This window comes from Cydia fagiglandana, chromosome 24 (genome assembly GCF_963556715.1).
Source record: "Cydia fagiglandana chromosome 24, ilCydFagi1.1, whole genome shotgun sequence".
NCBI classification, from domain to species: Eukaryota; Metazoa; Arthropoda; class Insecta; order Lepidoptera; family Tortricidae; genus Cydia; species Cydia fagiglandana.
This window is the reverse complement of record NC_085955.1, coordinates 10135099-10346304: the sequence shown is the minus strand read 5'-3', so window position 1 is coordinate 10346304 and position 211206 is coordinate 10135099. Positions and strand designations below refer to the sequence as shown.

Here is a 211206-nt window from a genome sequence, read left to right as displayed (position 1 = left end):
GGCGAATTCGTTTTCGTTTAGACAAATACCCACACGTAGCTTGCAGGGTATGGGTGTTAGTTATTCGTGGTGGTCTAGTTTGGTGTTCGGCGCTCGCTGGTGCTCTCGCGACTTCGAGGTTGGTTGGGGCGCCCCGCTCGAACGTTAGAAAATTTGATGGCTCTGAAAAGATGGGAACATTTGAGCACCGGAACAAATGTTGTTTTATTAAATACACATATGAACAAATACCTAAAATCGTACAAATAAAGCAGTATTAAAGATATACCCCCTTATTCATAAACATTTACTAAAGTTGACAAGCCGATAATAATCGTTTGTCCCTTTCCGACGTATTGGTAAGATGGAAGGGGACAAACGATTATTATCAGCTTGTCAACTTTAGTAAACGTTTATGAATAAGGGGGGTAGTGTTTACTCTATTGTACAAAAATCAAAACAAAACAGGAAAAATAACATCTCGTAACATCAGGCCCCTGTTTCACCAACGTGACAGGTGCGACGAATTGTAAAATCATTGTTGCTGACGTCACAGGCATCCATGGGCTACGGTTACCGCTTACCATCGGGCGGGCCGTTTTCCTGTTTGCCACCATCATTGTATTATTAAAAAAAACTTTATGATATCGGAAAAAAACAGATATTTCTCTTGCTAAGTTTATGACAATTGTCACAAGAAACACTACAATTGTCACGAAATTCCGACATATAACTCATTACCTGTCAAGAATTACCTACAATTCTTCTAAATCTTTGACAATTGTCAGATACTTCGCAGGAGAAATATCTGTTTTTATCCGATATAATAAAGTTTTTTTAAATAATACAATGATGGTGGCAAACAGGAATACGGCCCGCCCGATGGTAAGCGGTAACCGTAGCCCATGGATGCCTGTGACGTCAGCAACAGTGATTTTACAATTCGTCGCACCTGTCACCGATGTGAAATTGGGACCAGGTCATATAAATCAATTGATTAAGCTACAAAACAGAGAAGTGGGTCTGAAAGTGAAAACTCACCTTTGGGTGATATTTCAATAATACACACATTCTAGTTACTGTTTCTATAAAAGCATTCTATGCGTTTTACGATTAAATAAATAGTTGCTAAGTAAATTCATTGTGACATATATACAGGCAGATAATCTAAACGAGTAATTCTTTTTATTTATTTATATATTTTTTTCGGATCTCGGAAACGGCTCCAACTATTTCGATGAAGTTTGCTATATGGGGGTTTTCGAGGGCGATAAAGGAGCATTCCATGAAATTGTCTACCGTTGTCCCGTACAAACGCGAAGTTTCTGAAGATTTGAAGGTATAAGAGTTTCCTTTTCTATGACAAATGGTCAAAAATATGCACAGAAAAATAATCGCCTGCTTTAAATGCCGATGCCGAGAAAAAAGTCGCAACACAGGAAATAAAATGCGTTTGTACGGGACAGCCCGTGGAATGCTCCTAAATCGATCTAGCTAGGTCTTATCTATGGGAAAAAACGCATTCTTGAGTTTTTATATGTTTTCCGAACACAGCTCGGTCTCCCAGATATTACAACTTTTAACTACAATAACTAAGGGGGAGGCCTTTGCCCAGCAGTGGGACACAAATTAGGCTATGAAAAAAAAAATTACTTACCGCTGTCCACACCATCATGTGAGGCCTCCGGGTCCTCAGGCGTGTGGATGTGAATAACAACATGTCTCACCAACTCCGACTTCAGGATGAATCTCTCGCCACAAATCTCACATACATGTTTTCGATCACTAATTATGGTATTACTGTATGTTTCATATTCCTCGGGCTCAGTAGACAGGTGGACGTGGTTCATGACATGATTCATTAAATCAGATTTAAGTGCAAACTTCTTGCCACAAATATTACAGGCCTCATAATCAAGTGGAAAGGTGAATGGTTGGGTGTCGGCAGTCGTGGGTGTATCTCCCTGGTGTGTGGTCCCTGGGAGGCGGTGGAGCCGCACGGAGCAGTCCCGCAGCGAAGGCTGTGGTCCGCCGCGGGCGCCCCAAGCCAGTGGGCAGCCATCCGCGTCACCTAACGCCCAGTCTGGGAACAATTAAATCGAATTGGGTACTTTCCTATACTTAAAATAAATTATTTCACACCGTGCACGAAATAAAGCACCAGATCATTATTAGAAAAACATAGATAGCAGTTATTTTTAAACACAATTTCTATTTAATAAATCGGATGAAAATATAAAAAGTAGGCGAGTTGACTGTTACGTTACGTTTTCATATAAATTCCATATCAAAATTGTTTTGACAGTTCTAAAAAAGAAGCGGATTTGACTAGTAGGAAGGTAGCCAATTATTCGCTGTTAACGAGTAACCCCCTTATTCATAAACGTTTACTAAAGTTGACAAGCCGATAATCGTTTGTCCCTTTCCGACGTATTGATATGATGGAAAGGGACAGACGATTATTATCGGCTTGTCAATTTTATTAAATGTTTATGAATTAAGGTTAGACTCGGTAGAGCGGTGGGCTCATTATCCCGGAGACATTATTTCTAAGCATTGTGGTAAAATTGTTGGATTTTTTAAAATCGATAGAATTAAAACTTATATTCAATTCTTTTGACTAAATAATTTAACCTAACTTTAACTTAATTCTTAGTTATTTAAATGTCGGTAATATTTTCTGTAAAATTTTCTAATGTCAATTGCATTCTAGGAGCCCAAGTCACAGGCATAGCCTAGTTTGGGATCCACCTGTGTCCATGTGTCTGTAAGATCGTTTTCTTTTGTCAATATAAATATTTTAAAATAAAAAATAATTGAACCTACTAACCGCGCAGCACGAGGCCGACTGTGGAGCGGTGCGGGCGCTCCGGCCCCAGCACGAGTTCCTCCTTGACCTGGCGCTCGGAGTACAACTCGCTCCAGGCCTCCATCTTCACATACGACACCTCAACCCTGAACTCTGGCTCCTTCCCATGCACTGCCGAGCGAAACATATTGATATTAAATGAACCTACTAACCGCGCACCGCGAGGCCGACTGTGGGGCGGTGCGGGCGCTCCGGCCCCAGTACGACCTCCTCCTTCACCTCGTGGTCGCCGTACAGCTCGCCCCAGGGCTCCATCTTCACACACGACACCTCAACCCTGAACTCTGGCTCCTTCACATGCACTGCCGAGCGAAACATATTGATATTAAATGAACCTACTAACCGCGCACCGCGAGGCCGACTGTGGGGCGGTGCGGGCGCTCCGGCCCCAGTACGAGCTCCTCCTTCACCTCGTGGTCGCCGTACAGCTCGCCCTAGGGCTCCATCTTCACACACGACTCCTCAACCCTGAACTCTGGCTCCTTCACATGCACTGCCGAGCGAAACATATTGATAATAAATGAACCAACTAACCGCGCAGCACGAGGCCGACTGTGGGGCGGTGCGGGCGCTCCGGCCCCAGCACGAGCTCCTCCTTGACCTCGTGGTCGGCATACAGCTCGCTCCAGGGCTCCATCTTCACACACGACTCCTCAACCCTGAACTCTGGCGCCTTCTTCACATGCACTGCAGAGCGAAACATATTGATATTAAATGAACCTACTAACCGCGCACCACAAGGCCGACGTCGGGGCGGTGTGGGCGCTCCGGCCCCAGCACGAGCTCGTCCTTGACCACGTGGTCGGCGTACAGCTCGCTCCAGGGCTCCATCTTCACACACGACACCTCAACCCTGAACTCTGGCTCCTTCACATGCACTGCAGAGCGAAACATCATAAGCCGGGTACTCACTAGCGAGCTGTAACCGAACATGCGTGATACAGTAACGAGGTTCTAGTGTGTACGCGTGTTACAGTTTCGGCTCGCGACGTCGCCGGAACGCTTTCACCGAGCGTACTCATTTTGCGAGCTGTAACTGTAACCGAACAGATACATTACGAGGTTCTAGTGTGTACGCATGTTACAGTTTCGGCTCGCGACGTCGCCGGAACGCTTTCACCGAGCGTACTGATTTTGCGAGCTGTAACTGTAACCGAATAGATACAGTACGAGGTTCTAGTGTGTACGCATGTTACAGTTTCGGCTCGCGAAGTCGGCGGAACGCTTTCACCGAGTGTACTCATTTTGCGAGCTGTAACTGTAACCGAACAGATACAGTAACGAGGTTCTAGTGTGTACGAGAAGGCCAAGCCGCTGGAAGCCGGATCTATCCTGAGTTTTGGTTTGTAACTCCACGATGTCGGACGAGTATTTTGCGCATGTGCAGAATACATACTAGATGCCTACTCGATGATCATAAACGGCCACGAAGATGTGGGATTCATAGAATTTATCGGGAAAGTAGTTCCATAGAATACACTACATAGTACACTATTTTCCCTGTAGGCGTCTATCAGCAATAGTAGTTTGTGTTACAAGGGATCAAAATGATATATTTCCGTCAAGGGCGTATATTGAATCCTGAATGAAGCGATGGATTCTACAATAGAATCCCGAACGTAGTGAGGGATTCTAAAGTAGAATCCTGAGCGTAATGAGGGATTCAAGTGTTAACGCCCAAGACGAAATAATTTTGATACCGTGTGACATATACTGCTTTTCACATCAACTACCTATGAGGAAAATAAAAAAATCTTAGTGTTGACACAATCTGATGCTTAAACAGATTATTTAAGCTAAAAAAATAATGTGCAAAAAAAAATTAAAAATAGTGTGCTTGAACAGAAAAGTGCCACTTTGATCCCTCCTAGCAGGGAAGAAAAGTGCCACTTTGATCCCTCCTAGCAGGGAAGAAAAGTGCCACTTTGATCCCTCCTATTTGCAGGGAAGTAAAAGCCTTTTTCCGAATAGGTGATGTGAAAAATACATTTATCCTGTGACCATTCACTCATGACGAATAAATACTCGATATATAGCTGGTTCGCAGCGGCTAGCAACAACTAATCTTGACGTCCATGAGCGCAGTGCAAGCGTCCTTTGGTTCGCGACAAAAACCGACAACCGTCGGATCGCTGCGAGCCGCTCGTGTAGCGTTCGTTGCAGGCTCGCGAGCACGTACACACTATGTTTTTGGCAACAGTAACAGTTACAGTTACGTGCAACGTTACGGGTTCAGAAATGAGTACGTTGTAAACGTCGGTTCGCTGCGAGCCGCTCGTGTAGCGTTCGTTGCAGGCTCGCGAGCTACGTACACACTATGTTTTTGGCAACAGTAACTGTTACAGTTACGTGCAACGTTACGGGTTCAGAAATGAGTACGTTGTAGATGTCGGCTCGCTGCGAGCCGCTCGCGTACCGCTCGCAGCAGGTTTGCGAACCACGTACACACTATGTTTTTTGGTTACAGTACATGCAACGGTTACAGTTACAGCTCGCTAGTGAGTACCCGGCTATAAGTATTTTAGTAAATGTGTGCAAAAATATGTGTTTAATATTTAACCCGTGGAGCGCCCTACTGTCATATGTGTGCTGGTAACTAGTATAGGAGTTCCATACTACGGTAATTCTGGGGCGCTCCACGGCTTAATCGGTTATCACTTGTAAGATCAAACTTAGTATAAGCACAGAATAAGTAATAGTACTACCATACAGAAAGGACTCTTCCTACAGTCAACTGTAAAAATATGGGTGTAGCCAACTTATTCAAAAATATGTCCCATAGTTCTTAATTCGCTGACATAAGATCTATGGGACATATTTTTGAGATGACTTGTGCACCCATACTTTTAGTTTTTTTTTTTTTCTGGCTTACTCCCTGCAATTTTGCACAGGGTGAATTTGCCAATGTCGGTGGTGGTTTGGTCAGTTGACTGTACAAAATCGAAGTTTGACAGCCCTTTTTGTATGGGACTATCCCTTTTGGCTATTAAGGGTTGTTAAAATTCAAGTGATTATTTTATCTGTGGTTGTGCACGCAAAAGGACGTCAAGTGGTGCCAACCCTGATAATTGCTCAGAGCAATGCTGAGCCGAATGTAGCCGAGTTCGACCGAAGTCAAAGTGGTTTTAAGTAGTATTATAATTTTAACTTTGCATATTTGGGGACAATCTTACATATACTATGAACTATACTCTCTCCCGGCCCGTTTCCACCACGGCGACTGTTTCAGCTCTGTTGTTGGATATGTTCGTGTGCTACAGAGTACACAGATATAGAGTAGCCTTAAACTACTTTATGCCAAGTGGCCAAATATATCCTCATTTTTAGGGTAACAAAGGTGTGTTTAAAAATATTTGGCCATCACTATCTCTTGGATGCTGACTGTACTAGGTAACTATTATTGTTTCTATCGTATCGAAATAAATAAATCCTACGCAAATTGACTTATTCCCGCAGCAGGCTCATGAAGGCTTGTTTTGTGCCTGACAAGATATATGCTCTCCGGGGCTCACCTTGATTCACTCGCTGCTCGGCGGGCTCCCCGCGCGCCCCGACCTCGCCCGCAGGCTCCTGCTTCACGCGCGCCTCCGCCCACATCACGTACTCACGTACTACCAGTCTACCAGTAAAACACACTGTTATTTTTTTATTTTTTATTTCATTCAAAGTTGTCACTTGCTCGTTATTAGCATTATTTAATTACTGGACATTTAAGATCTAGATATTCTATTTAAGATTATCAATCTCTCTTTCACGGGACAGTTATTGCCTAGTGTGGAGGTCAGAAAAACTGTATCCAAGGGAATATTTTTCGGAAATAAACGATTTTTATTTATTTTATTTCGGTAAAAATTAAAGTTAATAGTTAATGTAAGGGACATGAACAGAATACAATACAACGTAAGTCCGATCTGATGATTCAATAACTGATGAACAATTTAAAATACCTCACACAGGTAAGATAAATAACTATAAGGTAAAATGTAATCAAACAAACAATATCAAGTCCTAGCATAACCTATAAAAGTTGACTGACATTGACAGTTTGCCACCACAGACTAAGCAACGAAACGTAATTTTATAGGGCTCTTTAGATGTTACAATTGGAGATTGACACCAATTTCTTCATCAAATCGGCCGATTTGATTATGCGTCTGGACTGGCTTTACAGTGGAGATGCCGTCGCAAGAATCTTCTTCATCTTCATCCTCGCGTTATCCTGGCATTCTACCATGGCTCTTGGGAGCCTGGGGTCCGCTTGGCAACTAATCCCGAGAATTGGCGTAGGCACTAGTTTTTACGAAAGCGATTGCCATCTGACCTTCCAACCCAGAGGGTAAACTAGACCTTATTGGGATTAGTCCGGTTTCCTCACGATGTTTTCCTTCACCGAAAATCGACTGGCAAATATCAATGATATTTCGTACATAAGTTCCGAAAAACTCATTGGTACGAGCCGGGGTTTGAATCTGTGACCTCCGGATATCAATGTGAAAGTATTATTCACAATTGGATGCATTTTTTAAATTTCGAGCTCAAATATCACTATAAATCGAAAATTGATGGTAAAATTGGAGATTGGCGCCAATTTCTTTTCTGATCAAATCGGTTGATTTGATCAGGCCGTCTGGACTGCCTTAAGCATACTTACTTTACTCTTTAGCCCCCTCCACACTCGTATTGCTTAAGGAAAAAAACATACGGAGGAATTTTTAGATATTTTATTCTTCGCTTCTAATAAACAGAAAATCAAAAGTCAAACGAAGGGGCAGAGACAGTGGCGGATTTGCCCTAAGGCACAGTAGGCCCGGGCCTAGGGCGGCAAGATATTTAGGGGCGGCACATTGTGACAAAAAATTCGCTGATGGTAACAAGAAATAACTCAAAATGTAGTCAATATTATGGGTGCCTTGAAAGGGGCGGCTACAGGGCCTGGGGCCTAGGGCGGCAAAGACTGCAAATCCGCCACTGGGCAGAGATATGGTTAATGTACATAATAATAATAATAACTTTTGTTACCTGCGCTACAAGTTTCTAATCTTAAAAAAATTATTAGAGTTAGACCGTAAAAAGTCTGCAGCGATTTTGATAGCCCACGCAGTGCAAGTGTCATTTTAAACGTCAAACTTCTATGAAATTATGATGCATAAATAACACTTCCACTGCGTGGGCTATCAATTCCGCTGCACACTTTTATTGGTGCGACTATACCACTATAATAACATAGAGAAATATAGTAAACACATAGTGCTCACTCCATACATCAGTCTTGGTTTTCTGTGTATGGGATGGGCCTTACTTTTAAGGATGATGAGTAGTTGAGTACACCCTTATTTTTACACTGGATACTTTACGCCATCAGATATATCGGAGCGGCCAAGGTGCTCACAAATATCTGAACACGCCTCTATTGTCAAGGCGTCAGAGTGCGTGTTCAGATTTTGTGAACACCTCGGCCGCTCCGATATACATAGTGGCGTCTTCGTTTTACACATAGTGCAGCACCGTTCTTCACTCTTGCCAGATGTCAGATTAGATTGGTGTGGCCACGTTATTGTATTTTTTTTATTTATTTACGCCTTTATGCTATATTTTCTTTGTATTTTATTTATTTATTATTTTTTTCCGTGGCTGCCATTCCTCAACCCACCAGCGAAGCGGCAGCTGACGTCCACGAGAGTTCATCATGCGTAGCCGTTAAGCCCGTTAGCCACTATACGAATTTTCTCCCTAGAGATTGGTCATGGAAGTCTATTCCTGGCTCGCTTACTATATAATCCATTTTTTAGCGCAATTAAAAAATTCTCTGCCTGTATCTTCTCACATGGAGCACAGAACCTGACACCTGGTGGCGTCTTCGTTCTACACATATTGCAGCAACGTTCTTCACTCTTGTCAGATGTCAGATTAGATTGGGGTGACCACATTACTGTATTTTCCGCAACAATTTCGGATTTTAGTGATCTTACGGCGTCAATTTTGGGCCATAATGCTTGCTCCGCGGCTTCGCAGCGCTCTAGCCGGACGAAGCATTCCCGCGTTTCTATTTTTCTAAACTTTGGTTGTTCTGAAAATAATATAATTATGTAACATAAATACACTCTGTATCTTTAGGTTCTTAAATAAAAGTAAACAAATAATTTGTACATTTTCGGGTAGTTATAACATTTCTTGATTAACCAACCAAATACAAAACCACCTGGACCTGTCACTGAACGACCTGACTTTAACCTACATTATTTGTTCATGACATGTAATGTTTTCATCTACCTTCAACTGGCTTAAGAAGCCATTTGAGGGTACATTTTGTTTACTCTTTTTTAAATACCTGAAGATACAGACTATAGAGTTAGACCAAGGTGATTTTGTTTAATTAATTTTATTTTAGTACTAAATACAAATTGGGGCATACAAATACAAATTTTCAAATAATGTAGTAATAAAAATGTTTCGTTACTCACTTCTAAGGCCCGTTTGGAGCTTTTCTTTACGCAAATGTTGTGGTCGCTTGATTTTCAATACTGTCTTATTGCCTAAAAACTTATTTTTGACTCTAGCCTTTTTCACAAACAGATTACGTATCAGCCTTTCTTTCAAACATTGAACACAAAGTTTTTCATTCTTAGCGGGTTTGTTACACACTTTGCAGCTGTAGGGTTTTCTCGTACGTTCGTAGTCTGATACGGCTTTAGGTATCATATTTTCTGGTTTTACTAAGTCGGTACCAATTTTAAATGGCATTACTTCTCTGGCATATGTCTTCTTGTATTCGATTGGAAATTTTTCATCTGAAACAAAATTGTAGGCAACTTGAAACGATTATGTTCGCTTATTGATGGGATAGCTGGTTTAATAATAAATAAATAAATATTGGGGACATCTTACACGGATCAACCTAGCCCCAAACTAAGCAAAGCTTGTACTATGAGTGCTAGGCGTCGATATACATACTTATATAGATAAATACACACTTATATACATCGATAACACCCATGACTCAGGAACAAATATTAGTGTTCATCACACAAATAAATGCCCTTACTGGGATTCGAACCCAGGACCATCGGCTTCGCAGGCAGGGTCACTACCCACTAGGCCAGACCGGTCGTCAAAATGTTATCGTGATAGTGCACGACACCTTGCACTTTGTGACTATGCGCTGAAACTTGGCACAGTTGATTCTTAGCTGGTCTTGAGCAGATACAGACCGGGAGCCGTCGAGAGCCACCTCTAATTCAGTGGGGGAGAGGGGAAGTTCGACGCTGCATCGATCGCATAGGTTCCTCATCCTTAATTCATCCGAAAATGATATATCACATGCCATAATAGGTATAGTTTTAGAGAAATGTTTCTCCAAGTGAAGCGCGGCAGCGTAGAATTTCCCTCCTACAACGCTTGTAGGTATCCCATACAACGGCGTGCAGTATCAAACCAGCCAGGAGATTTACTAGAGGCAGGCGTGGCTCACTCCGCGATTTCGTCGCTTTGCTACAGGTAGCTAAAAGTACATTCGTCCCAATTTTGGGGAAAGCCATAAGCCGCGCGTGGCGCTGTCGCCACCTAGCGGCCATATACGTGCTGATCGTAACAGACGCGTTTTTTTAGAGAGTGAGTCTTATGTACCTAGTATGTACTATTGTTTATTCTGTGCTAGAGGGCGTGAAAACTACAAGTAGCATATACCGGGTGTGGCCTGTAATATGAGCAAAAAATTTAACTGCAGGCTGTACTCCTCATACTGATCAACATTTGTTCAGCGACTTTTGAAAATAACTTGTACTTTGATTTTTAATACAATTGAAAGGTTATTCAAAGACGCAATATATTGCGAATTTTGTTATGTTTAAGGCTTGACAAGAAACGTCAATCACAATGATATGGCATGGCGATGGCGTCCATTGAATATAATATTTATTTTGTATGAAAAATAGGGAGTCTAAATACTTCATAATTTTTAAAATTTGTTGAACAAGTGTCACCCTTTGAGGAGTACAATCTATGTTTTAATTATTTGCTCATGTTCCACACCCGGTATATGAAGTTGTGAGTCCATACAATGTCTATATCAACTCCAAAGTGAAGGCCAGCCACACTTACCCGTATTGACGTTAGTAGTGTTAAGTAAGTTGGATGTGCTTCCACTCATGGTCTCGTTCGAATACACACGAGACAAGTATGCGCTGTAGAACTCTGAAAATGTTATTAAGAATCTGTTACTGTGAAAAAGTTAACTTTAATGCTATTATTAATACTAACCATACAGACTATACATCTGTTTTAGTGTAGTAATTATTTATTTTAAGTTTTAGGCCCCCCCCACATCTGGCGTCTTTCGAGCGTCAGCGTCTGTCGGCGTCGGTCCAGCGCTATGGAAAATGACGTCGCTGCGCAGTTGCGTCGACGCTGCGTCGACGTTGCGTCGAGGTCGGCCATAGAATTGTAGACGCCGACGCTCGAAAGACGCCAGATGTGGGGGGGCCCTAAGTCGCAAACCTCGGAACTCCTCCGGGGGAGTTACGAGGTTTACGACTATAGTTAAATATTGTTGTCCAAGGTAGCAATTACTAATTTCCTTGAAATGGAGTTACGAGGTTTGCGACTTAGGCCGACGATATGGCGGATATGATATTCAACTCTATTGACAGCTATTAAAGTTGAAATTTACATTACCATGCAATGCAGAAAGGGGGCGCCGAATATATAAAATCTACTCGACCAATTTAAGAAGGCTCCCTTTCCATACTTATTACTAGCAATCAGTTACCTTCTTAAGTCAGTCAGATTATCATTCATTACCTAACAAGTGCTATAATATAATGAAAAAGCACGCGTGCGTAATATCTATAGGGCTATGAGCCTAAAAGCGGTTCAATAACTTCCACGTTACGAGCAAGTGTGTTGAAAAGATTATTATAATGTAGGTATGTACAGTCACCTGCAATAATATATTACACAACGAAGACCGCAAAAATACGTGACACGCTCTTATGGCTCTACAAATAAGATCGTGTCAGATATTTTTGCTGCCTTCGTTGTGTAATATATTATTACAGGTGACTGTACGAGTATGCTATGTATTTTTCATGTCACTTGAAATGTTGTATTGACTTGTGAAAGAGCCCTTGAGGCCTACTTAAATACAGAATTAATGTATGAATTTGTGTTTTTAGTTTCTGAAGAGTTAACTGTGTGTATTTTTTACGTATTTCGCAGACATGTTACTTTTTTACGTTGCACGTTTTTGTGTCCCGAGAGCGCACTCAGTTTTAAGTTAATTTTACATATCCTCCTAAGGCCCAATGTCCTACCTATAGTACTTACTCAGTTCGATGAAATTTAAATCATATTCATTTGGAACAGAGTCGCATTTGTTTTGTTAAATTTTGAAACAAAACCAAAATCAACTCTATTCCCTGCGCTAAAGGTTCAAATTTCAGTGGCGAATTCTGGATTTTTCATTTATTTGGTTTGAGAGAGAAATGAGTTTTTATCCTTACCTGTTGGATTCTTCATCTGAAGAATTTTATATATTCCATGAACAACAAATTTATGCTGATACAAATCTTTAATTTCTTGGAATTGTTCGCGGCATATTTCACAAGTATAAGTTGTTTTATCGGTATGTCGATTACCGCGCAAATTCCTTAATTGGTTAAGAGCGCGCATGTTCATATTACAAACTTCACAGAACTCGAATTTTTCGTTCTGTTTGCACTTTCCGCAAAGAAAGTCTTCGTCGTCTCTCGTTCGTGTCTGCATTCTATTTTCCTTGACATATATTTGATATAATTCTGCCATTTGTTGCTTCAATGCTTTTTCTGCAGCCACACAGCGTTCTATTCGGACGCAGCAGTCGGTCAGAACGGGATTAAATTTATCTGTAACATAATCGAATGCCACATAAGAGTTCATACAAACAATTTTAGTAGAAAATTGGTACAAAAGCTTAGTTGGCCAATTTATTGGCAAATGAAAAACTGTCGATTTGTATATAGAATATAAAAACACAGGTTCTCGCCAGCTGAAGCTAAGAGTCTAAAGGGGCCCACTGATTAACAGTCCGCCGGACGGTATGGGCCTGTCAGTTGTTCGGAACTGTCAAAATTTTGTTCTAACTGACAGGCCGATACCGTCCGGCGGACTGTTAATCAGTGGGCCCCTTAACGAACAATCTCCAAATGCCACTCCCATACAATCGAAGTTACGCGTTTACTTTAAAACGACACGCTAAAATAACATGAGATGTATCTGAAACATGGTTTTTGTATTGTTCATATAGTGGGCAGAAGTTTTGTATCTAAAACGTAACGCTCTATTCTCGCAACTTGTACTCGCACTAAGTTTGCCTTTTATACATTTACTTTGTCTTGCGCCTTGGTTAATTTTTTTAATACAATCTGCAAAATCCTAACCATATTTGATGGGCAATGTTACATTTGCAACACTTTGCTATTACCATTTAAGTAGGGGCTAGCGTTCATACTCCAAAAAGCAGATTATAGACTGACCGCTTAAATGAGTGCTCGCCTGCGCGGTACGGGGGCGACGGTGTAGGACGACTAATGCCGGCTACACACGTAACTATAAATCGTAACGATTAAACTGTGCAGTCCAATTTGCGCAGTTTTATCTACCGTGTGTATGACAAATCGTTGTCGATTATCGTAACGATTTGTAATACACACGGCAGATAAAACTGCGCAAATCGGACTGCACAGTTTAATCGCTACGATTTATCGTTAACGTGTGTAGCCGGGGTTAGTCGTCATACGCAGTCGGCGCAGGCTCATTTAAGCGGTCGGTCTATAGTTAAACTTGAACAGAAACTAAAATAATTAGGCACTGGCAGTATATTGGGCAATTAAAACCTCATTATTATATCAGTGATATACATTATACAGCCCGCTTAAAGTATGGAAACAAGCTAATATGACAATATAAGAGCTTTGCTCTAAAAAAAGTAAAAAAACAACAAAAATTTATTACATTAAAACAATCATAAGTACATAGGCAAAGGGTTAGGTAATACATATGTGGGTAGGGTAGAAAAGTGGTTTCAATCGATGTGTGGAAGGGCGGCACCGTCGTCGAACCCAAGCCACCTGGCGGTCGACTTAACCTCTAGCCGCCCATATGTCAAACCTTGCTAAGCAAAATGAAACTTTATTTTGTCAACATAAAGTTCAAATTAGAATGGAACAGGCGACCTTTTTATAGGTCTCTGGGCGGCTAGAGGTTAAAACGGTGGCGTGTGCCTCGGATAATGCTTTGCTCTTGTTGGTGGAGCAATCGCCGATCATTTCTTTCTTGTGCCAGTCTTTTAATTTCCGACAAGAGAACTCAACAAAGTTATGATGATGATGACAATATAAAACTGATTTTTGTGCTACTCAATTACAATAAGAATATCCTCTAGCCGCCCATACGTCAAACCTTGCCAAGCAAAATGAAATTTTATTTTGTCAACACAAAGTTCAAATTAGAATGGAACAGGAGACCTTTTTATAGGTCTCTGGGCGGCTAGAGGATATAATAGAACATTTTCAAAGTTAATAACTCAAATTTTGGTTATGATAATTGCTAGTTCAATATTTTGTAAAGTAATTAAAAAGGGTGATAAGTAACTTTTTCCAAATTTAATATTTTATCTTGTTTATATTTAGGTCAGGAAATGAATGCTTAAAAACCGGGCAAGTGCGAGTCGGACTCGCGCACGAAGGGTTCCGTACCACAATGCAAAAAAAAAACAAAAAAGCAAAAAAAATAACGGTCACCCATCCAAGTACTGACCCCTCCCGACGTTGCTTAACTTTGGTCAAAAATCACGTTTGTTGTATGGGAGCCCCATTTAAATCTTTATTTTATTCTGTTTTTAGTATTTGTTGTTATAGCGGCAACAGAAATACATCATCTGTGAAAATTTCAACTGTCTAGCTATCACGGTTCGTGAGATACAGCCTGGTGACAGACGGACGGACGGACGGACGGACAGCGAAGTCTTAGTAATAGGGTCCCGTTTTACCCTTTGGGTACGGAACCCTAAAAACGTTGTAGAGGGAAATGCTAGGAGCACAATTTTTGACTCCGTAACTTTGTTTGGACTAGTTAGGAGGTGAACATATCAAAAATCGCGAAGCGTCTCGTTGCTAGTGACCGATGAGCTGGTGGCTACCTCGCACAACGTATCAGCATTGCGACACAACGAGGAAATGCCGCCAGCATCCTTGGTACAATGCCTAAAGGGCCTATTTTAGATTTAAGCTAGTTATTCATTTCTTTTATTTATTTATTTAATCTTTATTGCACAAAAGAAAAATCTCATAGTACAAAAGGCGGACTTAATGCCATAAGGCATTCACTACCAGTCAACCTTAAGGCTAAGCAGAGAGATTGTCAGCGGTGCTATAATTACAACAGCAAAAACGATCAATAAATTACGAATAACATATTAATTAAATTTTTAGTAATGCCACTGTATATATCTTGTTTGTAAATACACGGTGTAACATGAGTAAACCGAATAATTTTAACAGCGTATTCCTGATCATATTTAGAGACAAAATGTCCTATAAACTTTTTTGAAATTCGCCTAGTTTCAGATATTATTAACTAAAAAAAAACAAGTTTTTATTGTTACATAGTGTAAAAGGCCTTTTTGATGGTGATGTTGCTGCTATGGGACGTAGTCTAAATATCCTTATTGATAGATGTCAAAAAGTGACAAGTAACACTTTGCAAAAAGTAGGTTCTACGAAAAAAAAAATATGAAAATCAATTTTAAGTGACAAGTTTACCAATAACATTTATTTTTTATGTACAAATACATTCAAAAAATTGAAAAAACATAACAAAAAACTATTTTTTTTTTTGGCGAAGTTGACCTAAACTCATATTACATTTTTTACTTCTTTTGACCTCAGAAATGCGTGGTTAAAATTATTCGGTTTCCTCATGTTACACCGTGTATGTAAATAAAATTTGTAACTTACCCCTAGATAGGCTGGTTAACTGACTGGCTGGTAAGTTAATACATGCGGGCTCTAGTAGAAGCTCGTCCTTGACATCAGCATACTGACTGACCGAGGCGTCCGAACACAAGGGCATGTCCAAACACTCCGGTTTCAGGAGCTCGTCCGGCCTACTCATGTACACAGCTGGGTCACTCAAGTCTTCGCTGTATGGCTCCTCTTCCACTGCCTGCTCTGGTGGGACTGGTGGGTCAAATTCTACATCCACAATGGCTGCTTCAATTGTTACACAATTCAATTGCTGTACATAAGGGAGTTCCACACAATCTAGTTCTGATTCCTCCTGCTTAATGAAAACTGCAACAATGGATTATATAGTTTGTCAAAGGACTGTCTCATTTCAATCATAGACAGAGAGAATCATACTATCTTTGTCTTACACTAGTACTAGCACCCAAAAGAAAAGGATGAGCATAGTTTTCCTGGTTCTTACTGACTGACAAATTGGTTTGACCAACTATATTTCATATATCTTTATATCAAGTTATCTTATTGTCCTTAATCCATACACATAATGATGAGGAAATGGATATTCCAATGTATGTACTTCTTATATTACGTTTTTTTACATTTAGATTTTATTCTAGAAATATTCTAGACTAGTATTTTTATACAATTTTATATTTTATACAATTTACTAGTATATTTGTTTTTTTTTTTAATTTGACGATCTTTTTGTGAAATTAATAGTATTTTTGATCTGTATAATAATCTAATATTATTGTTTTTTTTTTTTTTTTATTATGAATGGGCTTACTCATGGCCACAGACTAGCCGAGGCGTAGACGTGGCCTACGATGGAGCGAGCTCGCCCAGAAGGTGCCTGTTCACTCTTGATTTGAAGGTTGCCGGGTTATAAGAACACGGAAATATAGACGAAAAACAATAATATTATTTGTGGAATAATATTAATCAATAAATTGCTCTGATAATTAGCTTAAGATAATATATATGTAATACATACAATTCATAAGTGCTTGTTGCTAGGCCTACATGAATAAAGCATATTTGAACTGAACAATATTCTAACAAACCTTATACCAGTTATACCTATATATGTTAAAACCATAGAGGTATACAATAACATAGAGATGACATGGAGGACCCCTCCCAAACGACCGAACGAGATGCACTTATGGAAATTTCACTAGGCGTAGCAGAGAAAGCGGTATTATTGCTTATCCTTGTCACAGTCTCACTTTTTGTTTGTTCCCCACCAAAAATTTAGTATTGTTTATGGTGGGCAACAAATAACCCGACCGAATTACATAGATTGTTTTTGGTAAGTTGTCAGGAATGTTAAAACGTGTTTTTAATATTGTCGCTTTGCGTATGTTTTGTCTCTCACGGAGGCACGCGTATAGCTCGTCTATGTAATACTAGGTCTATGGTTAAAACAGAGATGAGAGATCTAATTTACAAAGCAATAAGAGATCATTTTTGATTTTGTTTAGTCAATGGTACTTATTTTCTTATCCTAAAACCTATAAACATATACTTTCTAAGAACATTATACCACTGAAACTACAAAATAGTGATCCAAGACCCGCCTTTTAGCTCTTTTATTAGGGCTCGCCTCATCTCTTGACGCTTAAAAGCCTTATATACTGCCCTGCTAATCCGAAAAGCGCTATCCCAAAAACAAATGATTTTGAAAATGGAATTCTCAGTTATAGAAACTAAAGTATAAATTAGCAATAGATTTTCTTTTGAGATAGCGCCACTTGGCTTAGCAGGGCAGTATAATTAATTAGTAAATTAGGCTTTTAGCCTTTTAGGCGTCAAGAGCCCTAAATAAGAGCTAATTAAAAGGCTCGAGTCTTTTGGATCACTAGTACAAAACAAGAGTGAATATCACATATTCAATTACACAAACGGGTCTACCGCGATATAATTTCATTGTTTTTACCTTTAATTTGTTGGGACGTCTTTCCGTGACCACAGCTGGTGCAACTCAGCTGAAACGTCGGAATTAAAGGTAAAAACAATGAAATTATATCGCGGTAGACCCGTTTGTGTAATTGAATATGTGTACAAAACGCGAGAGTTTAAAGTGTTATAAAGAGTGAATATCGTAAATCTCACCATCATCTGCCATCGTATCCGACTCCTCCTTCACGCGCGCCGCATGCAGCGACATGCTGGCTCAATTATTAACTTATTGTATCCCAATAACTGTTTTTACGATCAACAGCAATAAAAAAATATAATAAATAAAAATTATACGAAAACATAACCTTCAGCTTCTGCCCACAATATAGCATGACTGACACTGACAGTTGACGTTGCGCTGCGCTTACGCTACCTGCCACAGATAAAAGACACCTTAAAGTAGTATCCAGACGGCGTAAATCTCCAATTTAATCACAAATTTTAGATATATGCTAATATTAGAGCCCTCTAAATTGAAAAAATGCCCCAGAACAAAAATACTGGCGTCACAAATTGGTATTCTTGCGTCCGCACTCCGTTTTATCGGTAATATCTGTCATAATCGGCGGTTGAATTCGGCGAGCCAAATTGGCGTTTGCGTCTTGACGTCCTGATTCGATCGGGCAATTTAATCAGATTGGTGAAAAATTGACTAGTCTGGATACGCCTATAAAGGTATACACCTCGGCTTCTACAGATTATTATGGCCTCTCCAAGCGTCCGATAATCGCATGCGATTTGCGATAGGATGTATAATGATTATACATGGCGGCATTTGGTCAATTGATTGAATTCGTTGCTGAGGGTCTAATCTTAAATAATGTAACAGATGGATGAATCAAATCGCGATCGTGGTCCGGGCCGCTATAACAACAAATACTAATCGTACCTACTGAAGTGATTCATCACAATATCATCAATGTCAGAATAACCGACGAGACGTCAGAGTTGGGAGACACTCCTCTCTTCGGTCTAACTCGGCTCTGTTCGACTCATTGCTCCGAACAATTATTAGGGTTGGCACCACTTGACTTCCTTTTGCATGCATGACCACAGATAAGATAATCACCTGAATTTTGTCAACCCTAAATAGCCGAAAGGGATAGTGCCATGTACTAGAAAGGGATAGCATGAGCCCTAAACCGCTGTCAATCTTCGGGTTTGTAGGAAATGTCCTTTCTGTACGGTAGTACTATTATTTATTCTGTGGTATAGTTTATGAAAGAAAATACGCTATTTAATACATAAAAATATATTTCACATTAACAACTACAAGCTTAAATGTAATAACATAAGAAAAATACAGCGGAGTTTTCATACCAACTAACGGTATTCAATAGAATGAATTTTCATACAGTAACCTTTAGAAAAGCCTCCGGTTACAAGAATACGTGTTACGAAAACAATAGATAATGCATAAACGGTCAATATTACTGCGCAATATTACACGACACTTCAACGCACGCGTAATGGTACAATATTACCCGACAATTTAAGCCGCGTAATGTTACAATATTACCCGACACTTCAAGCTGCGTAATATTACAATATCACCCGACAGTTGAACGCCGCGTAATGTTACAATATTACTCCGCAATATTACCGGACACTTCAAGTCGCGTAATGTTACAATATTACCCGACACACGCCGCGTAACGTTACACTGTCAAAATAACAAGGCAATAAAATTGTAAAAATCAACGATTATTTCTATAATATGGAAAGGGAAACAGGCCGCGTAGCCAAGGTGCCGATCGCTTACGCTCCGTAGCGATCGAAACGCAACTGTCACTGTCGCTCTAATATGGAAGTGTGATAGAGAGACATAATGGTTTTCGTTGTCGAAGCGATAGCGATTGTAACCTTGGCTAGGCCGGCAGGATTGCAGGATTGCAGGGTATTGTTCGAACACACAGAAAAACATTATTCAGCGCACACCGTCAAAAATGGCTCCAACATACAGTGCTCTAAAATATCCAAACATGAACTCTAATGCGTTTGCAATAGAGTCGTGTTCAGATATTAAAAACTACTTGTCCGCTCCGATATCTGACGGACTGTACATAGGATCTCTTATAACCTGTGCGTGTTGTATGGACGACAATGTAAGTTACGCTAGCATTGATATTGTTGTATGAAAATACATTTATAGTACCTATAGTCTGTATCTTTAGGTATTTAAATAAATATTATAGGACATTCTTACACAGATTGACTAAGCCCCACAGTAAGCTCAAGAAGACTTGTGTTGTGGGTACTCAGACAACGATATATATAATATATGAATATGTACTTAAATACATAGAAAACAACCATGACTCAGGAACAAATATCTGTGTCATAACACTAATAAATGCCCTTACTGGGATTCGAACCCAGGACCATCGGCTTCGCAGGCAGGGTCACTACCCACTAGGCCAGAGCGGTCGTCAAAAGTAAACAAACAATTTCTACATTTTGGGGTAGTTACAACATTTAATGGTTAACCAACCAAATACAAAACTGCCTGGATCAGTCACTGAACGACCTGACTTTAACCTACATTATTTGATCATGTAATGTTTTCATCTACCCTCAACTGGCTTAAGAAGACATTTGAGGGTAGATTTTGTTTACTTTTATTTAAATACCTAAAGATACAGATTATAATTGAAACACTCGAGCGAAGTACAATAAAAAAGTAAGTATAGTATATCATGTTTAAAGTATTTTATCAGTATGTTTGAGTTCGAATACCTATTAAACCTTGGTCAAATTTAGTACATTACGATACAAAAGTGAAAAATAGGAAATTCGAAACGATAAACTAAAACACGGTCGAAGGGAGTGATTTAAATCGACACGAGTTGCGAATTACCTATTCGCACGTTTTACATTACATATGGCCGTTTAAATTTTCGATATAGTCACGTAATGTGCTAATTATCGCACTAGTGCGGTAAAGTATCACCATATGTACTGTAAATTACATTATTGTATCTTCGCTCAGTTGTTATGATTTATTATGTTCAAACGCTTATTATGATTACATTTAAAAACTTAAATACTAAGTGTTACTACGCGAGCCGACACGACTCATATTCTGACTTTGATTAAAAAAAAAACTTGCCATCATCATCATCAAAAACTTCGCAAGAGAAATACATGTTTTTTGCCGGTATAATAAAGTTTTTTTTTAATAATACAATGATAGTGGCAAACAGGAATACCGCCCGCCCGATGGTAAGCGGTAACCGTAGCCCATGGATGACTGTGACGTCAGCAACAGTGACATTTGCTGAATTGTCGCACCTGCCACCGTGGTGAAATAGGGGCCTGGTCCGCTCGTATAGCAACACTACAAATTATGCATACATATTACGTGGTTTAAATACGAAATAATATCTTATATTACTAGAATTATTGTCGATTATTGCTTGGAAATACATTTTTAAAAACCGACTTAAAAATTGGTCCCATTTTGTGACAGATTTATAAAACATGGGAATGTTTTTTTTAATTGGTCCCTAATGTTAGATTTTTTTTAAAAAACAGCAACATAAATTTGTTACTGCATTTTTGTATATGTAAATAGATACCAAATATGGTATCTCAATAATAATTATGTAAAAAGGCACGATTTTCAAGTTAAGTAATAATAAAAAACTATATACACGATTTAACGACTCATTATTAACAAAACTTTTATATAAAGTAACGACATAGATACAGATGTACTGCATAATATTTTTCCATCGTATTTTCACGGAAATATACGAACGTGATTTGCTATTTCAGTCAATCTCGGTACAAAAAGTACTGAGGTTGACTGAAGTAGCATGACAAATACGAACGTTTCCGAGAAAACACGATGGAAAACAATTATCACTACATCTGAGGGTTATAACGCAAGCATTCGTCCTAAACTTGTGTCATAAACATAGCGTTAAAAGCGAAAATAATTAATAAAAAAAATTAAAAATGACTTAAACGGTTATACAAGGTCGATCATTTATTCTATACTTTAAAAAAAATTACGTTTATTTCGTATTGTCATCAAACCGTAAACGTTTTTATACGATTTGTGTTGAAATATAATTATCGTGTAGCTATATTATTCTTTGCATACAGGGTGAGCGCCAAAAACCCAAAATAGTTGAAACTAGAGATGCACCGGATATCCAGTTACTATCCGGTATCCGGCCAAACAACTATACGTTCCATCTCTAGTTGAAACGTCCATTGCTAATGATATTACGTGTAATAAAAGTATCATTATTGGTGTTATTGTTGTGTTCTTTTCTAGGTGAAATAAATTACTAGATGTCGTAATTGTTCGCGCTACGGTAATAACAATTAAAATATTAGAATAACAATTTATTGACAACCGACAGTGAAACTGAAAAGTCACATCCGATTGATTAAATACAATGATTTAGGGTTTTTTATTTCCTTAGTAAATTAGGAAAAACACGCAGAGTACCTACCTAAACATGTAGGCGAAAAATTCGCATTACATTTTTTTAACTTTTAGACACGGTAATCTAAAGCGCTGGTGGCCTAGCGGTGAGAGCGTGCGACTTGCAATCTGGAGGTCGCGGGTTCAAACCCCGGCTCGTACCAATGAGTTTTTCGGAACTTATGTACGAAATATCATTTGATATTTACCAGTCGCTTTTCGGTGAAGGAAAACATCGTGAGGAAACCGGACTAATCCCAATAAGGCCTAGTTTACCCTCTGGGTTGGAAGGTCAGATGGCAGTCGCTTTCGTAAAAACTAGTGCCTACGTCAAATCATGGGATTAGTTGCCAAGCGGACCCCAGGCTCTTATGAGCCGTGGCGAAATGCCGGGATAACGCGAGGAAGAAGAAGAAGAAGAGACACGGTAATCTAAGGGTCGGTTGCACCAAACTGTTCGTATCGTTAAAGAGTTCGCTAAATTTTTATGTATGCAAATGTGGTTGGTGCAATTGGCCCTAAGTTAGTTATCGGGCCCACCCTGTATACACGGTGTATATCGGTAGACTACATGTAACTGCTGCGCTTCTTGCGGCTGAAGAGGCCGCCGAAGACTCCCTTCTTGTCCTTCTTCTCCTTGGAGACTCCGCTGACGGACAGCTCGGACTCGCCTGACGATCTGCCGGGAAACATTACATTATTAAAATGTAAAAGTTCACGCATAATGTAACATTAGCAATAAGGGTTTCTCATTAAATTATTCTATTCTATTACAGTATTATGTGTCTATTACATTACATTATTAAATTACAGTCTTTTTAGGGTTCCGTACCCAAAGGGTAAAACGGGACCCTATTACTAAAACTCCGCTGTCCGTCCGTCTGTCACCAGGCTGTATCTCACGAACCGTGATAGCTAGACAGTTGAAATTTTCACAGATGATGTATTTCTGTTGCCGCTATAACAACAAATACTAAAAAGTACGGAACCCTCGGTGGGCGAGTCCGACTCGCACTTGTCTGGTTTTTTTTAAATATTATTACACAAATTTACACAAATTGACCAAGCCCCACGGTAAGCTCAAGAAGGCTCGTCTTGTGGGTACTCAGACAACGATATATATAATATATAAATACTTAAATACATAGAAAACAACCATGACTCAGGAACAAATATCTGTATCATCATACAAATAAATGCCCTTACCGGGATACGAACCCGGGACCATTGGCTTCATAGGCAGGGTCACTACCCACTAGGCCGGACCGGTCGTCATGAATCATATTCGGACCGGTCGTCATATTTAATACTAGCTTTTGCCCGCGACTTCGTCTGCATGTTAGCGACAGCAGCTAAAGTAGGTACAGCGCCTGGATAATGCTAATAGCAATCATTCAATTCGCGCATTGCTTACTTCAATTATTAGGCAATGCATTAACTCTTTCAATTCCACCCCCCTTTGCACTCTCTTCAGGGATGTTATCCGACATAAAAACTATCCTATGCTGGTTTAATTTTGGAATCTTTCGCTTGCTCGGGTATCAATATTAGCACGAGCGGTTAAGCAACAACTTTGCCTCCTTGTAAAACAAATAACTATTGTTTTCACACCTTAGGGGCTATTCATAAATTACGTCATTTCAAATTGGGGGGGGGGGGGGTCTGGACATCGGATGATGGTAGCATGACGTAGGAGGAAACGGGGTCATTCGAAGATGATTTTAGGGGGGGGGGGGGGTCAGAAATCGTCAAAAATAGATGACGTAATTTATGGGCAGCCCCTTAGTGTAGTGGGGCGTTACCTTGAGGCCGGGCGCTGGTCCAGCGCGGGGGAGCCCCCCGCCACGGACGAGGGGCGCTGCGAGCCCGCGCCGGCGCCTGCGCCGCCGTACGCTGCAACACAACAACAGGTTAGTCTGTGGTAACAAACATGTCTACAAACAAACAAATCTTATTATTAATCAGGGAATTCCCTTCAAACAACTCGGGATCTCTACGATACGATATGGGCCATTTTATTTAAAGTTGTCCCCTAAACTTTTATTTTAATTTCTGAAATTTTATATTTCTGACATATTTTTTTTTCGAAAAATATTTACATGACCTTACAGACAGATCCAATGCGCCATGAAACTTAACATTAACATATACCAAACATATGTCTAACACATACACACACACATACATAAACATATGTCATGTTTTATTTCTTTTCTATTCAGAATCACAAGCTCTTTCTATCCTAATAGGAGAAAAAAAGTGTCCCAAGGTTTCTATTTCCATTCCGTTACCATTTTTCATAGACTTTGTATGGCGGTCACGGAATGGAAAGATCGAGAATTGTATGGACATTTTGAGACACTTTTTTTCTCCTATTAGGATCAATGGATGGATCCATTTTGAGTAGAAACAACATAAAAAAATCCCAATTTTGAAAAAAAAATGTAGGGGACAGCTTTAAATAAAATGGCCTTGGCCTGGCCAAGGTTATAATCGCTATCGCTTCGACAGCGAAAAGCATTATGTCTCTCTATCACTCTTCCGTATTAGCGCGACAGTGACAGTTGCGTTTCGATCGCAACGAAGCGTAAGCGATTGGCGTCTTGGCTACGCGGCCTGATTAGAAAAAAATGCACTATGTATGTATTGTATTAGCTTAAACGACTAAAGATCAAATTGCTGAAATCCAAAGCTGAAAAACAAAGCACAGACAAGCAAACCGCCACCGCAACGAACACACAAACATACATATAGTTATAACGTATAATATATCTAGGCAGAGAGTAGGGGTGCCATAAAAATACGTTAACAAATTATATTTTCCTGCCCTCCGTGCGGAAAGCGTTAGCTTTCGGCACGCTGGTCTAATCGAAGTTGCCTTTCCGTTCCGTCATACAGATAAGGGGCTGGTCATAAATTACGTCATGTATTTTTGTCGATTTTTGATAACGTATGTTCGTGCCACCCTGTATAAGTCTATAGAACATACATTGAACTCTATGAAGTACATAAAGAAGATGGCTGGATCCTGAATGCATGTAAATATATAAAAAGAATATACTATACTTAAATATTAAAATAGGTATATTTAAATTAAATCATCGTAAGGCAAAAAAATGCTCCATACAAATGGGTAAAAAAATTCCCAGTAGTTACCACCAACTCGGCTTGGTGGTTTTTTTTTTCCAGTAGTTACCAGTGGTAAAAGGTGGGAAAAAATTCCCAGTAGCCAACCAACCAACCAACTTGGCTTGGTGGTAACTACTGACATTTTTTTTCCCAGTAGTTACCAATGGTAAAAGGTGGGAAAAAAATTCCCAGTAGTTACCACTGGTGAGAACTTGTTGGTAACTAGTGGGAATAACCCATACAAATTGATTAAAAAGTAAAAATTTTGTACTTATTTCACGATTTTTTCTGTTTTAAGGGTGACTCTCACTAGACCGGGCCGGGGCTTCCGGCGCTTCGCTTTCCATTGAAAGCACCACGCCGTCGTAGAAAATGATATGTCAGACGCCTCGGCCCGGGCCCGGCCCGGTCTAGCGTGAGTCGTCCCTTATACAGCACCACCGAGGTTTAAATCCACGATTTTAACACACAATATGAAAGGATAACACTTTTGCCTTACTTACACACATTATACAACATCCTTGTATATTAACTATAGTTCGTTTTTTTTTAGCATTATGAAGAACTCCACAGAAGCAAGCGTGCAGTTTTTATCAGGCTCTTTAATTGTTAATAATTATTGAATTATCTAATGTAACATGGTCAATACATATAATTTACTTTTAATTATTACCGCTAAACGTGCCGGATTTGGAACCACAAGCTTACTACGAAGTTCTTTCTAATGCTAAAAAAAACGGACTGTACGAGTATATAACAGATTTAAGAGGAAGAAGAAGGCTCTATACACTACTTAAGCCTTTACCTCTTAAAGCTCACAGTGCGGAATTTTACTATTACTGAGAGTTTCTTTTATTGTTTGCCATTTTTATATATTGTGACCTTTTTTGCCACTTTTGTGTTATTTCTAGTCAGGGTCGCGAGCTCTTTTCATCCTTATAGGAGAAAAACCTTGTCCTAAAATGTACATACTTTTTTTATCTTTAAGGGGTTTTAATTTAAATTTTTTCTTTACTTCAATTATACTAAATTTCTTTTCCTGTCTTAACCATTCTATTTCATTATATATTTTTGGGACCAAAAATGTATCAGTTCTTCTACCATAATAGTTTCAAACTTTCCTTTTTGTTACCGCCATACAATTTATATGGAGAAATGGTAACACAGTAGGAAAACAACTCTGGAACATTTTTTGATCCCATTAGGATCGAAATAGCTCGTGATTGGGAGTGGAAATAACACAAAGTGGCAAAAAAGGTTACAATATAAATAAAAATGGCAAAAAAATAAAGAAATGCCCATGAAACAAATGAAATGCTACTTTGTTTGTTTTAAAATTGTAAAGTGTAATGCACATTGAGTGAGCCTTATTAGGTTCAAATATAATAATAATTAGTACTAATTAATAGGTACTAAAAACAGAATGAACAATATGTTTGGGGGAGTTTTGCGTGGAATTCACATTAATGTAATACCTTATACCGGGTGTGGCCTGTAATATGAGCAAAAAATTTAACCGTAGGCTGTACTCCTCACACTGACCAACATTAAATTGTTCAGCGACTTTTAAAAATAACTAGTGGTTTGATTTTTAATACACTTTAAAGTTTATTCTAAGACGCAATGTATTGCGAATTTTGTTGTTTATGGCGTGACAAGCAACGTCAATCACAATGATATGGCGTGGCGATGGCGTCCATTGAAGATAATATTTGTTTTGTATAAAAATAGGGAGTCTAAATACTTCATAATTTTTAAAAGTTGTTGAATAAAAGTGTCACCGTTTGAGGAGTACAATCTATGTTTTATTTATTTGCCCATGTTACAGGCCACACCCGGTATAAGTAGTCCCCATTTCTACAATGAAAACCAATTAGATGCATTCGGGTGATTCGGAATATGTACAGAATGTTAGGTAACTTCGAAAATCGGCCTTAATTCCATCAATTTAGAGTCCATTTTCGGAATACTTGACAATTTTGAGTATTCTTATTTACCCGTATATACCTTACCGATTTCAATGATTGGATTTAGGCCAATAAAATTGTTCATATCTGATTATTACAAAAATACTAGTATAATTAAGTCTACAAAATGTTAGTAATAGAACTAAATCGTTAAACAACCATAACTTAGACAAAACTGCCATTCAGTCTCCGGTATATCATAAAAAAATACGTTTTTGGCAAACATTTCATTTTTGGTACAAGCTTTTATCGCCGACTGTACTTTTTTCCACAGGCAACTAATACTCATCGAGACAATTCTAAAAACCCCAAACACGATTAGGTTTCGTTGTTTTATCACAGAGTTCCTATGGCCAGTTGGCCACCTCCGGTCTCCATCATCAGATCAGCTCGATGACACCATAATATTGCATTGTCACCCGACTTACATATGTATGCAAAATTTCAGCTCAATCCGAAACCGGGAAGTGGATCAAATTTAACTTGCAAGATTTGATTACACACAGACAACGGTCAGGTGAAACTAAATAAAAGCTTGTAATAAAATAATAATATAAAAAATAGTGTTTCTCACTAATTGTTTGTCTATATTGTCTATAACAACAGAAGTTAACCGAAACCTAGAGAATAATATTTTTATAAGCATATAAATATACCGGAAACTCAGATTTTGGGCTGATTTAGACGGCGCGCGAACTCGCATGCGATTTTAGTTACATTGCGGACTGTTGGTTACGTCCAATTCAACCGACCGATCAAAAACCGCAATGGTATGAAACTCGCATGCGAGTTCTCGCACCGTCTAAATGAGCCCTTAGGCAAGAAAAGGGTTTCTAAGGCAAGCTTACAAAGGGCTCCCGGCTACCACGCAGGCCTTCAATGATTCATAAAGCAACAGGGAGACGAATATGCCAAGAAAAGACGTCTACAAGCTCGAAAAAAATTATGTTATAAATTTCTAGTTTAGTGTGTAGCTTTCAAATAGAGCTCGACGGCTAATCCTATTGTCTATTGTTAAGTAAAACCGCTCGTGCCACGTGCCACAACCACCTGCATAAAAAATACGTACTTCGGTTACTAAGTGCCGGCGAGTCGAACGCTACAGAACCAGTCTAAAATGTGTCATCGAGATGCGTAACAAAGGCGCGTTATCGGAGAGCGCACCTACACTGGTTTTTTGAGCGTTGGACTAGCCCGCGCTCAGGTGCCAAATAGAATACTTAAGACTCTTTAATGCAGGAAGTAGCACGTGCAGTTTTACTTAACAATAGACAACAGGATTAGCCATCGAGCTCTATTTGAAAGCTACACACTATAACGTCACATAATAAATAATAGTACTAGGTACAGAAGATTCACTCTCTAACAAAACGCGTCTGTTACGATTACGCTAGGTGGCGACAGCGCCACGCGCGGCTTATGGCTAGCCACCAAAATTGGTGTGGGACGGATATACTTGTAGCTACCTGTAGCAAAGCGACGAAATCGCGGAGTGAGCCACGTCTGCTTATATTTCTCTATGTCTATACTCGTACTACTAAAAGCTTGGTACGTGTCATCTTTTCTTGACAATTGTCATCGTAGTTGATTATATGAAAATGGCCAGGCATACTACTTCTCGGCGTCTGGTCGTGACAGTTTGGGTAGATTTAAAACGGCAGTTGCATTTGTAAGGCCCAAGATACACTTACGTAAGTAGAGACACAGCTATACTACAGAATGAGAGAAGAATATCGTTAACTCATTCTAACAAATAGCTTTGCCCGAGACAAGTAAAACTTACTGTGTATCTCGGGCCTAACATCAATATCATGCACAAAGCCCAAAAGAATGCGAGAAGGCAAAAAAGAAGAGGCATCTAACTGCACCAAGCAATTTATTTTGTACATGAACTCGAGCGATCATCAGACCCATGTTTGAAATTATTAAAAAAATATGGTCGTCTGTAAAGTCGGTTTACGAACGATAATTGGGGCATTATCTATGAAAAGGGACCTTATTGTCGATGGCGCTTACGCCGCACAGCGGCGCACGGCATTGAAATTATATCGGAGCGTCGCTAATAATGGCGTAAACGCCATCGACAATAAGGTCCCTTTTCATAGATAACGTCACAATTTTGCGTGATAACGTCATAAGGAAACATAACCGTTAAATTTTTTATAAATAAATAAGACGGTTATAATGACACTCTCTCACTGTATTCAAATCGGTGCTTAGTTAACTTTGCAACTCATTAAACACGTTGTGGACAAATCTCCATGGGAACGTTGTGGACAGATCTCCATGGTAACACTACATAATGTAATGGTAATGTTTTCTTATGACGTTATCACGCAAAATTATCGTCCGTAAATCGACTTTACAGACATCCATATTTTTTTAGACACGTCACGTCAAGATAGCTTTAGATTTGCAAGACCGAAGTGATCTCATAAGTGTTCCGTGAACAAAGTTTTGCACGGAACACTAAAAACGAACTATAGTACCAAACTGCTCGACCAGCGCCCTACTCGCACAAGCCCACTAACCCAGCTCGCTCGCCGAGTAGAAGTGTGACGTCTCGACGCCCCAGTTGTTATTGGCCCTCTCGTAGCCCCACTGGTTGCGATTCTGGTCGCGCGCGCGCTGCTGGTAGCTGTTGACCAGCGCGGAGACAGGCTGGCGCTCGGTGGCGCCCGCGTGGCGCTCGGTGGCGCCCGCGTGACGCTCGGTGGCGCCCGCGTGGCGCTCGGTGGCGCCCGCGTGACGCTCAGTGGCGCCCGCGTGGCGCTCGGCGGCGCCATGTTGGCGCTCCGGCAGCGCGGGCGGGCGCTCCGGAGGCCCGGACAGCGGCAGCGGCGGCGCGCCGTCGGCTACTAAGTTTTTAGGTTATGTTTTAGCGCGCATACTTCAATATTCCGCCGTGTACGATTAAAATGAATATGGATGTATTTGAAATAAAGTATAAGCATTGTGGGAAATATATTCCCTCTGCCTTATAAATCCTTAATGGTTCCAAATATGTAGTGTTTAATATTATAGTATATGCGCTTTAAAAACTAAAAACATGTATAATAAGCAGTATAAAATAAAACCACAAGGGACGAAACAAAAAGCTCTTATAAGCTCGACGACACAAAAGCTAAAAATTAAACTGAAAATTCACATTTCCAATCAATTACCTACTATTTTGTTCTTTAATTATTTTTGATGGCAGCCATTTAAAAATTAAAATGGCTGTCAAACACAACAAAATGTGCTGGTAGTTTTAACTTTGCTGTAATAGAATAGTAAATATTTTATAATTGTTCACACGGTCCCTGGCATAAACAAAATAAGTCCTTATATGCTATTTAGATAAATACAGTCAGCAGCAGAAGTTGCTAAGCGGGCGAGGTGCTCAAAATGATCTTGACGCGACTTTATTGTTAGGAGCATAAGAGCGTGTCAAGGTAATTTTGAACACCTCGCCCGCTTAGCAACCTCTGCTGCTGACTGTACAAATAGCCAACAACTTTACGAAGGGCCACACGTGTATTTCTCACTACGAGTATATTATACATCTCTAGTTCTTGTTAACACGTGTGTGTTATCAGGGATGTTGCGGATGCAGATTTCTTGACATCCGCGGATGCGGATATTTAAAGGCTCACATCGGCGAATGCGGATGCCAAGATTATGTACTTAAAAAACGTCAAATACTTCATCTTTTGTATTTGAGCAAGAATATAGGTGCGTTATATTTAATAAACAGTAACTTGGCCGACTTTTCTATAAACTAGACGATTTCTTTATAGGCCCACTGCCTATAGGTAATGACGAAATTACTTAGCACTTACGCCGCCGCTAAGACGTTCCTGTACCGACTTGTTCGACATCCGCATCCGCATAAGCTCCGCATCGATTTTATGCGGATGCGGATGCGAATATTCACAACATCCCTGGTGTGTATGTGTGTGTGTGTGTTTGTGTGCGTGCTTACCGTCGCGTTGAGACTTGATGAACTCTGAGTTGATATCGCGCCCGTTGGAGAACCGGGAGCGACCCCACGACGAAGACGTTTCAGAGTTTCTGCGACACAAACAATAAACATCACCAAATAGAATAGATAGTATAGAGCGGTCCTGTCATAGTAATTGTTGTAGTCACTGTAAATTTACTGCCATCTATCGACACACGACTACAACTCAAAATAAACACGTATAAAATTATCAAAAAATGAATGTATATGGATAAATGGTTTTATTATTTTTATATCATTTTGACCCATGTTCATTCACTGATATCTATGTGTTAAAATTGTTAAATATGAAACGGTGTCGTCACGCCATCTAGCCGACCACAGGCAAAAAGCTGTGTGCGGCATCTATCCGAGAATGACTTTTTCTTGATTTCCGAGGCACGTTTTTTTTTAGACTTTATCCATCTTATACGAAAATACATATGTCTTTGACATCACTTATGTGAATAACTAAAGGACCATGGGCAACTTTGTATGGAGCCTAGACCCAACGCCAACAGATGCGTCCAAAGTTCAAACGGCCGTTTTTGTTTTGAGTTCATAGATCAACGAGTCCAGCAACATAAAAACTAGTTTGTTGTATTCTAAAGGTACCTAAATACACAATACAGTACGTAGCGGCCCCCTTTTTTAAATCATCATCATCATTCTAGCCTTCAGTCGCCCACTGCTGAGCATAGGCCTCTCTCCGTGTACGCCACTTATCCCGGTCCTGGGCTAGCCTCATCCAAAAGTGCCCCGCAATTTTCCGAATCTCATCCACCCAACGAGCTAACGGACGCCAGGCGCTTCTTTCATCCGAAAGCGGCCACCAATCCGTCAACCTTTTGGTCCACCTGCCATCACTCTGCCCGGCAACATGTCCCGCCCAACTCCATTTAAGCTTGCAGATGACGCTTTTTTAAATACCTGTCGTTAAATTTAAATAATCACGATTACTAGTAGTTTTTGATAAGCAGCAGCGCCATCTACAGTGTTAGTTTAAATATGGAACTGATATGTTCCAAATATGTTTTAGATATGAATTGCTGTCATGTCATTCTGTCACACAATAAATAGTCTTCGGTTAACATTTAGTAGTGGCGCTAGTGTGCACGTTGCCTAGCGGTACAAAAAGCGCTGGCGGCCTAGCGGTAAGAGCGTTCGACTTTCAATCCGGAGGTCGCGGGTTCAAACACCGGCTCGTACCAATGAGTTTTTCGGAACTTATGTACGAAATATCATTTGCCAGTCGCTTTTCGGTGAAGGAAAACATCGTGAGGAAACCGGACTAATCCCAATAAGGCCTAGTTTCCCCTCTGGGTTGGAAGGTCAGATGGCAGTCACTTTCGTAAAAACTAGTGCCTACGTCAAATCATGGGATTAGTTGTCAAGCGGACCCCAGGCTCCCATGAGCCGTAGCAAAATGCCGGGATAACGCCAGAAAGAAGAGCTAGTGTGCACGTTGATGGGTTCGTAAGTTAATGATGTTACCTCATAACGACGTCGGAGACATCCTCCTGGCTGGCGCCGGGCGGCTTGCGAGGCGGCAACGACGGCAACACTGAAGACTCTGAAACACACAAACATATATTTAAAGGCTCCAAATACCATAGAAAAAGCCTAGCGGGAAGAGCGTGCGATTCGTAGTGTTTAGTTTTTTTTAAATAGATTTTTATAATATGTATGCTAGTTTAAGGCCGAGCCACACCGGCTTGCGTGTGCGTGACGTGCGCGTGTGCGTGCGCTAAAATGTTGGAGCCGCACACGCACACGTCACGCAAGTGGTGTGCCGTCTCTCACAAGGATCTGTATACTACAACGCCGCACACGCACGTGCACGTCACGCACACGCAGCCGGTGTGCACAGGCCTTAAAAAGTATTTATGTATGGGCTACTAGTTGCCTGAAATAATAATTATCATGCATTCATTCATTCAGACCCCGGCTCGTACCAATGAGTTTTTCGGAACTTATCTACGAAATATCATTTGATATTTACCAGTTGCTTTTCGGTGAAGGAATACATCCTGAGGAAACCGGATTAATCAGGGTGTAGCAGGGAATGTTACCTATATTCCTCTCCTGTGTGTCGGCGCTCCCGCGCTCCTGGCTGGCCTGCTTGGCCTGGCAGTGGCGGGGTAGCAGGGAGTGTACTATGTTACCTATATTCCTCTCCTGTGTGTCGGCGCTCCCGCGCTCCTGGCTGGCCTGCTTGGCCTGGCAGTGGCGGGGTAGCAGGGAGTGTACTATGTTACCTATATTCCTCTCCTGTGTGTCGACGCTCCCGCGCTCCTGGCTGGCCCGCTTGGCCTGGCAGTGGCGGGGTAGCAGGGAGTGTACTGTTACCTATATTCCTCTCCTGTGTGTCGACGCTCCCGTGCTCCTGGCTGGCCTGCTTGGCCTGGCAGTGGCGGGGTAGCAGGGAGTGTACTGTTACCTATATTCCTCTCCTGTGTGTCGACGCTCCCGCGCTCCTGGCCGGCCGGCTTGGCCTGGCAGTGGCGGGGTAGCAGGGAGTGTACTGTTACCTATATTCCTCTCCTGTGTGTCGACGCTCCCGCGCTCCTGGCCGGCCTGCTTGGCCTGGCAGTGGCGGGGTAGCAGGGAGTGTACTGTTACCTATATTCCTCTCCTGTGTGTCGACGCTCCCGCGCTCCTGGCCGGCCTGCTTGGCCTGACAGTGGCGGGGTAGCAGGGAGTGTACTGTTACCTATATTCCTCTCCTGTGTGTCGGCGCTCCCGCGCTCCTGGCTGGCCTGCTTGGCCTGGCAGTGGCGGGGTAGCAGGGAGTGTACTGTTACCTATATTCCTCTCCTGTGTGTCGACGCTCCCGCGCTCCTGGCCGGCCGGCTTGGCCTGGCAGTGGCGGGGTAGCAGGGAGTGTACTGTTACCTATATTCCTCTCCTGTGTGTCGACGCTCCCGCGCTCCTGGCCGGCCTGCTTGGCCTGGCAGTGGCGGGGTAGCAGGGAGTGTACTGTTACCTATATTCCTCTCCTGTGTGTCGACGCTCCCGCGCTCCTGGCCGGCCTGCTTGGCCTGGCAGTGGCGGGGTAGCAGGGAGTGTACTGTTACCTATATTCCTCTCCTGTGTGTCGGCGCTCCCGCGCTCCTGGCTGGCCTGCTTGGCCTGGCAGTGGCGGGGTAGCAGGGAGTGTACTGTTACCTATATTCCTCTCCTGTGTGTCGGCGCTCCCGCGCTCCTGGCTGGCCTGCTTGGCCTGGCAGTGGCGGGGTAGCAGGGAGTGTACTGTTACCTATATTCCTCTCCTGTGTGTCGGCGCTCCCGCGCTCCTGGCTGGCCTGCTTGGCCTGACTGTCGCGGTGCTCCTGTAGGATCTCGGCCTGCGTGCGCGAGCGCCGCTGCGGCTCGGGCGACTCGTTCGAGGACGATGACGCGCTCCTACACAAAACGTATAAACAAACATTAGTATGACAACATATCAGAAAAACGATAAACTTGAATTAAATGTACGCGGTAATATATTTTCGCCACATACGGGTTTTTTCGCGTTATTGGCTGCGCTCGTATCGCGTGCCAATTTTTGATTGTACTTTTTCCCACTAACCTTTGAATTTTTCTTTTAAGCACTATTTATTATATTGCAGTGAAAGTGGGTTATGATAATTTAAAAGTATACAGCTAGTTGACTACTCGTAAACCGTTTCGAAATGAATATTATAGTTGAGTTGGGAGCCCATACATTAAAAGTACCCAAATGCAGTTTGGTATACGAAATCTTAATTTAAGAATTACAGTCGACGAGTAGAAAATAGTAGTTTATGTGACTGCTACATAATGAAAGGCATTAAAATACGAGTGTGGGTTTATGAAACGAATGAAATGAGTTTCATAATAGTATCACACGAGTGTTTTAATGCCTAATTATGTACAGTTACATACACTGCTTTATCTACACACATATTATAAACTTTCTATGATATATTCACTAACTTCATATTACAGCCGACTTTGCTCTCTGGCGGAACTCGCGGATATGAGATGGCGTTTCCGAAATATCTTTATACCTAGCACATTTTACACGAAACTTTTGTTATAGTTCCTTTAAAAACAACAAAACAAATTCAAATGGCGGCAAATGAAAACTTTTTTCAGGCACGTCACGCATCCGTAGTTTTTTTTAAATTCAGAGACAAACTAGAGTCGGAGTCGATTACCATGTCGTCCGATACCAACTTACATGCGAGATTTGTCAATAATGTATGCAATTGTCATTTGATTTCGAATAAAACGTCATCTCAACTGATATTAGAATAGGGGTCAAATCAAATTGCTTTTTTTCAGAGATGTTGAAATTTGAAATGCATTACCAAAAAATCGATTTTGATATAGTAATGAAGCTATTACCACATTTTCACAGATAAGAAATTTGCTGTAACAAAACAGTTTATCGTAATGTGGGCCATTATTTACGAATTTTGAAGGCATCATAGACAGTTTATGATATGTGTGTAGATAAAATATATTTTGGGTCTTACCTCTGCAACCTCCTCTTGAGCTCGGCGTTGGGAGAGTCCGGCGGCGCGTACGGCGTGAGCTGCAGCTCCGGCGGCAGTGCGGCGTGAAACGACAGCTTGGCCACCCACTCCTGCATGAGAGCGGGGGTTGGGCAGCCGAACAGGTACTCGGCGCCGTCCGCGCACGACAGCCGGAACACGTTCGCGCGCTTCGTGTAGTCGCCGGCCGGGTCGCAGCGGGCCTGAGGGGAAACGGGTACTTAGCTCTACTAATTCATACTAATATTATAAAGGCGAAAGTGTCTGTCTGTTACCTCTTCACGTTTAAGCCCCTGAACCGATTTAGTTGAATATTGGTATAGAGATAGTTTGAGTCCCGGGGAAAGACGTAGGATAGTTTTTATGTCGGAAATCATGGCGTGTGTTACGATTAGGACAGATATGGCCGCTAGGTGGCGACAGCGCCACGCGCGGCTTATAGCTAGCCACCAAAATTGGTGTGGGACGGATGTACATGTACTTACCTCTTGCAAAGCGACGAAATCGCGGAGTAAGCCACGCCTGACGAAGTTACGGGCAGAATCTATAAAAAAAACATCCTACCCCAATCCGAATTGGGCTAGCGTGGGGACTATAGCTCAAGCTCTCTCGCGCATGAGAGGAGGCCTGTGCCCAGCATTGGGACGTTTATAGGCTGAAATTATTATTATTATACTCACGTTCAGGATGGCCTGCGGTGGCGCGGCGGCCTTGGCGGCGCTGAAGTCCAGCTCGTCCCGGAAGAAGCACAGCAGCTGTCCGCACAGCACGCAGTAGTAGGAGCGCCACGAGCGCACGGTGGCGCGCTTGCCGCCCACGCCCGACTCCTGCTTGCGCTCCAGGTACCCTGCACAATAACATTTTGAGTAAATCTCATCATCATCATCATATCAGCCAGAGGACGTCCACTGCTGGACATAGGCCAGGCCAAAGAGTGCCATAATTAAGGGTAAATATTTTGTTAGGATGTGTGTGGTCCGTTCAACTCGCCGGTACTCAGTACTATGGTTACTGAGTGCCAGCGAGTCGAACGCTACAAAACCAGTCTAAAGGTGACAGTCCGTTTCCAACGACAGCTGCACTACTGTTCATTTTACTATGGAAATTGACAATGACAGCGACGCGTTCAGTACCGGTAGTGCAGCTGCGGTTAGAAATGGAATGTTATCATAAAATGTGTCATCCAGATGCGTAACAAAGGCGCGTTATCGGAGAGCGCAACTACACTGGTTTTTTGAGCGTTGGACTAGCCCGCACTCAGGTTCCAAACAGAATAATTAAGACTCTTTTTTGCAGGTAAGTAGCACGTGCGGCGCTTAACAATAGACAAAGGATTAGCCGTCGGGGCCTATTAGAAATCTACAAAGTATACCTTCTATCTCGACGGGGGGCAGCTCGACGTCGCCGCGCCGCGTCGTGAACGACTGCGTGCGCTTCGGCGTCTTCATCACCTGACATATTAATATAAGAGCAGGAACTTGTATGTAGTTACCTTCTATCTCGACGGGGGGCAGCTCGACGTCGCCGCGCCGCGTCGTGAACGACTGCGTGCGCTTCGGCGTCTTCATCACCTGACATATTAATATCAGAGCAGGAACTTGTATGTAGTTACCTTCTATCTCGACGGGGGGCAGCTCGACGTCGCCGCGCCGCGTCGTGAACGACTGCGTGCGCTTCGGCGTCTTCATCACCTGACATATTAATATAAGAGCAGGAACTTGTATGTAGTTACCTTCTATCTCGACGGGGGGCAGCTCGACGTCGCCGCGCCGCGTCGTGAACGACTGCGTGCGCTTCGGCGTCTTCATCACCTGACATATTAATATCAGAGCAGGAACTTGTATGTAGTTACCTTCTATCTCGACGGGGGGCAGCTCGACGTCGCCGCGCCGCGTCGTGAACGACTGCGTGCGCTTCGGCGTCTTCATCACCTGACATATTAATATAAGAGCAGGAACTTGTATGTAGTTACCTTCTATCTCGACGGGGGGCAGCTCGACGTCGCCGCGCCGCGTCGTGAACGACTGCGTGCGCTTCGGCGTCTTCATCACCTGACATATTAATATCAGAGCAGGAACTTGTATGTAGTTACCTTCTATCTCGACGGGGGGCAGCTCGACGTCGCCACGCCGGTGGCGCCGGAAGCTCTGCGTGCGGCGCCGCGTCGTGAACGACGGCGTGCGCTTCGGCGTCTTCATCACCTGACATATTAATATCAGAGCAGGAACTTGTATGTAGTTACCTTCTATCTCGACGGGGGGCAGCTCGACGTCGCCACGCCGGTGGCGCCGGAAGCTCTGCGTGCGGCGCCGCGTCGTGAACGACGGCGTGCGTTTCGGCGTCTTCATCACCTGACATATTCATCACAGTTAAATAATAGTTATTCGTTTTACAAGGGGGCAAAGTTGTTGTTTAACTGCTCGTGCTAATATTGATACCCGAGCAAGCTAAAGATTCCAAAATTGAACCACGAGCGTAGCAAGTGGTTCGAAAAATGGAATCTTGAGCGTTGCGAGGGTTTCAAAGCACGAGGGTAAACAAAATTTGCCCCCGAGTGAAACACAAAATTTTTCACCACACCAACCTGAAGCAAATATTAAATGTAAAATATCAAACAAAATCAAACCAAATCAAATCCAAATGAATGTTATTAAATATTTATCATCCAAAATCATCATTTAAAAGTCACTTCTACCAGCAAACATAAGAAACCAACTCAAAATTTGCATTTGATTACTTTGTCTCCCATGTGAATAAAATGCAACTTTGCTATCAATTTTTAAAGTGCAAAGTAAGCCTTTCCGAGCTGGTGTGGTGAAAATAAATAAATATTACAGGACATTTGTACGCAAATTGACTAAGCACCACGGCAAGCTCAATAAAGCTTGTGTTATGTGTACTCGGACAACGATATATCCATACTAATATTATAAATGCGAAAGTGTGTCTGTCTGTCTGTCTGTTACCTCTTCACGCTTAACCGCTGAACGGATTTAGTTTCAATTTGGCATAGAGATAGCTTGGGTCCCGGAGAAGGACATAGAACAGTTTTCATGTCGGAAATCATCCCTGAAGGGGGTGCAAGGGGGGGTGAAATTGAAAGAGTTAAATAATTGCCTGATAATTTATGTAGGCAATTAAGCTTATCAAATCGAATGATTGCTATAACACTTTATACAGGCGCTACACTTTAACTACTGTTACTCTGTTACAGAAAAAGTCGCGGGCAAAAGTTAGTATAATGTATAAATACTTAAATACATAGAAAACAACCATGACTCAGGAACAAATATCTGTATCATCATACACATAAATGCCCTTACCGGGATTCGAACCTGGGACCATCGGGTTCATAGGCAGGGTCACTACCCGCTAGGCCGGACCGGTCGTCATGTCGTGAAATATAATAAAGTACGTAATGTAATAACAGACCCCACTCGTATGTAAGTTGAGATACATAACAAAGACTGCTGTATAATTATTTATAATAGGTAGACTTAGTTTTTCAGCAAACAAACTGTTCTACAGTTTGGCAGATAAATGCTAAATACAATTACACAGTATCTCCTTGGATATCACGGGCCTATAATCCCGGTTTTTTGATAGGCTTGCGTGGGGACACAGATCCAACACGTAGAGGCCCCTTGGAGAACTTTAATGTCTTGTAGAACGCCTGCTGGAACCCGTTCACAGGTGCAACAATAGGCAGTACACAGTATTATTATTATTTTCTCTTTATTTATTTATCGTCTTAGGTTAGGTATTTTTATAATATGAATATAAAAGTAAAATATAAAAACACTTACAAAACAATAAAAATACATATAAACACATTATAAAAAACCTAACCTAGGGTGCCGCCAGCAGCGGGGCAAGGCCCAAGCTACCGGTGGTCAGGGCTGCAGAGAGAGGAACCGACGTACTATCCGCGCCGTGTCCAAGATCACCGCCTTCTGCATCTTTATTATTATTTTTTATTTTTTATTTTTTTTATAGCCTATATTGTGTCCCACTGCTGGGCAAAGGCCTCCCCTGTCTTTCGCCACTCGTCACGGCTTTGTGCATGCTCCCGCCAGTCGCCACAAAATGAGTCCAGGTCGTTTCGCCATCTCATTTTTGGTCTGCCTCTGCCTCGGGTGATCTGTGGTGCCCATTCGGTCGCTATTTTGGCCCATCTGTCCGGGTGCATCCGACAGATTGATGATTGTGATTGATGATTAAAGTGAGGGTGATTAAATAAATAAATTAATTAAAAATATGTTGTGTCACTCACGCTCATGCTCTCTGCGCGCTTGACGGGCTCGCCCCGCGGCAGACGCTCAAACTGCGGCGCGGGCGACAGCGTCTCCTCCGATGAGGCCTGCGCCGGCGCCGCCTCCGCAGTCCCCGTGCTCACCTGCACACACACAAACGTTATCGTCGTTAATCTATAGTTCGTTTTTTAGGGTTCCGTACCCAAAGGGTAAAACGGGACCCTATTACTAAGACTTCGCTGTCCGTCCGTCCGTCCGTCTGTCTGTCACCAGGTTGTATCTCACGAACCGTGATAGCTAGACAGTTGAAATTTTCACAGATGATGTATTTCTGTTGCCGCTATAACAACAAATACTAAAAACAGAATAAAATAAAGATTTAAGTGGGGCTCCCATACAGCAAACGTGATTTTTGACCAAAGTTAAACAACGTCGGGCGTGGTCAGTACTTGGATGGGTGACCGTTTTCTTTTTGCATTTCTTTTTTGTTTTTTTTTTGCTTTATGGTACGGAACCCTTCGTGCGCGAGTCCGACTCGCACTTGCCCGGTTTTTTTTAAGTTATTGATTTTTAAAAAGCGCTTTTCAATTAAAAGACGTGCCAAGATCGCTTACCTTCTTTCAAGTTCTTTTTAATGCTAAAAAAAACGAACTTTATACCAGGCGTCTCTAAATATTTTTAGCTGAGGGCCATTGCCCCTCACACATACAAGCGTTACGACAACCCAAACGAAAAGTGAAAGTCAATCGGGACAACGGATGTTGCGGATGCAGATCTTTCGACATCCGTGACTGCGGATATTTAAAGGCTCACATTCGCCGAGGCGGATGTCAAGAGTAGGTACTTAAAAAAGGTCAAATATTATATTTTAGTCGTTTTTAGGGTTCCGTACCTTAAGGGTAAAACGGGACCCTATTACTAAGACTCCGCTGTCCGTCCGACCGTCCGTCTGTCACTATTAGGCTGTATCTCATTGACCGTAATAGCTAGACAGTTGAAATTTTCACAGATGACGTAGGTATTTTTGTTGCCGCTATAGCAACAAATACTAAAAAGTATGGGACCCTCGGTGGGCGAGTCCGACTCGCACTTGACCGGTTTTTGTATTTTAAAACAACGAATCGTTAGTACTTATTTGAGCATGAATATAGATGCGTTATATTTAATAAACGGTAACTTAGCAGACTTTTCTGGATCTAGACGATTTCGCTCCGCATTAAGCTCCGCATCGATTTTATGCCCGAAGCGGTTCAGGGTCGAATCATGCCGTCCTTTTCTAATATACAATCACAGCAATATTGTACAAGGTTTTCGGCAGAGGTGTGTTCGACCGAAGTCAGGGGTGTCTCCCCACTGGTAAAATGTAAGTACCTGTGTCTCCAGTATGGGAGCGGTGTCCCTCCGGCGCAGCTCGGCGATGCGCTCCACCTCGCGCTGCCGCTGCCGCTGCGCGCGCTCCGCGGCGTGCGCGGCCGCCGTGCTGGCGCGCGCCGCCTGTTCCGACTCCTGCTGCTGCTTGAAGGCTTGCTCCACCTGACAATAACAAGCATTTTAATATGGTATGTGGCTTTCCAGCTTTGAAAAAGAAATTACACGTGATATCATCTCTGACCCCCCCTCCCCCATCGTGATATTTTGCTTACCCCCCCCCCCCTCTAAACGATTACATGATTTCTGGACGACCCCTCACCAGCGTGATCCTAGTGAGTGCCTGTGCGCGGTCCTGCTGCGAGTGTATGGCCTGCTCGAGCTCCGCGTGCCGCGCCAGCAGCGCCTCCACCTGCGCCACGCTCTCGCCCACCTTGCCGTCGCGGACCAGAGGAACCCTGTCCAGACAGCTCCAGCTGTTGCTGGCAGCTGGTACTCACCAGCGTGATCCTAGTGAGTGCCTGTGCGCGGTCCTGCTGCGAGTGTATGGCCTGCTCGAGCTCCGCGTGCCGCGCCAGCAGCGCCTCCACCTGCGCCACGCTCTCGCCCACCTTGCCGTCGCGGACCAGAGGAACCCTGTCCAGACAGCTCCAGCTGTTGCTGGCAGCTGGTACTCACCAGCGTGATCCTAGTGAGTGCCTGTGCGCGGTCCTGCTGCGAGTGTATGGCCTGCTCGAGCTCCGCGTGCCGCGCCAGCAGCGCCTCCACCTGCGCCACGCTCTCGCCCACCTTGCCGTCGCGGACCAGAGGAACCCTGTCCAGACAGCTCCAGCTGTTGCTGGCAGCTGGTACTCACCAGCGTGATCCTAGTGAGTGCCTGTGCGCGGTCCTGCTGCGAGTGTATGGCCTGCTCGAGCTCCGCGTGCCGCGCCAGCAGCGCCTCCACCTGCGCCACGCTCTCGCCCAGCTTGCCGTCGCGGACCAGAGGAACCCTGTCCAGACAGCTCCAGCTGTTGCTGGCAGCTGGTACTCACCAGCGTGATCCTAGTGAGTGCCTGTGCGCGGTCCTGCTGCGAGTGTATGGCCTGCTCGAGCTCCGCGTGCCGCGCCAGCAGCGCCTCCACCTGCGCCACGCTCTCGCCCACCTTGCCGTCGCGGACCAGAGGAACCCTGTCCAGACAGCTCCAGCTGTTGCTGGCAGCTGGTACTCACCAGCGTGATCCTAGTGAGTGCCTGTGCGCGGTCCTGCTGCGAGTGTATGGCCTGCTCGAGCTCCGCGTGCCGCGCCAGCAGCGCCTCCACCTGCGCCACGCTCTCGCCCACCTTGCCGTCGCGGACCAGAGGAACCCTGTCCAGACAGCTCCAGCTGTTGCTGGCAGCTGGTACTCACCAGCGTGATCCTAGTGAGTGCCTGTGCGCGGTCCTGCTGCGAGTGTATGGCCTGCTCGAGCTCCGCGTGCCGCGCCAGCAGCGCCTCCACCTGCGCCACGCTCTCGCCCACCTTGCCGTCGCGGACAAGAGGAACCCTGGACAAAACAAAAAATAAGTATGCTAGTGAATAGAATCCAGGCGTTACTTTGAGGAAATCCATATTAATTAAAACCAAAAATATTGCTTTGCTAATCCGCGAAAATATAACGTGCTAGTCAATCAGCGCTAACCCGTTATGCTTACTTGTGTATTTTTTACATGCAATTAATGTTCCCACCCTCCTACCGCAAAAATAAATATAACAAACCACCACCAAAAAAAAATACTCGACACGTGTTTCGCCTCTCTACGAGGCATCCTCAGGAGATGTTGGCGGTCTGACGCCCGGCAACGGAAACCCGATTTGTTTCCGTGATGGTTGGATGATGGATGATCTTGCCGCCCAGGCCGCGTCGAGCTCGCAACGTAGCATAACTTACTTGTTAGTGATCCAGTTGTCTAGCGCGTCAGCGTCTCTCCTGAACACCAAGGCGTCCAAATGCTGGTGGTATATAGTGTCCCGCGCCGCCCAGGCCGCGTCGAGCTGCGCGCGGCGAGCTCGCAACGTAGCATAACTTACTTGTTAGTGATCCAGTTGTCTAGCGCGTCAGCGTCTCTCCTGAACACCAAGGCGTCCAAATGCTGGTGGTATATAGTGTCCCGCGCCGCCCAGGCCGCGTCGAGCTGCGCGCGGCGAGCTCGCAACGCCGCCATGCGCTCGGCCACGTCGGCGGACATGAAATGGCCTTCGCGGACTAGTTTTTCGCCTGTCAAACAAAACAAATGTTAATTCTATTATTGACGACCAATCTCGCCTAGTGGGTAGTGACCCTGCCTATAAAACTGATGGTCCCGGGTTCTAAGTAATCCGGGTTCGAATCCTGGTAAGGGCATTTATTTGTATTATGATACAGATATTTGTTCCTGAGTCATGGTAGTTTTCTATTTAAGTATTTATATATTATATATATCGTTGTCTGAGTACCCACAACACAAGCCTTCTTGAGCTTACCGTGGGGCTTGGTCAATTTGTGTAAAAATGTCCTATAATATTTATTTATTTATTCTAGTCAACAAACTTGTTTCCCACCTGATGTTGAACTTTATTTCAAAGTGATAGAGTTCAATTCTGCATAATTCCTGACACCCTTATGCCTTATAAAGGGTGGACATGTCAGTAGCGATGTAAAGTGTGGTGTCTCTAGGAAACGAACAAAAAGCAGCAATGTACATCGAACAACGATGAAATGTAAACGAAACTGTTCAACAGGTAAGATATAAATGACACGCGATTTTCGAACAGTTCAAACGTAGTGTTGCTAACCCGCGACTTTTCAAATTCGCCGCCTTTTGCTACTGACAAGCGTGTATGATTCATAATATGATTTGTAATATGCCTACTTGAATAAACAATCCTTTATCTTATCTTATCATTGTTATTTGCCGTGACTTATTTTTTAAGTGTTTCATTAAAAAGACACGTCAAGATTACCTTTTTTGTAATGCTAAAAAAAAACGAATTATACAGAATACAAACACATACCGTCGGCATAGAGGGCGCTGAAGGCGTCGTCCTTGGCTCGCACCTCGTCGCCCAGCTCGCGGTGCCGCGCCAGCAGCCGCTCGGCGCCGGGCACGTCGTGAGCCAGCTCGGGCGCTGTCACTGCTGCGATCATCTCGTTGGTCCATGCTCTGAATTCAAAATGGAAGTAGTTGAAAGTCACTCATTTCTGCCGAGGTAGTTTAGCGCTCGAACATAAAATCGTACTTGGAACCTAAAATATGTTCTAGTGCAGAAACGTATCATTTTCTTTTAGAGCAAAAAAAACAAGTTAGTTATGTATGCTAGTTTGGGTTGGGTGAGATCAAGTCAAAAATACACAAAATACAATAAAATATTTGGTTTAGCTTTTAAACTATGGCTCAAAAAAGGAGCTAAACCGCTATTATGCTGTGATCAAGATATATATATTATAGCTGGGGCCATAACTGGCCACGCCTCATTTAACAAGGGCTTCGTGGACATATTCTAGTATGTCAATACTCACAGCAGGTCCTGGTACTGCTGGAAGTAGGCCTGCAGCTGTCCAGACAGCTCCAGCTGTTGTTGGCAGCTGGCCGCGCGCGAGGTTAGGGCTTCCAGCGCTTCGGTGACATCTTCTAGCTTGGATGTCACATGCTCGCGGGCGTCGGGGAACGCTTCACCCAATCTATAAAAGACAAAAGTTAAAAAAGGCGTCACACAGGTGATGAAGTTTTCTTATTGAAACATCTGGCATTTTGTCAAGCATTCCTTCTCCCAGAAGGTGTTCACACAAGTAAAAAAGAAGAAATTAAAAAGTGGCAAAACTGTACGAGTAGTGTCGTCCCGTTTTCTTATATATATACTGGTTTGAAAGGGTATAGCTGGGGAGGCGCTCAAGTATGATGAGGCATGATATGTTCTTCTTCTTCCTCAGCGAGTATGCGCCCCCTTGGGCATACGCCTTGTTAGAGTCCTTGCTAACTCTAACATTTACTTGATGAATATCTTGATAGTAATTTGGAACACGAAAGACGATTTCTTGAGATAAACTTGATTTATTATAACTTGATAGGTGTGCACACTTATAGAATAGCGAACGTGAATATGTTTTGAATGAATAGGTACTTATTGACTAATTACGAAACTTTTATATAAAACTAAATGCTGATGGGGCAAATGAACAATATGATGCATGTGCAATTTACTTGTACACGCCTCTCCAAATATCCAAGCAGCCCGATTTGCTGCTTCTCTCCCCCAGAGGCCTGCATTTTTTAAATATCATCCTCCCATCACGTTGGAGGTCTGTGATCTGGTCTTTTTGGAGGCCTCAACGCTAGGACACGCTTGCTCCATCTGTCATCTCTGCGACATGTGCCCGGCCCAGGTCCAGGCCACCGTCTCGTCGTGTACTAACCTCTCAGCCTCCCGCGTGAGTCTCTCGTGCTGCTCCTTGATGGCGGCCAGGTCATCCTCGAGCGCAGTGAGCCGCCTCCGCTGCGCCCTGAGCGCCTGCAGGCTGCGGCCGGTGTCGGCGCGCAGCGCGGGCTCCTTCTCCTGCATCCAGGCCACCGTCTCGTCGTGTACTAACCTCTCAGCCTCCCGCGTGAGTCTCTCGTGCTGCCGCTTGATGGCGGCCAGGTCATCCTCGAGCGCAGTGAGCCGCCTCCGCTGCGCCCTGAGCGCCTGCAGGCTGCGGCCGGTGTCGGCGCGCAGCGCGGGCTCCTTCTCCTGCATCCAGGCCACCGTCTCGTCGTGTACTAACCTCTCAGCCTCCCGCGTGAGTCTCTCGTGCTGCTCCTTGATGGCGGCCAGGTCATCCTCGAGCGCAGTGAGCCGCCTCCGCTGCGCCCTGAGCGCCTGCAGGCTGCGGCCGGTGTCGGCGCGCAGCGCGGGCTCCTTCTCCTGCATCCAGGCCACCGTCTCGTCGTGTACTAACCTCTCAGCCTCCCGCGTGAGTCTCTCGTGCTGCTCCTTGATGGCGGCCAGGTCATCCTCGAGCGCAGTGAGCCGCCTCCGCTGCGCCCTGAGCGCCTGCAGGCTGCGGCCGGTGTCGGCGCGCAGCGCGGGCTCCTTCTCCTGCATCCAGGCCACCGTCTCGTCGTGTACTAACCTCTCAGCCTCCCGCGTGAGTCTCTCGTGCTGCTCCTTGATGGCGGCCAGGTCATCCTCGAGCGCAGTGAGCCGCCTCCGCTGCGCCCTGAGCGCCTGCAGGCTGCGGCCGGTGTCGGCGCGCAGCGCGGGCTCCTTCTCCTGCATCCAGGCCACCGTCTCGTCGTGTACTAACCTCTCAGCCTCCCGCGTGAGTCTCTCGTGCTGCTCCTTGATGGCGGCCAGGTCATCCTCGAGCGCAGTGAGCCGCCTCCGCTGCGCCCTGAGCGCCTGCAGGCTGCGGCCGGTGTCGGCGCGCAGCGCGGGCTCCTTCTCCTGCATCCAGGCCACCGTCTCGTCGTGTACTAACCTCTCAGCCTCCCGCGTGAGTCTCTCGTGCTGCTCCTTGATGGCGGCCAGGTCATCCTCGAGCGCAGTGAGCCGCCTCCGCTGCGCCCTGAGCGCCTGCAGGCTGCGGCCGGTGTCGGCGCGCAGCGCGGGCTCCTTCTCCTGCATCCAGGCCACCGTCTCGTCGTGTACTAACCTCTCAGCCTCCCGCGTGAGTCTCTCGTGCTGCTCCTTGATGGCGGCCAGGTCATCCTCGAGCGCAGTGAGCCGCCTCCGCTGCGCCCTGAGCGCCTGCAGGCTGCGGCCGGTGTCGGCGCGCAGCGCGGGCTCCTTCTCCTGCATCCAGGCCACCGTCTCGTCGTGTACTAACCTCTCAGCCTCCCGCGTGAGTCTCTCGTGCTGCTCCTTGATGGCGGCCAGGTCATCCTCGAGCGCAGTGAGCCGCCTCCGCTGCGCCCTGAGCGCCTGCAGGCTGCGGCCGGTGTCGGCGCGCAGCGCGGGCTCCTTCTCCTGCATCCAGGCCACCGTCTCGTCGTGTACTAACCTCTCAGCCTCCCGCGTGAGTCTCTCGTGCTGCCGCTTGATGGCGGCCAGGTCATCCTCGAGCGCAGTGAGCCGCCTCCGCTGCGCCCTGAGCGCCTGCAGGCTGCGGCCGGTGTCGGCGCGCAGCGCGGGCTCCTTCTCCTGCATCCAGGCCACCGTCTCGTCGTGTACTAACCTCTCAGCCTCCCGCGTGAGTCTCTCGTGCTGCTCCTTGATGGCGGCCAGGTCATCCTCGAGCGCAGTGAGCCGCCTCCGCTGCGCCCTGAGCGCCTGCAGGCTGCGGCCGGTGTCGGCGCGCAGCGCGGGCTCCTTCTCCTGCATCCAGGCCACCGTCTCGTCGTGTACTAACCTCTCAGCCTCCCGCGTGAGTCTCTCGTGCTGCTCCTTGATGGCGGCCAGGTCATCCTCGAGCGCAGTGAGCCGCCTCCGCTGCGCCCTGAGCGCCTGCAGGCTGCGGCCGGTGTCGGCGCGCAGCGCGGGCTCCTTCTCCTGCATCCAGGCCACCGTCTCGTCGTGTACTAACCTCTCAGCCTCCCGCGTGAGTCTCTCGTGCTGCTCCTTGATGGCGGCCAGGTCATCCTCGAGCGCAGTGAGCCGCCTCCGCTGCGCCCTGAGCGCCTGCAGGCTGCGGCCGGTGTCGGCGCGCAGCGCGGGCTCCTTCTCCTGCATCCAGGCCACCGTCTCGTCGTGTACTAACCTCTCAGCCTCCCGCGTGAGTCTCTCGTGCTGCTCCTTGATGGCGGCCAGGTCATCCTCGAGCGCAGTGAGCCGCCTCCGCTGCGCCCTGAGCGCCTGCAGGCTGCGGCCGGTGTCGGCGCGCAGCGCGGGCTCCTTCTCCTGCATCCAGGCCACCGTCTCGTCGTGTACTAACCTCTCAGCCTCCCGCGTGAGTCTCTCGTGCTGCTCCTTGATGGCGGCCAGGTCATCCTCGAGCGCAGTGAGCCGCCTCCGCTGCGCCCTGAGCGCCTGCAGGCTGCGGCCGGTGTCGGCGCGCAGCGCGGGCTCCTTCTCCTGCATCCAGGCCACCGTCTCGTCGTGTACTAACCTCTCAGCCTCCCGCGTGAGTCTCTCGTGCTGCTCCTTGATGGCGGCCAGGTCATCCTCGAGCGCAGTGAGCCGCCTCCGCTGCGCCCTGAGCGCCTGCAGGCTGCGGCCGGTGTCGGCGCGCAGCGCGGGCTCCTTCTCCTGCATCCAGGCCACCGTCTCGTCGTGTACTAACCTCTCAGCCTCCCGCGTGAGTCTCTCGTGCTGCTCCTTGATGGCGGCCAGGTCATCCTCGAGCGCAGTGAGCCGCCTCCGCTGCGCCCTGAGCGCCTGCAGGCTGCGGCCGGTGTCGGCGCGCAGCGCGGGCTCCTTCTCCTGCATCCAGGCCACCGTCTCGTCGTGTACTAACCTCTCAGCCTCCCGCGTGAGTCTCTCGTGCTGCTCCTTGATGGCGGCCAGGTCATCCTCGAGCGCAGTGAGCCGCCTCCGCTGCGCCCTGAGCGCCTGCAGGCTGCGGCCGGTGTCGGCGCGCAGCGCGGGCTCCTTCTCCTGCATCCAGGCCACCGTCTCGTCGTGTACTAACCTCTCAGCCTCCCGCGTGAGTCTCTCGTGCTGCTCCTTGATGGCGGCCAGGTCATCCTCGAGCGCAGTGAGCCGCCTCCGCTGCGCCCTGAGCGCCTGCAGGCTGCGGCCGGTGTCGGCGCGCAGCGCGGGCTCCTTCTCCTGCATCCAGGCCACCGTCTCGTCGTGTACTAACCTCTCAGCCTCCCGCGTGAGTCTCTCGTGCTGCTCCTTGATGGCGGCCAGGTCATCCTCGAGCGCAGTGAGCCGCCTCCGCTGCGCCCTGAGCGCCTGCAGGCTGCGGCCGGTGTCGGCGCGCAGCGCGGGCTCCTTCTCCTGCATCCAGGCCACCGTCTCGTCGTGTACTAACCTCTCAGCCTCCCGCGTGAGTCTCTCGTGCTGCTCCTTGATGGCGGCCAGGTCATCCTCGAGCGCAGTGAGCCGCCTCCGCTGCGCCCTGAGCGCCTGCAGGCTGCGGCCGGTGTCGGCGCGCAGCGCGGGCTCCTTCTCCTGCATCCAGGCCACCGTCTCGTCGTGTACTAACCTCTCAGCCTCCCGCGTGAGTCTCTCGTGCTGCTCCTTGATGGCGGCCAGGTCATCCTCGAGCGCAGTGAGCCGCCTCCGCTGCGCCCTGAGCGCCTGCAGGCTGCGGCCGGTGTCGGCGCGCAGCGCGGGCTCCTTCTCCTGCATCCAGGCCACCGTCTCGTCGTGTACTAACCTCTCAGCCTCCCGCGTGAGTCTCTCGTGCTGCTCCTTGATGGCGGCCAGGTCATCCTCGAGCGCAGTGAGCCGCCTCCGCTGCGCCCTGAGCGCCTGCAGGCTGCGGCCGGTGTCGGCGCGCAGCGCGGGCTCCTTCTCCTGCATCCAGGCCACCGTCTCGTCGTGTACTAACCTCTCAGCCTCCCGCGTGAGTCTCTCGTGCTGCTCCTTGATGGCGGCCAGGTCATCCTCGAGCGCAGTGAGCCGCCTCCGCTGCGCCCTGAGCGCCTGCAGGCTGCGGCCGGTGTCGGCGCGCAGCGCGGGCTCCTTCTCCTGCATCCAGGCCACCGTCTCGTCGTGTACTAACCTCTCAGCCTCCCGCGTGAGTCTCTCGTGCTGCTCCTTGATGGCGGCCAGGTCATCCTCGAGCGCAGTGAGCCGCCTCCGCTGCGCCCTGAGCGCCTGCAGGCTGCGGCCGGTGTCGGCGCGCAGCGCGGGCTCCTTCTCCTGCATCCAGGCCACCGTCTCGTCGTGTACTAACCTCTCAGCCTCCCGCGTGAGTCTCTCGTGCTGCTCCTTGATGGCGGCCAGGTCATCCTCGAGCGCAGTGAGCCGCCTCCGCTGCGCCCTGAGCGCCTGCAGGCTGCGGCCGGTGTCGGCGCGCAGCGCGGGCTCCTTCTCCTGCATCCAGGCCACCGTCTCGTCGTGTACTAACCTCTCAGCCTCCCGCGTGAGTCTCTCGTGCTGCTCCTTGATGGCGGCCAGGTCATCCTCGAGCGCAGTGAGCCGCCTCCGCTGCGCCCTGAGCGCCTGCAGGCTGCGGCCGGTGTCGGCGCGCAGCGCGGGCTCCTTCTCCTGCATCCAGGCCACCGTCTCGTCGTGTACTAACCTCTCAGCCTCCCGCGTGAGTCTCTCGTGCTGCTCCTTGATGGCGGCCAGGTCATCCTCGAGCGCAGTGAGCCGCCTCCGCTGCGCCCTGAGCGCCTGCAGGCTGCGGCCGGTGTCGGCGCGCAGCGCGGGCTCCTTCTCCTGCATCCAGGCCACCGTCTCGTCGTGTACTAACCTCTCAGCCTCCCGCGTGAGTCTCTCGTGCTGCTCCTTGATGGCGGCCAGGTCATCCTCGAGCGCAGTGAGCCGCCTCCGCTGCGCCCTGAGCGCCTGCAGGCTGCGGCCGGTGTCGGCGCGCAGCGCGGGCTCCTTCTCCTGCATCCAGGCCACCGTCTCGTCCGCCGCGCGGTCGAACTCGTGCACGCGCCGCGCACCCGCCAGCGCCTGAGGGGGGGGGGGGGGGGATACAAGTGAGACAGATGTGAGACACATACTACCAGGCCCCTATCTCACCACAATGACGTCAAGGTCCATCTTGAAGTATGGACAAAACAAGAAAATTGCGTTTTTGTCCGTGAAATATTGCGGTTATGTAAGGAATCGAATGGTATCCTTGTTTATTTCCTTTTTGAAAGTTAATATAAAACTTTAATTTTGAAATTTTCAGGTCCTGTATTTTTGTATTATTTTCATAATATATTATTGTAATAAATTGCTCACTTGCTCTCTATTTTGTTAGATTTTGTTAAAAATTCAACATGTGCCATCATCCCTATTCAATTATATCACTTTTCACAGCAGTAAGTTGAAACTTACTAAAGGACCCGGAAATACCGGATGTGGCCTGTAACACGAGCAAATACTTAAAACATAGATTGTACTCCTCGGACGGGGACACTTTTGTTCAACAACTTATAAAATTTATGAAGTATTTAGACTCTCTATTTTTCATACAAAATAAATATTATCTTCAATGGACGCTATCGCCACGCCATATCATTGTGATTGACGTTGCTTGTCACGCCTTAAGAGGGCGTAGAGGAGGGTAAATTTTCAGATTCTGTCAAATTACCCCATTTCACGCACAAACGCAGCTCACGCACACTACCTCAATTTACTGGGACAGGTCAGTGACCCCTAATGTTTTTTTAAAGGTGCTGTTTCGAGTTTAGTGTTAACTACTGACCTCCTTTGAGGAATTAAAACTGTCAAACTTTCCTTTGTGAGAAGACAGAGAAAAAACACTTTTTATATATAGCTTTCCTTGTTTGTTCATGTCATGTCATAGGTATGTGACGTATTAGGTAATTATTATCGTTGTTGACTTTTGTATTAAGATAGTTACAAACGGCGACGCTCTTAACTGTCCATCGGTAGACCTTATGCCTTTTGTAATAAGGTTTAGGAACTGTCAGTTAACAGTGTGGTGGTGTGCGATGGTAGGTATGCGGTTTGTAGACATAGACCAAATTAAAACTAGGAGTTTTATTATTAAAGATATTGTAACACGGGTGTTTTGAAAGGGGGTAAAATAAATGATTGAAAAGCTCCGGCTTGTCTAAAATGGAAACAGCCATGTTAACAAAATAAATTGAAATCAAAATAAAATAAAATAAACTAAATGGAAACCTTGCTGTAGGAAAGCTAGGAGGAGAAACAATTAAACAAATTGATATCTAACAAACTTTATTAACCTAATATTATTATGTAAAAGCTCAGTGGTATAGCTGGGTCGCTTCACAGGTTCATGTTATAAGGTTTACACCAATTAATTAATTACTAAAGACTAAATTTCGAAATACCTAAGTTTTATGCACCAGAACTTTCAAAACTTTAAATTAAAATAACTATTGCTCTAAATCACATTTTAAATTTGTAGCCGAGCGCAGACGCAATTTGAAAATTAAAGATGCATCGGACCGACCTCAAAAACTGCTACCGGACCTGGAGCAGCGGGGAGTGACCTCGCCTATCCCCGGGAAGCTGACTGCTAACCTGGTTGGAGCCGGCCAGTGCAGATGACGTGGGACAGATCCCACAGCATCATTTTAAAACTTCAAATTCGAAACATCTTGAAACTTCTAGAAACATCAAAAGCTTCTAGAAACATCTAGAAACATCTAGAAGCATCGAAAGCTTCTAGAAACATCCCGGCTCCTGCAAAGCGAGAAAAGGATATATTAGCCGGTGCCCTTTATGGCCGCTAGAGAAGAAATGAAACAATTGGAAATTTAGCTCACCGCACTGGAAGCTGTTAGGACTTCTGGCGGAGCGCTCCCTTCCCTCGAGCAGGAGTCAACTCTGTAAAGAACCAAAACTTGGTTAAGAACAAACCCACAATGTTTCGCGCCATTGTGGAATTGATCACAACTAAATTCCATTTATACTTACTCAGTGGAACACACCGAAGGACTCGAACTGCTTCCACCATTTTGACCACCATGTGGAATGTGTGGTCTTATCACAAAATAGGGCTCATGCGAGCGTGCGTCCCCGGAGGGGTCCACACATCAAAAGTGCATGTCACCTCAGAATGATCTCCTCATATGTTGAGAACAAAAGGCAAAAAACAAAAGTAGGGTGCCAATCCCTGAAGACACAAATCCTTCGAAAATTCTGAACTGATTTATCAAGGAACTCTTTCTTGAGCCTAAAAAATATATTTTATCATTAAATCTAATAATGTTTCATTCCAGAGTCTCTTTGTCAGTCTGTAATTTCTATGTTTTGTTTTACATCAATATTATTTTTTATCTAAAAAAGTCATACCTAAACCATACAAAGTTTTCCTGGAGTGACAACATAAATATCTCAAGTTTTAATTATTTTTACTCATATGACAACCCCGACAACAGATAAGCATCAAACGGTGCATCTGAATGCAACAGATTATGCAAAGAAGTGCAATCAATCGAGTTAGTTTGGGATATTGTTAAAAACGTTGAAAGAAGAAAAAGAATTCAACCCAAAAATATTAATTAAAAATCCAAGAAAATGTCTACGTTACAATACCCCCCTCCCCGATTTTAAGGTTCAACGTAGGTGAACCGCTCGCTGTCCTCAGCGACTTTCATCCTAAAACAAAATTTAAAACTAAGTGAAGGCAAGAAAACTAACCTACTCAAACTGACCTAGAAAACCTAGAATGTAAACAAAAAGTCTGACGCAACTTCGAGATTCAAAACATACCAAAAATGCTCAAACGAACCCCCAAAAAATCTTAAAGTAAAATCATACTAACATTAAACAATTTAAAATAACTGCTGTTCTGACCGAACAAAAAAATCTAAATAATAATCTCGAACCCACGTCAGTACCACGGAAGGTGAAAAAAAAACTATGCGGCCAACTGCGCTGCACATAGAAAAAAAACCTCAGTCTATCCTTCCAACCCGTAAACAAACCGTTGGCCTTCTCAGCACAACGCGATAAAAGCTTGTTGCGCTGAAAAAGCCAAAAACCAACCGCCAGGACCGAAGTTCAGCATTAAAAAAAAACTCAGCTAGACCGGGCGAAAATGAGACCTACAGTCCCCTAACTATAAGCCTTCAACGAAAACCTTTGTTGCAACCCTACCGGTTGAGGACACTAAGGCCTGTCCCAACCCTTCAGGCAGACAACAATCACCAAACCAAATCTAAAAAAAAAAACCAAAACGGCCCTTTGAGTTGATGAGGTACACCTGTCCCCCCAACTCTCCGGAATCAAAAACCAAAACAAAAAAATAGCCGAACCAAAAAAAAAAAAATAACCAAATAAATACCTAAACAAAACGAGGTATATAGCAGGTGAGTGGTTCGTCGTCCTTGGCGGCACGACGACTGGTACAAGACGAGGGGTCGTGCGTCCAAGGATAACTACCCTAAACTCTAAAACCATACTAAATCGAAAAAATTTCAACCATTTGGCTGAGTTGCATTGCGGTAGCAGGCATGAAAAAGGTGGCGGAGACACCGAGTGCCGTTCCAATGCCTTCAAAAATGGCTCATTGGATCGTCAACACGATAAAACAAAAGGTACCAAACCAAAAGGGGTACCGCGGTCGATATGTCCAAAAAAGCAAGAACCCAATTTAAAACAGCCCCTCAAAAATGGTAACTGCTGGGTATGAACCCCATACCGACCAAATGCGTAGCCACAAATACGCAAAATTGCACAAAACCGTGCTCGAGTGTGGTAAGCACTCGAAACCTACCACCGAAATACAAACCCTTGGCTATGTTAAGGACTCGCTCTGACCTTAAAAAGTGAGCAAGTTGTTTCGCCCCATTTATACATCACGCACTTCACCATACCGTTCATATCTCATCTGTCGCCCCTACCATACTTCACGCATTACAAATCCCGTTCTTCCATCCCCGCAACAAAATTTAGTAGTGAATACAGTCAGTGCTGTTCACCACGTACCGTGCATAAAGTCGTGATTGGATATTTTACCATAATACCCAACACTCTATACGAGACAACCGTGAAACAAAACGTTCTTGTGTAGGCGAGGCCTTGGAAAATACCACCTTCTTGAAAACCTACCAAAACTTGTGTCAAAATCCTAAACATGCCAGCCTTATTCGAAATTCCCGCCAATTCTCAAACCGAGATTACAAACTGTATTCTTGGCGAAATAAGGTCTAAATAAAAAAAACTACTTCAAAACAATTTATCTCATTAAATTTGAGTGCTAAAAGCAAATTTCGTAACGTCCTAAACCATAAAACTATATTGTATTTAGCTAAATAAATATCAATATTTAAACAAATTACAAAATGATCTTCCAAAAACGAGCGTTTTTATAAACGCTGAACTCGTTACGAATTAAAGAAAACACACTAAAGTTTACGCGTTTCCGAACGCACCCTTACTCTGTGTCAAAAAAACATTTTCATGGCTTAACCTTACTTTGCACTTTAAACTACAAAGAACAAAACTTTGGTTGCAAATACCATTATAATTTGGAAAATTACCATCTAATATGAAACACAATTCTTACGTTGTGTGAAGTACCGTTAAAAACTCGAATTACGGTAAATATTAAATACGCTAAATCAGCGACTCAAAACTACACAGAGTTAACCGAAAACTACCAAAAATACAGGTAAAACACTAAATCATGAGATCAGGGGTCATCTTATTTCACACGATTATCCCTCTCCCTTCAAAATCAACGCTAAATATCATTTCAAAGTCAAACAAACTAAACTAATCAAAAATTTGTATTTCATACCTCAAAATTGAAGTGAACTTGTTACAGATTACATCAAAACCGTGCTGAATTTGGATATTACCACTACAAAAACGAAAAGCATCCAGTGATTTCTACAACTGGACAGCCGGATCACAGGAATTTCTAAATTTGAAAATGAAATCATGTCTATTGTTCTGGAACTATAAGCGCTAACACGCCGAAGAAGAATATCTTCCTTTAAGAAGTTAAATGATCATGAAACACCACAAGAAGCTTGCCGGACACTACTGCCAGACCAGACTTCCATAATAAACTGTTTCCCTGCGGCTATGCGGAGAGTTCTGAAAAATAAAATGCAGACACCGCTTCCACAGCTCCTTGGACCTAGGATGTGCTCCTGATTGGCTTGACCATCCTAAATAAATGTATTTATCAATAAGCTGTGAAATTAAGTGTTGCGTTTCAACTTTTATTTACTAAATATGCTACTGCATTGAAATTTCTGGCGCTTCATGTTTACAAAAACTGTGCTGTGTAAGAAAATAAAATAAAATAATGTTAACATAACTATTGTTTTCCTTAACAAACTTGAAATGTGGTGAAATTATTATGCCTTCCGGCTTAACTGTTAAAACATAAAAATTTACAAAATCCACTATAAAACATTTATGAAAGTGCAGTTCCATCAAATCTATAAAAATCACAAAACGACATTCTACTAAAATTCACACATTTTTCACCTAGAATATGAAATTTCGGACTAAATATAAGTTACTACAAGTGATCCCAAGTGGCAAAATTGTGTACTCTTATCTTATGTTACAAAATACAAAATTCCAATTTTTTTTATTTAAATTAAATGTTCAATGTGAAACCAAAGGAAATTCTAGTGTCAAAACTTCAAAATAGTATCCAAATTGATTAAAAATACAACACGTGTTATTGACATCTGTCAAGTCAGCAAAATTTCATAACCTCTAAATGTATCATACAAAATTCTATGATTTTCGAAAATAATTACATGTAAATGTGCAGAAAACAGCATAAATGTGAGCAAATGCCCAAATTACGGTATGCAATACCCAAAAAATCTTTGAAATGTAACAAAATACTCTACAAAAGGTGAGTTAAACAAAATTATTTTCTGGTGCATGAAAATAAGTCTAGACTTTTCCTGCAGCAAGTAATTATTTAGAAACCTGAAAATTCTTGGGCGCCATTGTAACACGGGTGTTTTGAAAGGGGGTAAAATAAATGATTGAAAAGCTCCGGCTTGTCTAAAATGGAAACAGCCATGTTAACAAAATAAATTGAAATCAAAATAAAATAAAATAAACTAAATGGAAACCTTGCTGTAGGAAAGCTAGGAGGAGAAACAATTAAACAAATTGATATCTAACAAACTTTATTAACCTAATATTATTATGTAAAAGCTCAGTGGTATAGCTGGGTCGCTTCACAGGTTCATGTTATAAGGTTTACACCAATTAATTAATTACTAAAGACTAAATTTCGAAATACCTAAGTTTTATGCACCAGAACTTTCAAAACTTTAAATTAAAATAACTATTGCTCTAAATCACATTTTAAATTTGTAGCCGAGCGCAGACGCAATTTGAAAATTAAAGATGCATCGGACCGACCTCAAAAACTGCTACCGGACCTGGAGCAGCGGGGAGTGACCTCGCCTATCCCCGGGAAGCTGACTGCTAACCTGGTTGGAGCCGGCCAGTGCAGATGACGTGGGACAGATCCCACAGCATCATTTTAAAACTTCAAATTCGAAACATCTTGAAACTTCTAGAAACATCAAAAGCTTCTAGAAACATCTAGAAACATCTAGAAGCATCGAAAGCTTCTAGAAACATCCCGGCTCCTGCAAAGCGAGAAAAGGATATATTAGCCGGTGCCCTTTATGGCCGCTAGAGAAGAAATGAAACAATTGGAAATTTAGCTCACCGCACTGGAAGCTGTTAGGACTTCTGGCGGAGCGCTCCCTTCCCTCGAGCAGGAGTCAACTCTGTAAAGAACCAAAACTTGGTTAAGAACAAACCCACAATGTTTCGCGCCATTGTGGAATTGATCACAACTAAATTCCATTTATACTTACTCAGTGGAACACACCGAAGGACTCGAACTGCTTCCACCATTTTGACCACCATGTGGAATGTGTGGTCTTATCACAAAATAGGGCTCATGCGAGCGTGCGTCCCCGGAGGGGTCCACACATCAAAAGTGCATGTCACCTCAGAATGATCTCCTCATATGTTGAGAACAAAAGGCAAAAAACAAAAGTAGGGTGCCAATCCCTGAAGACACAAATCCTTCGAAAATTCTGAACTGATTTATCAAGGAACTCTTTCTTGAGCCTAAAAAATATGTTTTATCATTAAATCTAATAATGTTTCATTCCAGAGTCTCTTTGTCAGTCTGTAATTTCTATGTTTTGTTTTACATCAATATTATTTTTTATCTAAAAAAGTCATACCTAAACCATACAAAGTTTTCCTGGAGTGACAACATAAATATCTCAAGTTTTAATTATTTTTACTCATATGACAACCCCGACAACAGATAAGCATCAAACGGTGCATCTGAATGCAACAGATTATGCAAAGAAGTGCAATCAATCGAGTTAGTTTGGGATATTGTTAAAAACGTTGAAAGAAGAAAAAGAATTCAACCCAAAAATATTAATTAAAAATCCAAGAAAATGTCTACGTTACAATATAAGAAATCGTCTATTTTACCTACTCGAAGTGAACTACTTATATCTAAAATTATCCCTTCATTAGTTATATATAGGTCTTGTAACATATTTTTTACAACTAAACACGCTTATTATATTTTACTTTTTAAAGCTCTATTGATAATAAGGCGCTCTGTAGTAATAGTACATTACTACAGAGGCCGGGACGAAAGGGGTTGCCGGCCGAAGACATATAGACGGCCGAGCGAAGCGAGGCCGGATAGGTCTGAGCGCGGGCAACCCCATTTCCCGCCGAGGTATGTATAGTGCTTTTCTCAAACATGCAATGAAATAAATAAAATAAAAAATCGACGAAACCCAAGTTTTATTTATAGAAAAAACTAAAAGTAAACTACACCCAAAATATAACCAACACGTACCTATATCATTATCACGCGTATGTTTTACACGAGTCGTGTATTTTTACTACCCGTATATTTTCATGTATCTTTGATTTTTTCGCCTTGTATCCGTCTGACTGTCGTTTTCGTCACATAAGTTTACATAGTCTTTCATGTTGATATCATGTTTCACACACATCGTTGCTTTATGCATGGAGTAAATAAGTATAATTTCCACAGTTTTGACGAATTTGTAGTTAAATACATTCATTTAAAATATGCCACAAAACTGTTTCTAATAAACTGTAAGCCATTTTTCTTAGTTTCTCAGATAATAAAATTGCCATAAGCAACCATATACATACATACTTCGTCTTTGACTTGGCGGCAGAGGCAGCAAGTTATTTAAAATCAATTCTGCTTACGCTGCCAATTCCAACACCTACGATTACAATTAATATTAATTTCATTATTTCGTCGGAACTCATATTTAAGTCAAAAAATCAACAACACACAATAATTCTAATAAAACAGAATGCATATTTTTCAACTTTACCTCCATAACAATTTAAAAAATATAACTACGCGTGTTTGAGTAGACCTTTTTACCGCTAACGTTTAGATGAAATATTTTAAATGTTTTTATTTGTGTAGTTAAATTTATAATTTAAAATTATATAATGTATTATTTATTAAGTTCATGTTGATTTTATACAAATAAAACTGCAAATTATAGCAAACATTGTTTTTTGTTTTTTTTTTTTATAGGCGTAGTGGCAGAGTGTCATTACGAACCATAAAGCAAATACTGCCTCTAGTTTTTTTTAATGGATGAATGCCACGATGCTGTGTCACAAATATCTGTGAAATGAAAATTAAAAAAGAGGACTTTGCCGGCCTAGGCCTGCAAGATATGTATGAAATTCCATTAACAACCTATTGTCCTAGCCGCACCTGAAACGTCATACTTCGCAGCCTATTATGTATAAGGAACATAACATCAATATTTCATTGCATGTTTGAGAAAAAACATTTAATAGAATGCAGGTACTACGCTTATACTTTTGTAAGTCAGTAAGTGATGCTTACTTAAAACTTATCGGGAAATCAAAAAACTCATAATTACCTATATTAAAATATTTAAATTTACTATTCCATCTCATACGTTCAATAAGGCCCGGGACCGGGCCTTGTCACCTGCACTGACAGAGGGCCTTTTTAGCCCCACATAATATTAAAGAACTGTGTCCCGGATAGTATGGGTTCTGGGCATGACCATGACGCGTCCCGAAGTAACTTATACAGGGCGTAATCGTTAAGTGTAGCCAGGCTGTAATTTCGTAAATATAACAGATATCAGAAAACTTCAAATTGTTATCGAAAGTGCGTTACCCAATGAGTAAAATTACATTAAGGGGTCATCCATTAAATACGTCACACGTTTGGGGGGGAGGGGGTCAAGAAAATGTGACATGTTGTGACATGGGGAGGGGGAGTCACAAACACTGTGACGTCACTTTAACTTCATCACTATTCATCAGTAACCGAAAATTAATTTATATTTTTTTATTCGCAGTACATTTAAATAATGAGGTTTTGGAAGTATGTAGGTAATTTTGTTCCTAATTGGTTTTGTGTTATAAAATTATATATATTTATTTTACCAAAAAAAATTTTTTTTAAATAATGCTGAGATAGTACTGCCGATTTCGTTGAAAACAAAATTACCTAAAATGTGACGTCACACCAGGTGGGGAGGGAGTTGCAAAATGTGACCAAGTGTGACAAGGAGGGGGGGAGGGGTCAAAAAACCCCTATAACTTTTTTAAATAAAAGCAGAAATATCCCAAACATTAACTTCAAACCCTCCCATACATTTAGTACGACGACTCACCCCTCACTGTAATAAAATAATAAAACTACCGTTTATGAAACAATAAGTCTATTATTTCATAAACGGTAGTTTTATTATTTTATTACAGTTTATCATCGCAAATAATGAATCTCAAGCAGTTTTATCTCTTACGACACCAACGTTCTTTGAAGGGTGAGTCGTCGTACTAAATGTATGGGAGGGTTTGTGACTTAATGTCTTAGAGTAGAGTTAATGTCTGGGATATTTCTGTTTTTATTTAAAAAAAAGTTATTAATGTAATTTTACTCATTGGGTAACGCACTTTCGATATCAATTTGAAGTTTTCTGATATCTGTTATATTTACGGAATTATAGCCTGGCTACACTTAACGATTACACCCTGTATATCATTAGATAGTTCATAGCCTATATCTATAGAATATATCGTTCTTATGAGCGTATTTGGTGGGCATACCTTATAAGTTTCAGTACAGGAAAAAGTACATATGAGCTGTACTTTTAATTGTTAGTACAATCGGTATCAAATAGATAGTGACGGCCAAAGTGACCAAATATAGCTATAGGATCTAAATGTGAACGAATAGGGTTAGGTGAGGCATATAAGGCCCACCTTTATTTTAACTGAAATAGTTTTATAAATAATCAGGATATTATTACCAATTCAATTCAATATAGATTTCTCATTTGTTCATGTTTCTTCATATACCAAAATTGTTATAAAAATATTCCGGCGCTTTTGAAAAATACACGTTTTATAAAAAAACCATACCATGTTGGTTCGGAACCGGGCCTTGTTACTTGCACTGTCAGTGGGCCTTCTTAGTCATAGTACAAGTTCAAGAATAACAGAGAATATTACCGGGCCTTATTACCTTTTATCATGAATTAATTTCATCTTCAATTTAAATGGTCTAGTAAAATAAGGCCTACATGAGTCATGGAAAAACAAATTGTATTTTATTTAGAAAGTACCTATATGTTGTTCATAATCTTCAGTAAGCTGACCTCTAAGAGTCTATCTATTATAATAATTAATGTAGATTGACAGTTTACTTAGCAAATTGTACTTTTACCTTTAGGTTTTATGTCGGAAATATCTCACCCAATTTGTACTGAAACATAAGCATTTGAGCGTAATTAATGATGTTTACTGATTGTTAATCTTAAATATACCTACTTAATATTATGAAGGGCACTTATATTATTTTAGCGGACCGAGCGGATGTATATTTTTGTGGACCACTTTTTTATTTAAATAATTAAATTGTAATTCATTTCAAAAAAGGTTATTACAATTAGGGATATAAGTAGATGCCTCACCTATCTTATTACAAAGCATTACAAAAATGTCCAAAGGCCAAAGCCACGCTGATAAGACATAAGACCTTATAAACGACCTCATAAATATAAACGTTCACTGAAAAAAGCCAAAGGCATTTCTCATAATTTTATTTCGTTACTGAGTTATCGTTTTGCACCGAATATCAATGAAATAAAAGCACATTGTTGTTTGATAGATACATTTATATAAACATCGTCACATGAAACCAATATAGGTACTCGTAAACCAGACCACTGCTGCTGGTGTTGGCTTTAAATATCGTTCTTTCAACTGATAATATAGCCACAAAAACTCGCTGAGACTGCAGGCCGAGTCTTGATTTCAATTTCTTGATGATATATCATTGAATTAACTTTCACAGCTCGTGATAGCTCTTAGAATAGCAACAGAACTAGTTGAAACTAAGAATTTTATTGCTGAAATTATGTGAACAACATTGCTCCGTCTTCATAAATAAAATTTTAATAATTTATATTGCTTAGGCTAATATGTGAAGAATTTTGTTGATAAATTGTTTATCTAGTATATTGACATTATGTCATATATGTTTTTAAAATGACGTAACATGAATACCAGCACAATGAAAATTTATTCCAATAAGAAATAACAAATCTTCAAACTTTTTTCATTTTAAGTGAATTAGGAAGAAGCTAATTATACTGATTTGGTTGTATTCATATATTTCATTAAATAATTTGTTATATTTTTTAAACATTATGACTTGTGAATAAAAAGAAATCGAAATTTTAATGACTCTAGATCTCCGTGTGACGTTATTTATTTACCCTATTTATTATGAACACAGTTTTTCACTGGTATCATCATTCGTATACGGATATGAATTTCTGTCAATATATATTCCAAATCGAAATGTCAAACTGGGAGATCCTGGTACGCGTCCGCTTCGAACCAAGCCCAGCGGGCATCTGATTGAAAGGAGAATTTGACAGATATGGCGGATGTATGGAAATTTTACGAAAGTATACGTTTACGATTGAATTTCTCTGTAGCCTTTAAGAGGAAAAATAGGAAAAGCCTGATTCGTTGTAGTCCAGTTATCTGGCTTTCGAAATCACTCGATTTTATAGCATGAGCATCGATTTTTTTATACAAATTTTACTAAACGCTGACACTCGTTCATCTCGTTTTAGGTACAACTTTGCATAAGTGTATTTATTATATTGTAAAATATTTCAGATTTTCAAGGGTGATTCGTTGTAAACACACTCTTTGGGATAATAATTACATTTATTATAATTTTTTTTATCAAGAGATGTGAACGCTAGCGACTAAACGGTGACTGCCTTTTTCGCTGATTTTGCTCGATGCAGTCTTAAGCATAACAAAATTCGCAATACATTGCGTCTTAGAATAAACTTTAAATTGTAATAAAAATCAAAACACAAGTTATTTTTAAAAGTCGCTGAACAAATGTTGGTCAATATGAGGAGTACAGCCTACAGTTTAATTTTTTGCTCATATTACAGGCCACACCCGGTATACAGTCAACAACACTGAAAACAACACAACAAGCCAACAACAAGTATTACCTCCTGTCTAGCCAGCGCCAGTTCCCTGAGGTCTTCCCACAGCCCCTTGATGTCGTCGACTCGCGTGCGGACTCTGTCGGCCTCCGGGGTGTTCTCCTCCAGCAGGGCCGCGCCGGCCTCGCACACCGCTTCTATGCGGCCCTCGTTCGCTGTGACACACAACATTATAAGTAAGGGGCTGTCCATAAATTACGGAATTAACATTATAAGTAAGGGGCTGTCCATAATTTAGGATTTTTGACCCCCCCCCCTAAATCATCCAAAAATCATGCTTCAAATGACCCCATTTCCTCCTACGAGCCCTGATGCATATGTTTTCGTCAGGTGACCCCATTTTTTGAGGTTCTCGCGTTTGTTCAAAACTAATGTTTTTGTTTAATAATTACTAATATTTAATGCTTATACTAATGTAATTGTATTAAGTTTGTTATAAAAACAAAGAAAGGAATAAACAAACATAATAAAACTTACAAAACTAAAGATAAAAAATTTGCCCCAGGTCGCCGTCAACGGGCAAGGTGCCCAGAATGCTGGCCGTATTTCCCCGCTGTATAGCGATGCTAATACGCTGGGCGAAATAGTGGCCAGCCCTCTGGTCACCAGAAGCCTCTATTAAGCGCGCCGACAAGTCTTTGTACAGTCGACGCGCACTTGGCCCCCACGGCCCCAAAGTTTCGACACCAAACGCCGCAAATATGTAGCTGCTTCCCAGAGCGGCATATTTGCGGCGCTTGAGGCTTTCGGCTGAGGAAGCCGCAGCGCCAGCAGAGTCTTTGGTGCTTGGAACATGGGACGGTGCCAGGGTATCAACGCAAGTAGCGTCCCAAACTAGCGGCCGACCCATGCTCCAAGGCACCAGTGTCATTCCGTCGGGTCTCTTGCCGTCATCCCTGGCCAGACCGCTGGGCTCGAGGACTGCAGGTACTTTGGCACTAACAAGAGCCCGACGGAGGACATCATTTATACTGGCATGGCGGGGGATCCTGCCAGCGCTTCGTGCACATGAGAGGCCATGGTGGCCAAGAATGTCCACCGTGGTGCCACATTGACAGCGATGTGGCTGATTGGTAGATGCCCCTAAACGTAAGCTAGCTGCTAGGCGGAAGGTAGTATTGTCTAGAAAAGTCCCAATGTTTGGAGAGGGTAGCGCCTGCAGCCACAGACCTGACTCCCACTCTGCAGTCGCAAGGAGACGAGCTCGGTCTGTCGAACTAGGTGACGTATCTAAAAGGTTTTTCCGTACTAGTTGACAGAGCGGCTCGTCCCACTGCCTCTGCGAGCAGGGATTTTCAGGCAGGTCTGTGTTGGGACAGGTTATAGACCAGACGTTCTTGGCCTCGGAGCAGTGTGCGGCCTCTATAGATCCAATAGAAGGACCTAGTATTTTCCCTATAAGGCTTTGAGCACCATGCACCGAGGACAAGAACGCAGGTAAGGATACACAAGAAATTTTGCGGATGCCCAGGCCACCAAACCTAATGGGTAGGCTAGCCTGGGTCCAAGACCTTTCGTCAAAAGAGATGTTAAAGATGGATGTGAGTGTTTCAACTACCAATGTATCTAATTTTGAGACCAAATTGGGGTGTTTCCAAAGATGGGTTCCGCGAAGAATATACGTGAATTTTGGAACGAAAAGACAATGCTTAACGATCGAATAGGCTGAATGTAGATTAATTTTGGCCAGGCGGTGTGATGTCGCTGTAAAATTTTGAATTTTTGAGTCTACGAAATTTTCAAAGGATTGGTCTAAGACGGGACAGCCAAGGAGGTGAAGCGATTCTTTGTTTACAATTTTGATACCAGGGGCGAGTTGTCTAAAAAGGTTGATTGTATAGTCCTTGTCCGGACAGGAATCTGTAATAAAAAGTTCGCATTTGGAAAAATTGAGTGAGAGGCCAATTTCTTTCAGGTCTATGTTAATTTTTTTTAAATCTTCGAGGACGGAAATCGCTTCGCCGCCGAGGGTCCCGTCATCTAAATACCATATATTCAATTTTGAATTTAGTGTCTTAATTATGGGGTGTATAGCGAGGCTAAAAATTGCCGGGCCGAGTGGGTCGCCTTGTTGACAGCCTACGGAGGATGCCAGAACGTTAGTTTTATATAATAATTTTGAGGGCGAACTATAGCATTGCCAAAGGAATTTATATATCAAAGGAATTTTGTCTTTTATTTGGGCCAACAAGGCGCCTCGGTCCACGGAATTGAAGGCATTGCAAACATCCACCTTCAGCAGGACCTCTCCTGCATTATGCTCAAGAAATGTTCTCACAGCATGTACGGCGGCTTCACATCCACTTTTTGAGCCAAACCCCAGTTGGATAGGCTGAAGTTCTGGGGTGAGCTTGGAAAGGATGGAGCGGCAGGCAATTTTGGCGGCAAGACGTCGGAGCGTGGTGCCAACTGCAATGGGACGGATGCCTCCATCTTTTTTTGTTAAGGCACAAAGGTTAGCTCCATACAGGACGTCCCTGATATCCTCCGGGACCTGACCGGCCAGCATGATATTCACAAGACACGTCAGGTCTTTTAAGAGAATTTCCCCAGTGTCACCACAACCGCTGCACAGGAGATCTTTCAGGTGCTGAGGAGTCAGGCCATCCAGACCTCCCGCAGAGCCATTGGGGAAAGACATTACGGCTCCTAGGACATCCTGTGTGGTAGCAATAAGGTTTGGATCACCAGGCAGTGGGGGATCAGGCAGGCAAAGATTTGTAGCTGGAGGTGGATGCTTGCTGTGTAGAGCTGTGGGGGTGTCAGAGTTAGTTGGGGCTACTGCATCGTCAGAAAACAGCAAGCGGGCGGCACCTTTTATGTCACCATCGGAAACTTTAGTCTCTACTTTTTTAAATAAATTGTTGTTGGAGTTCCTAAAATTGGGAGAAGTGAACTGAAATGAAATATCGCTGCAGCAGTTATCTTTTACTATTTTCGTGAGTGATTTTGAATGTTTATCGGAACTTATATGGAGGACTTTAAAAGTGAATGAAAGTAAATGTAATTTAATTTTATATGGTAATACTCTGCAATAACTAAATCCAAATACAAGAAATACCGTTTGTACTGAAAGAAAAAAAATAATGATTTAATATATTTTTTATGACGGGTAGGATTACAACATATGTGAAAAGGGCTATTACCAGGGAAAACAATAGGGCTCTGCCAATGTACTGACAATTTTGTTTCGAGCCCATGCATGCAGCAGTGCTGTAGGAGAGGACACTATGATTTGGACAACGTTTTTGAAAAGTCCTTTTTTTCAGCAATAAAAGTCTTATGCAATTTTATTATACGATCAAAATAAACTACATTAAATATTGCTATTATGGTTCCCATTACTGGGTCATTATATGTTCATGTGTAAAATTTATTAAAATAAACAAAATTGTTGCGCGGTACTAGACGAAAACATATGCATCGGGGCTCGTACTTCCTGTTACCGTCATCCGATGTCCAGACCCCCCCTAATTTGAAATGACGTAATTTATGAATAGCCCCTAACAGATACATCATTAATTGGCATAAACGATTCAATTATAATTTTTGCACTAACATAATAAAGGAGTATTACTGCAATGTTCTGCCGCCAGAGTGCAGCACTAGTTGGTCTAGTAAACCATAGAGTAACTTATACATACTAGGCCTTAAACAGTTTCACTATGACATTGATGCACCAAGGTTTACAGGTGGCCTACCGCGACACGCGAAAATCGAAATTTCTTTTTATCTGCCCGCCCAGCTGCCCGCTGCTCCACTCCTGCGCCGGTGTGCGTGTGTGTAGTTACCGTGCAGCTGCTGCAGGAAGTTGTCGAAGGCCTGCTGCAGGGTGTCCACGTGCTGCACGTCCAGCCCGTAGTCCTCGCTCGCGGCGGGGCCCCCCTGCCCGCTGCTGCACTCCTGCGCCGCTGTGTGTGTGTGTGTGGTTACCGTGCAGCTGCTGCAGGAAGTTGTCGAAGGCCTGCTGCAGGGTGTCCACGTGCTACACGTCCAGGCCGTAGTCCTCGCTCGCGGCGGCGCCCCTCTGCCCGCTGCTGCACTCCTGCGCCGGTGTGTGTGTGTGTAGTTACCGTGCAGCTGCTGCAGGAAGTTGTCGAAGGCCTGCTGCAGGGTGTCCACGTGCTACACGTCCAGGCCGTAGTCCTCGCTCGCGGCAGCGCCCCCCTGCCCGCTGCTGCACTCCTGCGCCGGTGTGTGTGTGTGTGTGTGTAGTTACCGTGCAGCTGCTGCAGGAAGTTGTCGAAGGCCTGCTGCAGGGTGTCCACGTGCTCCACGTCCAGCCCGTAGTCCTCGCTGGCAGCTGCACCCATCTGCTCGCTAATCCACTCCTGCGCCTCGGCGCACTCTTGCACGAACCTGACATAAAATTTAAATGGTTACTCGCTAATAAATAAACACACACATAAGAGGTCATCCAGAAATCATGTGATCATATCATATATAATATGTTAAACCTTCGCGTTTTGAACACATATTGACTCACATTATGTGTTTGAAAATGTGATGTCTACCCCAAACTTTTCCATACACTTTGGTCGGTTAGATGCACAAATCTCTGTTTTGACATTTTGCTGGGACATCAGTCAGCCGCGACCACGACCAGTGAAACCTGTGTCGAAACGTCGGTAAATCAAGGTAATTGAATAAAATTCGCGTTAGACCCGTCTATAATGTGAGTTAATACATATCATATTTGACCTATTTTTGACACCCCCCCCCCCTGCCTATTTTGAAGTCCGGAGTAGAGATTTATGTTTGACGAAACCGAGAAAAGGTATCTATCTACCCATGTGGTAGGTATTTTTTCTTAGTTTCGTTCATTGTAGGAAATACATGTGAGGTCTCCTAAAACCCTTCCCCAACGTGATCAGGCCGCGTAGCCAACTTGCCAATTCAATGGAAACGCAACTGTCACTGTCACACAGGCCCCTATCTCACCACAGTGACGTCAAGGTCCATCTTGAAGTATGGACACAACAAGAAAATTGCGTTTTTGTCCGTAAAATATTGCGGTTATGTAAGGAATCGAATGGTATCCTTGTTTATTTCCTTTTTGAAAGTTAATATAAAACTTTAATTTTGAAATTTTCAGGTCCTGTATTTTTGTATTATTTTTATAATATATTATTGTAATAAATTGCTCACTTGCTCTCTATTTTGTTAGATTTTGTTAAAAATTCAACATGTGCCATCATCCCTATTCAATTATATCACTTTTCACAGCAGTAAGTTGAAACTTACTAAAGGACCCGGAAATACCGGATGTGGCCTGTAACACGAGCAAATACTTAAAACATAGATTGTACTCCTCGGACGGGGACACTTTTGTTCAACAACTTATAAAATTTATGAAGTATTTAGACTCTCTATTTTTCATACAAAATAAATATTATCTTCAATGGACGCTATCGCCACGCCATATCATTGTGATTGACGTTGCTTGTCACGCCTTAAGCATAACAAATATTTTTGACACCCCCCCCCCCCCTGCCTATTTTGAAGTCCGGAGTAGAGATTTATGTTTGACGAAACCGAGAAAAGGTAGCTATCTACCCATGTGGTAGGTATTTTTTCTTAGTTTCGTTCATTGTAGGAAATACATGTGAGGTCTCCTAAAACCCTTCCCCAACGTGATCAGGCCGCGTAGCCAACTTGCCAATTCAATGGAAACGCAACTGTCACTGTCACACTAATATGGAAGAGTGATAGAGAGATGCTTTTCGTTGTCGAAGCGATAGCGATTGCAACCTTGGCTAGGCCGGCTGTCGTGCTTTTTTCGTGACCCCCACCCCCCCTCTCGAAGCTCACGTGATTTGTGCCAAAGCCGGGAACTGGGTACTTACTTGAAGTACTTGAGGCTCTGCTCAAGCCTTTGCTGACGCTTGGCGGACAGGAGTTTCATCTCCTCGTACAGTTGTTTGAGGGACTCCGCCTGTTTAGATATTTCTGCCGCGTCCTCGGGATCGCGTTCCTGTAACAATGCCAAAATATGACGACCGGTCTGGCCAGTGTAGTGATCCTGCCCATGAAGCCGATGGTGCCAGGTTTTTTTGACCCAGTAATTTCGGAGAGGGGAGAGAAAGAGGGGAATGGTCATTTTTTGCTACTTTCTTAAATAACTTCGAAGCTATGTATTTTAAAATTATAAAAAAAAACATGTCCATCTTTGGTTCCACTTATTTACATATGTGTACCAAATTTCAACTTAATTGGTCCAGTAGTTACCGAGAAAATAGGCTGTGACAGACGGACAGACAGACAGAAGCACGAGTGATCCTATAAGGGTTCTGTTTTTTCGCGCGCCTAGCACGCCCGCCACCTCCGCCATCTCGGAGGACAGCCGGGACGTATATGACTTACCGCCGCGGCCTGAGCCCTCGCCAGCAGCGCGTCTATGTTGGGCTGCAGCGCGGAGAGCTCGCGCTGCTGCGCCTCGAGCCGCGTCCCTGCCGCCAGCGCCGAGTCCTCGTCGCGGCCGCACTCCGCCGCCTCCAGCGCCGCGCACTACGTCAGCCATCTCGGAGGACAACTGGAACGTATATGCCTTACCGCCGCGGCCTGAGCCCTCGCCAGCAGCGCGTCTATGTTGGGCTGCAGCGCGGAGAGCTCGCGCTGCTGCGCCTCGAGCCGCGTCCCTGCCGCCAGCGCCGAGTCCTCGTCGCGGCCGCACTCCGCCGCCTCCAGCGCCGCGCACTACGTCAGCCATCTCGGAGGACAACTGGAACGTATATGCCTTACCGCCGCGGCCTGAGCCCTCGCCAGCAGCGCGTCTATGTTGGGCTGCAGCGCGGAGAGCTCGCGCTGCTGCGCCTCGAGCCGCGTCCCCGCCGCCAGCGCCGAGTCCTCGTCGCGGCCGCACTCCGCCGCCTCCAGCGCCGCCCGCCGCGCGCCCAGCACGCCCGCCACCTCCGCCATTTCGGAGGACAACTGGAATATATCGCTAACGTTCATATAATTGGTCAAGCAAATTTTGTCAGTGGCATCCACGAGTCGTGTATGTACTCAGGGCCATCCTAAACTAAGTTGGGGCCCTCGGGTACATGAGAATTTGGGGTCCTTTGGAAAGTAAAAAAGCGAAAGAAATTAACGTGTTTCTACTATTTATTGCGGGTAATCAAATATATTGTTACCGTCTGTCCTTCGGGGCCTTTTGAGCACCGGCCCCGCGTGGCCTTATGGTAAAGACGGTGGTACCTGCAGCAGGTCCCTGCGGGCCTGCAGGCGCACGCCGCGGGCGGCGGCGGCGGCCTGCAGCGCGCTGAGCGCGGCGGCGAGGTCGCGCGCGCGCGCCTCGAGCTGCGCGCCGGCGAAGTGCCCGCGCCGCGCCAGCCCCACCGCGCGACCGCACACGCCCTGCACCGTCGGCTCGCTGCAAACCAATCACATATTGTACCGGGGAAAACCAAACCGCTCTTTAACCCTTTGACCGCCAAAGACGTCAATTGACAGCCCAATATCAACCTTCGCGCATTCCGACAGGGTTCACGTTGACGCGCCGCACATGATATGCGTGACATTCAAAGAGTTAAAATAATATATTCCGACAGAGAAATTATTTTTGACATTTTTATTTCGACTTGAGCGATGCTTGATGCTTAAGTAATGTTTTTTTTCTTATTTCCCCGCACGTATGGAGAAAAGCACTATATATGCCTCGGCATGAATATCAATTGGTGGATTCTTTTTTTGTCGGACTCTGCTTCGCATCGTCCGACAAAATACTCATCCGCAAATTACCATTTCCCGACCTCCCCAATGTATACCACAGGTGAGTGTAAACGTACCGTGCCATCAGCTCTGCCTCCAGCGCGAGGTGTTTCTTGAGCAGCGCCTGCGTCTCCTGCAGGGTGGCGCCGGTGTCCTGCAGCGCCGCTACAGGCTCGCGCTCCACCATCCTAAGTAATGAATGTATGCCACACATGAGTAACGTACCGTGCCATCAGCTCTGCCTCCAGCGCCAGGTGTTTCTTGAGCAGCGCCTGCGTCTCCTGCAGGGTGGCGCCGGTGTCCTGCAGCGCGGCTACAGGCTCGCGCTCCACCATCCTAAGGTACAGTACAATCTTTAGCTTAAGGGTTTAGTTTAAGGGCTTTTTCATCATTCCCTGAGAAATATGACCTCGATCTCTTTAAGGGGCTCCCCCACGCCAGCGACCTTCGATCTGAATCCCTTAGTTATCTAATGTTTTTTTGTAGCTTACTCGTGTTTTATTAACAGCAACGGCTTTAAGTAATATAGTATCCCATATTTACTTCAAAGTTCATTGTCTTCGAGATATTTGGCATCAAAGTTGAACAATTTTAGGCTAAAACTGGTTTTCTGGCCATAACTTTTGTGTTAATTAATCTAAAATTAAAATCCTATACGCAAGTAAGTAAACGGGTTAGCACTGATTGACTAGCAGGTTATCTTCAACTCTCAGACAACTAGTGTAGGTGCGCTCTCCGATAACGCGCCTTCGTTACGCATGTCGATGCCACATTTTAGACTGGTCCGACTCGCCGGCACTCGGTAACCGTAAAGAATTACACGACCCTTTTTTTACAGGTAGAGGCACGTGCGGTTTTACTTAACAATAGACAAGGGCATCGAATTTAAACTCACGCGTACGCACGCGTAATACGCGATACACGGCCGTCGTGAACGCTGCTCGCACTGTTAGTGCTTGAGAAAGGAGACCTAGGCTCTCCGAAACATAGCGAGTGACTAAAAACAAGTGAGTCTAAACCGTAAAATTATTCACAAATAGACAAGGGATTAGCGGCTTGAGGCCAGCTACAAATCGACAGACTATACAATTGACAAGTATGTGTGAGGTGCACGCACCATCTCATCTCCTCGTCGGCGTCGCGGTCCCAGCGGTGCAGCAGCGCAGCATCCTCCAGGTTGTCCCTCCTGATCTGCATCGGCTCCTGCAGCTGCCGGTACCTGCCAAACAAACATTCATCATCAGACATACAAGTAGTGAATAGATTCAGGAATTACTTTGCTAATCCTCAAAAACAATTCAAAACAACAACACACACAACACACAAAAAAAACCGGGCAAGTGCGAGTCGGACTCGCGCACGAAGGGTTCCGTACCATAATGCAAAAAAAAAACAAAAAAAAAAAACGGTCACCCATCCAAGTACTGACCCTGCCCGACGTTGCTTAACTTCGGTCAAAAATCACGTCTGTTGTATGGGAGCCCCACTTAAATCTTTATTTTATTCTGTTTTCAGTATTTGTTGTTATAGCGGCAACAGAAATACATCATCTGTGAAAATTTCAACTGTCTAGCTATCACGGTTCGTGAGATACAACCTGGTGACAGACAGACGGACGGACGGACGGACGGACGGATAGCAGTCTTAGTAATAGGGTCCCGTTTTACCCTTTGGGTACGGAACCCTAAAAAATATAGTTGTCTGTAAAGTCGGTTTACGGACGATAATTTTGCGTGATAACGTTAGAAAACATTACATTACGTAACGTTACCATGGAGATCTGTCCACAACGTGACACTTTTTCGTGCATGCTACCGGTGTTCATCGATTTATAAGACGTTATCACGTCAAAAACAATTCAATTGGTTTTCGCGGATTTTGTGGCAAAAACGAATGTTTGAGAAAACGAAACATCGATAAATCAGTACGGATATGATGGTCGTTCTTATCTACGTGAGAGCGTGATAAAACAATGTCCGTCACTTACTATCCCGCGATGTTAAAAACTGACATATATATCTAGTGCTTTAAAAAGTTTAGTCGGCCAATTGTCGGTGTTGTCGGCCAGTTGCGTCGCCGCGTCGCTCTTGTCCACTTATTACACTTGTACTCACTTAATTGAATATATCTCGTGCTTTAAAAAGTTTAGTCGACCAATGGTCGGTGTTGTCGGTCACGTGCACTCACCGCTTGACAGCCTCGTCGGCCTTGGCGAGTATCTCCTGCGCCATGAAGTGCCGGCTGTCGGCCAGCTGTCGCGCGTTGTCGGCCAGTTGCATCGCCGCGTCGCTCTTACCCACATATTACACTTGTACTCACTTAATTGAATATATCTCGTGCTTTAAAAAGTTTAGTCGGCCACTTGTCGGTGTTGTCGGTCACGCGCACTCACCGCTTGACAGCCTCGTCGGCCTTGGCGAGTATCTCCTGCGCCATGAAGTGTCGGCTGTCGGCCAGTTGTCGCGCGTTGTCGGCCAGTTGTCGCGCGTTGTCGGCCAGTTGCGTCGCCACGTCGCTCTTGTCCACTTATTACACTTGTACTCACTTAACTGAATATATCCCGTGCTTTAAAAAGTTTAGTCGGCCAATTGTCGGTGTTGTCGGTCACGTGCACTCACCGCTTGACAGCCTCGTCGGCCTTGGCGAGTATCTCCTGCGCCATGAAGTGTCGGCTGTCGGCCAGATGTCGCGCGTTGTCGGCCAGTTGCGTCGCCGCGTCGCTCTTGTCCACTTATTACACTTGTACTCACTTAATTGAATATATCTCGTGCTTTAAAAAGTTTAGTCGGCCAATTGTCGGTGTGGTCGGTCACGTGCACTCACCGCTTGACAGCCTCGTCGGCCTTGGCGAGTATCTCCTGCGCCATGAAGTGTCGGCTGTCGGCCAGTTGTCGCGCGTTGTCGGCCAATTGCGTCGCCGCGTCGCTCTTGCCGGCCACCTGCTGTTCTAGGCGTGTGTGGCGCTTCAGTAAAGCTGTTACTGATGCTAGGTCCTTGCCTGCACAAAGACATTTAGTTAGACAAAAACATAAAAAAAAGTAGAGAAGATTTCTTTATTGACAAAGCTGTGTTGGTACACAGGTCTTATAAATATTACAGAAGTTCATCAGCTTGCCCATTTCGAGCGTACAATTATAAACTAACCTAATGCATGCAAAAAAACAAAAAACAATAACATAACATCATAACTATTAATTGTCTATGTACATAAAATATTCATTTAAATTATAGAAATAAGAAATATATATAGAGATGGACCGGGAATGACACAGAACGGGTTTAGGTTAGATATTTTTAAGTCAGTATGTAGTCGTTAAAAAAGGCTACCTATTTACAAAGTTCGTCTTTGATTTTGTTCAAAATATTCAAAAATGGAAAGAAACTTTTAAAGTAAAATTATCCTGGTCACGGCACCAATTCGTAAATCCACTTTACACTCCTACATTCATTATAGTTGCGCTAGGTGTAATATAATAGAAATAAAGTTCAATTGCTCGTTTCGGAGTTGTAAAGGGCTTGTGCACAAATCACGCGAGGATCGAGAGGGGGGGGGGGGGTCACGAAAGAATCACGACAGATCACGTTGGGGGAGTGGGAGTATAAGGAAACCTCACGTGTATTTCTTTACAGTGAACGAAAGTAATAAAAAATACCTTATAGACTTCACTGGTGACCGAAGAGCTGGCAGCTTTCTCGCTCAACGTATTAGCTTAGCAATACAGCGGGGAAATGCTGCCAGCGTCCTCGGCACCATGCCAAAGGGGCCAAATTTTTTAGACATTTTAATTTAATTTAATTTTATTTAGTATTAGTTTTTAGTTTTAATTTAGTTTTATTTTATAGATACGTTAGATTATTTTTATTTTTAATATTTGTATCTATCTTATAAATAAATAAGTAGATAAATATTAGAAAACAACACAAAACATTAATATAGAAAATAAAATAAATTTATACAATAAAAAATACCTACCACATGAGTAGATATTTTTTCTCGGTTTTGTTGAACATAAATCTTAACTCCGTACTTATCAAAATAGCGAGTATATTTCTCGAAATTTTGGAGCGGGTGGCCTTGACCGATCGGATAGAAAAATTTCAAGAAAATACACGTGAGGTTATGTGGGGGAGGGGGGTAACCAAAAATCTCACAAAATACCACCACGCCTGGGGAAAAAATTTTTTTCAAGAAAATACACGTGAGGTTATGGGTCAAAAAGTAGCCGAAAACACCTCGCGTGATTTGTGCACATCCCCAAAGTAGTATAGTCTCTCACCGTGGTCCTCGCTGAGTAGTTGCGACTCGACGTCATCAAGCCACGCCGTGAAATCGTCGAGTCCTCGCAGGTATACACGGGCTTGGTACGCCTCCTGTAGCCGCTCGCGACGGAGTTTCACTGCAGACTGGAATGGTCACAAGTCAAAGGCTGCTTTCTTAAACTAAGGGTCGGTTGCACCAAACTGCTCGTATCGTTAAAGAGTTCGCTAAATTTTTATGTATGGAAAGTTTCATAGTAAATCGCCGGGGCGCGCCGGCTGACGTTGATCAGTCTGTCAAATGTAGTTGGTGCAACTGGCCCTAAGATTTGTTTTTTTCTTAACCATAACCATAGTGCTGCGTCTGCGAGGCATTTATGCATTTTCAGTGCATTGCAGTATTTCTTAGAAAAAATATACTTATGCTAGGGTATATACCTGGTGTGCCCTGTAATACGAGCAAATAATTAAAACATAGATTGTACTCAAACGTTGACACTTTTGTTCAACAACTTTGACTATGAAGTATTTAGACTCCCTATTTTTCATAAAAAATAAAAATTATCTTCAATGGACGCCATCGCCCCACTTTATCATTGTGATTGACGTTGCTTGTCACGCCTTAAACATAACAAAATTCGCAATACATTGCGTCTTAGAATAAACTTAAAAGTGTATTAACACATTCGCTGCCCCCAACGCACATGTGCGTACACCGTCATACAAGTTTGTTCCTAGGCCACGCCCCCTGGCAGTGAATGCGTTCAAAATCAAACCACAAGTTATTTTTAAAAGTCGCTGAATAAATGTTGGTCAATATGAGGAGTACAGCCTACAGTTTAATTATTTGCTCGTGTGACAGGCCACACCCGGTATAGGGTACATGTGGGAGAGTGTGGGTGTCATATATGGTGGACACTACAGGGCTGATGCGGGACGGTACCTGAAGCTCTCTCCATTGGTTCTCCAGCTCTTCCACGTGTGTCGAGATCTCCTGGGACGCGTAGTGCTTCGCCTCTGTTAACAACATATCATTTATTAAATTAAATAATCATTTATTTCAGATAATATTAACAATACATACAGTATGTGTCCGACCATGGGGCTTTAATTCACGGGCCTGATTTTACTCGCTAAACTGAGCTACTTTTACTATGGGACCAACCCTAAAATCGGGGAATTTTTTTTTGGCTTTTCCATAGAAAACGTCGACATCTGATCAGACAAAATGTATGAAAACGTAAAAAAAAATTCGGGATTTCGGGCTTGGTGCCATAATATAAGTAGCTCAGTTTAGCGAGTAGAATCGAGCCCTGGATTTAAAGCCCGATGGTCAGTAACACCCTGTAGAATTCGTTAGTTTTAAGCTACATACCTAATAACTAGTGTAAATATTAACATTATCACCTGTGATTGGCGTTTATTATAGTTGAATAAACTTTTGAACGCCAAACGGCGCATCCATTTGCCGTGCCACTGGCGCCACGGGGGTAAATTGTAGTTTTGTGAATAAATAATGCCAATCTAAAACTGGGGTGTTTTTCAGTAGATTTTCATCAAAAAAACAATCGACGTCAAATGCCGTCTTTGGCGTCGTTGTCACAATTTTGCGTTGACGTTAATTGCCGTCTGTGACGTTCAAAAGGTTAAATACCATATCATATCATATACTTTATTGCGACCTTGGTAATATAGATGTTACATACATACATACATACATCACTGGCTCAGTGACCCAAAGAGGATCTTGGCCTCTGACACAAGAGAGCGCCATTCTGCCCTATTCTGCGCCACTTCACGCCAGTTGGGTATTCCGAGGGCGGACAGGTCTTTTTGGGCTTCGTCACGAATATAGATGTTACACAATATTATAAACAGTTTCACATGGGCCCTGTTAGGGCAAAGCAAGGATGTATGTACATACTATATTTACACTAGATTATTATATAATTGAACAAAATTCTTAAAAGTAAATTAAAAAATCGTAAAAATTGTAGTCGTTTGAAATAAGAAATCAAAATAAAATTCCGCAAAATTCATCTCTTAAATATCAACAAATCAATTCCATAATTCTTTATAAAATTTAGACAAAACCAAAATAACGAAAAAATGCTGGCTAAGGTCAATTATTATATGTGATATCCTATAGCAGCCATTCTCAAAGTGTGTTCCGCAAAGCCTCTGTTGGGGTTCCGCTTAAATATACTTGTAATAATAAGAAAAAAACCAGCTCTTCTATAGATATATCTGGTCCACAGTGATGAAAGACAATTTTTAATTTGGGGTTCCGTCAAATATTTCGCCTGCCGAAAGAGTTCCGTCACCAAAAATAGTTATATAAATAGTTTTTTTTTTTTTATTATTATGCATGGGTTTACTCATGGCCACAGACTAGCCGAGGCGTAGACGTGGCCTACGATGGAGCGAGCTCGCCCAGAAGGTGCCTGTTCACTCTTGATTTGAAGGTTGCCGGGTTATAAGAGCACGGAAATATAGACGCCGGCAAGGAATTCCATTCCTTGTTATTAAAAGATGTATGTATACTTATCGCTATTCTGCTTTGTGCTGTAATTAATACTTATTGCCCTTATATAGGGTGGTTGACTGTCAAGTCAAATCAAGTTCCCTTTTTTTTGGCGACGTGTCGGAACGGTTAGCGACTATGGAGTGTATATGAACGCACACACGACACGACGGCACGTTAAAATTACCTTCTACTTGTATATCTCGTTAATGTAATATATTACATATATTCCATATTTTATATACAGTCAACAACCCTATTGGACTTTAACCTTATTATGTAACCTGTAACCTTTTTTGTTTTCTCTTTGTTCGATTTGTTGCTGTAAGTTTTGTTGCGACAATAAATGACTTTTTATTTTTATTTATTTATAAAAAAGTTTAAGAACCGCTGTCCTATAGTATGAGGAGAGTACCTATGAGCTCCTCGCCGCGGTTGGCCACGTCGTCTATCCGCTTCTTGTTGGACGCCAGCTCCGACTCGAAGGCGGCGTGCTTCTGAATCTTGCTCTGAAGGTTCGACAGTTCTCTGTACACAAACACGGGTGAATAAGAATAAAGAATAAGAATAATATTTATTTCATTTAAAAATATCCAAAATAACAATCATACCTAATACACTTCAATGTAACTTCACTAATGTAAATATACAAATATGGTTTTAAAAAGAATATTAGAGATGCCACGAATATTCGGCAACTATTCGGTATTCGGCCTATTCGGCCACTTTGCCGAATATTCGGTATTAGGCCGAATGATGCCTACTATTCAGATGAATACTGAATATCTGTTGCACCTAATTAAAAAGAAAAATTACACAAAAAAAAACTAGGTATATTAAATATTTAAAATGTATTCTTGGAAAGTAGCTAAATACGAAGGCATGTTTTTGAGTATTTGTTGATTACAAAACATTTTATTTATATCATGGGTCTGATTTGATCGATTCTAACTACATTCATTAATTCTGTTCAATATAAAAATAAATCTTAGCAAACGTGCTTTATTCGCGAACAGTTATAGTTACGCGTATAGGTTGTAATCGGTAAGTGTAGCCAGGCGATAATTCCGTAAATATAACAGATATCAGAAAACTACAAATTGATATCGAAAGTGCGTTACCCAATGAGTAAAAATAACTTTTTTTTAATGAATCTTATGCAGTTTTATCTCTTACGACACCGACGTTCTTTGAGGGGTGAGTCGTCGTACTAAATGTACGGGAGGGATTGAAGTTAATGTTTGGGATGTTTCTGCTTTTATTTAAAAAAAGTTATTAATGCAATTTTACTCATTGGATAACGCACTTTCGATATCAACGTGTAGTTTTCTGATATCTATTATATTTACGGAATGATCGCCTGGCTACACTTAACACCCTGTACTTGGTCTAGTAAATCTTGTCGGCACTGGTCCCACCGCGAGCTAGTAAGCTATGAGCTATCGGCTATAAACACGAACAAAAGATGTGCACTCCCGTGTAAATAAAAGAGACACGGCGATATTTATAGCTCACCGCTGGGCGAGTAGCTCACCGCTGGGCGAGTAACTATAAATATCGCCGTGTCTCTTTTATTTACACGGGAGTGCTTATCTTTTGTTCGTGTTTATAGCCGATAGCTCATAGCTTACTAGCTCGCGGTGGGACCAGTGCCGTCAGTAGCAAAAGGCGTCTTTGAATAATTTAGCAACATTATTTTCCAATAATTCCAAAATCGAGTGTCATTTGTGTTATGTCCGTGGAGTGTGGATCGTGAATGACAGCCATCTTGTTTGTTTATATTCTGAATCGTTGCTATTTCAACAGAAATTGCTGTTGTCACCATTAAATACAAATATGTGACGTCCCACGGGTAAAGGTACCTTATGTCGGTTGGCGCTTACGCTATTATTAACGCCGATAATAGCGGCCAATCCAATATTATTGCGGCGCAATGCGACGTAAGCGCCAGCCGCCATAATGGGTCATCCATTAATTACATCACACGTTTAGGGGGAGGGAGGGGGTCAAGAAAATGTGACATATTGTGACATGGGGGAGGGGGGAGACACAAACTTTGTGACGTCACTTTAACTTCATCAGTAACCGAAAATTTATTTAAATTATTTTATTCGCTGTACATTTAAACAACAAGTTTTTAAAACGATAATCGTTTTTATTCGTTTAATTTTCTTTCCTAAGCAGTTTTGGGTTATAAAATTACTAATATTTATATCGTCAAAAATATTTTGATAAAATATTAATAATACTTAGGTACTTACTTAATTCGATTTGGCGATTTCGTAGAAAAAATGTGACGTCACACTAGGGGGGAGGGGTTTGCCAAATGTGACCAAGTGTGACAAGGAGGGGGGAGGGGTCAAAAAAACCTAGAAATTCGTGTGATGTAATTAATGTATGACCCCTAAGGTGCCTTTTGCCGTAGAACGTCACATATATAATAAATAAGATTGTGCATGAACTCAAGCAAAGTCAAGGTGCCTGCAATGTACAATGAGCTCGGTAATCGTAAATATTTGTAAAATTTGAGGTTATGATAATTACATGTTTTGGTTCCATGTACATTGCTGCTTTTCTTAGCGCAATAATACTGCTCTTTGAGTGTTGCCGTACTTCACTTTGCTGTACATTGCTACTGACATACTTTGCTTGACTTGAAGCGCTGGTGGCCTAGCGGTAAGAGCGTGCGACTTTCAATCCGGAGATCGCGGGTTCAAACCCCGGCTCGTCCCAATGAGTTTTTCGGAACTTACGTACGAAATATCATTTGATATTTGCCAGTCGCTTTTCGGTGAAGGAAAACATCGTGAGGAAACCGGACTAATCCCAATAAAGCCTAGTTAGTTTCCCCTCTGGGCTAGAAGGTCAGATGGCAGTCGCTTTCGCAAAAACTAGTGCCTACGTCAAATCATGGGATTAGTTGTCAAGCGGACCCCAGTCTCCCATGAGCCATGGCAAAATGCCGGGGTAGCGCGAGGAAGAAGATACTTTGCTTGACAGACTATACCTGTAATTGTGGTCGGTGGCGGTCTGCATCTTGAGCGCGATCCACTCCTGCTCATGCTCCAGGTCTCGCAGGAACTCCAGCAGCTGCTTGGACTGCTGCAGCATCACGTGTGTACATGTACCTGTAATTGTGGTCGGTGGCGGTCTGCATCTTGAGCGCGATCCACTCCTGCTCATGCTCCAGGTCTCGCAGGAACTCCAGCAGCTGCTTGGACTGCTGCAGCATCACGTGTGTACATGTACCTGTAATTGTGGTCGGTGGCGGTCTGCATCTTGAGCGCGATCCACTCCTGCTCATGCTCCAGGTCTCGCAGGAACTCCAGCAGCTGCTTGGACTGCTGCAGCATCACGTGTGTACATGTACCTGTAATTGTGGTCGGTGGCGGTCTGCATCTTGAGCGCGATCCACTCCTGCTCATGCTCCAGGTCTCGCAGGAACTCCAGCAGCTGCTTGGACTGCTGCAGCATCACGTGTGTACATGTACCTGTAATTGTGGTCGGTGGCGGTCTGCATCTTGAGCGCGATCCACTCCTGCTCGTGCTCCAGGTCTCGCAGGAACTCCAGCAGCTGCTTGGACTGCTGCAGCGTGACGTGTGTACATGTACCTGTAGTTGTGGTCGGTGGCGGTCTGCATCTTGAGCGCGATCCACTCCTGCTCATGCTCCAGGTCTCGCAGGAACTCCAGCAGCTGCTTAGACTGCTGCAGCATCACGTGTGTACATGTACCTGTAGTTGTGGTCGGTGGCGGTCTGCATCTTGAGCGCGATCCACTCCTGCTCATGCTCCAGGTCTCGCAGGAACTCCAGCAGCTGCTTGGACTGCTGCAGCGTGACGCCGCGAGCGCGGCACGACTCCTGCACCAGAGAATAATACAGTCAGCAGCAGAAGTTGCTAAGCGGGCGCGGTGTCCAAAATTACCTAGACATGCTCTTATTCTCTTAACAATAAAGTCGCGTCAAGATCATTTTGAACACCTGGCCCGTTTAGCAACTTCTGCTGCTGACTGTACATACATTTTCACCACACCAACTGGTAAAGGCTCTCGTGATTGTTGAAAAACTAATAGCGAAGTTGCATTTTATTCACATGTGAGGCAAAGTAATCAAATGCAAATTTTAAGTTATTTCTTATGTTTGCTGGTAGAATTGACTTTTAAATTATGATTTTGATTGATAAATATTTAATTACATTCATTTGGATTTAATTTGGTTTGATTTTGTTTGATATCTTACAGTTAATATTTTCTTTGGGTTGGTGTGGTGAAAAATTTTGTGTTTCACTCGGGGGAAATTGTTTAAACCTCGTGCTTGGAGCCCTTGCAACGCTCAAGATTCCATTTTAGAATCATTCGCTTGCTCGGATACGAGCGGTTAAACAACTACTTTGCCCCCTTGTAAAACAAATAACTATTAAAATTGTTATCTACCAGTGGTATTTTATTAGCTGCTACTCGTAGCTTTGTAATAGAGCCCGGCGGCTAATCCTATTGTCTATTGTTAGGTAAAACCGCACGTGCTACTTACCTGCAAAAAGGAGTCATAATCATTCTATTTGGCACCTGAGCGCGGGCTAGTCCAACGCTTAAAAAACCAAAGTAGGTGCGCTCTCCGATAACGCGCCTTTGCTACGCATCTCGATGACACATTTTAGACTGGTTCTGTAGCGTTCGACTCGCCGGCACTCAGTAACCGAAGTACTGTACTTTTTATGCAGGTGGTTGTGGCACGTGGCACGAGCTGTTTTACTTAATCATAGACAATAGGATTAGCTCGGGCTCTATTAGAAACCTACGAACTATAACTATAACGATGATAGCTGACCTTGAGTTTGTCTCTTCTCGCCAAGATGGCGGCGAGTCGTCGCTCGATGTAGGCCTGGTCGTAGTGCCCTCCCTCGAGTAGCGAGCGAGCGAAGGTCTCCAGTTCCTCCACTCGAGACACTCCGGACTCCAGCAGCTTGGCGAACTCTGCGTGCTTCCTGATCAGGGTCTCCACGGCTATAATAATAAAAAAAACTTCTTTTCACCACACCAGCTCGGAAAGGCATTTTTTTAAGTTGATAAGTTAGGTCCCCACCGAAAATCAGCGCTGCGGCTTACCGTCGTAGCATTACGCTGAGTGGGGGTCCTATTTAACGTCTATGTGTCGATATAAAACTTGTAATTTAACTGGTTGGTTGACGTAAATAAATGTATTTTCTTTCTTTCATTTTATTCGCATGTAAGGCAAAGTAAACAAATGCAAAATTTGAGTTGTTTGAATTATTTATTTATCGTATGGCAATATGTTCACACACTTATTAAATTTACACTTAAGATCAAAAATAAAAAAATAATGATATATGTTTGAATGATAAATATTTAATAACATTCATTTAGATTTACAAATGCAACTTCCACCGCCGGTTTTAAATCTAGATTAAACAAGTGGCTCCTTACTATAGTACATTATTGTCGAGGTTCGGAAGTAGCTACTTGCAGGCTGAGGATTCGTTTTAAACGGACGACCTTGGGAGTCCGTTTAATTGAATCCGAAGCCAGCAAGTAGCCTTCCAGCCGAGTCATATATAGTGCTTTTCTCAAAAATGGTGCAAGAAACATAAATATCATAGAAATATTTTACAAAAGCAACGTTGTTACGTATATATTTTCACAGAAGAAAGCCCTTGCCGCCTTTTTATTGTTTAATAAAAATATAGAAGTGTATTTTTCTGCCGAAAATACGCCAACCTATTTGAGACAACTAAATAGTCGCGGTACTAATCATCTGTTTGGCTGTTTAAAGCGCCTGTGCCTTCAATTGATATGGCCATTTCAACTTTTAAAAAGTTTGGAACTCGACAAATAATGGAATTTGTATGCAACATTGCAGTCCCAAAATCGAGACTGCAATGTATTTAACTTTTTAATTTTTGACTGACCATAAACTAAACGCTTCGCGACCTATTTTTTAGACAGCAAGGTCGACTTTGCCGTCCATTTTTGAGAAAAATATGTTTTATGACTACAATGAATTTTTCGACATGCCACTTACCATATAATATATTGCTAAATTATGAATTTCAAATAAATATATAAATGAATACATGTACCACATAAATAATAATGAATCTTAAATATATAATAAAATTAATGTAATATAAAAAGAAATAAAAGGTACCTTATGGCGGCTGGCGCTTACGTCACATAGCGCCGCAATAATATTGGAGCGACGTTAATAAGAGCGTAAGCGCGCACTGCCATAAGGTACCTTTACCCGTGGAACGTCACATATAGGTATACAAATGTATACGTAATGAATTCAAAATTTATTATTATTAGTTTAGTTATTAACTAAACAGACTTGTAAGCTTGTAAGCATTGTTATCAATAAACTTTCATTTTTATTTTTTTCTGAGTGTGTGTGTTTTGTGTGTGGTTTTTTGTGTGTGTGTGTTGTGTGTGTGTGGTTTTTTGTGTGTGTGTGTGTTGTGTGTGTGTGTGTGTACGTATACGTGGAAAGGGAGGAAGGAGGCCTTTGCCCAGCAGTGGGACACTCTAGGCTCATATAAATAACAAAATAAATAATATTTTTTCTGTGTAATAATATTTAAATACCGTCTAGGTTCTCGCCGAGATCGTCATTGTTCAGGAAAGCTTCCTTGGCCGCGAGCCAGTCTTCTGTCTGTCTCGCTTGCTCCTTAAGCAGCTGCAGCTGGTGCGCCTGAGACAAAACATTAACGTTATTGTATGCATTTGGGAGTTAAACGACAAACATGCCTTCAAATAAACTGAAAAAATATATATATTCCGTTAAGTATTTGACATACATCCTAACTAATATTATAAAGGCGTAAGTGTGTATGTCTGTCTGTCTGTTACCTCTTCACGCTTAAGACGCTGAACCGATTTAGTTGAAATTTGGTTTAGAGATAGTTTGAGTCCCGGGGAAGGACATATGATAGTTTTTATGTCGGAAATCATCCCTGAAGAGAGTGTAAAGGGGGATGGCATTAAAAGAGTTAATGAATTGCCTAATAATTGAAGTAAGCAATGCGCGAATTGAATGATTGCTATTAGCATTATCCAGGCGCTAAACCTACTTTAGCTGCTGTCACTAATTCCACGCAGACGAAGTCGCGGGCAAAAGTTAGTATTTAATAAAAACAAAGATTAGAGGCGGAATCCTTGTGAATCAGCTATACTCTTCTGCCGGTCGTCTGTCTCCGTCTAGCACGCTACGAGTGTGTCTACCTGTGTGAGGTGCTGCTCTCCCTGCAGCCAGGCCTGGTCGAGGGTCTGCCTCGGTCAGCTATACTCTTCTGCCGGTCGTCTGTCTCCGTCTAGCACGCTGCGAGTGTGTATACCTGTGTGAGGTGCTGCTCTCGCTGCAGCCAGGCCTGGTCGAGGGTCTGCGCCAGCTCGGTCAGCTATACTCTTCTGCCGGTCGTCCGTCTCCGTCTAGCACGCTGCGAGTGTGTATACCTGTGTGAGGTGCTGCTCTCGCTGCAGCCAGGCCTGGTCGAGGGTCTGCGCCAGCTCGGTGAGCTATACTCTTCTGCCGGTCGTCTATCTCCGTCTAGCACGCTGCGAGTGTGTATACCTGTGTGAGGTGCTGCTCTCGCTGCAGCCAGGCCTGGTCGAGGGTCTGCGCCAGCTCGGTCAGCTATACTCTTCTGCCGGTCGTCTGTCTCCGTCTAGCACGCTGCGAGTGTGTATACCTGTGTGAGGTGCTGCTCTCGCTGCAGCCAGGCCTGGTCGAGGGTCTGCGCCAGCTCGGTCAGCTATACTCTTCTGCCGGTCGTCTGTCTCCGTCTAGCACGCTGCGAGTGTGTATACCTGTGTGAGGTGCTGCTCTCGCTGCAGCCAGGCCTGGTCGAGGGTCTGCGCGAGCTCGGTCAGCTATACTCTTCTGCCGGTCGTCTGTCTCCGTCTAGCACGCTGCGAGTGTGTATACCTGTGTGAGGTGCTGCTCTCGCTGCAGCCAGGCCTGGTCGAGGGTCTGCGCCAGCTCGGTCAGCTATACTCTTCTGCCGGTCGTCTGTCTCCGTCTAGCACGCTGCGAGTGTGTATACCTGTGTGAGGTGCTGCTCTCGCTGCAGCCAGGCCTGGTCGAGGGTCAACGCCAGCTCGGTCAGCTATACTCTTCTGCCGGTCGTCTATCTCCGTCTAGCACGCTGCGAGTGTGTCTACCTGTGTGAGGTGCTGCTCTCGCTGCAGCCAGGCCTGCTCGAGGGTCTGCGCCAGCTCGGTCAGCTATACTCTTCTGCCGGTCGTCTATCTCCGTCTAGCACGCTGCGAGTGTGTATACCTGTGTGAGGTGCTGCTCTCGCTGCAGCCAGGCCTGGTCGAGGGTCTGCGCCAGCTCGGTCAGCTATACTCTTCTGCCGGTCGTCTATCTCCGTCTAGCACGCTGCGAGTGTGTATACCTGTGTGAGGTGCTGCTCTCGCTGCAGCCAGGCCTGGTCGAGGGTCTGCGCCAGCTCGGTCAGCTATACTCTTCTGCCGGTCGTCTATCTCCGTCTAGCACGCTGCGAGTGTGTATACCTGTGTGAGGTGCTGCTCTCGCTGCAGCCAGGCCTGGTCGAGGGTCTGCGCCAGTTCGGTCAGCTTCTTCAGCTTCTCCGGGCTCTGTTCCTCGCGCTGCAGCGCCGCTATACTCTTCTGCCGGTTGTCTATCTCCGTCTAGCAAACACAAAACATTGTGATTTTGTACACCAAAACAGATCACTCAATATATTTTCCTATTTACGCAAATAATACTTATAGGCTAGATGGCAAACTTTCATTTATGGCAGCGGTCGGCAACCTTTTAGCAGCCAAGGGCCACATATTAGTTAACGAAGATGACGCGGGCCGCGCTTAAGTAATATTTTTGACTTTAGGAGACATTGTCGTCCGTCAGTATTACATACAAAATAGCCAAGGAGGCTCGCGGGCCGCAAGCGAGAGGTTGGCGGGCCGCTGGTTGCCGACCGCTTATTTATGGTATCAATCGGTCAGGTCAGGATGGATGAAATGGCGACAGGTCACGGGAACCATTTGCGACGCCCGAATGCCTCTTCGATTGAAGGGTAAAATTTATAAAACCATCATAAGACCTGTCGTCATGTATGGATCAGAGTGTTGGGCCCTAAAGGTGACGGATGAAAAGAGGTTGCATGTAGCGGAGATGAAAATGTTAAGATGGATGTGTGGTGTGACAAGAATGGATAGGATAAGGAATGAGTATATAAGAGGAAGCCTAAAAGTTGCACCCATAGTAGAAAAAGTAAGAGCGAATCGTCTAGCGTGGTACGGGCATGTGATGCGGAGGGATGAAAATCATGTGACGAAAAAGGTATTACGAATGAATGTGGAGGGAAGTAATGGGAGAGGAAGACCGAGAAAAGGGTGGATGGCCTGTGTGAGAGATGATATGAAGCAAACGCAAGTGAATGATGAGATGACGGGCGAGAGAGAGGTATGGACATGAAGAAGAAAGAAAAAGACATGCTGCGCCGACCCCAAATGAATGGGACAAGGGCAAGCGAATAATGAATCGGTCAGGTTTGTTTTTATGATCAAATGTCTATATGGGACCCTTTGCATTAAAGCAATACAAAAGGCAGAAATGATAGTGTTCGACAGTCGTACTTCACTCGCGAAACGCTCCTAACAAAACGATAAGTGAACGTGACGTCACGGTCACTGAGAGTCCATCTTGAAGTATGGACAAAACAAGAAAATTGCGTTTTTGTCAGTGAACTATTGTGTTCATGTGTATAGTTGCCATACAATTTTTTTTTGATAAAATGTAAGGAATCGTATGGTATCCTTACTTATTTCGTTTTTGGAAGTTACAAAAAAAATTTAATATGTATTGAAAATTTAAGGTCCTATAATTTTGTATTATTATATTAATATCCACATTATTGCGATAAATTGCTCATTTGCTATCTATTTTATAAGATTTTATTATAAAAATCAACATGTGCCATCTAGCCCAGGGGTCTTCAAACATTTTTAGCTGAGGGCCTTTGCGCCTCAGAAACTTTCGCGCGGGCCACCGTCGGTTCTTGCGTGTACCGGTGTCAGATTGCTGCTGTCAGGAACAGTTCCACTCTCAATGAACGCTGAACCCCTGGGGGCCCACGGGCCGGATTTGGCCCGCGGGCCGGGGTTTGGAGACCCCTGCTAGCTTATGGGCCTGGGTACACATAACTAAACTAAACACTTTTTTTTTTGTGGACATCTTACACAGATCAACCTAGCCCCAAACTAAGCAAAGCTTGTACTATGGGTGCCAGGCGACGATATACATACTTATATAGATAAATACATACTTATATACATAGAAAACACCCATGACTCAGGAACAAATATTATAGTTCGTTTTTTTTAGCATTAGAAAGAACTTCGCAGAAGTAAGCTTGTGGTTCCTAATCCGGCACTTTAAGCGGTAATAATTTGAAGTAAATTATATGTATTGACCGTGCTACATTAGATAATTCAATAATTATTAACAATTAAAGAGCCTGATAAAAACTGTACGCTTACTTCTGTGAAGTTCTTTCTAATGCTAAAAAAAACGAACTATAGTGTTCATCACACAAATAAATGCCCTGACTGGGATTCGAACCCAGGCCCGTCGGCTTCGCAGGCAGGGTCACTACCCACTAGGCCGGACCGGTCGTCAAACGTGCGTACGTACCTTCCTCTCCTTGTGCGTGTCGAGCATGGCCTGTGCGTCGGCCGCGGAGTCGGGCGCCGCGCCGCTGCGCATGCGCTTGACGCTCTCCGACACCCACACCTCCAGCTCCTGCGCACACATACAACAACTATTACCAGAGCTCGGCAGGGGTAAGCCATTTTGACGGCACTTATGTCAAGTGTAGTTATTAATATAGATACACCTTAGAAAGAAATATTAAAATAAAACTTTATTAACTATAATTAAACTAAAATGACAATGCCTTATGTACAAATCAACTTTAATTATAGCATATGTATGGATATACATATTATTTGAAGAGGTTTACTAAAAAAGCTTGCTATAAAATTCATTTGTTTTAATGGCGACGTTAAGATCGTAGCGGAAAGGCAGCCTAAATAAAATAATTTCTTTAGTTATTAAATTACACCACATATACCATCGAATGACAAGGCATGTCCATGTTGTGCAAACTCTGAAAACAGCTCACCCCCGCCGACCTCTGACTATTACCAAACGCATATTTTTAAGTCACACGACACTTTTTTAAGTCTTAAACTGTAATATATGCACAGTCGCCATCAGATATATCGGAGCGGCCAAGGTGTTCACAATATTTGAACACGCACTCTAACGCCTTGACAATAGAGGCGTGCTCAGATGTTAATGACCACCTTGGCCGCTCCGATATATCTGATGGCGACTGTACGCCACAAACCTAGATTAGTCATTATTGCCATGTAATTAATTTTAGAATTATAGGTACGGTTTGTTTTTATAGTAAGCACATAATTCACGCTCTCCGACACCCACACCTCCAGCTCCTGCGCACACATACAAAAAACTATTACCAAACACATTCACGGTGTAACATGACGAAACCGAATAATTTTAACAGCGTATTCCTGATCATATTTAGAGACAAAAATGTCCTATAAACTTTTTTGAAATTCGCCTAGCTTCAAAAATAATATTAATTTAAAAAAAATAAACAATTTTTTATCGTTAGATAGTGTAAAACGTCTTTTTAATGGTGATGTTGCTGCTATGCGACGTATTCTAAATATCCTTATGGATAGATGTCAAAAAGTGACAAGTAACACTTTGCAAAAAGTAGGTTTTACGAAAGAAAATGTAGAAATCAATTTTAAGTGACAAGTTTACCAATAACATTTATTATTTATGTACAAATACATTCAAAAAAATTTAAAAACAAATAAAAAAAATCTTTTTAGCGAAATTGACCTAAACTCATATTACATTTTTTCCTTCTTTTGACCTCAGAAATGCGTGGTTAAAATTATTCGGTTTCCTCATGTTACACCGTGTATGTAACTCAGTATAAGATGAATAAAGTCCAAGGTAAAAACGTGCCTCGGAAAACAAGAGAAAGTCATTCTAGGATAGATGGCGCCACACCTTTGGCCTATGCTCGGCTAGATGGCGTTGACACCGTTTGATATTTAACAATTTTAACTCATATGGTATAGTACTTGTACGCCACTATTGTCAGAGCATGGTGAGAATACGAAACATTAATTTAATGGCTCCTCTACACGATGGTCCAGCGCCGGCCACTCCAAGGGACGCATTTATGCGTTAGGGGGAGCATGTGATATTGCTGTCTCATTCTACCGCATGGCTGCGTCCCTTGGAGTGGCCGGCGCTGGCCCATCGTGTAGAAGAGCCATAAGATCAATCATTTTACCTTTGTTTTCACAAATAATCTCTCTCTCTCTCTCCCCCCCTCTCCCTCCCCCCCCCTCTTTCTCTCTCTTGTAATAAAGTTGACTGTTTACTAATTGTACCTTAAGGCTATCGTCAAATTTGTGTTCAGCGATGGCCTCGTCAAGAAGCGCGGTGCTGCAGACGCTCCCAGTCCTCGCGGAGTGAGGACAGGCGGCCTTCGATCTCCTCACCGCGCTCTGGATGTCTACTATAACAATGTAGACTGTTTGATAGTTACCTTAAGGCTATCGTCAAATTTGTGTTCAGCGATGGCCTCGTCAAAAATGCGGTGCCGCCCTTCGATCTCCTCGCCGCGCTCTGGATGTCTACTATAACAATGTAGACTGTTCGATAGTTACCTTAAGGCTATCGTCAAATTTGTGTTCAGCGATGGCCTCGTCAAAAATGCGGTGCCGCCCTTCGATCTCTTCGCCGCGCTCTGGATGTCTACTATAACAATGTAGACTGTTTGATAGTTACCTTAAGGCTGTCGTCAAACTTGTGTTCAGCGATGGCCTCGTCAAGAAGCGCGGTGCGTTGCGATGCGAGCTGCTGCAGACGCTCCCAGTCCTCGCGGAGTGAGGACAGGCGGCCTTCGATCTCTTCGCCACGCTCTGGATGTCTACGATTATAACAATGTTGCGTTATAGTTCGTTTTTTTATCATAAGAAATTTTACAAAGTTTGATAAAATTCAAGGTAAGCGATCTTGACATGTTATGAAAAATATCTGGAAGACCGAGCTTTGCTCGGAAAACGTATAAAAACTCAAAAATGCGCGTTTTCCCAGAGATAAGACTTAGCTAGATCGATTTATCGCTTCCAAAAACCCCCATATACCAAATTTCATCGAAATCGTTAGAGCCGTTTTCGAGATTCCCGAAATATACATATATATCGTCGGGTGACAAGCAAAAGTCACTAAGTACTATCAAATCATTAAAGTAACAATGCACTTTTAACACGGTTTATTGTCCAATAATTTCAATGGTGTTAGTTAGTGACTTTTGCTTGTCACCCGACGATATATTTAAATAGATATATATATACAATAAATAAACAAGAATTGCTCGTTTAAAGGTATTCGATTAACATTGATAAATAAGTCACAGCAAATATGTTACAATTTATAAATCAAATACAGTTTCAAAAACACATTTGCACGACTTATTGGGTTTTACCGCCCAGCCCTCGAAATATTAAATTTAGAATACTCGCAGACTTATACTCTGCATGTATACCTGTCCTGTGTATCGGGATATACTCACTGTTGCTGCAGCGTTGTATGTAGCATTTCTTGCAGGAGTATGGTTTTTATAACAGAAAAAAGCCATACTCCTGCAAGTCCTGCAAGTACTTCAGTCAACCTCACTATTTTTTGTACCGAGATTGACTGCACGTTCGTACATTTCCGTGACAATAGGATGGAAAATAATTATGCACTACATTGTAGTACACTGTAGTGACAAATCTTGTACTTACTTTCCCTGCAGCGTGGCTGCCCTGCACACCGACCAGCCTGAGTCGGTCAAAAAACCATACTCATGCAATAGCTGTTCAATGCATTCCCGACTAATCTGAACATGACCCCATATGGCCGGTACTCACTTCCTCTGCAGCGTGGCTCCGTCTGCACACAGCTGCTTGTCTCCTACAGCTCCAGCCTTGAGGCTTGAAGCGATTGATCGCTCAAAGAAACCATACTGCTGCAACAGCTGTTCAACATGACGTCATACGGCCGGTACTCACTTCCTCTGCAGCGTGGCTCCCTCTGCACACAGCTGCTTGATCTTGTCGCCCACAGCGCCGGCCTCGGCCGCTCGCGCCAGGTGCCGCCTCTTCAACTCCTGCGCCGCGTCCAGGTCGCGTCCGCGCTCGTTGCTGCTGAAGAGGGCCGCTTTCTTCGCGATGCGCTCCGCGGTGTCTTCCACGTCCCTGGATTAAATAATACATATTAAATAAGATTAAGAAGTTGAAGTACTAGCTGAACCAAACATCATTGGTGTGACAAAGGCGCAAAGGCTAAGTACATCTTATTGCTTATGGTTATAGAGTGACCTGTTGAAGGCGTATGTCGCCACCGGCGCGGCCTGCTGCGTCGGCCCCTGACACCACCACAACGGTGCAAGTGGGCCTCAGTGTAATTACATATGTGTGTACAGTGTGAGTGTTATATAGTGACCTGTTGAAGGCGTGTATCTCTAGCGCGGCGGAGAGCGCGTCGCGGTACGTCTGCAGGCTGCCGCTGAGCGCGCGCCACTTGTGCAGCAGCGCGTCGCGCCGCGCCGCCACCGCCGCCGCCTGCTGCGTCGGACCCTGACACCACCACATTACACATGTGCGTACAGTGCGAGTGTTATATAGTGACCTGTTGAAGGCGTGTATCTCTAGCGCGGCGGAGAGCGCGTCGCGGTACGTCTGCAGGCTGCCGCTGAGCGCGCGCCACTTGTGCAGCAGCGCGTCGCGCCGCGCCGCCACCGCCGCCGCCTCCTGCGTCGGACCCTGACACCACCACATTACACATGTGCGTACAGTGCGAGTGTTATATAGTGACCTGTTGAAGGCGTGTATCTCTAGCGCGGCGGAGAGCGCGTCGCGGTACGTCTGCAGGCTGCCGCTGAGCGCGCGCCACTTGTGCAGCAGCGCGTCGCGCCGCGCCGCCACCGCCGCCGCCTCCTGCGTCGGACCCTGACACCACCACATTACACATGTGCGTACAGTGCGAGTGTTATATAGTGACCTGTTGAAGGCGTGTATCTCTAGCGCGGCGGAGAGCGCGTCGCGGTACGTCTGCAGGCTGCCGCTGAGCGCGCGCCACTTGTGCAGCAGCGCGTCGCGCCGCGCCGCCACCGCCGCCGCCTCCTGCGTCGGACCCTGACACCACCACATTACACATGTGCGTACAGTGCGAGTGTTATATAGTGACCTGTTGAAGGCGTGTATCTCTAGCGCGGCGGAGAGCGCGTCGCGGTACGTCTGCAGGCTGCCGCTGAGCGCGCGCCACTTGTGCAGCAGCGCGTCGCGCCGCGCCGCCACCGCCGCCGCCTGCTGCGTCGGACCCTGACGCATATACCACACAATCATTAATACTACCGTACAATACAATACTCTTCTCACCACACCAGCTCGGAAAGGCTTACTTTGCACTTTAAAAAACGGATAGCAAAGTTGCACTTTGCTTTGAGTAATTCACATGTGATGTAAAGTAATTAAATGAAAAATGAGAAACAAAGGGATCCCACATTAAACAGAGCGACCAGTATAAGGCGCGATACACACCTGTCGCAGCAGCCGGTCGGCGAGCGCGCACGTCGTCTTGACGCGCTGTTCGTCCACTTTCATGTCCGAGTCGAGATCGTCCAGTTTCCGGACGAGCGCCGAGCAGTGCTCGTAGTCGCGCCCCAACTCGTGGGCTTGCACCTGAACACACATATACACATGAGTTAAATGGGTGAATCATCTTTTTCTTGTCACTATAGTTCGTTTTTTTAGCATTAGAAAGAACTTGAAAGAAGGTAAGCGATCTCGACATGTCTTTTAATTGAAAAACGCTTTTTAAAAATCAGTAACTATTACTTATGAAAGCAGAAGAATATAAATCGTATTACATTCATAATTGTTACATATTTGCCGTAACTTATATTTTAAATGTGTTTTTCAATGAAAAAACACATCAAGATTGTTTACCTTATTTCTAATGCTAAAAAAATGGTCACGGTCTCTCTTAAAATAATAGTTATTTCGTATTTCAATGAACCAAACTTGATTTTTTTGGTAGTCATAAGGCCTTTCCATAATGGGACATCTACTAAGCACGTTTGTAGAGCATGGTACAGAAGCTCTTCTAATAAACTATGCTACTATTGTCTCCTGGCTGATGGGACAGAATAACAACAAGAAATAGTTGATCGATTCAAATATAAAGAACGGCGGCAACCGATAAGTCTAATATTTTAAACTTTCACGTTTTAAACGAACGATCACATATTAACTCACATTTATAGACGATTACGAGAACGACGACGATTGACGATTTATAGTCTTTTTTTGCTGGGACATCAGTCAGCCGCGACCACGACCAGTGAAACCTGTGTCGAAACGTCGGTAAATCAAGGTAATTGAATAAAATTCGCGTTAGACCCGTCTATAAATGTGAGTTAATCGGTAAGTCTGTTGAAACAAAACATCTGACAAGTTAGGATTCACGATAAGCACGGAACGTTATCATTTGTGATTTGTAAAAGAAAAAAGAGCCCATCAACGTGCACACTAGCGCCACTGCTGAATAATCGTGATTATTTAAATTTAATGGCAGGTATTAAAAAAGGGGGCAGCTACGTACTGTATTTTGTATTTAAGTACGTTTTGAATATATCAAACTAGTTTTTATGTGAGGAGTTAAATAAATAAATATTATAGGACATTCTTACACATATTGACTAAGCCCCACAGTAAACTCAAAAGAAGGCTTGTGTTGTGGGTACTAAGACAACGTTATATATATATAATATATAAATACTTAAATACATAGAAAATAACCATGACTCAGGCACAAATATCTGTGTCATTACACAAATAAATGTCCTTACTGGGATTCGAACCCGGGACCATCGGCTTCACAGGCAGGGTCACTACCCACTAGGCCAGACCGGTCGTCGTCGGTAGGAGTTGAAACGACGTACCATCATCTCCTTGTCGCGGATCCAGGCCTCGATCTTGTCCAGATGCTGGTTGAACTCCAAGATATCCTGCGCCTCCTCGAGACCGCGCCCTGGACACACACAACCACTTGTTAAAACATATATTTCTTTTTAATCAAATTTTCATAAACTACTGTGTATAATTGCATGAATTCTATAGTAATTTAAATTGTATTTTTCTTATTTACTCGTAATGCATGTTAATTATAAGATGTAATAATGTTTTGAAAAGATGAGTCCCGCCGAGTTTGCTGCCGGTCCCATATTGGGATACCCTCCTCCAATTGAGGGGGGATTTAAATCTTCTCGAGGCAGAGGTGTAGGGTTGGAGCCGGTGTAGCTTTATTTGACGTTCATAAGCGCATTGTACTTAATATGCCTACTTGAATAAACTATTTTTTATCTTTATCTTATATTAAAAGCCTTTTGTAATGACACTAATGACACCTTATAAAACAAAGTCGCTCGCAAAGTACTGAACGGACTTGACTGACTGACGGAGTGGACTGAGGTATCCAATATTTTCTCCGCATATCCTTTAGCGCAGCGGTCGGCAACAGGCGGCCCGCGAGCCTCCCTGGCTATTTTGTATGTAATATTGACAGACGACAATGTCAAGTCTAAAATATTAACAAAGTGCGGCCCGCGTTACCTTCGTTAAATACTATACTGCTTGCCGCTTATATCAAAGCTTAGTCTGCACCCACCTCTCTCCTCTGTAGCCTTCTCCAGCTTCCCCCAGTCTTCCTTCAGCTGCGCCATCTGCTTCTCCACCTCGTTCGGCTGCTCTGCCAAGACCTGGATCTCCTGGCGCGGTTGTACCATCTGGACCTGGTAGTCTGCACTCACCTCTCTCCTCTGTAGCCTTCTCCAGCTTCCCCAGTCTTCCTTCAGCTGCGCCATCTGCTTCTCCACCTCGTTCAGCTGCTCAGCCAAGACCTGGATCTCCTGGCACAGTTGTACCACCTGGACCTGGTAGTCTGCACCCACCTCTCTCCTCGGTAGCCTTCTCCAGCTTGCCCCAGTCTTCCTTCAGCTGCGCCATCTGCTTCTCCACCTCCTCGTCAGGGCGCAGCTGTTCAGCCAGCGCCTGGATCTCCTGGAGGCGCGCGCGGTTGGCGGCCAGCTCGGCCGTGAAGGCCTGGTGCTTCTGGAGTTTCTTGATCTTGTCTTCCAGGTCGGTCACCTCGCCTGAAAACGCCGGGAATGGTCAGTGAAAGTCAATAATGAAGCGGTGCATTCGTTTAGGTTTTACCAAAGACATATGTAACTTCGTATAAGACGTGCCTCGGAATTAAAAAAAAAGTCATTCTCGAATAGTTGCCGCACACACCTTTAGCCTATTCTCGGCTAGATGGCGTGACGACACAGTTTCATATTTAACAATTTTAACACATAGATATCAGTGAATGAACATGGATCAAAATGATATAAAAATTATAAAATCATTTTTTACATTTTTTTGATAACTTTATACGTTTTCATTTTGAGTTTTAATCGTGTGTCGATAGATGGCAGTAAATTTACTGCGACTACAAAATTTACTATGACAGGGCCCCTCTATACCATCTATTATTTTTGGTTTTACTGACACTGACACTGATATAAGAGTTATGGGACATATTTTTGAGATGTTTTGTACCCATATTTATACAGTTGACTGTACGTAGTTTTATTTGAACTAAGCCGTTAATATTAATAAAACCGGCCAAGTGCGAGTCAGACTCGCGCGCGAAGGGTTCCGTACCATTACGCAAAAAACGGCAAATAAATCACGTTTGTTGTATGGGAGCCCTACTTAAATGTGTATTTGAGGTTTGAACATGTTTAGTCATTACCTTGCTGGTGATCGTTGTGTAGTTTGGCCAGCTTGTCGGCGAGCCAGCCTCGCGTTTCGGCAGCGTCGCGGGCGAACTGCGCGCGCGCACGGGTGCGTAGAAGCAGCTTGTGGCGCGCAGCCGCTGCCTCGTACAACTACACACACAACAGTACATTATTGGAATAATACCAACACAACACAAACAACACACACAATACGATAACAACACAATCATCATCATCAATCATCGTTTAGACTGGGGGGGGGGGGCTCGGTAAGAATAAAAAAATCTCGAATGATCACGATGGGGGGTCAGAGAAGATATCACGTGTAATTTGTTTTTCAAAGCGGGAAAGCCAAAAACAACAATATAATATTTTAAACTTTAGCGTTTTGAACACATATTAACTCACATTATAGACGGGTCTAACGCGAATTTCGACGTCGGTAAATCAAGGTAATTGAATAAAATTCGCGTTAGACCCGTCTATAATGTGAGTTAATATGTGTAACAACAATATTACTCAAAAATTTCATCAGCTCAAATAATCCGCTCTGTTTTATATGCGTATTTACCCAATAAAAAACATTTATCGCAGTACCGATATTCGATGTACCGTTTTTTCTTCTATTACACAAGTATCGATATCGACAGAAAAATGTTTCTAACTCTAGCAAGATTGCGGCAGTCTTTTGTTTAGCGTTTTTCGGGCTCTGATAATAATGCAACTGTCTTAATCTCTAGTTCTGATCTTAAGTTGTAAGATATGGCAGCCATAACAAATAATACAGTTAAAATATGCAACTGAAATAAAAGTGGTATACCTTCTGTATACATCATAGAAGGAAAAATAGAGGGAAAGAGAGGAAGACCGGGAATAAATTATTTCTACCAAATAAAAGAAAAGGTTCAAGTCGTGTCATACCAGAAGGTTAAGGAGTTGGCAGAGGACCGGACGAGTTGGAGCCCATACGTTAAACCTTGCCAACCAAAATGTAATCTTATTTTGTCAACACAAAGTTCAAATTAGAATGGAACAGGAGAATGGAACAGGAGACCTTTTTATAGGTATATTCAATTACACAAACGGGTCTACCGCGATATAATTTCATTGTTTTTACCTTTAATTCCGACGTTTCAGCTGAGTTGCACCAGCTGTGGTCACGGAAAGACTGACGTCCCAACAAATGTCAACGGAGATATTAATAAAACAACACTAAACTACCCGAAATTAGTTTATAAAAATGTTCGGGGTAGACAAAGAAATTGCAGCTACCCGTTAAAGTTTAATGTTTATTGTCCACGGCACGACACGCAACACTCACAGTATCCGTACACTGGTCCGAAGATACATCTGCTGGTTTCAACATTTGAATCACTGGTCCCCAAGTAGACGATAATTTGTAACCGTCCTCTCGATTGAGGCTAGAGGATAAAGAAGAAGATACCTTCTGTCTCCTTTCGTTGATGGCGCGCAGCTCGTCGGCGATCTTCTGGCTCTCCACATGGTTCTGCTGAAGTAGCTTGTCTCCGTGGGTGTTGAGGGTCGTCAGCTTCTCGTCCTGAAAGTATTTCATCTTGTAAATAATTTTACATGGTCATGTTTAAATATCCATACTAATATCACAGGGCGGACGCCATACATCAAAAATCATTTCCGTTTAGGCCCTGGTCTCCTATTTTATGCTGTACGCGGCGTCTGGCATCAGCGTCAACGTTTTTGAACAAAAAAGACGCTGACGTCGACGTCTAAAACAGACCACAACAGTACATCTCTATAGTAAGCATCGTGACGCAGACGCTGTAAGCGGCCGATGGCGTTTATAGGAGACCAGGGCCTTATGTGTGCGCGGCACGTCTGTACACGCGTCATTGTGTATGTGTGGGTAAGTCGCTTTACTGAGAGGACGCCAGAAGTCCGCCAGATTCATGTCGCGGCCAGTCGCGGGGCGAGGTAATGCGAGTCGGGGCGGGGTGGTGCGTGGCCGCTCTGTATTATAATACTATTACTTATTCTGTGCTAATATTATAAAGGCGAAAGTTTGTCTGTCTGTCTGAGGTAACACGTCTTCGCGCTTAAGCCGCTGAACCGATTTAGTTGAAATTTGGTATAGACATAGTTTGAGTCCCGGGGAAGGACTTAGGATATTTTTTATGTCGGAAATCATCCCTGAAGAGAATGCAAAGGGGAATTGAAAGAGTTAATGCATTGCCTAATAATGGAAGTAAGCAATGCGCGAATTGAATGATTGCTATTAGCATTATCCAGGCGCTAAACCTACTTTAGCTGCTGTCCCTAATTCCACGCAGACGAAGTCGCGGGCAAAAGCTAATTGATAAATAAAAGTGAGTAATCTCATGGTATAATAATATACTCCGCCTCATACTCTCTTCCAACCACGTGACTGATACAAGCCTACGTCATCATGTGACAGCGCTATATAATAATATGCAATAGCGCTATATATAGCGGCCATGTTATTGTGACATAGGCTTGTGTCACTCTGGGAAGAGAAGACCATGTTTTATTAGACTATGAGTAATATAAAATGACATACCTGTGTGGCGAGTAACTTCTCGAAGGCTTCGTGTTTCTTCAGAATGTTGTCGACTTCTTCCACGCTGCACGTCGGGGATATCTCCGTGCCTGCAACATATTTAGGGTTATTCCCACTAGTTACCACCAAGTTGTTATCAGTGGTAACTACTGGGATTTATTTTTACCACCTTTTCGCAGTGGTAACTACTGGGAAAAATAATTAACAGTTCTGCGTCCAGAGTGCAGCACTAATTGGTTTATTAAACCATAGAGTAACTTATACATACTAGGCCTTAAACAGTTTTTTGACAAGTTTTCACTATGAAATTGATGCACCAAGGCTGTTTGTTTACAGGTGGCCGCGAAACGCGTAAATTGAAATTTCTTTATCTGCCTCTCTATCGATCGAATAAGCAAGCAAACCGAACTTTCGATTGTCGTGTTTCACGGTAGGCCATGTGATTGACATAGTGACGCATGATGTGTCATTGATGATGTCAATGATGTTTGTTTACTGTATGTGCTAGTGGTGACACCTACGTGGAGCTTTGCCTAATATTCCCTATTGGCACATGTACTCACTAAGAGCGGCCTCCTGCGCCGCGCTGTGCGCGTGCAGCTGCTTGGCGTCCCGCAGGAAGCAGTGCAGGTCGATCAGCTGGTCCAGCGCCACCTGCCGCGCTCGTCCACCAGCGCCGCACACCGCTCCTCGATCATTGGCACATGTACTCACTAAGAGCGGCCTCCTGCGCCGCGCTGTGCGCGTGCAGCTGCTTGGCGTCCCGCAGGAAGCAGTGCAGGTCGATCAGCTGGTCCAGCGCCACCTGCCGCGCTCCTCCACCAGCGCCGCACACTGCTCCTCGATCATTGGCACATGTACTCACTGAGAGCGGCCTCCTGCGCCGCGCTGTGCGCGTGCAGCTGCTTGGCGTCCCGCAGGAAGCAGTGCAGGTCGATCAGCTGGTCCAGCGCCACCTGCCGCGCTCCTCCACCAGCGCCGCACACTGCTCCTCGATCATTGGCACATGTACTCACTGAGAGCGGCCTCCTGCGCCGCGCTGTGCGCGTGCAGCTGCTTGGCGTCCCGCAGGAAGCAGTGCAGGTCGATCAGCTGGTCCAGCGCCACCTGCCGCGCTCCTCCACCAGCGCCGCACACTGCTCCTCGATCATTGGCACATGTACTCACTGAGAGCGGCCTCCTGCGCCGCGCTGTGCGCGTGCAGCTGCTTGGCGTCCCGCAGGAAGCAGTGCAGGTCGATCAGCTGGTCCAGCGCCACCTGCCGCGCTCCTCCACCAGCGCCGCACACTGCTCCTCGATCATTGGCACATGTACTCACTGAGAGCGGCCTCCTGCGCCGCGCTGTGCGCGTGCAGCTGCTTGGCGTCCCGCAGGAAGCAGTGCAGGTCGATCAGCTGGTCCAGCGCCACCTGCCGCGCTCCTCCACCAGCGCCGCACACTGCTCCTCGATCATTGGCACATGTACTCACTGAGAGCGGCCTCCTGCGCCGCGCTGTGCGCGTGCAGCTGCTTGGCGTCCCGCAGGAAGCAGTGCAGGTCGATCAGCTGGTCCAGCGCCACCTGCCGCGCTCCTCCACCAGCGCCGCACACTGCTCCTCGATCATTGGCACATGTACTCACTGAGAGCGGCCTCCTGCGCCGCGCTGTGCGCGTGCAGCTGCTTGGCGTCCCGCAGGAAGCAGTGCAGGTCGATCAGCTGGTCCAGCGCCACCTGCCGCGCTCCTCCACCAGCGCCGCACACTGCTCCTCGATCATTGGCACATGTACTCACTAAGAGCGGCCTCCTGCGCCGCGCTGTGCGCGTGCAGCTGCTTGGCGTCCCGCAGGAAGCAGTGCAGGTCGATCAGCTGGTCCAGCGCCACCTGCCGCGCTCCTCCACCAGCGCCGCACACCGCTCCTCGATCATTGGCACATGTACTCACTAAGAGCGGCCTCCTGCGCCGCGCTGTGCGCGTGCAGCTGCTTGGCGTCCCGCAGGAAGCAGTGCAGGTCGATCAGCTGGTCCAGCGCCACCTGCCGCGCCGCCCACGCGCCGTGCAGCTTGGCGCGCTCCTCCACCAGCGCCGCACACTGCTCCTCGATCTCCTGTGTATCATACAGTTGGGTTATGCTCTGGGCTATAACCGCGAAAATCGAAGTTCGCAAATTGCGGGGATTTTTCTCTGTCACTCTAATTACGCCTTCATTGGAGTAAAAAGAGAACGATCCCCGCAATTTGCGAATTTCGGTTTTCGCGGTAGCCGCTCTGGTTTCCTAGGATAGCGGTGCCGTCATATAGCGGCCGTCTCCATACAAATCCTAGAACATCCATATTTAGCTGTATTATTTAGTATGGAGACGGCCGCTATATGACGGCACCGCTATCCTAGGAAAACCGATCTTTACACTTCTATATCTTAAGGCTCCTATAGACGGTGCGAGAACTTGCATGCGGGTTTTGATCGGTCGGTTGAATTGGACGTAACCAACAGTCCGCAATGTAACTAAAATCGTATGCGAGCTCGCGCGCCGTCTAAATCAGCCCTTAAAGATTTAGACGGTGCGAGAACTCGCATGCGAGTTTCATTACATTGCGGTATTTGATTGGTTGGCTGACTTGGATGTAACCAATAGTCCTAAATGTAACTAAAATCGCATACGAATTCGCGCGCCGTCTAAATGGGCCTTTAGGGTAAGCCAATGCTCTGTATCTTTGAATTTTTTGAGCCTCTGGATCCGAGACCAGGCTACCAGCCCGATGACGCCTGTGCCTAAGGCATGCTCCCGGGAATTCCCGGTTCTCATATTCCCGGGAATTCCCGGGAATTTTATAGTGTCAAAAGAACCGGTACTGAAAACCCGGTACCGGTACTTCCCGGTTCTCATTATATGACCATTTATTCCCAATTCAATAGTAGTAATGTTTTAGTATCTGAGCTCGGGACATTAAATAACATTTAATAATGGTGCTATGAAAGAGGGGACCCAAATAACCCCACAAACTAACCTAGTAGTAGGCCGTGCTGCCGGCCGTGTGGTTCGGCCCAGGCGGAGGCAGTGTGCCGGTTAATTTCGTAAAATAGGTTGGAACGCCAATTAAGGGTTTGTTTTAAATAAAATAAGTCATTTATTAATTCTTATGCAATTATTTAAATGAAAATAAGTCATTTATAAAGATTGTATGCTAACACAAACAATTTCTTAAAAGTAATCAAAAGATGCCTTGAGAACCGGGAAGAACCGGGAATCCCGGTTCCGGCCATGCCCAGAACCGGGAAATGAAATTCTTGGTACCGGGACCGGTACTGCATGCCGTACCTGTGCCTTTTTTGTCTTAAGTTTACCAGCCACCCTTTGTCCTTCGTCGTGCTTCCTCACTCCCACGTATAGGTCTCTACGCCACTCGGATCTCATTGCAGCACGTTCCTCCCAGCTGTCGGTAACGATACCAAAACACACCATGTCGCGCTTGCAGGGGTGAAATAACAGAACATAGACTAGGAATCCTCTAGACTGAGTTTAGAGCAATTATTTCATGAAACCGATGATGCCAAAAATACGGGGGTGCGCGGGACGAGGTGAGCGAAGTCCCGCGCCGTGATTGGTCCGTTCAAAGACACGGACGTCACACAAAGACACTTTTGACTCGAACATGGAGTATATTTACCGTATGCGTGACACGTGGGGGTAGCGCGACTATGCTCAGCCTGGAGGATGTTTCGTCCGTGTAACAGGATAAGTTAGGTGTATAGTACCTGCTCGCTAGGATGGTGCTGCAGCACCAGCTGCTGCCCCGCGCGCAGCGCGTCGCGGAAGCTGTCGTCGCGCGCGTCCAGCTCGGCGCGCACGGCGGCGTGCTCGGCGCGCGCCGCCTGCGCCGACACCGCGTCGCGCACGCGCGGACCCTGCGCCAGCGCCGCGCGCAGCGAGCCCGACCACGACACCAGAGATCGGACCTGGATACGATACCCGTGATGACGCATGTTCAATTTTATAACAATAGTTATTTGTACAACAAGAGATCAAAGTTTGATATTTCTTCGAGTGCTTATTTTGAGTCCCGTGCAAGCGAAAGATTCTATAATCTTGAGCGTAGTAAGGGATTCAAAAGCGCACGAGATGTAAATAACTTTGATCTCGTGTAGTACACAATTTTTTTCACCCTAAGCAGTGAGAACATACCTAGAGGGACAGAGATAATAGAACCCAAGTATATCGAACTTATATTAAACATGCGGGCATATTGAAATGACATTTGACTATAAAGGTCACTTGAATGACATTTTGTCTCACTCAGTGAGCAAAATCGCATTTTGCTCACTGAGTGAGACAAAATGACTCAGTGAGCAAAATCACATTTTGCTTACTGTTTTTAAGAAGCAAAGTACCCTTGTTCGAGCTGCTGAGGTGAAAATTAGTTTTTTCTTCTTTAAAATAAAAATAAAAAACACCTGTATGACCACCGAAATTAAGATTTTCTCACATATCTCGTCGCACATACTAGTACATACAGGAAACTATAAGGGTCTCCCCAGACATATCGGCGCGCATTCGGCAAAAGACAATAGGAAAAAGCTTTATGTCTGCGCAATAAGAGCGAAAATGTTGTCGTTCTGCTCGGCTCGCACCGGCCGGCGCCAGCCGACGCGTCGACGGCTTTTTCGCTCTTATTGCGCAGACATAAAGCTTTTTCCTATCGGCTTTTGCCGAATGCGCGTCGATTGATCAGGGGATACCCTAAGTCTATTACTAGAAGAATGTTACTCTATATACTTATCTGTTTTATAAGACTGTTTGTTTCTTAATAAATCAAAAAAAAACTAGTAAAATAGATAGCAAATCAGCAATTTATCACAAATATCACAATGGGGGACAATGATTACTCGCGTCTGCGGGAAAATTACCTTACAAAATAATAATATATGAAAATAATACAAAAATACGAGACCTGATAGCACCCCTAGAGACTTTTGTTCAGAACTCTGAAATCTACAACTTAATTGAAACCACATTTTTTATACTTTAGATCCGGGATCCTTTCAACAATGTAACAGGCTATAGTTCATTTTTTTTAGCATTAGAAAAAAGGTAAACAATCTTGATGAGTATTTAATTGAAAAACACGTTTTAAAAATAAGTCACGGCAAATATGTCACAACTCACAATTATGAATCTAATACGATCATTTGTATTCTTCTGCTTTCGAAAGTAATAGTTACTGATTTTATAAAAGCGTTTTTCAATTTAAAATACATGTTAAGACCGCTTTATTATGTTCTTTCTAATGCTAAAAAAAAGAAACTATTCAGTGTGTTACAGCAACCGTTACTGTAACGCGACGTACCTGCTGCCTAAACTGTTGTAGCGACAGATACTGTTGCAGCGTCGCGCGGCGCGCGTCGGCGGCAGCGCGCAGCATGCTCCACGCGTCCGTGAGCGCTTGTTGCTGCAACGCGATCTGTTGCACGTTACCGCCAGGACATAGCCGTTGGAGGCGCAAACCCTCTTCTTGAAGGACCTGTAGGAAAAAAAAATCATACTCATACTCATATTTTATTGATAGTGTAAATTACAGGTCAGGCTTACATGACTAAACTACATTAAAGGTAGATTTATAAATATACAAGATCCATACATTATTATTATTTTACTATTGACATTATTTGGTATTCATTATAAATATTTTGATGTCAAATATTCTTCGACACTATAAAACTACCGCTCAATAAGCCAATTTTTGAGTATAGCCTTGCAATATTAAATTTTATTTTTTATTTGTCATTTCAAATAATATTTATTTATTATTTATTTATCATGCGCCCTCAGCAACCAGCAGGTCCCTCTTTTATCCGCAGCTACAGCTAACAGTTCCGTACTAACCTGTACTTGAGCATCGATAGCCAACAAGTCGTTCTCGGCGGCATCATGAGCTCTTAACAACGCCGCAGCCGCTGGTAGATCTCTCGGTGGCTCAGGGGTAGACAGCTGAGCTCTTTCATCCGCAGCTATAGCTAACAGTTCGGTACTAACCTGTACTTGAGCACCTATAGCCAATAAGTCGTTCTCAGCGACATCATGCGCTCGCAGCAACCCCGCAGCCGCTGGTAGATCTCTCGGTGGCTCAGGGGTAGACAGCTGAGCTCTTTTATCCGCAGCTATAGCTAACAGTTCCGTACTAACCTGTACTTGAGCATCTATAGCCAACAAGTCGTTCTCGGCGGCATCATGAGATCTTAACAACGCCGCAGCCGCTGGTAGGTCTCTCGGTGGCTCAGGGGTAGACAGCTGGGCTCTTTTATCCGCAGCTCGAGCTAGCAGTTCAGCGACGTCGCGGTGGAAGCGGTGGATCTCGCCGGCGGCGTGCAGGCGGGTGCCGCGCGAGCGGATCTGCTCTACCAAGCGCTGCCAGGACTCGCTGTGGAAACACATTAATTATTAAACTCACATGTATAGACGGGTCTCACTAACATGCACACACACACACACACACACACACTAACAGTAACATACTAACAGGCCAAGTTAACCTTTTCGACGCCGTGTCAAACACATAAGCAGTCACTCGGACGCCACGTCATCGAAGTGTCAAAACTGAAATTGAACTTTATGCATATGTAAGTAGGTCTATGTTGCTCTGTGGTCTGTGACCGACTAATCCGTCTTTGGCGTTAGACCTGCGATGCGGATATATCGGTCGTTGGCGTCCAAAGGGTTAAATAAATAAACAAATATGAGAGTACCATATTGTACCATTTGGAGTTGAAACTCTAGGTCATCACAGCGCGCATAAGATGTCCGCAGAAATTGCGAAGCGTCTGGTTGACGTAACTGGTGACCGAAGAGCTGGCAGCTAACTCGCACAACGTATCAGCATTGCAATACACCGAGGAAATGCCGCCAGCATCCTTGGTACAATGTCTCAAGGGCCTATTTTAGATTTAAGCTAGTTATTAATTTCTTTCAGTAATACCACTGTATATATCCTGTTTGTAAATGTTTTTTTAGTACAACAGTAAAAGCTTGTAATAATATAAAGTGGCGCTTACCCCAGTGCCTCCTGCCTCTGCTCGATGTCGGCGATGTAGGGGCTCTCGGAGGCGAGCAGCTTCTTGGCCAGCTCCTCGCACTGGCTGAACCGCTCCGCGCCGGCCTCCACGCGGCGCCGGAGCCCCACGAATGTTAATATAATAATATAAAGCGGCGCTCACCCCAGCGCCTCCTGCCTCTGCTCGATGTCGGCGATGTAGGGGCTCTCGGAGGCGAGCAGCTTCTTGGCCAGCTCCTCGCACTGGCTGAACCGCTCCGCGCCGGCCTCCACGCGGCGCCGGAGCCCCACGAATGTTAATATAATAATATAAAGCGGCGCTCACCCCAGCGCCTCCTGCCTCTGCTCGATGTCGGCGATGTAGGGGCTCTCGGAGGCGAGCAGCTTCTTGGCCAGCTCCTCGCACTGGCTGAACCGCTCCGCGCCGGCCTCCACGCGGCGCCGGAGCCCCACGAATGTTAATATAATAATATAAAGCGGCGCTCACCCCAGCGCCTCCTGTCTCTGCTCGATGTCGGCGATGTAGGGGCTCTCGGAGGCGAGCAGCTTCTTGGCCAGCTCCTCGCACTGGCTGAACCGCTCCGCGCCGGCCTCCACGCGGCGCCGGAGCCCCACGAATGTTAATATAATAATATAAAATGGCGCTCACCCCAGCGCCTCCTGCCTCTGCTCGATGTCGGCGATGTAGGGGCTCTCGGAGGCGAGCAGCTTCTTGGCCAGCTCCTCGCACTGGCTGAACCGCTCCGCGCCGGATTCCACGCGGCGCCGGAGCCCCTCGAACTAATCTAAATATAATAATATAAAGCGGCGCTCACCCCAGCGCCTCCTGCCTCTGCTCGATGTCGGCGATGTAGGGGCTCTCGGAGGCGAGCAGCTTCTTGGCCAGCTCCTCGCACTGGCTGAACCGCTCCGCGCCGGCCTCCACGCGGCGCCGGAGCCCCACGAATGTTAATATAATAATATAAAGCGGCGCTCACCCCAGCGCCTCCTGCCTCTGCTCGATGTCGGCGATGTAGGGGCTCTCGGAGGCGAGCAGCTTCTTGGCCAGCTCCTCGCACTGGCTGAACCGCTCCGCGCCGGCCTCCACGCGGCGCCGGAGCCCCACGAATGTTAATATAATAATATAAAGCGGCGCTCACCCCAGCGCCTCCTGCCTCTGCTCGATGTCGGCGATGTAGGGGCTCTCGGAGGCGAGCAGCTTCTTGGCCAGCTCCTCGCACTGGCTGAACCGCTCCGCGCCGGATTCCACGCGGCGCCGGAGCCCCTCGAACTAATCTAAATATAATAATATAAAGCGGCGCTCACCCCAGCGCCTCCTGCCTCTGCTCGATGTCGGCGATGTAGGGGCTCTCGGAGGCGAGCAGCTTCTTGGCCAGCTCCTCGCACTGGCTGAACCTCTCAGCGCCGGACTCCACGCGGTGACGGAGCTCCTCGAACTTGGAACGCAGGATCTGATGGCACAAAAACAAGTATTACATTTTTAGGGTTCAAATTTCATAAAATTCACAAATGATGGTCAAAGTCTGGCGCCCGCACTTTACTCACTCTAACAAAATGGCAACACATCGCGACGACTCGAAGATCGTGCTGTAAAGAGAGCATACTTGGGTCGACCGACTTCACGCCGTCCTAAGTATCGGTATCGGTAGGTAGTCCTAAGTATCGGGGGGGCGGATCGAGCGAGAGGCAGATGCGTCGAAAGCAGGCTATTTTGAAGACAATTTTTGTTCCTTAAAAAGAGTGAAGATTTAATTTTTTACTTACTTTGTACTAGTTAAGTAAGTACTCAATAAAAAAATTAGAAAAAACGTTGTCAACGTACTTTTGGGCCACCCTGTAAGGAAGTAAGTATTGAACGAGTAAGTATTGAACTTACTCGTACCACCATCGGAACATCAAAGAAGGTACTGACCAGCAGGTGTTCGTAGTCCTGCCCGTAGTCCTCGCTGGCGGCCGCCGCGAACTGCTCCTGGATCCAGCCCTCCAGCTCCGCGCTCTCCGCCAGGTACTCGTGTCTGGAACATATCACACCAATCAGTAAACGGGATACGAAGATTTTTTTAGGGTTCCGTACCTCAAAAGGAAAAAACGGTCTGTCTCTGTCTGTCTGTCTGTCTGTACGTCTGTCACAGCCTATTTTCTCGGTAACTACTGGACCAATTAAGTTGAAATTTGGTACACATATGTAAATTAGTGACCCAAAGACGGACATCTTACGTCGGACGAGGTGAGCGAGTCCCGTGCCGTGATTGGTCCGTTCAAAGACACAGGCGTCACACTAAGACACTTTGACTCGAAAATGGAGTAAAACTACCGTATATTTGTGGCAGAGGGGGTAGCGCTACTATGCTTAGTCTGGAGGATGTCTTGTCTGTGAATAGGGGCCTGTACTGTTAGAGTAGGAGGTAGAGGTCGTGCACCCAGTAGATGGTCAGATGTGGTCCAAAATATTACCCAGACTTCGCTCCAGGCAACGATGCAGATGGCCGAAGATCGAGAGGCCTGGAGAGCAGTGGTAGGAAGAATAACCCATGGGAGTCACGTCCCTCAGACATAGGTCACGACCACGAAGAAGAGTAGATATAGTGAGCATTACCTGCAGACGCTCTCGACGAGCGCGCGCTGGCGCTGCGTGGCGAGGCGCTGCAGCCGCTGCAGCGAGTCGTCCAGGGCGCGGTGGCGGGCCACCAGCGCCGCGCCCTGCGGGTGGCCGCCCGCCGCCGAGTGGCCCATCTCAGAGATGATGTTAGAGTAGATAGTGAGCATTACCTGCAGACGCTCTCGACGAGCGCTCGCTGGCGCTGCGCGGCGAGACGCTGCAGGCGCTGGAGCGACTCGTCCAGCGCGCGGTGGCAGGCCACCAGCTCCGCGCCCTGCGGGTGGCCGCCCGCCGCCATGGACGCCGAGTGGCCCATCTCAGAGATGATGTTAGAGTAGACAGTGAGCATTACCTGCAGACGCTCTCGACGAGCGCTCGCTGGCGCTGCGCGGCGAGGCGCTGCAGCCGCTGGAGCGACTCATCCAGCGCGCGGTGGCGGGCCACCAGCTCCGCGCCCTGCGGGTGGCCACCCGCCGCCATGGACGCCGAGTGGCCCATCTCAGAGATGATGTTAGAGTAGACAGTGAGCATTACCTGCAGACGCTCTCGACGAGCGCTCGCTGGCGCTGCGCGGCGAGGCGCTGCAGCCGCTGGAGCGACTCATCCAGCGCGCGGTGGCGGGCCACCAGCTCCGCGCCCTGCGGGTGGCCACCCGCCGCCATGGACGCCGAGTGGCCCATCTCAGAGATGATGTTAGAGTAGACAGTGAGCATTACCTGCAGACGCTCTCGACGAGCGCTCGCTGGCGCTGCGCGGCGAGGCGCTGCAGCCGCTGGAGCGACTCATCCAGCGCGCGGTGGCGGGCCACCAGCTCCGCGCCCTGCGGGTGGCCACCCGCCGCCATGGACGCCGAGTGGCCCATCTCAGAGATGATGTTAGAGTAGACAGTGAGCATTACCTGCAGACGCTCTCGACGAGCGCTCGCTGGCGCTGCGCGGCGAGGCGCTGCAGCCGCTGGAGCGACTCATCCAGCGCGCGGTGGCGGGCCACCAGCTCCGCGCCCTGCGGGTGGCCGCCCGCCGCCATGGACGCCGCCGAGTGGCCCATCTCGGAGATTATGGCGGCGTACGTGTCCAACTCTAATTCTACCGCCTGCAAGTACAAGCTGAAGTTAGTGATAATTCAATTAACCCGTGGAGCGCCACATAATTCGACTTCTGGCCGAAAGGTGTCGTGTTTCGGAGGTTCCGGGGCAAACTGCCGAATCCGACACAAGAGCAGCCGATGCAACGGAGCCACGCCGTTTTGTCGACTAAATAGTGTTTAGTTTTAAGTTTATAAAATACATTATGTATGTTAGTCTGTAAGGTATTTGTAATATGGGCCTTGTTGCCTGAATTAAATTTCTAAATAAAAAAATAATAATAATAATAATTACCGTAGTATGGAACTCCTATACTAGTTACCAGCACACGTGTGACAATAGGGCGCTCCACGGGTTAAGGATTCATGTTGCATCTAAAGATTCAAGAGACGGGTTTTTTGCGATGTACATACATACATACAATCACGCCTATTTCCCGGAGGGGTAGGCAGAGACCACGGATTTCCACTTGCTACGATCCTGACATACCACTTTCGCTTCCTTCACATTCATAACATTCCTCATACACGCTCGCCGGTTTAGGGTGCTCTTGACCTGGCCTTTCTTCAGGATTTCCCCGATCTGATCAGAGAAAGTCCGCCGAGGTCTCCCCCTTCCAACTCCCACTTCCACTTTTCCTTCATACACTCTTTTTGCGATGTTTCAATTAGTAACGCTTTTTTCAGAGACTATCCCCCTTATTTATAAAAACATTACAGGCCTAATTTAGTTTTAAATTAGTAAAGTATGTTTTATCTCTTTCTTACAAATACATAAGTCAAAATGACATAAAGGCAAACGATTCATAGTTAAAGCAGGCCAGTAGCACGTTTATCATAAGCATTTATTTATTTACAGACTAACAACGCTATTTTGTGTATATAAATAAGAAAATGTATATGTATGTAAATTGATTTCAAACACAATGAAAATTGTTTATGAATAAACTATGACTATGACTATTATGCTGGCCCAATATTACAGGGTTCTACGTTTCACTTTTATCGAACTAAAATTTGAACATTGTCATAGTGACATTAACTTGAATTTCGACTATCTTTCAAACGTGAATAACATGGAACTCTGTAATATTGGGCCAGCGATTAGACTATTTATTTTATTGGGAGCCGGGTATGTCCTTAAACTACGTCCAGGACCCGGGTATGTCCTTAAACCACGTCCAAGACCACCGGTGGACGGGCAGCAGCGTCCCTCAAATTCGGTGTACTCGACTGCGATCGCCAACCCGCCTGCCAAGCGTGGCGATTATGGCATTCACCCCCCAAAAAAGGGGGAGCCCTATGTTCAGCAGTGGACGTCTTATGGCTGAGATGATGACGATGATGATTAGACTATGCGGCTCCTTTACCTTGTGTCTCGTGAGCAGCTGCGTGGCGCGGTGGCGGTCTCTGCCGACGTCCGCTGACGACAGGGCCGCAGCCTGAAATTAATACATTTTGTGCTTTTAATATAAACAATAAGAATATACATTAAATTGCGAAAGGTGCCGTGACCAGGATATTTAATATAATTGTTCAGTATTCAAACTTGAATTGTTTTTGTAGTCCCAAAATCAAAACTGCAATGTTTTTAACTTTTTAATTTTTGACTGACCATAAACTAATATGCATTTCGCCACCTATTTTATTTAACGGAAAAGTCGAATTTGCCGTCCATTTTTGAGAAAATATATATTTCTACTGCCTCTATCCTCGTGCCGCCCACCATACAAAATTATAGCCAAGGAAGTTAGAATTGTATTGTATTTTCAATTAGGTTGAATTTCATTTGTTCCAAAAATTTTCGAGACAAATGAAATGCTACCTACTTTGTTTTTAATTAAGGTTGACATTCCATCGAAACTAAGTGTACAACCTAATGTACATTGGGCGGCACGAGGCTATGCCTCGGGGATATTAAAAGCCTCTAACATACCTTATCAGCGAGCCAGGAGTCGACCTCCAGCGCGTCGTGCAGGAACTGCTGCGCGCGCAGCGCCGCGTCCAGGCGCGCGGCGCGCGCGTCCGCCGCGCGGCACACCGCCGCGTACGTCTCCTCTAGCTTCACGCATAGCATAGCGATCTGAACACGAAACATGATTATTGTTCAATAATATTAAACATAACTTACACATTATTCATTTAATTTGAATGTGACAACACTTGGAAAACGTCTGTCATCCCATAGCAATTTGACCATCATGTAATTTTAATTTTAGTTGAAACGAACAATATCGGTTTCTTATCTTTTAAAAGCTGTTTTATTATATAATTATTAAGTGTGAGAACGCATCCATAATGAACGCAACCTAATATGCGGTCTCTATCGCGCCGCGTTGTCTCGCTCTTCGTTCGTGAATAAATAATTGACCCGATTATGATACGTTATGACTAAAGTTCTTTGGTGAATAGAATATACCGTCACACATGACGTCAGCCCGTTACGCGTTACGCTGTCTCGAGTTTATCATTTTTTCCCCACCTCAAAAAGTACTCAGAGCCGCTAAAGAAGTTTTCACTTCAAAAACCAATCTCATAGGTAATGACATACCTTCTCATCGTCGCTATGCTGCTCCTTCCCGTGCGCGAGCACACGCTCGATGTTAGGCCTCCGCCCCTTGAGCTCGTCGCGCAGCTTGGCGTGCTTCTTCTGCGCGGCCTGCGCCGCGTGCAGGTCGGCCGGCAGGCCTTCGGAAGCGGCGGCGGCAGAGCGCTCCGCCAGCCAGTCCAGCTCGCCGTCCAGCTCCAGGGCGAACTTGTGCAGTCTGGACACAGGTTACAGTTTAACCCCCTTATTCTAAAACGTTTACTAAAGTTGACAAGCCGATAACAATTGTTTGTCCCTTTCCGACGTATTAGTATGATGGAAAAGAACTATTATCGGCTATTATCGGCTTGTCAACTTTAGTAAACGTTTATGAATAAGGGGGTAATATGTGTCTTAAGAGCCCTGCAACGTGCACACTAGCGTCAATGCTAAATAATCCTGATTATTTATTTAAACTATAGTCAGACCGTGAAGTCTGCAGCGATTTGATAGCCCACGCAGTGCAAGTGTCGTTTTAAACGTCAAAATTCTATTAAATTATTACGTGAAAATAACACTTGCACTGCGTGGGCTATCAAAATGGCTGCAAACTTTTCTTGGTCTAACTCTAGTTTTTATGTTGCTGGATTTGTCAATCTGTGCGTCCAAAGTTAAAACGGCCGTTTTTGTTTCGAGTTCCTAGATCGACGAAACCAGCTACACAAAAACTAGTTTGATGTATTCAAAAGGTAAAGGTAAGGTTTGATGTATACAAAATACAGTACGTAGCGGCCCCTTTTTTAGGGTTCCGTACCCAAAGGGTAAAACGGGACCCTATTACTAAGACTCCGCTGTCCGTCCGTCTGTCACCAGGCTGTATCTCACGAACCGTGATAGCTAGACAGTTGAAATTTTCACAGATGATGGTATTTCTCTTGCCGCTATAACAACAAATACTAAAAAGTACGGAACCCTCGGTGGGTGAGTCCGACTCGCACTTGTCCGGTTTTTGAATATATTTCGTTAAATTTGAATAATCACGATTATTTGGCAGTGGCGCTAGTGTGCACGTTGATGGGCTCTTAAATTGAATGAATGAATAATTTCTATCAGTCTTCAGTGTGAAATCTTCACGATCTCACGCCACGTATTTCTATCTCATCTGAACGGCATTCAGCTCCTACTGACCAGACAGAGAGCGAGTAGTAACAACGGTTTCCGAGACATCGGAAGGGAGGGGCCCAAGCGATATCTTACCGTACAAATCTTTCTGCCATTTTTTGCGGGGGGAAAGGTGCACACAGTCGCACTTCTCACACACTTATATACAAAATCCAATCTGTAATGACGACACAGATACATAGAAAATGACACACGTCAAAGGCAAATCTTGCAAACCTCGATCTCTTTTTGTGTACGGACGAGTGACAAGTGTCACAACACGCAACTAACACATTTTCGTCGATGTATTCTGAGAGATAAGAAGTCGGATTTGTCGCCCGACCGATCCGCAATTTGTACTGGGCGAGCAACATCAATAAATCCAACAATTACATGAGACTAAAATATAATAATTGTGTTTAAATGTAATTAAACATACATATGATATGTAAAATAAATATTATATGTGAAAAGTAACACCTTCTTTTTGTAAATTTGTTGCCCCAGATCTCTTTTTACGACAAAAAACCGAGCAATTAGGCATTTTTTCTGCTGCTGTGTTCACGCGCGCGTCTGAACTCGGTCTAGTGAAAAATCCGAGCGCAACTAGTTTTATTACATACGCTAGATCAGTAGTTGATCTTGTACCTAGGCAGAGGGGAAATAGTACGAATGCCGCCTCCCTTCCGTGTTGCTCGAAGGAGACAGAGTTTGAGTAACTTACTGTAAGCTCTGCGTCAGCTTGTCCCGTCTAGTCTGCGCGTGCGGCTGCAGCGCGCGCACGGCGTCGCGCAGCGCGGCCGACTCGCGCTCGATGGCGGGCGCGTCGAAATGCCCGAGGGACACTAAGTCCGCCCCCTGGCTGGCCAGGACGGTGGCCTTCTGTTCCCAGCTCGTTAGCTCTTGCTCCAAGGTCTGTACAAAAAATATTTATTTATTTAAACTTCATTGCACAATAGAAAACTTATCGTGCTTAAGGCGGACTGAATGCCAAAAGCATTCAGTACCAGTCAACATTAAGGCAAAAATAAACTAAACCATATATAGGCCCTATAGTAAGCTTATATAAAATAGGCATTATTAGGCAAAATTCTGCGTAGGTGGCACCACTAGCACATGCAGTAAACAAACCTCATTCCACATCATGCGTCACTAGGCCACATGGCCTACCGTGAAACAGGACAATCGAAAGTTCGGTTTTTGCCTCTCTATCACTCTTGCTTCGATCGATACAGAGGCAGATAAAGAAACTTCGATTATCGCGTTTCGCGGTAGGCCACCTGTAAACAAACCGCCTTGGTGCATCAATGTCATCAACACGAAAGTGGCAAAAAAGATCACAATATCTAATAAAAATTCATTTTTGGTACAAGCTTTTATCGCCGACTGTACTTTTCTTTCCACAGCCAACTAATACTCATTGAGACAATTCTAAAAACCCCAAACACAATCAGGTTACGTTGTTTCATCACAGAGTTCCTATGGCCACCTCCTGTCTCCATCATCAGATCAGCTCGATGGTACCATAATATTGCATTGTCATCCGATTTATACATGCATGCAAAATTTCAGCTCAATCGGAAACCGGGAAGTGGATCAAATTTAACTTGCAAAATTTTTGTTTAAGACAGACAACGGTCAGGTGAAAATAAATAAAGGCTTGTAAAAATGGCAAAAAATAAGAGACGCTAACCTGATGCTGGGTGAGGAGACGTTTGCAGGTGCGCATATCGGAGCCTGTCTCCTCGCTGCGCAGCGCGCGCTCCAGGTCCACCAGCCGCGCCCTAGCGTCCTCCACTGATCTATGACACAAGAGAATAACCATCAGCAATAGTTATTTGTTTTACAAGGGGGCAAAGTTGTTATTTAACCGCTCGTGCTAATAAGCAAGCGAAAGATTCCAAAATTGAACCACTCGCTACGCTCGTGGTTCGAAAAATTGAATCTTGAGCGTTGCGAGGGTTTCAAAGCACGAGGGTTAAACAAAATTTGCCTCCGAGTGAAACACAAAATTTTTCACCACACCAACCCGAAGCAAATATTAAATGTAAAATATCAAACAAAATCAAACCAAATCAAATCCAAATGGATGTTATTAAATATGTATTATCCAAAATCATAATTTAAAAGACAATTCTACCAGCAAACATAAGAAAACAACTCAAAATTTGCATTTGATTACTTTGCCTCACATGTGAATAAAATGCAACTTTGCTATCAGTTTTTGAAGTGCAAAGTAAGACTTTCCAAGCTGGTGTGGTGAAAACATATATAACGACCAGTCTGGCCTAAAGGGTAGTCCCTGCCTATGAAGCCGATGGTCCCGGGTTCGAATCCTGGTAAGGGCATTTATTTGTATGATGATACAAATATTTGTTCCCGCGTCGTGGTTGTTTTCTATATACATATGTAAGTATTTATATATTATGTATATCGTTGTCTGAGTACCCACAACACAAGCCTTCTTGAGCTTACCGTGGGGCTTAGGGGGTGGGGCTAATTTGTGTAAAAATGTCTTATAATATTTATTTATATTTATATTAACCACGGTATGGTGAGCCTGGTGGCCTAGCGGTAAGAGCGTGCGACTTGCAATCCGGAGGTCGCGGGTTCAAACCCCGGCTCGTACCAATGAGTTTTTCGGAACTTATGTACGAAATATCATTTGATATTTATCAGTCGCTTTTCGGTGAAGGAAAACATCGTGAGGAAACCTGCATACATCTGCGAAGAAGTTCAAAGGTGTATGTGAAGTCCCCAATCCGCATTGGGCTAGCGTGGGGACTATAAAGCCCAAAGCCCTCTCGCGCTCGAGAGGAGGCCTGTGCCCAGCAGTGGGACGTATATAGGCTGAATTACTACGGTATGGGTGCCGCAAGACGGGCGAGGATGTGGTAGGCCCAGACGGAGATGGCGGGACGACCTGGACGCATATCTTAACGACTGGCCGGAGATTGCCCAAAATCGAGACGAATGGAAATCAAGGGGGGAGGCCTTTGCCTAGCAGTGGGACACCGTATAGGCTTATAATAAATAAATAAATAATAATATATAACTCCGTATAACATAGGCCCCGTGCATGAACTATAGGGGGCAGCATAGGAGCCGTCAGATTTTTGGCGCGAGGCGTTAAAGTGTCGTGTATGCTTCCGATGTAGCCCACAAGATGGCAGAACCTAATGCACAAGGAAACGTACCGACGAGAACGGTAGATGGCAGCACTTGCCTTGGCAATGTACATGTGCACATATGTTTCCGATTCAGGCAAAAAGAGGACAGACCCTCCAACGCGCACGGTCCCTATAGGTAAAATGTAAGAAAAACACGTGCACCTTTGGCCTATACTAGACTAGATGGCGTTAACACCGTTTGAAATTTAACAAGTTTAACACATATCAGTGAAAGAACACGGACCAAAGTCATATAAATATTATAAATTAATTTAAAAAAAAACATTTATACGTATTTATATACATTTTTTTATTTTTTTGTACATTTTCATTTTTAGTTTTAATCGTGTGTTTAAGATGGCAGTAAAGTTACTGTGACTACCAAATTTACGTAAGAGGTTCTCTCTCCGACAGGCACATACCTCCTATGCTGGCTCTGTAGAGCGGCCTGCCGCAGCTTGCCGCCCTTGTCTCTGGAGGCCGCCACGAGAGCCTCCCAGGCGGCGTGCACCGCCTCCAGGCGCTGCGCCACCTCCGCGGCGCGCCCGGGGTCCGACTGCTGTAAGAGGTTCTCTCTCCGACAGGCACATACCTCCTATGCTGGCTCTGTAGAGCGGCCTGCCGCAGCTTGCCGCCCTTGTCCCTGGAGGCCGCCACGAGAGCCTCCCAGGCGGCGTGCACCGCCTCCAGGCGCTGCGCCACCTCCGCGGCGCGCCCGGGGTCCGACTGCTGTAAGAGGTTCTCTCTCCGACAGGCACATACCTCCTATGCTGGCTCTGTAGAGCGGCCTGCCGCAGCTTGCCGCCCTTGTCCCTGGAGGCCGCCACGAGAGCCTCCCAGGCGGCGTGCACCGCCTCCAGGCGCTGCGCCACCTCCGCGGCGCGCCCGGGGTCCGACTTTTGCAAAGACTGGCCGATCTGTAACATTTACAAACGTTATTGTGATAATAAATAATAAATAAATATTATAGGCCATTCTTACACAGATTGACTAAGTCCCACAGTAAGCTCAAGAAGGCTTGTGTTGTGGGTACTCAGACAACGATATATATAATATATAAATATGTACTTAAATACATAGAAAACAGCCATGACTCAGGAACAAATATCTGTGTCATCACGCAAATAAATGCCCTTACTGGGATTTGAACCCAGGACCATCGGCTTCACAGGCAGGGTCACTACCCACTACGTCAGACTGGTCGTTTAGATACGTTTCTATGCCTATTGCCATATATTTAACGAAAGATATTGAAAAAAAGGGGGCCGCTACGTACTGTATTGTGGATTTAAGTAGCTTTTGAATACATCAAACTAGTTTTTATGTTGCTGGTTTCGTCCATCGAAATTTAATAAATCACGATTATTTAGCTGTGGCGCTAGTGTGCACGTTGATGGGATCTTAAGTAAAATCTCATAGTTACTTACGCTATCGACATTCCGGAGTTGTTTTTCGTTGGCCTGCAGCTCCGCTTCAAACGCTTCGTGTTTTTGCAGTTTACGCTCCAGATTCGCCAGGTCCCTATTTCAAATAAAACTATATAAAAAAAAATACTTGAGACCGGGTGTCCCTAAGGCTGGCTCATTCCTAGGTCAATGAATAGGCAAAACCATTCAGCGGGGTAATGTAGCCAGCCTCATGGGAACCCTTCCACAGGGCACAGACTTCGGGAACCTTTCATAGGTACCTAGGTTTTTTTTTCTATTGTTATAAATGCAGGGGCAACGCGAGGAAGATGATGATGATTTATATCTATATTTCCGTGTTCTTATAACCCGGCAACCTTCAAATCAAGAGTGAACAGGCACCTTCTGGGCGAGCTCGCTCCATCGTAGGCCACGTCTACGCTTCGGCTAGTCTGTGGCCATGAGTAAGCCCATTCATAATAAAAAAAAATGATTAATAAAAATTTTAATAATATATGTAGTGGTATTTAAAAGGTAAAATATTGTCACCTGTAGCTCTGGTCTTTAGCTGTCCGGGTCTTGTCTTGTATCCAGGCCTGCAGCTCCTCCGTGGATGCCAGAAACTGTCAGGAGAAGAACTAATTAGTAGAAAATTGATAACCTAACTTTTAGGGTAAAAACGGGACCCTATTGCTAAGACTCCACTGTCCGTCTGTCTGTCACCAGGCTGTATCTCATGAACCGTGATAGTGAACTGTCTAGACAGTTTAAAATTTCACAGATGATGCATTTCTGTTGCCGCTATAACAAATACTAAAAACAAAATAAGTTTTGTGGCAAAAAATTCATTTTTGGTACAAGCTTTTATCGCTGACTGTACTTTTCTTACGATAGACAACTAATACTCATCGAGACAATTCTAAAAACTCCTAACACAATTAGGTTACGTTATTTCATCACAGAGTTCCTATGGCCACCTGTCTCCATCATCAGATCAGCTCGATGGTACCATAATAATGCATTGTTATCCGATTCATACATGCATGCAAAAATCGGAAACCGGGAAGTGGATCAAAATTAACTTGCAAGATTTAATTACAGACCGACAGACAGACAACGGGACAGGTGAAACTAAATAAAAGCTTGTAGTAAAATAAACATTTAAGTGGGGCTCCCATACAACAAACGTGATTTTTTGCCGTTTTTCGCGTAATGGTACGGAACCCTTCGTGCGCGAGTGCAACTTGCACTTGGCCGGTTTTATTACAGTATTTTTTCTACTCCCTTACTTTTATTTGTCATTTAAAGGATCGTGCACAACATACCTTTAAAATGGGTCCATATTGGGTTGCATATAAGTTTAAGTCATATCTTTGATGCGCATAACAACTTGTGTCATAATCATCATTGCGCATACAAATGAATAGCCATATTATATTGTGTCATACTTTTTTAGCCATAATGTTTGATGACATAGTCAGCAGTTGTCATATATTTTTTGTGCATATAGATTTTGATTATAATGAATCAAATATCATACCAGCTAAAACCATATTTATCGATACTTATAATGTTTTTACGTATAACGTTTTGTAGCATAATAATTTTCAACCATAATGGTTTACATAAATAATTTAAGAAACTAATTTTAGCCTCTCAACAACTCCTCTAAAAAGCTTTTCCCCTAATCTCCGTCCAAACACTTAATTCGACGGAGCCCCGCTCACGCGGGGCTCCTATTTCTGCGTGGTTTGCCCTTCGGGCATCTAAAGTAACCTAACGAACCTAACCTACCTACTATGATTAGTTACTTTTATAAAACCGTTTCTCCTACTGGACGCTCCTCTCCTTCTTATGGTTCCTCACAACCTTATATAATTATTATTCATGCTTTGTAACATTTATGAAAAACACATTATGACAACTAAATATATGACTTAATTTTGTATGTGTTTACTGAACATGGGCTGAAAGTGCATATTGGGCTCAAACACAAAGATGTGTCCCGAACGACGCTCTCTCCCTACCCCTCCCCCTCAGTTGCGGTGCAACAGCAGCGGCGTGTGCCCACGGACGACAATGGGAGTACCCCGGGTTTTGAGGACCTGGCCACTTTTAGGAAGTCGGTGCGGGTGTTGCGTCACATCCCTAGAGGAGCTCGGAACCTTGCTGCGGGCAAATTGTGCGATGTGATCGATAGATGCATCGACACCAATGGTACGTCAGAGTGGTTCGATTTACTATCCTTTGCCTATTCCGCATTGAAAGCGCCAGAAGCAGCCGATCCGGGCAACTTGACTACAAAAGTGAAGCGTAACATCGCATCAGTGGGGGTCATCGATACTTTGGGCGTCGAAGCCGAGTCGGTGGCTTTGAGGCCCCACTCGGTCCTGAGAACAATCGAGTCGAAAGTTTTCGAGGGCGATCTTAGGGGTGCAGTCAGGGTTCTGATGTCGGACGATACTGTGGCACCGTCGAGCCCTGAAACCCTTGCCAATTTGCAGTTAAAGCACCCTGCCCCATCCCGGCCGTTGCTGTTGCCACCTGAACCAGACAGATCCTGCCCACCTCTCACAGTCAGGCCGGAGGAGGTTGCACAGGCTCTAGGCTCCTTTAACAGTGCTTCGGCAGCGGGCTTGGATGGTGTTCGTCCATCACATCTGAAGGAGCTTACTTCAGGTTCTGCTGGCGATAATGGGCTTCGGTTGCTGGAGTGCCTGACCAGACTATGTAATTTCCTCCTCAGTGGTCAATTAAACCCCTTGGTCTGTCCATATGTATATGGTGCGTCCCTATGTGCGCTGTCGAAAAAGGATGGCGGTTTAAGGCCAATCGCTGTCGGCAGCGTGTTCCGCCGTTTGACTGCCAAGCTTGGTTGTAATGCTGTTAGGGAGGAAATGGCTTCCTATTTGCAACCGTGCCAATTGGGATTTGGTACCAAATTGGGTTGTGAGGCTGCCATTCACGCCGTTCGAGCCTTCGCGCTCGACCCAAATAACGCGGATTGCATCATAATTAAGCTTGATATTAAGAATGCTTTCAACTCTCTGGAACGCGACACACTTCTTACAGAGGTTCGGGAGAAAGCTCCAGCTCTCTACCCTTTCCTGTACCAGTCCTATTCGTCTCCTTCCAAACTCTTCTTTAACGGGTCCCTTATTCCATCCCAGGTCGGTGCTCAGCAGGGGGACCCGCTTGGACCCCTTATCTTCAGCCTGGCCATTCAAAAAGCCATATCTAGATCTCGATCCCATTTGAACGTGTGGTACCTCGACGACGGGACTCTGGGGGGTAGGCCGGAGGAGGTCGAACAGGACCTGCTTGTGCTTCTTCCACTTTTTCGAGAGCTGGGGCTCGAAGTGAACTCCGGTAAATGTGAGTTTTTTCCTTGCAGTGCCAACTCACAGCCTTCTTTCTCTTTGTTTTCTGCCCTACTCCCTGGCCTCAAGGAGTTATCTACCCAGAATTTTAACCTTTTGGGTTCCCCGATGTTCCCCGCAGCTATACCTGAAGCCTTCAAGGTGAGAGAGCAGCTTCTTAAGTCCGCTGGTGAGAGGCTGAAAAAGCTCTCGGCTCATGTGGCACTTACTTTGCTAAGGTCCTGCTTTGCCGTTCCCAAGGTGATGTACTTTCTGCGTACTGTACCTACCTGGCTGCACCCCGGCCATATGGACTCGTTCGACCTGGTGGTGAAGGAGTGTGCTGAGGGTGTGCTGAATGTCTCTCTAAATCCAGACCAGTGGGACTTGGCTTCGTTGCCTATACGGAGTGGCGGAATTGGCATACGGCGCGTGCGGGATGTGTGTCTTCCGGCTTTCCTGGCGTCGGCGGCGGGGGCCGTGGACCTTGTCACTAAGATTTTATCGTTAGATGGTGGCAAGGCAGAAATACCTTTCGCTTCCGATGCGTTGTCGGCCTGGGAGGCTCTCAACCCGGGTGCGTCAGTGCCTGAACAACCGTTCCGTCAGCGCTTGTGGGACGAGGTCGGGATTAAGCGTTTGTTCGACTGCCTTTTAGGCAAAGCTTCTGGTGCGGAAAGAGCCAGACTGAACGCGGCTTCGGCGCCAGAATCTGGGGCTTGGCTGCACGCCCTTCCCTCCCCGAACTTAGGCACCCTGCTCGACGACGACTCGTTGCGGGTGGCCGTTGCTCTTCGTCTGGGCTGCGATGTTTGTCAACCACATCTATGCATCTGCGGGTCCATGGTGGAGAGTAACGGGCACCACGCTTTGAGCTGTTGCCGATGCGCGGGGAGGTTCCCACGCCACCACGCGTTGAACGACATTGTTCGAAGGGCGCTGGTTTCAGCCAATGTCCCGTGTGTGCTGGAGCCGCCGGGCCTCAGTCGGTCAGATGGCAAAAGGCCGGACGGTTTGACTCTGGTGCCGTGGGAGAAAGGAAAGTGCCTTTTGTGGGACGCCACCTGCGTCAGCACATTTGCCGCCACGCACCTTGGCCGCACTGTGAGGTCGGCAGGTGCAGCCGCTGAGCAGGTGGCGTCCCTTAAGAGGGACAAGTACTCGGGGTTAACGAACTACTTGTTCGTTCCCTTGGCTGTGGAGACATCGGGGTGTTGGTGCGCGGAGGCGAAAACCTTTCTCGGGGAGCTGGGGCGTCGCCTGCGGCAGAGGGGTCTCGACCCCCGCTCCGGGTTGTTCCTGGCGCAGAGGTTGTCCATCGCGGTTCAACGCGGTAACGCGGCAAGTGTGATGGGCACCTTTGCGCCGGGGGCGATGCGGGGTGGGTTGTTTGAATAGTTTTTTAGGTTAGTTTAAGTTTAGATTTAGATGTAATTTATAGTTTTAAATTTAGTAGTTTTTAAGTGAAATTAATGTTTATTAAATTTATGTGTTGTGTTTATAATTTAGTATATGTATATCTGTACAAAAATATCCTGATCATTTTGTATGTCTATATTAATACTATGCACTGCAATACTTCGAACGAAAAATACTTATGGATATGAAGCAGATAACTTAAAATTTTATGCGAATTAAATTAATGACTATAAAAATTATGACATAACTCATTTATGTCAAAAACCCAGTTATGCTCAGGAATAATTCTGACTAAAGATTTTTATGACTTACAATTTTATGCATAAAGTGTTATGACAATTAAAAATATGACAAAAGTTGTTATGCGACCAGAGGGAGTCCCCTTTAAAACCCTATCTTATAGTTGTCAAGACAAGTCTTTAGTCTATTCCCAAAAAAGCATTGGTATGCATACACGCAGTATCTTTTTGGCACTTTTACGATACTTCGGGTAATCACCACCTAAAAAATATTGTGTGAAGTACATTGTTGCCAACCTAATTTTAATTGCCATCTTTGACAACGGTTGCATAATAGTACATTATTGTCGAGGCTCGGAAGTAGCTACTTGCAGGCTGAGGATTCGTTTTAAACGGACGACCTTGGGAGTCCGTTTAATTGAATCCGAAGCCAGCAAGTAGCCTTCCAGCCGAGTCATATATAGTGCTTTTCTCAAAAATGGTGCAAGAAATATAAATATCATAGGTATATTTTACAAAAGCAACGTTCTTACGTATATATTTTCACAGAAAAAAGCCTTTGCCGCCTTTTTATTTTTTTTAATAAAAAAATAGAAGTGTATTTTCTGCCGAAAATACGCCAACCTATTTGAGACACCTAAATAGTCGCGGTACTAATCATCTGTTTGGCTGTTTAATGGGCCTGTGCCTTCATTTGATGTGGCCATTTCAAATTTTAAAAAGTTTGGAACTCGACAAATAATGGAATTTGTATGCAACATTGCAGTCCCAAAATCGTGACTGCAATGTTTTTAACTTTTTAATTTTTGACTGACCATAAACTACGCGCTTCGCGACCTATTTTTTAGACGGCAAGTTCGACGTTGCCGTCCATTTTTGAGAAAAATGATAAATGTGGTAGTGACCTGGTGGTGGGCCAGGTTGGCCAGCAGCGCCTTCCGGCGGCGCGCGGCGGCCGCGTGCAGCGCCTCGCGCCGCGCCGCCACGCCCGCCATGCGCGCCGAGATGCTGCAACACACATACAACTGCTTAACCTTCTAAACAATACAAATATTCTTTATTTAAAGTTAGTTGGTAGACAATCCGCACTATCTCTGAGCAACAAATTAAGAGTATATTGCTCAATCATCAAACCAATCTGGACATATGCGATCCAGATATGGTCTTCTGCTAGCAAATCAAACATCCTCTGCCTTCAAAGAGCACAAAATAATATTTTAAGGGTTTTGTGCGCTGCACCTTGGTTCACTCGTAACAGTGAAATCCACGAATACCTAGAAATGCCGACTGTCCTTGAAGAGGCAAGACGCTATAATGATATCTACAAGGATCGCCTGATCATGCATCCAAATCCACTGACCATCCCATTACTTAAACCGGACTATGTCAGGCGACTTAAAAGAGCTGATGTGCTGGATATTTAATGGAGGGTAGGGCAATGGCCCAATCATTCTGGAAACTTCATATATATTTCCCTGATCCAATCTGATTATAGTCTTGCGACTGATTGCAGATAAAAAAAAAAGTTATTTTAACACGACATTACAATTTCACAATATACATTTTTATGTTACAAATTTTTAATTAGGATATCCACAACGCAGGCTTCGCCAGGCACAAATGCAAATCCGCAACATGCTTCGTCGAAAACAAACCAATGATGATATCCGCAACAGGCTTCATTTTTTTTTGTAACATGCCAACCTTCTAAATGACATGATCAAATCAGAAATAACCCCCCTATTCATAAACGTTTACTAAAGTTGACAAGCCGATAATAATCGTTTGTCTCTTTCTATCATACCAATACGTCGGAAAGGGACAAATGATTATTATCAATTTATCAGCTTGTTAACTTTAGGAAACGTTTATGAATAAGGGGGTTATTGTGTAAACTGTGTAGGTACAGTCGCCATCAGATATATCTGAGCGGCCGAGGTGCTCAAAAATATCTGAACACGCACCCTAACGCCCTGACAAAAGCGGCGTGTTCAGATATTTGTGAGCACCTTGGCCGCTGTACACTGAATCTCGAACGTTGCGAAGGTTTCAAAGCGCGAGGGTTAATCAAAATTTGCCCCCGAGTGAAACACAAAGTTTTCCACCACACCAACCCGAAGCAAATATTAAATGTAAAAAATCAAACAAAATCAAATCAATACTCACTGCTGTGCGGCGTGGTGCGGTCTTTGCACGAGCTTATCCGCGCGCTGACGCAGCGCTTGTACCCGCTCGGCCTGCGCGGATAAACGCGCTTCCAGCTCCTCGTGTCGCTTCAGCAAGGCAGACGCTTCGTCTACTGACGCCTGTAAAAACGATTTCAGGTTTAATTCCAAACCTAGAAAGATAGAACAGCTCAAATTTGAAAAAGCAAATTCTAAATCCAAGTTTGACTTTTTACTACTACTTTACATCGCCGCTGCTACACTAACGCTCGCCATAAGCCCCACGAGTGCGAGCGAGAGAGACCGATAAAAATGATTTATGGCCCGCATGCTCAGTTCGTATGGTCTTTACAATATACACACCTCGGACACTGGCGATAAAATGTATGAAACAAACGCGTTCCTACGCACACAGTCTAAGCACGTGTAGGTGAAAGCGTACCATGCTTGTGTGAGTGAGATAAGACGTGCTAGGGTTCCCGCCATTTTGTCGTTAAGTTCGCTGACCTCAATGACTCAAAACTCATTGCGCGAATTAGGAAGAAATAAGAATCGTATTATGCTGTAAGGTAATCTAAGCTCGATTTATACAATAGTTTCCTATTTTAAATCAGTATAACAATATTTTAGTTAGGAAATTCAGGCCACCAAAATATTACGTAAAGTTGAAAACATGATTTTTTGTTCATATAGATATTGTGTTGTTTTCAGTGTGATCTGATAGGTTTTGTAAATATTTGTTTAATATTTGAATATTTTACGTGGCCTCCGCTCTGCGCACCGCGTCGTCGCGTCCTTGCCGGCCGGTAACTGTGAGGTAACCGAGAGCGGGTGGGCGGCACTTTCAACGGGAGGCAGGGAGTGTCCATACTGTACGCTAGTACTCTTTATTATACTGTGCTGTGTGTGTGCTGTTTGTGTGTGTGTGTGTGTGTGTTTTAGAGCGAGACACAGCATGTAACGCGCACTCACTCCGTCCTGGCAGTACTCGAGGTAGGCCTCGTGCGCGCCGCTCGACGCGTCGATCTGGTCGGCCTCGCGGTTGAAGGCCTGCAGCTCCACCAACTCGCGGAGGCGGCCGTCCTTGTCTTCCCAACCTGGTAGAGAGAGAAAGAGTATGTGTAAAAGAGTATAGAGTCTAACAATTTGTTAGTCAGAAAGGCGTGAATTTCAAAGATAAGGTAATTAACATTTATCGCCTACTTTTTAAATCTCTTTCGTTAAATTTAAATAATCACGATTATTTAGCTATGGCGCTAGTGTAGTGCTCTTAGGCCCCCCCCCCCCCACATCTAGCGTCTTTCGAGCGTCGGCGTCTGTCGGCGTCTGGTCAGCGCTATGGAAAATGACGTCACTGCGCAGTTGCGTCGACGTTGCGTCGGCAGCGGCCATAGAGTTGTAGACGCCGACGCTCGAAAGACGCTAGATGTGGGGGGGGGGGGGGGCATAATTTGTAAAAATTAATATATATAAGGGTATTGAGAGTTTACCTTTTTTAACGGCTGCCTGCTCGGCCTCCAGATGGTTGATCTTGTCGGCCACGTCGGCCAGCGACGGGTTGTTGCCCAGCAGCTGGCGACCCAGCCCGATCACCTCCTTGAATCTGAAACGCAAATAATAATGTTACATTTAAAGAATGATGAACCCTCATGGACGTCAGCTGGCACTCCGTTGGTGGGTCGAGGAATGGAGGGTGACAGACAGGGGAGAGGAGACATGTAAAAAAATAAAATAAATGTTGTCATCGCATCTAGGTTCATACATTGTCAGAAGATAGATTAGATGTTATTATAAATAAAAAAACCGTCTGCTGGTTGTATAGCGGTGGAAAGACCGTCAGCTACTTTCATAATAGAATCTAAACTATCATCTGGCAAAGTATCAATCGGGAGACGATGACTTTTTTTTTATACATGTTCATGTGATGAACTGACGGTCTTTCCACCGCGATACAACCGGCTGACTAATTTTTAATTCTTGATAGCATCTAAACTATGACTGACGATATTTGCTCCTGGCCCTAGATATATACGTCAATGATTTGAGTACGAGTACTCACTCGTCGTCATGGGCCTTGATGTCGTCTTCTAGCTCGCGATGCTCCTTGAGGAGGTGCTCCGCCGTCGCCACGTCTTTGGCCGTCGCCTCTTGCGACAGCTGCTCGTGCACCTTCTATAACATACAACACACACAGAGTTATACTCTGTATCTTTAGGTACTTAAAAAAACCGGGCAAGTGCGAGTCGGACTCGCGCACGAAGGGTTCCGTACCATAATGCAAAAAAAAAAAAAGCAAAAAGAAAACGGTCACCCATCCAAGTACTGACCACTCCCGACGTTGCTTAACTTTGGTCAAAAATCACGTTTGCTGTATAGGAGCCCCATTTAAATCTTTATTTTATTCTGTTTTTAGTATTTGTTGTTATAGCGGCAACAGAAATACATCATCTGTGAAAATTTCAACTGTCTAGCTATCACGGTTCGTGAGATACAGCCTGGTGACAGACGGACGGACGGACGGACGGACAGCGAAGTCTTAGTAATAGGGTCCCGTTTTACCCTTTGGGTACGGAACCCTAATAAGGAAAACTCAGAGGAAGATTTCTTAGGACATACGCTGAAATTTCACTTACATTTTACAGAATAATGAATTATCTATCTATCTAAATGTATTATAATTAATAGCTTTGTATATCCACTAAAAATGCTTTCAACTTTAATAGATATACTAACAGCTCTCCTCGCCTACCATGGGTACGTAGCATCAATTCTCAGATATGGCCTTGTATTGTGGAGTAACTCTTGTGAGGTTGATAGGCTAACATCAGCCAATAAAAGTGCTTAAGGGCAATAAGTAATGTACCACCACTTACAACATGTAAACTATATAGTGGTAGAGTATACTAAATATAAAACCAGTTAAAAGACTGTTCGATATCCATAGTTTTGATACAGGAAACAAACATATTAAAATAATGATCGGTGTGTTTATTACCTGTATCCAGTCGTCTAACATGGCTGCGCTGCGGCAGAAGATCTGGTGCCCGACGGCGCTCTCGAGGCGCGCGCGCCGCTCGGCGGCCGCGCAGCGGCACCGCTCCCACACGCCGTGGATCTCGCGCTGTCTCGCTTCCACGTTCGCGCGCTCGCTGGGGTACTGCGACTTCACGCTGGGGGGAAAACGGAGGCGTCAGAATGCATCTAAGAGCTGTTTACTAGAGATTCCCCGAATAGTGAATTTGGCCGAATACCGAATATTCGGCTCCACTCTCGGCCGGATACCGAATATTCGGCGACCGAATATTCGGCATGACCTGCGAACATTTTGAGTCACAATAATTATGAAAACTGTTCGCCAACAAAGCACAACGTTTGCTAAGATATATTTTTATGTTGAACAGAATTAATGAATGTAGTTAGAGTTAAACAAATCAGACCAGATGACAAAAATACAATATTTTGTAATCAACAAACGCTCAAAAACGTGCCTTTGTATTTAATTACTTTCCAAGAATACATTTTAAATATGCAATACCTAGTTTTTGGTTATTTTTTGTGTGATTTTTCTTTTTAGGTAGGTGCAACAGATATTCGGTATTCGGCCGAATAGTAGGCAACAAACGGCCGAATACCGACAATTCGGCAAATTGGCCGAATAGGCCGAATACCGAATAGTTGCCGAATATTCGTGGCATATCTACTGTTTACCACTTAGGGTCATTATAGATTTTTTTTGTGTGATTTGTATCTGTATTTTGTATGTAATTCGACATTAAGAGACCATATACATCTCTTAGTAATTGTAATACGTTAGATTGAATTGTTAGTTTTATTTTATAAAATTGTTGATGTTATTATTTTTGCTTTTATGTAAATTCAATGTTGACGTGTAAAAGTGCCCTTGTGGCTTATTTGCTGAATAAATGTTGATGTTTGATGTTTGCACCATCTCTCTAATCCGGGGTTAAGCGTTTAAACCGTTAACTTAGTGTCAAATTGTACTGGTAACCATGGTAACTTCAGGTTTAACCCGGGGTTAGTGGAATGGTGCAAGTGACGCTAAGTTTGCGCAGACTTGGCGGCAACATTTTAATATTCGCACCGTATTTTCATTTATATATTTTGATGCTTTGCCGCTTGCTTATAAGTCTTTGCAAACTTGGCTTAGGGTGGTATTCCAACCGTCCCATTTCTTTGTACGATTATGTCAATGATTAAAATTGAAATAGTTATTTACGATACAAGTGCGGAAAAGACTAAATTCGAAACGGGTGGCGATAAATTCCTCTCTTTGGTCGCGTTTTAAATCGACACGAGTTGCGAATTGCTTGTATTGTATTGTAGTACGGGCAATTTTCCGCAACTCGAAGTCCTGCGCCTATTTTGCGTGATGAGGGGTGGGCTAGTCCTGCCAGCCCAGCTCCTCGAGGAATCCCACCAAACCTCTCGTGTTGAGTAGGACCTCGGGGAGGTCTCTCGGAGATCCGAGATGTTTTGCCCTGTATTACTTATTCGCACGTGTATCGTACAACGTTTTACAGTACATATGGCCCTTTAATTTAAACTTTTGACATACGCACGGAAAGTGCTGTTTCCCGCACTAGTGCGGGAAAGTAGGACCATATGTACTGTAAATTAGATTTAAACAAAGATAATCAAAATAACGCAAAATGGTAAATGTTTTTAAATCGGCGCATTCTTCGTTAGAAAATACAACACTACGGGCCACTTGCACCATCCCACTAACCCGGGGTTAAGCCGTTAAACCGTTAACCCGGTGTCAAATTGTACTGATAACCATGGTAACTCCAGGTGCAACCAGTTAACCCGGGTTTAGTGGAATGGTGCGAGTGGCACTATGTAAGTTTATATGCCTAGCGGGTACTCTATTTATATGGACAAAGTACCTGTGTCTTCGCAACCACGAGAGCAGGCTGGGCGAAAAGAAACACCATTACATCTCACTTATAATGTTTTAGTTTCTTAAGTTTTGTACGTATACGTTAAATGTATCCTTTGTGAGGTAAATAGTACATTATGCAACGTGTGTGGTAACTGAAATATTGTACGATAATAGTCTATATACAGGGTGCTTCCTGTAACAGGAGCAATAAATTAAAGGCTGTACTCCTCAAACTGACCACATTTGTTCAGCAACTTTTAAAAATTATGAATCCTTGTAGGCTTCCTCTTTTTCATACAAAATAAATATTGCCTTCAATGTACGCTGACATCAGTGTGTTTGACGTTACTTGTCACGCTTTTAACATAACTAAATTTGCAATACATTGCGTCTTAGAATAAACTTTAAAGTGTAATAAAAATCAAAACGTGAGTTATTTTCAAAAGTTGCTGAAAAAATGTTGGTCAGTTTGAGGAGTACAGCCTACAGTTTAATTTATTGCTCCTGTTGCAGAAAACATACTGTATATTCACGACAGCCGCAGGCTGCAGTGAATTAAAGACTCGAGTAACAATATTTTTACCTTCGGAGTTACACACAATGTTTTTTATTACACTTGCGAAGAAAAAAACTAAATTTTAAGCGAAATAATTCCTAAATACGGTGACATTTCAAACATCCGCCATATTGTCTTGTTTAGGCAGGTTAGGATTCGAAGGCACAGACCCACCCGGATTCAGCCATAACCGAAAATTGTGTAAAAATAATTTAAACGCTCCGGCTCGGGCCCGGCCCGGTCTAGCGTGAGTCATACTTAAACCGTCATCCTTCCTGCTTCGACCGGACCGGGTGGGCGTTACAGAACTAAATATTTTGTATGAAACACTCACTCGTCGGCGAGCAAGCTGACAGTATGCACTTTCTCCCTCAGCGACTCTAGTTCTCTCTCGAGCTGCGCGTGGCGCCGCTGCAGCCCCGCACCGTGCAGGTCGGCGGCCGGGGCTCCGCCGGCGGCCAGCTGCTCCACGTTTATAATTATATTGTATGGAACACTTACTCGTCGGCGAGCAAGCTGACAGTATGCACTTTCTCCCTCAGCGGCTCTAGTTCCCTCTCCAGCTGCGCGTGGCGCCGCTGTAGGGCTTGGACGGTGCGCAGGTCGGCGGCCGGGGCTCCGCCGGCGGCCAGCTGCTGCTCCTTCTCGCCCATCCAGTCCAGAGCCTCGTCGCAGGTGCGGCTGAACAGCTCCACGCTGGAAGATAAGACGAAACAGGAACTGAGTTTTAAATAGTTTAGGTAAATATACCCGGCTCGCTAACGGAAGCGGCTCCTAAAACTAGTGCGATAAGGACAAGGCGAAAAATCCCGCGTAAAAATCACAAAAATCGAGGTTTCGTACTCGAATGTTTCCTCCTCCAAAACTTAACCAATCCTAACCACACTTGGAAATCTAAATGATTATGAAATCATCTGTATCGGACCGTTTTGCTTTTTTGGTTAATTGATATCTGTTTTGAATACTCCGCTTCTCATTGCGGCATAGTCAATTAGGCCATTTTGGCCATTTTAGAAGGGCTCTAGCGCCTTAAAAAACATAATATCAAAAAAAGCAAAACGGTCCGACACAGACATTGACAATATTGATCAGTGTTGAAAAAATCATTGCTCTAGCATCAAAACCTACGGAGGAAACAGTCGAGTACGTTTGTATGGAGAAATGACCACTCCTGTTGGCTCTTAATGAATGAATGAAAAGTTTTATTTCAGGTAACTAGTAACCCATTAATACACTGTAAGGCCCACTTGCACTATTCCACTAACCTGGGATTAACCGGTTAAACCTGGAATTACCATGGTTACCAGTACAATTTGACACTGGGTTGACGGTTTAAGCGCTTAACCCCGGGTTAGTGGGACGGTGCAAGTGGGCCTAAGAGTAATTAACTAACTACTCATCATCTTCCTCGCGCTATCCCGGCATTTTGCCACAGCTCATGGGAGCCTGGGGTCCGCTTGACAACTAATACTAAGAATTGGCGTAGGCACTAGTTTTTACGAAAGCGACTGCCATCTGACCTTCCAACCCAGAGGGGAAACCACGCCTTATTGGGATTATCCCGGTTTCCTCACGTTGTTTTCCTTCAGCGACTGGTAAATATCAAGTTATATTTTGTACATGAGTTCCGAAAAACTCATTGGTACTTTTGGTTTTTTTTTTACCTGGACGCGCCTTCTAGACTCTTCTCCTTCTGCTGTTTAAGTCTGAGCAGTCTATCCCACTGCTGCCGTAACTGCTGTCTCCTGGCAGTGGCCTTGCCGGCCTGCCCGTGCGCCGTCGCCACCAGCTCTTCAGCGGCAGCCTCGATCTGCTCCAAGCGTTTGGAGGCGGCCGAGAGGTCCGTCACGAATTTCTGGAATAGCAGTTAAAACAGATATTCTAACGTTTATTATCCTAGTTTTTATAGTTTTCCCTTTATGTGGCCATTAAACCCTAACTCTGTACCAAATTTCAGCTCTCTGAGTTTATGGGAAGTACTAGTTTAAAGTCGTTTTAGTTCTGATGATCATGAGTGAGTGAGTGAGCGAGTGTCATAAATGCGAAACTTTGCTTTCGCTTAACTTCGGAACTAAATGACCCACAGACTTGAAATTTTGGATTTTAAGTATGTGACTGGATGACGAAAATTTCTGCGTTCTGGTCTTATCCAGAGGTTCTCAAATAGGGGCCTGAAAATGCGGCGAAATGGTTCCAGTAAAGGATGGTACGGCAGTGTTTGCTTCGCACTCGACTTGGCGGGGGCATTGCCGTGCCCCCCGATAGGCAAAATAATGTTAGGGATGAATGTTGATGGACGGAGAGCGGATGGTAGACCCAATATGAGAAAGAAAGGAGTGAGTGCTGAGACGACGAAAGACAGAGGAGAATGGAAGAGAAAAACATGTTGTGCTGACCCCACATAACATGGGATAAGGGCAGGGAAAAGAAGGAGACTCCATGGTCTGTATGGTCGTAGTGTACCCACCTCGTACTTCCTCTTGGCGGTGTCCACGCTCTCCTCCCCATCATCAGCTCGCAGCATCTTCTCCTTGTCCTTCATCCACTTGTCGAAGTCGTCACACTCCGCGAAGAAGCTGTACAGCTTGATCGCGTCCTCGAGTTGGGCGCGACGCGCCGCTGAGAGGGTCAGCAGCTCGTCTGCGAGATTAATAAATAAATTAAAAAAAAGCCTTTATTTCTAGTCATTGGCGAGAAATGTAAGAAGGTACATCAACTAAATCTTATCTTGTTATTTTTATTATTACATTGCATTGTTTCTATGTAAAAATTATAATTAGGTATGTCATGATCAGACATAGAAGTTTTTGTGGCATAATCGAGTGTTTGAGAAAATGAAACATCGATAAATCTGCTATCGATAAGTCTGTGACAGATTAATAATTAAAAGATGTAACTTCTACTTGCTGTAAATAACCTACAAATTTTAAGAATGCAAATCAATTACAAACTGGCACATATATAATTTCTTTTTTACTATATTTAGTGTACTAGAAAATAAAACAAAAACTCTAGTATACAACGCCCAAAGGACAGAAAACAATTAAAATATCAAAGAAGATATCGAACCTGTCGTGTACTTCGCGATAGCTATGTTATTATACAGTGTTAAAATCGATGATAAAGTTACATCGATAAGAGAAATGTCGATAGTTAATTTTGTCAATCACTTTATTTTGCCACAATAACTTCTATGTCTGGTCATGATCATAATCATTTATTCGATGCAATCCATGGTGTTTATACAGGTGTTTAAGCTTACATTTTAATTAGGTATTTACACTGATATAGTTAAGGATGACTCACGTTAGACCGGGCCGTGTCCGATCCGGTGCTTCCGGCGCATCGTTTTCTATGGAAAGCATCACGTGATCGCTGTCATGTCATAGAAAAGTAAGCGCCGGAAGCTCCGGCCTGGACACGGCCCGGTCTAGCGTGAGTCATCCTTTAGACGGATTAGAACCCCTGATCGGGTGAAGGCCTCCGGCGGGAGGAGAGATTAATAATGAATAGTTAATTACAATACAAGTGCCAGGTCAAGAGCACCCTAAACCGGCGAGTGTGTGTGTGGAATGTTATGAATGTGAAGGAAGCGAAAGAGGTATGTCAGGATCATAGCAAGTGGAAATCCGTGGTCTCTGGCTACCCGTCCGGGTAATAGGCGAGATTATATGTATGTATGTATGTACAAGTGCGGAAAAGAGGAAATTCGAACCGGACCGAAGGGAGTGTTTTAAATCGACACGAGTTGCGAATTACCTATTCGCATTCGTGTCAGTCTGAATCTTACGGTCACGTGACCTGTCGCGAGTTTAACATTTTTTCCCCGTCACAAAAAGTGCACAGCGCCGCGAAAGAAGTTTTTACTTCAAAAAACGAAGTATAGTGCGTACCATAGTCCCGCTTGATGTCGGCGATCCTCGCGCTGACGGCGGGCGGCTGCTGGTGCGGCGCGCGCGGCGCGAGGCGCGGCGCGCGGCGGGCGGCGGTGCGCGCGCGTCTGACGGGTACGACCTGCTTCACTAGTACTGTCTTCTTCACGCGCTGCACTGTGCGCACCTTCTCCGGCCTGCGCACTTGGACCTGGCGGGGACACTTGATTATTAGTATTTTATATGTCGGCGGCCGATCGTAAGATCAGGCATATCGCGAAATTCCTAGGCATATCGTGAAACGTGAAAATCTTTGACTCGTTCCCTGAGTCGACGGAGCCCCGCTACGCGGGGCTCCTATTTCTGGGCAGTTTGCCCTTCGGACATCTGAAGCAACCTAACGAACCTATCTTACCTATATATTGGTTTAATGTGACTATCCTCAAAACAATACACAGGAACATTACGATCGGCCGCCGACATATACATCATCATCTGAAGCATTCAGCCGCGGATAGGCCTGGTCAACCAAGTCTCTCAAGTCCGATCTGTTTGCGGCCTTTCTTCTCCAAATCTTCACTCCTAAGGTCCTGATGTCCTGGTATACGCCGTCCGAGCGCAGATAGCTTGGGCTTGCCTTTACCTCTGCAGCCCTCTAGAAGTCGGCCTCCTAGAAGGCGCTTGGGTATTTTATACAATCGTGATATAATACGAGTATAGAGCTTTTCAGTCGAGGCAACAAAGCTTGCTGAGGTGCCTAAGTGTAGTACGAGATTGAAAAACTTGATTGTATCGCTATTGTGTACAATAGTTTTTCTACGAGTCAACAAAAATAATACTTTAAACTAGTAGAATCATATAGGTATTAAGGTACTTTCCCTCTAGGGCCCATTATTTTTTTCCACTATAGTATAATAATTTACCGGTACAACTCTCGGCTCGATCTCTATAACATAGTTGGCTGGCACAAAGCCATCGGAGCGGTCAGCCTTCCTCACCGACCACCAGTCCGGGTTGGTCTAGTTGATCAGATTGACTCAGCTAAGACACTCACCGGTACAACTCTGGGTTCGATCTCTCTAACATAGTTGGCGGGCACGAAGCCATCGGAGCGGTCAGCCTTCCTCACCGACCACCAGTCCGGGTTGGTCTTGTTGATCAGATTGATTTAGCTAAGACACTCACCGGTACAACTCTCGGTTCAATCTCTCTAACATAGTTGGCGGGCACGAAGCCATCGGAGCGGTCAGCCTTCCTCACCGACTACCAGTCCGGGTTGGTCTTGTGGATCAGATGGACTTAGCTAAGACACTCACCGGTACAACTCTGGGTTCGATCTCTCTAACATAGTTGGCGGGCACGAAGCCATCGGAGCGGTCAGCCTTCCTCACCGACTACCAGTCCGGGTTGGTCTTGTGGATCAGATGGACTTAGCTAAGACACTCACCGGTACAACTCTGGGTTCGATCTCTCTAACATAGTTGGCTGGCACGAAGCCATCGGAGCGGTCAGCCTTCCTCACCGACCACCAGTCCGGGTTGGTTTTGTTAATCAGGAACATCACTTCGCCCTTCGCCATCGATATGCCTTGCCCGGTGAACGCGTACAACGCTTTCACCTGCGAATAAAATAAACATCGTAAATTATCACTGCAAGAATATAATAGAAATAAGAAGAATTACAAATGTTGGTAAAAAAATTAAGTCTTTATTATATTATTTTTATCTTAAACAAAAATTTAAAACTTTGACATATCAATAACATTTCGATTATCAATCCGAGATCGTCCGAGATAGTACTAGCAAATGCATAAACACATACTAAACACTAATCAATATGTAAACAAGCTCTAAGGCAAGTGTACACGTTCATAGGGGCCTCATTACATAGAAAAAAAATAATGTGATAACTCCGAACTCCGAAATTGAGGTATTTAGAGGTGGAGGTCTAGCTCTCACGGTTCATGATACAGCCTGGTGACAGACAGACGGAGAGCGGAGTCTTAGTAATAGGGTCCCGTTTTTACCCTACGGGTACGGAACCCTAAAAAACAGCGTGTATACCTGTGGGACGGAGCGCTCCTCGGTGACGGTGCGGTGTTCTAGCCGCTCCACCTCCTCCTCCTCCCATACTTCAGTAGGCACGAGGCGGGACTCGTTAACCCATTCCTCTTCCTCAAGGGCCGGGGCTGCCTCTACCTCTGTTGGGAGCTGTTGAAGAAATAAATATCGTTTAGTACGGGATAGCGCATATTTCTTAAATATACCGGATTTTTATTTGTTTAAATTGTAGAAGGTAGAGAAGCAATAGAGAGTACTCTCTCCAGGTGGGAGTTATGCCTGGGGACCGAAGTCCACTGAGAGTTGGTCGAAAGTTATATATATAGCAACTGACATTTAAAACTCCGTGAGCGCGTTGTAGGTCTCTTACTAAGGGGTCATCCATTAATTACGTCACACGAATTTCTAGGTTTCATCAGTGTCTATTCGGTATTCGTGCGATTTAGACGTGTACTTAGCGATAACATTGAGCGCAGGTAGCCGAGCTCGGGTTGTTTACGCAAATCGTGAGAAATAGATAACGCGGTTAGCTCATTAGTGAATTAGCCGGCACATCGGGCTAAAATGAACCTTGTGGATAATGAGTGAAACGTCTAATTTTGATGGTGACGGGGAGGGCAGTGATGTAAATATGCAATACGAGTTAAACGTTGACCACACACAATTTTTGAGCGTAGCAGGTGAGAATAATATGAACTTAGCCAGTGATAATAATAACATTAACACAAATAGTAACAATATGCAGCGCGATGAACAATCAAGATTACCCAAGAGAATTCGTGATGATGATGACGAGAATGAACAATGGCATGAGGTGGAAAGGAGACGCAAAAAATTAAATACGAGAACCTTGAACTTAGACCCTCCGTCGCAACGCGCAGCTACACCTAACCAAGTGGCAACTTCATGCAAAAATGCATTCCCGAAACAGTTTGCTTTGGCCAAGTTATTGAAGCAACACGGAATCTCGGGTATATTAAAAGTCAAATATGTCAATCCATACAAACTTTTGATAAATTTTGAGAATGATGAAAGCGCCATGAATTTCATCAATAACACGGAATTGACAAAATTGGAATGGAAAAGACAAAATACAGCAGAAGTTGGATTATCGTTTGGTATTATAAGTGACATCGAGACAGACCTTTCTGAAGAAGATCTACTAAAGGATATTGAGAGCGAAGAAGACATAGCCTCTATCAAGCGTCTTAACCGACTAAGCCCTGATGGTTGGACAGCGAGCGAGAGCGTCAGGATTGGGTTCAAGGGGTCGAGGCTCCCGCCTCACGTGTTTCTGTGCGGTTTAAGAATTAAAGTGAGACCATACATTTTTCCGGTCACACAATGCTCGCGCTGCTGGAGATTCGGACATACAGCAAAAATGTGCCCCGCCAACAAACCAATTTGTCCAAAATGTGGTGAGAGACATGCGAATTGTGAGACACAACAGTTCACGTGTGCCAACTGTAGAGGTGAGCACTTAGCAATGTCCAAGAAATGTCCTACATACCTCAAAGAGAAAAGAATCAGAGAACTTATGAGAGAATTCAACTGTACATACCAAAAAGCGCTTGATATATTTGTACCACCGTCTCCAACAGTATCGGAGACGAACGTTGCGACAATTCAACAGACAGTGAAGGTTCAGGACACTCCGGATGACGTCACGGAATCCCAGCCAACATACAGGGATATTGCTCGTAAAGTTCCGGAAAAGAAAAAACAAAACAAGGTACCTTCTGGGACACAGAGACAATCGAAAATGAATGTTAATCGACCACAAACGAGCGCGCGCCCGGAATCAAGTACAAGCGCCACGCGTAAGCAAACAGCCTCCGATGACGTAGAAGCAGATATGTCACAGGAACGTCGAGAGAATGTAAGTGAACGAAGCGAGGAAGAAATTCAGTGCCTGTCAGAATTGCTCGAGCGTTTAAAAGACCTTTTATTTGTCAGAAGTCTTAGCTTGCAGGAGAAGATATACACTGGTTACAAAATGATAAAAAGTTGGTTATTATCGTGTATAGTTAAAGTATTGTCTGAATTACCTTTGCTGAAAAATGTTTTCGGGTCAGGCAATGGGTAAAGGTCCGAAAAAAGTATGTGTTAATTTAAATATTTGTCAGTGGAATGCACGTAGCATTAAGCCTAAACTTAGAGAATTTGAGAATTTATTGTTACAGGAGAAAGTTCATATTGTGGCAATAAGCGAGACGTGGTTGGAGCCCGATAGCGATTTTAGGGTCAAAAATTATAATGTGTTTCGTAAAGACCGAGATTCCGCATACGGCGGTGTTGCGATTCTGACTCATAAGTCGCTTCGGGCGCAAACACATGTCCTACCTTTATGCACAAATCCCGGTATCGAGTGTGTCTGTGTTAGATTATCAAATTGTGGCTATTTAGAAAATGTAATCTCTGTTTACTGTCCGTCCGATGTGAATACCACACAAAATGATTGGGAGTACTTGTTTACATGTTTTAACAGGAAAACCGTTATCCTCGGAGACTTTAACGGTCATCACTCCAGTTGGTCCTATAAGACAGATAGTAGGGGTTCACAGATACATAAATCGTTGCTAGAAAATGATTTTGCATTTTTAAACACAGGCGAATTTACACGGTTTCAGTTAGTCGATGGTGACATGAGGCTCTCATCTCCCGACTTATCTCTTGCTTCAATAGACATAGCTGCAAAATTCTTTTGGTCTGTAATGAAAGAATCCTTAGGCAGTGACCATCAGCTAATTAAGATACATACGTCTTTTACTACGACATTAGATTTATCAAAAAAAAGAAACTTTAAAAAAGCAGACTGGGTATCTTACGCAGCGGAGGTGGACAAAATATTGTCAAACATAGTAATCCCTAATGACCCACAAAATGCATACGACTGTTTTATAGGATGTTTGTACGAGGCTGCTGAAAAACATATCTCGGTTATTAAAATATGCCACAATCCTGAAAACAAATTTTCACCTAAACCTTACTGGAGCCCCGAACTATCCAAAGCGGTTGCAGAACGTAGGCTAGCCTTAGCTAAGTTTAGACGAAATCCCACCCCTGATAACCTTTCCTCATTACAAGAAAAGATTAGTGAGTCTCAAAAGTTAATCCGTAAAGCGCAACATGATTCATGGCGTAACTTTTGTAACAATTTAAATGAAACTACATCAGCTGGTGCGGTATGGCGGCAAATGAGGTGGCTTAAAGGATATCGGTCGCCGAGGCACAATATAGACGCTAATATGGCGTACAATCTCCTACAGAGTCTGGCACCTGACCACGTCTCTCCGCCTAAACCAACTTTTGAGTCTCAAAACGATAAGCTAGAAGTAAATATCATGGTTTCAGAAATGGAAAAGTGTATAAAATCCAAAGATACGGCCCCTGGATGCGATGAGGTTTCCTATTCTATGATAAGGAACCTACCAAGTAGCGGTAAAACCTTTTTAGCAAAGCTTTATAATATATTGTTAAATACTGGTTATGTCCCTAGTCAGTGGCGCGAAATTAACATAGTTGCTATCCCAAAACCAGGAAGGGATCCGCAGTCAATATCTTCCTATCGTCCAATAGCTATGATGTCGTGTATTGCTAAAATATTTCATTCCATATTACAAAGGCGGTTAGAATGGTTTTTTGAAACGCATGGGTTTTTCTCGGATAATACAGTTGGCTTTAGACGATGTCGATCATGCCTAGATAATTTAAGTCAGCTTATCTCTAAAATACACAAGGGCTTCCTAAATAATGAACCCACCATAGGGTGCTTTATTGATATTAACAACGCTTACAACAATGTAGACATTGCTAGGCTTATGGATATTTTGGACCGAGCAGGAGTAGGCAAGAAGATATGTATTTATTTGTGGGAGTACCTTAGCGAGCGAAACCTTCAAATTAAGACTGATGACACCAAAATTTGTCGTCATACAGGCCGTGGACTTGCCCAGGGTGATCCTTTATCTCCGTTATTATTTAACGTCGCGACGATGGATGTGTGTAATCGTGTTAGTGAAGCCAACATTTCCCAGTATGCCGACGATTTTGTCCTATATTGTACCCATAAGAATATTCATACTGCGGCGGCAAGATTACAGGTATCTTTAAACACGGTTGAACGGTTAGTCGGTGATAAGGGCTTGGAGATTTCGTCAGAGAAAAGTAAAGTCTGTATTTTCCAAAAGGGATACAAAAGGTTAAAGGTCAAACTTACGGTGAATAATAACAGGTTACAAACAGCTGACAACGTGAAATACTTAGGTCTTTGGTTGGATAGGTCACTAAGATGGGCAAAACACATTAATGAAATCACCGATAAAACATCAAAGTTTTTAAACGTTTTGAAAGTTTTGGCTGGATCTGGGTGGGGAGTTCATCCAAAACATCTAAGACGTATTTATATGGCAGTGGTTAGGAGCCGATTAGATTATGGTAGTTTTTTATTTGACGATGGTGCAAACTGCCATACTGATAAATTAGATAGAATTCAAAATCAAGCTATGAGGGTTATCGGTGGATTCATTAAAACAACGCCTATACATGTCATGCAAAGTGAGCTGACCTTGCAGCCGCTAAAAGTAAGAAGGCAATATTTAGGTGGAAAATTTTGGTTCAAAAGTAAATCGCTTAAATTTAACAGTACTATGATATCTTTGTTGGATGACTTACGTGAAAAAACTTCTTGCTGGAAGAGAAAAAAAGAACCGCTATTGTGGATAGTGCATAGAACATTTGAAAACACCCCGGTGCATTGTAGTGAAAAATTAGAGATGTTTTCATTTGATTGGTGGGTAAATTACGTGAACGTTGCAAACAAAATTTGCTCTAATATTGATATAGCATCCAGGCCGAAAAAACAATACAGAGTTCTTAGTCTAAGGAATTTGTGTCACGAGTTTCTCAATAACAAATATTCTGGGTTTTACGAAATATACACTGATGGATCCAAAGATGAGAGGGGATCAGGGGCAGCTGTTTTTGATAGACAGTTAAATAGAGGAATGTGTTTCAAAATTGAGGGAGAAGTATCTATCATGTCAGTTGAGTTGCAGGCTATTGTGGAGGCCTTGGCCTATTTGGAATCGATTGAGGCAGGAAATATAGTAATATTTACTGATTCAAAAAGTGCCTTACAACATATAGCTCGATGTACCTCGACATGTCGAGGAACACCGACAGCTTATTTAATTTTAGACCTCATGCGAAAGCATAAGTCCAAAAATAAAAATGTTATGCTTCAATGGATTCCATCGCACATAGGCATCGACGGTAACGAAGCTGCAGACAAACTGGCTAGAGAAGCATCCTCGGAAGGCGTAGTCATTAATGCGGTGCCTTTTTATACCGAAGCACTAGGTCAAGTCAGAAAGCACTGTGCCAACCTTTGGAAGGAGTTTTTCGATAAAAGATCTCAAGAGAAGGGTATATGGTACCGAACTATACAGCCTGAACCGTTACAGTCTCCGTGGATAACGCAGTGCTCGCTTACACGACAACACCTTGTGATAGCGATGAGGCTCCGCTCTGGACACGTTCCTTCTAATAAATTTAAGTTCTTGATGGGGAAAACTGATAACCCTAATTGTACTGATTGTGGAGTCGTAGAGGACGTTTATCACATTTTGATGGAATGTGTACGAGGGGAGCCTCTTCGTGCAACTTTTAACACTGGATTATGCAATGTCGTGCTGGCTAATCCTGAGTCAGAGCAAGCAAAATTACTGTATAAGACTTATAAATTGTGTATTAACTAAGTATAATAATAATTATCTTATACCTAATGCTACTGTATTTTCGCGAACGTATGGAGCGCCATAATCGCTCAGCGACTAAGCTCCTAAAATAATGAATAAAAAAAAAAAAAAAAAAAAAAAAAAAAAAAAAAAAAAAAAAAAAAAAAAAAAAAAAAAAAAAAAAAAAAAAAAAAATCTAGGTTTTTTGACCCCTCCCCCCTCCTCCTTGTCACACTTGGTCACATTTGGCAAGCCCGTCCCCCCTAGCGTGACGTCATATTTTTTCTACGAAATCGCCAAATCGAATTAAGTAAGTAAGTACCTGAGTATTATTAATATTTTATCAAAATATTTTTGACGATATACATATTAGTAATTTTATAACCCAAAACTGCTTAGGAAAGAAAATTAAACGAATAAAAACGATTATCGTTTTAAAAACTTGTTATTTAAATGTACAGCGAATAAAATAATTCAAATAAATTTTCGGTTACTGATGAAGTTAAAGTGACGTCACAAAGTTTGTGTCTCCCCCCTCCCCCATGTCACAATATGTCACATTTTCTTGACCCCCTCCCTCCCCTTTAACGTGTGATGTAATTAATGGATGACCCCTAATTGCGTTCTAGCTCCCTAACGCCATCTGTTAGATTAATATGGCACGACGTTGGCAGTGACAGCCAGAGGAGACGCCACAAAATAAAGCGGAGTCAAATATGAGTTTAACTATTTCTAAGTACTATATGTAATATACAGGGCATCCCACGGCTATGCCACATGGAGGGAAAGTACCCTAAGAATTTTACTGAAAGAAGACATTATCCTCTAGCAGCCCAGAGACCTATAAAAAGGTCTCCTGTTCCATTCTAATTTGAACATTGCATTGACAAATTAAGATTTCATTTTGCTTGGCAAGGTTTAACGTATGGGCGGCAAGTGGTTATTTTAATTTAAGAGGCCGGTATCGATTTTAGCCGGATGGCATAAGCAGTGAAGGCATCAAAATCGGAGCTAGAAGCTTTGATTTCATCGTGCAGCCAGCATTTAATACTCGACTCTTTGAGGCAATTTGTTGATTAATGGAAAAACTATAAGAATTATAATAAGAATAATTTTTATTTATAATACGCAAAGGTGTCCGGTAAGCCCCAAGCTAGGCTGAGCCTGTATCTTGGGGCCTACAAAAAAGTAGGTAACTAAACCTAATTAAAATCATGTGTGAGAGAGGGTGATACTGATAAGGTGTATGCTTTTAGGGTGTGTATGTGTGTGTGTGTGTGTGTGTGTGTGTGTGTGTGTGTATGTGTGTGTGTGTGTGTGTGTATGTGTGTGTGTGTGTGTGTGTGTAACAGTAATTGTACCACGCAGAGTAAGCTTGGCATAGTTACGGGAGTTATAAATGTGCTGTAATAACCAAATCAGAACTTTGCCTTATTTATCAGACTGTGGCGGAATGAACTGTATATGTAATGTCTTATATATCAGACTCTGGCGGTTAAAGGGTTAAAATAAGATAAAATGTAAAGTTACTTGTAAAGTGAGTATCCCAGCGCTCTTCAGCCGGTCGGCGTGTGCGCTGAGCGCGTCCAGCTCAGCGCTGTACGCGCGGATCTCGTCGTGCAGCGCCTTGTGGCGGGCGAGCAGCGCGGCGGCGGACGGCGCGTCGCGGCCGCAGTCGCTGCTGGCCACTAGAGGGCGCTTCTCCTTCATCCAAGACTCGGATTCGTTCGCGTCGCCGTAGAACTGAGAACATAAAACATTGATGAGGAAACCTTATACACCGTGTTTTTGGAGCATTCCACGGGCTGTCCCGTACAAACGCATTTTATTTCCTGTGACTTTTTTCTCGGCATTTAAAGCAGGCGATTATTTTTCTGTGCATATTTTTGAACATTTGTCATGGAAAAGGAAACTCTTATACCTTTAAATATTCAGAAACTTCGCGTTTGTACGGGACAACGGTAGACAATTTCATGGAATGCTCCTTTTATTGAATTCCGTTAACTTCGGGGTATGGTTAAGTACGTTTAAGAGAACTATAGTTCGTTTTTTTTAGCATTAGAAAGAACTTCGCAGAAGTAAGCTTTTGGTTCCAAATTCGGCACTTTTAGCGGAAATAATTTGAAGTAAATTATGTGTATTGACCGTGCTACATTAGATAATTCAATAATTATTAACAATTAAAGAGACTGATAAAAACTGTACGCTTACTTCTGTGGAGTTCTTTCTAATGCTAAAAAAACGAACTATAAATGCCATAGTTAATTTAAAAAAGATTTTTCTTTCTTTCTTTTTACAAAAAAATAAGGTATAAAAAGTAATTGAATGTAGCATAACGTTACAGCGTTGTTGTTGCACGGACATTACATTTAACTCAACCAAACAATTGAAATCGGTGACATATCAATGTATATACTTGGTCAAGCAAATCTTGTCAGTAGCAAAAAGCAGCAAATTTGGAAAACACTGTTTTCGAATAATTCTTAAATCGCGTGTCATCTGTGTTTTATCTGTGGAATGTGGATCGTGAATGACAGCCATTTTGTTTGTTTACACATGTCATTGAAAGAATAAGGGCGGATTTATTTAGGCGCATGCGATTTTAGTTACATTGCGGACTGTTGGTTACGTCCAATTAAACCGACCGATCAAAACCCGCAATGGTATGAAACTCTCTAAATAAGCCCTAAGGATCAAAGTCAAATGGCGTTCCAACAGATAAACTGTCGAAAGATGGCAGTAAATGTACTGTGGCTACACAATTTACCATGACAGTAACTATTATTTGCATGTGCCCATGTAACATTGTGCGTGCTATATATAGTCAGACCGTAAAAAGTCTGCAGCGATTTTGATAGCCCACGCAGTGCAAGTGTCATTTTAAACGTCAAACTTCTATGAAATTATGACGTATACATAACACTTATACTGCGTGGGCTATCAACTCCGCTGAAAACTTTGTTTGGTGCGGCTATATAAGCGAGATCCTATAATTGGCTCTGTGTCACTATTGATGTTGTTATTAACATAGTTATGGCTCCTCTACACGATGGGCCAACGCCGGCCATTCCAAGGGACGCAGCCAATCGGTAGAATGAGATAGCAATATCACTTGCTCCCTCAAACGCATAAATGCGTCCCTTAAAGTGGCCGGCGTTGGCCCATCGTGTAGAGGAGCCATTATAGCTGTTGGTTCTCCGTGTAAATAAAATGAAAATAAGTAAGTAAAATAAATAAACTCTCTATACACTCTATTCTCTTTGATATGATACAAGGATGTCCATACCTGATGTGCTTCTGCGGCGTCCTCGAGTTGTTTCTCCCTGGCGTCGGCGAGCTCGCGCAGCGTCGCCCACTGCTGGGCGAGCGACGCCAGGCGACGCTCGATCTCGGCGCTCTTCGGGTGCTTCGCGTCGATCAGGCTGCGAAAGATATTTTTAATCATTATATTGCATTTTATTATATTTTACAGTACATCTGATGCTCCATTACGAAACATGTCCTATGATATTTAAGCACATTACGTAACTATACGTCGATAAATAGATAAACGAAATACATAGTTTTAATCAGCTCGGTCAGCAGCGCGGTGTGCTTCTGTCGCAGCGCCAGCACTCCGCGCAGGTCCTTAGCGGCCACGTCGGCGCGGCAGACACGCTGCTGGTCCGTCACCCAGCCTGCACGTTGTCAGTCACCTCTGTCCCTTGGCGCGGTGCCGCTGCGACACGTGGTCCCGGGCGCGCAGCTCGGTCAGCAGCGCGGTGTGCTTCTGTCGCAGCGCCAGCACTCCGCGCAGGTCCTTAGCGGCCACGTCGGCGCGGCAGACACGCTGCTGGTCCGTCACCCAGCCTGCACGTTGTCAGTCACCTCTGTCCCTTGGCGCGGTGCCGCTGCGACACGTGGTCCCGGGCGCGCAGCTCGGTCAGCAGCGCGGTGTGCTTCTGTCGCAGCGCCAGCACTCCGCGCAGGTCCTTAGCGGCCACGTCGGCGCGGCAGACACGCTGCTGGTCCGTCACCCACCCTGCACGTTGTTAGTCACCTCTGTCCCTTGGCGCGGTGCCGCTGCGACACGTGGTCCCGGGCGCGCAGCTCGGTCAGCAGCGCGGTGTGCTTCTGTCGCAGCGCCAGCACTCCGCGCAGGTCCTTAGCGGCCACGTCGGCGCGGCAGATACGCTGCTTGTCCGTCACCCAGCCTGCACGTTGTCAGTCACCTCTGTCCCTTGGCGCGGTGCCGCTGCGACACGTGGTCCCGGGCGCGCAGCTCGGTCAGCAGCGCGGTGTGCTTCTGTCGCAGCGCCAGCACTCCGCGCAGGTCCTTAGCGGCCACGTCGGCGCGGCAGACACGCTGCTGGTCCGTCACCCAGCCTGCACGTTGTCAGTCACCTCTGTCCCTTGGCGCGGTGCCGCTGCGACACGTGGTCCCGGGCGCGCAGCTCGGTCAGCAGCGCGGTGTGCTTCTGTCGCAGCGCCAGCACTCCGCGCAGGTCCTTAGCGGCCACGTCGGCGCGGCAGACACGCTGCTGGTCCGTCACCCAGCCTGCACGTTGTCAGTCACCTCTGTCCCTTGGCGCGGTGCCGCTGCGACACGTGGTCCCGGGCGCGCAGCTCGGTCAGCAGCGCGGTGTGCTTCTGTCGCAGCGCCAGCACTCCGCGCAGGTCCTTAGCGGCCACGTCGGCGCGGCAGACACGCTGCTGGTCCGTCACCCAGCCTGCACGTTGTCAGTCACCTCTGTCCCTTGGCGCGGTGCCGCTGCGACACGTGGTCCCGGGCGCGCAGCTCGGTCAGCAGCGCGGTGTGCTTCTGTCGCAGCGCCAGCACTCCGCGCAGGTCCTTAGCGGCCACGTCGGCGCGGCAGACACGCTGCTGGTCCGTCACCCAGCCTGCACGTTGTCAGTCACCTCTGTCCCTTGGCGCGGTGCCGCTGCGACACGTGGTCCCGGGCGCGCAGCTCGGTCAGCAGCGCGGTGTGCTTCTGTCGCAGCGCCAGCACTCCGCGCAGGTCCTTAGCGGCCACGTCGGCGCGGCAGACACGCTGCTGGTCCGTCACCCAGCCTGCACGTTGTTAGTCACCTCTGTCCCTTGGCGCGGTGCCGCTGCGACACGTGGTCCCGGGCGCGCAGCTCGGTCAGCAGCGCGGTGTGCTTCTGTCGCAGCGCCAGCACTCCGCGCAGGTCCTTAGCGGCCACGTCGGCGCGGCAGATACGCTGCTTGTCCGTCACCCAGCCTGCACGTTGTCAGTCACCTCTGTCCCTTGGCGCGGTGCCGCTGCGACACGTGGTCCCGGGCGCGCAGCTCGGTCAGCAGCGCGGTGTGCTTCTGTCGCAGCGCCAGCACTCCGCGCAGGTCCTTAGCGGCCACGTCGGCGCGGCAGACACGCTGCTGGTCCGTCACCCAGCCTGCACGTTGTTAGTCACCTCTGTCCCTTGGCGCGGTGCCGCTGCGACACGTGGTCCCGGGCGCGCAGCTCGGTCAGCAGCGCGGTGTGCTTCTGTCGCAGCGCCAGCACTCCGCGCAGGTCCTTAGCGGCCACGTCGGCGCGGCAGACACGCTGCTGGTCCGTCACCCACCCTGCACGTTGTTAGTCACCTCTGTCCCTTGGCGCGGTGCCGCTGCGACACGTGGTCCCGGGCGCGCAGCTCGGTCAGCAGCGCGGTGTGCTTCTGTCGCAGCGCCAGCACTCCGCGCAGGTCCTTAGCGGCCACGTCGGCGCGGCAGACACGCTGCTGGTCCGTCACCCAGCCTGCACGTTGTTAGTCACCTCTGTCCCTTGGCGCGGTGCCGCTGCGACACGTGGTCCCGGGCGCGCAGCTCGGTCAGCAGCGCGGTGTGCTTCTGTCGCAGCGCCAGCACTCCGCGCAGGTCCTTAGCGGCCACGTCGGCGCGGCAGACACGCTGCTGGTCCGTCACCCACCCTGCACGTTGTTAGTCACCTCTGTCCCTTGGCGCGGTGCCGCTGCGACACGTGGTCCCGGGCGCGCAGCTCGGTCAGCAGCGCGGTGTGCTTCTGTCGCAGCGCCAGCACTCCGCGCAGGTCCTTAGCGGCCACGTCGGCGCGGCAGATACGCTGCTTGTCCGTCACCCAGCCTGGAGGATTAAAATTACAAAATATCTGTCAGTGTGTCTATTGTTTCCCATAAACTCCCGGAGTGCAACCTGTTGTTTTTTTTTTAACGATTTTGTTCATTTTTTAGTTATTGTCGTAAATATACACACCTTCTTCTTCGTCGTGGTCTTCGAGGAACTGGTAGAGGTTTCTAGCATCTTCCAATCTCGCCTTGCGGTCTTTGGCGGCCGCTACCAAACTGCACATAAATAAATCATTATAGGTACGAGTACATTGAAAAAAAACCGGGCAAGTGCGAGTCGGACTCGCGCACGAAGGGTTCCGTACCATAATGCAAAAAAAAAACAAAAAAAAAACGGTCACCCATCCAAGTACCACTCCCGACGTTGCTTAACTTTGGTCAAAAATCACGTTTGTTGTATGGGGCTTTTTATTGTTTTTAGTATTTGTTGTTATAGCGGCAACAGAAATACATCATCTGTGAAAATTTCAACTGTCTAGCTATCACGGTTCGTGAGATACAGCCTGGTGACAGACGGACGGACGGACGGACGGACGGACGGACAGCGAAGTCTTAGTAATAGGGTCCCGTTTTACCCTTTGGGTACGGAACCCTAAAAACACAAACTGTACAATACCATAGTGTTCCTTTATGGTTTTCATCACGACTCTTCCTAGTCTCACATTAAGTACAATAAAACTCGTATTGTGGACTAGACGACATTGCTAAGGAACATGTCCTGCGGTACGCGAGTTTGCATTAGACACTACTTAAATGTCCAACAGATGGCGCCTGATTTGCAAAGACTTGTTTCATGTTAGAAGTAAGTATGTAAGTATAGACGGAGAGCTAGCTACGGAAATAGGTTTGCAATTTATAGAGCAACGAAATCCCTCTAGTCAGTGTGCCGTAGTATCATTATTAATTAATCCGGGCGCCTGGCAGCTGTTCAGTGGTGCTGCTTAGATCAGTACCTGTCGTAGCCGTCCTGCAGCCCCTGCAGGCGCGCCGCCAGCTCCTTGTGCCCCCCGCCCTCGCCCTCGCCCTGGCGCGCCAGCCGCCGCAGGCTCTCGTGCAGCGCTCCCAGCTGCAGCTCCTGCAGCGCGTGCGCCTGCAGCAGCCGCTCCACGTCCACCAGGTGGCGCCCCACTTCCTCAGATTGGAACACGGCCTGCAACATAAATAATAAATCAATATTATATATCTGCATACATCTGCGGAGAAATCCAAAGGTTATACGTCTACACACATACCTGCATGTCGGACAGCGTGCCGCGCACCGTGTCGCACTCGCGCAGCAGCGACATGAGGCGCGCCAGGGCCGCCAGCGAAGCCCTGTGCCGCGCGAGCAGCGCCAGCAGCTCCTGCCAGCGCGCCAGCACGGCCTGCTCGGTGCGGGCCACGCCGTCGGCGCCGTGGTACTTCTCGCGGACCAGCTCGGCCGCCATGGCGGACAGGTCCTCGAAGCGTTCGGTCCTGGACAAACGTCAGATTACCAAAACTGCACAACGGGACTTAATCGCGTATTTAATCGCGTATTAGATCTCATCCACATGGAATCCAGTCATTAGTAAATGTAAGCGGAAACGAATATCGCCAGTCGATAAATCGAATATCATTAGTGTTGTGTGTCGACAGAGTGACATCTCTAGTGCGCAAAACGTTCAAACTGATAAACAAGACCAAGTGCGGGTAGTTCGAAAAACTCGCGCGGCTAGAAGATGTTGATGTCAACTTGAGCCAGTCTTCTCCGAGACCACGGGGACAACGCCGTCCTCGAAACGTCGTAGGTAAGTCTTAAAACTTAAATACGCGATTAAGTCCCGTTGTGCAGTTTTGATAATGTTTAATAATCGTGAAAGTTTAAAACATCAGATTGTTGATGGCTTAGGATAGGGAGGAGCGGAGGAGAGACGGTCATATTAGCCGTAGAACCGATAACCGTTGGGGTAGACGAGTTCTCGAGTGGAGACCGCGCATCGGCAAACGTAGCGTATGACCTCAGACTAAATGGAGCGATGACCTTCGCAAGGCGGCTGGCAAGAGCTGGATCACAGTTGCCGCAAATCGTGTTCAATGGCGTGCAATAGGAGAGGCCTATGTCCAGCAGTGGACGAGAGTAGGCTGATGATGAGGAGGTTCTCTTTGGATCGCAGAGTCAGCATAACATATTCTTTATTACAAAAAAACCGGGCAAGTGCGAGTCGGACTCGCGCACGAAGGGTTCCGCACCATAATGCAAAAAAAAAAAGCACAACGTCATCACTGCACGCAACGAAGCGACGTTGCCGCTCCGCTGCGTGGACGCGTGCACGCAGCACGCAGCCGGTTTGTCTCGTCGGAGCTGCGTTGCGTGCAAGTCACGCGTACGCGCACGTCACGCACACGTCACGCAAGCGGTGTGTCCTCTCTTATGAGTTTTCATATTCTACAACGCAGCGGGACGCGTACGTGCACGCGCACGTCACGCACACGCATCCGGTGTGGCCTGGCCTTTAAGGGTGATGGTGTCGGTACCTGGCGAGGATGTCAGCAGAGATGGCCTCATGCTTCTTGACGGTGGCGTCCACCTGCGCCAGGTTGGACCCGTAGCGGGGGTCCGAGAGCACCTGGATCATCTCCTTCAGGTACCCCTTGCGGAGCACCGACTGTCAACATAACATATGTTGAATGTAGTAATGTTTAGTTTTTTATAGTTGCCCAATTTCACGGTAGATGTCGCTGTTCTGTCGGCTACTTCGCGCTATTAAGATTTTTCCACCGACCCGTATATAGTCAATTTGGTTTCGAAATAAATAAGTATCAAGTTGTCAAGAAAGTGTTTCATTACAAAAGGTAGGAAGTGCAGTGTAAGTGTAGTGCAAGTGTAGTCAGTGAACAACCAGTGTTGCCAGATGGTCACAAAAGTCACATTTTTCGTGACTTTTCGCCTTCTCGTGTGACCTGTGCGTGACTTACGATCTTGAGGCAATTTTTGTGACTTTTTAAGCTAGACGAATTTTGGACCCATGGTTAAAATGCTAGGGGAACTAAAGTGGAAAACACAACTTTTTTTCTTTCAGATCGATTATTTCCGAAAATATTAAGTTGATCAAAAATAGTCCTTAAAGACCCTTATTCATTTTAAAAGACATATCCAAGACACCCACACTATAGGGTAAAAGCGAAAAAAAAAATCATCCCCACTTAATGTAGGGGAGTCACCCTAAAAAAATATTTTTTCTAGTTTATATTTTATGACTTTGTCAGTGTAGCAAATTTATATATTCATGCCAAATTTAATAATAGAAAGTAGAAAAAAATATTTTTTTATGGTGGCTGCCCTACATTAAAGTGGGGATGAATTTTTTTTTGCTTCCACCCTATAGTGTGGGATGTCGTTAGATAGGTCTTTTAAAACGAATACACTTCAAGAACCATTTTTTGATCAACTTAATATTTTCGGAAATAATCGATCTGAAAGAAAAAAAGTTGTGTTTTCCCCTTTAGTTCCCCTAACTTTTGAACCATGGGTCCAAAAAATATGAAAAAAATCATAAAAACATAGCTTAGTAAAGACTTTCAAGGAAAAATATAGCGAACCTAATCGGTATAGCTGTTTTTGAGTTTTTGCGAATAGTCTATTTTGACAGACGGGTAACTACGGAACCCTACACTGAACATGGCCCGACATGCTCTAAACCGGTTTTTTTTTATATTTTATCAGCAGGCCCCAATTTCACCACGGTGACAGGTGCGACAATTGTAAAACATCACTGTTGCTGACGTCACATGCATCCATGGGCTACGGTTACCGCTTACCATCGGGCGGGCCGTATTTCTGTTTGCCACCATCATTGTATTATTTAAAAAAACTTTATTATATCGGAAAAACAGATATTTCTCTTGCTAAGTTTATGACAATTGTCACAAGAAACACTACAATTGTCACGAAATTCCGACATATAACTCATTTCCTGTCAAGATTCACCAACAATTCTACAAATATGTCGACTAGAAAAAATAATTCTTGTTTCACAACATAATTGTAAGACATACAATTGTAGCAAAATGCCTGTCATGTTTGTAAGTATTTCTATAGAAAATATTTTATAAAATTGTAATATGTCACCTGTCGCTTGACAATTGTCGCTCGACATATGTCACTGACAATTGTAGCCGTGGTGAAATTGGGGCCTGGTCACTTAACTTGCTTACTCCAAACTAAAATTTTTATTTATGATGAACAATTACGAAAAAAACCGGGCAAGTGCGAGTCGGACTCGCGCACGAAGGGTTCCGTACCATAATGCAAAAAAAAAACGAAAAAAAAAAGCAAAAAAAAAACGGTCACCCATCCAAGTACTGACCACTTTGCTTAACTTTGGTCAAAAATCACGTTTGTTGTATGGGAGCCCCATTTAAATCTTTATTTTATTCTGTTTTTAGTATTTGTTGTTATAGCGGCAACAGAAATACATCATCTGTGAAAATTTCAACTGTCTAGCTATCACGGTTCGTGAGATACAGCCTGGTGACAGACGGACGGACGGACGGACGGACGGGCAGCGAAGTCTTAGTAATAGGGTTCCGTACCCAAAGGGTAAAACGGGACCCTATTACTTAAACCGTCTATTTTTTAACTCTAATTTAACTTTAACAACCAGGAAGCTCCTAAAGTATTGATCGTAGAGTAAAATTAAACATAACCAAATTTGTAGGAAATTGTATGATAAAACTTTTGTCCGAAGTAATAGGCTACCTCGCACAACGTATCAGCATTGCGATACAGCGAGGAAATGCCGCCAGCATCCTTGGAACAATGCCTCAAGGGCCTATTTTAGATTTAAGCTAGTTATTAATTTAGTTTAGTAGTACCGAAGTAATTATAATGCTATTTGTACATATATTCGAGATATGAGCAAAAATAAGAAAAAAGGTACCTTTAACCCTCCCTGCACCCTCAGCACACCCCCTACCCTCGAGGACTTTTAGTATGTTTATTTAGACACCACAAGGTATATACCAATTTTCAAAACTACTCGAATTATTTCCGCAGATTTTTCTAATTTGCTTGGGTTATTTCTTAATTTTTTAACTTTCTCATTGACCCCCCAAAAGTAGCCCCCATGCTTAAAATTCATTTGTTTACATGACTTACATGTCCGTCTTTGGGTCACTAATTCCACCAATTTGTACCAAATTTCAACTTAATTGGTCCAGTAGTTTCCGTGAAAATAGGCTGTGACAGACGGACAGACAGACAGACAGACGCACGAGTGATCCTATAAATAAGGGTTCCGTTTTTTCTTTTTGAGGAAAAATCATAAAAGGTTAGTAGATTTTTTGTGAAATATATTATTTTCTGAATTTCTTCTAACAAAATCGATTTACCTACCCATACAATACAATAATATAAAAATGTGACTTGAGCAGCAAAAACGTGACTTTTAGGGAAACGAAACGTAACTTATGACTCCAGAGCCCTGGCAACACTGTGAACAACATACAATATAGATATCGAATAATTTTACGGTTTAGACTCACTTGTTTTTAGTCACTCGCGCGACATGTTTCGGAATGCCTAGGTCTCCTTTCTCAAGCACTATCAGTGCGAGCAGCGTTCACGACGGCCGTGTATTGCGTACTAGGCTCTCCGAAACATGTCGCGCGAGTGACTAAAAGCAAGTGAGTCTAAACCGTAAAATTATTCAATGTTAGTATGTCTCACAACAGTTTAAATTCTAATATAGATATCTTTTATAATCCTGTGGCTCTAGTGAATAAGGGAACAAGCTTCGAGCAACACGGAAGGGAGGCGGCATTCGCACTATTTCCCCTCTGCCTAGGTACAAGATCAACTGATCTAATGCGGGTATGCGGATATGCGGGATCCAAATCTAGTTGCGCTCGGATTTTAAACTGGACCGAGTCCAGACACGCGAGTGAACACAGCAGCAGAAAAAATGGCTTATTGCTCAGTTTTTGTTGTAAAAAGAGGTTGGGGACATCAAATTTACAACAAGAAGGTGTTGTGACACTTGTGACTCGTCCGTACACAAAAACAGATCGAGGTGTGCAAGATCTGAGTAGGGTGTCATGTTCAATGTATTTGTGTCGTCATTACAGATTGGATTTTGTATGTAAGTGTGTGAGAAGTGCGACTGTGTGCACCTTTTCCCCCGCAAAAAATGGCAGAAAGATTTGTACGGTAAGATATCGCTTGGGCCCCTCTCTTCCGACGTGTCGGAAGCCGGTGTTGCTAGAAGGTTATTTATTTATTTATTTAATCTTTATTGCACATAAGGAAATACACTGTACAAAAGGCGAACTTAATGCCATAAGGCATTCTCTACCAGTCAACCTTTAGGCAAAGCAGATAAGTCTCGGGCAGTCTCGGGCAGTGAAACTAATCGTGAACCATTCAAAAGTCAAAACTGTTAATATTTAACTTGTTAAAATAGTCGAAATATTCAGTCCTCGGCATAAAGAAGACAAGTTTATGAAAGTTGAGCAACACTTTTATGTGTGTGTGTGTAGTTACAATACATTACAAATACTCTTTATTGCACACCTCAATAAAAGAAGAAAATACAAAAAAAAAACAGAAATACAAGCAGAGGTAAACAACAGGGGGTCTTATCGCTAAAAAGCGATCTCTTCCAGACAACCTTTGGGTAGCGGAAATTAATACATTTACATATGTCAGTAGGTGTTGCAAATGCAATGAAAGAAACCTATCACTAAATACATCGAAAACAGAGAAATTACCATGCAAATAAAAATTAACAAGATAAAAATACATATAAATACTTAAAGGGTGAGTACTATTAAATTGTCGCTAACATATTCCGTTTTTTTTTCTAGACTCTCAACCTTTTTGGTAAAACTTATTATATATATCAAAATTAGAATGTATTGGCATCTTTTATTCTTAAAAAAAAACATTCACTTGTATTTGTCTTTCAAGATGTCGTCAGAGGAAAAAAGCGTGCGCGATTTAATTTTGCAAAAATTTACTATGAATCCCTATACATCTACTTTGGAACTTGCAAAATCGTGCAATACAACTCGGAGAACAGTGCAAAGGACCATAAAAAAGCTAAAACGAGGTAAAACTACTGAAAGAAAGCAGCGAGAGGGTCATCCGACAAGAAAACGGAACAAAAAGTTGGAATCAAAGGTGTGTAAGCTGTTTGATCAAAATCCGGCTATTTCGTCCCGAGATGTGTCCAAAAAAGTTGGAACAAGCCAAAGCAATGTACAAAAAATAAAAAAAAACTGCGGTATTGTTACATACAAAAAACAAAAAGCTCCGAAAAGAACGGTTGATCAGTATAATCGAGCAGTTCGACGTTCTAGATTATTGTACGCCTTGTTTGTTCAAAATACAGCAGGTTGCTTAATCATTGATGACGAAACGTATGTAAAGGCTGATTTCAATTCAATACCAGGCAATCAATACTTTTCTTCCCGCAACGTCTCGGGTCTGCCTGAATCAGAAAAAGTGATTCCAGTCGAGAAATTTGCCAAAAAGTTCCTCGTGTGGCAAGCGATATGCCAGTGCGGTATGAGAAGTTCGCCTTTTGTAACCACTGGCACAATTAACACAGATATTTATATATCCGAATGCCTAAAGAAAAGGTTGTTGCCACTTATTAAAAAGCACAATTGTTCGACATTATTTTGGCCGGATTTGGCAAGTTGCCATTATTCATCTAGAGCTATGGATTGGTATAATTTGAATTCTGTCGATGTTGTACCAAAGGGATTAAATCCGCCAAATTGCCCAGAATTACGGCCGATAGAAAAATACTGGGCAAATATAAAAACAAAATTGCGGAAAACATGCCAACCGGCCACATCATTGCCCGATTTCAAAAGGAAGTGGATTAAATGTACTAAACTTATCACAAATGATTCCGTGCAAAATTCTATGAGTCGGGTCAAGAGTAAAGTCCGAGAATTCTCACGTCGTGCTTTAGACAAACAATAAAACGGTTTTAGCTCGCCTATTTTATCATAAACTTACCAATAATAACCATTTTTGAATTTTATTGTATATTATTTTATTGTATAAAATTTTATTCAAATTGCGACAATTTAATAGTACTCACCCTTTATATATACAATACATACATAAATAAATACGTATATAATATAATATAATATAGTTACCTTGGTGTTGAACTTGTAGTTGAGTTGCTCGAGCCTTTGCTGGCGCAGCAGCTCCGTGCGCAGCGCGATCTCGCGCGCGTGCTCCGCCTGCGGACCGAATTATAAATATACACATGACGGATACGGAGCAACGATCTCGTATATCAAAGATACTCGATGTACGCCATAGCTAAAAGATACAATCCGTAAATATATAAAAACCGGGCAAGTGCGAGTCGGACTCGCGCACGAAGGGTTCCGTACCATAAAGCAAAAAAAAAAACGGAAAAAAATGCAAAAAGAAAACGGCCACCCATCCAAGTACTGACCACGCCCGACGTTGCTTAACTTTGGTCAAAAATCACGTTTGCTGTATGGGAGCCCCACTTCAATCTTTATTTTATTCTGTTTTTAGTATTTGTTGTTATAGCGGCAACAGAAATACATCATCTGTGAAAATTTCAACTGTCTAGCTTTCACGGTTCGTGAGATACAGCCTGGTGACAGATAGACGGACAGACGGACGGACGGACGGACGGACGGACGGACGGACGGACGGACGGACGGACGGACGGACGGACAGCGAAGTCTTAGTAATAGAGTCCCGTTTTACCCTTTGGGTACGGAACCCTAAAAAAACATACAGCCGAATTGATAACCTCCTTCTTTGAGATTTGGAAGTCGGTTAAAAATATAGGAATGCAGCGAGGTTGACTGCGACACTTTTCCAATTCAAATTTTCCACCACACTCTTGTTGTGTAGTACTGCCTGCTCTCAGTGTGTTACCTGCTCGAGGCGCTGCCAGGCCCGCTCCAGGTCCTGTGGCAGCTGCCCCTCTAGTGGAGCCCACGCCTCCCACCACACTCTTGTTGTGTAGTACTGCCTGCTCTCAGTGTGTTACCTGCTCGAGGCGCTGCCAGGCCCGCTCCAGGTCCTGTGGCAGCTGCCCCTCTAGTGGAGCCCACGCCTCTCCCACCACACTCTTGTTGTGTAGTACTGCCTGCTCTCAGTGTGTTACCTGCTCGAGGCGCTGCCAGGCCCGCTCCAGGTCCTGCGGCAGCTGCCCCTCTAGTGGAGCCCACGCCTCCCACCACACTCTTGTTGTGTAGTACTGCCTGCTCTCAGTGTGTTACCTGCTCGAGGCGCTGCCAGGCCCGCTCCAGGTCCTGCGGCAGCTGCCCCTCTAGTGGAGCCCACGCCTCCCACCACACTCTTGTTGTGTAGTACTGCCTGCTCTCAGTGTGTTACCTGCTCGAGGCGCTGCCAGGCCCGCTCCAGGTCCTGCGGCAGCTGCCCCTCTAGTGGAGCCCACGCCTCTCCCACCACACTCTTGTTGTGTAGTACTGCCTGCTCTCAGTGTGTTACCTGCTCGAGGCGCTGCCAGGCCCGCTCCAGGTCCTGTGGCAGCTGCCCCTCTAGTGGAGCCCACGCCTCCCACCACACTCTTGTTGTGTAGTACTGCCTGCTCTCAGTGTGTTACCTGCTCGAGGCGCTGCCAGGCCCGCTCCAGGTCCTGTGGCAGCTGCCCCTCTAGTGGAGCCCACGCCTCTCCCACCACACTCTTGTTGTGTAGTACTGCCTGCTCTCAGTGTGTTACCTGCTCGAGGCGCTGCCAGGCCCGCTCCAGGTCCTGCGGCAGCTGCCCCTCTAGTGGAGCCCACGCCTCCCACCACACTCTTGTTGTGTAGTACTGCCTGCTCTCAGTGTGTTACCTGCTCGAGGCGCTGCCAGGCCCGCTCCAGGTCCTGCGGCAGCTGCCCCTCTAGTGGAGCCCACGCCTCCCACCACACTCTTGTTGTGTAGTACTGCCTGCTCTCAGTGTGTTACCTGCTCGAGGCGCTGCCAGGCCCGCTCCAGGTCCTGCGGCAGCTGCCCCTCTAGTGGAGCCCACGCCTCTCCCACCACACTCTTGTTGTGTAGTACTGCCTGCTCTCAGTGTGTTACCTGCTCGAGGCGCTGCCAGGCCCGCTCCAGGTCCTGCGGCAGCTGCCCCTCTAGTGGAGCCCACGCCTCCCACCACACTCTTGTTGTGTAGTACTGCCTGCTCTCAGTGTGTTACCTGCTCGAGGCGCTGCCAGGCCCGCTCCAGGTCCTGCGGCAGCTGCCCCTCTAGTGGAGCCCACGCCTCTCCCACCACACTCTTGTTGTGTAGTACTGCCTGCTCTCAGTGTGTTACCTGCTCGAGGCGCTGCCAGGCCCGCTCCAGGTCCTGCGGCAGCTGCCCCTCTAGTGGAGCCCACGCCTCTCCCACCACACTCTTGTTGTGTAGTACTACCTGCTCTCAGTGTGTTACCTGCTCGAGGCGCTGCCAGGCCCGCTCCAGGTCCTGTGGCAGCTGCCCCTCTAGTGGAGCCCACGCCTCTCCCACCACACTCTTGTTGTGTAGTACTGCCTGCTCTCAGTGTGTTACCTGCTCGAGGCGCTGCCAGGCCCGCTCCAGGTCCTGCGGCAGCTGCCCCTCTAGTGGAGCCCACGCCTCTCCCACCACACTCTTGTTGTGTAGTACTGCCTGCTCTCAGTGTGTTACCTGCTCGAGGCGCTGCCAGGCCCGCTCCAGGTCCTGTGGCAGCTGCCCCTCTAGTGGAGCCCACGCCTCTCCCACCACACTCTTGTTGTGTAGTACTGCCTGCTCTCAGTGTGTTACCTGCTCGAGGCGCTGCCAGGCCCGCTCCAGGTCTTGTGGCAGCTGCCCCTCTAGTGGAGCCCACGCCTCTCCCACCACACTCTTGTTGTGTAGTACTGCCTGCTCTCAGTGTGTTACCTGCTCGAGGCGCTGCCAGGCCCGCTCCAGGTCCTGCGGCAGCTGCCCCTCTAGTGGAGCCCACGCCTCTCCTACCACACTCTTGTTGTGTAGTACTGCCTGCTCTCAGTGTGTTACCTGCTCGAGACGCTGCCAGGCCCGCTCCAGGTCCTGCGGCAGCTGCCCCTCTAGTGGAGCCCACGCCTCTCCCACCACACTCTTGTTGTGTAGTACTGCCTGCTCTCAGTGTGTTACCTGCTCGAGGCGCTGCCAGGCCCGCTCCAGGTCCTGTGGCAGCTGCCCCTCTAGTGGAGCCCACGCCTCTCCCACCACACTCTTGTTGTGTAGCACTGCCTGCTCTCAGTGTGTTACCTGCTCGAGGCGCTGCCAGGCCCGCTCCAGGTCCTGTGGCAGCTGCCCCTCTAGTGGAGCCCACGCCTCCCACCACACTCTTGTTGTGTAGTACTGCCTGCTCTCAGTGTGTTACCTGCTCGAGGCGCTGCCAGGCCCGCTCCAGGTCTTGTGGCAGCTGCCCCTCTAGTGGAGCCCACGCCTCTCCCACCACACTCTTGTTGTGTAGCACTGCCTGCTCTCAGTGTGTTACCTGCTCGAAGCGCTGCCAGGCCCGCTCCAGGTCTTGTGGCAGCTGCCCCTCTAGTGGAGCCCACGCCTCTCCCACCACACTCTTGTTGTGTAGTACTGCCTGCTCTCAGTGTGTTACCTGCTCGAGGCGCTGCCAGGCCCGCTCCAGGTCTTGTGGCAGCTGCCCCTCTAGTGGAGCCCACGCCTCTCCCACCACACTCTTGTTGTGTAGCACTGCCTGCTCTCAGTGTGTTACCTGCTCGAGGCGCTGCCAGGCCCGCTCCAGGTCCTGTGGCAGCTGCCCCTCCAGTGGAGCCCACGCCTCTCCCACCAAACTCTTGTTCATCGTGTTGATATCGAAGTATAGGGCTTCGATCTCGGAACGCTCCTTGTACCTGTACAAACATATCAAAAATATCAATACATTCTAATCAGGTAAATGCAAATATGTCGTCCTCCGAACAGTTGTGTGACGATCAGATAACTTTAATGCAGAAATCTTAGAGCATTTAATAACTGGAGTGGCCATTGAGAGCTTACCCCTCTGCCGAAAAACTTGCACAATTTTGCAAACTTTTGTATGGACTGACATGGCTATTTGTACGTTACGTACAAATCATGTAGAAATAGCAACACATTGGACGTCCCCTCCCTCGCAAAAATCGGCAAAAAGTTACTCGCCCAGCGGTGAGCTATAAATATCGCCGTGTCTCTTTTATTTACACGGGAGTGCTTATCTTTTGTTCGTGTTTATCGCCGATAGCTCATAGCTTACTAGCTCGCGGTGGGACCAGTGCCTAAAAGCTCTAAGGCAGAAATATAAGATCCGCCGAATGTCAGTTAAAAACATTAGTTACATATAGTATTTAGAGGACACTAAGCTGGGTGCAGGATGACTCACGTTAGACCGGGCCGTGTCCGGGCCGGAGCTTTCGGCGCTTACTTTTTTATGAAAGTTGACCTCGTGATGCTTTCCATATAAAACGAAGCTCCGACCCGGACACGGCCCGGTCTAACGTGAGTCGTCCTTGAAGTGGGTATGTAAATAATTTTAGTAATACAAACCGAATAAAAAGATTAACATTGTTTTTTTCAACAAGTCAAAAAAAAGAATATAGGTTTCTATATTGAACTTACTGAAGTAGAGACTTGCACATCTTATCTCTACTTTATAAGGTGCTGTTCTGCCCCTCTTCTCCAACTTACCTTGCAGAACGGTTTAGGTTTTTGGCGGATGGTAGTGACCACCGGCTGCGATCTAGTGCGGATCTATCGCTCGCCATTCCTCCCCACAAACACCGGTCTTACAATAAGTCATTCACGATACACTCTGTGAAGCTATGGAACGCGTTGCCATCCCCGTTAAGGCAGTGTCAGTCTGTAGCGTCGCTGAAGGCAAAATTAATGAGGTTATGGCAATAACACAAAATGTCAACTGAAGGACACGTAGGTAGGATTGTGCGGTTATATATATTTATATATTTGTATGTATTTATATATATGTATGTATATATTTATTTATTTAGAAGTAATTAGTAATATTGTTATGGACATGTAATTGTTTCGTATATCTATATATGTATATGCCTTTGCACCTAATGCATCACATTGTATTAAGTTATGTTCCTAGGGTTAGCTACTTCTTTTAAGTCTCGCCGTCATGTACATTTTATCTTAGTTTGACTACCATTTCATATGTATCTCTCAGTTACTTAAAGGTTAGCTGGAAGAGATCCCTTAACGGGATAAGTTCGCCTTTGTACACATTTATTGTATTCTCTCTGTGTTAAATATGTACTTGTTTTGTGCAATAAAGTGTTTACTACTACTACTACTACTACTTGAATACCCTTAATTGGGGAATCCAGGGGCAGTTCTCAACCGTTCAACTCTTCAATCTTCAGCCGGATCCATTCGAGTACTTACTTGGAGGGTTTCTCCACAGTCCGGTACTGCTTAAACGCCAGCAGCAACCTCTGGATGCCGTCCAACGAGTTGGGCAGTTCTCGACCGTTCAACTCTTCAATCTTCAGCCGGATCCACTCGAGCACTTACTTGGGGGGTTTCTCCACAGTCCGGTACTGCTTAAACGCCAGCAGCAACCTCTGGATGCCGTCCAACGAGTTGGGCAGTTCTCGACCGTTCAACTCTTCAATCTTCAGCCGGATCCACTCGAGTACTTACTTGGGGGGTTTCTCCACAGCCCGGTACTGCTTAAACGCCAGCAGCAACCTCTGGATGCCGTCCATCGAGTTGGGCAGTTCTCGACCGTTCAACTCTTCAATCTTCAGCCGGATCCACTCGAGTACTTACTTGGGGGGTTTCTCCACAGTCCGGTACTGCTTAAACGCCAGCAGCAACCTCTGGATGCCGTCCAACGAGTTGGGCAGTTCTCGACCGTTCAACTCTTCAATCTTCAGCCGGATCCACTCGAGTACTTACTTGGGGGGTTTCTCCACAGTCCGGTACTGCTTAAACGCCAGCAGCAACCTCTGGATGCCGTCCAACGAGTTGGGCAGTTCTCGACCGTTCAACTCTTCAATCTTCAGCCGGATCCACTCGAGCACTTACTTGGGGGGTTTCTCCACAGTCCGGTACTGCTTAAACGCCAGCAGCAACCTCTGGATGCCGTCCAACGAGTTGGGCAGTTCTCGACCGTTCAACTCTTCAATCTTCAGCCGGATCCACTCGAGCACTTACTTGGGGGGTTTCTCCACAGTCCGGTACTGCTTAAACGCCAGCAGCAACCTCTGGATACCGTCCAGTGAGTTGGGCAGTTCCCGACCGTTTAACTCTTCAATCTTCAGCCGGATCCATTCGACTACTTACTTGGGGGGTTTCTCCACAGTCCGGTACTGCTTAAACGCCAGCAGCAGCCTCTGGATACCGTCCAACGAGTTGGGCAGTTCCCGACCGTTCAACTCTTCAATCTTGAGCCGGATCCACTCGAGCAGCGCGGTGACGAGGCGGCTGTACTCCGCCTTGCGACCATCGCAGTCCATCAGTTGGCCGATGATCTGAAATTTTGAAATGAATATTTATTATCATCATCAGTCGTTCCCTCAATGCTGAGGATGATGAAATGAAGAAGGATGAAGATGAAGGATGAATGAAGGAGGGAGGAAAAATGATAAGATAAGATAAGATAATATTTATTCATTATGTAAATATGTAAATGGAATGAGGAGGAGGAGATCATTCTCCTCCTCCACATTATATATTTATATCATATTTATATCGTCATCCTAATTCCTAAAGATAAACGGAGAATCGGTTGCATATGTCCAGGAGTACATTTACTTGGGCCAACTAGTTTCCTTCCAGGCGCGACAAGAGAAGGAAGTCGAAAGACGGACTGAAAACGCCTGGAGGAGCTATTGGTCCATGAAACATCTAATGAAGGGCGATCTCCCCTTGTCACTTAAGCGGAGACTCATGGACATGTGCATACTTCCAATTCTCACCTACGGTGCACAAACTTGGTCTTTAACGGCGTGTCAGAGGTCCAAACTAGGGGTTTGCCAGCGAGCTATGGAGCGCAGCATATTAGGTGTTAAATTAATGGATCGTATCCGCAACACCACGCTGCGCTCCAGAACACAAATAGTCGACGTAGCTCGGAAAGCGGCCAAGCTAAAGTGGGACTGGGCTGGTCATGTCTGCCGAATGCCGAGTGAGCTGTGGGCCAAGATCGCCACAGAGTGGCAGCCCAGATCAAAACGAGGATTTGGCAGACCACGTCGGCGATGGCGAGACGAGTTAGACTCCTTTTTAAAGGAATGGCCAGAGACTGCACAGGATCGGGAAGACTGGAAAAAGTGGGGGGAGGCCTTTGCCCAGCAGTGGGACATTATAGGCTCCCAATAATAATAATATAATAATTCCTAATGACTTCTTTTACCCCAGATCTATCAGTTTTATCAGTTTTACAACTAAGGTGGAGGTACTAGTGCTCGACATGCTAATGCCCAATAGATGCCACCCTGCTGTCACCTCTATTGGCAATGACTTAAGTTTCAAGATGACATGTACTGGGACCGCGCCGAGAACGAGTACCAACATCTTATTCTCTAATAGTACTGGGAAGTTGGCACTCACTGGTGCGTTGGGCCTCCAGAGAGTGGACAATAATGTCAATTCTTGGAATAAGTTGTCAACCGGACCCCAGGCTCCCATGGGCCTTGGCCACTGACAAGACATCCACCAGACTGAGCATAGTCGCGCTACCCCTCTGCCACGCATACGGTAATTTTACTCCATGTTCGAGTCGAAAGTGTCTTAGTGTGACGTCCGTGTCTTTGAACGGACCAATCACGGCACGGGATTTCGCTCACCTCGTCCCGCGCACCCCCGCATTTTTGGCGTCATCGGTTGCATGAAATAATTGCTCTGAACTCGGTCTAGAGCAGCGGTCGGCAATCTGCGGCCCGCGGGCCGCATGAGGCTCGTGAACCTGTCACTTGCGGCCCGAGAGCCGTCTTGGCTATTTTGTATGTAATAGTGACAAACGACAATGTCTCATAAAGTCATAAATATTAACTAAGTACGGCCCGCGTCACCTCCGTTAACTACTACTTGGCCTTTGGCTGCTAAAAGGTTGCCGACCGCTGGTCTAGAGGATTCCTAATAGTTGGCCGTGGCAATATGCCGGGATAACGCTAGGAAGTTATGACAAACTTATGAACTTACGTTGGCGATCCTGCGTCCGCTCTTCTGTTCGTTCTTCATGCGAGCGAACGTGTGATAATAGCTGGCCACGTACGTCATCACGGACTTCTCGTCGGGACGGTTGATGTCCACATCTGGAACACGGGGAAATATTAAAGATGCACCGGATATTCGGTTACTATCCGGCCGAATACGGATAGTACCTTTGCTTGATTTCGGAGTAAACAAATTGGATTTAAAAAAACAGTCACGGTCATAATTGAACTCGTTTATTATTTTAAAACAATTTAAAAATTCCACTCACTTGCACGCGCACTCATTTCGAACCTAGAAATGAGTCCGCGCGAACGTTCACTACGAAACAGGTAAAAAAAAACTTAAATTTTAAAACTTTCAGGCCGTGTTGCATAATAAACTACAACTAATATTACAAGCGGAACTCCTTTTCTAAAAAGTGGAATTAGAAAAGGAGTTCCGCTTGTAATATGCAACACGGCCCTGGTCCTATATTGTATTATTTCCATATACTATTTTAATATCCACATCGTTGTGATAAATTGCTCATTTCCTATCTGTTTTACTGGAAATGCTATCTTTATTGATAAAAACAAAGAAAGAAATAAACAAACATAATAAAACTTACAAAACTATAGATAAAAAATTTGCCCCAGATCGCCGTCAACGGCCAAGGTGCCCAGTGCGATGCTAATACGCTGGGCGAAATAGTGGCCAGCCCTCTGGTCACCAGAAGCCTCTATTAAGCGCGCCGACTATATGGTTTACTAGATTTTATTATAAAATTCAACATGTGTCATCCCTATTGTAACATAGCATCAACTCAGTTTCAGCACTTACGCAGCGTACTACGTAGGCGAACAACACGCGAACGCGAAGCGGAAGCGATGCGGCGCGGGGTGAATCAATCCTTTGATACCTATAGAAGTGTCCTACGTGGACGATCTCGTTGCGAACGCGAACGCCTTGGGCCCGCCGCGCCGCGCCGCGTCGCTTTCGCGAGTTGTTCGCTTACGTAAGACGCGTATGACTTACCCTCAGCGTCGAGCAGCTTGGGGATGCCGAGGTTCTTGTGCGCGACCTCGAAGGCGTGGTTGAGGGTCTCCACGTGGTCCTGCACTGGGAGGTCCGCCCAGCGGAACAGGTCCGGCCTACAAGATAAATATAAATAAATTACACTGTCCGATTTAGTAAAACTAAGTAAAGATGGTACTATTGGCTGGGGGGTCCTTTTGGTTCCGAGCCCAGAGCGCAAAGAGTCCGAGAAGTTGTGGATGTGTACACCGTGGTAGCCGCTAGTCTAAAGGTCAAGGTCGACAGTGTCAAGGCAACCTGTGCGCGTGTATAAATAAGGGCGTTGAACTTGAGCCCAGAGCGCCAAGAGTCCGAGAAGTTGTGAATGTGGACTCCGTGGTAGCCGCTAGTCTAAAGGTCAAGGTCGACAGTGTCAAGGTCACCTGTGCGCGTGTATAAATAAGGGCGTTGAACTTGAGCCCAGAGCGCCAAGAGTCCGAGAATTTGTGGATGTGGACACCGTGGTAGCCGCTAGTCTAAAGGTCACGGTCGACAGTGTCAAGGTCACCTGTGCGCGTGTATGAGGGCGTTGAACTCGAGCCCACAGCACCAAGAAGTTGTGGATGTGGACTCCATGGTAACCGCTAGTGTAAAGGTCAAGGTCGACAGTGTCATGGTCACCTGTGTGCATGTATGAGGGCATTGAATCCAAGCCCAGAGCGCCATGAATCCGAGAAGTTGTGGATGTGGACTCCGTGGTAGCCGCTCGTCTTGCGTTGACACCACAGCAGCAGGGCGTCCTTGGCTGACTTCTTTTCGGAGGATTCATTTTCTTCGTCCTGTACATAGATTTAAAGTATTATCCTCTATTTTTTAAAATATTGCATATCTCTATTGCCTCTTTGAGTCATGAACGAGTATCGTCAGGCGTGGCTCACTCTGCGATTTCGTCGCGTTGCTACAAGTACCTATAAACTATACATAATGAGAAACCAATAAATTAAACGATAAGTTCGATCAGTTCGATAAGTTCGAGTTCGTCGTAGTTCCAAGACTTTAGACTCACCACATCGATCTCGATCTCCTGTATCTGGAAGCGCAGGATGATGGTCCACACCAGGCCGAGGATGAGGCGCGGGTTGCCGTCCACGATGTCCTCGGCGCCGATCGACTCCAACCGCACCTGTGGAGGTCAAGGTCACAATGTTTACTAACATAATAGGGAATATTACGCAAAACTCTGCGTAGAGGGCCTACCGTGAAACACGACAGTCGAATTCGGTTTCTGCCTCTCTATCACACTTGCTTATTCGATCAATTTTCTTTCGATCGGGTTTCTTATAGGGACTATCTACTATGGACAAAACAAGCATAGTGATATCGCCGCGGCATCTTAAAAGTGGTCATTTTTATACTTTGTCGATTATATTTTCCACCAAATATATATTGAAACAATAAAAAAGGGACATTTTTATACTTCGACAAACAAATATCTAGTCAAAATTATACAGGGAGGAAATTATCCGAGTGGACATTTTTATAAACCGTCATTTTTCCTTTAAGTCCTCAGTCCCATAAATCATTTTTACGGTTCCGTACCCAATGGGTAAAACGGGACCCTATTACTAAGACTCTGCTGTCCGTCCGTCCGTCCGTCCGTCCGTCTGTCACCAGGCTGTATCTCACGAACCGTGATAGCTAGACAGTTGAAATTTTCACAGATGATGTATTTCTGTTGCCGCTATAACAACAAATACTAAAAACAGAATAAAATAAAGATTTAAGTGGGGCTCCAATACAACAAACGTGATTTTTGACCGAAGTTAAGCAACGTCGGGCGGGGTCAGTACTTGGATGGGTGACCGTTTTTTTTGCCTTTTTTTGCATTATGATACGGAACCCTTCGTGCGCGAGTCCGACTCGCCCGGTTTTTAAATACCTTCACAACATAGTGTTTAGTAGGAGCCGTACAATAAAACCCGACTCACACTTGCCACATTCCTGGAAGCCTAACAACAACAACAGTAGGGTTTCCTCTACTACAGTATATTGTGTTTGTACAGCTGTCTGCACTAAATAGCCCGTGAACATAATACAATAGTAGCGTTTCGTGATAATAATGACGCATGGTGTCACAGTAACTGTACTGACTAAAATCAAGGTCGTCAATCGGTCATACCCAGCTTCAGCTGATATTTATGTATATGTGCAAAGTCAGATAAAGCTTTTCTTCTAATAAGTTTTCTAGTAATCTCTATAGGGAGGTAGTTAAAGAACTAATATGTACAGGTTGGTCCAAACATTGGCGTCCAAAAATTTTTTTTAGATTCCTCACGTTGTGAGCTATCAGAATATACGCCATGTATGTTAGGTGATTATCGTAGTTTTCGAGTTATGTTTTTTTTTCTTTTAACTTTTGTTATAAAATTCCGAGATTCCCATACAGGGTGGCTAAAAAATAACTGCATTCCCGTTGCCAGGGAGGTTTCGGGATTATACTGAGCAACTTTTACAATGGGACCAACCCCGAAATCGTGACTTTTATGACTAACGATAATTTGACAAACAATACATTATGACTTAAAACTTTATGGGAAACAAAGGGACCCCGTTATTCTAAATCTAAACACCCTCTCAGCTTATCCTCTCCCTACCTGTCTTACGCTATTAACAGTAAGGTAACAAATACATAAGATAAGTTAATTATAATTATCGAGGAATGCGTTGCGCAACGCAAGGTCGCTGATAACGAGATAGCGACCGCCGATGATCGACTGAACGTCATAAGACAAGCGGACTAATTAGTACAAGATTAGTAAGTAAAATAGGTCATTATCTATGAAAAGGGACCTTATTGTCGATGGCGCTTACGCCGCACAGCGTCCCGCGGCATTGTATTTACATCGGAGCATTGATAATACCGATCTGCGTGATCGAATCAGAAATGAGGAGATCCGTAAACGAACTAAAGTCACCGACATAGCCCACCGGATTAGCAAGCTGAAGTGGCAATGGGCAGGCCACATTGCGCGCAGAGAAGATGGCCGATGGGGTCGAAAAGTGCTCGGGTGGAGACCACGGACTAGCAAGCGCAGCGTAGGATGTCCACCCACAAGATGGACTGACGACCTTGTTAAGGCCGCCGGAAGACGCTGGATGCGGGTCGCTTCCAACCGGTACGAATGGAGGTCCAAGGGGGAGGCCTATGTTCATGCAGCAGTGGACGTCTTATGGCTGAGATGATGATGATGATTGATAATAATGGCGTAAGCGCCTTCGACAATAAGGTCCCTTTTCATAGATAACGTCACAAATCATTCGCTGTCCGTTTGAATCATAGCGTATATGTGGCTACACGGATCCCTTTGTTTGACGTAATTATTAAATATAAACAAATATTAAATATTATAGGACATTCTTACACAGATTGACGAAGTCCCACAGTATTAAGCTCAAGAAGGCTTGTGTTGTGGGTACTCAGACAACGTAATATACAAATACTTAAATACATAGAAAACACCCATGACTCAGGAACAAATATCTGTATCATCATACAAATAAATGCCCTTACTGGGATTCGAACCCAGGACCATCGGCTTCGCAGGCAGGGTCACTACCCACTAGGCCAGACCGGTCGTCAATTATTGAAAGTCATAATGTATTATGATTGTCAGATCATCATTAGTCATAATTCTGAGACCGTTAACTGTTCAGGATTTTCGTAAGGTTATCCTATCGGGGGGCACGGCAGTGCCCCCGCCAAGTCGAGCGCGAAGCAAACACTGCCGTACCATCCTTTACTGGAACCATTTCGCCGCATTTTCAGGCCCCTATTTGAGAACCTCTGGATAAGACCAGAACGCAGAAATTTTGGTCATCCAGTAAGCTATAATCACATACTTAAAATCCAAAATTTCAAGTCTGTAGGTCATTTAGTTCCGAAGTTAAGCGAAAGCAAAGTTTCGCATTTATGAAACTCACTCATGATCATCAGAATAGAACTAGTACTTCCCATAAACTCAGAGAGCTGAAATTTGGTACAGAGTTAGGGTTTAATGGCCACATAAAGGGAAAACCTAAAAATATTGCAATATCAGTCACGTTTTAAAGATCTAAGAACTGCATAAGTAAGTTTGTAATCCCATATAAATATATGATATTACAAAGTTACTGTTGCAGTTCCTGCAAATAGTAGGTAAAGTAAAGTAAAGGTACACTACGATGTACGATGTGAGTATGAATGAAGATATGTTTAGTTATGATATGTGTATACATAGTATGGGTATGAGTACCCGAAAAGAAGGACTGCCTACAATCTCTTTTTGTACTCTATTTACTGATTATTATTTAATTATTAGATTTAATGAATGGGCAATACGAAAAACTGTTGCTACTGTACAAGAATCAGAACCGGAAAAAAAGAAAAGAAAGATTTGTAATAATAAAAAAACTACTCCTAAAAAGAAAAAAAATGTGTTAAATAAGAAAATCTAATAAAATAAATCAATATGCCCACGTTTCTACAAAAAGAAGTGAAATCCCACCAAAAAGATTCTGTAAAAAACTAGCCAAGTCTCGATGGAGCTGCTTGTTTATCTCTAAAAAGTAATGAAATCTAGACAAAGTCGTGCCAAGTCTAAGGTTCCTTACTGCGATTTCTTTATTATTATAGTTAATGTTGTGTGACTTGGCCGTTGAAGGGTACACAAGGGTATAAAACCAGGTGCTCCATGACACCATTGCACCAATCTGCCATTGCACCAAAAAGAAGTGTTTGTTTCAGGCTCGCCCATACATAAGTATTATTGAAATACGCAGCTTTATCAAGCCTACAATTGACTGGTTATTGAATCAACGTTTTCCAAGTGGCAATTTTCCATCGTCAATGGGTAGCGGTTCTGGCGACAGATTGGTGCAATGGTGTCATGGAGCACCTGGTTTTGTACCCTTGTGTACCCTTCAACGGCCAAGTCACACAACATTAACTATAATAATAAAGAAATCGCAGTAAGGAACCTTAGACTTGGCACGACTTTGTCTAGATTTCATTACTTTTTAGAGATAAACAAGCAGCTCCATCGAGAATTGGCTAGTTTTTTACAGAATGTTTTTGGTGGGATAGATAGGTTAGGTTAGAGTTAGACCAAGAAAAGTCTGCAGCGATTTTGATAGCCCACGCAGTGCAAATGTTATTTTAAACGTCAAACTTCTATGAAATAATTACGTGTCACTTGCACTGCGTGGGCTATCAAAATCGCTGCAGACTTTTCTTAGTCTAATTCTAGGTTTGTTTTATGGCAATCCTGAAAAGTTACGCGTTTCTGAGAATAACCAAATTATGACTAACAAAAATGCGGACAAACAATACATTGTTACTTAAAACTTGGGAAACAATAGAGACCCGTGTGGCTACATCTGTGTTTAATTAAGGAACTAACGTCTCCTGGCTTTCGATTCTTCAATGATTTTCGGAATGATGTTATTGATGAGCCGCTACTTAGACTCCGATGGCTCGGGCACGTAGTCCGGATGGGGGAAGATCGTGCAGTCTGGAGGGCGTACTCTGGAGTACCAAGTTTTTTTTTTTTTTTTATTATGCATGGGTTTACTCATGGCCACAGACTAGCCGAGGCGTAGACGTGGCCTACGATGGAGCGAGCTCGCCCAGAAGGTGCCTGTTCACTCTTGATTTGAAGGTTGCCGGGTTATAAGAGCACGGAAATATAGACGCCGGCAAGGAATTCCACTCCTTGGCAGTGCGCATAAGGAAAGTAGAAGCAAAGCGCTTCGTGCGAATTGGCGGAATATCTACCAAGTAAGGATGGAAACCGGCCGTGCGTCTAAAAGTCCGATGGTAAAATGGGGACGGTGGAATGAGCTCGTGTAGCTCTTGGGCACACTCCCCGAAGTGCAACCTGTAGAATACCGACAGGCTGGCGACTTTCCGCCGATGGGCCAAAGTCTGAAGCTTAGCCGTTAGCTTCTTGTCGCCAATCATCCTCCTGGCTCTGCGCTCCACTGAGTCCAAAGCGGCGAGTTGGTATTTAGCTGAGCCATCCCACAGGTGGCTGCAATACTCCATACACGACCGGACTTGAGCTTTGTAAAGTGTTAGAAGCTGTCCAGGTGTGAAGTATCGCTTCACCTTATTTAGGACGCCCAGCTTTCTGGCCGCAGTTTGTGCTTTAGACTCAATGAAGCTGCCGAAGCCGAGGACTGAACTCAGCTCCATGCCGAGGAGTTCCAGGCTGTCGGTAATAGGTACAGATGCACCCCGGAAAGAAGGAGTCAGGTCGAATGGACTCCGTTTTGCGGAAAATAGACACGCCTGCGTTTTGGAGGCATTGAACGTGACCAGATTGTCATCACCCCACTGGGAAACGAGACTAAGGGTCAAGTTCATTCGCTCAACCATGGCCTCTCTCTGTGAACGTATATCCTCCCTGCTGTCCCCTGCACTAGCCAAATATCTCTCAACAACCGTACTGTCATCTGCATAACCTACAATGCTGGGTTGCAGCATGTCGTTAATGTGGAGCAGGAAAAGGGTTGCGGAGAGAACAGACCCCTGAGGAACACCGGCGTCAATGGCCATGAGGTCCGAAGAGCAGCCATCAATAACTACTCTGATCGACCGTTCACTCAAGAAATCAGATAGCCAGCTACAAAAATCAGCAGGGATGCCGTAAGCAGGAAGCTTGCTAAGGAGACTTGCGTGCCAAACCCTGTCAAAGGCCTTCGAGATGTCCAGTGAAACAGCAAGCGCTTCACCGTTCCTCTCGATGGCCTCGCCGCAGCAGTGCGTGACATACGCTAGAAGATCCCCAGTAGACCGACCTCGGCGAAAGCCATATTGACGGTCACTGAGCAGATCATTTGCTTCGAGGTATGCCAGCAGTTTGCCGTTAAGTACCCTTTCCATGACTTTACAGAGCATGGAGGTAATGGCGATTGGTCGGTAATTGCAGGGATCAGCACGACTACCCTTCTTGGGTACTGGCTGCACGTTTGCAAGCTTCCAGGATTTCGGCACCGTTCTTGTTTGGAGAGAGAGGCGGTACAGGCGTGTCAGTACAGGAGACAACTCAGGCGCACACTGCTTTAGTACACGTGCAGGTATACCGTCTGGTCCATTGGCCTTATTCACGTCAAGATTCAGCAGAGCTCGGCGTACCTCTTTTTGATGTATAGCAATTCTCTGCATAGAGGAACTGCAATGAGGTAGCGTAGGTGGAAGTTTTGAGCCTGCATCTAGACGTGAATTGCTCGCAAACAGAGAAGCAAACAAGTTAGCTTTCTCTGTCGCGGAGTGGGCCAGTGTCCCATCAGGTTTCTGCAGAGGTGGCAATGTGGGTCGGCAGAAGTTGGATTCGACCGCTTTCGACAGGGACCAGAACCGCTTGCTACCAGGAGGGTAGGAGGCGAGTTTGGCCCCCAAGTGGCCGAAGGCCGTCTGGACGCCCTAGGTATAGCTGGAGAGACGAAGTGCAGAAAGACCTTAGCGAACTCGGCGCCGTCGACTGGACAGAAACGGCTTTAGACAGAGTAGCATGGCGGTCTTTGGTGTCAGAGGCCAAGATCCGCTTTGGGTCGTTGCGCCACAGCAGTAAGTAAGTAACGTCTCTTGGTTCACCAGGTCCTGAACAGCTCACCTTAGTGTGCAGGAAACTGAGGCTCTTGTTGACGTTCTCATTCTTGTGCACCCTCATGCGGCCCGAATTGGGGCGGAGGAGGCGTTCGCTGGTGACCCCCAGCTGCTCCAGCCTGGTGGTCACCGGAGACTCACCTTAGTGTGCAGGAAGCTGAGGCTCTTGTTGACGTTCTCTATCTTGTGCACCCTCATGCGGCCCGAGTTGGGGCGGGGGAGGCGCTCGCCGCTGATGATCTCGAGCAGCTTGAGGAGCCGCCTGCCGTCCGCCAGGTCCGTGAACAGGTCCTCCACCTCCATGCGGGCCTGGAAGAATAAACATTTGTTAGTTTTTCCTCCTCACGTCACCTCAGCATCTCACCTCAAAACCTCTCACCTCACCTCGAAAGGATGGGTGAAGATCGCCAAGATCGGGCAGCCAAAAGGGCCTACTTGGGTCGACCAACTGGACGCCGTCCTAACGTCTCGGCCACGACATCGAGCGACTGGCGACGGCGGGAGCGATAACCATAGGTTGGAGCGTGACACAGCGACCGGACCTTTCGCTCCAACCTTATGGTTATCGCTCCCGCCGCCGCTAAAGTCGCGTAAATACCGTTGGGCAGATAGTGTGGAGGCAGATCTTCGTGAGCTCGGAGTCGGCGAAAGCTGGCAGGATTTTTTTTTTATTATTAATGGGCTTACTCATGGCCACCGACTAGCCGAGGCGTAGACGTGGCCTACGATGGAGCGAGCTCGCCCAGAAGGTGCCTGTTCACTCTTGGGTTATAAGAACACGGAAATATAGACGCCGGCAAGGAATTCCATTCCTTGGCAGTGCGCATAAGGAAAGTAGAAGCAAAGCGCTTCGTGCGAATTGGTGGAATATCTACCATGTAAGGATGGAAACCGGCCGTGCGTCTAAAAGTCCGATGGAAGAATGGGGACGGTGGAATGAGCTCGTGTAGCTCTTGGGCACACTCCCCGAAGGATACCGCTCTGGACCGATCAAAGTGGCCTGCTCTTGTGTTGGAGGGCAAGGCAAGACTCATTTTAGGTCATCGCACCAACCAAGTAAGTAGTTTTTAGAGTTCCCCCAAATGGTAAAAACGGGACCCTATTACTACGGGGTTGTGCACAAATCACGCGAGGTGTTTTCGGCTACTTTTTGATCCCCTCTCCCCCTTGGCGATATTTGGTGAGGTTTTTGGCTCGAATTTTCTGGTATTGTCTCGAATTCCAAGCAGTTACCAGTTTCAACCACTTTAGATGATTTTGCGAGACTAGAAAAATTCAACTTTCTGGGAAAGTAAGCATTTTGGGATTTCAACGTTTTAGGAATTCATCTTTCTGTTCCTAAAGGGATTATGATACAGTAATTTTTAAAATCTGTCAAATTAATTAACGTGTAGGTAGTTCCGAAACTGTATGACAATTTTAACAACTGTCTCGTATCGTCTTGGGTCGTCCCATTCGTTTTTCGTCAAGTTCTTATATTAGTCCTATTCTGCTTTCGTCACTCATTCTACATTGAAAGCCACCGACGATTGTGATGAATGTAGAATGGGTGCATGACGAAAGCAGAATAGGACTAATTTAAGAACTTGACGAAAAACGAATGGGACGACCCAAGACGATACCATTTTACTTATTTACAAAACTTACGTAACCAGTACCAACTTTACCATAAGGGCACACGGGGCCCGTGCCCAGGGGCCCCATCCTCAGAGGGCCCGGGAGGACAGACAGTAACAGTATATTTCATCATCATCATCTCAGCCATAAGACGTCCACTGCTGAACATAGGCCTCCCCCTTGGACCTCCATTCGTACCGGTTGGAAGCCACCCGCATCCAGCGTCTTCCGGCGGCTTTAACAAGGTCGTCCGTCCATCTTGTGGGTGGACGTCCTACGCTGCGTTTGCTAGTCCGTGGTCTCCACTCGAGCACTTTTCGACCCCATCGGCTATCTTCTCTGCGCGCAATGTGGCCTGCCCATTGCCACTTCAGCTTGCTAATCCGGTGAGCTATGTCGGTGACTTTAGTTCGTCTACGGATCTCCTCATTTCTGATTCGATCACGCAGAGAAACTCCGAGCATAGCCCTCTCCATAGCTCGTTGAGCGACTTTGAATTTTGAGATGAGGCCGATAGTGAAAGACCACGTTTCGGAGCCGTAAGTCATCGCTGGTAACACACATTGATTAAAGACTTTCGTCTTGAGGCACTGAGGTATGTCGGACGAAAAGACATTACGTAGTTTCCCGAACGCTGCCCAACCGAGTTGGATTCGGCGGTTGACCTCCTTCTCGAAGTTGGACCTACCTAATTGGACTACTTGTCCTAGGTAGATGTACGAGTCAACAACTTCGAGTACGGAGTTCCCAACAGAGACTGGGATGGGCACAACATTGGCATTTGACATAAGTTTCGTCTTGTCCATGTTCATTTTCAAGCCCACCCGTTGTGAAACTCGGTTGAGGTCATCGAGCATCATGCTGAGTTCCTCCATCGACTTTGCCATGACTACGACATCGTCGGCAAACCGAAGGTGAGTGATGTATTCGCCGTTGATGTTGATGCCAAGTCCTTGCCATTCCAGGAGCTTGAAGGTGTCTTCCATTACGGCAGTAAACAGTTTCGGAGAGATAACGTCTCCCTGCCTTACGCCTCTTTGCAATGGAATCGCCTTCGTGCTCTGCTCCTGTACTCGGATCGACATGGTGGCGTTACTATACAAATACTTCAACACTTCGATGTATCGATAGTCAATATGGCATCGCTGAAGAGACTCAAGCACCGCCCATGTTTCCACCGAATCGAAGGCTTTCTCATAGTCCACAAACGCTAAGCATAATGGTAAGTTATACTCTTCGGTCTTCTGTATAACTTGCCGCAGCGTATGGATGTGGTCTATGGTACTATAGCCTTTTCGAAACCCGGCTTGTTCGGGAGGCTGGAAGTCATCAAGTCTGTGTTCGAGACGGTTCGTGATGACCCTTGAAAACAGCTTATAAACATGGCTCAGAAGCGTGATGGGTCTGTAGTTCTTCAATAGGCTGTTATCACCTTTTTTGAAAAACAGCACCACCTCGCCTCTATTCCATGTTTCAGGCGTTTTGCCCTCGCACAAGACGGAATTAAAGAGCTTCTGGAGGACTTTAAGTACCGGTGTTCCACCCGCTCTCAGAAGCTCTGAAGTGATTCCGTCTTTGCCCGGCGCCTTGTTGTTCTTAAGCTGCTTCAGGGCCATCCTAATCTCGTACAGACTGATGTCCGGGATATCTTCGGTATCAGTATATTTGATTACCCATAATAAATAGAAGATCATAGTTAGTTTCCAAAAGGGCCCCAAATTCTTATGTGCCCAGGGGCCCCAGCGTAGTTAAAGACGGCCCTGTACGTAGTTAACTAATGTAGAATTATGAAATAATAATACTATAAATAACTTAGTGATTAAATGTATGCAGAGGCGATGAAGTCATCTCTACAACCGCATAAGGTCAGGTCACGTCGAAACTAGATAGCTAGGTAGATATACATGGTGTGTCTGACCATGGGGCTTTAAATCCAGGGCTTGATTTTACTCGCTAAACTGAGCTACTTTTAGTATGGGACCAACCCTAAAATTTGAGAGATTAAAAATCGGAGAAATTTTTTTGGCTTTTCCATAGAAAACGTCGACATCTGATCAGCCAAAATGTATGAAAAAGTAAAATTTTTTTTCTGGATTTCGGGGTTGGTGCCATAATAAAAGTAGCTCAGTTTAGCGAGTAGAATCGAGTCCAGAATTTAAAGCCCCATGGTCAGACACACCCTGTAGATAGCTTGCAATAATTATTTAGATTAGAATATCGTACATTCTGAGATAAGGGTTGAGTAATGCCGGCGACAGTGATGTTATTGCTATATTACCGTAAAATGGGGTGAGTAGGGATTACGAGAGCAGTTGGGTTATGAATGGGGTGAGGAGGGATGACAGAGGGGTGAGTTCGTTTTTACAGGCTACGTAAATTATATATTCTAATAACAAATCAAGCGATTATAATGTTCATAATCCTAAAGTCGATCCAACAATTTTCAAAACTCACCTTAGTAGGAAATCCCTCGTCACCCCAACAACGGGGTGAGCTGGGATTTCCTACTATACTCGTACGCAACCCTAATACGCCCATTCCCACATAAAATGCCTATGCCTAATTTCTTATAATGCGCTTGTATGTATTAGGGCCCCCCTACATCTGGCGTCTTTCGAGCGTCGTCGTCTACAATTCTATGGCCGACGTCGACGCAACGTCGACGCAGCGTCGACGCAACTGCGCAGCGACGTCATTTTCCATAGCTTTTCCGACGCTCGAAAGACGCCAGATGTGGGGGGGGGGCCCTTAGGTATAATAATATGTAATATATGTAATGTATATTATATATGTACCTACACATACATAATATACATATACCTAATACAGTTTAGCAGAACGTTATCTCTTCCGCCGATAAGAATATTAATAGTTGGCTATGTTTGTGTGTAATACACAGATCAGAGGAGTTTTCAGTGCCATGCCAAAAAATTATAAATGTTAAACGTCATTCTAGCTTATACACGGTGGCTAAAAAATAACTGCATTCCAGTTGCCAGGTAGGTTTTGGGATTATACTGAGCAACTTTTACTATTTGACCAACTCCGAAATCGCGAAAAAACATTTGGCTGTTAAGGTAAACGTACTGGTGCTCGACGCGGTCCCAGTACATGTCATCTTGAAACTTAAGTCATCGTCAATAGAGGTGACAGCAAGGTGTCATATATTGGGCATTAGCTAGACCGGGCCGTGCCCGGGCCGAGGCGACCGACATGTTTCTGTAACGGATAATCGGTGATCACGTGGTGCTTTCCATAGAAAACGAAGCGCCGGGAGCTCCGGCCCGGTCAGGCGTGAGTCATCCTTTACTGTATAACCTTCTTTACCTTAGCACATTTTTTCAGTCATGCCACTTTAAAAACTACCGTAAAATGGGGTGAGTAGGGACGAAATCGAAGTTCAAACCTGGATAAAAGTATTTTTATATGTGGCACATTGATTTATATACAAAAAAAGTGTTCCGGATGTTTGTCAATGATAAATCGTTGTTTCATTTCATAACTTTAGAGATAACCACGAAATAGTTTAGAAATCCCAGCTCACCCCGTAGTTGGGATGACGAGGGATTTCCTACTAAAGTTGAGTTTTGAAAATTGCTGGATCCACACTTTGGGATTATGAACATTGTAATAGCTTGATTTGTTATTAAGTAAAACATATAATTTACGTAGCACTAGCCTGTAAAAACTAACTCACCCCTGTGTCATCCCTCCTCACCCCATTCATAACCCATCACCCCATTTTACGGTACGTAAGCCAAGTTTGTTTACCTTTTGTAAAAACGAGTTGATCCATTTGGTGAATGTTTTCTTCTGTATGTGTAGCCGTTTCTCCTGTAGGGCTTTGATGCGGCCCTGCTCGAACTTGAGCGCGTCCTCCCGCTGGGTCATGTTGCCGCGCTGCTGGACGGCGGCCGCGTAGTCCCTACTCACCCCATTCATAACCCAACTGCCCTCGCAATCCCTACTCACCCTATTTTACTGTAAGCCGAGTTTGTTTACCTTTTGTAAAAACGAGTTGATCCATTTGGTGAATGTTTTCTTCTGTATGTGTAGCCGTTCCTCCTGTAGGGCTTTGATGCGGCCCTGCTCGAACTTGAGCGCGTCCTCCCGCTGGGTCATGTTGCTGCGCTGCTGGACGGCGGCCGCGTAACCCCTACTCACCCCATTCATAACCCAACTGCCCTCGCAATCCCTACTCACCCCATTTTACTGTAAGCCGAGTTTGTTTACCTTTTGTAAAAACGAGTTGATCCATTTGGTGAATGTTTTCTTCTGTATGTGTAGCCGTTCCTCTTGTAGGGCTTTGATGCGGCCCTGCTCGAACTTGAGGGCGTCCTCCCGCTGCGTCATGTTGCTGCGCTGCTGGACGGCGGCCTCGTAGTCCCTACTCACCCCATTCATAACACAACTGCCCTCGCAATCCCTACTCACCCCATTTTACTGTAAGCCGAGCAGCGAACTGATATACATGGAAGTATTCTGTCCGCTCAGTTATGACCCAACGTAAACTATTCGATTGTAGGCGGTGCTTACAAACTATTCGATTCGCAACTTCAGTTCGTCCGAGATGACAGTCAGTGACGGATGGCCAAATTGATTTATAAAAACAACGTTTTTTTTTAATTAAAAATGTCTTCATGTGTCTTGAAGTGGTGCAGAAGTTATTTTAGTTCATACCAAGGATAGTGGAATCACTTTTCACTTGTAGTAAACAGATAACTTCAGTAAAATTTGGAATAAACATGACGATTTGTTTTCAATACTACCGTGCTAAGCTAAAACGTAACAACTGCATACGACTTTCATAACAACATACGACTTTTTAAATTGCGAGGATAATAGGGATGGTGTTATGCCAAATGAAGTAGACTATTTTATTAACTTGTACTTGGTTTAGGTATTTTCTATATAATTATAAATGTAGTAGGTAATGAATTCTTTCTTACAGATTTGTATTTTCCTTTTTTATTTCATGAGACGGAGCTGTAAAAAAACTACCTCATTCTTTCAAATTCATAATCATATTTGATATTATCATTTTACATTACTTTCCATTCTGATTCCCACAAGATGCTATTCGCAGAGAACTATGGAAAAAAGCTGTCCAATTATAGAGACATGAAATTAAGTGGATGCCTGGAAAGATATCTAGAATATGTTCTATTCATGAGATATAACTCGTGGGATAATCATACCCGGTCTCCTATATGTAGATACACTTCCACTGAATTAATTTAACAAATACACACATTATCTGAAAATGTTGATCATTCGAATCCACCCTCTACCGTCACATATATGTAGGTTCTCTCTCAAGCCATTTCCGTCAGTATAAAAGAGCGGCAAATTTAGAAAATGTAAGCGCGCGAATGGGTGGGGTCCCATACAAAATTTTAATTTTGCACCTTTTTCTACTGACAAACTTGCTTGACCGGCTATATACATATAAAATATTTCCATTGGAACTGAAAGTGGGGATTTATTGTGACTCCGCCTATTCAAATATTTTTGACCCGATTCGTGTACCCATGTAAATTTTGCAGGCTGTATAGCCAGTCCGAATTCTAAGATCAAGTTTACCATACATTTACAATGGCGTACTTGATCTTAGAAAAACGGACAGACTATACCTGAACGTGACTTCGCACTGCCATACAAATTTATAATAAAATATACAAAATACTTATTATAGCGGAATACATTTATACAACAATGATATATACTTGGTCAAGCAGATCTTGTCAGTAGAAAAAGGCGGCAAATTTGAAAAATGTAGGCGCGAAGGGATAGCGTCTCATACAAAATTTGAATTTCGCGCCTTTTTCTACTGACAAGATTTGCTTGACCATCTATATTTACTTATGTTGAGTTAGTCTGTCATTTCATAACAACATTTTAACTAGTTATCTTTTAATCTGCATTAAATTATAATACGTGAATTATTTGACTGGTTCTTCAATGTATGGCATAAACCTATCCCTGTCCAAGTCAGTCAGTCAATCAAATGTGAACCGCAAACTCTCAGCGGCCAGTACGTACAGCAAGAAGGTTATTAGCGGATTAATGTCGCTGATTGGTAGTTATTGACATTATATGCATTTCATCTACACTTAGCTATGTACCATTAGTGTAATAAAGATGACTATTATTTTGTTTACCAGCTTTGATTACAGGCTCTGTAAACGCGTCGTCTTATTTAAATGTAGGCGTAATTTTGTATGTGTGCTAATTTGGCCCGAGAATTTGAACGGTAATGTTCCTAAAGGCGGTTTCCATACTAAATATATGCGTTCACTGAAGCCGAGTTTGTTTACCTTTTGTAAAAACGAGTTGATCCATTTGGTGAATGTTTTCTTCTGTATGTGTAGCCGTTCCTCTTGTAGGGCTTTGATGCGGCCCTGCTCGAACTTGAGGGCGTCCTCTCGCTGCGTCATGTTGCTGCGCTGCTGGACGGCGGCCGCGTAGCCGCCTGGCTCATACTGCGGCCCTGGAAACATATAACAGGTTAATAAAGCTGAATACGTGGGGCTATCCAGGTACAAAGGAGGGAAAAGGGGAGGGTCATAATGCAGTCACATATCGACACACCTAGTATTTATTACACACCAAGTATAGTATATATCTATCCCATGCTGACTTTACGATGCCTTGTATTCGGGTTGGCTAAAAATCTCCCGTCTCTCCTACTATCGTGACTGCAAACCCTACACTCCTGTCCTATCTACTGGGTGCTCCGGTGTCTCGGGCAGGCTGCGGGTGCCTACGCAGGGGTGGCAGGGGTTGTTGCTTAAAAAGCGCTCGTACTTTGTTTAATTTCGCGTTTGAGGCTAAAGGGACCCACTGATTAAAAGTCCGCCGGACTGTATCGGCCTGTCAGATGTTCGGAACTGTCAAATTTTTGTTCTAACTGACAGGCCGATACCGTCCGGCGGCCTGTTAATCAGTGGGACCCTTTAGCCGGTGTATGGTGACGCTGAAACCTCCACTAACTTGCTGCCGGTTAGGTTGAATCAGCAGTCATGCGAGCTTTCAGTGCTATTTCGTATCAACGTCGCCTCCAAGCAGAATACGACTAATTTAAGAACTTGACGAAAAACGAATGGGACGACCCAAGACGATACCCAGACGCTATTAAGGTATTCTCATTGCGGAGTTGTCGTGCGTATGGAGAATAAGAGACTGCCCTAAGGGGTCATCCATTAATTACATCACACGTTTAGGGGGAGGGAGGGGGTCAAGAAAAGGTGACATATTGTGACATGGGGGAGGGGGGAGACACAAACTTTGTGACGTCACTTTAACTTCATCAGTAACCGAAAATTTATTTAAATTATTTTATTCGCTGTACATTTAAATAACAAGTTTTTAAAACGATAATCATTTTTATTCGTTTAATTTTCTTTCCTAAGCAGTTTTGGGTTATAAAATTACTAATATTTATATCGTCAAAAATATTTTGATAAAATATTAATAATACTTAGTTGTTAGAGTTTAGTTTTAGTTTTAATTTTAATGTTTAGTTTAATTATTTTGTTAATACTTTTATTTTTTTACAATTATATTACTATCCATACTTAGGTACTTACTTAATTCGATTTGGCGATTTCGTAGAAAAAATGTGACGTCACACTAGGGGGGAGGGGTTTGCCAAATGTGACCAAGTGTGACAAGGAGGGGGGGAGGGGTCAAAAAACCTAGAAATTCGTGTGACGTAATTAATGGATGACCCCTAAGCAATATTCTATTCGGAGCTCTCTCGTGGAAATCGGAAGCAGGGGGGGCAATAACTGTGACATAAAGATGTTCTCAAACGCAACTTCGTTGCTTGTGGGATACCGGCTGACTGCTGGGAGGACATATTGCATTACAAAGATCGGAATGGCGTTCTAATGTTCATAAGAAAGCTAATCAATTTGAACAGCAGCGTCTCGAAGACCTAGATGCTAAGCGTCATATTCAGAGGACTTTTGAAAGTTTTTGTTGCACGTCTGTAGGTGTGGGTAACATACCATATTTCCTGGTGGGCTGATAGTCCTGGTAAGACTGCACGCTGACGTTGCTCAGGGGGCGCTGCATCTCAGTGCCTCGATCATTTGTACACTACACTACACTTAACTAAATCTTTGGTTTCGTATCTGTACAGTCAAATGAAAAGTTAGATCTCTCTTTTATACTTCTTGCCAAGTTCTAAGTCTTCTGTCAACTAAGATAAGTCTAAGTATACTCAAAAGCTTTGAAAATTGGTCACATATTACGAATCTTTTCATAGAATGACACAATAGTGTAGTTTCAAAATAATTAAACCTGTTGTAACTGCCAACCATAAACCCTACTTATCGTAAAAACAGCTTTTTTCACCTTATTCTACCATAAGAGTTATTTCCACGGTAAAATCTTTTTATCGGCTCTAATAACCGACAGTTTTTACCGTGCCGACTTTGCATACTAGCTTCGACCCACAACTCATTTGACCATGTTCGACCTTAAACCATTGGAATAAGATATATAATTGGTCATTGAACGTCGATGGTGGTACAGTTAGGTAAAGCACCGATCCAGCGACCGTGGCGATGACCACGCGTGTAAAATCAAAACGTTTTGAACACATGTAGATCTTATTACCATGCAGCAAGGTATAATCATAGTCAGTTAGTACGCTTCATAATTGTTGCGTTGTGCCCACGTAATGTGCCATCATAAGCTAACAATATTAAAGAGGACAGATCGAGAAGCTAGAGAATGAAGCGATTTCATGAGTGATTCTTGATATACCTGTTAATACAAACGTCGACATGAAATCGAGTACCTTTTTGATTTGACAGAATAACCGAATCTTTCAGCGGTTTTAGGTCTAAAGTGAGATATAATAAGACGATTTTCGTGTAGCCATCAGATATATAGAAGTGGCAAAGGTGCTCACAAATATTTGAGCACGCCTCTATTGTCAAGGCGTTAGAGTGCTTGTTAAGATATTGTGAATACCTTGCCCGCTCCGATATATAGTGGCCTATGTGACATTCAGGGAGCAAGTAAATATATCTAATGTTAATATTAATATTCAATAAGTTAATACATCAGTGAAAGAATAAGGATCAAAGTCAAATCGCGCTCTAACAGTTTCAATCTTCTGTCGAAAGATGGCAGTAAATTTACAGTGGCTACATAATTTACTTTGATAATCCGTCTCTTTAGTCGCACCAAGAAAAGTCTGCAGCGGATTTGATAGCCCACGCAGTGTAAGTGTTATTTATTACGTCATAAGTTCATAGAAGTTTGACGTTTAAAATGACACTTGCGCTGCGTGGGCTATCACTGGGGCTATAAAAATCGCTGCAGACTTTTCACGGTATGACTTTATACACTCTATCTTTGGCACCAAAAATCGAATATGTTAAACACGGAGTGTGTTATTGTATATATTAATATATTTGTAGAATATAAACCTACGTTTATGTACAGGTTTGAGTAACCAAGCGTCTCAGTCAACATAATTTGTGATGCTCAAACAATTCAAAACAAACTTGTAGTGCTAATAGGGTTGCCAGATGGTCGGGATTTGGCGGGATTCTCCCGATTTTTAGCATTTGTTCCCGATTCCCGACAAAGTGTAAACTGTCCCGAAAAACGGCTTCAGGTTATAAAACAATAATTTCAAGTTCCGAACTGTCGTCGAGCGAGCGAGCTGACATAGTGCCAATAATGTAAAATATCGTTGTTTTTATTACAATTAGTACTTTAATTTGAATGTATTTTTTTCCCGACTTAAGTCCCAAAATCCCGAAAAATTGATATTGTTTCCCGATAATAGCGCCTTCCAATCTGGCAACCCTAAGTGCTAACATTATGAACGGACCATCGGTGGGCCTTATGCTCTTTGAGATAAGGTTCAAGATCTGTCAATCAACAGTTCAGACGACGGTAGGTGTGCGCAAACGCAAAATAAGCAAATATGGTGGCTAATGCAGGTCATTGAACTGGTTAAGTTTGCACAATGCTCAATTTTTTAGGTATTTCAACTTCATTTCATCCTGTTTCAATATTTTGTCATCAAACGAAAATCTAAAATATTTTCGAATCGTTCGAAAAAAAATATATATTTTTTTTTATGAAATAGGAGGCAAACGAGCAGACGGATCACCTGGTGGTAAGCGATTACCGCCGCCCATGGACACCCGCAACACCAAAAGAGTTGCAAGCGCGTTGCCGGCCTTTAAGATGGGAGTACGCTCTTTTCTTGAAGGTTTGAAGGTCGTATCGGTCCGGAAATGCCGCAGATATCGCTCTCCACTTTACACTGTGTGGAATAATAAGTCGGGCCCTGTAGGGAAACTACCTTTAAATCTTAAAGTTGGCTCAAAAATAAAGGAATGTCTCCTTTAAGTACAATGAGCCAAATTAAGGATATTAGGTACTTTCCCTCCAGGGCCTGACTTATTTTTCCATACTGTATACTGAAATCATCCATAGATTTAATGCTCAGTAAAAGGGGTTTAGCACACAAACCACTGCTTCCAGTAATATTTCTTTTATTACAGCGACATACAGGATTAATTATAAGATTACAAAAGAACAAATCCAACATAACCTCGGGCAATGAAGCGCCGCCAAAATCTGACAGTTCTCTCTCAACAAACATGACCATAGATACAATAACCAAAAAGTATAAAGTCAGGTGCATACTACATGTGATTATTATCAGTATAAAGTAACATACAGGATATCAACTATTGTGATGCTTACAACTCGGCCGTCCTTTTATTTATAGTGAGTCCTCTCACTAAAAACAATTGTACATTAATAACAACAGCAATATATCATAACAATTTTATCGATATCAAACAAACATTCATAAGAACAGTTTTTGTAAACTTCTGACTATAGACTTTTATTAGTCAATCACACAACCAATGACTAGTTGCATATATTAACCTTATTGAGAAATCAGTCTTCACAGTTCACAATCTTCACATGCTATAACCTGAGATCATATAAACACTAAACAGTAATTTAATACAACCAGCACCTGGTAGCATTAATAGCCTTCTTTCAATGAACTTTCAATACATATGAACTAACTTACAGTCTTGGTCTGGTCTAGACATCTGCCAAAGTATAAGCCAACATTAACATTCACAATCTGCCCTCAAGGCCTGCTCTAAACAGTATGGCAAAGTATAAAACGTCATAAACAATGACAGTCTACCCTTATAAGGCCTGCTCTAAATAGTTTAGCAAAACATAATTCATCATAAACAATCACAGTATTAAGACCTGCTTTAAATGATTTGCAAAACATAATTCATCAAAACAATCAGTCTGCCATTTAGGCCTGCTCTAAATAGTTTGGCAAAACATAATTCATCATAAACAATCACAGTATTAAGACCTGCTTTAAATGATTTGCAAAACATAATTCATCAAAACAATCAGTCTGCCATTTAGGCCTGCTCTAAATAGTTTGGCAAAGTATAATTTATCATAAACAATCACAGTCTGCCATTTAGGCTTACTCTATAGTTTGACAAAGTATAATTCATCATAAACATTCACAGTCTGCCCTTAAGGCCTGCTCTAGATATCATTCCAAAGTATAAATTGTTATGGCCTGCTCTAGACTTGAGTTGTCTAGACAGTCTGCCATTCATACCTAATTAATTATTTGAATTAATTTGTTTTGGCCTGCTCTAGAAGACAGGCTGTTATCAAAGCTTGCTCTAGACAGTCTGCACATTCATACCTAATTAATTATTTGAATTAATTTGTTTTGGCCTGCTCTAGAAGACAGGCTGTTATCAAAGCTTGCTCTAGACAGTCTGCACATTCATACCTAATTAATTATTTGAATTAATTTGTTTTGGCCTGCTCTAGAAGACAGGCTGTTATCAAAGCTTGCTCTAGACAGTCTGCACATTCATACCTAATTAATTATTTTAATTAATTTGTTATGGCCTGCTCTAGAAGACAGGCTACTATCAAAGCCTGTTCTAGACAGTCTGCCTAAGTATAAATCATCATAAACAATCACGACCTGCCCCAGACAGTCTGCCTTCAAGGCCTGCGCTGGACAGTTTGTCAAAGTATAAACTAATATGTATATATATTTATTTGGATCAGACAACAAGGCCCATATACAAGAACCTAACTTTGCCAAAGCATAAACTAACATAATAAACAGTCATGGCCTGCTCTAGACAGTCTGCCATTACGGCCTGCACTAGACAGTCTGCCAAAACTCAACGGTTATATTCTAGATTCATAATATTAATATAATAGCAATCTTGTCAGCTAAGAGTCCAAAACAACACCTGTAGATACTCTCGCTGGTCGCTGGATCAAGGATCAGATGCAGAAGGCAGTAATCTTGGACACGGCACGTATGTATGTCGGTTCCTCGCTCTGTGGCCCTGTCCATCGGCAGCTTGGGCCCTGCCCACTGCTGGCAGCACCGTCTTAACAGTTTAACCTTCTTTACTTCAGTCAGCTCTTGCTGCGAAGCCCTCGCTCATTATCAACTTCATCCATTCAGCCAGGTTACCAGCGTTGTAACATAAAAAAATAAAAACAAATGTTATAATTATTGACAGTAGCAACGATCATTTTAGTCTCAGTCCTCGTCAACAATTTAATCATTGATTATACACATGGAATCAGTCAATCATTACCATCATCAATTAATCTTACTATAAACGTCATCTATATATCGCCATCAAAGTGGTCAGTCAAGCTTTATCGCCGACATTGTCATCGAAATCATCCAGCTCCGTTTTTATCATCGATATGGCCAGTTATTGACCCTGTCATAGTCATGGAGCAAACATTGTCGCCGACATCGACACTTACTTAACTAGTAGACATGTTCAGTCATATACCTACATCATCATCATTATCGGACCTCTGTTACCTAAGATCTTCCTTAGCGTTATAAATAAAGTATTTGTATTAGACACCTACTCATCGTTACTAAAATTGTAATTAGACGTCAATGTCGTCATGGATATCAATCATTATCTTCATCAAAAATCCTCAACATTAGTAAAATAAAATAATAAATATTCATCAATTTATCAACTTTGAGAAGATTACATTTAAATCATGTTTTATTTTGTTGGATTTATATAAACAGATATTTATTCAATAACCTGATGGTCCTAATGTTTCGTCCTAAACTTCGTGCAACATTTCACCATAGTAATATTCAGCCACAGGGATGGTAAAAAACGCAACACTAAACCTCGGGGTCACATGCACCCGGAAAGAAAAGGCTCCTAATAGGTACAAGCGTATACTACACCGAGTACACCGTAGCAAATACTAGCGTCATTACCCCACCTACTATATTATTGAAACTATTGGAAGTAATTAAATTCCAATATATTTATACACCTTTTTTTTTAATAGTTAGAGCCAATCGGCTATGGCTGTAAAACTGCAACCATAAATGTTGTGTTTATGAATCATGGTTCACATGGTTAATATCACCAACCTATTTCTCTTGTCATCACTGTGTCTTCGTCATAAAATCATAAATGTACCATGTGTTAAACCTAACAATAAACCAAATTTTAAGGATACTTTCAAAGTTTAATGAATTGAAAAGAAATGTAAAATAAAAATTAACTCCAAGTTACTTCTACACAGCCTACTTTATAAGGCTTCTTTAAATTTGAATGTTATATACTGTTAGATTCGTTCATTCAACTTACTCTGGTGTTGAGTCTTTTGTTTAAGTCAGTCACAGACTTTTGCACAAAACCATACTAAAACCCTGCACTAAAACTTGTGACATTATTTGTACCCACTTATCGGCCTTACTCTTTAAGTCAATTTTCAATGAGAATTCTTTAAGTCTTGTCTTTTCAAACAGGCACTGCTCTTGCCATATATAGGCATTATATACTCATACATCATTAGAAATAAAATACCTTTTAGTGTCATTAGACTATCCAAAATAGTAATAATACCTAGTATATATTCACCTATGTCATTATACAACTCAGTGTTAATAACTAACTTCACTGAGCACCTATATTGTACCTGAATACTGCACAATGTCATCCTTACCCTTTTGACTTCGTTCGTAACCATGTTGGCTCTGTGTCTCACCAATCTCACTGTGATGAAGCTGATGGTTGCTTGCTTGCGTTTTCGTCGAGATCTATTCTCATTGTATTCCAACGTGTTATCTCTCAGACCAAAAACAAACAATGACAAAAAAAACAGGGGTTAGTAACTAGATCAATACATAGCAAACGCACACATGCTCACATTGCAAATTTAAAACACCTTTTATGGTAAGCAAATGAAACCAATTGTCAATCAAACAAACTCAAACTTTTTTTTAAAAACCAAGCAGCATACATTGCTACGCACCTCTGATCATCCTGTCCTAGCCGGTTTCGGCCTCGGCGACTGAGTATTCACTGGCTAGTGAGAACGATGATCGTGACCTCTCAGGTGGCTGACGTAGCTTATTTTTGCAGTGAATGAACATCCACATTCACCGCAGGTCTGCACACTTCCGACAAAATTGTAGTTTATGACCGCAGGTGGTCGGGCCTTTAACTCATCTTGCGTCGAGTTCGACTCGCCTCTGCTCTTCAAAGGCTTGCACTTTTTATTCACTGTAAACCTCTACTTCTGCCGATCTTGTGCCGAAATCTCCCAGTGCGATGGTTCAATATAGCACCTCTATACAGGTGAAAACAATTAACCAATTTCTATGTGGGCATTTGAATTCACAATCCCGCTTTCTGAGTTGAAATCATCCATAGATTTAATGCTCAGTAAAAGGGGTTTAGCACACAAACCACTGCTTCCAGTAATATTTCTTTTATTACAGCGACATACAGGATTAATTATAAGATTACAAAAGAACAAATCCAACATAACCTCGGGCAATGAAGCGCCGCCAAAATCTGACAGTTCTCTCTCAACAAACATGACCATAGATACAATAACCAAAAAGTATAAAGTCAGGTGCATACTACATGTGATTATTATCAGTATAAAGTAACATACAGGATATCAACTATTGTGATGCTTACAATACCGAGCGATACATCGCAAGGCCTCTTGAAAATGTGGCGATATAATAAGTCCTAAATTACCCACTAGGCCAGACCGGCCGTCATATAAAAGTATGTATATATAAAATAATATAAAAACCGTTTCTTCCACACTCATTATGTCAGAGTCCGTGTGTACTACGGAGTGCTTGTTATCATTAACATATACGCGTATTTGTGCTGATAAGGAGTACCTCGCCTTAAGTAAATACCCTATCTATTACCTACATAAATATATATCAGTTCGTACTTTCGACTTTAAACCGCATGTATGAGTTTTTATGCTATAATTAGAATGTCGAGCACTAGTACGTTTACCTTAATTAATAATTAAGGGTAACATTCTAATGTTTTTAGGGTTCCGTACCCAAAGGGTAAAACGGGACCCTATTACTAAGACTTCGCTGTCCGTCTGTCCGTCCGTCCGTCTGTCACCAGGCTGTATCTCACGAACCGTGATAGCTAGACAGTTGAAATTTTCACAGATGATGTATTTCTGTTGCCGCTATAACAACAAATACTAAAAACAGAATAAAATAAAGATTTAAATGGGGCTCCCATACAACAAACGTGATTTTTGACCAAAGTTAAGCAACGTCGGGAGTGGTCAGTACTTGGATGGGTGACCGTTTTTTTTTTTGTGTTTTTGTAGGTTTTTATAATATGAATATAAAAGTGAATGATAAAAACACTTACAAAACAATAAAAAATACATATAAACACATTATAAAAACCTAACCTATTAGGGTGCCTAGGGTGCCTAAACTTAAGTGGGGCAAGGCCCAAGCTGCCGGTGGTCAGGGCCACAGAGAGAGGAACCGGCGGACTATCCGCGCCGCGTCCAAGATCACCGCCTTCTGCATCTGACCCTTGATCCAACCACCTATAAAGAGTCTGTATTATTTTTATATTATTATAGCTTTTTGTAATTCGACATTAAGAGACCATATCCTCGTGCCGCCCAATGTGCAATACATTGTACAAAGTGACACTCTGCATAACTGCCCAGACTTTAGAAATTAAATTCAGAGCTAAACGCCCAGTGTGCAATACGCTGTACATAAAAGTTAATCAGATGTCAGTTTTAAATTTTCGCGCAAAATTGGAATTTACCTAGACGTCGTGAATAGTCGGTTCAGTGGCGACCATTTTCACAGCTGATGTTTGACAGATATTCATAGATAGTGTTGTACTTCCGCAATTATTCAAACACTCGCGACACATGGGTATATAATCTTGATTTATTAAACAAATCATGACTTTTTTCGTTTAGAGAGTGACATAAAAATTATCCTAAATGTTTGTTTTATTGAAATATACTGTAATTTTTATACAAAGGCACAAATAAATATTTTTTTTTCTTAATTGTAAGATTATGTTCATCATATTGCACACTGGGCGCTACTGTTATAAAAATACATAATATAACCTACAACTGAAGGTTCTTTTTTGATAGTTTATTTTCAGGTCTGCATAATGATTTACTTGTTGAATACGAGCTGGAAGACTTTTTGCTGTCAGATAATAAAATTGGTTATCCTGAATACTAACTTTCTGGTGATGAACCAAATATTTACAGTTTTTGTGAAAAATTAAGTTTTGAAGAAAGTGATACCGAAATACAGCAAACATACAATAAATTATGTATAAATAAGAAGGATAATAAATTTTATGTTAAGGAAGTTCATTAACTATTTTTCAGACCGCGTTTTAAAGCATTTCAGTGTCAAATATGAATGTTAACATACATAAAATAGTGGCCCTACCCTAAAAAAAAATTCTTATTATTTTTGACTTACGTTGCTTATTATACAAACTTAACTATTTAAGACGAATAATAATAGTCGGAGGCTACGTTATCGCAATTACGTGCCTTGAAGTTGATTAAAAAAAAAATTATATTACTTATAACATCAATCAAAAACCCAATGTGCATTTAAATGAACAAAAGATACGAAGGTGGAATTCAGTTTACTGTATTCGTTTTTATTCACATATACCCAGAAAAAAATTAAAAAAATCCTGCTCGAGTTTTTTGTAAAAAAAAAATATTTGAAGTGCGTGGGCAGTTACGACTTCACAATATTATGGCTCATATATTGCACACTGGGCGTTTAGCTGATCTTGCGTTTTTTTTCTTGGGCGGCACGAGGATATACATCTCTAAGTAATTATAATACGTTAGTTTGAATTGGTAGTTGCAGTTAGTTGTATTTTATAAAATTGTTGATGTATTGTTATTATTTTTTGCTTGTATGTAAATCTTTGATGTAAAGTCAATGTTGACATGTAAAAGTGCCCTTGGGGCCTATTTGCTGAATGAATGTTGAAGTTTTGAAGGTTTTTTTAAGCTAATGCCCAATATATGCCACTTTAAGCGCCAGCCCCCATAAGGGACCTTTTTCCGTAGAACGTCACAAATGTACACTAACGTAAGTAACATAGGACAGTAGACAAAGATAATAGAGGTAACAACAGGCGGTCTTATCGCTTAAGAGCCATCTCTTCCAGACAACCTTTTTTATTTACATATTTATTTTAATGATTTTCTAATGTACGTGAATTACGATGTTCGTCCGATCAAAATGGGCTAACTATGCTTCCCTTATCTTCGTAATTAGCGATCGCGTTGCGCACCGTTATGCGCGTGCGCCGTGCAGGCGATAATAAACCTTACTCAGTTAGAATAAGGTTGAATAGAGCTGTTAGCCCCAGTAACGGTTAGGTTACCCGATATTGCACCTTAAACAGTTGATATAAGGTCGAATATACATAAATGTGAGCACAGGTAGAGGCTTCATGAATGCGAATGAAAAATTAAGGGCAATGCGTGTATGGTTCTTAATTTTAAATACTTTAATTTCTTATATGTTATGTATAGGTGGATTAAGTTTGTTAAAATGTATAATGTTATTTGATTTAATTGCATCGCTTGTTGGAGTGAAGTTACAGTTATATTTACAGTGACGGACAAAAAATACATGCCAGCTGTTAGTAACGGTTATATAGCATACAGGGCCGTCTTAAACTATGCTTGGGCCCTTGGCCTATGCTCGGCTAGATGGCGTGACGATACCGTTTCATATTTCAAAATTTTAACACATAGATATCAGTGAATGAACATGGATCAAAATGAAATAAAAATAATAAAATCATTTACCCATATATACAGGGCGTCCCACAGCTATGCCACATGGAGGGTAAGTACCCTGAATATTGTAGATAGAACATTTTGCTGAAAGAAGACATTATTTTAATTTAAAAAACAATTTAAACTGCATTCATAGATTTTTAAATAATTACATGGTTGAACCGGGAATCGAACCCGCTACACGAAAAAAAAAAACATCCTGTAGCTTTTTCATACCGATCGAAAGGCTTCATCATAAGGATTATTTTTTGCTAAATAACATATGGGACGCCCTGTATACATTTTTTTGATAATTTTATACGTTTTCATTTTGAGTTTTAGTCGTGTGTCGATAGATGGCAGTAAATTTACTGTCACTACAAAATTTACAATGACCGGACACCTCTATACTATCTATTCTTTTTGGTAACGGTTATGTAGCATACAGGGCCGTCTTAAACTATGCTTGGGCCCTTGGGCACAAAAAAACTGGGGGCCCTTTTGGAAAGTAAAGAAAGCGAATTAAACGATTTTTTTTCTACTATGATCTTCTATTTATTATGGGTAATCAGATATACTGTTATAGTGTCTGTCCTTTGGAGCCCCCTGAGGATGGGGGCCGTGGGCACGGGCCACGTGTGCCCTTATGGTAAAGACGGTACTGGTAGATAATTTATAAAATCAAATATCCTAAGTACGAAATTCCTAAACAAAAGATGTCAAAAAGGAACTTCGCAATTTATAAGCATGAGGTAAAGTAATCTCATGCGAAGAAATTCAAAGGTATGCGAAGTCGCCAATCCGCATTGGGCTAGCGTGGGGACTATAGCCCAAGGCCTCTCGCGCGTGAGAGGAGGCCTGTGCCCAGCAGTGGGACGTATATAGTGTAAGCATCACAGTAATGAGTATTCTGTACGTGGCCTTATACTGGTGAAACCGTGTAGTATGCATCTGGCTTTATACTTATTGGTTGTTGTATCTATGGTCTTTTTGGTTGATATAGAGAACTGTCAGATTTGGCGGCAGGGCTTTTGCCCCGAGGTTATGTCCGATTTGATCTTTTGTAATCTTATAATTAATCCTGTATATCGATGTAATAAAAGAAATGTTACTGGAATGCAGATGCTCAGTGAAGCTAAAAGTTATTAACACTGAGTTGTTTAATAACATTTTGTAATAGGCTGAATTATTATTTTAATCTCATGGGAGGCAAGTGTCCAACCGTGCGAGCGTGCTCATGAATGGCGTTGTTCACGTTGTCGTAGTCGTAACCACAACGTCCACATATCAACGTTCCCAACGACCTCGGCAGCCGGCGCGGCGCCACTGTCAGCGGGAGGCAAAGCCAGGCGTGGCTCACTCCGAGACTTCGTCGCGTCGCAACAAGTAGCTACAAGTACATCCGTCCCACACCAATTTTAGCGGTCATATCTCTCCTAATCGTTACAGACGCGTTTTGTAGAGAGAGAGAGAATCTTCTGTACCTAGTACTGTAATTTATTCTGTGACAGTGCCCTGTTTATCAAAGCTTGTAACTTTGTAATACGAATGGAAGTCCCTTTCTAACAAAAGATGTCAAAAAGGGACTTCCACTTGTATTACAAGTTATAAGCTTTTGATAAACAGGGCACAGTACCCCTAGCACAGAATAAATAATAGTTCTAGGTACAGAAGACTCACTCTCTAACAAAACGCGTCTGTTATGATCAGCATAGATATGGCCGCTAGGTGGCGACAGCGCCACGTGCGGCTAATGGCTTTCCCCAAAATTGGTGTGAAACGGATGTACTTTTAGCTACCTGTAGCAAAGCGACGAAATCGCGGAGTGAGCCACGCCTGCCTTAGGCTTTTGATAATTACTACTTGTTTACTAATCGTGTGTTCGTGTGTGAAATACTTTAAGCCCGCTACCATGGTATAATAATATACTCCGCCTGGTACTCTTTTTCCGTCTTTTCTAGGTCACGTGACTAACACAAGCCTACGTCATCATGCGACAGCGCTATATGATAATATGCGATAGCGCTATATATAGCGGCCATGTTATTGTGATGTAGGCTTGTGTCACTCTGGGAAGAGAAGACCATGTTTTATTAGACTATGCCCGCTACAACTGTGACCGCACGCCCGCACCAAGGTCACGCCGCCACAAGCCTTGTATGGGTTTAAATTTAAACATGGAATCATACAGCGGTCCGAATTCGAGCCGCAACGGTCGGCGGGTTTTTTGTGGCACACGAGGCACGGGCGAACGTTAACAGCCAAAAAAATACACGTTAGCATTTCTTTGTTTTGACTTTGGAGATTTTTAGTCGTGCTATTTTTAATAAGAAGATAAAAAAGGTACATTGTTTTTCTTTCAAAATAACATTTTAGTAATATTATAATATAATCATGTACTTTGATAATGACCAGAGAGCTGGCAGCTTTCTCTTGCAGCGCATAAATATTTCCATTCAACGAGGGAATGCTGCACCATGCCAGCATATTGCACAATGCCACGGGCACGGGGGCCTTATTTAGATGTATATTAATTTAGATTAGTTTTAATTTTATTATATGTAATTTCATAATTAATTAATTATCAACCTACGGAACTAGGTTACACCTACTTAGGTGCTTATAAGAGTTATAAGGTAAAGAGGAGTTTTACCTAAGACACGAGTGTCATTATCCATTATTTATTTTAACTCGGTCTACTCGTATAATATTTTCTACTAATTTTATAAAAATTAATCATCTCTTTATCGGTCGATTAATTTCTATACATTTATAATTTTTTTTATCACAATCAGGAAACTCAAAAACGATTAATATAGTTTTATTATTACACACATGTATGTCTACATCATTGATAGTGTTCATTAGAATTCTCACGCTCAATGACGTCAGCGTCAGTGAAACGCCGGTACCGGTATTGTACCTTCAAGGTAAATTAATTGGTATCGGTATGTAATCTTTTGAAATATGCGCGTAAGGAATGTTAAGTAGTTATAGAATTAATTTTAATGTTTTTTTAATGGTATCGTCTTGGGTCGTCCCATTCGTTTTTCGTCAAGTTCTTAAATTAGTCCTATTCTGCTTTCGTCACTCATTCTACATTGAAAGCCACCGACGATTGGAACTAATGTAGAATGAATGACGAAAGCAGAATAGGACTAATTTAAGAACTTGACGAAAAACGAATGGGACGACCCAAGACGATACCTTTTTAATAGTCTTCATTTATTTTATATACAATTAACGAATTAAACGAAATAATCAAAATATTGATAAAAACCTTATACATTCATTGTTGGGCGATATAAAATATTCATTCATCATATCTTATCTTTCATGTGCATGTGGTGGCCAACAGGAACCTAATCATACATACAGAAACGAGGTTCAAGTTGTGACAAGCAGAGTTACCGCCATTAAGGTATAATAGGACGGGCGCTAAAAACGGTACTAGGTCACCGGTGTCACTCACAAATTCGAGCCAATCGTGCAGTCTAACGCAACTAGTTGCGACCAATCGCGCGCGTGATGCGATCTCATCAACCAATCGCGTTGTAGCGGTGTCACACCGCTGTACTGGGCTATAACCGCGAAAATAGAAGTTCGCAAATTGCGGGCATCTTTCTCTGTCACTCTTATTACGCCATCATTGGAGTAAAAGAGAAAGATCCCCGCAATTTGCGAATTTCGGTTTTCGCGGTAGCCCCTCTGGCTCCTGTCATGCCCTATTCTTATTGCCCGTTAGGCCAGCCCTTAGATATTATACGTCAATGATTATAATGTACGGAGCCGTATAGCGCATCTACATCTGACTTTATAATTTTTAGGGTTCCGTACCCAAAGGGTAAAACGGGACCCTATTACTAAGACTTCGCTGTCCGTCCGTCCGTCCGTCCGTCCGTCCGTCCGTCCGTCTGTCACCAGGCTGTATCTCACGAACCGTGATAGCTAGACAGTTGAAATTTTCACAGATGATGTATTCCTGTTGCCGCTATAACAACAAAAAATACTAAAAACAGAATAAAATAAAGATTTGAATGGGGCTCCCATACAACAAACGTGATTTTTGACCAAAGTTAAGCAACGTCGGGAGTGGTCAGTACTTGGATGGGTGACCGTTTTTTTTTGTTTTTTTTTGCATTACGGTACGGAACCCTTCGTGCGCGAGTCCGACTCGCACTTGCCCGGTTTTTCTTAGAATTGTTCCTCTCCTATATTTATACCTTCTAAGTCAATGTTAATAATTAAATTCAAAGAATCACATTAACAAATAGCAAACATAGAAACCGCATCATACTTCCGCATGACAAATCTGACATTCCTGACAATGATTCACTAGGTACAGTCAGCAGCAGAAGTTGCTAAGCGGGCGAAGTGTTCAAAATGATCTTGAAGCGACTTTATTATTAAGAGAATAAGAGCGTGTCAAGGTAATTTTGAACACCTCGCCCGCTTAGCAACTTCTGCTGCTGACTGTACGCCTGTGTGTCATGTTCATCAACTAATCAATCTAATCATTATCGTTATTGTTATGACTCTATTCAACTCTAAATTGTTATCTAATTGGTTAATTTTGGGAACTACTGTTGAAAGTAATTTATGGTTGGGTACCATAAAAGTATAAAATTTTACTTTTTAACATAACTTTGCCCACCGCGTCACAGTTCAGTAAAAAAGAAACAACTTAAAAGTTGTTACAGATACACTTTCCGAAGAAAGTGAGATAAATCGAACCAGCTAGGTCTTCTCTGGGAAAACGCGCATTTTTGAGTTTTTGTGTTTTCCGAGCAAAGCTTGGTCTCCCATCAGATATTGTTGTTTATGTAAAATATTAATGTGTTTTTAAACGTATAGGTACTATAGGTACAACTACTAAGGGACTTTAGCTGTTTTTTTACCTATAAGCAGCAATGCACGCACGAGAACTTTCCAAAGTTGCGAAACTTTCCACATGAGAATTTCTCGGTAACTTCTAGAGAATGTTCTCGAGAGATAGAGAGAATTTTTTTTTTGGAAAAATGCTACAGTTGCGGGAAAACTGGCCACTTTTATTTTGTATGGCAACTTTTAAACGGTGCGTGATAGGTAGGGGGTGCTCGACCAAATGTCATAGAGGGCCCCGAGACAAAACAAACTACATTAAAAAAAATCAAAATGGCCGACTTTATTTTTTAATTTTTTCAAGTTGGTCCGAGCGCGCTGAGATTTGGCATGGCGGGAGATAGAGGCCTCTAGATTGAAATGAAGAAAAAAAAAATTTTTTGGAAAAATTTCGAAATGTTCTCTGAAATACAGTGAGAATTTAAGCAATTTATTGATAAACTTATCACATCAACAAAATAGCTAACTGAAATAGACAATAATATATGCATAATAACATTTAGTTTTAAGTTATGTCTATTTAAACTTTATTTCAAGTATATTCTCTTGTTTAAACAATAATTTCCATGTTGCAGGAATGTTCTGAGAACATTCTCGAGAACGTTTCCGCTTTTTGGGAATGTTCTGTAATTTGTACATTTCTACCTATAAGCCTTTGTATATAAATACCGAAACAGCTAATTCATTCTACTCATCCTTCACTAGATAAGCGGTGACGTCACATCTTATATCTTATCCGACCCACTTGGATGATAACTCGAAACTTGTCAATGCATTGCCTGCATTTCCTACCAAATAAGGGGAAAGGGGACCCCTTCTCCTTACAGTCAAGTTCATAAATATGTATACATTTCTTCACCTTTATTCATTGCAATAATATATATACGCAATTAGGTCACAGAATAAATAATAGTACTACCGTACAGAAAAGAAACTTCCTACAAAACCGAAGTTCGACAGCCGTTCAGGGTCAAATCAAGCAGTCCCTTTCTAATATATGGCACTATCCCTTTCGGATATTTAGGGTTGTCAAAATTCAAGTGATTATCTTATCTGTGGTCGTGCACGCAAAGGGACGCCAAGTTGTGCCAACCCTAATAATTGCTCGGACCAATGCTGAGCCGAACGGAGCCGAGTTTGCCCGAAGCGAGGAGTTTCGCATCCCTGATTAGATCTCGTTTTCATCTAAGCAGACAAGATTTAAAAAATATGTACTCGTTAAATTAGAACGAAAACGTTTAAACTTTAAACTTTGTCCCGGGTTAGTGGGATGGTGGAAGTGGCCCCAAGCAATGACCTAATTTTATAGTAAAAGTGTAAGAAAAACCGGGCAAGTGCGAGTCGGACTCGCGCACGAAGGGTTCCGTACCATAATGCAAAAAAAAACAAATAAAAGCAAAAAGAAAACGGTCACCCATCCAAGTACTGACCCCTCCCGACGTTGCTTAACTTTGGTCAAAAATCACGTTTGTTGTATGGGAGCCCCATTTAAATCTTTATTTTATTCTGTTTTTAGTATTTGTTGTTATAGCGGCAACAGAAATACATCATCTGTGAAAATTTCAACTGTCTAGCTATCACGGTTCGTGAGATACAGCCTGGTGACAGACGGACGGACGGACGGACGGACGGACAGCGAAGTCTGAGTAATAGGGTCCCGTTTTACCCTTTGGGTACGGAACCCTAAAAACAAACAATAGGGTATTTTCCTATTAGTCAAATCAGTTACTTTTATAGAACTGTCAAAACGATTTGCTAATATGGAATTTATATGAAACATTACATGGTGACGTCACGGTCAATTCACCTACTTATTATATTGCTATCCGATTTATTAAATAGAACTTGTGTCTAAAAGTAACTCCTATCTGTATATTCACTGTATTCTGGCAAATAAATAATTTGTATTTGTATTTTTCTAATAATTTATCCGGTGCTTTATTTCATGCATGGTGTAAAATAATTTAGTTTTAAATACAGTATAATACCCTATTCACAATGGTAAATCCCACAATTTAGAATTCAAGATAACCTTATTTAGTTTAAATTAGTCTATTCAAGTCGGCGTACTTCTAAAACTAAAGTAACTTCCTTTCGGATGACTAACGTTTAACGGCCGATTTTTAGGGTTCCGTACCCAAAGGGTAAAACGGGACCCTATTACTAAGACTTCGCTGTCCGTCCGTCCGTCCGTCTGTCACCAGGCTGTATCTCACGAACCGTGATAGCTAGACAGTTGAAATTTTCACAGATGATGTATTTCTGTTGCCGCTATAACAACAAATACTAAAAACAGAAGAAAATAAAGATTTAAATGGGGCTCCCATACAACAAAGTGATTTTTGACCAAAGTTAAGCAACGTCGGGAGTGGTCAGTACTTGGATGGGTGACCGTTTTCTTTTTGCTTTATGGTACGGAACCCTTCGTGCGCGAGTCCGACTCGCACTTGCCCGGTTTTTTTCAACAAACACATGCGGTGCCCGGCGCTCATTGGTCGTTGTTATGAGATAATAATGGGATGAACGTGGCATTGAGAATAACTAGTTTTCGTCCTGTGCCAGTTTGGCTGTAGGTATGGCTTAAACCTTGGAAATAACTTATAGTCCGTGTTTTTTAGCATTAGAAAGACCTTCGCAGAAGTAAGCTTGTGGTTCCAAATCCGGCACTTTTAGCGGTAATAATTTGAAGTAAATTATATGTATTGACCATGCTACATTAGATAAATCAATAATTATTAACAATTAAAGAACCTGATAATAACTGCACGCTTGCTTCTGTGGAGTTCTTTCTAATGCTAAAAAAAACGAACTATAGGTATGGCCAAAGACATATGTAACTTCGTATAAAGCCGACCACTGACTAACAGTCCGCCGGACGATAACGACCGGTCAGTTGTTCGGAACTGTAAAATTTTTGTTCTAACTGACAGGCCGATATCGTCCGGCGACCTGTTAGTCAGTGGTCGGCTTAAGATGAATAAAGTCTAGGAAAAAACGTGCCTCGGAAATCAAGAAAAAGTCATTCTCGGATAGATGCCGCACACACCTTTGGCCTATGCTCGGCTAGATGGCGTGACGACACCGTTTCATATTTAACAATTGTAACACATAGATATTAAAGAATGAACATGGGTCAAAATGATATAAAAATAATAAAATCATTTATCCATTTATAGTTATTACACTATTTTGATAATTTTATACGTACGTGCTTATTTTGTGTTTTAGTCGTGTGTCGATAGATGGCAGTAAATTTACAGTGACTACAAAATTAACAATGACAGGACCCCTCTATACTATCCATTCTTTTTGCTATTACTGAGAATTCCATTTTCAAAATCATTTGATTTGCCATAGCGCTATTCGGCTCTGGCCCCAATTTCACATCGGTGACAGGTGCGACGAATTGTAAAATCACTGTTGCTGACGTCACAGGCATCTATGGGCTACGATTACCACTTACCATAGGGCGGGCCGTATTCCTGTTTGCCACCATCATTGTATTATGTATTTAAAAAAACTTTATTATATCGGAAAAAAACAGATATTTCTCCTGCGAAGTTTCTGACAATTGTCAAAGATTTAGAAGAATTGTCGGTGAATCTTGACAGGAAATGAGTTATATGTTGGAATTTCGTGACAATTGTAGTGTTTCTTGTGACAATTGTCATAAACTTAGCAAGAGAAATATCTGTTTTTTCCGATATCATAAAGTTTTTTTAATAATACAATGATGGTGGCAAACAGGAATACGGCCCGCCCGATGGTAAGCGGTAACCGTAGCCCATGGATGCCTGTGACGTCAGCAACAGTGATTTTACAATTCGTCGCACCTGTCACGTTGGTGAAACAGGGGCCGGAGTGCAGAATAACTGCCAGTCAGTGGACTGTTTCTTGAAGTCAAAAGTTTAAGAAGAGTTTCGTCTATACACCGTGTTTTTATTGAATTCCGTTAACTTCGGGGTATGCTTAAGTACGTTTAAGAGAACTAAATGGCATAGTTAATTTTGAAAAAAAAAAAAATTTTTTTGCAAAAAAAAAATAAGTTAGAAAAGTAATTAAATGTAGCATGTAGCGTTGTTGTAACACGGGCATTACATTTAACTCAAGAAAACAATTGAAATCTGTGACATATCAATGTCATTTCGAACATCGATCAACCGAGATTGTACTTAAGTTTAGTAGCAAATGTATGAACTCATTCTAAACACTAATCAATATGTAAACCGGCCCTAAGGCAAGTGTACACTGTACACGCTTGTAGAGGCCTTAAAGGAAAAAAATAAAATATTGATTATCTCCGAAATGGAGTTAATTAGAATATCGGTGTCTTTGAGAAAGTTACTTGATTTAAGCTCAGGAATGCACCCTTGAAATTAACGGAAATAAAAAAAAACAAGGTGTATAGGTACATTTTGTCGCTGTATACATCCTAAGTATTCAGGGTTTTAGACTTGGCAAACGTGCAAGAGAGAGATCAGCACAGCAGCAATGCGGCGAAAGCCGTTACAGACGAAGACACAACACTCATCACTTATGCACTACACTGTATGACTTCACAATTTATCGGCACAAAGCATATGTAATGTAGTTTCCTTTTTCTTAATATGTGGCATTATCTGAAAAGGGGACCTTGTCGATGGCGCATACGCCGCACAGCGTCGCGCGGCATTGTATTTATATCGGAGCGTCGTTAATAATGGCGTAAGCGCCATCGACAATAAGGTCCCTTTTCATTGATAACGTCACATATGTCTGAGCATTCGCCGAGTTCATAGATACCTATAGATTCAAATCTATTAGCCTATTAAACACAGCGAATCCTCATAAACTAGATCTTAAAGACTTGCAAACTGCTTATTCAAGATAATCACACGTAAATTCCATTTTAAATGCTTTACGTCTGTAAAAGTGCGTATTATGAATTATTGCAAGGAACATTTGAATGCTAACGACCTTATATATCCAAAATTTGCCATAGAAATCGAACCTATAATGTAGGAAATAGAGTTGATTTAGCGTAGTTGGAAAATTTTACTAAACAAAGCAAAATCGACTCTGCTCCAATTGAATAGGATTTAAATTTCAACGAACTGAAGAGGTACTATAAGTAGGACCTTGGGTCTTAGGAGGATATAACGTTGTCTAGAATTATCGCAATTTGCTTACTATTTCATACGCGTAAATGACGTATGTGTGTGAAAACGTGTGATGAATTTTGCCGTATGTTTGTCTCATCACGTATGTAGGTATAACTTTAGTTTCACATGTAGTACATAATTGTTTTCCATCGTATTTTCACGGAAACGTTCGTATTTGTTATGCTACTTCAGCACGGCTACCATCAGTTTGGCATTGACATAAACGCTATCGTGAACGTAATTTACTTTCTATGCATCTCGCTCGTACTGACATATTAGTGCGAAAGAGATATATAGAAAGTAAATTACGTTCACATAGCGTTTATGTCATGCCAAACTGATGGTAGCCGTACAGTACTTTTTGTACCGAGACTGACGTTCGTACGTTTCCGTGAAAATGCGATGGAAAAGAATTAGGCACTACATCTATAAATATTATGACGTCTCGCGTCTTTTAAATGTCAAATGCCTAAAATATGAAGTTTATAATGGCGCTAATACACTTTGTTGCTGCAAAATCTGTGTGAAATTAGGTGTCGAATAATGTAGACTGTAGTTAATGTTGTCAGAGTTTATAACATAAAAGTAAAGTGAAGAAAAAATAAAACTTTATCTATGTATCACGTTGATATAAATAAATAAATAAATAAATAAATAAATATTATAGGACATTTTTTACACAAATTGACTAAGCCCCACGGTAAGCTCAAGAAGGCTTGTGTTGTGGGTACTCAGACAACGATATATATAATATATAAATACTTAAATACATAGAAAACAACCATGACTCAGGAACAAATATCTGTATCATCATACAAATAAATGCCCTTACCAGGATTCGAACCCGGGACCATCGGCTTCATAGGCAGGGTCACTACCCACTAGGCCAGAGTGGTCGTCAAAAATCAATAATAATATAATAATAATAATTATTAATAATAATTATTTGATATAATTATTTATATCAATTGATATAAATAATTATATTATTTTACTAATTCCCTGAATTTAGAATCAACTTCTGATTTTTTCGTGTTCTACGAAAAAGTATTTCTAAAGGGTTGACAACACGAGTGTGACACCCCTGGAGTTTCCAGCATCCCTAGGCTACATTGAGTGCCAAAATGTAGGTACAGTCGACGTCAAAAATATGTTTACACTTTTGCACCTTACTCCTTTGTAATAAGGCGAAAAGTGTAAACATCAGCGAACTGATATACATGGAAGTATTCTGTCCGCTCAGTTATGACCCAACGTAAACTATTCGATTGTAGGCGGTGCTTACAAACTATTCGATTCGCAACATCAGTTCGTCCGAGATGACAGTCAGTGACGGATGGCTAAATTGATTTATAAAAACAACGTTTTTTTGTAATTAAAAATGTCTTCATGTGTCGTGAAGTAGTGAAGAAGTTATTTTAGTTTATACCAAGGATAGTGGAATCACTTTTCACTTGTAGTAAACAGATAACTTCAGTAAAATTTGGAATAAACATGACGATTTGTTTTCAATACTACCGTGCTAAGCTAAAACGTAACAACTGCATACGACTTTCATAACAAGATACGACTTTTTAAATTGCGAGGATAATAGGGATGGTGTTATGCCAAATGAAGTAGACTATTTTATTAACTTGTGCTTGGTTTAGGTATTTTCTATATAATTATAAATGTAGTAATGAATTCTTTCTTACAGATTTGTATTTTCCTTTTTTATTTCATGAGATGGAGCTGTAAAAAAACTACCTAATTATTTCAAATTAATAATCAAATTTGATATTATCATTTTACATTACTTTCCATTCAGATTCCCACAAGATGCCATTCGCAGAGAACTATGGAAAAAAGCTGTCCAATTAGAGAGACATGAAATTAAGTGGAGGCCTGGAAAGATATCTAGAATATGTTCTATTCATGAGATATAACTCGTGAGATAATCATACCCGGTCTCCTATATGTAGATACACTTCCACTGAATTAATTTAACAAATACACACATTATCTGAAAATGTTGATCATTCGAATCCACCCTCTACCGTTACATATATGTAGGTTCTCTCTCAAGCCATTTCCGTCAGTAGAAAAGAGCGGCAAATTTAGAAAATGTAAGCGCGCGAACGGGCGTAGTCCCATACAAAATTTTAATTTTGCACCTTTTTCTACTGACAAACTTGCTTGACCGGCTATATAAAATATTTCCATTGGAACTGAAAGTGGGGATTTATTGTGACTCCGCCTATTCAAATATTTTTGACCAGATTCGTGTACCCATGTAAATTTTGCAGGCTGTATAGCCAGTCCGAATTCTAAGATCAAGTTTACCATACATTTACAATGGCGTACTTGATCTTAGAAAAACGGACAGACTATACCTGAACGTGACTTCGCACTGCCATACAAATTGATAATAAAATATACAAAATACTTATTATAGCGGAATACATTTATACAACAATGATATATTTACTTATGTTGAGTTAGTCTGTCATTTCATAACAACATTTTAACTAGTTATCTTTTAATCTGCATTAAATTATTATACGTGAATTATTTGACTGGTTCTTCAATGTATGGCATAAACCTATCCCTGTCCAAGTCATATTCTAATCAAATATGAACCGCAAACTCTCAGCGGCCAGTACGTACAGCAAGAAGGTTATTAGCGGATTAATGTCGCTGATTGGTAGTTATTGACATTATATGCATTTCATCTACACTTAGCTATGTACCATTAGTGTAATAAAGATGACTATTATTTTGTTTACCAGCTTTGATTACAGGCTCTGTAAAGTTGTAAACGCGTCGTCTTATTTAAATGTAGGCGTAATTTTGTATGTGTGCTAATTTGGCCCGAGAATTTGAAAGGTAATGTTCCTAAAGGCGGTTTCCATACTAAATATATGCGTTCACTGGTAAACATATCTTTGATGTAGTATAAAAAGATGGCAAACGTGACCATAGTCCATATATTACGTGATAATAATTAGGTATATATAATACCTATCCATCTAAAATTGGACTAGCGCTATGAAAACAGGTTACTTTGCGAGTAAATATCCCATTATTTCTATTAGACAAACACGAGGCAAAATTCACAAATATGTGACGTTATCTATGAAAAGGGACCTTATTGTCGATGGCGCTTACGCCATTATTAACGATGCTCCGATATATATACAACGCCGCGCGACGCTGTGTGGCGTAACCGCCATCGACAATAAGGTCCCTTTTCATGGATAATGCCCCATATAAGGCTACTTTTTAAACATATTAGGTCATAATACTACAGTGAAATTATTCTAACATCACATATTTGAATGTTACAAATTGACTCTTATATATATGACTTTAACGCTATCAGTTAAACGGTAGATCCTAAAGCATCATATCTATAAGGGTGAATACATAACGGTAAATCTTTACTTTATGGACCGTCGATTTTTGGGGTGGGGAGGGGGGAGGGGGGGGGGAGAGGGCTACCCCATAGTCCAACCCCCATGGCGCGGAACCCCATGGTTATGGAGATATCCATGGTTAAAGTTTGTATGGAATTACTATGAAATAAGGGATTACAGCAAAATTTGAAGGGGGAGGGGTTGAGGGGTGAGGGGGGGCGCGGGGTGCACCGGATAGTAATTTCATACAAACTTTAACCATGGATATCTCCATAACCATGGGGTTCCGCGCCATGGGGGTTGGACTGGGGGGTAGCCCTTTGCACCCTCTACCCCCCATACCCAAATCCACTCCCTCCAAATCGACGGTCCATAAAGTAAAGATTAGCCTACATAACTGTCAAATATGTGATGTTAGAATAATTTCACTGTATAACAGAGGTTAACATTCAAATTTCCGCAATGATCCTTATAATTGGCAATATCACTACACTACATTTGCTTATCACCTTTTCACACCACCTTAAACAACACAATATCAATAACTGACGTATTAACAGCACTAGTATAACTTAATCAGTAAAACTGATGTATTGACACCACTAGTATAACTCAATCAGTAATACTGACGTATTGACAGCACTATTATAACTTAATCAGCAATACTGACGTATTGACAGTATACATGCGCGCGCGCCGGTGGTCGGGGGCGGACTGAAGCCTGACGCATCGTTTCCGTCATACGCGAGATAATTGTGCGCGGGTTGGGGACCCCGCGGTACATTTGAAAACGGTTATTAGGCAAACATAATTTTACATAGCAGCATCTGACAATGTTTTTTTTTAGTAGGATTTATCTTACACAGTGGCCATCAGATATGGGAGCGGCCAAGGTGTTCACAATATCTGAACACGCACTCTAACGCCCTGACAATAGAGGCGTGTTCAGATATTTGTGAGCACCTTCCCCGCTCCGATATATCTGATGGCGACTGTACCTTTAAACGAGCAATTTGATCGTTTATTTATTTATTTATATGTATATTTATATATATTTCGGGGATCTCGGAAACAGTTCTATTTCGATGAAATTTGCTATATGGGGGATTTCGGGAACGATCTGGCTAGGCCTTATCTCTGGGAAAACGCGCATTTTTGGGTTTTTAGGGTTCCGTACCCAAAGGGTAAAACGGGACCCTATTACTAAGACTTCGCTGTCCGTCCGTCCGTCCGTCCGTCTGTCTGTCACCAGGCTGTATCTCACGAACCGTGATAGCTAGACAGTTGAAATTTTCACAGATGATGTATTTCTGTTGCCGCTATAACAACAAATACTAAAAACAGAATAAAATAAAGATTTAAGTGGGGCTCCCATACAACAAACGTGATTTTTGATCGAAGTTAAGCAACGTCGGGCGGGGTCAGTACTTGGATGGGTGACCGTTTTTTTTGCAAATTTTTGTATTATGGTGCGGAACCCTTCGTGCGCGAGTCCGACTCGCACTTGCCCGGTTTTTATTAATTATACTTAACTTATACCTTTCGCTTCGAATGCTGGTCCCTATGATGGTAAATTTTTAGGGTTCCGTACCCATAAATAAATAATTATACTAAAATAAATATATTTTTAAATGAGTACATAACTGTTTTATGAGACCAATAGAAGAGAGAATAATAGAGCAGACAAAACGCCTGATGTCAAGTAATTCTCGTCGCGCATGAAGACCAGAGGGCCTACCTCGAACCACGTTCAACGTGTTGCCTCTCTGTCGCACTTGTAAATTCGTACGTAAGTGTGACAGGGAGGCAACACATCGAACGTGGTTCGCGGTAAGCCCTTTGCAACACCAGCGGGGTTGCAAGTGTGTTGCCGGCCTTTAAGGGGTATCGTCTTGGGTCGTCCCATTCGTTTTTCGTCGTCTTAAATTAGTCCTATTCTGCTTTCGTCACGCATTCTACATTGAAAGCCACCGACGATTTTGACGAATGTAGAATGATGGGTGACGAAAGCAGAATAGGACTAATTTAAGAACTTGACGAAAAACGAATGGGACGACCCAAGACCCTTTAAGATGGGAGTACGCGCTTCTCTTGAAAGTCGTGTCCGTCCAGAAATATCATTCCACAGTTTAGTAACTACAGAACCCTGAGTTAAGGGCCGACTCGCGCCTGTCCGGCGTAATAGCGTTCCGCGTGAAATGCGCGAAAACGGTAATGAGCCGACCGGAATGCTGCGCGCGCGCCACTGACTCCAACACACCAGAAGAAGAATTTCGTTTATCACTTCGTCCCCTATAGTTTGTATCTTTAGGTGTTAAAAAGAGTAAACAAAATCTACCCTCAAATGGGTTCTTAAGCCAATTGAGGGTTGAAGAAAATATTACACAATCAAATAATGTAAGTTCAAGCACAGAATAAATAATAGTACTACCGTACAGAAAGGAAACTTCCTACAAAACCGAAGTTTGACAGCGGTTCAGGGTCGAATCATGCTATCCCTTCCTAATATATGGCACTATCCCTTTCGGCTATTTAGGGTTGTCAAAATTCAAGTGCTTATCTTATCTGTGGTCGTGCACGCCAAAGGAAGTCAAGTGGTGCCAACCCTAATAATTGCTCGGAGCAATGCTGAGCCGAGCGGAGCCGAGTTTGGCCGATCTCAGGAGATTCGCACCCCTGGTTCAAGTCATGACTGATCCAGACGGTTTTGTAATTAGTCGGTTAACCAATAAATTATAACTAAGTACCCGAAAATGTACAAATTGTCTGTTTACTTTAAAGATCTTATTCATAAACGTTTACTAAACTTGACAAGCCGATAATAATCGTTTGTCCCTTGCAGACGTAGAGTCTGTGCGGAAAGAGAAGAGTCGTGGGATTTGAGGGCGCGTCAGTGCTATTTTATGGTTTTTGCTATGCTGACAACACTGGTCACGTGATTATAGTACGACACTAAAGGTCATGATACTTGAATCCCTTCTGTTCCGGTTTTTTACCACGGCTTACTAAACGGAGCCTGGTGGTGGTGTCGGCTCGTCAACTAAATCCTCTAATTTAGCGCAGGCACTAGTTTTCTTCTTAAAACACATTTGTTTTTATGTCTCAGATACTAAAAAGTGACAGTGCGATTGACAAAACTGCTAAAACTAGTTAAGAATCTGCCTAATACAACTGTAATTTTAGTACCAAACAAGTCTCATTTATGTACTGCCTAATCTGTGCAGTCCAACAGTTATTAAAACCGGGTAGATCGGGTAGAAATTGGGCAAAAGAACTGTCATTTTATCTGGGATATATTTCACCCATTGTAAACTTGACTTGTATTGTATGTGTACATTATTAATAATAATGAATATGAATAAAAATAGTGCATAAGTAGGTAGGCCTTATTGGGTTATGTCCGGTTCTCTCATCTCACGATATTTTACTTCGCCGAAAAGTCACTGCTAAATATGAAATATAATTTCGTAACTAACAGAACCTACAAATAAAGAAATATTTTATCAGAAAAAGTTTTATTCAGAACCTAGTAAACGAACTTAAAAATAAGAAATATTTTATTAGAAAAAGTTTTATTCTTTGTAATCGAAGTCTAAATTAAAATATTCAATGTCACTTATGTTTGAGCTAGCTTCAGAACAACCAGGGACACTCATAGAACTATCTTCATCTGAACTGGAATTCTTGCATATCACATACTTATTAGCGGTCTTTTATTCGAGATACCGTAGGTACTTTTACACAATCCTGAAAAAGAAATTACATATAAATATGCATAAAATGGCAAGTATCAAGACTATTTGTCAGTTATTTTAAAGATCATGAATGACCTGCATATTTAAGAAAATTAATATATTTTGAATGAATTTACTTACCGATTATGTACCGAAGACAAATTACTTAGGGGGCTTATTAAATAGGTAATTATTTAATATTAAATACAACGCCAATACCCGCGATTAGCGGAAACACGTTCCGCGACGTTTTGTAAGTCGATAGTCGGCTTTTAGCCGTTTTCTTCCCGCTGACAAAACCGAACAATGTTAAATATAATTTTCCTTGTGGTTTTATGTACGGTTTTATCGTGTTTTGAAAATATTTTATACATAAAATTCGCGGTTTTTGTTCATAAAAATATACAAAGACAGAAGTTTGTTTACTTTTTACAAGACAGGTGTCAAAGGTTTGATTGCCATATAAAATTTAAAATGTTAGTTCCCGTTTCTGCCACGACTCTTCTCTTTCCGCACAGACTTCTATCGGTATGATGGAAAGGGACAAACGATTATTATGGGCTTGTCAACT

General features: G+C 43.9%; 2 protein-coding genes and 3 long non-coding RNA genes across 5 annotated transcripts; 1 reads left to right on the top strand and 4 right to left on the bottom strand.

Annotated features, from left to right (window-relative positions):
• Nucleotides 1-8271: 8271 nt before the first annotated feature.
• On the bottom strand, nucleotides 8272-18122 carry LOC134676389 (uncharacterized). Its single transcript, XM_063534771.1, has 6 exons — nucleotides 17962-18122; nucleotides 15838-16173; nucleotides 12346-12726; nucleotides 10946-11038; nucleotides 9310-9636; nucleotides 8272-8915 (listed from the first exon to the last, which is right to left on the bottom strand). The coding sequence occupies exons 1-6, from the start codon at nucleotides 18014-18016 to the stop codon at nucleotides 8590-8592; spliced, it is 1518 nt and encodes a 505-aa protein (XP_063390841.1). The 5' UTR covers nucleotides 18017-18122; the 3' UTR covers nucleotides 8272-8589.
• A 2262-nt stretch (nucleotides 18123-20384) lies between these two features.
• Nucleotides 20385-21327, top strand: LOC134676453 (uncharacterized). The gene is made up of 2 exons (XR_010099920.1): nucleotides 20385-20475; nucleotides 20536-21327. It is a non-coding gene; the product is annotated as an uncharacterized LOC134676453 (long non-coding RNA).
• A 1406-nt stretch (nucleotides 21328-22733) lies between these two features.
• LOC134676433 (spectrin beta chain, non-erythrocytic 2) lies at nucleotides 22734-207514 on the bottom strand. The gene is made up of 87 exons (XM_063534829.1): nucleotides 207421-207514; nucleotides 183299-183424; nucleotides 181604-181776; nucleotides 173811-173978; nucleotides 167091-167207; nucleotides 166706-166863; nucleotides 166046-166161; nucleotides 165017-165129; nucleotides 163157-163344; nucleotides 160584-160722; nucleotides 157026-157112; nucleotides 151386-151516; nucleotides 150122-150344; nucleotides 149843-150039; nucleotides 149017-149105; nucleotides 148734-148887; nucleotides 146089-146224; nucleotides 144333-144545; nucleotides 137068-137214; nucleotides 136452-136622; nucleotides 135026-135215; nucleotides 133600-133772; nucleotides 132797-132987; nucleotides 131634-131828; nucleotides 128669-128843; nucleotides 127733-127845; nucleotides 127164-127276; nucleotides 126646-126770; nucleotides 125675-125814; nucleotides 124414-124516; nucleotides 119041-119114; nucleotides 118513-118606; nucleotides 117848-118002; nucleotides 115609-115717; nucleotides 114640-114830; nucleotides 112779-112992; nucleotides 112164-112310; nucleotides 111598-111669; nucleotides 110043-110236; nucleotides 108458-108560; nucleotides 107851-107996; nucleotides 105531-105915; nucleotides 104845-105018; nucleotides 103256-103456; nucleotides 101444-101606; nucleotides 99522-99610; nucleotides 98412-98525; nucleotides 96982-97117; nucleotides 96134-96334; nucleotides 95126-95214; nucleotides 93723-93863; nucleotides 93370-93503; nucleotides 92193-92378; nucleotides 90925-91066; nucleotides 88717-88824; nucleotides 86571-86708; nucleotides 84642-84747; nucleotides 82867-83042; nucleotides 81773-81900; nucleotides 78455-78567; nucleotides 76459-76532; nucleotides 75536-75662; nucleotides 74082-74256; nucleotides 72376-72477; nucleotides 71484-71594; nucleotides 70746-70920; nucleotides 70299-70478; nucleotides 69395-69522; nucleotides 67768-67907; nucleotides 63555-63703; nucleotides 50750-50958; nucleotides 44984-45145; nucleotides 44479-44627; nucleotides 43516-43702; nucleotides 42856-42991; nucleotides 41469-41630; nucleotides 40118-40240; nucleotides 38087-38195; nucleotides 36525-36691; nucleotides 35827-36047; nucleotides 34567-34729; nucleotides 34493-34529; nucleotides 32819-32897; nucleotides 31307-31395; nucleotides 29874-30200; nucleotides 24049-24139; nucleotides 22734-22925 (listed from the first exon to the last, which is right to left on the bottom strand). Exons 2-87 carry the CDS (start codon nucleotides 183363-183365, stop codon nucleotides 22814-22816), a joined length of 12612 nt encoding a protein of 4203 aa, XP_063390899.1. The 5' UTR covers nucleotides 183366-183424; nucleotides 207421-207514; the 3' UTR covers nucleotides 22734-22813.
• LOC134676459 (uncharacterized) lies at nucleotides 52188-55202 on the bottom strand. The gene is made up of 2 exons (XR_010099930.1): nucleotides 52906-55202; nucleotides 52188-52815 (listed from the first exon to the last, which is right to left on the bottom strand). It is a non-coding gene; the product is annotated as an uncharacterized LOC134676459 (long non-coding RNA).
• On the bottom strand, nucleotides 57089-58092 carry LOC134676461 (uncharacterized). The gene is made up of 2 exons (XR_010099931.1): nucleotides 57807-58092; nucleotides 57089-57716 (listed from the first exon to the last, which is right to left on the bottom strand). It is a non-coding gene; the product is annotated as an uncharacterized LOC134676461 (long non-coding RNA).
• Nucleotides 207515-211206: the final 3692 nt, after the last annotated feature.

Bases quoted from the DNA above. Each gene is read 5' to 3' on its own strand.
- LOC134676389 (XM_063534771.1), bottom strand. From the start codon at position 18,016: ATGTCGCTGCATGCGGCGCGCGTGAAGGAGGAGTCGGATACGATGGCA. The intron at 16,174-17,961 runs GTGAGATTTACG...CCATTGTTGCAG, and splicing joins GGATACGATGGCAGATGATG to TTTTCATTAAGCAGGAGGAA. The intron at 9,637-10,945 runs GTAAGTGTGGCT...ATTTTGTTTCAG, and splicing joins CACTACTAACGTCAATACGG to ATGAAAAATTTCCAATCGAA.
- LOC134676433 (XM_063534829.1), bottom strand. From the start codon at position 183,365: ATGCAGCGCCCCCTGAGCAACGTCAGCGTGCAGTCTTACCAGGACTAT. The intron at 166,864-167,090 runs GTGAGTCTAAAG...ATCTATGTACAG, and splicing joins AGGAGATCGAGATCGATGTG to GACGAAGAAAATGAATCCTC. The intron at 131,829-132,796 runs GTAAAAAAAAAA...CTTATCTTCCAG, and splicing joins AGTCTAGAAGGCGCGTCCAG to CGTGGAGCTGTTCAGCCGCA.